Genomic DNA, 280,837 nt, shown 5'->3' on the forward strand with positions numbered 1-280,837 from the left:
ATTGTTTCCACTTTTCTCTAAACTGTCCTTTATGTATAGCCCACCAACTGGCAGACTGGACAATCAAAAAAGAGTGAAACCCTGTTTTTTGTGGTAATACAGATGGGACTGGAGGACATTATGTTAAGTGAAATAAGCCAGGCACAGAAAGACAAATACCACATGTTCTCACTTATATGTGGAAGTTTTTAAACAGTTGATCTCATAGAAGTAGATAATAGAATAGTGGTCACTAGAAGCCAGAAAGAATAAAGATAGGGAGGATAGAGAGGTTAAAAAATGAGTACCAAAATACAATTAGATAAGAGAAATCAATTCTGGTGTTTGATCATACAGCACAATGACTACAGTTTATGACAATTTATTATATATTTCAAATTGTCTAGAAGAGAGGAGCTCAAAGTTTCCCAACACGAATAAAGGCTAATTACCCCGATATAATCATTATACATTGTATATACTGCACCCCGTAAACATGTACAATTATCATTTGTCAGTTAAAACTTTTTGCAGTATTGGGGGTCAAACCCAGGGGTGTTCCACCACTTAGCTACATCCTCAGCCCTTTATTATTTATTTTGAGACAGGGTCTGCCTAAGTTACCAAGACTGACCTTGAATTTAGGATTCTCCTGCCTCAGATCCTCAAGTAGCTGGAATTACAGACTTAACATCACTGTGCCCAGCTAACTCAAACTTTTTTTAAAAGAAAAAGAAAGATTGACTATAGTTCTGAAATAGTTTAGGCCTGAAATATAATTCCAAAAGAGACTGAGGATGTGGGTCTGCTGCAGACTCAGCTGCTAAGCTTCTAATCAGCAATCCTGTGATCTTTTTTAGTAGTCTTGTAGCAGAGCTCTCGTTCTGTAGCGCAATGGAGGTTTTGGTGCACACATTTCTTGGAAGTGACATAAGAAAAGAGGCTGGGATTATTTTTTATAAGCACTGGCTCCAAAAATTAGAACAGATAATCCTCCCTGGTGCCACTGAACAACTCACTTAAAGGAGACACATTTATAGAGCAGAGAATCCTTTAGAAAAATTGGCCCCTTCTTCCAAATACATGGTGTGGGTTTAATTTCCAACAGCCAAAAGCCATAAACAGGAAGAGTTGGGTGGGGGTGCTGGAAGAGTTAGTTGAATTGAACTGAATTGCATCTGAAGATGTGTGTGGAAAGAATGAATAATATGTTGCAGAAAAAGTTCCCGTAGGACTTTAGTTGCTGCCAGACTCCAAGTCTCAAACAAGGAAGTCTCTTATTTGGGGAATTTTTACATTAAATTCATGCAGATTTCAGGCAGAGCTCTAGAGGGCAGCAAAGACATAATTTCTTTGATAAAATTCACGTTCGCAAACGCTAGGTACCAATATTATTTGCATTCCTCCACCTCTCTCTCTCTCTCTCTCTCTCCATATATATGTATACATATATAACATATGTATATATATATGTATTTTTTTTTTTACTGATGTTGGAATTATTATAGAAACAAAATTTGGGGGCTTAGAAGGCTTGGGGTGATGTCAATTTAGTTCACCCCTCTGCTTTTATATAAGAGGAAAAGGCCCCCAAAAGGTTAAATGATTTTCCTACAGCATCCGGTTAGCAACAGTGAGACCACCTCCACCTGGTCCACACACAGTTGTACATGGTCTTTCACACATTTATTGAAGGTTTTAGAAACAGCCAATGTTTTTTTCCACTCTGAAATCATTCAGTCATTATGGAGACTTGAGTTCAAACACATATTCATATCCTATGAAAAGGGACTGATTGGCACTGGTAAGCTTCAAGCTGGTGGTTATTACCTGCTGTAATTACCCTTGGACTGAGATTTCTCCAGAGCCAGATCAAATGGAATTTCCTCAGTTAATACTTCCAGAATTTGGACTCTAGGTGGCGATATAGGACTTGTTTTGCTCTCCAGGCAGGCGGATAGTCTGGACAAACCTTTCAGGAAGAAACCTGATTATTGTCGTACTTCTTGACCCTAGGTGGACTAATAGCATTTTCTCTTAGCTAAGCTAATGATCAGGGCCTGGGTGCTTACTGCTCAGATGCTATAATTATTTTCACTATAATCCTCTGACAATGACTGTTATTTAACAGGTCTTATTCTCTGTTATGTCATATGTTTGGCAGGGTCATGTCTAGAGAGAGAAGAGCATTTTCATTGATTTTTTTTTTTTTTTTTAACTTCACAGCAGTCATGCGAATGCTGTCCCTCCTCTTCCCTAGGCTGTATCTGCCTCTTCTCCATTGTCCCTAGCCCAGTCACACTGTGTGACTCTACCTCCCCTAAGCCCCTTACCCTGTGTATTAATCCAGGGGAATTGGCTTCAAATTGGCATGAAGGACACCCTGAGAGAAAACAGAATTCAGAGGGTGGTCTGGTAAGTTGGAAAGGAAGAGGGTGACACTTTACACAGCATGACTTCTCCAGAATTGATTTAAGCATGACATGGAATGCTTGTAAAAATGTGGAGTTCAGAATTCATGGGCATACTCCAGACCTCCTGGATCACAGCTCTGGGGGTGGGTGGGTCCTGGAATCCACCCTTCAACCTCTAAAACTGTTGCCGCTGTGAACCACGACTGCAAAGGAGTTGCAGATCTTTTAAGATCAGCTAATGGCACCAATTCCCTCCCCGCCTCTGATTTTACTGGTGCTTGATTTTCATTGCTGAACTTGGAGCTTTCTTGCTTATGAATAAAGACAACCACCCCACCTCCTGCGTCCTTGCTTTTCCTCTTCTTCCCTTCACCATAAACTGACCCTAAGGTACCATAGACATGTGACTGTAAAAGTGACATGAAATTCAAAGAACATTAACTTTGAAGTCATATATAGTAATTTTCTTCCTTTCCACTCTAAATTTTTTTAAAATATAATTTTAAAATTATATTTTAAACACTTTCCATCCAACATTCCTCCCAAATAGGATTGTGCTGTACTAGACATTGATGTGAAACATGCTTTCATGATACTATGTCAGGTTTCAGGAATTTTCTCATTTGAGTACATTTAGATTTAGATCATTGTTTGGTTTTTTTGTTTGTTTGTTTATTTTGGTGCTTGGAATTGAACCCAGGAGCATTTTACCACTGAGTTACATCCCCCTTTTTGTTGTTGTTGTTGTTGTTGTTGTTGTTGTCATTTTTATTTATTTTGTGACAGGTCCTCAAAAGTCACTGAGGTTGGCCTTTACCTTGGGATCCTCCTGCTTCAGCCTCCAGAGTTGCTGGGATTACAGGTATGTGCCACTGCATCCAGTTCTAGATCTAAGTCATTCTTTTGAACTGCTGCACAGCAGATTTTTTTCTTTAGGGCTACAGAGTCTCAAAAAAATTAGATATCCAATTTTGGACACTACATTTTTACATAGTATGCTGCAAATATTTTTCCATCTCATTATAATTCTTTAGGAAAATGAATTTTAATGATCGCATAGCATTCTAGCATATAATTATACTAAATTCAATTTTAATAATTGATTTAATAATTCAATTCTTGGTTGTTTAGATTGTTGCCAATTTTTTGATAATTATTCCTTTTAAACAATGAACCCAATGCCTCCTTACACTTTACCATTTTCATCATCCCTTTAGAGATAATAACCAAAATAGATCTTTTCGCTTGCTTTTCTCTCCTACACACTTGCTTACTTTCTCCTCCTCACTTTTCACACTCTTGTGCACACCCTTTCTCTTTCTCTTTCTTTTCCTCTCATTTTCTCTCTTACCCTGCGGGGAGACACTCTGTTTGCTTAATAAACTTCCTTATATGATTAAAAAAAAATAACCAAAATAATTTGAGGCTCCTGTGAAGTGGCTGATAGGGTCAAGGTCATTTTGTAGTTTCACACTCACCTCAGACACAAGTTGCACTATTTATGAGTGTAGAGGAGTGTTGTTTTAACTTCTTAAATTTTTGTTGAAAGTCTGTTCTCCTCAGTTGAATAACTGAAGCAAAACCAAGGTACCTTCCCAGAATGGTTCACGGTGAGCAGGTGAGCATTTCCACAATTAGAAGGGAAGTTTGCAATCAGTTTCTTTAATGGAAAAAGGTGCTCTCATAGAATTAATCCATGCATGGTTCAGGGGAAGTGAGACTCTCCACAACTGATTGGATTAACGGGGCTCCTTAAAATCAGAAATACTTGGGCACACATCCACTCTGCTGGGTGATTGACAAAGGTCTTCAAACTGTCATCCTTCATTGGAGGTACTTGGCACAGAATTGTTGAATTCCAGAATCTTCTGGATTAGAATCAGTTAAACCTATAAATATAAATGAGCTGACATTGCTTTCCCTAAAATGATATCCTAACACCTTCTGGCTCCTTTGTCATGCAGGAGTTTACAAACAGGCCTGCTGCAGGTGAAGGAACACAACTAGATGCAAATGCTAAGAGTATTAGTCATGGGAAGGATGCACAGGATCTTAAATGGAACATGAACTTGAGTCTTGTTTTTGCCCTTCTAAAAATACAAGAAGTTATAGCCTCTGCCCTTGACATTAATCAAATATCACTGGACTTCGAAAACATTTAAAACACTAAAGTAGAATAAAGTGCAATAGTGACTAATGATAGCTGCAGATTAAAATAACATTGAGAAGGAAATGAATAGCATGCAGATTTGCCACAGGAAAATGTAATGTAGTTATTCCAAGCATTCAATATTTCTCCTAGAAATTCAATGCTCTTTGACTCAGAAGCACTGAGGGAGTTTGGAGTTCAACTTAGGTTACAGGATTTTCACTTTTTAACGTTTGCCATTTCGGGGAGTATGGTTAGTGGGACTGTTACCTTCTCTAAGAGGAAACCCATCTCTCTGTTTCTTTATCTCTGTCTTCTTTCCTACCTCCCTACCACCCCCACCACTACTTCCAGATTTACCTAGACAAAGGAGGGAGAAAATAGAGGACTTTGGAACGTCTGAATTTACATATATACAGCACTATCACTCATGGAATCTGATTCTCCTAAGGCCCTCCATGATGTGGGGAACAAGACTTGTTCTCTCCATTTTACTGAGAGGAAAGTGAGGTTCAAAGGGTGAATGGCTTTGCTGGCCACCCAGCAAGACCACAGCAAAGACAGGATTAGGACACACAGCTTTTTGAATTCCACAGTACTTCTCTTTTCTCTTTACCCTTGGTTTTGGGCCAAAAGCTTGGGGTTTTTGTTTTTGTTTTTGGTTTTGTTTTTCTGGTTAAAGACATTTCTTTCACTTGTTTTGTAATCTACCCTTTGGCCATGTCCTGATTTGGAACTTTGTTTTCAGTCATTTGCTTCTGACTCCATAGGATAAGACACTGGGTCTCCAGGGAATTTGTGCTGGGAGCCTGAAGGTGAAAGGTCATCCGCTTCTCCAGCCCCTGTTCTTCCTTTGGTGAGTTGTCAGGCAGCCTCTCAACCATTGATCAATCAACCCCTGACCACCAACTGCCTACCATGTGCCTAGCTGATTCTGTCAAAACAGAAATCTTCCTCCTCAGCCCATCTGCCCTCTCCCAGCACCTCATGTCTTTCCCATCATTCTTTCTCTGTCATATGTGTTTCCTTTCTGTTCCCGGATACTCAACTTGCATTCATTCTAACCTCAGGAATTAGTCACTAACTTTTGCTGATATGGGAGTTTCCATGAATTCACACTCAGCACCTCATGCAGCAGAACTATTCATAAATGTGGATTTCAATGTATATGAGACAGTGGGTGAATCAATGAATTAAAAGCCCAGGAGGATACTTGGAGATCATCCAATTCAACTAATGCGTTTTTTTGTGTGGGAAAAAAAAAAAAAAAAAAAAAAACAGACAAAAAAAGATTAAATGACTCTCCTGGGCTGTAAAATTAACAGTATAGAGTTAGCCAGATTTTCGGCCATCTAATGTGCTTTTCTATCCCCACCCCACCATGAAGCTATCCAGCTTCAACTTGATATATTTTTAAAAAATTATATTTGTCTAATTCCATTAATTTTTAAATAATAGATGATGTACATTTTTGTTCATTAATAAATTACATATTATCTCAGCTTCACTATTTATACTGTTATATCTCATATAGTGTTTTTAAGTCTTCATTTTGTCCTAAGTAGTGTGTCCTTAATGCATAAAATTTGGGAAGTGAAGCAAACTATAAAAGAAAAAATAATAATTATCCAATTTCACCAGATATTATCACTGCTAACATTTTAGTTTATTTTTTTTTTACCAATTTTCATATACTTTTTACATTGTTGGAATGATATTCTTTATAGAATTTTATGTTCTAGAGTTTTATTTGACTTATTTTAAGCTTTTTCTGGTATAAATATCTACATGTACTCCATCATTTGATGGTAATACAATTATCTTAAGTATGCTCTAACCCTGGACATTTGGGTTGCTTTCATTCCCCACCCTGAGGGGAACTTAACCACTGAGCCACATCCTCAGGCCTTTTTAAAATTTTTTTTTTTCAGAGACAGGGCCTTGCTAAGTTGCTGAGGGTGGTTTTGAACTTGAAATCCTCCTGTTTCAGCCTCATGAGCTACTGGGGTTACAGCATGCATCATGGCTCCTGGCCCATTTTTCCATTCTTTTAAACAACATCGCGATGATATTCTCACACACACACACACACACACACACACACACACACACACAGAGAAAATGTTCTGATTTTTTCCTTGGGAAAAAAATCCTAGAAGCAAATTGTTCAAAAGTTGTTTGCATTTTAAAGACCCTTGATACATCTTGTCCAGTTGCCTCCCAGGGAGGTGATGCCAACCGGCACCTACCATCAGCCTCCAAAATATTGCTTATTTTCCCAACATCAGTACCCCATTTTTTCAATTCAGTCTTGGCTAGCCTATGATCTAAAATAGCTTGCTGCCAAACACCAGTTTGAAATTAAAATCACAACCCTGCCTCACAGCCCCCTATGCCTGTTTCTTTAGATCACTGGTGCTCCACATAGGTTAGACATCTTTACCATAGCAACACCAAGGTAAGTTGACAGCTTTATTTTGATTTTCTTTCTGACTATATACATTTTACTGTGTTGAGTGTATTTGAAAACCTAATAAGTGAGCCATATGCTAGAGACCAGAGATTAAAGAGGGCCTAGCCTCAAGTTGTTCTTAGCACAAAAGGAGAGAGCCAAGAGAGTCAATAGTGAGTCAGAGTGCCCAGTGCTGCCCGGATGGATACACAGGGTGCTGTGGTCGCCCAACCTGGCACACTGAGCTTGGTCTCTAGAGGCAGAAGCAGCTTTTAAGGAGACACAGAAATTTAAGCTGTGTCCTCAAAGGGGAAGAATATGCCAGACCTGAGGCAACAGTGATCTACACAGATTATCCTGGAGCCAACTGCACCCTCTACTGGGTAACTGAGGGGACACCTGGCCTTGGAAAAGCCTCTGAACCTGTTATCTTGGATTCCTATAAAATAATATTGATATGACCTACTTTATAGGGCTGTGAAGAATAAATGAATACTAAGAATTTAGGTATTATTAAAATTAAAAATGCTTAGAAAACTTCCAGGTACATTTTAGGGCTTGGAAGAGGTTAGATATCATCATCATCATCATTAAGCTGAAGCACTGAGTCCAAACAAGTAAATTGTAGGAGATTCATGATTGTCAGGTGCCTGTTAGTGCATGAAGACCCTCTGTAATATCCTTTATCCTGACATCTTTAAATCCCTTAGAAGTATATTTGGAGTTTTAGAGTTAACTGCCTAGAGGCAGGAGGACAAACTGATAATCTTTCTTCAAACTCCTTCCAGCTTTAAGACATGATCCCCACTTGGGAACAAACTCAGTCTCACTCTTGGGCACACAGACTTAAATAATACAACTTCCTTCATGTAGCTCCATGGTAGTTGCCAAAGAGAGATATATTTCCTACTCTCTGGAATTTTAATGGTCAATACTCACCCAGTGGGATTAATTCTCTTGATAATATTAAACTGTTTAGTTAAGGAATAAATGCCTTGTTGGGAAAGAATATAAAAGAAACCACCAGCCAAAGAATTAAATAAAATAAAAACCAATCTGAAAAAATCTTGGAAATTTTTTCCCACTGGGGAGTTTGGTTTTACCATAAGGGATTGTAAAATCAGATGGATTGATTTTGTCCAGAGAATAGAAATTCTGTTGATTTTCTCTCCTTTCTCTTAAAGCTTCTAATAAAGCAGGAGAGGGACAGCTGTGGACCAGCTGCTGGCATCCATGGGCAGCCCCAACATTCCCATTTAGGTTCATCTTTGTAACTGATTGGTACATAAATCACCCTAGACACTGTTTCCTGTCCCCTTTTCCTGTGTCTCTGCCTCAATCTGTGTTCCCTGCTCCATACTCTCTGCTATACCCAGCTCCTGTGCATAATCACAAGAGACCTATTTGTTTTCTCCTTGAACAGACAGGCTGAGCGATAAGAGAAAGTGGCAATGAGTGGATAGCCATCTATCTCAGTTTGCACCATTTGTCCTGGCATAATTATTATAGCACCTTCTTTCCCATTCAGAAGTGTCCTGTTCGGATAACAAATTATATACAAACCCTATGGCTGTATGCATATTAAACATTTAGCCCTACAAGACTGGAGACTGGGTCATTTTTTATTATTGAGACTCTACACAGTGCTACCAAAAGGCATCTGATAATCCACAGTCATTAGAATTTAACACTGAATGACAGTCCTACCCTTATAAAGGTTTTAGGATCTGAAAATATTGTGAAAATGTCATTTTCTAAAACTTAGCATAGCAATTGTCACATGCCAAGAATGCCAAAATGCTCGTTTATTAAATGAATAGATGGATAAACTAGTAACAATAAATTTGTAATGATCAATTCTCTAAAATTAGAATGCTACACTTAGCAACCAAAACTTTATCTATGGATGTGCTAACAAAATAAACCTATCCCTTGTGCTTATTATGAGGATTAGAAAAGAAACAAATAGTTGAAAAATATCAGGGCAGGTGTTAAATGACCCAAAGCACAGTTACAGGTGGCACAGGAAGCAGGTCCCCATAAGCCAGCCCTTTCTGTAATCCCAGGACTGACAGGTGACAATAAAGGAACAGGACCTGCTCTACCTGGTGTTCTGGTAGAGGTCATAACCTTTTGGAAGCTCTGAGCCAGGATGATCATTCAAGTTGGATATCTTGCTTATTTTACTTGAGACAGTTTAAGACCCAGGGAAGTTCATTGTTATGCCAGTGTGGAAATTCCTCTGCCTGGTGCACTTTTATGACCTAACTGATCCTGCATTAATAGGTGCCATAAAATGCTAATGTATCTTTTTTTTTTTTTTCTGTTTGAAAGAGGAAAATGCAATTAGAAAACAAAGCATTGAAGTAAGTTTGCTTTTAGAATATATGATTTTGGTATTACAGAAATCTGACTTCCACATAATATTTGATTTTAAATAACTAGAACTGGGGCAGGGTGGGGAGAGAGAGAGAGAAAGAGAGAGAGAGAGAGAGATCTGACATGAGGGGGCACGAATCTCAATAGAACTAAATACCATTCTGCACAGTTCTCCTAATATTGGAATTGGCCCTGAAAAAGTCATGTTGGCATTTTGTGACATCCAAATCTCACGAAATTATAAAGGCTACAGGATCCCTCACTGAGTGAAGAGTATATGAGAAAAGCTTATCGTTCGTTTCAGGAACAAAATTTTTGACTAGGAAAAATTAAAACTCACCTAATTTGTCAGTTTTTTTTTTTTTTTTTTTTTTCATTTCCCACTTATTTAGTAAGACATGGCCCTCCTAATGCCAAGGACTGGGATTGGATGACTCCTTAGATCTCCATGGGTTCTGTTGGTGATACAAATGAGTAGGAGAGGGAGAGCCTTAGACAGAGAGTGTCACATGGTAGAAATGACAACCATTCAACTGCCCTCAGAAAAGCAGAGAAGTGACATGGAAAAAGCAGAGTAGCAAAATCTTGCCAAAACAAGCTGAAGTGGATGTAATACTTTAGGGCCATGATGGTTGCACCTTTAGACATGAAATTTTCAGTACTTCTTTCCTACTTGGTCAATATCATCAGATACCTCCTGGTGCAGGACAGGTCCCTAACCTGCCACTTCATCTTAGTCTGATTACATCATTCACATTCCTGGTTTTGCTTACAGAAGTCTGTAATGAACTCCTGTTCCTGTACTCAGACTCTAGGTGTTGCTTTCTCTTTTCTGAGCCACTGTGATGCTCTGATTTTTTCTGATTTGCTTTTCTGTGGAGCCTGTCCACAAGGGTTTCTTAGAAATGGTTCATTCTGCCTGGTGCAATGGTGCATACCTGTAATCCCAGCAACTTTGGAGGCTGAGGCAGGAGGACCACAAGTTCAAGACCAGCTTCAGATATTTAACAAGACCCTATTTTAAAATTAAAAAAAAAAAAATAGTAAAGGGCTGGGGATATGGTTCTGTGGCAGAGCACCCCTGGTTTCTATTCCCAGTACAGTGGGAAAAAAAAGTTTGAGGTGTTCTGGTTAAATGGTTACAGGATATTCTTGTCACATCATTTCACATAATGGAAATAGAGTAAATATTTCTCAAGTGTATGATACAATAATATAATAAGTATCACATATGAATTCTCAATTTTTCAAATAATAATATCTCATCTATAATGTTAAAACCCAGCAATATGCAAATTACCCTTGGAGAAGGGTAATTCAGATAATATTTCAGGATCCTTTACTCAGCGACATTACTTTGCATATTAGCTCTCACTGGGTGTGGATGGAATTGTGTTTCCCCAAATACATTCAAATCCAAGCCTTAATACTTGTCAATGTGACCTCATTTGTAAATAGTTTGCTGTAATTTGGTCTGGAATGTTCCCCAAAATATTAGAAGGTGGTGGAACCTTCAGATTTAGTGGCAAGCCCTTGAAAGAGAAAGTAGGAGTCTCTTCTTTGCTCCCTCTTTGCTTCCCCGCCATGAGGTAAGCAGTTTTGCTCTAACACAAGCTTCTGCCATGATGTACTGCCTCACCACAGGTCCAAAAACAATGGAGTCAACTGATTGTGGGTGGTAACCTACAAAATGGTGAGCCAAAATAAAACTTTTCTTTTTATAAGTTGAGTGTCTCAGGTATCTTGTTATAGAAATCTAACCTAGGGTCTTTGCAGGTGTAATTCATTAAGATAAAGTCATGCAGGATTAGGGCAGACCCTAAATCCAATGATTAGTGTTGTTCTAAGAAGAGAAAACACAGCCACAGGCAGGAGGAGGCCATGTGACAATGGAGACAAAGATTGGAATCATGAAGCTACATGATAAGCTACATAAGGCACATCAAGGTGGCCAGCAACCACCATAACTAAGAAAAAGCAAGGAAAGATTCTTCTCTGGAACCTTTGGAGGATGCATGTTAATTTCAGATTTCCAACCTCCAGAACTGTAGAAGAATCAATGTCTGTTGTTATAAGTCACTAAATAGGTGATAATCTGTTATGGCAGTTCTAAGAAACTAATATATTGGGTAATACCTGAGCGGAGGTTTTGATGTTCACAATTTACTACTTGTTTTCATAAAAGCAGAATAGTTTAAGGAAAAAATGTTCCTTAGTACACTTGGTATGCTTAGTTACTAATCCTATACTTTAAAAAGAAATCATATATTATTGAAAAATTACAAGTATATCAAATTGTAGAAAACAAAATAATATGCTAATTACCCTGAAATAATTCACAGCAAATATTCACATTTAGTGAAAACAGTTGTAAGGCAATTCATCATCATTGTGTAGAATATTTCCAGGAATAAAGGTAGCAGAATAATATGACCTTTTTTATTACTTCACAGTCAGTCACCTTTACCTTAAAACTTTTGCTCTTTTCTTAAGTTAGTGATTATTTGGACCTGATAGAATTATCAAGAATAATGATTATTTTGAACAAAATGCTCTTTTTCCCATATAGCAGAAACTTAGCATAAAACTCTAAGCATAAGAAAGTTCGGGTTGTCATTTATTTACAGTCTTTATCAAGCAAATAATATTCATATTTTGAATTATGCAAATAAGCATTTACATGATAAATCGTAATTGCTCTCAGACAGCTGTTTATAATTGGGTAAATGAGACACACTTTTAAATTGTCTAAATACATACTTACCCATGTTTACATATTTATACACTAGACTGTAACTATTCTAAATCAGCTGTTATCATCCATTGTGTCTTATACAGACCAAGAGCAGGGAACTTTTGAGTACAAACAGCAAAACTTGAACTCCCATTGAACTTCCTCTGAGATCAGAAGGATTACCATTTCTTTCAAATGGAGAATAGCTCTCAATGTACCTTTTGCCTTTAGTATTCCACAATACCTCAAGCAGGATATGCTTTTATACCAATTCAGTTGAATGGGAAATTAATCCCACTCATATTCTTATCTGATTAGATGCATCATGGCAATTAAGAAACCATTTGTTTGTTGGTTTGTTGGTTGGTTGGTTGGTGATGGGGATTGAATCCAGGGGCACTTTACCACTGAGCTACATCCCAAGCCCCCCCCCCCCCCCCTTTTTTTTTTAAATTTTGAGACAGGGTGTCCCTAAGTTGCTGAGACTGGTCTTGAACTTGTGATTCTCCTGCTTCAGTTTCCTGAATCTCCAGGATCATAGGCCTGTGTGGCTGCACCCAATGAAAACCCATTTGTCTTACATTTAGCAATTTATTCCTGTGCAAAAAAAAAAAAAAAAAAAAAAGAATCAACAAGTATTTATAGAATACAGAAGAAATACAGAGCAGGATGTCTGTCCTATAGAGGCTTATGTTCTAATGAGGAAGATGGAATTTGCACGTTAGATATGTGCAAGGAGCAATTAAGAGAAAATGGTTTTAACTATAAACGCTGAAGGAGCTTAAAAGATAAAAGAAGAGTGGAGGTTGTGTGTCCTCAGTTTTGAGGACAGACTCTAGGAGTTGGCTCACTTCTTCCTGCAGACTGCGAACTCTCCTGCCCCCTGGAGGGCAGATACAGATGTAGGAACTTTTCCTCCATTACAGTCACACAGTCTTCTGGGGAAATCCAAGTGTCTGGTAAGAATGACACAGTCTTCCTGTGAAGTGCCATTTTCTCTTCTCAGTTCTTTGCAGTAGGCAAAGAATTCTACCACCATCACTCTTTTAAAAATCTTAATGCATTTCCCTTTGTTTTTCTGTTTCTGGTTCTGTCCAGGCAAATGCCTTTGTTACTAATTCATTTAATTCTGTTCTTATGTGGTGTTTCGTATGTGTTAGAGATGGGACTTTTTCTACAACATGTTCTGTTTGAATGGAGAGGATTTGAATGCTACTTCACAGCTTCACATGATAAAAAGAATGAACGCTGAAGCATAGAGGTGGTGGGAGGGGGTTGCTGAAGTGGCTACAGAGTCACCCAGAAATGAAAACACTAGGGCTCAGGATCACCCCACTCCATTAAGCACAAAGAGGGCTTGTGTATTGCCAATAGATTTGAGGAGCAAGTAGGCCTGAGGTAAAAAATCTGAAGTTGGAGGGTCTGGGTAATGCTGCAGAATTTAAGGAACTCTCTTCTGAAGGGAACCATTTCCCCTAACGTTAGGAGAAGAAATACTACTTCAAAATTCGTAACAGTGGGAGTGCTGAAGTAGAAAAAATCATAGATTAGGGATCCAAGATGAGCTCTGCAAAATGCTGGGTAAGTCACCCAGTTACTCTCTCTGCCTCATTCTTCTGGACAGGAAGGGTCGAACCATCTTCTCCTTAGCTCTGTGACCAATAATCCTAAACTAAATATAGGACAACTCCCAATTGATTATTATGGGGGAAAAACTCAACTTCTGCATACATATTCCACCTCCCCAAGATCCATTGGTATAATAGCAACAATTGTCACAATTTATTGAGCATCTACTAATTGTGGGCAAGCACTATGCCTGGAACTTTACACAAAATATCTTACAAACCCTCCCAACACCTGTATGAATTATTATTTCCATTTTATATGTGAGGAACTGTGGCTGAAAATTATGAAACTTGAGGCACTTCATTCAGGTGTTATTGAGAGAGCCAAACTTTAAACTCAGATCTGGGGATCATCTGTGTGATCCTCAAATGTAGTGTATATTGGAAAGGTAAATCAAGCTGCTTGTTCTAAACTATTCCTCATACTTGACCAGATGAGCTCAGTGCCTGATACTCATAAATTACCATATATTTTTGGAACTACTGTTTTCTCAAATTTGTGACTATGAGAAATCTGCATGCCACTAATAAAGCTATGTGGGTGGGCAGCCTGGTGGGGGATGGAGGAGGGTTGTATATTTGTGTAATTCAATTGACTCTAGTCTAGTTAGGGCTCAGTCACTCTCATTAACAGCCTTCAGGATCCACCAAGAATGTGACAGCTGGTCACAGCAGTCAGAGCACGTACCTATTGATATTTCGGTTGTACTTGGAAGAAAATTGGTTGTGCATACAACATAGCATGGAGCAGAAATAAGAAAATTCTTGGCTCCTTCCTGATCAGGACTCTGGGTGGCTGGCCTGGTCCTGGCTCCAGGTCTCTGTCCTCTCCAGAATTGATTTCAAATCACCTTGGGTGGTCCCTCCCAAGCCCATTGTGCACGTGTGGCTTTCTGCCTATTGACATTAGGGGATGTGCCCCCACCTTCCCTTTGTTTCATCCTCGTTTTAAGACACATTTGTTCTCACTGGCTTTTAACTGATTTTCAATCTATGTTCATTACTAGGAAGATTGAACTTTTTTAAAATTGCAAATTCTAAGGGGTTTCTGTGCCGCTCAATTAGCATTGTAAGAGACTAAGCTGTTTGGAAACAAATACAATTTAAACCACATGAAATCACACTCTGACGGTTACTGAGATGCTAAAAAAAAAAAAAAAAAAAAAAATCACAACGGAATTCCTAGATATCAGCCTTAGTTTTTCATGTGGACATTTAAAATGTGCAGACCTTCGGGTATTTTAATTGGTATCTGAGCAAAACCACCAAGCCCTGTTTCCTCTTTCCTTTTTTCCAGTGGGTGTGATACTCCAGCCACTAGCCTTCCCTTTATCACCTTCCAGCTGGTAAAGCCTGGGCTGGCTGGCTGCTATGGGTGAAGACAAACTGAGACAGTCACTCACTGTCTCTCCTTCTCCTCCCTCCCTCCCTCGCTTCCCTCAGTCACTTCCACCTCCAGTGCTACTGCCAACCACCTGAGATTCAGTTAGAGACACTGCAGGTCCTGCAGGCCCTTCCACTCCCACACCAAGCTACCCCTTAGGGATGTTCTTGTGATCAATCAGCTGATGGGCAAATCAGGATCTAGGCTTTGAAAAACAGAAAATCTCAATAAAACAAAAACAGAGTATGATTCATGAAAAGAAATTGTCATGTACTTTTAAATTTTTCTTCCCCAGTCATGGGGATCAATCCTAGGGCCATACATATGCTAGGCAAGTGCTCTACCACTAAGCCACCTCCCCAGCCCCTTTTTAATAGTGGTTCTATAAAACAAATGATCAAAATGATATTTCATGGAACCTGAGTGGTTTTCATTTTATTCTTATAGAAACCAGAAGACAATGCACCAGGGAAGATCGGCTCATGATATTGTATAACTCCTTGCATTCTGGTTCCTGAGGTCCCACAAAGTTCATCAATATAAAATCACTTTAATAATACATAAGAAATAGAATATAGATCTCTGGTTTTCTACATTTGTTTTACAGCTCAATTCTTTAACTTAAGGGAGGGGAAAGCCCCTCCCCAAGGGTATAAGGTGAATTTATTAAAAGAAAAAAAAATCTGATCTCAAGCAGTCACCCTCTATTCTACTATGTTCTAATGGTTAAGATAACCACAACAGCAACACAAAACAGAATTCCTAACATGTAGACATGTTTGCCATGCTTTCATATAACTCAAAAAAATCCCAGCTAAGAATATCCCAGATAAAGTTAGAATTGAAAAGGAAAAGTTTTTGAAGCATGGATTTTTATAAAAAATATTAATTACCAAGTGTACTGCCTGGTAATACTAAAGCAAAAATATCCTCTATTCTTGTCCTTTTGTTGTTTTAACTCTCTATAAATCGCATGAGCTCTCATGGGATCACCAACCCTGGAAATTAGAAAAGACTAAGATGGGAGATGATTATTCTTCAGCAGGAAAAAAGCTATTCTGGCTTAAACAAAAGATAATGGAATGATCCTCCAAAAATAGTGCATCTGTACTTTTCTCAAAAACATTGCATAGCTGAACATGTCTTTCAAGAGGATAGACAAGTAATGGTTTCATTTCTCTTCTATAAATAATCACACTGTTATTTAAGTTTTAAAAAGGGAAAGTTTTTATTTTATTTTATTTTTTAAGTATACCCAAATCCAAAGAAGCAACTATAATCTGATGTGTGACTATCGATTTATTTTTCACACTACAACCACCCAAACACATACTTCCAGTGACCAAGAAAACAACTTTGGTTATGTATTCAAAATGTGTGTATACTGATGTCATAGCCATTCAGAAATATGTCAGTCCAGTTTATTCAAACTGGATGTGAGGAGCTGGTAAGGAGAATGAGCAATGGAGACATATTGCTCACGGGCAGATGGTCAGTAGGGTTACTTTGTGTGGGTCATGGGCAGAGGAAAGCTGCAAACAGACTTGCTGGAAGCCCTTGGGGAGTAACCTGGGGTTGATTATAAATTAAATAAGTGTGACAAGCAGGTGAAATTTTAAAATCCAGTGAAAGTTTTCTAAAGTGCCCTCTTGTTTCCTAAGATCCACGTGTGTTAAGCCAAGGACAGTTTAAGATGTGGCTTGTTAATAGAAGAAATGTGTACAATAGAAGAAATTTATTTTTTTCCTCAATTAAAGGACATACCCAATTCAAAAGATACAAAGATTAACATCTTAAGATATTAAGATAAATTTCTTTTTTCTTATTTGAGGGACAATGAAGAAATAATTTTAACAGATCATCTCTAAAAACCAAATGTTTAACATGCATAAATTGTGTTATAATACATAGCACATATATTTTAGTATCAGAGAGAATACTAGATCAAGTCATTCCTCAGTTGTTTCCTAAATTGAATAAGTCCAATTTATGGGTTTTTAGATTCAAGGCAAGATAAATAAAACAATAAATTTCTCAAGAAGTTCTGAACACCCTTCTTCATACCCTGTCATTGAGATACAGCTGAACCTAAAACACCCAGTGTTGAGCTTTGTCATTTATATATTTGCCTGATGGCTCCAGAGGTAGTTTCCATGGTAAGCTCCCTTTGCACAAGAAGCAGGGTGAGTGGAATGTCTCCTTCCAATGAGGAACTTTTCACTGACAGTGATAAAGGCCAAGAACCTCCTTCTCACAAATGATTGAAAAACAGAACACGAAGGACATTTTTATTTTGTTTTGTTTCCTTTGTGTGGTATGCGACTTCAGTGCAAATACCCATTTAATCAAGAATACAAAGACAGCCACCTTTGCTGGGTAAGGGATTTCCAGAGGCTGCAGTAAACAGATACAGCTCTTTTACTTTTGTTGTAGGAAATTCCTGTAGGTTGTCATTTCGTGCTCCTGTTGTGCACTTTTGCCTCCTCTTGGTAGAGATGAAAGATTGTTTCTAGAGGAAAATTTCAGAGTAAAAACAAATAGTAAAGTTGTAGTACTTTAAAGTTAAAGTTTATTTACTGACACTGATTTTTATCTTTTTTAGAAATATAAAGACTTTAGAAAAAATGTGAAACCCACCACCAGCTGGAACGTTCTCATTTATGCCTTTCTCTGGATGGATAAGATGATTGAACTTGTAGCTCTAAACTGTTCCTACTGTCTTTCTCTTTCACTTTTAATCATTCTTTTCTAGTACCTTCTATTAAATTTCTCTCTCTTCTTTAGGTCCTCTTCATCCTCCAAACTAATTTCTTCAATTCTAGGGATATCACAGTCTATTTGTCTTCAAGGCTCCCCTTAAGCTTTGCTTCTTCTAGATAATCTATCCTGACTCAGGATGGGATGAGAAGTGCAAGTGTAAGTTGAAAACATTCTCAAAAGTACAAAACATAAAGTAATTTTTTAAAATTAGTGCTATTATTACCATCTCACAGCCCCTGACAATCATTGATAAAAAAAAAATTGAATATTTGACTTTTTTAGCCCTTGAGAGACTGTCTTCACCAAATATTAGCAAATACTTCTCCAGAATTATTGGTTTACTATTAAAGTGTCATCAAATAAGACAGAAATAATACCTCAATTCATCTGTAAGTAATCAATTTCTGAAGTTGGTTTCAAAACAAAGTTCATGTGTTTTTTTAAAGGTCCCATTATAATGCATATGTAATTTGAGAAAAAAATAGTAACTGGTTTGAACAGAAGTGTTGGGCATTGGTTATAAGCATGCACTAGAAGCAGGCCTGTGGGAGGTACTGGGCAGTATCATAAAATATGTTCCTGGGGTCACTTTGCCTTGCCAGTGACATTAAGTGCGATTAGGATCTGAATTTTATTACATAAACATCAATAAGGATTCTGCTTTAGAAACCATATCTACATCAGCAGTATAAATTGGTATCTCAAGAAATTAAACAAAAATAAGAATTTCAGTTCCAGAAAAATAAGATTTGTTTTGATTTCTCCTGAAAAACCATGCCAACACAACTACTATTATTATACCACCGGAAGGTATGGGAAAGATCAGAAGTAATAAACTAGCTAAGAATTTTTTAAAAAATAATTTGCTGGCTCTTTAGTAGACAGAGACAATGAATAGTTAATTAAATACATTTATTTTTTAATCCATGGAGCCATTTGTCCCTATACTTTTTCATGTACAATGTATAAACAACTAGATAAACATGAAGTGAGAAAAACTATCCCTTTAGAGATGGGAAACAACAGCAAAGTCAACGAAAAGTCAATATTTTAGAAAATGTCAGATGAAATGGTTCAAATCTGGTCATTTGGCATTAATAAAATATAAACCCACTTCAAAAATGGACTAAATTTCCATCCAGAAAATAACTGCTGTCCTGTCCTATGTATATATAACATCAATATGACTAAGAAAGAATTGCAGCCAGGCCCAGACCACTGCCAAGCAATTGATTATTCCCTATTAAAAGGGAAATGTTTACTTACTCATGGCAACTAGTTTTCAGAAGGAAAAGCAAAGAAGTTTGATTTTAAATGCTGTCTTTTCTTCCCATACTATGACCATTCGAGATCATCCACTTCTTTTTGGAAGTGTCAAAGGCCCATTTTTATTTTTCTTTAGCTCTTTTAACCAGAATACTGATAAAGAAGGGAGAGCAGTTGCTATGAGGCAAAGAAAAATGTCCTGGCAGTTGAGGGCCCTCCATCTATCAAGGGGAATTTGCAATGTTGCCTCTCTTCAATACTGTATAGATTTGCAGGATTTTGTGAAACACTTAACCAAAATGAAAGGATTTAAAAACAGAATGCAAGATATGGACACAATCTTTTTTTTTCAAAAATCAAGATACTTTAGTTTCATTTCAGAATTTTCTAATCTTAAATTCTTAAGTAGCCAGCAGTGATGGTCATCTCTGTATAAGACTTTTGAAAGAATGATTAGTGCGGACAGCTTAAACATATTCACTATATCACAGATCCCTAAAGATTAAAAACTCTTACTAGAATTAAGAGGTACTACACCTAATCACAGGGAAACAAATACTTATCTAATAATATTCATAAGCTATATTGAGTTGCAAAATAAGTACAAGTGTCTGGAACACCAAACAACATTTGAAAATTCGGAAAGAATTTTACTTTATTTGGAAAGATGCTTACTTGTGATTCTAAGAATCTCTCATGAGTGGGAGACAATTCATACATATAGTTCCACTATGCAAAAAAAATATGAATATCTCTACTTTTTCTAATAATGCGATAGCAAAAAAAAAAATTCTGCTCCCAAGTTTTGAGTTTGTCAGATGTAAAGAGGCAATGAAGAGATAACCTTTCTCTAATAATTCTGTCTCTCCACCTACCTTCCTCCATTTCTTTAGAAGGCATGTTTTATATGGAACAACCTCCTGGAGTCCCCAGACTCTCTTGGAGGTAATTTAGATAAAGCCCCAGAACAGAATTGAAAGAAAATGTGTACTATGTCAAAGGAGCTTAAGGAGGAGGAGGGATCCAAGATGAAGCAGGAAAGTTTCAGTGCTTTCTAGAACCAAGAAGTATTGGGCTTCTGTGGAATATCCAAAGTGCACACTGTGACCCAGGAACACTGTTCCCAGGCCAAGGAATGTGAAGTTAGAAATAATATTTGGAGTCTATCCCAGAGCTAAGTCTTCCCTAGAGCACAACCGCTAAATGGGGATATGTGTCTGTGCTTCGGGAGCCAAATGCTAAGAGTAAAAGCAAATATTTGATGCTGAAGAGCTCTTAAGAACTGAAGAGTGCCATTTACTTATTTCTACACGTCAGTGTGGTCTTAGGGTGTTAAATAGATTAAAAGGCTAAGAGAGGTCAGTCACTCCAGGGGAGATTCTTCTTTTACTTCCCTTAACTTGGTTTTCTTTCCAAAATTGTTATCCACCATACCCTGCTCCTGTGGAGGGCCCTTGGCAATCTCACAAGATAGAACATCCAGAAGAAGGTGGAGTCTGAGTCTGAGTTTGGATACCATAAATGAAGAAATGCCAGGAGGAGAAGTCCACAAGTCTGCTGATAAATGCCACAATGAAGATGGGTTTAGAAAACTTCCAGAGGAACGGGATCCTATATCTGATAAGATCCTTAGAAATTACCTAATATATTCCATTTGGTAATGAGGTGATTAGCGGTGGCTAGGGGCAGAACTAGAATGCAAACCCACTTCCAGACCATCTACCTGACTCAGCCTCAGAAGTTCAGGTCTGAATTTGAGAATCCTAAGACTTCCATAGGACCCCACTGGCCCCTGCCCACCTCTGGCTCTCTCCCTGGCCTTGTCTGCAGAGAGGACAGCCCAGTCGTTTCAATTTAATCTTATTTAAAAAGACATAACTAATAAATCTATTGCCGGAGCCGCTGAGAGACGGCCAGCAGAGTTGATCGTGTTCCCAATCCTATTGAACCCCATTGAAAACCATGACAACACCCGACAAGCTCCGATTTATCCCGGCAAGCTAAAGCGCATTGTGTGTAGGCGTCAATCAAGCATTATTCCGGACTGAACAAATGCAAAATCTTGACTGGAACAAATGCTTCCAACAGGTCCGGGGCGTCGAGCTCCATTTCTCCTTTGTCCGCGGCCTAGCAGTTGGCCTGTATTGGCGTTGCCTCCGCCCGACCACCCAGAGTGCAGCACAGCCCCGGGCACCTAGGGCACGCTTGGTAGCTAGGCTGCTGAGGACAGTGCGCGGGTTTGGGCGGGACTATGGCCACCACGTCCGAGTGGGGTTCGAATTCAGCCCCGGCAGAACTAGGATTTCGGGTGCGGTCACCCAAGCGCAGAGTCCATTCCTGAAATTTAGCAACCAAATACACAAACCTCTAGCTGCAGGAGAAGCCTCTGAGGTGGCATTCTCTAAACCCTAGACTAAAGCTTGCTTAGAGAGAGGCCATGTGCCAAACAAAATATGTCTACTCCAGCCGGTTCCTAGGTTCCTCGTGCTTCTCCTATTGATCATTTTCTCGGTGGGGTTGTGGAGACTAGAAGATCCCGGAGAAACCCTCGACCTGTAGTATTTTATGCTGGACAGACCCAGTGCTATTTCTACCGATCAATACATTCCTGTATCAGACCCGGCAGTTGCGCAGGGGTCTACACCATTCATTGCAAACAAGGAACTCAAACCACTGTCAGCCTCAGGTGGCGGTGGTCGCAGAGGTTACAGGGCTGAGTCGCACAGGGGGCGCCAGAGCATCTGGCTGCACCAAAGAAGCCTCAGAGCCCTGGTAGGCCGCCCGGTAGACTACTATCGGTGGATCCAGCTTTGAGGAGTTCGGCCACTGAATTCGGGCGCCAAGACTGGCAGCTGTCAGGTGGGGCTGGGGCACTTAAGAGCTAAGTAGCTTGGCCATATGTCGGCTCCGTTTTTCGGGCCTCGGGTGACTGGTGCGGAGACCATACGCTCCCCAGAGCTTTTCTAGCACCGCGGAGATTATGTATGCACGCGCATGTTGTGTGCGTGTGGGGTGGGAGGATGTTTGAGGACGTGGGGAAGTTCCCAGTAGCCTTCGAAACTCTCTGCCCAGATGCTGGTAAGGCCGGGCACTCTCTGCACCCTCCTGGAACTTCTCGCCCGGCATTCTTAGAGGAGCCCTACTAAAAGGAGAAAGGGAGTGCGACAGAGTTTAACGCGGCTTTGTAAACCACGTTCCAGATACTTAGGGCAAACTAACACTTCAACAAACTAACTCAAGGAATAAAGCAAACAGAATAAATTCCTTAGTGCTCATAAACCCACCCATGCTGACCCCACCTTTCCCGGTGCTCCTGCGGGGCCAGGTCCCATGTCAGCCCAGGAGGAATAGAAAGCTGGGGCTCGGTCGGGAGGGTAGTGGCCATTGCTTGCCACCCAAGATGTTATTCACTGGTAACAATCCCCATTATCTCTCCCCACTTTGGGCTAATCAGACAATCGCTAATGCCGAAGGCTGCTTCCTGCCGCCTCTGGGAGGTAACCGGGCGCCAAGGGGCGGGGGACGGGACGGGGCGGGGCGGGACGCGGGGCTGGGGGCGGAGGTGGCACCTTCCGGGCTCGGACGAGCTTTGGTCCAGCACTCATTCAGGTACTTAACACCCTGGAGACCCAGACCTCGGCTTTCAAAGCGGACCGGGTGGCAAGAGCTGTTTATATAAACAGGGATTCCACTGCAAATGCGCTAATATCCCCGCCGCCAGCTCCTGCCGAGCGCCTCCCACGTCCACTCCTAGGAGCGGCGTGCCCGGCCGCCCCTCAGTTCTCAGCCTGCTCTGCCCCCGCCTCCTTTCCCTTATCGACCATGGCCACCACTGGACGCCTCAGCTTCACCGTGCGCAGCCTCCTGAATTTACCCGAGCAGGACGCGCAGCACCGGCCAAGGCGGGAGCCAGAACCACGCATCCCCGGTGTGGACCACTGCACCGACTGGCTGGAGTCCGAGCGCACCCACTATCCCTGTGAGTGAGCGGAGGATTGCGGTGGGGGGTGGGGCAAGCGGCAGCGAAAGACTAGGAAACCGAAATCCAAACCCAGAGTATAGATTTCCTCAGTCTTGGAGTCAGAGGCCCAGTCTTGCCTTGCGTCGGGGTCCGCAGAGTAGATTCCTGCACTTGGCACTAGTGCTGGACTGGATTTCTGTGTCTGGGGATTCCTACGGGTCGGAATATTTAAATATTTAAAACTCCTCCCTTATATGCTTCCTGTCAAGACTTTGCAAATCTCGGCAAACTAGTGTAATCGACCAGGAGGTGGCCCATTTTTGATGAAGCGGCTTGTCTTCCAGCGCAGCTACCAGTGAGGTTATTTTGACAGGGCCCTGGGGTGGGTTTCTTTGAAGAACTATCTCACGCCTGGTGAGCTGTTACGCTATTAGTGAGGTCAGTGAATTCCAAGAGTGGGTACCCAGATGTGAACCCTGTGAAGGAAACGGCCTCGCTTTGACAGTCGCGTGCGAGTGGGGGTGTCCTCTGGCTAGCGGCTCGGTGCCCTCACAAAAGGGCTCCAGACGCTCGGAGGGACTGGCATCTCACCAGACCGTGTGTCCTTTGCCGTTCCTAGCCTCCGACGAGAGCAGCCTGGAGACAAGCCCGCCAGACTCGCAGCGTGCGTCGGCTCAGCGTGCGTCTCCGAGCTCCGACGCCGAGAAGAGGAAGAAGCGGAGGGTGCTGTTCTCTAAAGCACAGACTTTGGAGTTGGAGCGACGCTTCCGGCAGCAACGCTACCTGTCTGCACCCGAGCGTGAACAGCTGGCGCGCCTGCTCCGCCTCACGCCCACTCAAGTCAAGATCTGGTTCCAGAACCATCGCTACAAGCTGAAGCGGGCGCGCGCGCCGGGAACGGCGGAGTTGCCAGACTTGGCATCCTCTGCTGAGCTGCACCCTGCACCTGGCTTACTGCGCCGCGTGGTGGTTCCAGTGCTGGTGCACGATGGGCAGCCACGCAGCAGCAACGGTGAGGCCGGCACCGCGTCGGCCCAGGACAAATGCAGCGCTCCCCCATCCACGGCCTGCCCACTGCCGGGCTACACCCCCTTCGGTCCCGGCTCGGCGCTCGGTCTCTTCCCCGCCTACCAGCACTTAGCGCCCCCCGCCCTGGTCTCCTGGAATTGGTGAGGCCGCAAGGGGTACCTGGGGCTATCCCAGACTTTGAAGCGCGCTGTGTAGCCGCAGTAAGGGTACAGCCAAAGACCTGTAGCTCTCTGGGATCGCTGTTTGCAGGCCCGTTCCCTGCAGGCCCCACCTCGGGGTATACTGTCCAGCCCTCTCCAGCCGTCGCGGAAGCACATACAGGGAACTTTCGCTAAAATCTCCCCTTCCCTGGACTCAGAGCTAGATTTTGAGTCTTATTGTATATTTTAAATAGTCATTTGTATGGGAAGCGACTTATTTTAAAAGAAATAGAATATTTTTCCTTTTTGTGGTGCGAGAATTAAATGTGTAGGATTGGGTCTCCCCGCGCTTCTGCTGGGAACGAAGGTGGGAGCCTGTTCACCGCATTAGAGCTTATAGCGCCGGCTAGCTCCTTGAGCGGCTAATTTAGGGCTGAAGAGCGGGTTGCAGTTCCAGCATGGTTTTAGGAAGATGGGGAAGTGGAGGGGAGGAAGCTAGTAATACTGGGAACTCTGTCAACGGGTGGCAGCCTTGGTCCCAGAGTGTCCCTGAAGCTCCTCTGGGGCTCCAGAGCTGATGGCGTGAAACGCCAAAACTCAACCCTGTGGGCCATGAGGGGCAATGAGCGTCTCGGGAGACGTGCCAGCGAAGTCCGGTAAAGCACCGGGGAACTTGGAATCCGCAGTTGATTCCCTCACTTTGCTGTGACTTTCCACCTCTTCTTGACGCAGCACCTAGCCAGGGTGGGATTTGGTCGGGCTGCAGCGTGAAGAAATCAAAAGGTGTAGGCGCTGGATACTGCCTCAGAGCGGCTGCCTGCTGAGGGAAGATCGCCTGGGGAAACTTTGGTGGCCTGACTTCCTCTTTCATCTTCGCTTCCAGTGTACATTAGGCTCCTGGGTCTAGTGTTCCACCCTTTGGGTTTGCAACTGCTCCTCAGTATTTGGAAGGCCCTCTAGGCAAGTAACTCTGGAGAAGTGGTGCTCTCCTCCCCCTGCACCCATTTGCAAGAAGATGCGCCAGAGGAGAGCAGTTCCGGGAATCAGGTCTAGGGGAGGGGAATAGGAGCACCCATATAGTCTGTGAGTGGTAGGCATTGGGCCTGTTAGAGGCCCTAGCTTTCTTGTTCAAGGAGGAGGCAGGGAGGCAGTGTTATCACCTGGGATTTGAGGATGGGGGTGGAGAAGGACAGAGGGGGATGGGAGAGGGGTGTTTGGGTCTCAGCTGCCGGCCACCTTGCCTTCCATATGGATGCGGTTATCTTAGAAGAATCTCGTTCCTTAAACCTCCTTTTGTCTTGGGAACTGAAAAGAGCATTGTCGGGCCTGAAAAGGACCAAGACAAAATCCGCACTGTTTGGATTCAGGACTCTGTTTAATCAGTCCCTGGTGACAATGTAGTGGGTGTTAGGCAGGACAATAGTATCTTTTTAAACCTTGTGGCCTTCAGGAAGACAAAGGGCTTGAATTTTATGGGCTTACAACTTCAATTAGAACAGTGCCAGTGTGCATGGGAGATTATCAAATTTGTATCATAAAACCCCTTTCTATTAAATGATTGCTGGGGAGGGAGCCTGAACATTGTAAGACATATATTGGGACCTGCCAGAGGCTTCCCAGTTAACCCTGGCAGAGCAGATGGGGAAGGAAAAGCAGGAAAGAATTTCTGAAGAGTTGCAGCTATGGTCAGCTGACTGGGTGCTTGGCTCTTCCACACTCTTCCTTCAAGAATGAAGGTAAAGACTCGTAGTTTATTTAATGCCATTTGTTATGGCAAAGATCTCCTAAATATCCTTGAGGAGAAAATTAAAAAGAAAGCACTACCTGCTCCATTCCTCAACTTCTCTTTTCCTAGAGCTCCAGAGAAAGTAGATCTTGAAACGTGCAAAGTGTACAGGGCCTATTAAATATAAAGTTCATAGGACTAAGGGATTCCAACCATGGAGAGACTATCTTAACCAAGAAGTTTTTTGAAAGAGGGTATCCTCCATCAAATCCATTATGGTCCTAAATAGTGAGACAGAGCTCTAACCAATAAGACACAGTCAGCTGTTTCCAAGGAAGATGGTTAGAATCACAGCAACATGTCCAGGCAGCCAGCCAGCCACCCAGCTGTGTCCTAGACAAGAGGAGAACAGCAATTTCCAATGACAGTAGAACCAGGAAACATAATGCATGAGCAATTACTCACTTCTTTTCACTCTTTCCTTTAGGCTTGTAAGGTTCTTCCTTCAAAGAGGAAGACATAGGGGAAAGTGTAAACTGCATTCCCACCACGCATTTTAGAGGCCCAGGCTGTCATTTTTTTTTTTTTTTTCCCTGTTCACACCTGTGATAAGCTGGAACAGAGATATAAATGTCAATTTCTTTTGTGCCCTAAGAGATCAGTTCTTCCAGGTTCTGACAAAGCTGAACCAAGGCCCCTCCACAAGCAGCTGTGAAAACAGTTAAGAGCACTCTCCCCAGATGCAAGTATCTCAGACTTGTCAACCGTCACCAACATCACAAGGCAGGTTCACACTCAGAAAACTTTGATTGAAACTTATTGTATTCCAGGCATTTTTCTAGACATTTTCACAATCGAAATCACAGAAACTTTATGCTGTGCATGTTTGTGTCCTGTGTTGTAGGTAAGAAACTGAGACTCAATGGATGGGGGCAGGTGACATGCCCAAAGTAGTTATAAACGTCAAAGAAAGTTACCTTTGTAATCAGCTTAACTCACATGTAGCCACCTTACAAACTGTCCTCAAGAAGAACAATTGTCATCTTGATGTGCCAATAGAAATTCTATGAAACCATCAAAGAGTATCTTATGGATAGCCTGGAAGTATGTGAGAGCATACCAAAAGCACTCTGCAGCTCCCAGAGCCACTCCCAGAGGCTGATCACATAGCACAGTAGTTGCTAACACTTATTGATTCCTGCATGCCAGGAAATATTCTGAGTTTTTCCCCATACACTATCTCATTCAATTCTCACAAAACTCATTAGATAGTACTACTACCCCCACTTTACAGATGAGGAAACTGAAGGCCAAAGAAGTTATAAGTACCTAGTCCAGGGTTATACAACAATCAGTGTTAGAGAGATTCTGAACCCAAGCAATCTGGCTTCAGACATACACCTTTAACCACAGGTGGCAATGATTTTGCTTTCTTTATATTCTGTTGCTCTCATTGGACAGTCCTGGTTACCTCCCTGCTTCTTTAGAAATGTTCTGTAGCCTGTCCCTCCCTCCTGCCCCCTCCTCTACCTCCATCTACCAAATCTCTAACTTTTGGGCACAACCTCTGTGTTTCCACTAGATTGTTTGTGTGTGTTCTTGTCCAGCTGTCAGTGAAACACAGCTCTTGTCTACAGGTCACAATATTCTCCTGTGACTATCATTTTACCATTCTTCTTCCAGAAAAACATCTGCTGTTGATGACTGGACACAGATTGTCCACTCAGCATTCAGTAGAGTCCCTGCTGGCTCTGATAAGCTCCTCTAAGCTTTCCTCAACCCCCAGGCTCAGTCCCTGTGGAGCTTTATGACTTTGGCTTTCCTAGTCCTTCCCCCAGTCATCCTTTTCCTTCCTGGGTCTCTAGTTTTATCTTTATTAGTAAATATCATCCTCTTCACATTTTCTGTCTCTTCTTCCCTTGTAAACATTTTTATTTCATCTCACTTAAGTCTCTTGCAGGTGGAGATAGCAATTTTCACTTCAATTTTCTCTCCTCATTGTTCAGAGGATCTTACATCTTAGCACATCTCTTATCTGACCAATTTAGCACTTTAGAATCTTAGATAATGTGCTACTGATGGGTTAGAAGGAAGTTATTTGAGCCCAGGTTAACCTATACCTTCCTTTCTAACAATGGTGTTTAGATGCTTCTTATTCTCTTGCCTTGTTGACACCATTAATTTTTCTTCTCTTCTCCCTACCCACCCACCCTGACTTCACTACTTTTAAAACACTTTTGATTTGTGAATAAGATGTTCAGGTAGGATAGTTACAGGCTTGGTATGGCTGAATATTTGGTTAATTGTTTATCTGTTCTGGGAGTTTTGGTTAACCAGCCTGTGAGGTTATCTGTAAACATGAACAATAGACAGTCAAGGAACTTTTAGAATGCTGAGAAAGAACTTCCCTATCCCAGAGCATGACAATTTCTATGGATATGATTGTATACCTCCAGATCACTTACCATTTTTCTAAGCCATGCTATTGATGGGGCTTTAAGTAATCGATCCTTAATTATTTTCAAGAATTCCAATTCTATACCTGTTCACTCCTCTCTGACCTCCCAATCCACATGTATAATAATAACTAAAGTGGTCTAGCATCACCCTGTCTCTATTGTGCTCAGTGCTTGTATTACTTAGGCTATAAGTTCACCAAAGTATTGAACAACATCCCCTTCAATGCTGAGCCAGAGTGATGATATGACTTTAGAGCAAGATTAAGAATTGTTTAGGCCACTCAACAAGTAAGTTCTCCTTCTACTCCAATCCTTCCCTCAGCTACCCCGAAGTGTCCAGCACAGGGATTCTTATTTTTTCCAACCGTGTCCAGTAGAGAAGTTTTAATATTTATTCAGGAAAGTAACATCATCACAAGTTAGAGGTAGAAAATGATTTTCTCTTCGATAAACTGCCCTATGGACAAACAAAAATCTCTAGTTCTTCACTGAGGTCATGCACTTTCAAAAACTGCTATAGTTTCACATAACTTCTATGAGTAGGATGTGACGGAAGGAACATCAGAAGAGACTGGTCATGCTTAACTTCCTCCTGCATTCTGACTGGGTGGTCCTTTATGAGTCGACAGGTTTTCAAATGCTTTCCCAAAAGCTCTTGGACTCTTTTCTCTCTTCCTAATACCAATTGCACTCCCCCTGACCCCCACCCCCCTTCCTAGAGACTGGATAGGGTATTTGGCTGAGTTTACTAGGAAGGGAAATGGAGGCTGTTTGCAAATTAAACTGGAAACAAAGGTATCAAGAAAATCCATTAAAAGGGCCCTTGATTCTCTCACCTGAGATGTCTTCTTCCTATTATAACTTTCTCCTCCAGCTTTGCTTAAGGACAGTGTATTAAGCAGCAGTTCCTCCAGCTCTAAAGTTATCAGCTTAGGTTTAAATTCTCAACTAGAAATAACCCTAACTTCTCAGATTTGATATAGTCACATAAGCATCAGTGTAATGACAAAAGGCTAATTTTATGCAAACTGAAATGCAGAGTAAGAGGCATAAAACACCAAGAAAAGACAAAAGAAACCTGATGTGGTGAGTAAAAAACCAAATGCTTTTCTGGGGAACTGTTTTTATTGCTTAATCACACTGATGAATTCATTTATCTCTTTGACCAAGTATTCAACACGCTTCTTTTTCTCTATTGGGAACATTTCATATTTAACTCGAGTTAAAGCACAGAGATAAGACAGATTTTCTTGTTGCTCATGTATGTGGATTAAACATTATCTTAAATAAGGCTAATAATTTTATTAATGTGGGACAATGTGAGAGCAGGAGCACTAACAAAACAAAACAGAGCTCCCAGAATATTGTTGTCCAGGAAAAACTACAAGGATCCTCCCTCTCTTCACTGAACTTGTCAGTGATAAAGAGGAAATAGACCATATTCCTAAATTCTTCAGGTGTGCCTAATGATGGGACGACTTAAATTCATAACACATTTAATTATGTAAACAACACAAAATTGCTTATAATACACTTGTAAGTGGATGTGAAGATTTTAAAATGTTATATTTTCTTTTTCCTTTTTTAAAATTTATTTTTTATTAATTTTTTATTTTTCTAATTAATTGTACATGATAGTAGAATGCATTTATTAGATCATACATAAATGGACTGTAATTTCTGTTTTCTTAAAGAAAGAAAAACTATGATTCATAATCCCATTTATCATACCCATGGACAATTTGTTTTTCTCATTCTCAGAGGACATACATCACAGTATCCTAAATCTGGTTGGGCTTTTGTTTGTCTGTTTCTGTGGTGCTGGGGATTGAACCCAAGGTTCTGTGCATGCCAGCCAAGTGTTCTTGTTGTCACTGAGCCACATCCCCAATCTAGTCATTTTCATAATGACATTTGGTTTTTCATTAATAAAATACTGATGTAATAAATAGGGGACTCAGGGAGCTATTAAAGTGCCAGGAGGAAATTTCATCTGTACCATTGTAAACTAGAATCACAAAGAGAAATGACTGAGATCATATTGGCTTGGAAAGAATAATTCCCCTTTATTCTTTGGTTTCCTCTTCTCTGTAGCCTGGGACATTTCCTGTAGATCAAGAATCATGCATTGGGAACCACAACAATGGGTTCTGCCATTAACAAGGTAAAAACCAAACTAAGAAGAAGAAAAAAGGATTTGGAGAGAAGCAGCTGACTGTTTGTTCCCTACTTGGCAGGACATGAGTTTGAACAGGACTATAATATTTCCAGGGAAGCTCTACCTTACCAGCTGCTGGTAAATCATGCATGTTTGAAAACTCCACTGCCCAAAGCCCATGCCTGTGAAGACTTAGAACATAGACAAATGAGTAATTCACAACTGCTTCTAGAATGTTTGCTGTTGCCTTCAATACCTCTAAAAAAGACACCATTGTAGACTGTGTAGCATTGACTTTCTCCCATCGTTATCATCAAATGATGCCTCAGCCAGACAGCTTTTCAGGCTACCTAAGGAGGCTGAGGAACTTTGGCTTAGGAACCTAAGTTAGGGCAGGGAAAGTATCTGAGCTCCCAGGGAGGTGAGAACCCTATCCTCTTAGCAACTACCGATGCTGTGTGGGGCTACTGGGAGACAAATGACTTCTCTGATCCCACAGAGTGAAAGAAACTCATTCTGTTCCCAAACTACACACACACACACACACACACACACACACACATATGATACAGGGTTAATATCCTAAATATATAAGGAACTCACCTGTTTCAATACCCAAAGCAAATAAACAGAAACAAATAATTTGATTTAAAAACAGATTGACATTTCTTTAAAAAAATAGACATAGAGATGTTCAAAGACTATACAAAAATGTGCTCAACATTATCATCATGATCAGAGAAATGCAAATCAAAACTAAAATGAGATACCACCTCATGACTATTAGGGTGGCAATTATTAAAAAAAAAAAAAAAAAAAAAGAGACAAGCAATAAGTGTTGACCAGGGTGTGGAGAAAAGGGAACGCCATTGACCATTGATGGAATTGTAAATTAGTATACCCATTCTGTGTTTGAAGGTTCCTCAAAAATAGAATTAGTATATGATCTAGCAATCCTTTTTTTGGAAATATATATATATATATATATATTACACTTCTGACTCAAAAGGGCATGCATCATTTCTCACATGAAATTGGCTAAAGCATAATCACATGATAAGCTTGATGTCAACATGCAGAAAGAGGCAGTGGAGATTTTGAACAATAATACAGTATGATATATATATATCCTATATGTATATATATATATATATATATATATATATCCTACACTCACGCACCTCTGCATACACATATATGCACACAGAGGAATATTATTCAGCCATAAAAAAATACAGAAATCTTGCCATGTGAAACAATGTGGATGAATCTGTAGGACATTATGTGAAATAAGCCAGGTGGAGAAAGGAAAACACTATATGATCACACATGGAATCTAAGAGTTGAATTCATGGAAACAAAGCAGAATTGTGGTCACCAGGGACAAGAAGGTATGGGAAATAGTGAAATGTTGTTCAAACAGTATAAAGTTTCATGTATGAGATAAACAATTTCTGAGTGTCTAAGGTACTGCCTGGGTACTGATGTGCATGTTGATTTGATTATGGTAATCATTATGCAATGCACATATTTAACCATCATGTTGTACATCTTGATATATACAATCTATTTGTCAATTAAACATATTTTTTAAATAGCTCATCATTGTGTTTAAGGATGACAAAGGTCAAAACATCCAGCAAAACAAAATTAACTCACTTAATTTTTCAGGTGACCCTTAACTCTAGGAATCCTACCTACGGTTGCTTTGACAAGGCCATACTTTCCTATCACCTCATGGCTCTTGTTCAAAACTTTCCTTCAGGGACTGGGAACATAGCTCAGTAGTAGAGCATGCATGAGGCCCTGGGTTTAATTCCAGCATGGAAACCCAAAGTTTTCCTTCACCATGTGTTTTTAGGAGGTCTTCATCAAGGCTTCCTTGATTCCCACATTTCTTTACCTGCTGAAGCTTGAAACCTTCAGATCATCTCAAGGAAGCCTGCCCTACTCTCACCATCCAGCCAACACATTCTTGCCTTGGAACTTCCTGAGGTTGTCTGTTTTGCTAGGAAATGCCTTCTACAAGTCACCCAACTCTTTTACTTTCTTCAAGTGATTTCATTTTCAGAACTCCTACTCTGCTCACATGGTGTCCTGTAACTAATTGGAAGAGAAGTAAAGAATTCCCTTAGTTGCATGATGTCAAGCTACAACTAAGCTCATAACTCTTTCACTCATAAGACCATTGACAAAGCAATGGAAGCATGGACTTGGGGAATCAATCAGCCTTGATTTTGAATTGAATGTTGGCTATCACACTGATAGTCTCAGACTCTTCAGCCTTCATCCATAGATAATGTCATCTACTAAATATGGCTCATGTGAGTATTAAGAGCATGGATACTGTCCCTTTTCTATTTCTACAGAATGCACTTAAGTCTTTTACATATGTCCAGTATAAGGTTTACTTTATCAGAGCAGTCAGCCAGGACTAAATTTTGCAGAAACATACAACCCCAACACATCAGTGACTTAATTGAAATGTTTATTTCTTATTTGTAGTATAGATTCCTGAAGCTCTTCTTCATTTATTTTCATTCTGAGACTCAGGCAGAATGATCAATCCACTGTATAGGATAATGAGTTCCATGGCAGAGGGGAGAGGGAATACGGCAGAGCCATAAGGTAGCAGTTACACTTCTGACTCAGAAGGGCATGCATCATTTCTCACATGAAATTGGCTAAAGCATAATCACATGATAAGCTTGATGTCAACATGCAGAAAGAGGCAGTGGAGATTTTGAACAATAATACAATATGACATTTATGGTCTTTGATGTTGGATTTATAGTCAAATATTATGCATGTTTACAATACTAATTAGTCCTTTTAACTTCCAGAAGATGAAATATCACAATACAGTATATACTACATATATTCTTTAAACATATGATACATACATATGCAATAGATTTTGTTCTCCAGACTCTAGAATAATCAGGGGTTATCTTGTCTCATTACTGTACTCAGCAACTGTGCCACAGACTCGGGATGACATTTGGAAGAATGGTCAACTGAACACCTGTTCAGGATGGCACCAGGGCAAACCATAAGCAGTGATCATCAGGAATGAGACAGGGTACTAATGTGTTTACTGGCTTAATTTGAGGGCTGTTCCTGTGGAATCTATTCCTCCATGACTTATCTGCAGGATGATAAAAAGCACAGTAGAGACTCAACTACGTTCTTATTTGTTTTATTACTTTTTCTGAGAGTCCTCCAAATATATGGGTATCAGAAAATGCAAAGACAGACAATAGAAATACCAGCAAGTAAGTTTGTCAGTCTAGCTCCCATTTAAATCCACAGCATAGCCAGGTGCAGTGGTAAAGACCTGTAATTTCAGTGACTAGGGAGGCTGAGACAGGAGGATTGTGAGTTCAAAGCCAGCCTCAGCAAAAGCGAGGCACTAAGCAACTCAGTGAGATAGTGTCTCTAAGTAAAATACAAAATAGGGTTGGGGCTGTGGTTGAATGCCCCTGAATTCAATCCCTGCTACCCAAATAAATAAATAAATAAATAAATAAATAAATAAATAAATAAATCCACAGTATAGCTTCATCTGTTACCCAACAGATAACCCACAGCCACCAGTCTGTTTTTAATTTAAGACCATAATCTAACCAAGTCTTAACTAGTCACTATTTACATAACTGTATTATATAGTAATATTTTTACTGTTGTATAAAATACTGAACTGATATTCTTATAGCTATTCTACATATGATTCAATATTTCCTAAGGAAAAAATTATAAATATGGTTTGTTGACTGGAGTGCTATGTACATCTGTAAGGCTTTTGATTCCAATTCTTTGGTCCTACCTTTCAGAATTCTCAATCCTTTAACCCACTCACTTCCCTCCTCACCAGACTTAATTTCCACAACAAATCATGTACTAACTCCCTTGTACATACCCTCAGCTCCCTTATCACCCTCACTTCGTTTTACTGGCGGCAAAGTTATGATTCTTGTTAAGTTCAACCCTTCTAGCTGCTCTACACCAGCACCTGGGCAGCACAAGGCTGGAGAAAAACGCACAACCACATTAGTTGGTCTCACTTTAAATTTGTGACTGCCAACTTCAAATGAGTCCTTAATGTTGCCAGGACACTGTGCTAGATGTCTCTAGAGCATTCATTCTCTCACAAGCTTCCTCAATTCTTTCACACCATTTTATTTCTTCTCAACTGCCTCCTTTTCCACCCTTACTCACGGGTTTCTGGCTCACCGTAGAAATTGAACCATCCAGAGGCAGAGCATCCACAGACTGTACAACCACATTATGGTCTTAACAACAAGTGTTCTGTGATAACATCTTCCCAACTGTTAACACAGATGAGTAGTACCTGTTCCTGTATCCTTCAATGTTATCACTCAATGTGATTTTGGTTTCTCGTTTCTATGTTATTATTTTGGGTACTGCATCATTTTCATACAAACATGTTCCTTTTTTTCCACATATTAAAATATTTTATCTTAACTCTCTTTCTCTTGCCAACTATTGTCCCCTTTTAGCAAAACTCTATAAATACCTGCTAATATTCAATTTTCAATTTCTCTTCTTCTACCTCTCTTGTTATAATCATCATCAAGGAAAAGTTTGCATATAATAAGATTTAACAATTTGATGAGTTTTGCAAATTTAAACAGCATGTAACTATGACAATTAAGATATAGAACCTTTTCATTTGCACCCCCCAAATGTTCCCAAATGCCTGTTTACAATCAATTTTCTCTCTTCACCCCTAGCCTCTGGTGGGTGACTGCTGACCTTTGTAACTATAGGCTGTCTTTTCCCTAGTTTTATATAAATGGAATCACAAGATCCAAAGCCTTTTTGTTAAGACTTCTTCCAGTCAGTGTAATACTTTTTTACTTATGTAGTTGTTTGCTTTTTTCATTGATAAATTTTGTGTCACTATATCAATATAACACAATTTATCAGTTCACTCATTGGTAAGTATTTGAGTCATTATCAACTTCTAGCTATTATGAATAAAGCTGGTACAAACATGCATAAACAAATCTTTGTGTATACCTATGCCTCATTTCTCTTGGGTAAATACTTACAAATGCAATTGCTGGGTCATGTAATAAGTGTACATTTCACTGTAAAAGAAACCTCCAACTGTTTTCCAAGTTAGCTGTACTATTTTGTATTTTTCATACAAATGAAAACTAGAATGATAGGTTGATAGTTGCTCTACATCCTCAACAACACTGGGATTTCAGATTGTTAAAATTTTAGTCATTCTTATGAGTTGTAGAGGCATCTCGTAATGTTTTTAACTTGAATTCATCTAATGATTCATGACCTTGAGCCTCTTCTCATATACTTATTTGCCATCAGCTATCTTAAATTCTCTGCCCATTTAAAAATAAGCAAACAGGTCTGGTAGTGTAGCTCAGTGGTAGCATAATTGCTAGCATGTGCAAGGTGTCTTTGATCCTCATCAATGGAAAAAAAAATCCACAAAACAAAAACAGGATGTTTATTTTTCTGTTATTGAATGATTAGTACTTTATGTATTCTGGGAAGAAATCCCCTCTTCTATCAGATGTGAGTTTTGCAAATATTTTCTCTCAGTGACTTGCATTTTTATTTTCTCAGTGATGTCTTTGAGAGAACATACATTTTGTGAATTTTGATGAAGTTCAATTTATTGATAATATCTTTTTATATATTTTTAGTTGTAGATGGACACATTACCTTCATTTTATTTATTTATTTATTTATTTATTTGTGATGCTGAGGATCAAACCCAATGCCTCACACTTGCTAGGCGAGCACTCTACCACTCTACTACTCCAGCCCAGCTGATGATTTCTTTTTATTCAAGCTTATGCTCAAGAAATCTTTATGAACCCAAGGTCAGAAAGATTTTGTCTGGAAGTTTTATACTTTTAGTACATATTTTTAAGTCTATGATTTATTTAAAGTTAATTTTTGTTGGGAAATGTAATTGAGGATCATTTTTTCCATGTACGTATCCAGCTACCTCATCAGTATGTTTCCTTGTACTTTACATTTCCACCTGTTAAAATAGGTGAATAGCATGTTTTTACACACTGTCCCAGTGTCTTTGATAAATATGAATTGGTTATATATGTAGATCTATTGCTGGATTCTCTATTCATTTATACTTAAACAAACACTACACTTTTTTTGATTACTGTAGCCATATAGCAAGTTGCGAACTCAGGCAATGTAAATCCTAATCCTTTCTTTTATATTCTCAAAATTATTTTGGTTATTCTAGGTAGTTTGCATTATCAAATACATTTTAGAATAAGTTTGCCAATTTGGTTTTTTTAAAGCCTGTTAGGATTTTGATGGAGATTACTTTGAATTTACAAACCCACGTAGGAAGAATTAGTATCTAATACTGAGTTTTCCAATGTGGTTGGAAATAGTGCCATATCTTGACTGTTTTGAATAATGCTGCATGAAGGTACAGATTTTTCTTCAAGATACCAGTTTCATTTTCTTCAGATATATATCCTGAAGTGGAATTGCTGGATCACATAAGTAATTCTATTTTTAAGTTTTCCATACTGTTTTCCTTATTGGCTGTACCCATTTGTATTCCCACCAACATTGCACAAGAGTTCCCTTTTGTCCACATCCTCACCTACACTTGTTATCTCTTATCTTGTTTGGTAATAGCCATCCTATCATGTGTGAAGTGATGTTCCTTTGTAGTTTTGATTTGCTTTTCACTGATTATTTTATCTCCACCATTGATTTATTAGTTAACTTGTTTTGCTTTTCAAAAGTGATAGCTATTCTAGGGTTTATATACATCTTATCTCAGCCTACTTTCAAAAAATATTACACTTATTCATGCATAAGTTTCAGACCTTACAACAGAATCTCAATTCCCCTCCTTCCTGTATGCTATGGTTCTCAGACAGTTTCCTCTTTGTATGCTAACGACCATCTACTTCAATGTTGTTAGTTTAGATTTACATAATGGATTATCTTTTTAAATATCTAAATGAGAAAAAGCTTCACATCTATCCACATACTTACTATTTCTGGTACCTTCCATTTCTTTGTGTAGATCTGAGGAATCCTTCATTTGTTGTATAGGGCTACTGGTAATAACCTTTCTCAGCTTTTGTTGTTGTTTTTTAATTACTTAACATCTACTTTCTTATAAATTTTTAAGTGTATGATTCAGTTTTATTAACTACTGGCAAAATGCTGTACAACAGATCTCCAGAACCTAGTCATCTTGCACAACTGAATTTATGTACCTTTTGAATAGCAATTCCCATCCCTGCTTTTTGGTCTTTAAGTATTTTTATTTCACCTATATTTTCATGTGTATAGGATTCCGGATTTACTGGTTTTGTTTTGTTTTTCCTTTCAGTACTTTAAAGATGTTCAGTTATCTTCTGATCTGAGTGTTTTCTGATAGTCTGTTGTCATAATTTATCTCTCTTTATGCAGTATATATCTGTCTCCTGGGTAAGATTTTTTTCATTACCAATGGATTTCAACAGTTTGATTATGATGTACCTAAAGTAGATCATGTTTATTCTATTTGGGATTTTTGGATTTTAGGGATTTTATTTTCAACAAATTTGGATCATTCTTTTTTCAACTATATTTTATGTCTCCTTTCTCTTCTTTAAGTGTCCCCTCTCTCTGGAACTCCAGTAAATGAACTTAGACTCTTTGACAACTTGCTAAGGTTGTGTGTGTGTGTGTGTGTGTGTGTGCATTTTCTCTTTGTGCTTCATGTACACAGTTTCTATTGCACTACCTTCAACTTCAGTTACCTTTTCTCTTTGTTATGTCTTTCATTTCTCTCCTTATTGAGTTCGTTTCTCTTAGCACCCTCACACATACTTGTAAGATGCATAGTACTTGTTTTAAGGTCCTTGTCTATGAATTCCATGATCTCTGTTTATTATGGGTCTATTTCTGTTGATTGATTTTTATTCTGGTTATGAGTAATAGTTCTCTCCTTCTTTGAACACTTGGTGGGGTTTTTTTTTTATTAAATACAGAATTGTGACTTTTTCTTTCTTTGCTATGGGTTCTTATCATATTTCCTTAAAGATGCTCGTTCTTTACCTGACATCCAGTTGTGGTACTTGTGGATCATTCTGACCCTTTGAGATTGATTTTTAAGCTGTGTTAGGCTGGGTCCACACCAGTTTTCATTTGTGACTAATTTAGTTTCATCACTAAGTTATGAAGCTTATGAGGATTCTAGATAGCATAAATCAGTAGCATAAGACACTAGAGTCTTTCTAGTTTGGTGGTGAATTCCTTTGAGCATGTGTGACATCCAGAAATTATTCTGGCAACCCTTTCCCTATCTTTGGGAAACATTCTGTGAAAAAAGTTCAGATCAGCACTTAGCTAAACAGGAGAAGACCTCCCTTCAGAATCTTCAAAAAAGTCCTCTAGTCTTCTGTAAACTTAATCTAACCAGTATTCACTCCATCACTCCACAGAAACTCTGCATCAAAGCCATCCAGGATCTCCAAATTGTTAGTCTAACACTGCTTGTATTTCAGATTCACTGAAGACTGTTAACTCTTCTTCAGAACTCATAAGCTACTATTGAGGACACAAATAAGACAACATACAGAAGCAACTAAGTAAATTTGTCAAGCATTTTAGGTCTAAAGTATATTTGTCATGAATTCTCACACTTTCTTAGTGTGGGGCTTACCTAGGTGAATGCTGTATAGATTGAGGATTGGATATTTGAATATTTTCAGTGGGCTCTAGACTTTTGGGTCAGGCTCTTGCTGCCCAGTAGGAGGCCATAGGATGATTAGGTCAGAGGACCATTGCTTACTGGAGAGTAGAAATTGTAAAAGGAGGTGTTTGGGAGTGGGGCTCTATACTGATTAGTTTGCAATTAAGAGGAATGCTTGTCAGTATGTTGTTTGCTAACTTTAAGAATTGGCTAACTCTATGAAGGGCAGGTCTCAGAGCATCATAAAATACAGAATATAAAAAACATGATTAAAACAACTCCACAGTAGCCTCAAAAAGAAAAATAAAATACTTGGGAATCAGTCCAACAAAAGAGGTGAAAGACCTCTAAAATGAAAACTACAGAACACTGAAGAAAGAAAGTAAACAAAACCTTAGAAGATGGAAAGATCTCCTGTGTTCTTGGATAGATAGAACTAATATTTTCAAAATGGTCATACTTCCAAAGGCACTATACAGAGTTAACTCAATTCCAATTAAAATACCAATGGCATTCCTCATAGAAAAAGAGAAAGCAATCATGAAATTCATCTGGAAGAACAAAAGACCCAGAATATCCAAAGCAATCCTCGGCAGGAAGAGTGATGCAGGAGGTATCAAAATACCAGACCTTAAACTCTACTATAGAGCAATAGTAACAAAACTGGCATAGTATTGGCACCAAAATAGACAAGTAGACCAATGGTACAGAGTAGAAGACACAGAGACAAATCCACATAAATACAGTTATCTCATACTAGACAAAGGTGCCAAAAACATACAATGGAGAAAAGATGGCCTCCTCAACAAATGACGCTGGCAAAACTGGAAATCCATATGCTGCAAAATGAAATTTAAGCCCTATCTCTCACCCTGTACAAAATTCAAGTCAAAAATGGATCAATGATCTAGGAATTAGACCCAAGACCCTTCACCAAATAGAAGAAAAAGTAGGCCCAAATCTTCGTCATGTTGGTTTAGGACCAGACTTCCTTAACAAGACTCCCAGAGCACAAGAAATAAAAGCAAGAATCAATATATGGAATGGATTCAAACTAAAAAGCTTTTTCTCAGCAAAAGATACAATCAATGATGTGAAAAGAGAGCCTACAGAGTGGGAGAAAATCTTTTCCACACACACTTCACACAGAGCAATAATCTCCAAAATTTATAAAGACCTTTAAAAACTTTATACCAAAAATGGAAAGAACCCAATCAATAAATGAGCTAAGGAACTGGGCAGATACTTCACAGAAGAAGATATACAGGTGATCAACAAATACATGAAAAAGTACTCATCATCTCTAGTAATTAGAGAAATGCAAATTAAACCATCTCTAAGATTTCATCTAACTCCAATTAGAATAGCTATTATCAAGAACACAAGCAATAATATGTGTTGGTGTGTATGTGGGGGAAAAGGCACACTTATACATTGCTGGTGGAGTTGTGAATTGGTGCAGCCATTCTGGAAAGTGGTATGGAGATTCCTCAGAAAACTTGGAATGGACCCACCATTTGACCCATTATCCCACTCCTTGGTTTATACCCAAAGGACTTAAAATCAGCAACACTACAGTGATTTAGTCACATCAATGTTCATAGCTGCTCAATTCACAATAGCTAGATTGTAGAACCAAACTAGATGCCCTTCAATTGATGAATGGATAAAGAAACTAAGGTATATATGCACAATGAAATATTAGTCATAAAGAAGAATAAAATTATGACATTTTCTGGTAAATGGATGGAGTTAGAGAATATACTAAGTGAAATAAGGCAAGCCCAAAACATCAAAGACCAAATGTTTTCTCTAATAAGTGGGTGATGATACATAACAAGGCAGGGGTTGCAGTGGGGGGCAAGAAAGAAATGGAGGAACTTTGGATGGTGTAGAGGAAAATGGGGTGAGAGGGGCTGGAGGAAGGAAAGATAGTGGACTGAGACAGACATTACCCTATGTACATGTATGATTACATGAATGATGTGTCTACATTGTGTACAACCATAGAAATGAAAAGTTGTACCCCATTTGTGTACAATGAATCAAAATGTAGTCTGTAAAAATAAAAAAAGGAAAAAAATAAATAAATTTTTAAAAAACATGATTAATACACAGCTACAACAAACTGACCCACCTCATAGAGATTTATCTTTATCAGGTATAAGGCAGTGGTGGGTGTGGAGAGGTGATAATTCCTGGAGCATTTGGTCCAGTCGTGAGTCTGGTGACCAGGCACCAGGGCCACTGCTGTGAATGGACCACTGCCTTCTCTCAGCTGGGCTGCTGCGGTCTCCTCCTCGCTTCTAGTTTTACTTCCTTCAACATGGTGATGTTTACATGTTGTATGTCTAATCATGCTGCTCATCTGCTTAACACCCTACAGTGGCTACCCACTACCTGCAGAATCAAGTCCAAACTTTCTAACATGGGATAGAACTATTAATTGGTCCCATTCCTTGTCACAAGTCTCTCTCCCTCAAAGACCTACACTCACCAAATTTCTCCCATTACCACAAAATACAGTCTAATCAGCTATTCTGACAACTCTCCACCCTGGCCAGTTCTTTTAAAATATCAAGCTCTTCTTTCTAATTCTTTTTTTTTTTTTTTTTCAATACTGAGGGTTAAACACAAGGTCTCTCACATTCTACATGAGCGCTCTAACATTGAGCTACAACCCCAGTCTTCTAATTCTTCATGCTTGTTCTCTCTTGTTCTAACTTTAAAGAATTCTTCAGATCTTGACCCCAACACATCCTCCTTGGAGAGTTTTTTTCCACCTGTCTTCCAATCCACGCCAGCTTCAGAGGATCTACACGGTCCTGCTCAGTCACCACATACCTCTAATCGCACTTCTATAATTCTATTTCTCTTATTTACCATGAAGACAGAGACCATATAAATGTGTCCATGTCTGTATTACCAGCACCTGGTGTGGTGCTGGGTACACATCAGTCTTTCAGCTAAAATTCTTGAAAGTGAGTAAAGTAGTGATCTCTAGGACCAAGTCTTTCCAGAAAAGACCCAAACTCAGATATTGGTTTGAAAAGTGTTTCAGACTTCTTACACTTTTTCTGTTGGGAAGAGTAGGGTTGGGTCTGGGTTGGGGAGATAATAAATCATTCCTGACCTTGAATTAGAACCAAACTGATCTCCAGGAAAAGAGAGAAAAGAAAAGGTAGCATTTTCTTGGTAAATTTCTTCTAAGTTCACTCTGGGTCATTTAGTTCTTTATGTGCAAATGACAATATACCCCTAAGTATCAGTGAGTGCTCTGATCATCAATTGGTTTAAAATGAGGACAGGATGACAGCACTGTACACATGTCATAAGAAATCCAGTGTTTACAAAAGACAACAAAAATTCCAAAGTGCATTACAAAGAACACTTGATGTTCAGCATTAAAGGTGAGAGATGCTATATCTTCATTTTTCTGAACCTTTAACTTAAGTAATATTTTTCAGAGAAAGGGAACAAAATTTATAAAAGATTTGAGAAAGAAACCCTCAAAGGTTAAAGAAAACTCTCTATAGGAAAAGAAGTGCCTCAAACAGTTAAAGGAATAAGAGACAAGGAGGAGGATGTGAAGGTGCTGAATAACCTCCCTACATTTGATTGGGGTCTGGACTAGAGAAACGAGCCTGAAATTATAGCAGGAGGTACTAGGTTAAACAGCAGGGAAATGACCGTGGCAATTGAGAGACCCAGCATACATTCTCATCCATATTCCTCCTCACCTCCCCCCACCTCTGTCTCTCTCTTCCTCTCTTCCACTCCCACCAGATCAAGTTTCTTTTAAAAGCAGTTCTGATTTAAAAGAGTCAAGGGCATACCAGACCACCTTCCAAGGCTACTTTAATCCAAGTGGCAGACCTTTTCTTCCTCTAGCAATTTGTTTTGCAAAAGAAAGGGAAGATAGAGGATAGATAGATAGATAGATAGATAGATAGATAGATAGATAGATATGTTGGCCACCTCTTACTTAAGGCTTTCTCAGCACTCTTCCATGTCAAGGAGAAGTCAGAAATTGTGAAAATTGCTGGTAACAATTCTATCATCAGAAAAGCAATCATGCTGGGTATGAACATACTATGGACAATGCATTAGAAATACATGGGGGGCATCACCAAGAGTAGGGTGGGGGTAAGATTCTTCCTTGTTATTATGTATAATTAAACAAAATTTAAGAAACATACCTAACTAAATATTTGCTCTCAAATCCAACAGTACCAGCCAGAGTTAGGATTTCAAAATAAGAGCAAATTTAAGTGCATGTCATTTAAGCAAGGACTTGTCAAACATTAGAAGATTGCTAGGGAATCTCAGACAAAGATTTGTGCATTGTAGATAGTTGGATTAGAAAGTCAGTTGGTAGAGTCCTTTTTCTAAGATTCTGTGATGCTATTATTTATTCACATGAGTGTGCATGTGTGCGAGTGTCAGGCACAGAGTGTGTAGAAGTGCCAGCTGCAGCTATTACTTGAGAATGATTTCTCTGGACTGTGGCTTTCCACTTCACAAACACAGCATCTGTAGCAACAAGAAGGTTTTATAGCCCATTCTGTCCTTTTTGTTGTTGATGTTGTTTGTGTTACATGGGGGTGGGGATGCAGGGGAAAGGAAAGTGTCCCAGCTGGAAACGACCTCAGGGAGCACATGTTCTACCTAGAACAGTCCCTGACTCTTTGCTCTGTCTTGCTGTGGTGTATGAAGCACCCAGCTGCAGGAAGTTTTCATTTCACTGTGTACCTATGCCATTTTCCTTTGTCTACCATCTTTCCAGTTTTATTTTCTATTAGTATAAATTATACTGTTGTTGTTCTATTTCATTCCCAGTGTCTTTGGGACTTGGATTTCTCTTTAGCCATTGGGTCAATATCACACTTTTCACATTTGTTTTTCTCTCTTGGCGAAATTGAGATTTTAGGTTAATGTGTTGCCAAATGATAAAGCATATGGTTGTTATATTTTTATGTACCTATAAATCCTTCAATTTATTAAGAAAAAGAAATGAAGAGCCATGGTTATTGTACAAAATCAGGAGCACACACAGAAAAGAGTCAAATAACCAGTCATTAAAATAACTAAGTGATAGCCAGTCGTGTTTTTCTGGTGGCAAAATGAAAAGTGCACGGTTTCTGGAATAACCTGGGTTCGACTTCTGTAGTTTCCTGGCTTTATGATCTTTATCATCTCAGTAAAATTGAGAAAAGAGTTAAACATACCATGCACGTGGAGTAGCCTACCCCAGAGCACCTCAAGACACCCAATAAAGGTTAAGAGATTGCTGCTCTGAATAGCCAGGAGTTGAGGTATTCTTGTTTTTTAAATGCCTGTACATTTTTCCTCCATCCCCACCCTGCCTCGTGGCAGTTCTTAATTTGAGAAAAAAGAAAAGCAGTAAAGGGGGAAAAGAAAATATTGATCTGATATATCTTTAAGGCCTTCAGAATAGTTGATACTTTCTATGAACTACACTTTTATAGAGTTGAAATTCAATTGGATGAAAAGACCCAATCGTTTTTATGAAAAATCACACACGTCTAGGAAAGTACACCATTTCGCCCAACAAGGTCCTCACACCTCTGAAATCCTGCGCTACGCCGTTCGCTTCAGCCCCTAGAGGGCAGCATGCACCCAAAGAAACTCACCCAGGGTCCAATTAGAATTTATTTAAATAGTCACTTACTTTAGATCCAATTGTTTATCAACAACCTTAAAACAGACCCTCGAAAATCTCACAAGACACACTATCAAGAGTTTTAAAGAGTATTACCTGTAATTAATGGCTATCACAGTACTGTTTTATTGAGGTCGTCAAACGAATAATATTAAATATCCGGGCAATTAAGAAACCTGGTGAACGCGGCACATTTGCAGAAAGAACTCTGCTCAGGAAGAAGCACGAGATTTCTCAGATGGGAGTTCTCCAGCGGAAGTGATTTCCTCGCATACTTGTCCTGGGCAGGCTCTCTCCAAACCTCAGAGTGAGAAAGCCCATAGCTAGGGGTCTCTGATCTCTTTCCTCCCACCCAACTGCCTTCTTCACTTTCCCTTCATTCTTGGCCCACTAAGAATAGAGGCGCTCAGGGCTGGGGATGTAGCTTAGGGGTAGTGCATTTGCCTCACTGGGTTCCACCGTCCGTATGAGTCAGGAGGAGGGAGAGGTTCTTGGGTTCTTGACCAATGTTACTTTGTTCCTAGAGTTCACTTTCGCTTCGCCCACTAATACCGTCTTCAGTGCAAATACATGGAGAAAACACAGGCCTCGTCCACAGCCAGAGCACAAATTCCCCAATGATACAATAAAGCTCATTGCACGCACGCTTCTGAGACCCTCCATCACAGCTCCTCCAGCAGGCTCCTTGACCTCATAGTGTTGGTGTCTTACACCTGAATCTCCATTCTGCTTCTGTCTTTTTCCAGGAGACTTAGCTGCATTCTAGGTTCAACCTAATCAAAGCCTCATGGTCTAATATAAAAAATGAAAGTGGATGCCAAGAGCCTTCATCCATGTTCTAGAGAGGCAGATGGGAATTATAGGCTCTTTGATGCCAAAATCATGGAGGAAAAAGTACCACAATTTCTCCTATTCATAGAGACACATCATTGAGGATTCTATACTAATTCCTGTTGACTTTTGGATTTTGGGGGACTCCTTTTTCTTCAAAGATATCTGGCTTCAGAAGGATAAAACAGTTTTTATCAATGTATGGGATGTTGTCAAAACAGGACACTAGAAGATTTTTTTAAAATGAAAAATAACCCTTCTGATATTGAAAGGCAGTATCCATTAATTCAATCGAACATTATTTTCATAAGCAAATATGTTTGAAAAAATTAGCAAGTAAATGCATAAATAAATTACCTACATTGAAAGCTGTTACTGGCAGATATGATGACATGTTTCCTGTTAACTAGTTTACATTTCTTTTGAAGTGAATTTCTGGCTGACAGTGTTTATGTCACAGATGGTATCCTCACCTGCTTCATTAAGGCCTGTTTAGAATACAGTTCTAATGTACGTTTTATTTCATGTAAAGCCACCTAGAGATAATTTTAAATGATCATATCGACTAACAAACACGTAATCAAGAAGCTCTTAAAATTTTATTAAAATTCAGGTCTTTCACCATTAGCAAACCTGCTTCATTAACATATTAATAGATAATGTTCCTGCTCATAATTAGCGAGTATTTTCTTTCCATCATTGTAGTTGAAAGAATTCAGGTGGGGTTTGATAGAAAAGTTTTTTTTTTTTTTTTTCCTGCCAACAAAGCACCTGGGAGAACAACGAAGCTCCTGACCACCATTTCCATTTTAATCATCCCCTTCCTCCTCCCCACATTTTTTTTCTCCTTAAACTTCACTCTATGATTTATTTCCCCACATTCAGCCTATTGTGAATTACGACAAGTTAAGGAATGGACTGCCTGCAAATGGATGAGAATTTGGATTGGATGAGATTGAAGAATGACTGCTACCTGCAAGAGAAATGTCAGGTACACAAACATTCTCATTTGAAGTTTGAGAAAAACTGGAATATGAAAATGAAAATAAGATGACCTGTCTTTAATAATTTAAAATCTCCACTTGACCAAACCTGTAAACCCAGATATTTGGGAGGTTAAGGCAGGCGGATTACAAGTTCAAAGCCATCCTGGGCAACTTAGTGAGAATCTGTCTCAAAATAAAAACTAAAAGGGCTAGGACAGTAGCTCAATGGCAAAGCACTCCTGGGTTCCATCTCCAGTACTGCAACTACATGGTCAGTGAAACTCTACTTCATGTACAACCACAAGAATGGGATCCTAATTAGAATAAAGTTATACTCCATTTATGTATATGTCAACATACATGTTTATCTAAAAAGAACAAAAAATAGTTGTTCAAAATGTGAGTGAATAGAACAGAGAATATAATCTATGTCTGTTTCTATAAAAAATGATATCCAATTCAAGGAATGCTATCTTACAGAGAAGAACAGTACAAAGAAGTGATGGTTGTTGTTTTTCATTTTCAATGACCACAAAATTGGATTAAGTCTATAATTGAGGTCCGTGGAATAAAGTTCCAGTGTTATTTTGAAATATTCTCACTGAAGTGATATATTAGTTGTGATATATTAGCAATAAAGAATAGAATTAGCTTTATCTTAAGGCAATAATCAGATAAAATAGAAAATGATATTTATATTAAAAAATAGCAATTGTCTTCCATATGGTCTAAACAATTCACCAATTCTTTACCACTTTCTGAAGTCACACTATTCTGTGACCATAGAGTTCATCGTGACATGAAGTAGAAGCTGCAAGCATGTTGCAGAATCACACTATTGTGTGATTGGCATATTGCAGTCTCTTACATGAGTCAGAACTTAGTTTTACTTATTAGGAGTGCACACTATTGTCCTGCACTTTGGATTTGTGTTCTAATGTTTTAGGTCTTAGAAAATATGTGCCCCCCCCAACTCATTTATCCTGGAGCAAATGTAGACCCAGAGAAATTTAGCAACACTTTCAGCTTGTCAGGGGTTTAGTTGAGGGGAAACTTAAAACCTGGTTTCTTCTTTTTTTTTTTTTTTTTCCTTTTTTTTTTAAATGCCTCTTTCTTATAATCTGCCAGCTCTAATTTTCCCAATAACAGAAAAAAAATGACATATCTGACATATCTATGAATTACTAGAACAAGGTGATATATCTTGACTGAGGGGCAAGATTATGTTGAATATGACCACAAGGAATATTTTCATTGTCCATCTGGGATGCCACCTGGATAAAGAGAGGATTAAATACAATACTGGAAGGATGCTGCCTCTTTATCCTTCTAATAGTAGTTCTAACTATGAACTACTGTTTTTAAATTTTTGAATTAAATTCACAAGACTTAATCCAGCATGCCCGCTAGAACTTTCTGCAGTGATGGAAGTGTTAGATATCTGCATTACCCAATGTGGGAGCCACCAGTCATATGCATCTATGTATCGCTTAAAATATGGTTAGGAATTGAATTTTTAATTTTATTTAATTTTAATGAACAAATTTGGATAGCCATGTGTAGCTAGTGGTTACTTACAAAGTTAGCATATTCCTTGGAAGAGTTAGTCAGATAATGTCAGTGAGCTAGAGACCTCTGGTGGAGGGGATTGTTATCTGCAAGACACACAGCACAACTTTAAGATGGGTGTTTTTGTTTTGTTTTAAGATGCAAAAATTTCAGAATTTGGCACACGTTTTAATGCTAACACCACCACTGAATGTGACATGCAAATTCTCTAGGTAGTAAGGGATGAAATGATGAAGAATGCAGGGACTAATTATACTGGTTTTAGTTCACTGGGGTGATAAGTTTCTGTTATTGGGCTTATTAATAGGAGGTGGAAGGACAATTAAAACTAGTTAGAAATATTGTACGTTTGGGTTATCTGACTTGAATAATGGAACATCCTAGACTCCCAGGCAGACCAAGAAGCATTCTTCAGGATGAGAGATGGTCTCAGATTGTAGTCTATCAATTCAGAGATGATGTAGGTTGACTGAAGTCTGCACTAAATTCCAAACAGCTGTCTAGAAAACAAATGCAGATGCCCTTGCCAACTCCTGAACTGACTTACAAACACACATAGTCACTTCCATAAGGTTAAGGTAACCTGTTGTTCTTATATTAGGTTTAAAGGGAATGTTTGGACCTTTTACCTCTTCTTAATTTGTGCTCCCTAAAATGAAGTTTGCCAATATATGTTTCCTTCCTGACTCTATTGCCTTCCGTATTGTTTATTGTCTTCTTTAGCCATCTAAAGCCTAATTACTCAAACCACAGTCACTCTCCAGGCAATGTGAGGGCTCCTCTTCTCTTCTCTGGCCATTCTTACCTCTGCTTGAATCTCACGGTTGCTTGGTGTCAATCCTAATACTCTGCTTACATGGCTGAAAGTTCCCAAAGAACCTATGAGAGACTGTCAGCAGACTCTCAATAGATGTCAAGAGAATTAAAACCATTTTTTAGCTAGCATATCCTAAGCGTTTTCTAAATGGAAACTTCTTAAAATAATGCTCAGTGTGTGCTAGCTGTTATTATATTGGAATTTTAAAATCTTATGTCATCAAGACCATCCTTTATGGTTTCTGAGTTTCCAATTTATGTAAGATGTTCTCCCCTATCTTAAAGATATTACCAAATATCTTACTAAATATCTGTGGATGATTTGATTACATACCTAGAAAATCAGTGAAACTATTTAAAATGATTACAATTAATAAGTTATATTGAGAAAATATCTAAATTTTTAAAGAAAATAGTATTAACTAGTTAAAATGGAAATGAATTAACTTATTTAATTTTAATTAATTTAAATTTAAATAACCAACATTGTGGCTATTGGACAATACAGATTTAGTGCATTCCATAGAAGAGTTACAGTCAGATAACGTCAGTGCATAAGATAGTGAAATAAAATATACCCACACATAAATTGAACAAAAAGAACCTATGCACTTGTCTGGTATTCTTGAGGTCCTGGGTTTGACTCCCAGAACCCCCCTACTCCGCGTGCACGCGCACACACACACACACACACACGCACACACCAAACAAACAAACAAACAAACAAAAAACCCTACACATAAAAATCATAACATTTTCTAAAGGAGATAAGACATGAATGAATGTAAAGGCATACTATGGCTTGGATGGGAAGATGACATGACTAAAAGTGTCACATTTTTCCAAATAAAAATACATATCTAATCAATTCCACTCAAAAATCCAAAATGATTTTCCTGGAACTGAAACATATAAATAGAGAGAGAGAGATGGATAGGTAGAGATATATCAGAATTGCCAGAAAATATTTTTGGAAAGGTCAAAATCTACCCCAAATATAAAATCTACTATAAAGCTACTGTGATCACAAATATGATAAAGGCACACAGCTAAAATAAACAAAGAACTCATTAGAAAGTTCAACAATAGATCCAAGTTCATATGGTAAATATGCCATTTCAGTTCAGCGAGAAAAGAGTTGTTTAACAGTCTTGGCAAATAATGATTTACAAGACAATCAAGTTAGGTACCCCAAATTTCAATGTTTTGCTTCCACCACTGCCCACCTCCCCACACTAATGGCTGAGGTTTGAACTGAGGCCCTTAATGTATGCTCCACAAGCGTTCCATCCATGAGCTACATCCCCTGCCCAATGTTTCACTTTTTTATTGTGCCATTGTTTTAATTAAGAGAGGCCAGAACTGAGGAAAACCTCTGCATGTAAGATTATTAGTTGAAATCACTTCTGTCCCCACAAAATGTAGATACAAAATGGATACCGATAGTCTCATTTTGACATGAAATGCTAAATTTTCTTATTCTAGAAAACATGAATAATTTGACAAAAATGAAGTTAGAGACCTAGATTTTAGAAAATCAAAATGCAATATCACTTATGCAATACCTTATTATTTTAAATTTTCCTTTCACTGAAAGTCCTGCATGCTTCAAAAACTTTCTGGAGGGTGAGTCATTCTCCAAAAGATCTTATCTTTTATAATCTGAGATGAACTGTAACAGTAGTAGGGAAAAAGGGGGGGTGAAATCGTTAAGCCACAATTTCATTGGGGCTTCTGATGTGAAAAATCATTAGCAACTTGAGGATATTCCAGTAGTTTTAATTACAGGTAGCACTAGTGAAAATATTGAGTCTGAGTCCCTGTGGAGAAAAATCTAGTAAAATATATATGTAAAATTACTATCTTAACTGACAGGGATATGTATAATAAGTGGAGATAGAAGACAAATAAATGCTGATTATTTATAAATAACCAAACAGTGAATTTGTTCATTATTTTTCCTGTCTCTGTGCACTTTCACTGACAAATTGCTAGAAACTAGGTAACTAGATGAGTGACAGATCAATCTATACCAGAGTACAATAAAGTATGAAGTCCCAAACCCTTGCTTTACACTTTTAAAGAAATATAAAGAAAACACTGATTGACAACAAGGAGTTTTATTTCTAATTTGCCTCAACAGTTTAAGGTTGAAAATGACTTTTACCATGAGAAAACCTTTCAGTTTAAAAAGTGATATTAAGTTGAATCATCTTGTGCAATGTTTTACTCTTTCCACTTGTCTGGGAATAGAAGGATGAGATGAGTATACTTATTGCAATGGATGAATGACAACAGTAAGTGGACAAAACTGCTGTGTGTGGCTTATTTCACATTATTTTTCTTCTGAAACTGGACATATTTTGCCACTCCTTTTAAAGAGAGCAAGTAAAACAGCATACAGTCTATCAAGGTGGTGCACACCTGTAATCCCAGTAACCCTGGAGGCTGAGGCAGGAGGATCACAAGTTCAAAGCCAGCCTCAGCAACTTAGCAAGACCTTAAGCAACTTAGTGAGACCCTGTCTCTAAACTCTAAAGAAAATATTTTAAAAAACTGGGGATTGGCTCAGTAGTTAAGCATTCCTGGGTTCAATTCCCAGTACCAAAAAAAAAAAAAAAAAAAAAAAAAAAAAAGACATCATGCAGTAGATTATGAATAAAGCAAGGATTGACTTTTTTCTCCTTTAGGTTGTTTTGTTTTTGTGGTTCTGGGGATCAAACCCAGTACCTTGCACATGATAGACAAGTGCTTTACCACTGAGCTACATTGCTTGCAAATTTTTTGACTTTGCAAGACATATGGTCTTTACTATTCAACTCTATTCAACTCAGCTGTTGTAATGTAAAAGCAAACATGGATAACAAATAAATAAATGGATGTAACTGTATTCCAACAAAAGTTCTTCTATAAAAATGGACAGGGAATTTTGGCCTGTGGCCCATAGCTTAAGCCCTTCATTTAGAGACTTTAGTTACCCACTTGGACCTCAAAGAAAGTGAAAGTCACTACCCAAGGTTGTTGATTAAGAAATACATGGGGAGGGTTGAAAATCATAGTGATAGTTCCCTTTTACATCAAATACAGTCTTGAATATTTAGAAATACCAACATGTAGCAAGATAGGTGTACATTCCTCAATTATCCTAATTATGTTAATTAAGGTCATACATTTAATGACCTTAAATTAACATAATACATTCATGACATTTTAGATGACAAATAAAGAAGATGGGAGAAAGAGGAAAAATGCAAAATCTAACATAGGTCTTTTCACATTATTTATGCCATGGTAGAAGTAGAACTAAAGCTGGGCATGGTACATGCCTGCAATTCCAGCAACTCAGGAGTCGAGGCAAGAGGATTGCAAGTTCAAGGCCAGCCTCAGCAACTAAGTGAGACCCTGTCTTGAAATAAAAAAAAAAAAAAAAGGACTGGGGATGTAGTTCAGTGGTAGAGCACCCTTGGGGCTTAATATCAGTACCAAAAACAGATTTAGAACTAAAAAGTTCAACACAGAGTGAAGGATGATCTCTGTGACCAGGAAAATCAGGGATAGTATCTTCACCATGATGTTCTAAGTATAAATTCCTCTGTATTAGGAGAAGAATGCTTGGAGAAGCACCATGAACAACATTTAAAAAAATGTAGAGTTACAGGTGAATAATTCCATTTCTAACTTGCTAAGATGAATTGGAGTTCTGCCAGTCAAGTACCACGGAGGGAACAGGATGATTTGCTGGCACCCCAAATACTAAATATTAATATTGGAATGTCACATGTTGGACTTTAGTTGGATTTTTAAGACTTTATTCTGAATTAATATCTTTGAAAATAATTATGTTCAATGTTACTTAAATAATACATTGAATGTTATTAATAGACAAGTTATATACTGTATGGGGACTTCTCACTTTTGTAGTTTTTTGTGTATTAAGGATCATTCAAACTTGTACTTATGACTTGATTCTGTTAGTCAAACCACAAACAAGTAAGTTGCTCTCATCACCAAATAATGCCCAAAGTTCCCTTCCTGTGCTATTGTCCATGGTACTTGCTGACAAGGGAACAAAATATATTCAGGGAAGATCTAGATGGGGTTAGGAGAACATGTGCCCATTCTGGACCTTTCCTAAAACATTCCAAATAGGCTTTGTTATTTTTTTTCATATCTTTCAATAGCAAAAAGTGAATGAAATAAAGTGAACCCTCAAAGTAAAGGAAGGACCTTTCCTACCATAAGTCTGGCTTTCCCTACAAAATTTGCCATCCTATGTGTTCATATCCATACACTGACTTACCTGCTTTAAGCATCACCTTACACATCCATTATTTATGGCATCCATGATCTTTAAGCTTGCCCTTCATCTGGCTGTGTTGTCCCCTCCCAACCCAGTTATGGTTTCTAGCCACTAGTCTAGACCCTAGTCTGACAGAGCCTTCCAAAATGATACAAAATGAAAATGCCAGCTACTTTGTTAAAAAATCAGGAAGACTGTGCTAAATTATAAAAGATTTTTCTTCAATCTCTCACCAGTCATGTTTTTATTAGATGTTAATATCATATATCATTAGATATAATCTGGCATATCCAATTAGATATTAATATTAGAAATTTAACATCCTCTCTTAAGTCTTGGGAGACTCACTAGAGAAGCACAGAGCCTCATAGGTCCAGAGTCCAGGGTGGGGAATGCCTCGTGACTCGGTGACTCGGCGTTAGTTTGTTATCCATTAGCTGTCAGTCCCCGCTTTTGCCAGCTGTGTCAGTTCTGGTGGAGGCAGTAAAGTCAATCTCCCATCCTCCTGGCCCCCAACCCCAAACCAGGTAGATGGTTGATCCCTGAAAGATCACGACCTCCATGCCTGGATCATACTGGGTACTTGAATGGGGTATGTTTGGGACACTAACTTCACCAAACAAGCCATGGAGTTGCCAACTCCAACTGACAGTTGCCCTCATTCCTCACCCGAGACACAAAGAGGCCAGTGCCTGACCCTGGCCTATCCTTTGGGGAAAAACAACAGAATGTTGCCTTCTCTCCCCAGTTCCCACTGATATGACCAGGTCTAACTCTAACTCCATGTAATTTACACAGTTGTTAAACAGTGCTGTCATATAATTATTTAAATATTTTATAATTTTAAAGCTTTGGTTGATTAAGTCACAATTTGCCCCAGAAATAAGTAGGTTGCTTTGAGAACTAATTAATTTAGAAAGTGTAGTCTTTTCATGTTTTAGAATAAATATTTGGAAATTGTATTTAAAAAAAAACAATTGTTCTAGGAGCAGTGGCACATGCCTGCATTTGTGGCTACTTAGGACTTTGAAGCAAGAGGATCAGAAATTTGAGGCCAACTTGGGCAACTTAGTGAGATTCTGTCTCAAAATAAAAAGGGCTGAGTATGCAGCTCATTGATCAAGCACTTTCTTAGCATGTGGGAGACCCTGAGTTCAATCCCCAATAATGAAAAAAATTTTTTTGTATGCAAATAAAATGGATACAAGAAAAACCATTCCCCTGTACCAAATATTTCCCTTAACTTGTAGTTTATGATGCCTAAATACCCCACATTTACAATCATTTCTTAGAATTAAATATTGTCTTTCACAGGTATTAGAAAATATAAATATCAATGGATAGAGTGAAAAAATAGTCATTCAGTTAACATCTTGGTGAAGGTTGGCTAATCAGATCTATTTCACATAGGAAAGGACAGAAATGACCTAGAAAGGGCAAACTAAAGAAGGGCACAGCACTAGAGTGTGGAAAGGAAAAAATGGGAAATGGGGTCATCCCCCTAGCATTTCCATCCATCCTTCTTTTGGCAATTTGTGATGATATCTTTTATGAGTTATCAATTCATCACATTTCTTCCTAAGAATCTGGGGGAACTTTCAGAACTGGATCTCACATTCCAGGACCCTAAGCTGTATTGTAATTATCCAAGGAAAGCTCTTCTCTCCTCTACTATTTCCAATTCCTTTATCCAAGCTATTTTTCTCAATTACTATTAGTACCAAGCAACTCTGTTAGCCCTTTAAAGGTCAGTTCTACTGTCCATCTGACATTATTTCCTCTTTTTATTCAAGTTACTTAGGATTGACTGAACCACACTGGTGTACACAGATTTTATTATAAAGTACTTTATTTCATGTCTTAGTACTATATCTCAGGTTTCTCAGCAAAGACTTAAAATTAGACATCTCCACTGAAAATGAAAATAAAATTATAAAATTTTCCTTAAATAAAAAACAACAATGGGTGCTGGGGTGCGGCTCAGTGGTAGAGTGCATGCATAGCATGTGCAAGGCCCTGGGTTGGATCCCCAGCATCAAAATTAATCAACAAATAGAAAGAATGAAAAATGTTATGCTAATTAAAGGAAGCTAGACACAAAAGACTACTTATTGCATTATTCCATTTAAATAAAATATCTAGAATAGACATATATATAGAGAGAAAGCAGATTAATGATTGTTTAGGGTTAAGGGTGGGGATGGGGAGTGACTACTAATGGACATGAGGTTTCTTTTTAAACTGATGGAGATGTTCTAAGAATTTGATTGTTATGATGCCTGTATAACTCTGAAGATATACTAAAGCCACTGAATGGGGTGCTGTGGCACATGCCAGCAATCCCAGTGACTTAGAAGGCTGAGGCAGGAGGATTGCAAATTAAAACCCAGCTTTAGCAACTTAGTGAGACCCTAAGCAACTTAGCAAGACCCTGTCTCAAAATAAAAAATAAAAGGGGATAGGGATGTGACTCAATAGTTAAGCACCCTTGGGTTCAATTCGTGGTATCAATCAATCAATCAATCAATCAAGCCAGTGAATTATGTATTTACATTGTGAAAATTTTATGGTGTATAAACTGTATGTCAACAAAGCAGTTTAATAAATAAAATCAGGACTGAGGATATGGTTCAGTGGCAGAGCACTTGCTTACCATACTTGAGGCCTTGTGTTCAATATGCAGCACCACAAAAAACAATAATAACATCAATAAAAATAATCAGTAGGCACTAGTTTTTGTTGGACCTATCCATCCAATTCCAGCTTCTTTTCTTCTTCCCTCCTTTTCTCTCTTCTCACTGTTTGAATTCCTTTTACACCGAAATAGAGTAGAGTGGCATTTTAGAGCTCATCTTGTCACTTTAGAACCAAAAGAACCCCAAATTTTCTTTTAAAATGCATCAAGCATAGGAAAAAATATAAAACTAAGAAAGTATGATTTATGATTTATTTTATGAAATCTTCCTTTCTTTAAATTGGTTATTTTCTAATAACCTTCAAGTATCCCTATTTATATTAGAGATTTATTTAAGCTCTTATGAAACTATACTTGTTTATAAAAAACATTCAGTCAGGTTGTCTTAGTCCATTTTGTGCTATTATAAAAGAACTTCACTTAGACTGCATGGTTTCTAAAGAACAGAAATTTACTTTTTAGATTTGGGAGGTCCAAGATCAGGGAGCCCACTTCTGGCTAGGCCTTTGTGTCTCGTCATCCCATGGTGGCGGGCAGGAAGGCAAGAGAGAACACTTGAGAAAGAGAGTGGTGGGGAGGGAAGTGGACAGACTCATCCTTTTCTCAGGAACTCACTAACCAATGATAACCTACCTACCCCTGTGATAATGGCATTAATCCATTTATGAGGGCAGAGGCCTCTTGACCTGGTCACCTCCTAAAGGTCTCACCTCTGAACACCACTGCATCAAGGATTAAGTTTCCAGCATATGAACTTTGGGAGACACATTTAATCATAGAGGGATAGAGAAAGGAACTGGCCCAAAACAGGGCTGCTAGGGTCAGCAAAGTAAGAGTTCTCCAGGGTTCACAGCCACAGAAACCAAGTGCTGCCAACGTCAAAACATGTGACACATAGGCAACCCCTAGATATATATATATTTGTCTGGCTGCAGGAACTGAAGTGAAAAAAAGCAGTAAATGAAAACTTGATATAAATTTACAGTATCAACTGCCACCATTGGCCATGACTATACATCGGGCACCCTACTGAGTGCTATTACACATTTCTGGTTAATTCACACAATCCTAAGGCTGTTATCTCAAAATTATAGGCTTGTACATGCCTGTAATCCTAGCTACTTGGGAGGCTGCTGTAGGAGGATCACAAGTTTGAAGCCAGCCTCAGCAACTTAGCAAGACCCTGTCTCAAAATAATTTTTTAAAAAGGGCTAAGGATGTAGTTCAGTGTAGAGCACTTGCCTAGCATAGGCAAGACACTGGGTTCCATCTCCAGTAGTGTAAGACAAATAAAATAAATAAGTGAATTATAGATAAGGAAACTGAGACTCAGAGTAGTTAATTAACGTGCCCAAGACATCACTGCTAGTAAAAATGATCCCTGCATATGTACTATTGTAAGGTATTTATTTATTTAACATTATATAATGTTACATAATTATATGTATATGCAAATATATAATATTAAGAATAGATGAGACCTCTAATGTAGAAACTAGAGAGAAAAAAAGCAGGGGAAATCAGGGGATATAATGAAAATAGAAGGAAGACCAGTAGAATAGAGGAAGGGAAGTGAAGGGAAGAGAAGAGAGAAAGGGGAGGTTTTGGGGAATGAAATTGACCAAATTTTGTGGTGTGCATGTAGGAATATGTCACAAGTAATCCTACTATTATGTGTAATTATTATGCACCAATAAAAATTAATTTAAACACATTTTAAAGATACAAGACCTCTAATTCAAGGAAGAACTTCAAAAAAATCCCTTGTGTGGACTAAATCTCAGAAAATAGGTATGAACTGAAGCTTTATTTTGTAACCCTCTAGTTGCATAATATAGAATTAAGACTGATATTTTCAATAGTGGGATGGGATTGTTTTGTTTTGTTTTGTTTTTTACTTGCTGTTCTGTTCCAGAGAATTGAGTCTTTTCTTCCCCTAGACTATAAAAATGTACTTTAGAGCTTTAACTCATAACAAAAAGAAATATATCACATTACTACTTATTTTAAACCAATTCCTGGAATACTGTGATTTGTCCATCTTTGATCAAATGTTCTTCCTAAGCAGACTGATTTTATGAATTTTCTTGAACTGTGTTAAATGGCATCACATTAGCATCAACATGAATGAGAAGCAAGGGGTGGGCTTGGCACAAAAGCATGACCTCTTATTAGTTACTATTCTGATACTTTATTTGTCAGCACTGATTCAATGGCAGGGAGAGAAGGCTCATAGGAGATTATGTAGAAAGACTATGCTACACTTTGCATCCTTTCTCAAGCCATCAGGGTAAAGAATTGACTGCTATTTACATCCATAATGATATGTGGCATTTTGGATCTGTAATTAAATTGAAAATAAATCACATGCAGCAATTTGTTAAATTAAATACTGTTACAAAAAAATTTTAAAAGATCAGTGAATGAAATGAGCTTTTGAACTTAAGGATATGATTTGAAGAAAGATTGCCATTCACTCAGACTAGCAAAAGAAAACCTAGTAATACTTAACTCCACTGAATCTAGAATGTGATGAGGCCATTAGAATCTGCCACTGAACTGAATTATGCAGGAAATAACTGCAATAAATCCTCATGTATGGGAAATTTCAAAACTTTAAGTTTAAAATAACTCATGTTCATAGACTGGCTTCAGTATATTTTCCAAGTTATTCAAGTTTCCTTAAGAATTAGACTCAATATTTATTAAACACTAGCACAAATTTTCTCAGTCCTTCAGAAGTAGCTAAAGAACAAAGAAGAGGCTTATTCAAATTAGTGCCTAAACTAGGATAAATCAAAATAACTATGTATAACAACAAGGACATTTCAGATTTCCTAAACAGTTTTGTTTAAAAAGTATTATCATGTATATTAAATATTTAAGAGTATATTTAGAAAGTCCAGAAAAGAATTTCTGATTTGAGATCACTTTAAATGCTCACAGTTCTGTGGGGTCAACTGACCAGGTAGGACAAGTGAATGGGGTAACCAGGGCTGGACTTGCCCAACAGACTTGATGGACAGTGGGAGTTGATAAGTGATTTCCCCCAGTGTTATCACAGAAAGAAGACCAAGAACTATTATCCATGAATGATGTGCAGCATCATTGCTAAATGTGGAGGAGCACAGTGTGTGCTGGTTTGACTAGAGGTATAAAAGTCATCAGTTTCCAGGTGGCTGAAACATTTCTCTCTGGGCAGGCTAACAAGAGGAACTAGACATCTAGCGTGCCTCCTTGAGAAGTGAGGGAAGAAGTGGGAAGCTATACCTACATCTTTCTTACATGTCTGAACTTTCCCCTTATTGTTGACTGTTTCAGGACTGAATAAAAATAAACCAACTTTGAACTAAGTCTGAGTTACTGTTCCTGCTCATCTTTGAGCCTGAACCAAACTTTGGGGTCTGCTGAATACTGTGTAGGCAGGCTCCCAGCATTCCCCAAAATCTGAATTATGGGGTTGTCATTCATTCTGAATTTGTATTTAGAAAACAAGCAAATGTAATCCTCCTTGTCACAGGAACTTTTGCTAATGGTAGGCAGCCTCTGTGATCATATTTTTAAATTTTCATTTTTATCCAAGAAAACTTGGTGAATACTTACTTTATATTTTTTGTAATTAAAGAACTGATTCTGATTTTTCTGAAAGGAAAGAGCTCTGTTCAAAAGGTTGTTATCTGCCCTATGATATCTGCTATATTCTATTAGAAGCAAGTCAGTAAGCCTGGTCTACACTCACATGAAGGTAATTATAAAAGGGAATGAAATCAGAAGGCAGGGATCACTGAGAGCATCTTCTGGGCCTCCTACCATGGTATCCAACCTCACTAATAGTCAAAGAAGCACAAATTAAATAACAAAGTTCCAATAAATTTTATATTGAAATGATGATACCCAGCAATTGCCATGATATCATGAAACATGCTTTGTTAGGAGCAAATATAAATTGATACAGTGTTTCAGAAATCAATCTGTAAACGTACATTCAGATCTATAAAAATATTCACTCTTTTAACCCAGTAATCTTACTTCTAAGAAACTGTCCAAGGAAAATAACTATAAAACACAAAAACTATACAAAAAAAAAAACAACACTGTATGCATGGACATGACTATTACAGTATTATTTATAATAGAAAAAAAATGGAAGGGAAAGGTAAAATAATATTCATAAAAGCATCATTAAATAAGAGGTTCATCTACCTTATAAAATACTATATAATTATTATTCTTTATTAAAAATCATAAATTTACATAGGGCAATGTTGTTTGATTCATTCTGTTATTTTTTCCCTTCCCCCACCCCTCCCACCCCTCTTTTCCCTCTATACAGTCCTTCCTTCCTCCATTCTATTCTTACCACCCTCCTTATCCCTAACCCTAACCCTAACGCTAACCCCTCCTACCGCCCATTATATGTCCTCATCCGCTTATCAGTGAGATTATTCGTCCTTTAGTTTTTTGAGATTGGCTTATCTCACTTAGCATGATATTCTCCAATTTCATCCATTTGCCTGCAAATGCCATAATTTTATCATTCTTCATGGCGGAGTAGTATCCCATTGTACATATATGCCACAGTTTCTTTATCCATTCATCAACTGAAGGGCATCTAGGTTGGTTCCACAAACTGGCTATTGTGAATTGAGCAGCTATGAACATTGATGTGGCTGTATCTCTGTAGTATGCTGATTTTAAGTCCTTTAGGTATAGGCCAAGGAGTGGGATAGCTGAGTCAAATGGTGGTTCCATTCCAAGCTTTCTGAGGAATCTCCATACTGCTTTCCAGAGTGGCTGCACTAATTTGCAACCCCACCAGCAATGTATGAGTGTACCCTTTTCCCCACATCCTTGCCAACACCTATTGTTGCTTGTGTTCTTGATAATTGCCATTCTAATTGGGGTGAGATGAAATCTTAGGGTAGTTTTGATTTGCATTTCTCTTATTACTAGAGATGTTGAACATTTTTCCATATATCTGTTGATTGCTTGAACATCTTCTGTGAAGTGTCTGTTCATTTCCTTAGCCCATTTGTTGATTGGATTATTTGTATTCTTGGTGTAGAGTTTTTTGAGTTCTTTATAGATTCTGGAAATTAGCGTTCTATCTGAAGTATGAGTGGCAAAGATATTCTCCCACTCTGTAGGCTCTCTCTTCACATTACTGATAGTTTCCTTTGCTGAGAGAAAGCTTTTTAGTGTGAATCTATCCCAGTTGTTGATTCTTGCTTTTATTTCTTGTACTATGGGAGTCCTGTTAAGGAAGTCTGATCCTAAGCTGACATGTTGAAGGTTTGGACCTACTTTTTCTTCTATAAGATGCAGGGTCTCTGGTCTGATTCCAAGGTCCTTGATCCATTTTGAGTTGAGTTTTGTGCAGGGTGAGAGATAGGGGTTTAATTTCATTCTGTTGCATATGGTTTTCCAGTTTTCCCAGCACCATTTGTTGAAGAGGCTATCTTTTCTCCATTGTATATTTTTGGCACCTTTGTCTAGTATGAGAAAATTGTATTTATTTGGGTTTGTGTCCATGTCCTCTATTCTGTACCATTGATCTACCTGTCTATTTTGGTACCAATACCATGCCATTTTTGTTACTGTTGCTTTGTAGTAGATTTGAAGATCTGGTATTGTGATACCCCCTGCTTCGCTCTTTCTACTGAGGATTGCTTTAGCTATTCTGGATTTCTTATTCTTCTAGATGAATTTCATAATTGCTTGCTCTATTTCTGTAAGGTACATCATTGGAATTTTAATTGGAATTGCATTGAATCTGTATAGCACTTTTGGTAGTATGGCCATTTTGACAATATGAATTCTGCCTATCCAAGCACATGGGAGATCTTTCCATCTTCTAAGGTTTTCTTTAATTTCTTTCTTTAGTGTTCTGTAGTTCTCATTGTAGAGGTCTTTCACCTCTTTTGTGAGATTGATTCCCAAGTATTTTATCTTTTTTGATGCTATTGTGAATGGGGTAGTTTTCCTAATTTCTCTTTATGAAGATTCATCACTTATGTATAAAAATGCATTGGATTTATGAGCATTGATCTTGTAACCTGCTACTTTACTGAATTCACTTATGAGTCTAAGAGTTTTCTGGTGGAATTTCCAGGTTCCTCTAAATATATAATCATGTCATCAGCAAACAGGGATGGTTTGAGTACTTCTTTTCCAATTCGTATCCCTTTAATTTCTTTGGTTTGTCTAATTGCTCTGGCTAGAGTCTCAAGAACGATGTTGAATAGAAGTGGTGAAAGAGGGCATCCCTGTCTTCTTCCAGTTTTTAGGGGGAATGCTTTCAGTTTTTCACCATTTAGAATGATATTAGACATGGGCTTAGCATAGATGGCCTTTACAATGTTAAGGAATGTTCCCACTACCCCGATTTTTTCTAGTGTTTTGAGCATGAAGGGATGCTATATATAATTGTTATTCTTAAGCTCATAGAATAAAGTGAAATACTTTTGATTTAATATAAGATGAAAAAAGATATAAATCTATGTAAATTACAATTATTGTCAAGTAAAAAATACATAAAGCTATCAATAACTGAGTGAAATTATGGATGGTTTTTGTCTCCTGTTGACACCTTTAACTTCCTGGGGAATTATAATTTTTAAGATATGAAAAAATTCATTTTGTAGAAGTTGATTTATGAATATACATATATGTCTATGATTATAGGAAACTAAATCCCTCAGAAAAATTATTGCATTTTTTGGCTCAATTGTATTTTCTGTGAATTTAAAGTTTCCCGAATATGTTTTACCCAATTCCTTACACCAAACATCTACACGTTACTCAGTACTTCTACAGTTCTCAAAGCATCTTATAGTTACTCTTCAATTTTGCTGTCAATACATTATTTGTTCTCATTGCATAATTGGAAAATTTAGGCTTGAATAATTGCTGGCAAGGTCGAAGAACAAATGGCACTCTCATATGTTGCTAGTGGGAATGCAAGATGGTACCACACTTTGGAAAAAAACTTGTCAGTTTCTTACCAAGTTGAACATCAGTTTATCATCTGATCCAACATACAGTGCCTACCTAAGCATGCTTCTAGTAGCTTTATTCTTAAGCACACACATACACAAATACGCCATGAAATAATACGGATTGTTTTTCAGTTGGGGAATGCATTGTGGTATCTCCATAAAATAGAACAGTCATCAGAAGTAAAAGGAATGAACTATGAATACATGCAATGACACTGATAAATCTCAAATACATTATGCTAAGTAAACAGCCATGCTCAAAATGCTATATACTATATGAATATGAGGTGTTAATGCAAAAATATTCAGAGGTGAAACGGTTAGATCATGAGAGCTGAAATCTGATCAGTACATTCTAGTTTGAATGGATTAACTGGGTGGTGACTGTAGGCAGGTGGAGCGTGACTGGAGGAAGTCAGGTCATTTGAGCATCCTACCATTGGGGATTATGTCTTATCCCACTGGCTCCTCACTCCACTCTACCATGAGCAGAACAGCTTCCCTCTATTATGCCTTTACACCATGATGGTCCTCCTCACCTTTGGTCTAGAGTGCTGGAACCAGCCAGCCTCGGAATGAAACTTCTTATACTAAGAGCTCAAAATAAACTTTTCCTCTTCTAAGTTTTTCTTGTCAGGTATTTGGGCTGCAGCTACAAAAAATCTGAGGAACACACTGTATGATTTTGTTTATATGACCTTCTTGGGAAAGGCCAAACAATAGTGACAGAAAACAGATCTGTAGTTACCAGGGAGTAGGGAGGAGAAGGGTTAACTAAACATGAGGGAATGGGGGAATGATAAACCTGTACTGTCTTGATTCTGGTGGTGGTCACACAATTATACTTTGTGAGAACAAAACTGTGCACCACAAAGACTGTGCTTTACAATCTGTAAAAATGATTAAGTGAATTGCCTAGGGTCATTAGGTTAGTTTGACACCATTTCCAATATAGAGTATTTCTGGATCCATATCTTCTGTCTTCACTGCTGCTATTCATAAGACAGAAATGTCTCTTATTAAAGATATTTCAGGTACCAGAAAATAGGTTGAGAAAGTTTTGGTGAGTCATGATTCCTAAACTGATGACCCTGAAAAATAACCACTTCAGTAGGTTTATAGTGCCTCAAGGATTGAATTGGAAGTCATTTCAGGGGTGATTCCTTCCTTTTAAGGATCTCCTCTGCTCTGAGAGAGGATGGTCCCCAGTTACTACAGCTTTGGGTTGTTCCTCTGGGAAAAGAAAAGGAAAATATCTTTTTATTGAATTTCTACTCTAGTGCTGGAAGTAACTGAGAATAAGAAGTTTTACACATATTATTTCATTATAACCTTATAACAGTTTTCAAACAAAGATATTATGATTCCCATTTTATACATAAATAAACTGAGGATAATCATAATTAAATAACCTGTTGACATACTGATTAAAGCTACTGAAATTTGGGGATTGTGTATGATTAGCATATAACATAATCTGACTGATACAATTTGTTTTTGGTTTGGTATAATATTTGCTGGTTTTGATGCTTTGTCAGGGTAAGAATAGCAATTGATGGCCTATATTTCAGGTTAAACAAGGAATGTTCTCACTGAGTTATATGGTAATATGGTATAAAATTTCTCAAAACAAAAACATAGCATTATGTTTGAGATGGACTATAACTGTCCAGAATTACCTTAATAAGATTCTGTTAAAGTAGGAAGATACTTGAGTTCGTTGTTTATCTCAAAACCATTAGCTAATTAAAGTTTTATGTCTCTATTACAATGTTTATTTAAGATAAATGCAGTGAGTTGACAAACTCTTTACATCAATGGAAACAAGTTTTAAGCTTTGTTAATTTTCACAGTAATCACTATGCTATCACTATACCTTTCAACCAACCCACAAAATCATGAGAAACAACTAATTGTTGTTTTAATACACTACGTTTTGGACGTTTCATTACACAATTTCTCTAACTATTGCAAAATGGTGTAACTGCCTTATCTAATTGAAAGAGAAATTGGTACCTGGAAGCAGGGTACTATTTAAACAAAATCATGATATTTGGTAAAAAGTAAATGTCTATACATTTTCCTGGGGAGATCAATAAGTTTAATTAAATCCTTACAAGAATATAAGACCTACAAAAAGATTAAGACCCTCCAATCTTCATACATCCAAATTAAGAAATTGAGTATCAGGGAGTGGTAGGTTCAATATGGTCACACATCTGGGGTTTTTCTCTCTCTCTCTCTTATTCTAAATTTTTATTAGTACCCTGAAATGCATCCACAGAAAATCTCAAGAATCCCTAGTCCATTAAAAACAGCATACTGCAGTGATGCAGCCACATCCATGTTTATAGCAGCTCAACTCACAACAGCCAAGCTATGGAATCAACCTAGATAACCTTCAACAGATGATTTATACACTATGCAATATTACTCAGTCACAGAGAAGAATGAAATTATGGCATTTGCCCGTAAATGGATGGAACTGGAGAATATCATGCTAAGCCATAATAAGCCAGTCCCAAAAAACCAAAGGCAGAATGTCCTCTCTGATTTGGGAATGCTAACCCAAAAGAGGGGAGGTTGGGAGCGGAGTAACAGAAATAGACTGAACTAGACAAAGGGGAACAAAGGGAAGGGAGGGAGAGGGGAATAGGAATGACAGTAGAATTAATTGATCATAACTTTCCTAGACTTGTATTTGTATATATGACCAGGGTAACTTCCTATCATGTATGACCACAGAATGGGAACCTCACAGAATAAGTTATTCTTTATTTATGTATATTCTTCCAAACTACATTCTACTGTCATGTATAACTAAGAATTTTAAAAAGAAAAAAAAAGAATCCCAGGTCCAAGTATTGGTGTATTTTCCTTAATTTTCAGTTATCCCCTTACCTCTGCATACTCAATTCTTTATTTATTGTATTAATGTTATTTTTTATTATTATATCTTTGATTATTTCTTCTGTCTCCACAGCTCATGATTATAAGATCCAACCATCCATATATAGACTCTCTATGCTCTATTTCCCACTACCACTAGCTTCTGGCTTCTCGCTTTCATGTCTATATCCCTTTCCTTTGTAACTTCAGTAGATGTTTCAAGTACTTTTTCCATATTAGGAATTTGGTGTCTTTGGGTGTCAAGTTGAAACTGTTTTATAGACATACCACTTAAAGACAATATGTGGACCTGGTTTGGATCCTGATTAGACAAGTCAACTTTCTTAAACAATTGTTGAGACAACTGAGGAAATTTGAAAACAGTCTGGATTTTAGATGGTACTAAAGAAGTATTTTAGTCTTGCTAGACATGATAATGGAATCACGGTTATTTTAAAAATATTTTTAATAATCTAAATTGAGCAGTGAGCAATTATTATTTTAACCTCTTTACTTTTTTCTGGTACTGCGGATTGAACCCAGGGCTGTTCCACAACTCAGCTACGTCCCCAGCCCTTTTTAGTTTTTATTTTGAGACAGGGTCTCACTAAGTTGCCCAAGCTGGTCTTGAACTTGAGATGCTTCTGTCTCATCCTCCCAAGTAGCTGAGATTATAGGTGCACCACTATAGCTATCTCTTTACTTTTGTCTTTTACACATCCCACAGTATGAAGTATTAAAGTTATTTTTAAAAGTCTAAATTGTGCTTCTTTTAATATAAATTTAATATATTCATTAATTATATCTTTCCTTATGCCATCTCACTTCTTTTGTATTTCTACCTGCCTCAAGATAATCTCTTTTCAACTCAGTCTGTTGTTTTATCTCATCTTTTATGCCTTACTTCAGAAAATAAGTTGGAAGTTTTTTTGATAACACTAAACAGATAACCTGTTCTTCCAGAAAATCTTTTTCAAAAGCTTATTCTTGCCCATCCTGAAGTTATCTTCTTCGTTTTGCAGTTTTCAGAATCTTTTTCATACTCCCCATGTTAGTTCCCTTTCTTTCTATGTATTATTCTTGAAAGAGCAGGCCTGTTTCCCCCCATAAACAAGGTAGATGTATTCTACTTGGTTCCTTCATTATCCCTCACGTTGTTGTTACACTTTAATTTCAGTTGGAAGTCTAGTTGATATAAATTTCAGCAAGCTAGAATCCCAAGGCATGTGAGAGGGATATAGAAACATGAAAATTTAAGCAGAGGAATTCCATCTCTCTCCACTGTGATTAATGAAGCTGCTATATTGGATGCTAAACTTCTGCACCAGAAAGCTAATATTCTGTTTCTATTTGGCTAATTATTCATGTTGAATACAAGTATTTTGCAAAGTCTCCTTTATGCTGCTGCCAGCTTCATGGGTCTCAGGGCCCTGCCACTTGACCAGCTCTATTCTCAGAGGTTTCCCATGGTCACTCCTTTTAATAATTGCTGATTTGCACTGGAAAAATGGAACCCAAGTGGGTTCCATGGAAACAAGTGCTTCTGTGGTGACTTTGTAATATGTCAACTGGCTAGGCTGAACTCAATTCCCAGAATTCTCTTCCCTTATTTTTCCAGTTAGAGTGGGTGACAAGAGACATTGTTGTATCAGATTTAAAGGCGAAAATTAAGCAGAAGGCATTATTTAAGATGGTACACTTACATTGTCAGTGGCCTTCTGGTTCACCTGTAGGTTGCAGCAGCTCCATCTCCCCCTGGATCTTCCTTTAGCTTCTCCAACTCCTAGGCCAGATGTGTGTTTCACTCCACACCTAAGGGTACCAGTTTCTTCTGAAGGATACCATCGAAATTGAGTCAGTAAAAACTGACACAAGTGTCAGCTAAATTCTTGAAGGTTTCAGGCCATGCTTTATAGGTTCCAGCTTTTCCTACCTCTCCTGCACTTTGCATGTCTTCCTTTCCAAACTGCCTATATTGTGAAAGTCATAGCCATTATTTACAGACCTTTAGGCCAGTTCCAATAATTGAGGTCTAACCCCTGTAACAAAGTGCTGTGTGTGTGTGTGGTGCACGTGAAGCAGATAAATATATCTGGAATTATATATCTCAATAAATCTATCAATCATTTATCTATTTACCTACCTGTATTTCTAATGATCTTGCTCCTTTAACTGAATCTTTTTTAGGTGTTTTTATTATTGCATTATAGTCATAGATAGTAGTTGGGTTTATCTTGACAAATGCATACATGCATGGAATTCAATTTCAGTTAATATTCCTTCCCTTTTCCCTTCCCTTGCTCCCTATTCTCCTTCCTCTATTGATCTTCCTTTCACTCATCTATTTATTGTTTCTTTCTATTTAAACATACAGGCGAACTTCCCTGTGGTATATTTATACATGCACATAGCATGATTTAGAAAAAATTCATTCCTCATTTCTTCCCCTTTCCTCCTCTGTCCTTCTCAATTTTTCTTCTACTCTACTCGTCTTCCCTATATCTTTATGATATCTGATCCTCCCCTCCTTCTTTCCTTTATTTTGCTCTAGCTACCACATATGAGAGAGAGCATTTGACCCTTGATTTTCTGAGACTGATTTATTTCACTTAACATGATATTCTATTTCCATCTCTATATGCCATCCACAAAATGGCATAATTTCATTCTTTTTGATGGCTGAGTAAAACTCTATTGTGTATATATACCATGATTTCTTAATTAATTTATCTATTGATGGGCATCTGGGTTGATTCCATAATTTGACTGTTGTGAATTGTGTTGCTATAAAAATTGAGGCAGTTTTATTGCTATAGTATGCTAATTTTAGTACTTTTGGATAAATACTAAGGAGTGGGATAGCTGGGTCATATGATTGATGGTTTCATTCCTAGTTTTTTTGAGGAATTTCCATACTGCTTTCCAAAATGGTTGTAATAGTCTGCAGTCCTACTACCAACATATGAATATACCTTTTCCCCCACATCCTAACCAGCATTTATTACTGCTTGTGTTCTTGATCATAGCCATTCTAACTAGAGTGAAGCAAAATCTCACCATAGTTTAGAGTTGTGTTTCCCTCATCGCTAGAAATGTTGAACATTTTTTCATATGTTCATCGGCCTTTTTTGTCTAATTGAATCTTGACTGAAAAACTCCCCATATGATGCATGGTCCACTTAAACTTCCTGCTAGTTCATTTTGAAGTTTGAGAATATTGTTTTCTCACATAGTCTCCCCCATTTAATTCTTTGGTTATGTTGTTGTTTCTCAGAGTGGGATTTTACTTTAACTTTCAGTGACTTCTTTCAGTTAAATATGCAATTTATTTAGAAAAAAAAATGTCTTTACTGTTCTGAAACATTATCTTTGCCTAGTATTAGAGATAGTGATCAAGCCATAAAGATTTAGGTACTGGGGTTTATGTAACCATTTTCTTTAGTTGCTTGCTAGGAGGGTAAAGATTGTCAGTCAAAATTTAATTTTGTCTGTTCCATGCTTATACAAATGTGACTCCACTAACTCTAGCTGTTGACTGCTGGGATTAAAATTTTTTTTTTTCTTTTAGTCACTGGTTCCATTTTCAGCCATGATCAAGTAGTGTTGAACATCCCCTTCTAATTAAGCAAGTAGAAAACTAGACAAAACAGATCAAAACAACTTTTTAGACATTGGATTACAAATCGTTCAGAACTGTGATTCCCTGAAAAAAGCAAAACAATAACAAGGCTCTATGACCACCCACTTTCTGCCTATCAAGACAATCTGGACAGTGTCATAGGGATGATATCCAGGCAGCATGTGGAAGTTTTGCCAAGACAAGAAAACAGATCAAATTTTGAGAAGAATGAGATAACTGGAATGTGTGAGAGCGCTATGCCATGGAGAAAGGAATTATCCCAAAAAAGAACTTCAGAAATATGCATAATGTTCTCCTATGTCTTTGACTGAATATAAGCTGCACATAACTAGGATGAGATTCCAGAAGGCCATGAAAAAAACATAGCTGTAAATCAAGAGCCTACACTGGACTGGGCTGGGGAGTGTCTGAGTTCTAATAAGATGGAGTAAAGAGATCTGTTTGCACTCTTTACATTCAGTAGAGATTCCCAAAATGCTATATCTTAGTATTAGAACTAAATTAATCACAGAGTAAAACTATTATAGCTTTGTTCTAAGAACTTAAATGTAAGCTCTCAAAATAATCAAACTGATCAGCAAAAAACTTGTCTGACAAAATAAAATTCACACTCATTGCAGAAAGTAATAAATTGTAGATACTCAATATTGTAACCTAATTTAAAAATGACTAGGAGGCTGGAGATCTAGTTCAGTGGTACAGTGCATGCACAGCATGCATAAGGTCCTGGGTTCAGCATGAACACTCATGCACAAATAACTGGGCATGTAAAGAAGCAGAAAAACCCTAACCCTGAAACAGAAGAAAATCAGACAAGAGAAAGAAATCTAGAACTGATTGGAGTGATGGGTTAGTAGATAAAAATTTAGAACAGCTATTTTAAATATGTTCAAGGACTTAAAGGGAAACATAAATATAATAAGTAGAGAAATAGAAGACATGGAAACTGCCAACAAATGGAAATTCTGGATACAAAAATACAATACCTGAAATTATAAATTCATCTATGAGCTTTACAAAAGACTAGACAGTATAGGAGAAAATATCATTATATTCAAACTAGAATACAGAGGAGAAAACCGTACAAATACTAAAAGATATATAGAAGTGTTTAAAGCAGTCTAGTTTATAATTGGAGCCCCCAAAAAGGGAAGAGAAAAATTATTTGAATAAACAATGGCTCAAAACTTTCTTTTAAGAAAACTATAAGCCCACATATCCAATAAATTCAACAGACTTTAAGAATGATACATGGTAAAAGCAATGACAAAGAAAAAATATTAGGAACAGTTTAAAAGATAGGAATAATAGGGGAGATATCAAAAACAATACAATCAGAAGCAATGAAATAACATCTTTAAATAACATCTTTTGAAAGTGTCAACCTAGAATTCCATCTCCAATGAAAATATTTTTTTAAATGGAAGGAAACAAAAATATTTCCAGACTAATAAAAACTGATAGACTTAATTGCCAGCATACTTGAACAACAAAAAATGTTTAAAAAGTTCTTTATATTGTATCATTATTACAGACCTGTCAGCTCAACATTGCTGCTGTTTCAGAGTCCAGCTACAGGCCTCTTTCCCACAAACACATGTGATGATAACTGTCATACAGTCCAGTATAGTTTACTGTGCTTCTGGGATGTGGGCTTTATTTAACTCTTGCACACAAGCCCATTGCTGATGACAAGGGAAGGACATGTGAGCAGCTATAAAGTGCACGAGTAGTCTCTACTTTGCATGCATTCCGAAGGTTAGGTACTGAACCTAGCCTAATGCCTAGTTTAAATTCTGTTGGATAACTTCAGCTTCACACAATGAAAAGTGTTGACTTTGTAAAAAGACACCAAATCAATGAGTCTTTTCATAGATATTCCATTGGGTTCTATGACCAAGCATGGCAGACCCTGTAGCAGAAACCAAATTGTTTCTTGATACCTGAGAATCAAATATCATAGCAACCAGCTTGTCAGATATGATCACCTATGAAACAAAGTGCTTTTTTTAAAAATCAAATTCCTCTTGGAGTATCAACTAGCTAGAGTATGGACAAATCCTTGTGAAATTACTAATGGCTATATCTGCTGGACTAGGGGGAAAAAATCCTCAGCTGAACTTTCAAGTCAAAAAGTAGATCTAGACAAACTGATGAAAAAAAGCATGTTACAATTTCCAAAAATATGAGATTCAACTAAAAGAAGTCAAGAGACTTCCTTCAACAATATTCTCCCCACTCCCTCTGAGGGAAAAAAGAGACATACAACCTATTTAACAGAGGTTTTGATGAATTTTTGACTGAAGGAGACGTCAAGTCAAGCACTAATGAACTATGTTTGGTTAGTTAATAAGTAGGAGAAGAACTTCTGTTGAGATATATTATCCAGAAAGATGTTAAGTTTTGTTCTGAAAGCTTAATAAGAACAGTCATAAATGATCATATTGATGAAGTGTTTGCCATACCACTGGTGTAGTGGCTGGACCTCTTGCATATTATAACTAATCTAATGGTATGAAACACCTTTATTCATAGGTAAAAATCTGATGATTATGCCAACAACAATATTTTTCAATGAATGAAACAACTTAGAGATGGAAAATTCACCTCTCACATTCAATGATCTAATAAAGCATAAAAATGAATTTTTGCTTTATGTTTTTGATCATTTGTATTGTCCTATTTGTTATCTAGGCTGTTTTTTTTCTAATCTTTTTTTCATCCTACTTCTTAGATTGGATAATTTCTTTTTTTATTTTTATTTGTTCTTTATATACATGACAGCAGAATGTATTTTGACAAATTATATATACATGGAGTATAACTTCCCATTCTTGTGGTTGTACATGATATGGCATTACACTAGTCATGTATTCATATATGAACATAGGAAAGTTATGTCCCCCCTCCCTTCCTTTCTTCAACTTTGTCTAATCCAATGAATTTTTTTTCTCCCCAACCCTTATTTTGTGTTAGCATCCACATATCAGACAGAACATTGGGCCTGTGGGTTTTTGGGATTGGCTTATTTCACTTAGCATGATAGTCTCCAGTTCCATCCATTTACTGGCAAATGCCATACTTTCATTCTTCTTTATGGAAGACTAATACTCTATTGTGTATATATATATACCACATTTTCTTTATCTGATTGGATAAGTCCTATTGATCTCCTTTCAAGTATTCCTTTGCTTTTGCTGTCTTCAATCTTCTCTTCAACCCATCTAATGATTTTTCTTTTTCATTTCAGATATTACAGCCCTTTGGTTCTAGAATTTCCATTTAATTTTTAAAATATCTTCCATTTCCCTGATAATGCTCCCCCATTTTTTTCACTTATTCTTAAAATATTTTAATTTGTCTTTGGATATTTACACCTCTGTAATATACGTTTCTGCCAATTCCAAATCTTGGTCACCTAGAGCTCTGTTTCTGTTGACAGCATTCTCTTTTGATCTTGAGAATTATCTCATATGTCTTTAAATGCCTAGTAATTTTTTTCACGTCATTATAATCTGTTCATTATGAGGAATACGTTTTAGGGAGTCAGAGTGCCTCTATTCTGGGATTTTTCTACCTAACTCTTTCAGAGATTCTTTCTGCCCCTAATCTTATACCAAGTCAAAAACGCTGGACCTCTTTGCTTATTTTCTGCCTGCCCTGTGCTGTGTGGTGTGAATATCCTCAGTGGAAAAGCCTTATAGACTTAATTTTCACCCAGTGCATGGTTCCATTAAAGACTAGAACTCTCTTCAGTTTCTGCCTGCTTTTCACCACTTTCTGGTGCCTTCAAATGTGTGAGTGTGTGTGTGTGTGTGTGTGTGTGTGTGTGTGTGTGTCTAGGATTTGTCATTTTATCTGGAAAGGCATAGTCTGATATGATGCACCTTCTATTACTGTAATCAGAACTCCCATTCAAGAATATACACTTTAGAACAAGCTTTACAGGTCTTATGCACTCTAAAGTTTGAGAGTACTGCCTTCGATAAACTTCCGTGTTTAACTTTGTATTTTGAGAAGTCATCCTTACTGTGGAAAAGAATTTAGACTCTTCAGGTACATTAGATATACTCCTTTAAATCTGAAAGTAAACTTCTATAAACACTGTTATCCTACTTTTCCCCACAGTGTGCTCCTTATTGCTATGCTTTCCCAAAGTGACTAGAAACAATTTGTTGAAAATCAGAGAAACACTGTAATAGAGTGCAAATAATACAGGTGATCCCCATAGTACTTAAGTTTTAAATGTGATAATGCCTAAGGTAAATTTTCAATTATGTCAAAATTATCCTAGGAAATCCATAATATGGTGACAAAATTTGTGTATATAATTCGTGTAGTATATGTAGATATTAATCTTTCTATCTAAATAACTATAATATTCTAAAATGTGAAATGATGAATAGGATAGGTAGAAAATTCTTTCAAGTTCCTGTTACTTAGGCTTTGATTCTCTTGCATTTTATTACATGTTGGCAATCAAAAATGAGCCCACTACTTACTAGTTATATAATATCCAGCAATGTACTTATATTGTCTAAGCCTCAGTTTCTTCATCTATAAAAATTGGGGAAATATTCTCTCTCTTTTGTAATAGAATACCAAAATGCCTGAAGCAGTTCCTTGAACAGGTAAGAAGGAAGGGTTCAGAACTTTCCTTTGATCTAAGACTATTATTCAAACTTTGTTCCCAAAAGACCCAGGCAAATGCATTTATTGTGATTAATTTGAAATTCACTCTATGTTCTCCTAATAGTTTGTTAGTAAAGGGAGCAAGACTTTGGTGAACAACTTCAACTTAAAAACAAGGTAATCTTTTGAAAACTTCCACTGTAATTCCTTCCTCACCTTCCCAAGAGTGCATCTTGATAGACAGTTTATAAGAATGTTAGGTAAAAGAAGAAAAACCATGATAATGGTAATTATATCCTGAAAGGGGCATAAAATAGGGATTATGTAGAATGTCTACTTCTGAAATTCCCAACAGAAATACAGTGGTTGCTGTTCTGGAAACAATCAGTGAAAGTTCTATAATTTCCTTATACAGTCAGGATACAATGATGACAAGCAATCTTACATGCCTTTTGGGCATGTGGGAAGTAGGGTTATGAAACAGTACTTACACAAGCTAATAAAAATCAACTTTCCATATCAGATACTAGAGGAAGTTTGTGCAGACTTCTGGGGTAGAGGTGAAGTCCTTCCAATCCTCCTCACTTTTGTGCTGTCCCTGGAAACAGTATAGACCAGAACTCACTGGAACATTTTTAAAGTGTTGAAAAAAAAAAAAAAAAACAAAAAAACACGGCAGTCTACCTATAAAGCTATACCAAGTGAAAGTGTCTTTGGAAAAAGAAGTTGAAATCTAAAAAAAATTTTCATTTATGCAAAGGCTTAGAGACTCCATCACCACCCAACCAGTATAACAAAATAATGCTGAACAGAAATTCTTTGGGCAGAAAGAAAATAATACCAGATAGAAATATGGATCTACACAAAGGAATGAAAAGCATCAGAAACAGTAACTATGTGTGAAATATAAAAGATTTTTCTCTTTAAAAGATAACAGGGAGTGTAAAATAAAGGTGGTAAGCATTTATTGTTGAACTTATAATATAGTTAGAACTATAATGTATGAAAACAAGCACAGAAACCTGAAAGAAAAGAGATGGAAGTATGCAACTGGAGTTTCTTACACCCCATGAAGGTATGGCACCATTTGAAAGTAGACCATAAGTAAAATCTCAAAGCGATTACCAAAGTAAAACAATAAAAATCATAGCTAACGTTTGTTTAAGGAGATAAAATGGAATCATACAAAATATTCAATTCAAAGGAAGGCAAAAAGGAAAAAGAATATAAGAGAAATCTCAAATATGATACAAACAAGATGGCGGATCTAAACCCAACAAAATCAATCATCATAATCATAATTAAGTGAACTAGGTTAAATGTCCCAGTTACAGGCAAAGATGCCAAATTAAAAAACAAATAAAAGCAAGACCCCACTGCTTTGAAAAACCCACATTAACTATACAGACACAAATAGCCTAAAAGTAAAAGAAGGAAAATAGATAAACCATGCCAATAAAAGGAAAGCTGTATGATCATAAAAAGAAGACTTTTGAACATGGAATATTAGCAGGGATAAAACAGGATCATTTCATAATAACAAAGTGTTGAATTCAAGAGGACATAACAATTCTAAATGTTTATAAGCCTAATAATAAGGCTTTGAAGTTGATAAAGCAAAAGCTGATAGGATTATAAAGAGAACAGAGAAACCCACAATTATTGTTGAAGACTTCAACACTTGTTTTAGTCAGCTTTTCCCTGCTGTGACTTAAAGACCCAACCAGAACAATTATAGAGGAGGAAAAGTTTATTTAAAGACGTACAGTTTCAGAGGTCTCAATCCTAGACAGCAGGCTCTATTCTACACGACTCCAGGTGAGGCAGGACATCATGGTAGAAGAGTATGGCAGAGGGAACCCCCTCATATGATGATCAGGAAGCAGAGAAAGAGATTCCACTCTCTGGATACAAAATATATATACTCCATAGCCATGCCCCAGTGAACCACTTCCTCGAGCCATGCCCCACCTGCCTCCAGTTACCAGTTAATGCCATCAGGGATTAATTCACTGATTAGTAAGACCAAGTGATTAGTAGCCCAATCACTTCTCCTCCAAACCTTCTTGCACTGTCTCACACGTGAGTATTTTGGGGACACCTCACATCCAAACCATAACACCTCTCTTTGAATAATTGATACAACAAGTAGAAATAAGTTTAGTAAGTGCATGAAAGATTTGACAATATTATGAAGCAATTTGACATAAGTGACATTTGTAGAACACTCCACTTAACAATAGCAGAGTGAGCATTCTTTTTAAAAAGATAGAATGTATTCTGGATCATTAAACAAGTGTCAATAAGTTTGAAAGAATTCCATTGATAAGTAAGACTCTGATCATAATAGAATCAAATTACTAATCAATGACAGTAAGATCTCTGGAAAATACACAAACTTTTGGAAATTAACATTGTTATATAACCCAAGTCAAATGAAAGCTCGAAAGGGAAACTGGAAAATATTTTGACTGATATAAAAATGAAAACATAACCAATAAAAATTTTATGGGATGCAATTAAATCAGTGTTTAGAGGGAAATCTGTAGTTTTAAACACATATTTAGAAAAGAAGAAAGGTCTCTGTAGTGGGCCAACTTGTGACCTTTAAACAGTCATCAGAACCTGTGAATGTTACAGTATTTGGAAAAAGAATCTTCACAGATCTTGAGATGAGAAGATCATCCTGAATTATCCAAGTGGGCCTTAAATACCATCACATGCATCTTTATAAGACAGAGGCAAAAAGAGAAGAGGCCATGTGAAAATGGAGATAGAGGTTGAAGTAATGTAGTCACACCAAGGAATGTCAAAAGTCACCCAAAGCTGGAAGAGGCAGGAAACAGAATCACTCCAGAATCTCTGAAGAGAGTACAATCCTGCTGATACTTTTATTTCAGACTTCTGACCCCCAGAATTGTGAGAAAATAAATTTCTGCTCTTTTAAGACTTCGAGTTTTTGGTAATCTGTTATGGCAACCACAGGAAACCACCACAGTCTCAAATCAACAACCTCTACTTCCATGTCTCCATAAAACAGGAAAAGAAGAACAAATTAAACACACTGTTAGCAGAATAAAGGAAACGTAAAGATGGAGTAGAAATCATTGAAATGGAAGACAGAAAAACAGTGCAGAAAATCAGTGAAACACAAAGCAAATTGAGAAATGAGAGGTTCTAGCTAGATTTATCAAGAGAGAGGGAGAAACAAAGAAGACATGAGTTACCAATAGCAGCAATAATGTTATGATGACATAACTAAAGACTTTACATATATTAAAAGATAATAAGGAATTAGCTCATATGAATAATTTTGTGCCAATAATTTCAACACCTTTGACAAATTCCTTGAAAGATACAAACTACCAAAATTCACTCAGGAAGAAATATTTAACTTAAGTATATAATGTATATTATTATAAAATCTTATGTGTGTATATATATCATGTATTTCAAATATACATGACCTTTTATAAGATATAAAACATTTAAAACTTACAAATTCTATACTGTAAATACATGCAGTTTAATGCATATCAGTTATACTCCAGTAAAGCTGCAGAAATGGGGAAGAACATGACAAACTTACAGCAGGTGGAGAGTAACTGTGAAGGGCTAGACAGGGAGCCAAAGGGAAAGTAGTTTGGAAAGGGAGTTTGGACTGTCCTACAGATGGGACTGTGGATTAGACCAGAGAAAGCTGATAGTAGAAGCAAGAGATAAAAGATGTGACAGTGGATGATGGATGGCTGTGGTTAATGCAGAGAAAGAAGAGTGGTTATGAGGTAGTGGGGCTGGACTTAGGAGACATCTGAATTGAAATAACTTTATAATCAGTTAAGTGAAGGAGAAAGGCTTGGGAATGGCTATGGACCCAATTGTGTCCTTCCAAAATTCTAATATTAAATCCTTAACCCCAACATACCTCTATTTGAAGATAGACTCTTTGGAAGGTGTCTTAGTTCATTTGTGTTACTACAACAGAAAGTCTGAGACTGAGTAGTTTAAAAACAGATTTTTTTTCTCATCGTTCTAGGGGCTATGAATCTGAGACAAAAGCACCGGCATTTTCTGTGGGTCTTTTTGCTGTATCTTCCAGAAAGAAGAAATGCTGTGTCCTGACATGGTAGAAGAACATAAGGGAAAGCTAGCCAAATGCTGCATGGAGTCTATTTTATAAGAGTTTTAATCCCATTAACCAAGGAGAAGCCCCATGACCTTATAAGCTCTTAAAGATTCCACCTGTTAATGCTACCACACTGGCAATATCTAAATTTTGGAGGACACATGTGCTACCCTAGTCTGCCAGGCTCTGGCCTTATAAAAAAAAAAAATTCCCTCTCTCTTTCCTTTCTCCCCCTCCCTGTATGTGAAAACACATGGAGAAGGTAGCCATCTACAAACCAGGAAGAGTTCTCACCAGAAAATGAATCTTGTTGACCTGCAGACTTCCCAGCTTCCAGAACTGTGAAAAAAAAATGTCCATTGTGTAAACCAACCTGTCTATGGTATTTTGTTATGGCATTCTGAGCTGACTAATACAGGAGCTTATTGGGGGAGTTGGTGGTGGGAATGGTAATGGGTATGAATATGTCCATGCCAATCACTTACATCAAGAACACAAGATAAGGACTGGGGATATAGCTCAGTTGGTAGAGTGCTTGCCTTGCATGCATAAAACCCTGGGTTCAATCTCCAGCACCACATACGCACACACACAAAGAACAGAAGATAAGAAGCAAGCACTGGTGCAGCGTTCATAAGTTCAGATTGGGAAATATTAGTCAAAAGCTCTAAAGAAAGGTTGGTTAGAGATATTGTATTTTGGAGCCATCAGCAATAGGTGGCAGTCAAAGAATGGGTACACAGAATGGGAGTACAGCAATGGATTCTAAGAATAAATGTCAAGTGACAGAAGAAAACCATGACAGAGTAGTGACTCTAAAGTCAATGAGAGAATTTTGAGCATGGGGTGATTAATAACATCAAATGCTTCAGACCACTGGGTACATTTCTGGGAACATTGTCTAAGTGGTGACATAGCCCTTAAAATCAAAGAGCTTACAGACTACCAAAAAAGAACATAAATGCATATGATACAATTAGCAAATCATCCTATTAGAAAGAGCTGTCTTATTACTGTGACCAGAGATTCTTGCATTTATTCTGAAGACATATCTTGAGCTACTGTGTGTCAGACATTTAGTACTGGAAGAGAAATTTGGCTTTTTTTTTTTTTTTTTTTTTTTTTAAGAAAGGCATGACTTAGTTATGACAGTGGGAGGAATGACATTCTAGTTAGTTGGAAAAGAACAAAATCGGAGTAATTTAGGCTTATTGGGTGGGATGGGATGGGGAAGATGGAGAGGATTCTGTCTTGACAAGAGTTTAAAGAGTGGGGGAAGAATTGGATGGACAGACTACCTGGATGAATGGGTGCCAGGAATTGGAGACTGGAAACAACCATCTGACTGTATCTAGTCCCAGAGTTTCTAGGGGCTTTGATCCTACTGCTTCAATACAAGGCAAAACTTCCTTATGTTAGACTGCCAAGCAAGGAAGTCTACCACTTTCTCCAGGCTTTGGAAATGCAGAAAGTGCAAGCTACTCTCCACTGTCCACCAAATACAAGTCCAATTATCCTCAGAGAGTAAATTGTCATAAAAATTCCAAGACAAAGCATAATTAGATGAGAACTTTAGGTGTCACAACAGTTCCTATAACCCTGATCTACACAAAGGGAGGGTCTTTCAAACAGTAGGTGCAGAAGGCTAGGTGATCTCAAGTCAATCATAATCTATATTGCAATAATTTTGGGTGGCCCTTAGGGAAATTCTGACATGCAGTTGGGTGAGTAATATGGTGAATAATTAGAGTGGACGAGTGGTAGCTTAACCACTACCAGTCTTCCTAGTCCTGGACCTAGTAAAAAGATTCTCCTGTATGACTCTAACGTTGCAGATTCCATACAGCCAGTAGAGGGCGCTGCGGATTGCCTCGGTCCGCAACTGTCAAAGCTCAAGTCCTCCGCAAGGAAGCAATCTAGCCTAGGTCAAGTCACAGAAAAGCCCAAACCTCCCGGAGCCCCGGAGCGGGTCTGCAGTGTATACTGCCGCTACCGGAAACTTTTCCTGGCAAAAGCAGGAAGAGCAAAGGCGGGAGATCCAAGAGAAGGAATGAAGAGGATAAACAAACACCAGCGCTGGCTGCAACTCCGCGGGAAATGCACACTCAAGGCCGGTGAGGCGGCTCACTGTTGGCACCGCGGTTTGATGGTCGATGGAGGGCAGAAAAAACACTGCATATTTCGGCCATCTGAAACTGAATGAGGCTGTATAGGCCCGGGGAGGGGGTGGGGGAGAGAGCGGCGCCCTCACGAGGATTCTTCTAGAATCTGTCATTTATATCTCAGGAGCACCTGTAAAACTTTCCTTAGAGCTGCACATATTTAAAAGAGCCTCTGGGGATGTTCCTGCTCCTTAGGATGGGGGCTTCCCAGAGTATCACAGAATCGTCACCGTCCACTCTTTCGCCGGCTTAGAGGTTCTGAATTTAAACAGTAAAGAAGAATTGCATGGAAGAAGCCATTTCTCGGTATGCCTGTCTCCTTCTCTTCGGGGTCGCGCTGAATCCACAAGCGTCTTCAGACCCGCGTCCCCCAACCGGTGTCCCACAACCTTACGGATCTTGGTTTCTCCGCATTTCAGAGGGTGCGTGTGTCCAGTGCTGAGTTCCCACTTCTCTCTTGCTTCCCAACCTATTCCCCAAAGTCGTTCCTGCCCCCAGCCGCTTCCCACCAGGGGGCGTCCTGAAGTTGGTGGAGAGAGGAAAAATTGAATATAACCTGAGAGGAGTTGGATCTATGTTTGAACTATGTGGAATGCAAACAGGCCGTTTTAAAGACCAGGAGTGTCAACCTATTGGAGGGCTTGACCCTACAGAATAGTGGGTCCTTGCACCCCCAAAGACCCGAGGGCATTATTCTCTTCTTTCAAGGAGGTCTGGTCTTCTTTGGCAGCGCCCTAGTACCCCCATTTCCATCGTACGAAACTGCAGTGCAGGAGCGGGCTGTGCAGGAGCCGTCCTCAGATATCCCCGCCACCTCCCCGCACGCAGCACCCCATTGTATCCCCGGTCTTCCAAGAGGTCACGACTTTTGAAACCCGTGCCTAAAAGGAAGGCTCTCTCAAAGGTCCTAGATGGTCTGGACAAGGAGAGAGGGAGCAGTAAAGGAATCTCTTCTGTGGAAGCTGTCCTGCTGCACGCCGGGCCTTCAGTGCACCCTCCGGATGCTTCCAGTTCTGGTGCGTGAGTAGTCAGATGGAAGGACTCTTGTGAAACCTCTCAGGGAGCAGAAGTGAGGAAGATATCTTTCAAAGGCACTTCTTGGATCTTTAGGCTGGGAAGAACCCAGCTCCCGGTTTCATGGCTGCCTTGGACTCTGGGCTCCGTTGCCTCCATGGCATTCGGGAGCCCATCTCAGCCCAGAGTGGAGCCTACAGTTGAAGGAGACCTATGGGAGCATCACAGGGGAGCAAGTGCTTCTCATAGGGGGTCAGAGGCTTCTATTCATCGTTCCTTTAAACCCAAAATACAGAGTGAGAAGTAAGAACTTCTGTTTACTAACAACTTAAAAGATGTACAAACTCAGGCACATGATTTCTTCCTAAATTATCTGAGGCCCTAGCACAATAATCCAAGAAGGTACACAAGGCAGATTATGACCATTTTTGCAGCTAAGGAAACAGTTTTGTTTCCTTAACTCAACATTTCTTGAGGCACTGGGGGCTTTAGCATTTCTTGAGACAAGAGTCTCTCCTGGAAAGCAGGAGTCAGAAACAATTTAATGTGGTTGTGATGGGGTTGCTCCAAGCTGTGATGTAGTACTACAAGAGCAGTACTACACACCTGGAAATTAGTAAAGCCAGGACTCTAACTCCAATACTTCTAACTTTTATTCAAGGGTTCATTCCATGACCTGGAAGGGAGCACTAGAAGTTTGGGAAATAGTGCAAAAACCTACATACAAAATTTCATTACAAGCCTATCTGAATTGGATATCAGTAACATTTGTTACACAGTAACTACATGTTACTCGGAAAATTTATTGTTAATATGTAAATTCTGTATGGGGAGGAACTGAATCAAGATTGTTGAAGGCTGAATTTTCAAACCTAGCACAGTGCCTGATGAATATTTGTTGAACGAATTAGGAATTTTGATAAAACTTGGAGCAAAATAATACCAAGAGGAAACATACTTATTGTCCTAGGGATGACTAAAGGATCATAAAAGAGAAAAAACAAGTCAGGGAAGGATAGCAGGGAGGTGAGAATTGGTGTTTCTTCCTCAACATCCCACACGTCAAGTTACAGAACTAGCCTTCCGTATGATCTCTCTGTTCTTGTCTCTCAAAGTGACATTGGAAGGAAAAGGAATTTCCTTTAGGCTGCTCAGTGAGTAAAGGCTAATGGCCATTCCGCTCCTCTAGGACAGGGCCTGGACCTGTGCCTTAGCAGCTCCTGGCAGAGCGGCTACCTGGGAGGCAGTGTACTCAAGACCAGTGTCAACCTGTAGGGCTTGATCCTACAGAATAGCGAGTTCTTGCACCCGTAAGGCCTGAAGGTATTACTTTCTTCTTCCGAGGGAGTCTGGACTTCTTAGGCAGCGCCCTAGCCTCCCATTTTCACCCCAGAGGATTGCTGTGCAGGAGAGGGCGGTGCAGTCGCACAGTCGTTGGAGGACGCGCCTGAGAAAACTCCGGGAGAGGCCAGCGTTAGGCTCTGCTCTGATGGTTCCCCACCGCGTCCACTCCACCCGGGAGCAAGTTAATTGCGGGACAAAGGAAGACGCAAGGACCGACCGGGACCGGAAAAATTGGATTCTCTATATAACCGGCAGCCAGGGGGAAAACGCTGGATTAACCCTAATCTGCCCTATTCAGGATGAGTCAGGGAAGAAGTGGGAGGAAAAATGCTCTTTGGTCATAAAAAGGTGTTAGGGTTGGAGAAGGGACTCTCAGGGTCTTTGCTTGGACAAGCCCAGAGATACATATATCCGCCTTTTCCCCACAAGGCACGTGAGTCTTTGACTTATTGGCAGTTCAGCGAGCTGGGGAGAAGAATGCGGAGCAGTGGATTTGTATGAACCCACACACTTAGGAGAGAAGTGTGGGGCCCAGGATGCAGGGAGGAAGCAGCAAAGTCCCAGGTTAGGTCTAGACTAGAGCTAGCGCTGACTGTTCAGCGTGTGAGAAAAGCTCTCGGGTACCTAGAGGTAGAAGGATAGTCTTAATTTCAGAGAAAGAGTGAAGCCATTGTTCGATCCAGCCCCTGGAGCTATGACTCCTGCTCTGCGCCCCCCCAACCACCGCCTGCAGCTGGTTCCCAAGTCCGGGTGGTTCAGAGTAGGGTGTCTTCAAGAGCTGAGACCCTGGTTCTACCCGAAGCCAGCTGGGGAGCTGCCAGTCACGTGCGCCCAGGGCCTGCTGCGGGGATGGAAAACAGCCTAGGGACGAAGGATGAGGAGGCACAACCCAGGGGCTGTGGAAGAGTCATCAAACTCTTCACTCAGTTCCGGGATCCTATAGAGGGGAGGGTATATTCATAACAATAACTACAGAAATCTGGGGTTCTGGAAATAAGCTTAAAAAATGTCAAGGCTTTGAAAGCACTTTGATATGTTGGATCTTAGTTGAATCTCATAAAAAAACATTTCGAAGAATTATCTTCATTTCCAAATGGCATTGAGACTGAAAGAGGTGTACGACATTATACACTTGGTGTTTCTTAAATTTACCAAGTACGAAATAATGGAGAAGGAGAAAGAGATAGAAGATGAGTAACTGGGAAACCCACTCCACTTTCCGGATAAGACCACTTTCTGGACGTAGGACCCTCTGGGTTGCACCTCCAGACAAAATCCGCTTTCCGCTTTGCCGGGTCTTTTGCACTTGAACTCAGCAACGCCTCCCCTCCCTGCACCAACGTTGGTCAACACTACGTTGACCAAAACACAATTAATGCGGTCTGCGTTCTTGAGAGCGCCCCCCAGAGAAGCCCCTGGGAAAGACCAGTACAGAGCCTAGCTTCGCACCTGTCTTTAGTCACACATGTTGCAAGCGCATCCCTTCGCGAAAACGCAGGGTTGCCCGCCCCAAAGCCGCCGTGGGAGCCGCGTGAAAACGAGGGTCCAGGTGGGAGGACTGGAGGTGAGGTAGGGGTGAGGAGGGGGTGAGGAAAACGAATTTTGGTATAGAAGTTGGCTTTGTATTGAAGGAGTACAGAACACTTCAAGGAGAAGATTGAGATCTTAAAAAGCAAACAACTTTCACTAATATAATTGCTATTAATGAAAAAGGTGTTTAACCTGCTGAATTAAGTAGATCAAACCTGCTTGTTCATTATTGGGAGTTCCCTCACTACAAGGAGGAAAAGAAAATGTGAAAACAAAAACCAAATTCGAGGAGCCTCTTCGACTGACCTCCGAAGTGTCTTGGAGGCACCTGTGGGGCCAGGAAGCGCTCCGCCCTCTCAGTCCCGGGCGCGGTGAGAAAACTAAAACGACCAAAGAAAAAAGCAAAACAAAAACAAACAATGAAAACGTTTAAAATCCAAGAGGGAAAGTCTGAGTCGGTCTCAAGATCTGCGCCATGCAGTGTTCCACTGGGTAGTCAGGTGGGCTGCAGATCCCGGCCGGCCGGAGCATCGCGGCTGACGCCCCGGCCCAGCTGGAGAGCGTAGCCCACAGCTCCCCCTCGCCAGGCGCCCAAGGACCCTCAAGGCGCGGGGCTCACACTTGAAGCCTGGGAACGCGCAGACAGGAAACCCACTTCCTCCTAAGCAGTTTCTTGCTCGCCGGATGAGAGGTGCCCAATTGAAGCAGAATGATCCTCATCTACTAATATCCAGCGTGGCCACAAAGCGACTGGCCATTTACGCAGCCACTTTAAACAAAGATATTTGGTTATTCCCGGGGAACCAAGTGCACTTTTGCATGGCTGAGCTCCGTCGGAGGAGATCCTCAGCCCAGCCTCCCGCCCGCTAGACTGCCAGCGCCTGGGTATTCGCCCCCTCCCGGTCAGCGGGTCCCGCCAGTGTTAAGGCTCAGTTCCACCCGACCACAGACGGGAGGAGTCTCTTGCCGCTGGTTGCCGGCGACCTCCCGAAGCACGAGGGGAAAAGAGAGAGGCTCTCATCTCGGGTTCTGAGGCTACGATGTTCTCAGAAAACCAGTTCCAGCCCCAGAATCCTGAGTGTCCAGACAATGGGCAAAGGTCAGGGGCACCAGGTTTGTCAACCAGGGACAACTTCAGTGACGGACTCTCACGTTTGTGGTTCCCATTTTCCCAGCACAGGAGGCCACTGGTGTGCTAGCCTCAACCGGGGGTGGAGGTGGGGAGTCAGCACGGGGGTGTGGGGTGTGATGCGGGGCGGGGGGGGGGAGCTGGCCCGCTTAGAAGCCCTGAGCTATGGTGGGGGAGGCGCGGGGATCCGCGACAGCCTCCCGGCGGCAGTCGTTCCCTTACTCAGCTCCCCCTCCGCCCGCTAGGATTCTCTTCGGTAAGGGGAAAGGGGGCGGGGAGCAGAGGTGTCCCTCTGACGGCGGCAGAAGAGGCAGACAGACTGACAGACACGTAGACCAACAGTGCGGCCCCAGGGTTCGTCCCCAGACTTGCTCGCTCATTTGGTGGCAACTGGGGCTCTGCGCAGCGAAGACCGATGTGGTCCGGAGGCAGTGGGAAGGCGCGGGGCTGGGAGGCCGCGGCGGGAGGGAGGAGCAGCCCCAGCAGGCTCAGGTGAAACCCCCACCCTGTCCCTTGGCCCCCTCCTCCTAAAGACCTGTCCCTTCCTGGGGAACCCCGACCGAATTGGAAAGTGGTTCCACTTTGTAACTCCTCAAGTTGGTTGCAAAGCAGTATTCACCTTCCTTCCTCCCCATCCCTCCTCCTCGGCTACTTTCCACCCCACCTCCTGCCTTCCCGGCTCTCGGTCCCCTCCTCCTTCCCCTCCCCCGCCTCCTCCCCGCGCGCTGCCGGCACCCCACAAAAAATGGGGATGGGGGTGTCTACGGGAGAGGGAAAGAAATGCTTTGGGTCTCCTCTCTCTCTCTCTCTCTCTCTCTCTCTCTCTCTCTCTCTCTCTCTCTCTCTCTCTCTCTCTCTCTCTCTCTCTCTCCCCCTCCCTCCCTCCCTCCCTCTTTGAGACCTAAAAATCCTGACAAGTGAAACTTAAAGGTGTTTACCTTGTCATCAGCATGTAAGCTAATTATCTCGGGCAAGATGTAGGCTTCTATTGTCTTGTTGCTTTAGCGCTTATGCCCCGCCTCTGGTGGCTGCCTAAAACCTGGCGCCGGGCTAAAACAAACGCGAGGCAGCCCCCGAGCCTCCACTCAAGCCAATTAAGGCGGACTCGGTCCACTCCGTTACGTGTACATCCAACAAGATCGGCGTTAAGGTAACACCAGAATATTTGGCAAAGGGAGAAAAAAAAAAAAGTAGCGAAGCTTCGCCTTCCCCCTCTCCCTTTTTTTTCCTCCTCTTCCTTCCTCCTCCAGCCGCCGCCGAATCATGTCGATGAGTCCAAAGCACACGACTCCGTTCTCAGTGTCTGACATCTTGAGTCCCCTGGAGGAAAGCTACAAGAAAGTGGGCATGGAGGGCGGCGGCCTCGGGGCTCCGCTGGCGGCGTACAGGCAGGGCCAGGCGGCACCGCCGGCCGCGGCTATGCAGCAGCACGCCGTGGGGCACCACGGTGCCGTCACCGCCGCCTACCACATGACGGCGGCGGGGGTGCCCCAGCTCTCGCACTCCGCTGTGGGGGGCTACTGCAACGGCAACCTGGGCAACATGAGCGAGCTGCCGCCCTACCAGGACACCATGCGAAACAGCGCTTCCGGCCCCGGATGGTACGGCGCCAACCCAGACCCGCGCTTCCCCGCCAGTAAGTGAGGCCGCCCCACTGCGGGGCCGCGGGCTGAGCACCCTAGGCGCGGCGAGAGCCGCCCGGAAGGAGCGGAGCGGGCCGGCAGCGAGCTAGGCATCTGGGTGGGCATCCTGGCAGCGGCGCCAGGGAGATGGGTGCAGGAGTGGGGATTCTTTCCTCTGCTGGGTTAGGGGTCCAAGAAGAGGCACTTGGTAGCTCTGGTCCTGTGAACAGGTGCTTATACTAAGCATCTCCAGGCGCGGTCAACTGGCAGCTCTGCTGCGCGCCCAAGACCTCTGAGAGCCGATCAAAGCAACCCTCGAGTTCAGGGAGGAAGGGTGAGCAGAGCATGGAGAGGTGAGGCCTCGGCCAGGAGCTAGGCCGCCCTGCTGGGACGCATTTAGGCACTCGGCCTGGAGCGCTTTCTTCCAGATCTGGGCAGGGAGGAGGGCGCGCGGTTCTGGAGGGGGCTCTAAATGGGCCGAGCAGGTGCCTTCACTAGGATGGACCCACAGCAGAGGCCAGACGTCTGCGAGCTTGAGTTTTCTGAAGTGAACACTCATGCTCTCCTTACCTCCCAAAGTTGGGGTCTACTCTTAGACCCCAGCTCCGGGCCTGAGCTCAGTCCGCCGCCTGTGGCGGGCTAACACTGTGCCTTACATTGGGCTTGGGCATAAAAGGAACAGAAGCGATCTTTTCCCCACTGCGCTTTTTGGGTCAAAAAGAGTACTGAGGGAGGGTAGCCAGGGTGGAAGCCGCGAGCTCTCCAGTACGCTCTTCGACGGCGCGGCTAGACCTCTGGGGCCGAGCAGCGGGCCTGGGTGAGGAGGGCGCCGTCGGGGGCGGACCGGGTGGGCCAAGGGCGCTGAAGGTAGGGTTGGCTTGAACCCGCCCGGCCCCAGCCGACGCTGTGCGTTTGTCGCTTACAGTCTCTCGCTTCATGGGCCCTGCAAGCGGCATGAACATGAGCGGCATGGGCGGCCTGGGCTCGCTGGGGGACGTGAGCAAGAATATGGCCCCGCTGCCCAGCGCGCCGCGCCGGAAGCGCCGGGTGCTCTTCTCCCAGGCTCAGGTGTACGAGCTGGAGCGACGCTTCAAACAACAGAAATACCTGTCGGCGCCGGAGCGCGAGCACCTGGCCAGCATGATCCACCTGACACCCACGCAGGTTAAGATCTGGTTCCAGAATCACCGCTACAAAATGAAGCGCCAGGCCAAGGACAAAGCGGCACAGCAGCAATTGCAGCAGGACAGCGGCGGCGGCGGCGGGGGTGGCGGCGGGGGCGCCGGTTGCCCACAGCAGCAGCAGGCTCAGCAGCAGTCGCCGCGCCGTGTGGCAGTGCCAGTCCTGGTGAAAGACGGCAAACCCTGCCAGGCTGGCGCTCCGGCGCCGGGCGCCGCCAGCCTACAAGGCCATGCACAACAGCAGGCGCAGCAGCAGGCTCAGGCCGCCCAGGCGGCAGCAGCGGCTATCTCGGTCGGCAGCGGTGGCGCAGGCTTGGGCGCACACCCGGGCCACCAGCCCGGCAGCGCGGGCCAGTCTCCGGACCTGGCGCACCACGCAGCCAGTCCCGCAGCGCTGCAGGGCCAGGTCTCCAGCCTGTCCCACCTGAACTCCTCAGGCTCGGACTATGGCACCATGTCCTGCTCCACCTTGCTATATGGTCGGACCTGGTGAGAGGACGCTCGGCCCGTCGTAGTCCGGCGCGCTGCCTCACCGCTTCCCCTCTGCCCGCCACACAGACCACCATACACCCGCTGCTCCACACGCTTCTACTTTTCTTAAGAACCTGTCCGCGTTTAGACCAAGGAAAAATACACAAAGGCCAAACTGCTGGACGTCTTTTCCCCCCTCTTCCTTTCTTTCTAAAATTTGTGGATTTTTTTTTAAAAAAAGAAAAAGTAAATAAAAATCAGCCAAGCAAATTCAATTCTTCACGAAGTCTTTAAACATAGAAGGACATAGAAAGAACAGCTTTGGGGTGTCTTTTCGGTGATTCAAATTGATTTCCCACGCTGGGGCGGGGCACATTTTGGAGAGGGCTGTACACTGTTATGGCTCTGTACTATAAAGATAGCGAACTTCACTGTGGGTACACTCTGACAGCAAAGTGGGCTCTCTTGTAAATAGCAGATTTTTTTTTTTTTTTTTTTTTTTTTTAAAGAAGGGAGGACGGGTGCTGGGGAGAGGAAAGATTCTTGGACATAACCCACTTGTCACTGACACAAAGGGAGTGCCTCCTCCCAGGCGCCCTCTGGCCCTATAGGTTCAGCCCCAGACCGTCCCCTCTGGAAAATTGTTTTATGTTTGATGTGAACTTGTAGCTGTAAAACGCTGTCAAAAGTTGGACTAAATGCATAGTTTTTAGTAATCTGTACATTTTGTTGTAAAAAGAAACCCACTCCCCATCCCCAGCCCCTCATTTTTTTAAGGGCATTGACAAATCTGTGTATATTATTTGGCAGTTTGGTATTTGCAGCGTCAGTCTTTTTCTGTTGTAACTTATGTAGATATTTGGCTTAAATATAGTTCCTAAGAAGCTTCTAATAAATTATACAAATTAAAAAGATTCTTTTTCTGATTAAAAACCTTTCTTTTTGCTTGGTTTTGATTTGACTTTAAGTAGCTTTTTTTGGTGGTGGTAGCAGTGGGGGCTTATCTTTGGCCTGATGGGATCTGAATTGTTTGGGTTTGACCTCGAAAGATTCTGAACCAGATGGTGAGACCAGGCCCAGAGTTCCTGTCCCACAGGAAGAGGGAATTTTGTTCTACCTTGCAATTAAGTGGAACCAAATCTTGAGCAGTCCTGGGACCGGCAATACAGGACAGAAAACTAAACTACTTCTACCAGGAGGGAGAGGGAGAGAAGAAGAAAAAGAGACCACAGGACTTGTTTTCAAAGCAAGGCTTCTGTTTTTAGAAACCTCAAAACTGGGTACTGTGGTCTTATACAGTTGAGTCAATGTTTTAAAACAGTGGGACAGGACATCATTTGGAATAACCCTGAATGAGCTATCATTTTTAGTGAAGGAATTATTTCTGTAGATGTGAACATCAAACATATTATTTATAATCCTCAACCGAACTCCTCTACAGTTAGAATTTGGAGGGTAGCTGTTTTCGAAAGTGAAGTCGTTAAGGGTGTCATTTTGGCTTTGAAGCAGTGATCCCTGCTCAGGAATCAGCAACAGTCCCCACTCTAGCTCCCCACTTCCTCCTCTCCTGGTTGCTCTGGCCTTGGAGTGTGTCTTACTAGTTGGCTAGAATGAGGACACCTCTAGCAGGACTTTGAAAGCTGGGGTTTCATTCTTTATTCCAGAGTTTTCCATATCCGGTTTCTAAATCTTTGCAGTGATTCAGCTTTTTCCAGCCCCCACCTCAAAAAAAAAATAATAATTTTTTGCTCCTTTTTTTCAATCTCTGATTTCCTGATCCCAGCTTTCGGTTACACATGTTGGGGGACCTATTGAGGTTTCTGTGATGAGCCAAGGGTGGTGGTGGTGGTGGTGGTAGAAGAAGTGGTTGTGATCAGAGAGAAAAATTATAGTACCTCGGATGGGCTGCTACCCCTTTCTTGTCACCTCTGATGAAACTACAGAGGAAAGGCAGTCCAAAAGATTGTAGTCAGATGCCCCTCTCAGCACTTTCCTCTAGGTCTGGAAGTATTTGTTATGGAAGATTGATTCATAATTGGCCTGCACTCACTCCTTGCCTAGATTTTCAACTTTCTTTTTTCTGCTCTTGCGTCTCTCCATCCCTCTTTTCTTCCTTTCCTTTCCGTTTCATTCAGTCTCCAACTCTCTCTTCTCCTACCCACATCACATCTTGCAGCTTCATTCCCAGGACTCTGTAAATGAAGTAGAAAGCCAGGAGTGCCTGCCTGGCATCTAGCAGCCCTTTTCACTGTCTTCTAGGGTACACCTCTCCTGTGTGCCTTAGAACTGGGGGTTTTCTCCCTGGCTACTCAGGCCTGGCTACTGAGATAAGTTTCCCATATTCAGGCGGGACATGGAGATTCTGAAAGGATGGTTTTTGGTTGGTTGGAGTGTGCGGGTTCCGGGAAAATTTCACAGACATCACATTTGGGAAAACAATCAAAAAGTTTGAACATTTGCTTTGTAAGGGGCAGCTTTCCTTCTGTGACCAGGACCCAGTTCAGGGTGACTAGGCAAGGGAGGTGGGCACTGCAATTGCTCTTTGGCTCTAAGATCCAATTCTGGGTGGTGGGAGCTTAGTTCCACCAGCTCACTGCCCAGCACTAGTCTGGACTGAGGCATGGTGGAGCAGTGCCCCGCTGCAGCCACTGTGCTGTGCATGTATGCTACCCGGGAGTCGGTTCCTGGGAGTCACAGTTTTAGCGTGCTGTGATATTCTTGGCCTTATCACGCTTGCACAGGATGGAGTTTCTATCAAACACATTCTTCTCCCCGCCGGCTTAGTTTGAAGTCTGTTTACTTGTCCCGGGAAAAGGTGAATTCAGCCGGGTCTGCGGATGGGACCTAGACAAACAGGGTCTCCGTAGCTTCTTGCCATCAATCAACCCGGGTCCACCGGCTCTCGGTCCTAGCGGAGGGATTTGTCGCAGCTGCAGGAAGCAGCCCTGGAACGCAGTCTTTAACGTCTCTTTAGGGAAGGAGGTGGTGGTGGGTCTGGAGTCTCTTATTTTAGTTTTCCAGCAACACAGGTCCAGGTAGTTTCTGGCCGCCCTTAAAGAGAAATCTGTATTCTGGGAATGCCTCTGGCGTTGAGGTGCTGGAAGAGTTGAAAACTTCCCTCACGTGAAGGGGCAGAACAGTTCGTTCAGCTATATGTGAGAAACTTTGTCCCTTCCAAAGTACCCCACCCAAACCTAGGCCCCAAAGCCTCCAGGAATGGGGGAGATTTTGCAGACAGCGTCTCCCCCTTTCCTACTCTCCCCCACCCCACCCCCACGCGGCCATGTAAACAGGAGGACTATCTCGAGAGCCCTGGAGAGCCGCTCTAGTGGCTTCAGGGCCTGAAACCCCAGGCTTGGTTTGTTTGATGTTTAGCATCCCAAAGCGGCTACCCACCCCCGCCCCAGCCTGGGAACCCCGAGCTGTGGGCCTGTGGGCTGGAGAGGAAGGAAAGCAGCCTTCTCAGATGGCGGTCCGTGGACTGGACTGGGCTCTGGGAGGCGAGAAGAACCAAACAGAGATGCCCAGAGCAGGGGAGGAAGGGATCCTGTGTTGCTGCTTCCACAAGAGGGGCACAAGCTGCGGTCTTCAAGACTGGGAGGCGGGTGAGGGCATCGGGTGCTCCAGCAGAGCCGGCAGTGACTCGGGATAGGAGCTGGCGGGATGGGAAGTAGTTTGGAGCCCGCAAGCGAAATCCAAGCCAGGTCAGGGCCCACTGGGCGCGACTCGCTCTGGGCGCCTAGTCCTGGGGGCGGGGGAGGCCCCGAGCGCTCCAGTCGGAGGGCATAGCAGGAGGCAGTTCTACTTCCCACTGCTTAGGGCTTGGCCTTTCATAGGGAACGACTTGTTTTCCAAGGGATTTTTAAATCCGCCTGGGCTGTGCTAGGGAGCTCCAGCGACAATGCTTGGATCTGTCATCGTAGCCTTCGATTTTGAGACCCCAGGACGAATCCTCAGACTTTGGAGGCCGCAAACCCGTCGAGCGCGGGCGCTCCGCGGCGTCTGGGCGTCGGTGAGGGGCTTTCTCAAGGCGAAAGTGCACAAAAGGTAGCGCGAATCTCTTCTCAGGCGATCCGAGATAAGAGGAAATGAGAGCGAGGTTTTCTGACTTCCAACTCATTAGGGACCAGGTAAGGTCAATACTTTCTCTATTATGTCTTTATCTTAAAAGCGGGTCAATTTAAGATAAGGGAAAAAAAATCTAGAATCTGTGCGGACCGTGCCGATAAAGACTGACCCCTTTCCTGAACTAAAGCAAGCCAGGCAGACATTCATTTTCTATAAACAAGAGAGTTGAGAGAAGCTGCCTTGAATTCTGATCGGATGTCTCCGGTCTCTCTAGACATAGCTCCCCCCTCCAATCCACCTCCCCCCCATCATTAGAGTGAGGAAACAGTGAGCAGGCAATTTTATTTGCGGAGAAGTAGCAAGTCCATTGGGAAATGTGAATCTGAGAGGATATGATTCTTAGGCTGTTTGCTGGCTGGCTGTTTCAAAGATGTCTTTCTTTTAATATGGAAGGAAGTGACATGGATATTGGGAGGGATGAAGCTGAATGTTTTCCTTGCTTGGTCAGATCCTGGTTAGGAAAAGCTTCCTTTGGCCCTCCCTGTCTTCCTGACTGGTGTGTGCTTCCTTGTGCAGTTGTGTTCCTGAGGTTTCAGGTCACCCTTTGTGGGGCCCAGTTTGCAAGCCTGCCTTAACTTGGGGCACGGAAAGTTTTCTACCTCTTCAGTGAGTGGCTTCTGGAAAGAGTGACCTAGCTCTAGGCAAGCTGTCCACCCAAGGGACTGGAGGAATTGCCATGGATGGGAATAAGTATGTGTTTTATTGAAGGGGTAGCCCAAGGACTGCATGAACCCCCTCACAAATAGTTGTTTCTGAGCTTTCTTTTATGAGTCTTAAAGGAATGGAGGAAGAGCAGCCTCTGTAACTTGGCAGCATAGCTTTTGCCTCATCTGAAGCCATAGCTGAAGTGGCTGGCTACTTTTCTCTCTGATACTGACCTAATACCCAGTTTGGAGGGTACCTATGTATTCAGGGCTTCTGTCCCTCCCCACATTTGACAATGTTTTCCATTTCATTTCTGCTTCCTAAACATTTATGGCCTTTGTAATTATGAGTTGTAGCAAAGTTTTGGAAACGGTGAGATTTCAATACGTTTTCTTTTTAATTTATATTTGCAATTTACAGGACACTGCAATATAAATTGCCCAATGTAGTACTTTGCCTGAAAGATAAAACATATATGTAAACATTTCAGGCAGTAGAAAATTCCTTCCTCCAACATAATATTTACATCTGATTCTCTGCTTATTCTGTATATAGGGATAAGTGGTTGCTTACGACAGATATCTGTCAATGTAGGTATATGTAGAAGTATATACACACATGTACTGTCTTACACATGTGTCTATTTTTAAGATGTTCTAAAAGAGAATTTTAAATATAGAACTGGATTTTACAAATTCTGTTAGATGTAATAAAGTTAAGTACATTCATTACCTCAATTGAAATGTAGTTTTCCTTTAAAAATAAAAAAAGATCTTTAGTTTGTCCATTTTAAGTGAAATATTTATTGTCATGTGGAACTCTACAGGGCTAATTATGTTTGGGGAATTATTAAAATTTGTTCTTAAAGAAATGGAACTTGGTGCCTGAGACACAGCTGTCAGTGAGTTGTTGTTGTTGTTTTTTTTTGTTTGTTTGTTTGTTTTTTTTTTGGCAATCTGTATCACAAATTATTGTCTCTTGCCGAACTTACCACATCCACTAAAAGACATTGTTAATATGAATGCTGCTCTCCTTGGCTAATGAAACAAACAAACCAAGAACAAAAACAAGAGCAATGTTTCTGCTCCTCGTTTATAGCTAATGTTCTCTCTCTTTCCACTTTCACATTATAGTAGAAATACAAGGGCAGATCTGAATGTGTCCCACTAGAAAAAAGACAAACTTACTCAACCCCCATTTCCCACATTTTTGGAAATCCTGTCTGATTGCTAGATCGTGGTTGTTAGTAACTGTAGACTGTTGGAGAGTTAAACATTGCATTTCTAGGGTTTTGGTGATTGCTTATAATTTCATTTCTACAAAATCAGAGATGTCAAGCCATGAAAAGTGTCCTTGGGTACCTTTCTCCTGCAGCTGTGCTCTGGAGGAGTTCTGTGGACAATTGCCCTGAACTGGACGGCCTCCATCCACCTTGCCTCTCATTCCCTCCCAAATGATGGTGCTCGAAGGTGTCCACAGCTCTAGGAAAACAAGGATTCATTTGGCTTTCATGCTGCTGGTTTACCTGATCTCCCTAGCACACACAGGTTGACTGTGCATGTGCAAATGTAAACCTGGAATTACCATAATGACAGGAAGAGGACCGAGAGCTGGTTCCTCTGAGCTGGCTGTTTGCTCTGCCCTAATCCAGGAGACCTGGGCAATATTTAACTACCAAGTATATCTATGTATAGAATGAACTCTTTAGGAGCCCAAAGATACTTCCTGAGATCCCGAGAACGAGGTCTCTAAATAGACTTTCAGAGACAGGCTTTTTCATAGAAAACTCTGAAGCCACACAGGATTAAACCTTTTCCTGGCCACTTCAAGGTGCCTGGAGGCCTGCAGACCTGGGTAGGGACCAAGGGGAGGAGGAACTGGGCAGTGAGGGCTTCTTCTTTCCCTTCTGACTTAGTTTCAGAAAGAATTATAACCCCTACCTTTACAGAATTATAACCCCTAGGCACAAAGCATGTATCCCCACCTCTAGCCAGGGCAGTCAGGAGTTGTAACTAGCTCATTACTATTCACCAACCTTCAGTATTAACTGGAATGTATTAATGGATTTCTGCTCTTTGGTAGCACTGTTCCCTGACAAGACTGCTGAGGCTAAGCCTGAGTGCAGTAAACCTTGGAAGTGCTGCATCGTATCATACCTACATCCAGTACAACAGGTAAAGCTCGGATATCTCTCCACACATCCACATAGTTCACTGACTTCATACTGACATCATACAGGAGAACCTTTTGGAAATATTTAGCAACAAAACAACAAAAATTCAATCCACTTATAGTCTATAATCTAGTACTGAACAAGGGTAAAGAGAAAACCTTTGAGATCTATGGTAGCATAAAGTACCCGGCCATTAACCTTACTGTGTGAATCATTTTCTAACAATTACAATGCCACATAAACAGAAGAACAGTTGTTGAAAAATCTTGACATGGCTAAATACTTAGATTATGTTAGTTATGTCTCGGAAAGCTGGGAATTTTCAAGTATATGGTTCTGCTGGTTGGAAAGACAGAAGAGAGGGCAGGAAACTGAAAAGGAGGGAAGGGGAGAGGAAAGAAACTGTACCTGGTCAAAGTGTGTGGGGTTCTGTGGGTGGCTGTGACAGTTGAGAGGTGCTGGTTGTAGCTGGGTCAAAGTGTTGGAGTGGGGTGGATGTGTGTGTGGTGTGTGTACATGGTGTTGAAGGGGTGATGCCAGTGAAAAGGGCCTGGGAGGTGGTGTGTGTACCATGTGCGAGCTTTGGACCGGTAACACAATGGCAATGTAATTATCTGGCTGAAACATGCTCAAATAGCAAAAAGTTGCAAAATAGATCGACCTCCCAGAGAAGAGAGGGAGCTGGTTACAGAGGTCTGCAGCCATCATCCTTTTTTCAATACATTTTAAACAAGAGGATCTAGCGAGTGATTCTGATTCAATACACATAATCAGTTTGCAAGTCTTATTTCCATTTGAAAACAGGGCCATTTGCAATCATAAGAGCCGGACACGCTGAAAGATACGGAGCGCATTCCGAGCAGATGATGGGTGACAGAATCTGTAGGCAAGCACTAAATATTTTCTTCTAGCCTCAGACCTTGTGTGTCTTTAGTCCAAATGTATTTTAAATGAAATATTCCTGTTGAATATATAACTTAATTGCTTAGAAAATCGAGACTCCGTGGTGGGGGTTGGGGGAGAGCGGCAAAGAGGTCACCGAGAAACCATGTTGATAGTGCTTCTGCTTGGTGCTGCTAAACAGTCATGTAATGAAGAATACACTGGGGAAAAAAAATGATGAAAAACTCAAATTTGTTTTTTTTAAAGGACCGGCCACAAGAAAGTGTTGCCCAGGGCTGGGGCCATCCAGCCCTTACCTGGTGTGGGAGAACCGTAGGGAGCTGCAGAGCAAAGGTGCAGAACCTAGAAGAAAGCCCGGGGAACGATTCTGTGGCCTCCCAGCCACTCTGCCAAAGACCCGGGGGCCCTTCGTGACCTTGCGGTTCCCATTTGGTTATCAGGGGTCTCAAGGAGAAGTGTGGGCTCTTGAAATCTCCAGTTGTTTCGCGGTCTCTCGTCATGGAAACTTTTGGTTTCCAGGACGGAGAGAAGCTGCTTACTATGGGCCTCCCGCCTGCTGTCCACAGGCTCACCTTTGCTGCTGCCCCCACCGCCAACCCCTGGCCTCGGCGCAACCTCTGCCCAAGGGCTCACCAGGCCTATCGGCCGCCTCTCCTCTGACGCCTAGCCCATAACCTCACTCCCTCCACCCAGTCTCACGACGCCCCCAACCGTGCCCCATCCCAGTCAGTGACTCCATCCGGTTCCCGCGCCAGGAACAACCTCGGTGGCGCGCCGCCTGCTGACAGGACCACCAACCCCTCCTGGAAACCGCACAAACACGTCTGGAGTGCTGTAGAATAGATGGCTTCCGCTGAATTTACCCTCAGAACACAAAGATATTAGTTCACTGGGTTACAACAATGATGTAAACACTAACCTGAGGAAATATTTTTAAAAAGATCTTAAAGCACATCTTTGAATTGAAAAAAACAGCAAGATATTGCTGTTTCCCTTAGAAGTTTTCCTAAGGAAAAGAGAGGCTTGGTCTCTGCCCAGATACCAATGTTGAACTTTCTAGTAGGCTGAAACTCAGTCTAACAATAGTGTGCACTTCATGAGGATTCTATTTTGATTTCAAATAAGAATAATTCATTAACCTAAAGTTGGTTCGTCTTAGTTAAGGGTTGTGTTTCTAGACATTCTTGCAAAGCATTTCACCTCTGGAAAGATCTCAGGAAAACCAACATATGGAGTATGTCCATGTCTGGGGAGAGTGGGTGGAATTCTGAACAATTCCCAATCTTGCTTGTTCAATTTTCTGCAAAACTATCCTAAAAACCCCAGTGTCCTCTTTAACAGGCATCAAATGATAGGCACACAGAAATCCAAAGACATCCCTCCTCTCTGCCCTATCCCCATCAAACTGGCTTAAGTTCGTCTTTTCTTCCTAGAACCTATTCTGTAAACAAGTGTCCAGAGGCACTCTCTACCCTGAGAGGGGAACGGTGGTGGTGTAAGGCCTTCCATGGCAGGAAGACTCCAGGATCTCTATTTCAGCAAACTGGCAGGAAGTGAGGGTGACTCTAGGACCAGCAGGACACAATCTACTCAGGCACAAGACAGGGCCCTGACTGGGCTTGGCTGGGTAGACAGAGGGTGGTGCACAGGAATGTGGTACCCAGAGCAGCAGAGAACCACAACAGGCTTCCAGGGCAGGAAGTTTCAGTCACCCAATAGCTCCATAGAGATATGGTGACCACAGGACTATTTCTAGACTTAGTGGTTGATTTGCTTATCCCTCCACACACTTTTGGACCAAAGATACACACAGGTTTGGGATTGCTAGTCTAAGTCTTCCAGTGCAATTCCAGCCAGAGAGAAGAAACCTTAGCCCACCTTCCTCAGGGAGCCTCCTTCTCTGCATCCCAGTGCAGATATATCTCCCCATTTGGACCTAAAGATTGCCCACAGAAGCCTCTTAATTCTTGCTTTTGTAGCCTGATGTGATTTAATCTACTTATTGTTTTCTTGTTTTCCATTTTTTCATTTCAATGTCTATGTTTTACTGGATTTCTTGTCCAATTTCAACCTCATAGTTGGAGTCCTGCAAGTCTTACTCTGTAAGCAATTCAGTATCATTTTCCTAATGTTAGTACTAAAAGGAAAAGCAGATAAAGTGGATGAGCTAAACTGTAAAGAATGAAAGCCAGTAATGTCCATATGGGAGGCCAGTTGGGGAGTAAGAAAACCAGAGAATGGCCAAGGTCAGCCTATCAGAGGACTAGCGAGAAAAATGATAGAAGCAAAGAGAAACCTCAGTCTGGAGAAATTCAATTAACGTCAGTAGATGGGGAGGAAGGAGTACAGCCAAGACCTAAGGCACATGTCTGTGTTGGGCAGGCATAGAGTAGAATGAAGAGGAAGCAGATGTGTATATAGGAGTGTGTCTCTGAGCTGAAAGGCAAATCTAGAAAACCTGCCTTTTCTCTTGCCAGGCTTTAAGACTGGGGACTGTTTTGCCAGAGCAAATTAAACCGATATACAGCCAGTCTGGACAACTTTGGGCTCTACACCCTGGAAAGAAGCAAATTCAAGAAAATCTGGGGGGTGGGGCTTAGTCACTTCTGGAAACTTCTGTAGAAGTAGCCAAAACTCTTTTATTTTTTTCCCCTCGAAACACGTGCCCCATCCTTCTCCCTGCATTTGGGATAAGGGCCTTTGGAAAAGGGGGGAACCTTAGTTTTCCCTAACCTGGCCCTGGGACAGCGCCCTCTTTAGTCCTCGCGAGTGCAGTCTCTAAAGAGTCGTCATGTGGAGGGCGATCCAGCAGCCTGGGAGCATGGAGGGGAGATTCCGCTGTGATTCGCAGCGGATCCCAGCCCGGGGCCCTCATCTGGGTGGCTCCCCAGGATGGACAAGCCCGAGAAGGTGATCTCCCTTACTTGTGATCGGGTCAGGCTGCTTTTTTGACAGGCGCCCCCCACCCCCAACTCCTCACTAAAAAAAAAAAAAAAAAAAAAAAAACCCTCCGGTGCTGGCCGGGCTTGGCGAGGCGCAGGCAACCCAGAAGCCCCGGACTGTGGCGCGGGAGGAGGCCTGGACTCGCCAGATCGCGGGAGGCTCCGCACTATGAGCCGGTTCCGGGGTTTCTCTGAGAAGCCTGGGGCCACCGGGCCCTTCCTTTGTAAAGGGTCACACACGCTGTGATAAAGTTTAGCTGCATCACAACGCTTTTAATACCCCCAGCATGACACTGACTCCGTTAGTAAGGACCTCATTTGGTTGGTGACCGCCGAAGCGCACATTTGAGACGCTTCTGGGGCTGAGGCACAGGCTTCTGCACCGGCCCGGGAGAGGGCAGAAGCGCTGGCTGGTCTGGGCAGGAGGGTGGCAGCCCAGACTTCTTTAGGCAGTGTCCTTTGCTCAACCGCATTCTTGAGAAGCCACTCGCACCCGGAGTCGAATCCCTGCTTGTTCCTGGCTCTGCCGTCGGGGCTTTTCCCGGGAAGAACGAGGCGCGTAGCGCCAAGTCAGCCGGGACAGCTCCTGGCGCCCGGGTCCACCACCCACAGCCCCAGGCCGCACCCTCCTCCTTCCTCCGCGACCCGCACGCTCGCCTTCCTACCCCCATTCGTATTCTCCGATAATTTCGGAGACAAAGAGTTACATCTTTTGGGCGAATTTGTTTCATCTCTCCTAAATTCAGGAACGAAGCCATCAGAAGTCTTAATGTGTGTGTTTATTTTTTCCTAGCATTCAAATGAATGCGAAGCCACGGATCGAATCCCGTCACTCATCTGGGGTTAGCTTCTCCCGATATTTCACACGGAAAACAAAACTGGGTCCCTCTTATTTGTACTTGTCCTTAACCTTTGCAGCAACTGCTGTAGATGCGACTCTGTCCATTCTCTAATAGATTTTACCAGGGGCTGGTGACAGAGAACTGATTTCTTTTCTATTAGGGTTTAGCACATCTTTGTTGAAGGCCTGTAGAATGACCAGGGATTAGATTTGCATCTCTTAGACGCCCTGTGTGGTCTTTGTGCGAAGCTTGTAACTGTTAAAAATGACTTGTTAGGAAGCGTGTGGGCTCTCATCGCTCTCCTTTTGACAGAATGATTGTGAAATTCAGATTGGCCCTGTAGGATTTAGCCCGCAGATTCCACCTGAACCCTAAGCAATTAGACCCTAATCTCACTGCAATCATATTTGAGTTAGGATTTGTTGCACTTTGTTTACTTCAATTAAAAGCAGTGGAATAATTTTTCTCAGCTTTTTAAAATGAAATCTCCAGACATAAAACCTCAGGACTTCTTAGAAACGGTTTTGGTAGTGATGAGGATTTCTTTTCTTGTGTGGTTTCCTCCTAGTCCTCAAGCCTGTCCCCTCCCCCATTTAAATAACTCTCCTTTCTTCTCCTGTTGCTTGCTAATGCCCCAAGCATCTTCGCAAGGGTTGAATTCGGGTCGCCAGGGACTAACCGTGTCGAGATGACTCGCAGCTGCGAGGGTCGCCCACGCTCTGGGAGCGCCCCTGCAAGTTTCCAACTAGGCGCGGACGTCCGGCTCCCTAGCAGCGCTTTCCCACCCCGTCGCGCCCGCCGGCTCATCCCTGAGTAGGCTCCAGGCTGCGGACGCCGGTGGGGAGTCTGTCTTCCCGCGGCGGAGTAGGTGCTTCTAAGGCGCCTGGCGCCAGTCGGGTGGCACAGGGATTGCAGAGACTGCGTGGTCAGCCCGACCTCCACATGTGTCCCGGGAGGCTCCCGCCAAGATAGCGGAACTGCCCTCAGGGATCCACTGTGGTCTTGTCTTGGAATTAGTTTCCGTCCTGCAGCCCTGCTGCGCAGAGTCCACACCTAAAGATGGACGGACAGTGAGTCTCATCTCAGCCGGGTTTTTCTCTGGGTTGGTACCCGCCCGGCGGGCGTCCAGCCCCGGGTTTCCGGGGACCGGTGATCCTCCAGGCCCCGGCCAGTCTCTTACTTCTCCTCGCCAGGCTCCAGAAGCCAAAGCCCAAAGCCCAGGCCTCTCAGAGCTGTCTCCTGTCAGGCTGAGGAGGTCCAGTCGCCCAATTCTTCGGGGTCTCGGCCATTTAACCCCTACGCAGTTCTTAAGGGTCGCCTGCAGTTACAGTCAAGTCGGTCGCCTCAGTGGTATTTTTTATCTGTAGCGAGTTTATAGCCTTCATTTGTTTATCTGATGTGACTTTGTCACTTTTATTTACTCAGAACATCTCCTCATTTGGAAGACATGACAATGACTTTGAGTTATTGTTTCTTCTATTTTGATTCATAACCATTTATTTATTCCCAGTAAATTTGATTCAGTCCCCTAAATTACTACTTTACCTTTCTCAGTTAATACTAAAAAGCCAGTCAGTATAGAAAGTAAACAGGCAGATTTTTGTGACATGGAGGATTTCCATGTCATTTATTTTTTGAGGGGTAAAGGAAAACATAATTTTTAAACCACCCACCCAGTAAACTTTTAAATAGTACGCGTTCTCATGGTCACTTGTCTCAGAGAGGATATTTTACTTAAAATATCCTTGTATTTGATTCATCAGAATGAAGAGAGAAAGCCAGTCTGCAATCTAGGTCTGTCTGTGTTTGTAACTAAAAAAATTTAAGCAGGGAGAAAGTACTTTGCTGATACCAAGTACTATATGAAAGTAGAACAATACTAGCTAGTTTCAGCAAGTCATGCTCTCCTCCAATATTTCCTAAGGTGGAGTCTATTTAAAATAGGCCTGCCTCTTTGAACAATTCTTATTACTAGCTGTTATTAACTTTAGTAAGATTTTTTTTGAAGAATTCAAAGATTAAATGAGAATTTTGTTTTGAGCTTGGTTTGGGGGATGTGGAACACAGTTTTCGGGGGAGAGAGAGAAGGGAGCAAAACTGTGGTATAACCTCTTTGAGATCTACAGAGTCTTGATCAACTGATTTGAGGATCCCTGCTTTAAACCAATTCTGTGTGCAGTTTAGTGCAGTTTTTCATTTGTGAATAGAACTGTTTCAAAACCCTAGTGTGACCACAACAATTAAGTAATCACAAACAAGGCATCTTTGCTAATGGAAAGATTCTGTAAATATGTTTCTAGTGAATACGCAAATAACAGTCAGTGGAAGGGTCAGGTGCCACAAATCATAGATTACTCTGCCAAGGGGTGCCAGCCATCTGAGGCTTGGAAGGACATTAACTGCCTTTGCATTCTCAGAATACTCTCCACAGTTCGTGATTTCACTTACTTGACCCTACTTCTGTTATTAAAAAGCTGGCAGGCACAATCAAGGGCAAGCAGGTTGGCTACCTACCCTTCTGGCAGTTCTCCAATATTCCCATTTAGCTGCCAGGAGACATGGAGAGGAGTGAATAGCTCATGCAATCCTGTGGTAGCATCTAGAAGGTACCAGGAAAACTTTATTGGCAGAGGGCCGTTCCACCAGACATCTCTATTTATACATCTTTCAAGTCACATATGGAATAAATCACTGGGGAAATTCACTCCTGAGAAGGGCAGGGAGGGGAATGATCATGTGTGACTTAGGTACAGGAGATCTCCAGCAGTTTCCTTGGAAAGTGGGTTAGTACCAGTTTTGAAAACTACCATAAATAGAAATAGGATTCTTATTACTAATAGGGAGCAAAAATCAGAAAGTGTCTCATATCAAATCATGCTAGGGAAAAATAATCTGAAGGAGTATCACTTCTTGTCAGTAGGGCGAACTTCTGATTTTTAGTATTTGCTTTAATAGAGAAATTATTGTCAAATCCATAAGACTTAGACACTCACTTTTCACAGAAATGTGAAATTGAGATTATATCAAAATAATTTTTTTCTACCTCAAACTAAAACAAGCAGATATTTGCTATAAAGGTATTAAAAACCAAATACACCTCTCTTAAATATTATTGTTCTGTTTTAAGGCTGCAAAAATTAGAATCCTAAGAGTGAAACAAGACTTCCTTGGTCTCCCGTTTTTTTTTTTTTTTTTTTTTTTTTTTTTTTTTTTTGTCAGTACAGGCTCTTTTCTCACACTCTTATGTTGGAAGTGGTTTTGAAATTTAAAATAAGCTACCATCACTCAAGGCAAAGTCATAACTTTTACTAGTAGATACCATGAAAAGTACATGGACTTCAGTGAAGTTTTCTCTAGAAAGTTCACATATGTTAGAAGCCTGTAGCATTTTTTTGAATAGAAAAGAAAGGTACAATTCACATGGAGAGGAGAGTGTTTTTAGGAAGGCTAGCAAAAATGTATTTTTCAAAGAATATAATATTTTCTAATATTCCAATGGGTTTCTAGATGTGAGATATAAAAAACAATATAATTTTTCCCCTAAATTATATTATCACATCAACATATTCTTAAAGAATAAAGATAGACGTTAGTCATCTGTATTACCAAAGAGGAAAATATTATAAAACCAGATTTGTGCCTTGTAATTTAAATAATACTGAATGATGAATAATCTTCTAAGTTCATTTCAGTAGAAATGAGAATAGCTATAAGACAGAATAAAGAAGACTTTATTGTACAAATATGCTTAACTCCCCCATTTTATTACCTTATAATGCAAATCATTATTTGTCCTTGCTATTAAGAGTCATTTTAACATAAGGGATTCATTTCAGACCCTTAAGAAAACCCAAGTCCATGTCCTTTTATGTTTGTGAAGAACTTTCAAATGGCCTCACCCCAGTAGAAGACATAGATACATTTTTTCTTGCTTATTAAGTCATAAAGTTAAAATATATGCTGATGAGCATTGCTTATCTTGACTAATTCCCCACCAAGGAAGTTTTTCTTTCAAGAGAACAGAAAGCAAGTGGACAGAAGGAAATTCCGAGTCTCTGTGATTCCTAAGTGCTCATATTTCACATTCTTAGATTTAGAGCTGTAAACAACCATATTCCACTTTGTATAGTGCTTGGTACATATTTCCTCAACAAATATTTTTCTGATTCAATTTGTGAAACCTTTTTCTTATTTCCCTTGTAATCCTTTCTGATATGCAAAATGTGAAGATAAGGGATCATTATTGACACTTTTTTCTTCATTTTATGTCACCAAAAACCAAATGTTAAAATTCTAGGTGGGTTTGATTCAAAATGATAGAAAGGTTTCATCCTTTTCTAGTTAGCAAGAGAGGAGTCTCTTACATTCCCTTACCTGTTCAAATGAAAACTGGGGTGATGCTCTAATGTTTAAAACAAATGTAAAGTTGCAGGTGCAACCCAAAATGATTTCTAAGGATCAGTAACTTGGAAAAACCTTAGGTTTGATCTCTTGCTACGTTCCAGACTTAAACCTTCTGTAGTTTGCCCATTGTTCACATTGTTCAAGACCCTTACCATCCTAAATGGTAAAGGTCTTAAGGGGTAGAGATAGAAACTTACCAGTTCATCAACCAGTAAAGAATTTTAAAAGTAGTGTTAAATGTTAGTGAAAAGTTCATGAAGGACTACTCCATGGAAGGTGGTTTTAGAACCACAGCAAATATGTTACATAGGAGCAACGCTAACTCTTCTGTTCCCCTAACTTCTATCCCTCAGTGAGTATACCTCACATTTCAGGAGAGCATGTAACCTAGGGAACAAAGACCTAATGGAGTGGAGTCAGGGGGGAGTTGTGAGATTAGAAGTGGTTTCAGGCTTGGATACCTGTGCCTTCTTTAAGTCCATTAGAGAACATCCCTTCATTGGTTTGGGGCCTGGCCCAAGACTGTTTACATGTTAAGGGGAGAACATACTAGCAAATGTTTTGGAAAGCAAATTGGTTTATCAATGAATTCAAGGGTATCATTTCAAGGGGATAATGTGTGCTTTTAGGTACCAAAGTCATCCCTGGCTTCAGCTGAGCAGCCTTTTTTTAGAAGACATTTGCATCTGGGCAGTGTTTGCTCAGCAAGATGGAGAAGACTGGAAAAAGTCAAATGACAACAGAAACCCAAAGAAGTTAAATCTTAAATCTAAATTACATTTGTTTAAGACTGAAAATTCTTTAAAGCACTCACTTGGCATGAAGGTCTGATACCAACTCCAATGTATTCAAATAAACATTTACAGACTTCATGGATTGCAGGTAATTCAACTTGTATTTCTAATAAAAAATCAAGATATAAAGGGCATTGCTCTTTGCCAATGTCTGGAACCAACAGTGGCTCATTGTTTACCTAAGATTTCTTATCTTCATTCACATGAGATAGGAGTGGGTATTTTATCACCAACCTGGTATCAGAATCAAACACTCTCATGAGAGGGTGATTTAAAAATTGTGCTTAGAAAGAATGGTTGGTAGAAACCCAAAACAGGTTGGTTCTAATATTCGGTTGTCAATGTGCATCCTGTTTAGACATTCTACAGAAGAATGAGGGGATATCATTCCAAGATTTAAAGACTTTATGGTAAGAGAAAATATGGTGGCTTATTTATTAATTTATTCAGTTGGAAAACATTCATTGACTACTTGCCCCAGGTAAAGTACTCAGAATGGAGAGAAAGACAGGTTTCTCACTTCAAAGACTACGTGTGTGGGAAGATAGGCAGGTAGATAGACAATTATCATTCAAGGGAGCAAGTAGACTAATGTGAAGTGTGTGCAAGATGCACTGGGATTCCAGGGAAAGGAGTCTGTTTGTCAGGAGAAGAAAAGATGATGCTGGAGTTCACTTTAGGAGAAGGAAGGTTTTTTTTTTTTTTTTTTTTTTTTTTTTGGTTGTTGATGGACCTTTATTTTATTCGTTTATTTATATGTGTTTCTTGAAATTTGAACCCAGTGCCTCACACATGCAAGGAAAGTACTCTACCACTGAGCCACAACCTCAGCCCAGGAGGAAGGTTTTATCAGGCATTCCAGGCAGAGGAAACAGCACATCCAAAGGCCCAGAGGCATCAGGAATGATTATCACGTTCAAGAAATTGTACCTAGTTTGCATTACCAGAACATAAAGTGTGGTGAGTGTGTTAGAAGTAAAACTGAAGGGATAGTACAGGCTAAACATTTTGGAGGCCCTTGAGTGCCAGACTAAGAAGAACAGATTTTATCTTATTTAGCAAGTGGAAAGTCATCAAAAAAATTCAAACATAATCAGATGTGAATTTTACAAAGGCAATGCTGTCTGCAAAGTGGAGAATGGATTAGAAGTGGGGGCAAACTAGTGACAGTGAGACTACATGGTGGTTGTTTTCACCTGCCTGCTTGGTGTAAGAATGCTAAAGATAAATACTTTTTATTATATAGATAAAAATCCTCAAAACCTGGCAAGAAAAAAAGCATGAAAGTATTTTCCAGAGAAGTATCTTTTTAAAGAAAATAACCCTTCATACTGTATAAAGATGACTGATTAATTTGTATAATCTGCACATACCTTTTATATATATATAGGTTATTTTACTTAATTGTATGATTGACATGCACCTGAGTGAACCTTTCTGTTACAATATTGAAAGATTGTAGAGATAAAGAAAGTGTACTACCAGGAGCCAAGTGACTTGCCTGCAGTTTAGCTTTACATCTAAGTGTTTTAAAGATATTGGGAAAGTTACTTTATCTCTTTGGTCCTTACTTTCCTCTGTTGGAAAATGAGGGCACAATGTGAATTACAGTATCTGTAATTCACTTTATTTATATCATTCGTGATTTATAACTTTGCACTCATCAATTTGTCATAATGTTTATTTCTTACTTCGTCTTTTTCATAATCTTAAGAGGGACAGAAATATATGCAAGATAACCCTTCCACGTGTTATTTAGGGTAAAATTCTGGTTTGATTGCCCCATACTTAATACACTTAGCCTTTCTCCTGGCAAGGGTAAAGATGTTGATAGTCATTTTGAAACAGTGGCTTTCTGATCACATGAATCAAATTTTATCTTCATCTGAACAAAAATAGAACTATTTAGTCACATTCAAGGTCTACTAGGCTAAATAAATAATTAAACTGTAATTTTTAGGTTATGGATTTTCCTGTCTAAAATGGTTCTATTTCTCAGGCCAAATAAGTGCATGTTCTCAGAAAGCTAATATAAAACTGTGGCCCTTAAAATACAGAATGTGCTGCTTCTAAAATAGCCTCCTTATTTCAAATAGTGTATTTCTTTGGAAACTTTCTGTTATTTAAAACCTCCTACCCCCATTCCTACCTCAAAGGCCTGTTTACATTAGTGATATATCTTCTAGAGCTCTGGGAGTTCACAGGGTTTGTACCTACAAAACATCACAGCACTGTTACTGTGCTTCAGAGACATGCAGGGGTCCCAGGGCAAATCAAAATGTTTTTAAATGTATGACATGTGTGAAGTTGATGAAAATTCATGACTTCTGTCAGTGCTGCTTAAGCTTAAATCATCAGAGAAAGGTGAGTATGAAGAATTATTTTTTAAAATACTTTAAATTCTGGAAACCTTCCCATCCCTTGCTCATGGTCCATATTTTAGTTCTTTTCTATATACAAGTCTGATTGCAAAAATAAAAATTAGCAGTATTCTCTAAATTGCTTTTTAGAATTTCCTCTTAAATCATTGCTCAGATGTGTAACTTTAAAGGAGGAATTGATATGTGATTTGATAATGTAGTCACATACCATAGAACATGTAAAATACATGTGAAAGATCACATGAATAATGTTAATTTAACTGATTATACTTTACAATTTAGAAATATTTCCAAATTTATCTTTTAAAATTGAAAAGAAAATATCTCAGGAAAATTTTAGAAATTTTTTAAAGCCAAAATGCTGTGGATATTGACATCAGCTGTTTTTAAGTAAAAATCCATTCAAAGCAAAATAAAAGGCATTGTGTAGTGTATGCTGGCTAAAACTGAGAACACAAGAGCATTGCAGTTAATTAGAACCAATCAACAGGATGCTTTGCGACATTTCTCACATCAGTACAACATCTGATCTTCATAATACAAATTTCCCACAGTCTTGATGCAAAAAGAGAATGGAAATAAATATTTGACTCAGTTAAAAATATGGTTTATTTTAACTGCTCATTCTTCTAATTATTTTTAAAGTCACAGTTAAGCAAATAAGATCTTAAAAATCCCAAAATGTTGCCCTATTTGTGTTTTAGGACAATGTGAATTACATTTTTTGTTTTAATTTTAATTTTATATATATGTGAACTTGAGAAAAATAGTTTTTTAAGAATAAAATTTAGAGCATGAATTTGGTTTATTATACACTTTATGTATGACTATTGTACTTGTGAACAATAATGGGGTTTTTCCTTGGCTATTGAACGAGGAATATTATGAATGACTAATTAATACATTACAAATGATGAAATACTACATTATAGTCACTCTCATATTAAGAGAAAACTAAGTTAATGGCATTAACATTTATATCATACAGTCCTTAAAAGAATATGCAATATTTAACACTATTCTTTTTCTATAATTCTTTCAATACTTGGCTTAGTTTCACTTATAACATTCAGGAATTGCTCTACTAGTGAAAAATACTGTTTTTCTCATATTTTCATGAAGTGTGTAGTCTGTCATTGTAAATAATAGTTGTCTTCTTTCTTTCTCTTTCCCTGCATCCTACTTCTTCTTTTCTTTTTTCTTTTTTTAAAAATAAGCTCTTTGTTACCTTTCGCATTAAAGGTAGAGCTCCCTCTGGGCCATTGAGGTGTTCAAACATTTTTAACATTGTTAGTTAAAAAAATGTTTAACTTGAATCATAAATATATACATCTTGACTACAGTTTATTGTCAAGTTTTGCTCCCTCACAAAAGCTAACTTGTGAATGAATGGCTAGAAAGTACCCTTTTTGGAGGCAAAACTAGTTGTGAAACTGGTGTTATTAAGGAGAATTGCCTTCCAAACAAGTTGATAGTCCAGTCTCTAGTATTTATAAAGTACAACTCTCTAACAGGAGTGATTTACTCTTCAGACTCTACAGTCATCCTTTGGTGAAAAGAAATATTCTTGAGAAACAAAACAAAACAAATACAGTCTGGTTTTGACTGACTTTTTTTTTGTTGTTGTTTGTTTGTTTGTTTGTTTTGTTTTGGTTTGTATTTTTTTGTCCTCCCACAGCACACAAGATTTTTTTCTCTACCCCCACAAAAAACTTACTGCTAAATATTTTCTTTCTTGAACACTCATGTTTCTGTAGAAAGAAAAAAAATTAGTGTCAAGAAACTATATTCTCTTTAGCATTAAACTTTTTTGTCTTCTTTGCACAGATTTGATCTAATTCATTGTAGAGAGGTTATCTCTTAGCTAGATTCTCTTTAGAATATTTACTATTTTTATTGCTTTACAGAGACAAACAGCTTTTATGACAAATATTTTATGTAGAAAACTAATTTTACAAACACAAAATGACTATGTTAGCATGTAGATTTATTTTTTTCCTTATTAAGGATCCACCTGAAGACATAGTATATTTGTGTTTGTATTTTAAAAATTTGATGTATTCACCTGTCAGGACTGGAACATTAGCTCCAAATGCTAACTAGTCCCATGAAAAGCAGTTTCAATAAATAGCATTCTGAAATTAGCTGTGCTGCATACAGTTTAATTTATGGGAACTGGAATAGTAATAGCCTAAAATGCATGTTACAATAACTCTGTTTATCTCTAAAACCGTTATTTCTTAAAGCAAACAATTTAAGTAGAAAAGTCATTCGATAAAAATAATTGGTTCAGGCAAGATAGAACACACATTCTTCTGCCAGATAATGATTCAGTGGCTACTCTAACTTCAGTGGTACTTCATTAAACACAATTCTCATTCATCTTAAAGTCTTAAGAAAAAGCCATGTTCATTATTTTTTAAAAATTATTTTAAGAGAAATAAACAAATATGGGGAGAAATGGAAAAAAATTCTCTATCAGATCGACTTGCTGGTTTTCAATTCCTCAAAAATTTTCTTAGGGGACAGGAATGTCATATGTTTAGTTTCAGGACAAAGGTACCTTTTAAATTGAAGAGCTTAAGGAAAATCTGTAACGAAGTTTGCTTAACAGAAGGTAGGCTAACTAAATTCTTGGTTGTAAAGATTATCTAGATCACAGTATTAGGATAAAAACTAAAATTTCATGAACTTTAGAACTAATGTAAGACTTGTCTTTAATAAATAGCACCTTTAAAAATAATAAAAGTAACTTCTGGGATTCACTTTGGGTAATATTCAGGAGCACATTGTTTTACGGTTCTTTTTAACTTGTGAGTTTAGAAAAATTTATTATTATAAAATGTTTTCGGGCATTGGTCTTACGCAGGATGGCATATAGTTAAAACAAAAGCTTGCAGTCTAATAATACTGTCATTTAACCATTATATATTATTATTATTATTAATTATTTGGTTTGGTAAATGACCAAACTATACAGTTTGGTCATGAAAACAATTCAGATTCTTATCTATATCAGAAAATGTTCTTTTAATACTTTAGCAGTTAATTAAAAGCTCCTTGCATGTGATTAATTAATATTCAGTTTTTTATCTTAAGACCTTTATTCCTTTATATTTTACAGATCAGTGAATACTTTTAACTGCAAATTGTGTTAAAGTAAAAATAATCTATTCTAAGCTGGTTGAGTTCATTTAAGAGAGCTTTTGCATTATTGCACTTTTTAGTACAAAGTTTCTAAATTTAATACAAGGCTATTGTTGATTTGTTAAATTTACAAACATTTTGTTAAAACATTTTATTTGGTAAGGAAAATAACTTCATGGATAATAATAAATCTTTACTTTCTTGACTACTTTCTATCTTATATAATTTTTAATTTTTTTAAAAATACAACCATATGATTTACTTTTTGAGAGTAAGTAAATATACTTTGAATTCAAATTCATGTAATGAAAGAGTTTAAAAATTTCAACAGGATAATGAACTACTTGGCTTCAATTTATCTGCCTTGTACATAAAGTGATTTGACAGAACTAACTAGTGAAAACTAACCAAAACTAGAAATCAACACAGAGAATAGCCAAGAAGGAAAAAGGAAGACTTTCAGGAAATGATATTTTCCCATCAGTGGATAGGCATGCATACATTAAAGGCATAAAAGGCAGCAGGGGGAGAAACAAAAGCAGTAAGCTAAGGATCCTGCAAGTCTGAATTAACTAAATGGGAAAAAAATGAAATCATTCTGCTTAAACTTGTTCACTAATAAAAGGGGAATCGCTTTTGTTAAATATGCTTGGTGTGATTATCAAGCAAAATTTTTTCTCCCAGACATCTATGAATAAAACATGCATTTGAGCATTAGGTAAACAAACAATAAATGGATGAGTTCAGTTGCAACATAATAACATTTTATTTAGAAAACATATATAATCATATTTGTATTGGCAATCCAAATTTAATGACTTCTTTCAGTAAAATCAAAGTGCCACACAAATAACATCTAATGCATAAGGATTGCTTATTTGCCCATTTTTTTTTTTCTATTTTCTCAGACAGATTTTAAAGGTCTCTGTTGAGGCATACAGAAACTAGATGAAGTGTGTTTTTTTTTTTTTTTTTCTTTTTCAGAAAAATTTTTCTTTTAAATTGTCTTAATTTTATGTTACACATGCTTTAAAAATAAATTAAAAAACACATTTCTGAGACTGAGGGAGAAAACGTTTTCAGTCTACACAGCTTGTGCTGATTTGTGGCTGAACCAGTCTTTGGCTTATTAGCCATTTCATTAATGTGACGCCTTCTGTAAAATATGAATGAGAAGAAACCATTTACAATAAGGAAAGCAAACAACAGAATGAATTTCCTCTGTTGGTGTTTTATAAGACTGTTAAACAGAAAATGGAGGGAAGAACTCTCTTTAGACGATATCACTTAATTAAGTAAAGCATCCTAATCAGAGTCCCCTCCAATTGTAATGACTGTAGGGAGTCAAGTACATTTCTGTCTATATTAGAGTATCTAACTGCAATGATTTATTGATATTTATTTTAGAAGTACAACACAAAAGCAATAAAACAGTGGAAGCAGGGAGAGGGAACATGCCATTGCTTACTGCAGGTACAGCTAGAACACTTCAACAAAATTCCTAATTTTTTTTGGGGAGGTGTTGCTTTCTAAAATCAGAGCACACCTTTAGAGGAAAATGTTCCTTTCCTGCACTTGATTTTTCCAAATGTTCTCTGTGACGTTTCTTTGTCCATTGGGTGAATCATTGATTCACTTTCCTCACTGCAAGAATCACTGCAAATGAGTGGATGAGCACCTGCTGTTTTCTGCAGTGACATTACTGGATTGCATTCTACACTGATTTTAGTCTTAAAATACAGCTTCTCTGTATGGGAGAGAGATTTCAGGAAGGAGAGTAAATATACTGTATAGGCAGACAGACATTGGCTGCCCTCCAAGTTGCACACAGCATAAACCTGTTTATCTGCCACATTTCACGAATCTCAAAAACATGTGAATAATCAAGCAAGCAACTGGATAAGTGATTCACACTAGGGAACCTAACCAATATTCTGATGAGAGGATACTATGATGCTAAGACATTGGCACAAATAAGACTTGTATTGTAGAAACTGCACATAATAAAGTTGATTAGTGGTTCAAAGGAGAAAACAGTCTATGCTAAAATTAATTTGAAGAGATAGCTCAACCCTGTGGACTTTGGTTGGTATATTTAGGTGCAAGTTATCTGGAAAATTGAATATAAAAATGTCCTTTCCCCCATACCACTCCAATAATTGGGGCCACTGTGCATTTGGATTTCATGCTAGTTGTCAAGATAAATTTATTTCTAGGAACCAAAATATAAATTTGGGGGTGGGCAGTGTTTTAAATCCAAAAATTACACCAACACATATTTAAAGTTAAATTACCAAACATGCTTAGAACCTATTCATTTTGGAAAAGCAACTTTTCTTGGAAAGCTATATTCATTTTTGTAATTGTAGAAGATGAATTTTTTGGTAACAAATGAACTGGGCAAACAAGGCCCTTTATTACTACATCACAGCTTTCTTTATTCTTCTCTTAATTTCTGTTGTTTCTTCTTTATTTGTTGATCTTTTAATCCTCCTTTTCTTTATTCCAGTGATTATTGTGCATTAGCATTTAGCTGTAAATTGGAAGCTCTCAAAGGATGGAAGGCTAGCCTCAAAAGTATGCACTGGCTCTGAAGTTTTCTTAAGGTTATTTTTGAATTGCAGGCTTGGTTCACTTCCATAAATCAGACCTGTTATAATTATAGCAAGATGATTTATCTACTTGCTTATAATAAAGACCTGTCATTTTACTGTCAAAAATGCAAGTTTCTCCATGTTTCCAAACACAAAATACTATTTCAGAGAGAAGAGCAATAATATAACAAAATAATTAAATAAACATTGTCCACTCTCCAACCTCCTTCCTCCGCCTCTGCATTGCAAAAAGGCAAATTGCTAAAATATTTTGACCCTGGAAAATGTTGTCAAATTTGTAACCAAAGACATCATCTTTGCAACAGGAAGTCTTGAAAAAGGTAGGTGACTTGGAAATTGATGTTCCAAATAATATTCAGCTACATGTAAATTTCTTGATTAAAGCCTTGTCCCAAAAGAATTGGCTACTGCCAATTGTATTTGCCAAATGTTTTTTCTTGCCTTGACATTTTCTCATCTTCTTGCTTCTTGTCTCAGGTTCTCTTTCTTCAAGATCAGGCACAGAGACTGACTGAATGGCTCCAATTATGAGGATGTGAAAATCTAAATCAGAATCTACCACTTTGTGTAAGTCTGCCCTGAGGAGTCTCTTTAGTAACAGAACACTTGCATAATATGGGATCATCTTCTTCACTTCTCCCTGATCTTATAAAATATGATAAAATTTATTTTCATGATTTTAAAGTCAATTTCATGGGGGATCTTGCAGGAAACACAACATAAGAACTAAAAAGCATTCCTTAAAAGATGTGTCCAGGTAAGTGAAAAGTGGAAATTTGTGGGTACTCAAGAATGATACTCAAATCACTAACCATCTAGTCAACAATCTGAAGACTCAACACAGGAAATTTTACTAAGTTTTCTGCATGAGTTGGGTTTTGAGTATATAAAGCCGAGGTCCATTCTGTGAACATCAATTAAAGCCAACCTTAGCTGTTTACTCAGCCATAAAGAACCCCTTTTTAAGTTTTTTTCTTGTTTTTGTGGTGCTGGGGATCATGCATATGAGGCAAGTGCTCTATTACTGAGCTACAACCCCAGATTAAGGGTTTTTAAAGTGATGATTATTCTGAGTCAAGAGTGATCACCAAACTCTGTATAATCTATATACCGCAGAAACCAAGAAACATTGCAAGTGGACTTTATAATTATAAAAGCAATACAAAAAAACATATAAAGTAAAAAGAAAGTTATTTTTGTTCCTCTAGTTCCCTCAACCCCATTTCCCAAAGATGATTATTGGTAATAGTCTCATATATTTCTAACAGATATTTTTATTAATAAAAATTAGTTGTACAAACTAATGGGCTTCACCATGGCATTTCTATACATGCAGATATTGAGCCTTGATCATATCCTCCCTCCCTACTACCTCTTCTTACCCACTTCTCCCACCCCACTCCTCTCTGTCTCTTTTTTCCTTCCCTAGTTGCCCTTCTACTACTTTCAGGTCATTTTTTTTTTTAGTCTAGATTCCACAAAGGGGAAAAAGTATATGATGCTTCATTTTTTCCTTTTTGTCTAACAGACATTTTTATTCATATACAAATAATTCTTTTTTAATCACAAATAAAATCATACAATATATTTACAATTTTAAGCTTGCTTTGGTTCACTTAGTAACATATGTTGGCTATTGCTCCAGCTTTATACATGGGTTTACCTCATTCACTACAGCTGGAGGGATATTATGTAACATGGTATTATGGATAAAATCATTACCACATTGATGAATATTTAGCTTATTTTTATTTAATCTTTGCTTTACACAATAATGCTTCAGCAAACATATGCATACTCTTTGTGTATTTTGTAAATGTACTTGCAAAATTAATTCCTTGAAGTGGAACTGCTAGGTAAAAACACATTTTCAGTATTGAAATTATATTGCCACATTAGTGATATAATCAAAGAAGTTGTACCAATCAATTCACCTTTTCCTGACAGTTTTTGAGAGGCAGGGATTTTGACAAGGGCTATGATGAGTTCTGTGAGTGAAGTGTCTCTTTCATCTCTTCAAACATGGCTAAACACAGTCCAGTGGCAGCTGTGATGGTTAGCCATGACTGGCTGGGGAGAACATGCCTAGCATACCTGTTACGGTAGAGCAGTACTAGGGAGGGGTATGCCTGGGGAAGAAGGCTGCTATCAGTTTAGGAACAGGTCTGAGTTTTCCCCAAGGCCCTTTGTTACAGCTTTCCTGATAAGTATGGGAGCTGCAAGTGTACACACACACACACACACACACACACACACACACACCCTTCCATCTGCACATACTCCATTCTGAAGGTGCATTCACAGGTCTTCCTTACATTGGCCTGGCTTCTGAGGAAGGGCTCAGTCACCTGTGACTGATCTTCATCAGGCAGGAATTCTCTAGGTTTCTTCTCTGTTTTGCCACCCAGCCTCTCAGTGTGTGATTAACCCAGAAATTTACCTGACTTTGACCCAGTTCCTGGATTTGAAGAGATAGTTTCATACTGGAAACTTTCACTCATTCAATATTTTTATCTTTATGAGTCCCATTTTCATCTTGAAGTAGAAACTCGAATGTGAACGATCTATACCTAGATCTCAGTCCTTAAATTGAGGGGTTACTTTAATGTTCTCAAGCTTATTGTTACCAAGGAAGTTGGCTTTGAAGTAAAGATAAAGGAAACACAGTTGATGTCTTCCAGAAGCTCATAAAATAGTGAGGAATTAGACAGCACTAACCAAGTACAGGTCACACTTTGATAAGTGTTGTAACAGAGATATTTAATCTATGAAATTCCAGTTCTGGAACTATACCCTACAGCTATACCTGTACATGTGCAAAAAGACTTATAAGCAAGTTGTTCACTGCAAAGTTGTGTGTAATGGTAAGGTTTACAAATTCTGATTGTTGACAATGAAACTCCCTATCATGTAATAAATGTCCTCCCATACTAACATAGAGTGATCTCCATGATATATTTTACATGAAAATTACGAGCTATGAAACATGTTTAGTGTGTAAAAAATCTAGGAAATAAAAATATGTATTAATACTTATTTGTATATGCAGTCATGTGCCTAATAGTGATTTGATCAATGACAGACCACAAATACCATGGTGTTTCCATAAAGTGCAATGGAGTTGAAAAATTTCTATCACCTAGTGACATTATAGCTGTTGTGATGTTGTAGTACCATGTATTACTCACATGTTTATCGTGATGTTGGTGTAAACAACCATATAAAAGTCATATAAAAGTATGGCAAGTGCAATGATGAGTAGTATGTAATACTAGATAATGATGACAAATGACTTTTACTAGTGTATTTACTGTATCAAAATGTTACCATTATTTTAGAGTGTACTCTTACATACTTAAAAAAAAAAAAAAAAAAACCCTTTACTGTAAACAGTATGCCACATCACCCTGGCAGACTCATACGTCTTGTACTTCCCTCAACGTGATTGCATCAAGGAGCCACCTGGAGTCATTGGCCTATACTAAGTCTGCACAGGTACACTTCATATTGCTCGCACAATGATGAAATCATCTAATGATACATTTCTCAGAATTTCCCCATCATTAAGTGTTACATGACTGAACATACATTGAAAGTCACTTAAAAAAAGATTAGCAAAATTAGAAAAATAAAAATTAGAAAAATAGATTAGCTAATCTATAGGGAACATCAGGGATTGGAGAGATGGATGTGAAAAGGTGGTGAAATACAACTTTCCAATATATCCTTTTTTAAGTCATTAAAATTTTTGAACCATGTTAATATATTATCTATTTTAAAAACCATATTAAATAATTTTCAATTTTAAAATAAAATTCCTTCTTTCCAGACTTTGCATTTTCCAAGGTGTTTGGAAGTGCTTGGATACATTTACTTGAGATAAAGAATATTTCTCTGAACTGGAGAAAGAAGCCTTTTTTGGGGACCACTTGATATTTGTTATCACATCTGTAGACCCACTGTCTTATGGAAATGGGACAAAGTTCTACAAAGTTCTCAAAGATGAAATCTCATAAAAACGGGACACTCATAAGACCCGGGAACAATTTTAGGAGTAGATCACAACCTTCAAACTTCCTATTGGCAAGGCTATTCAGAGTGGCCATCTCAGGATTCCCATAATGTCTTGGTAGTAAAGACACGAGTTGTCCATACCTCAAGTTGGCCTGCTTACACCATGAAGGTGAGCAATACGAAGATTTTCTTTTCCATGTTTTAAATACAGGTCCTACGATGAGTTACAAATAAGAGAAATTATCTGTCTTGTCATAAAAATGCTGCTTTTCTTTAATGAGAATGTGCCCCATAAATCTCCCAGAACATTGCATTAAGGTAATTTGGAGAAAGGTATTGGGATAGAATTAGATCTTGAGAATTCTCTGGTGACTTCCACGAACTGAAATTTGGACATTTTGGAGGAAGGTAATAGAGAATAAAATAGCTTATGAGAAAAAAATGTTGATGATTTGTGATTATAAATGACAGTGTTAGAAGACTGTTGAAGAGCTATAGTCACACAAAGACATGAAAGGCCTCTGGTCAGTGAGGGGTACTTTACTTCCCTGTACATCTCTGCACAGAATCTCCTCACTGCTACTGATATTGCTCTGCCTCTTCAGCTTGTTTTACTCATTTTTATCCACAAGACTATGCCCAGGGGATAACCCCTACCTCGGAAGCTAAGGTCAAGTGGCTGGATGTATGGAGGTAGGTAAGCACAAGATGCAAGACTCCCCAGTTTCTTTCATCACTCCTTCCTCCTCTGCCCCCACCGCTTCCCACAAGTGCTATTTAGTCTCTCAGCTGGTCTCAAATCAGTCCTGAGGAAAGGGTCTGAAAATCCTGACTTAGGAATGAAACTTTCATATGTGACATATAACTCACATCTAATGTCAGTTTATTTTTTAAAGTACTAATGAGTCATTGTTTTATTTTTATGAGATTACCACACAGATGTGAACCTATTAAGTGAATTAGTGCTGGCAATCAAGATTGCTTGTTACATAACATCGGCAAGAGGGACTCAGGTAAGAAACCACTCTGATTATAGGTATTTAGTCCAAATGTATATAGTTGTAACTCCTTAAATGTATTTCTTTTAGCAGCTAATTGAAATACTTTATCAGTGAAAGTCTTGACACAACAGTTATACAAACATACATGTAAGAACATGGGAAATTAAATAAGACTTATAATATATACCTTAACAAAATGATGGCTTAATTTGTACTCCCTTTGTAATTTTAAGAAAATATTGTGGTGAGTAGTTCTTACTTTAAATCCTAAGTATATGGGCATTTATTACACACAATATGAAAATACTTCAGAAAGCTTGTGATTAACGCTGTGGTATTCAAGCACAGTTTACAGAGATTTTTCAATCAAAGACAAAAGGCCCAAGCAGATGATGAAACACATGAAAAAGATGTATGTATACAACTGAGGACTTAATTCAGACTTGCTCATATTAGCTTGGTTCTAGTTCTTGCTATCATGCATATTCTCAAACAAGCATCCCCTGAGCCTGGCTCAAGGCTTCCCTATAGATTAACCCCTAAGAGAGGGCGGCCAGATAAAATATAGAAGGCTCACTTAAATTTAATTTCAGATAAGTAATGAATTTTTTAGCATAAGTAGGTCCCAAATATTATTTGCTATGTACAGTACTAAAAATTATTTATTAAAATTAAAATGTCATTTGGTGTCTAGTATTTTTATTTTTTCTAAATCTGGCAATCCTACCCAAGAGCGTCTAAAGAACACCTGCCTACCACCTCACCTTGTCCTCTGTGACTGAACTGGAGTATGCAGACATTTGCCCTAGTGCATATGTGCTGTCTGAAACAAGATGCCTGACAGATTTGAAATTTCCAGTTCCAGAATTTTAATCTAGTTGTGTGTCTGAATCTCTTATTGATACTGTCTTCTATGGTTTGGTTGCAGTTTGTTCCCTGGAGAGTTCATGTGTTATGCTTCCCCTGCTCCTCAGCGTGGTGTAGAGGTGGTAGGAACTTTAAGAGGTGGGACCTTCTGGGAGGCCACTGAAGACACTTCTCTGAATGGGATTAAGATAGTTATCATGAACCCTGAGTTAGTCCTAGAGAGATCAAGTTGTTTAAAAGCGAGCTGAACCCTTGAGCCCCTAAATCACTCTCTAGACTTCTGTTTCAGGATATGATGTCATCTTCCTAGAAGTGCTCCCATTTTTGTAGAGCCATTCACACGGGGCCCCCATCAGAACTGAGCTGATGCCTGCGCCATGCTGCTATGGCTGAGACATGAGGTGGCCCCAGAAGCTCATGTGTGAGACAATGCAAAAACGTTCAGAAGTGAGATGGTTAGATAATGGTATGAATTAACTGGGTGGTAACTATAGGCAGGGAGGGTGTGGTTAGGGGAAGTAGGTCACTGGGGTGTATAGTTCGTCCCTGGTGAGTGGAGCTCTCTCTCTCTTTCTCTCTGCTTCCTGGTTGCCATGTTCTGGGCTGCTTCTCTTTGCCTTGCCCTTCTGCCATGATATTTCATCTTACCTCAGGCCCAAAGCTGTGGAATTGCCAACCATGGACTGAACCTCTGAAACCATGAACCAAAATACATCTTCTAAGTTGTTTTTGTTAGGTCTTTTGGTCACAGTGATGCAAACACTAACTAAAACACATGCCCTTGAACCTCCACAACAGTGAGCTAAATAAACCTCTTAATAAATTCACCCAGCCTTGTGTATTTCATTACAATAACAAAAAGTAGACTATTACATTGCCTTATTTCTAATTGCCTAGGCTTGTTTCCTTCTAATGGAACATTTTGTTCATATTTTCAAAGAATTTTTTAAACATAGGTGATCGAAGAGGGATATTAGCAGCCATGTCACTAATTATAATGCAGAGAAAATCTAAGGTCTACCTTCTTTTTGCCTCTGTCCTTGAACTTGAAGCCAATATTTACTTTTCAAATGCATGTTCTTAAAGTTTGGTGCCTTCTTTCTTCTTTTCTCCCTCTCTCTCTCTCTCTCTCTCTCTCTCTCTCTCTCTCTCTCTCTCTCTCTCCCTCCCTCCCTCCCTCCCTCTCTCCCTCCCTCCTTCTCTATCCCTCCCTCCTTTCCTTCCTTCCTTCCTTCCTTCCTTCCTTCCTTCCTTCCTTCCTTCCTTCCTTCCTTCCTTCCTTCCTTCCTTCCTTCCCTCCTTCAGTGCTGGGGATTGAACCCAAGACACTCTACCATAAGCTTCATCCCCAAGTCCTTTTTATTTTTTATTTTTGGGACAGGTCTTGCTAAAGTTGCCCAGGTAGGTCTCAAACTTGTGATCCTCCTACCTCATTCTCCTGAGTCATTGATTACAGGTGTGTACCACCATACCTGGCAAGTGCCTAGCTTTTAAAGGACATATGGATGTGAAATGAAATAGGAGGGTTCCTTTTGGGCTAAGTGTGTACCCCTGGATTAGTCTTTTAAAGTTTTGGTAAAGGTAGTTACTTTTATTTTAATTAATTAATTTATTTATTATGTTGGGGGTTGAACTCAGGGGTTCTATACCATTGAGCTACATCTCCAGTCCTTTTTATTTTTTTATTTTGAGACAGAGTCTTGCTAAGTTGTTTAGAACCTTGCTAAGTTGCTGAGCAGGCCTCAAACTTTTGATTCTCTTGCCTCAGCCTCCTAAACCGCTAGGATTACAGGCATATTATGCCACCATGCCTAGCTCAGTAACTACTTTTAAATGTTTAATTTTAAATTAAACCTTGATTTTCTAAATCAAGGTAAATGCCATCACTAAAAAAAAAAAATGGAACAGCAACGTGGTAGAGAATAAAATATACATAGTTGGAAAATTTGAGATCGAGTCCTGATTCTGTACCTGAACTGACTGTGAGATCCCAGGCAAATCATTTAGCCCTCATGATCCTCAATTCCCTTCCCAGTAAAATAGAAATAATAAGGCAGTATAATAAAAAGAGACAGTATATATAGAAATCATTTGTAAACTCCAATACCAATCCAGATGTTTGAGGTGGTGAGGATGATGATTAAGATCATGCTCAGGATATAAACATTCTAGCAAGTCAATTATTAAAGAGAAATTTTAATTTATACTTAAAATGTTTGTTACTTAGTTCACAAGAAATATATGTATATATTATATATGTATGATAATTATTATATGGGTTGAGAAAAGAAACAAAACAGACAATAAAAACAAGCACAATTCCATATATTTCAGAAAACAGCTTACTAAAAGATTTTGTCTAGAAATGAAATGTTTGAAATAGAATATTTTATTTATTGAGCATGACATTAAGAAATGGATAACATGGAGGAAAATTGAAAAACATTTCATTTAAAGCCTTTTAAAGCCAGATGCAGTGGCAAACACCTGTAATCCCAGAGACTTGGGAGGCTGAGGCAGAAGAAGTGCAAGTTCAAAGCCAGCCTGAGCAAAATTGAGGTGCTAAGCAACGCAGTGAGACCCTGTCTCTAAATAAAATACAAAACAGGGCTTGGGATGTGGCTCAGTGGTCCAGTGCCCCTGGTACTTCTCACACCAAAAAAAAAAAAAAAAAAAAAAAAAAGCCTTTTACTTCTATTTTTGAGCAAATAATTATTCAACCTCCAAACTGTTTATTTTGTAAAAACATTAGCAAAGTCTTCTTAACCCACTTCTTATTGTTTTTATTAACATAACAGCTTGACATTTTTTAAAAAAAATGTTCTAATTAGTTATATATGACAGTAGAATGCATTTTGACACATCAAACATAAATGGAGTATAACTTCTCTTTCTTCTGGTTGTACATGATATAGAATAACACCTGTGGTACAATCATATATGTCCTTAGGGTAATAATCTAGAATTCATTCTACTATCCTTCCTACCCCCATTCCCTCTCTCTTCCTTTCATTCCCCTCTGCCTAATGCAAAGTATCTCTATTTTTCCCTAGCCCCCATCCCTTTATTCTGAATTAGCATCTGTATATCAGAGAAAACACTTGGCCCTTTTTGGGGGGATTGGCTTATTTTGATTAGCATGATATTCTCTAGCTCCATCCATTTACCAGCAAATGCCATAATTTCATTCTTTTTTAGGGTTGAGTAATATTTCACTGTGTATATATACCACATTTTCTTTATGCATTCATCTGTTGAAGGGAACCTAGATTGGTTCCATAGTTTGGCTATTGTGAATTGAGCTGCTATAAACATTGATGGATTGCATCACTGTAGTATGTTCACCTTAAGTCCTTTGGGTGTAACTGAGGAGTGCGATAGCTAGGTCAAGTAGTGGCAGCTTGGAATGTTTACTGCATGGAAAAGTCTTTGGTAAAATCTTTTTTAACCAAAAAAGTGTGGCGGCACATGCCTATAATCCCAGGCTCAAGAGGCTGAGGCAGGAGGATCACAAGTTCAAAGCCAGCCTCAGCAACTTAAGCAACTTAGCAAGACCTTGTCTCAAAGCAAAAAACTAAAAAGGGCTGGGGATATGGGTCAGTGGTCAATCCTGTTACCAAAAAAAAAAAAAAAAAAAAAAAAAAAAAAAAATCCTAAATGTATTATTTGCTCAGTAATAAAACAGAAGGAGAACAAGAGAAGAATTTGGGCTTGATGTCTCCTGGTTCCTTTTAGCACCTTTGTCTTGGGCTAAAAAAGAACACATAGGGAACTCAAACCAGCTCCTGTGAAGGCTGCAGGAGAGCTGAGACATCCTGCTCTGGGAGCCAACTCTGATCAAAGAGTATTCTTGTTTGATTTTACTTCACTTTTACTACATAACTAAAGTGTATGTGTCATAGAAAACTAGAAGAGATGGTAAAATTGAAAAAGAGAGCTTAAAGAAGATCCTTAACTCCACCTCTAAAGATTTGGAATGCTGAAGAGATGCTGGTTTGTGTCCTCACATGTGCGCTGTGCTCTGTTAGGGTGCAGGGTTCACCTCACTCTTTCAAACTCTCCCAAGGGGGATGCAGTGGTCTATACGGAGGCATTGCACATAAAGTGCATTTTTTTGCGGGGGGGGGGGCGGGACTGGGGATTGAACCAAAGGGTGCTTAACCACTAAGCCACTTCCCCAGTCCAAAAAGTGCATCTTAACCACGGCCCTGAAGTGGTATAGTTAATAAAATTCCACTAAAATAATTCCTGCAATAACAAGACAAACATGGAAAATTAAACCTCCACATTTTAGAATCACATGTATTACACCTACTTTATTTCCATTCACCTAACTACTCCCCCAAGTTCTGAACAAACCACAAAACTTTTCCAGAGAAACTCAGAAAATAACTTAGTGATAAAGTCTTTGTCACCAAACGCTAAGCTCCATCCTTTATAGGAACTCAAATTGCTTTTCTTTGACTTCCACTTCACACCCATGGGCTTGAAAGTAAGTTAGGTGGGGTTCCAGCTCTAGACTAAAAGTGTCCATCTCTAAAACTTGGCATCATCTGTCCCAGGAGGGAGTGAGGGGAGGGGAATTAAGTAGGGTAAGCCTGGTTCAATTATCAAACTTCACTTGTTGCAGCAGAGTAGTAATTCAAAGTACCTCAGGGTTGGTTGCATTTGCCCCGGGTCCAGATTTCTATGGGCTCAGTTCTGAGTCCTGGGTGAGAGTAGATGGTGCATAAACACCAGGAGACCAATGCTTTTTAAAAAATAAATTTTATTTTTATATTTGTTCTATTAGTTATACATGACAGCAGAATGTATTATGACATATTATACATACTTGGAGTATAACTTCCCATTCTTGTGGTTGTGCACGATGTGGTGTTACACTGTTCATGTATTCATATATGAACACAAGCCTCTTAAGACTTTGAAGAGCTAGCCATTATTGGTTTGCCAATATCTAATGCAGAGTATAAGTGCAAAGAAGCATTCTCCTGCACTGTGTCACAAACCACTGAGCAGTGTTGATCTGTCTGTGTTCCAGGATTTCAGTGGCAGTGCCCAACAGAGGGGCAGATGTCCTGGTGTTTGTGCCAGAGGCAGTAGCTCCCAGAGAGGCATAGGCTGGGGTATTATGAGTGTGGTGGGATCTAGAAGTATTCCAGTTTTCAGCAGATACAGTTGTACTTGCAGGACACAATGGTGTTCAACAGAGCAAAGAAGCATAGAAATGACATCTCTCACAATTATAACCAAGTATTTTGAGACCCATCCTAAGACGGGTGTGTGTGTGTGTGTGTGTGTGTGTGTGTGTGTGTGTGTGTGTGCACATGCACACCTGTATGCATACCTGTATGGAGAGGGCTCCATTTCAGACATCTTGTTTCACTTCCTCTTTCCAAAAACCAGTTCTAGTGATAAAATGATGGTCTTTATATCATTTGAATAAATGACTCATGGACTCAAAACCTTCCTCTGGTTTCCTCTAAAACTTTAATTGGATTTAGGCATCTCTGACTCTAACTACAGAGTTTTTTTTTGACTAATCATAATACTTATCATGCAGGGTTAGATTAAACAACATAATATGTGTTAAGAACTTTGAACTGTGCCAAGCACACAGTAAGCCCTCTTCAGTATTAACTCTATGAGAGTTAGGATGACTGCCTAAATTCACCTTCCAGACAGACCTCGTTTACTGCCTCACATGCTGTGAGAGAGATTTACGCTTAAATTGTGATTCATCATTTATCAGCTATATGTTCCTGGATAAATTATTTTTAATTAATCCTGCAAATATGGCACTACCAGGCATTGTGTCAGGTGCTAAAGATCCAGAGGGACAGTTCAAGCAGCCCCTGCTTACAAAGCACCCCAAATGTGGGAGGTTGGGTACAGCTAATAAGCAACTATAGTTCAGAGCTGTACAGACATAAAATGCTCATTTATCTGACTCGAGTTGGACCAATAGTTAGTAGATTAATCAAAAGAATCAATTAGTGGAGAGTCATAAAAATATCTACATGTCTTAAATGTTCTATTTCAACTTAAGGCAGATTAGGAGTTGCCAGGAGATAGGGGAAGGGAGAGTACAAGGTATTCTTCTGGGGTTATGAAAAAAACTTGAAATGAGAGAGTGGCAATTGTACAATATTATAAGCACACTAAATACCATTGAATTTTATACTTTTAAAAAATTATGATTTTATAAGTGCATTATACTTTTACATAATTGTGGAGTTTAGTAAATGTCTAATTTTATATTTTATGAATATTACCTCAATAAGAAAACACAAATGTGCATTATTATGACTTTAAGTTCAGGTTCAGTAATTGAAGGCATCTTTCCAGTATAAATCATACCCATAATATAGATTTTTGATTTCCAGTTTTGACTTCCTCAAATTGGAGGAGAAATGTATAACCACATCTCTCTATATAAGATGACAACTTTTTTTTTTAGAAGTTCACATTTGTGTCTTTGGACATTACTGAAATAGAGAATGTGGAACAAGTGCCAGTAGATTTGAGGGGAAATGAATTCAGCTTGGAATACATTGAATTTGAAGTTTAGAGCTGTTGTGGAACAGTTGGGCAGGGTGACACAAGTCTATAATCCCAGCTACTCAAGAGGTTGGGGTACAAGGATTGCAAGTTTAAGGTCAGCCTGTACAAGTTAGTGAGACCCTGTCTCAAAATAAAATAAAAAGGACTGGGATTGCAGGTCAAAGGTAGAGCATGCACAAGGCCTTGGGTTCAGACCCCAGTACTACCAAAAAAAAAAAAGCGAAGAAGAAATAAAAGAAGCAGCAGCATCTAGGGGATGGGAGATATCCATTAAATAACTAGACAAATAAATCTAAAACTGAATTTCAGAGGTTAAAGTGACCAAAAATTCATGTAAGTTAAAAAATGGAAAACATGCAATCAATTTTACCCATGAGGAGGTCCCTGGTGACATTAGTGAGAGCAATTTTAGAAAGAAGGTGACAGGAGACAGATGGTAGGAGTTGAGGAGTATATGGGCATGAAATAACCATTTGTGGGTAATCAGAGAATTAGGACTTTGAAGATGAAAGAGTCAGGAGTGCAGCAGTTGGAAGGGGAGTAAGGGATGAAGAAGAACATGTAAATGCTTCAGAGGTGCATTAGTACAAAGGCAAAAGTTGCAAATGCAAGGCAGGAGAAAGAATAAGATGGGGATTAGATGGAGAAGTCCACACTTATTAGGAACCAATGTTGTAAGGGGATAAATGAGTGAGACCACATAAAACACCAAATACATGGCATGCATGTGCCTTGTTAGTTCCTTCCCTTATCTATCCACCACCTTTCCCTGCTTATGTCTTATTTGGTTCTTATCTACAACCTGTTATGAGTGCATTGACCTGGGCCTTCCTGACTGCATACCTGTAGTTTTAGAAGTGACCCATGTAATTTCAGAGGGACATCTAAGACTGTCTTAGAAACTAAGACTGAACTAATGTCTTACCTGTCCCCTCTTACCACACATGTCCACAATGCCTACAGTGAGTTCCATTTCACAACTTCTTACTTGCATCCTGAGTCATATTCAGCTGCTTGGCAGAGGCAATGGGCTCCTCATTACACCTGAGTTGTCTCATGTGCTCACTCAGATTTTACTTGGAATTTCTTAGCTCTCAGTTTCCTTCACTAAGCCAACATGGCAGGTTCTTGTTCATTGTAGAAATAGGCTCTCTTCTTCCCAGGGTCTTGTTCCAATAAACATCTTTAATTAGTAAAAACAGTTATTAATTGCATTGGATACTCTTCAGGATTTGCACACAACATTCAAAAACTGATCAAGTTTCCCTTTATTTAGCTCCATTTGACACATCTTGTTTCCTCATTGCTCACCTGTAAGTCATTTCTGCCATAATTTAGAACTCCCCTTACCATTTTTGGGTGGCCATAGTTGTTATTTTTAGTATTTTGGTGTATTTCTTTCCAGTGCTTTAGAAAAACATAGTTGAAAATATACTGTATGTTCTTTTTTCACTTGCTCTTTTAATGTAAGCATTTTCCTGTTAAAGTTATTAACTGTGATTTTTGATAACTGCCAGATATTCCTTTTTCCTGCAGGTGTTCCAAGTTGCACTTGGACATCTTCCTGTAAATGTTTCTTTGCTTTGCTGATTATTCCCTTACACTAGGCTTCTGGAAGAGGGATTGTGATGGTAAACATTTTATGAAGCATAAGAAAACTAGTTTCACATTAAGAATTGGAAGTGATACTGTTTTCTTACCAACAGAGTTACTAACTTTTCAGGTTCAATTGAATTTTGACAAAAAAGGATGGCTAGGGTTGAGGATGCAGTTCAGTGGTATAGCCTTTGCCTAGCAAGTCCTTGAGTTCAATCCCTAGTATTGTATATATATATATCTGTATATAGATTTGTGAAGCCATTCTCTCTCTCTCTCTCTCTCTCTCTCTCTCTGTATATATATATATATATATATATATATATATATATGCTTCACAAATCTAATTTTTTACATTTTGTAAGTAGTATTATCTTCTTCATCTTAAAAATACTAATCCTGTATTGTTTATAGTGTTACATACTGTTCAGAGAGGACTACATAGATCTGATTACTGCATAGAAGTCTAAGGAAGATGTGCTGATGTTGCAGGCATGCATATTGAAGGTTCACCAAGTGCTAACAAGGGTTATTAAAACTAACCCAAGGATGGACCTCCGAAGAGTCTAGGGTAATCATATTTAGAGGATCCGCCTGAGGAGGGGAAGACCAGAAGGGACCAGATGGGACATCCAACCTTCACCTGGGCCAAATGTAAAGAACGAATGTGTCGTGTGCTCATTCCCTCTGAAGGTCTCTGTTATAATCTATTTTCTCCTCTCTTCCAGAGCATAACAAGTGATGAGTCTCACAAAGGTACTGTAACTACCACGTGCTGGGCTCTCTAACTTTCTTCCCCATTTTCCTCGACTCACCTTTTCCATATCTATTTTTTGTCCCCCAGTCCTTCATCAGGCCCCAGACTAATCCTGCCCCAAATCAGTGAGTGGTGGCTGGCACAGGTTTGAAGAGCTTACAGGATTTCTTGTGGCTAGTCAGCTTGGAATTGTGTTTGGAAACTACAGGCCCTAACCACAGCTGTCAGACTTCAGATACCATCTGCTACCCATTTGCCACCAGCATCACCAGGTACTGTGCTTCTCTGGCTGTCTCCTCCTCTCATTCTGTGCTGCAGCTGTCTCTTAAGGCCCTGCCCTCCCTGACATCACTAAGGAGCCCATCTAGATTCCAGGGACAAACCCATCTTTGTCTGCCTCATTCCCATCGAAGATAAAAATGACATTAATAACAAACAAATATTTAATTTACTATTATTCATTTCACTGTTGGACTTTACAATCTTGGATATGATACAAGACACACTATAACTTACTCCTTAAAGAGATCTGATGATAAAGGTAGAAAAACATATTGGGCATATTATCACTGGCATAAAAACTGATATCCAGTCTACCCAGTACAAGCTTAGGGAAAAGGGAAAAGCAGAACACTTGTGCCAAGTCCAGGAAGAGTGCTACTGCCTCTGACAACGCAGTTGTAAGGAAGGAGGTTGGCAGAAACCAAGGTGTCCTAAGACTGTTTATTAAAATAGAGGCCCTGACTTCATTCCTGTGGAGAATCCAGCCTATCTGCATATTTTTCTTGTTCTTTTGGAGTCTGATCTGTATCTGTTTTGTTCTCTAGCCACCAGAGGATTAAAGTAAATTTGAGAGAATTCTAAATAGTTTTCCTCCACCACCAGATTAACTTCATGTTAATGTGAACCCATGATGTTGAAAAGAACTTTTTTTTGGGGGGGGGGATTATCTGGGGACTGGGACTGCAGTCATCTCTTACCACTGAGTACCTGAGAATTAATTATCATCACATATCCACCTGCCCAGGGTGAGTTACAAATTATCCTAGGTATTTGGTGAATAATATACATGTAATTTCTTTCCCTGTTTGATCTCTCATCTTACGATAATCAGCTAGTGAAATAAAAATTATGGTTTGGTGCTTAAATTTTTTGTTGTTTGTTTGTAAGTTCTCTTTTCTATCTATATTAGATTTAAACTGCTTTTTAAATTTATTTTGCCATTCATATTTCCTCTGATGGCATCATATAATCATATTCTCTGCCCATTTATCCACTGGGGATATTGGTTTATCTGTACATTTGAATACATTTCATATGCTTGGAGATAACTATTTTCTGTTTGTGGTGATTTTTTTTGTTTTTATCATTACTTTTTCATTGTTTAGAACTTCAAAGTTTATGCAACTTTATTTGATCATTTAGTTTTATTTCTGATTATCCTTTTGTTCTAATTGTAAAAAATTATCACTTTAAAGTGTGACTAAGTCATATTCTTCCTTTAGGGTTCCATTCCCCACCATTCCTGGGAACTTATTCTGACATTCTCTGGACCCCAAAGCTCAGGCCTCATCATTCTTCCCTATCATTCTTCCATAATAGAAGGTTGAATACTTCTTATGACTTCAGTTGGGAAGTTTATTGTTCACCTGTTTATCCTGTCTTTAGAACAATTTTCTATGTTTTCTGTTGTTCAAGGGGTGTATGACTTAACATCATTCACACCCAGTTTCACTCACTCTTTTATTAATTTACTCACAAATTCACACATGTATTCATTTACTGTATAGGCGGTCACAGACTATGGTGACCCTCAATGATCCCTGCTTTCTGATGTTTGCACTTTGTGGACAGGTCGAGTGACTTGCTTTTAACCAATAGAATATGGAAAAAATGATGGGATGTACTTCTTGTGATTGTATTACATAATGTAAGGCTCTGTCTTGTTAGCAGACACATTCTATACTTCTGGCTGGACTGATGAAGTAAGCAGTCATGTTAGAAAAGCCTACATGATGAAGAAACTTGGGCAGAAGCTTCGATGCTTGGTCTTAGAACCAAAAGAAATGACTTCTGTCAAGAACATGAGTGGACTTGGAAGGGGTACCTTCCTCAGTCAAGCCTCTGAATGAGAACACAAGCCAGGAGATCCCTTGACTGTAACCTGAGTGGAGGACCTGTCTAATTCATTCCCTGACCCACAGAAACTATGAAATAAAAGATGGTTGTTGTTTTAAGCCAGTAAGGAAGTGGTAATTTGTTATGCAGAAACAGGAAACAAATATACTGTGCTATACTAAATACTATATGTGCATAGTCTCAGTGCTTAAATAATCCCCTGAATCTGATACTTACAAATATTCCCATTGTAGGTACATATGAAGAAACCTGAACTCTAGAACATTCTGTTTTTGTTTTTTTTTTTTTTACCTCTGTACTATCATGGCATGTTTTATTTTAATGTGTTTTATTATTTCATCATTTCAGATTTATCAAGGTTTAAAATATATCTTCTGAAACACAACAAATACATTTAGGAAAAATCCAACCTGGCACACCTTGCACACAAGGTAGATGCTTTTATAAATTCAATATTGTAAGAAATTTTTCTATAACTGTTTTTTTACTAATCTTTTTACTATATAACTCCTAGAAATATTAGATACATGAAGAGTTTCTTTTTTGTATTAAAATTGATAAACACGAACTGTTTAGACAGAAGGATTATGGCAGGTATGGGCCCCACATGCTTGGGAATTTATCTGGAATTAGAACCTTCAGGTAAACATTAGAATGTGCAAGAACTTGGATTCTGTCTTTATCTTTTCTATAAGACTAAAACATTTCATCTATGTTCTAACTTTCCATTTCCAATTAGGTGTAGGGAAAAATTAGGAAGTGGAAAGAAACACTTTTTCTTTTTTTACAACTAAAATCCTATTTGGTTTAGTGTTCTGAGGAATGAAGGTGGGACTGTGACCTCAGTATCATGTTTTCTAAGAGAGTCCTTTCTATTCTGCATTTATCAGATGTTAATTATTCATACTACATGATTGAAGATTTTGGAATCAGAGATTCACCTGCAATATTTGGAATACCAGTGGAGGTCTACATCAACACAGAATTTATACAGCAGCTGGTGCTAGTCAAAGCTAATGATGGAATTTCAGTTTAATAAAAAGACCCCCAACTGAGCACACCATCTTGAAAAAAGTATACTTATCAAACAGCTTTCAATCAGTTCAAGAGAGACACCTTAATTGGGAAGAGGAAGAATTGCAGAGCAGTTTGTCATCGTGCCAATTCCGGATCAATAACTGCAAGTCTGTTCTTTGATAGACATAGCTTTTGCTTCATATTAGTAACCACATCTACATCCTCTTCATCTGGATAAGGAGACCTTTGTATCATTTGACAATGTGTAATGACATCCTCTTTTAATTCACCTCTGTCGCTCCACAATAAGCACGAACAAAATTTAAGCATGCAATTATTAAGGTCAATTTTATTATTTGTCATTCTTTAAATTTTCTGTTTCTTGTAATTGGAAAGCATTGCTTATAAAATTTATAGATTTTAAAAAACCTGTTGAAATAAAACTATGAAAAAATTAAATTATGATGATTTCACTCTAACAAAAAACAATGATAATCTGATCTGCATAAGATTCTTTTGAGAAAGACTGCAGAATAATCTACTAACAGGAAACAAAGTATAAAGGTTTATTTTTGGCAAGAAGAATCTGGAATTCTAAAGGAGAATATGAGGCAGTTATCAAGTCTTCGTTTCCTTATTTTTCAGATGATAGTCCTTCAACCTACTTATGGACTGTCGATCTCAGTGATGCATTAGGAGGCACTATGGTCAGGTTGGACAGGTGAAAGGAGCAGCTGGGGCAGCAAGAATAGTAAAGCAGGAGCCCATTATGGATATTAGGACCAAAGCCTGAGAGGGAAGCTGCTATAGTTCTTTTACTCATTTCCATTGAGGAATATGTTCCCCCTGCCTGCCTCCCTTCCTCCCTCTGTCCTTCCCTTTTGTTCTTCCTTTCTTCCTTCCCTCCCTCCCTGTTATCTATTTAGATAGATATAAACATAAAAATAGAACTATTTAGATTCTATGTAAGATTTCTTTTTGGAAAAACAGGATTCTAATGATAAAATATAGTTTGAAAATCACTGGACTAGATAGTTCTAAGCTCTTTTCCTTCCATGTTTTGTTTTGCAAGATCCAGGTAAATATAGAAAGGGAGATTGAAGTCTTTTGAAACATACAGCAAATATTTATCTTGCATGAATTGTAATTCTGCTAAGAGGCAAAGCTATGGGTAAAATGGTATCTCACATTCCCTTTCAGATATATGGGATGATGACTGATAGGGGTGTGTGTGTGTGTGTGTGTGTGTGTGTGTGTGTGTGTGTGTGTGTGTTTCAGAGTAACTGTGTAGAACAGTCACCCTTACTTAGGCATTTAATCTACTAGATGGCAAGTGGACAGAATTATGGCCTGATTTCAAAAATCAAAACTCCTGCATTTACAAAATCATATATAGTTAGAGCTGGTGATACACTTGAGTTTGTTTCTCTCATTTTATATATTTACCCATTCATTAAATCAATAAATTCATATCAAATTTGAGTTTGCACCAGTCACCATGCTAGGTTTTAGGTCTATAGTATATTGTTCCTATCCATATGGAGATTATGCTTTACTGGGAGAGATAAGCAGTCAGACAAATAATCATACACATACAATTACATTTTTTTGTAAGTGCTGTTAAGCAAAATAATAGGGGTTTCTGAGATCATATGTTAGAAATTATGAGAACACAGACTGTAGAGAGCAAAGTGACTTGCCTCAAGTTATTGAATGTGCACTGTAGGGCTGGTACTAGACAAGTATTCTTGCTGTCTCAACAGTGAGCTGTGGAAGTTTAGGTCATTAGTAAAGAACTAAGTCATGGGAATCTGAAATCTGAGTTCCTGTTCTTGCTTACAATGTGGTAGTCTAGAAGCTGAAAATTGTTTGCAGGGGTAATAAATTCCATGATTAAAGAAAAGCAATCCCTCAACAGCTACAGGAAAACTGCTAATTGTTAAAAACTTCCAGACTGCAATCAAGTTCAATAGCTTCCTCAATTTCACTTTGCTGTAAAACAAGCATTTTTGTTTCTATAGAAGGTCCAGCCCCAAATGTGCATTAATTTTCATTACAAACATTTTCCCAGATAGTTTTTCCAGACTTACCAATTAGAAGAAAATCAAAGTTCAACTGTCCTTATTAAAATTATTAGATAACAGCAACCATAATGAAGCCATCTCCTTTCAGTGTATGTGGATAACAAGGAGTTTGAGTTTATTTTCTCTGACAAGACTGAAGAGTAGGGATAGAGTGGGTCTGGCTGACACAGATCCATATAGTTGGGAGATTCAACAACACACAACCATACTGATATCCTTTCACAAAAGGGAAGCTTCACCTGCATGGATGCCATCCTCTGGGAAGCACCCGCCATCCAGTAGTAAAGTTTGTCTCCCCTAATATGTGATTTCATAAGTGATGGGTGGGCCTCTCTCAATCTGGCCTAAATTATAGTCAAGTGACACTAGTTTGGAACGTTTCCTTTGTTCCTATACACACAGTTTGCATTTTTATCATATTTAGAAGTTATACATATACACTATATATAAATCTTTGCATTAATGAATAAATGGGATTATAGCATACATTGTGGGATTCTTTTCTTTTGAATTATTTATTTTTGAAACTTTCCACTTAGTATTTTTGGACTACAGTTGAAAGTAAGTAGATGAAATATGGTTTTAACATCCCTCTTACAGTTCTGCCATGAGAACAGCATGTTCCAGAAAGGGGTTCTTCTCTAGCCCAGACCCCAGAACTAAGGAGATTCATGGGCAGGCTGTGCCCATTACCACAGGAAGAAAATAAAAAGGAGGAAAATCAATGTTGTGGCTACACATCAAAGATGAAAGAGTTCAATAACAGCTGCACAGATACTGCCACGTCTTCAACCTATCAAGTTTGGCCTGATGACATTCCCAGGGCTCGTGCCATGGCTAAGGAATCAGGAAGAATGGGACTCACTGGAACTCATGTCCCTGATGCTTCCTTATCTCATCTCTCTTTCACATGTACACTTGTCAAAGATGGAAAGACTGACTGGCGGGAGAAGAAACACTGCAAATTTGCCACACTTAAAATCAGCCAAGACTGAGAAAATACTGTGTCTAGCACAAAATTTATACTCAGGAAATATTGTTTTGTGTTTTGAATTGAATTTTGAATTGCATTTTTTATTCAGTGTAATATTGAGGCCAGTTAAATGATGCTAGATTGAACAAATGACAATTGAAATATTACATTATCTATTAACTATTATTTTTTTAGAACAGTAAAGAAAGAAATTGAAAGCCTTAGAAGATGGAAATTATCTCCCATGTTCTTAGATAGGCAGAATTAATATTGTCAAAATGGCCATACTAGCAAAAGCATTATACAGATTTAATGCAATTCCTATTAAAATCCCAATATCATTCTTCATAGAAATAGAAAAAGCAATCATGAAATTCATTTGTAAAAATAAGAGATCCAGAACAGTCAAAGCAATCCTTAGCAAGAAGAATGAAACAGGAGGCATCACAATACCAGGTCTTAAACTATACTACAGAGCTATAGTAACATGTTGGGTTTTTTGTATGGACTATTTTTTTCTCTCTCCTTTTGGTAAGCCCACTCCTTTTTCATCTCCTTCCTTGCTCCCTCCACCCCCATCATAACCCATGCTATCAAACTAGCATGTATTTTTGCATATTTTATCCATGTACATATATTAGTAAATAAGGATATATATATATGCATAAACCAATATCTATATATACATTCCTATTCATAGGGTTTTGGGATATTTTTTGGAAAAACAGGATCATATCATATACCCTTTTATACGTTTTTCATTTTCAATAGAAAATGTCTCAGAAGAATCCCCTCAAGTTAATAGTATAGTTCTACTTCATTTTATACCTACTTCTATGACGTGTTATGTTCTGAGATTCACTTTGTTTTCAGTTTTCTGATATACTGAACAATACCAGGATTAACCTTGGCTATGTGTCCCTGTGTTCTGGGGCTTTTATTTTTATAAGTAGATTTCCAAAAGTATGAATTTTAAGTCAAAGGGATATGAACATTTAATTTTAATAAATGTTGCCAAATTGTTTTCCAAAAATGATTATAACAATTCCCATTCCTAGTGAGAATACCATTTCACCCCTACAGTCATAATGGATATTATTACTCTTTTATTTTTGCCAGACTGAGGATCTTAATCCTCATTGTTACTGTATTACCCATTTCCCTAACTACTATTGAATTAAAATGTCTTTTTGTAAATTTGTAGCCCATCTGGTTGTACTCCTGTGTGAATTGTATGTCCTTTTTTGCTTTGGGCTGTATGTTGGAAGAACTCATATATTAATCTTGTTTTTTTCATCTGTGTTAAAATAGTTTTTTGTATTTCACATCTCTTTTTTGCTATTATTTGAAATAGAGTATCTTAAGATAGCTAAATATACATATATTTTCTTTTTTACTTTCTAGGCTCATTGTCTTCATTATTGGAGAGTCCCCCATACATGTACATTCTTGAATAATGTCTATTCTTTTTTCCTTTTTGATGCTAGGGAGTGAACTCAGGGCCTTGCATGTGCTAAGTATGTGCTCTACTACTAAGCTACTCTCGGTCCACTTTTTTATTCTGTAAGTTTTTAATACTCTTGGAATTATTTTTACATATGAATTCAACTTGATTTTTCTAGACCATTTAAAAACTTTTCACCTTTCCCTGCTGATTTGGATTATCCTCTTTATCATTGGGATTCATTTCTGGGTTCTATGTCCTGTTCTATTGATTTGCTTGTTTATTCCTCTACAAACACCTGATTTGTTTTAGATTCTTTACTGTATCTTCTGATGGGCACACAGAATAAGTAAAATATAAATTTGGGTTGTGTTAAGTCACAGAGATTTTGAGGATATTGTTACAGCAGTATCACCTAGCTCATACACCTAAGATTGTTGTGAGGTTTAAGTCAGAAAAAACACATAAAAACATGTATCCAAAGTCAGGAACCAAATATAGATCAATAAATATTAGCCAAAATCAGAGAGCGTGTCCCTCCCAACTCTTCTTTTTTTCCTTCTCCTAAAATTTATATTTTCAGACATTTCTTTAAGTAAATTTTAAGGTAAATGAGCAAAAACAGAAGTTGTACTTCTCCTGGATAGAAGCTTTAGGAACTGTATGTGCTCTGCTGAGTCTTCTTTTCCTACTTTAGTGATGGCAGAAGTATTTGGCGAGATGAAACTTTCTTTGACTTAAATTTGTGAGTGAAAATGATAAACAGAGTCATCCTCATGGCCATGTTGGACATATAGAATGAGTGAGAAATACATGTGTGTTGTGTTAAGTCACAGAGATTATGAGGATAAAACTATTGGCAAATCACAATACTAGTGAAGCTACTCTCATGCCTTGAGACAGCAGTACCTTCTGTATATGGTTTCATTTCGTGTGGTTAAGATACATATGCTAGAAGAAATTGTGCCTTGCTTGATCACCATCACCCATACTGTAGTTAAAAATTAGTGTTAATGCCTGTAAAAATGTGAATAATTTTACCTTGATAAGATGATAGTACATGAATACAAGGAAAGAAAAGTCATCAGAAAATGATGATTTTTTTCTATCAGGGATTATAAATAGGTAGCCCATGGGTCAAACTTGGGCCATAGCTGTATTTCCATCATACTGTTTTAAAAATTAGAGAAATGTGTTGGGCGTGGTGGCTCACACCTATAATCCTAGTGGCTCAGAAGGCTGAGACAGGAAGGTTGCTATTCCAAAGCCAGCCTCAGCAAAAGCGAGATGCTAAGCAACTCAGTGAGACCCAGTCTCTAAATAAAATACAAAATAGGGCTGGGGATGTGGCTCTGTGATCAAGTGCCCCTGAGTTCAATCCCTAGTAGCCATCCCCTGGAAAAAAATCAGGGAAACTCCCTTTCTCCTCTCTCTCTCTCTATCTCTCATTACCGCCCCCCACACAGTTACTTCTGGCCTCTCTTGAAAAAACTAGAAGATCTTTCAACTCTAAAATCATATTTCTGCATGATCAAAATCTCTGGAGCTACATGGAGTAACTATGTGGACTAGTTCACCAGACCCCTTTATCTCTTGTTTACCCCCAGTCTCCTCACCTATTTGCTTTTTCTACATGTCCAAGTATGCATAGGAATTTACGACTACTGAGCACTTATAGTGAATGAAAATTTAACTATTTCTTCAGCAGTAGGATGTAGTGAGCTCTAGATACACAAAGGATAAAACATCAATGGAGAGAAAAGTGGAGTGCTGCTATCTAAGCCATGTGTTATCTTTCTGATAGAACCAGTTAGTGGAAGAAGAGACCTTTTTCTTCCTACCTAAAAGAATAAACAGATCTTTGATATCTCAGAAACAATTTCCTTCATCAAATCAGTTCTAAACCACACAGGCTAATTAATTCTCTCAGGCCCATCATTGGGTGAGAATTCTAGAAGTACAATTAGTCAGGAAATGAACTTAGGAAAACATTTACAAAATCTCTGTTCACCTGGGAAAAATCTTTAAAAAATAAGCTACTGAATTGTCATTCAAAACTGCAAGCAGAACCTCCCCCATCTCATTCATTTAGGAAGAGGGATCTTAACAGAAAGAGAAGTGAACCAAAAGGTCTAGAATCTAGATTGTTCAGTGTATAATTCCTATGCAATTGCTTGAGCATTATCTAAAACCCTTCACATTCATATCCCTTGAAATCCCACTCATGTTAATCACATTCATCATTTTGGCTCCATTTTCATTAAAAGAGAAAACATCTTCATGCCACTACCACCTTAGGGTCTGCTAGCTGACCCAGTTTTCAAAGGCAAAATCTCTCAACACAAAAATGGCTCTCATTACATATTCAACCAATGAAACAACAACAACAACAAAAACAAAAAAACCTTTACAATATTTTGTAAACTTACCGCAGATTTCCAGGATACCTTATCACAATTTTATTTAAGTCCTAATTTAATTCAAGGCTTGGGAACCAAAGGAGAGTAATAGATACTGCTCCACAATAGCAATGGTGTCTTCAGAATTACCTGGAACTGATGATGGGTTTGGGTCTGGAGCATCCTAGGATCTCTAGTGAGATACCTCTTTCTATTTGCTGAAGTTTTAAAGGTCATGAAGAATTGGTGAAAGGTAGACATTCTCAAGTTAAAAAGAGGATTTCCTACCTACATTCTTCAAACACAGACTTCTTTAAAAATCTCCTTGGGAAACTGCATTATCACTGATAAATTATTAAAACAACTTTTTCTTCTCCAAATATAATAAAGGGCATTTTTCATAGATCTGTAGTATAACATCAAGTGGAATAAACACAAGAGATAAATGAGCTTCTTTCTATTTTTATTCTTGTTATAGTGAAGGCATTATTTTGTTTTTATTTTGGGTTCATTTCCTTTTAAAAAGTACACTGGAAACCCTCTATAAATGAAAAGGAATGTGTATAGTATGCAAATTCAAAGTGTGCTGTCCTCATTTACCCAGTGGAATTCAAAATAAGCCCCAACTTGTGAACATATTAAAGCAGATTGAAATGGATATTAGCAGGATTTGTAAGGAGAAGCACTCCAGTCAGTCAAACATGCTATGCACAAGAACTTTGATAATGTTGTTTTACTGATAATTACCTGCCTGCTGTCACCTCAAAGTGGGATTTCATGCAGGTTCCAGTATTTAAATATTATGTTCAGAGCCAAGCCTGCAGACACTTATACCAATCTGGCCATGTCCATTTTATTTCACAATTATCTGTGTCTTTCTTCCTGAGAAGCAATGCTGTTAACTCCCTTTTAATTGTGTTTGAACTGTGTGGGCAAGAGAACATCAATACCATGCTCCAACTTCCCTGGTCTGGAGCAGGTTCTGCCCCCTCTCTCCCAGACTCCAGCATTACTGGAAAGCAACACTTCCTGACTAGCATGAATATTCATCCGACCTCAGAAACAAGTCACTGGGCAAAGCAAATAACCCACATTTCCATTACCTAAAGGTAGTTTCGGCAAGGACCAACTTATGCGTCCCCACCCCCTGGGCTGCTAGTGCTTGCTGGTCTTACAGCACTACAGAGAACTTCCTTTTTTCTGTCACCGCCCCCCACTCACCCACTTTTTTTTCTCATACTGAACTCCTAATTAAATTTAACAGTTTCAAGAGTTTAAACTGTATACCTTTTTAATTGTGTCCTACTTTGTATTGGCTGATGCACAAGTCTGAAAATGGATATTACAGCTTTTTATGATATAATATCACCCTAATTGGTGCTTCATAGGCCGTGGCTGAATTCTTTTCAATTAAGCTCTAACATACAGTAACTGTTTCTCTCTGCAAATGCTGGAAAGCCATTCACAAGAGAGGACTGGTACTGCACAATTCCGAAGTACCTTAATGTGTCAAAAATGTTTTGTGAAGAAAGCTACACTGTAAATGCAATCACCTACATTGGTGTTCCCATTGTTAACTGGGAGTGAAAGTATTGCTAATTGTCCTGCGTTTTAGCTGGGTTTTTAAAGCATTATGTAGTAAGTACACCGGAGGGTCAATTTGTGAAGTGAAATACTTAGCATGCAAAGCGTAATACAAGATGCTGTGTAATACTTGACCTCTCAGCATAATAAATGTAGCAGTGAAACGCTGTGCATTCAGTTTTCACTGAATAGAGCCTTCGCAGTGGAACAAAACCAGAAAATGTTCTCTTCATTCCTTTTTTTTTTTCACTAAGCGAAAATTATTCTTTATAATGGCCATTGCAGCAATTAGCTGGCATTTGGTAGAATAAATGTGCAGAAATAGCAATTTCTTATTTTAAATGAGATTTTGTATGGAGCCTGCAAATTACTTGAGGTATATGAATAATTGTGCCTTAGCTTTATGCTACAGAATAGGGTGTGGGTGGGTATAAAGATTTCCTATTTGCAGTTAAATGTTTAGACATTTTATTATTTTAATTTCACTCACAGTCTGCCTGGATTGACCCTGCTTTCCCATTGATCATTTCATGTGCGCCTGGAAGCAAGTGTGCAGATGGCGGGAGACTCCCAATTAGTGCACCATGTTTTTCATGAATGTGACATGTAAGTGCAATCAGGTCTCCTTGGAGGCAACAGCAGTGTTTCAGTTTTGGGATCCTAAATCAATACAATTTAATAATCTGCGTGGAGTGAATGCTTATCGATATTCTCTATGGTCAAATGCAATCGGAAACTTCATTAAATTTTTATCCAAAGTTTTCCACCTTATTGAAATGCATTCTTCCAGGCATCCATGATTCATCTAATTAGCCTTAAGTAGGGTATTTTTTCTCTCTCTCTCAAAGTGATTCAGTTAATTATGTCCATATATTCATAATTATAAGGTGGATGAGTTGGGTAAAGCTGAAATCATGAAATCTGCAGAGAGATTCTGTGAAGTTTAAAATGTGAAATATAAAAAAAGAGTGAGATGAGTAAAATGTCAGGCAAAGAAATAATTCGTTTTAATCTCCTCAGCCTACCTCACCCCAACTGCTTTCTCACAGGGTTTTATACATTTATTTATTCACTTTTATAATTTGATTCCTTCCAAAACTTGATTTGAGGCAAGCTTGATAATCTATAAAGTAAACACTACAAATACTAAAAACATTTGACTAATGATTTAAAACATTATTTTTTTGATTTAAAAGAACTTCAAGATAATATATGGTCCTTTAAAGATTAACCATTCAAACAGTTAAAAAGAAAGTTTCTTTCACCTATAGACCAATTGTACAAAGTTGTCCTATCAGATATAAAAATTTTAGCCAGCTTCTTGTGTGTTCTATTTCCATGTTTTTAAGTGTTTTCCTATTATTCTAGTTCTTCACACATCCTACTTTCATATTCTGGTTATTCTCATATTCTCATATTTTATATAACATATTGTTTCAAGAATTCAAAACAAAAATTCCCTAGTTTTTTTTGTCTTTCAACTTATGTTTTTTGTATTCTTTTTTTTTCACAATGAACAAGCAGTTCACTTTAATTTTTATTTTACCTAAGACCTAAGCACATACTTTTTATTCAAATTTTTACTCTTCCATTGAGCGATGCCAAAATTTCCTTTGCCAAATGCCATAATGATGGCCCCCATTATCAAATGATGTGGTTCATCTGTTAATCTAACCTGTGTTACTATAAAATTGGAAATATCCCCAATTAGTCATTGTTAATCTAATCTGAGTAAAGTGACGTTCTCACTCAGCAAGCAAATGCCAGTCCTTCATGGCTCCACATACAAGCTTGTTAGCTATATTCCTTCATAACAAGCTACAGGGTGGGTGCTTCGCAATTACATTACTGTCTTTGCCTGATGGTCCTGGTCAAGATCTTTAGTAAATTGCATAACTACTGGCCAGAAGGAACTGTACATGATTCCTGACCCATTTTAATTCCTCATTATTTTTCCCCCAGTGGGGCAAAAACGAGGCACTAAGCAACTCAGCGAAACCCTATCTCTAAATAAAATACAAAATAGGGTTGGGGATGTGGCTCAGTGGTCGAGTATCCCTGAGTTCAATTCTCATTATCCAAACAAAACATTATGTATGTGCACTGGGGTTGTAGCTCAGGGGTAGAGTTACTTGCCTAGCACATGTGAGGTACTGGGTTTGATCCGCAGCACCCCATAAAAACAAATAAAGGTTAAATTATTTTTAAAATTATATATGAATTGAAAGAATGTCAGTTATAACATTTTTTCTAATTACTCCTTTCTGAAATGTTCCTCTTGAAAATTTGCAAAGGAGAAGAATGTGGTGAACTAAGGGTAGTTTTATCCACATCTTTGTAGGGCACACACTGATATCATAAAAATAACTGTATGATCAAAGATACTGGTATGTTAAAAACAGAGAGAAATGTCCACTGTGCTTTCCTATTGCTGTTACCAATGCCCCAGTCATGGGTATCTCTTGGATAGTTCTTTCTATAAGGCATTTCAGGTCATTGTGATTGTTTAACAAATTTTCACCACATCCTAGAGTAGGTGGCTTTAAGGACAGTTTATCTAAAAAGGCGATGACAAATAGTGAAAAATATGTTGTATGTAGAGCTATCATTCTTAATATCATTGGAAGTTTGATATCATTGTCATAAGATCTGATGACAATATTTTCATCTGGAGTTTTTAACAGGGTATAACCTTTCTCTTTCAAAAACTGCATAGGAAATCTATGTGAGGGATAGTTACTGTTTTGTGTGTGTATTTCTTTTCGTGTCCCAAGGGAACTCTAGGTGAGGGCTTCATTGTACTTCACTCTATGTGGATGCCTTCCCATTTTCCCTCTCTGTCCTCCTCTCTTCCACCTCCCCTGCACATGGGATGGGGATCCTCTCTGGGAGCCTTCTCACTCCGTATCAGCCTGTCTAATTACTTCTCTTTTTCAATACTGAAGTCAGATGCCCTCTCCTCCATTGAACTTTCCCTCTATCCTCATTGGAAGAAATCCTTCCCTCTTCTAAAGCAGAGGTGCAATTTGCCTTCCTATCTCTTGTATTTATGCATATTTTACTACCCCTGCTTGACTGTGGGATTCCTGGGAGTAGATTTAGTTGGAACAAATCCCAGTGCTTTGCACATTGTGATCATACAATAAGAATTTCTTGAATGAATACATCTTATTAATTTATTTACTCAAAAAATAGGTTAAATTAATTTACCCAAAACCCTTTTTCCCAGAAAAAATTGTACCAAATTTTGTGCTGGTCAATAATCTATTACTGTATATGATGAAGCATTTCAAACAGCTAAGGAAACATAAACATTCCAGGGATGACTTTATCTACTTTCTATAACACATCGTCAAGCTTTTCAAATATTCTCCTACATTTCCACATAGCAGGCAGTTTCTGGCGCTTTTTTATCTGGATCAAAAACAAACCAGTTGAAAATTCAGCTGGGATCTTTTGTTACAACCAGGGCTACTGTGAAAAGCAATTCAAAATGTAAATCAGTAACTTTTCAACCATCCCTCAATCATACACATGATATGGATGGACATTTGTGACCTTGAACAGCTGTGTAAACTTGCTAAGCCTTGCTTTCCCCATCCATAAGTTGGGGACAACAATGCTATTTTAAGGATTAAATGAGGTAAAATTCCTAACTGGATAGAAAAATGGTACCATTGTGGCAGAGCTGTCAAGGGCCAGTATGCCCTTATGTTTATTAGAAAAGGAATCCCCATTTGCATCTGTAAGGAAAGAGAAAGGTGCCCACTTGGGATGTTGTACCCTTTTGCTCTCCACAACTGTGCATGATGGCCCAGCATCTTGATAATAATTACAATGATGATGCAGGATCCTTATCTTTAGCTGTCTCAGAATGTTCTGGCACTATTCCTGTAACTTAGGTTCTGAGGAATCGGCCGACTTTTGTTAACACATATTTCATTGGATTCTAATAATCTGAAAATACTTGTGCCTCCATGACTAATCTTTGTATAACTTGAAGGCAGTTATTCTATACAGTAGAATCTTGAAGACCAAGATTCTATTTCTCAGTATCTGCAGTGCTTATCCAGGGTATGGCATGTAGTACGTGCTCAGTAGAGTCTGCCTAAATAAATGATAAATTGAGTATGTGTCTCCACTACACTTTAGCAACTTATTTCTTCTTGACACACCCATTAGTTGAGATGTAGTATCAGAAGAAAACAATCACACCCACACGTGTGAACCAAAGTGAGAGCTCATTCACATTCAATCAGGAAATACAACTTATTGACTTAATTTTGAATTATTAAGAGATGGAACTCAATATACTTTTGAATAAGGTTGGCATTAGTGTTATTAAAACATTTTAAAAAATTATTTATCAAGCAACCAAAAGTTACTACTAAGGGCTGTGAATCTCAGATACAAAAAGAAATTCTGCATAGTATCCTGAATGGTTGGGGCTTTTTACCTCCTTATCCTAAGAGGACAATGATAATTCTCTTACATTTGGCTTTCTGACCACTTTCCTGAGGTGGTGGGATTCCTAGAAAGATATCGGAACAGGTCTTTGGTACATATTTAAGAGTGAAGGTTGTGGATGTGTGCAGAGAAGATTTATTAAATGGTGTCCCCATTTGGACCAGTGTTCTAAGCTTTTATACTTGACTTTTCCTTCCCTTAGTATTTTAAACATTAAAAATCCTTTATATCGAATACTCATAAGAGAAATTTGATAGATTCATTCCTGATGCTTATGCTGTCTTGAGCCCGATTTCTCATGTTAGAGTCTGAAAGCTTCAAGGTGCACGTAAAGTCCCTGGTGCTTCTGCTGTGCCTCTTACCTTGAGGAATCACCAGGTTCTAATAGTTCCCTTCCTCCTATGGCAAAAAATTTGGTGTCCAAGAAGGAGTGACATCATGTGGTTTCTCACTGGTCCTCATGTCTTGTTGGAGGTACATAAACCCTAAAAAACCCTACCTACCTTCTTTTATGGAAGTTTATTTGCCATTCAGGTCATCTAGCAGAAAAAGTCAGTTTCTTTAAAAAAAAAAAAGTAGTAAAGGTTAACTAACATTTTTTTGAGGATTTTGTGTAAGGAGCTGCACAATGGACTTGACAGATAATGTCTCCTTGGATCCTCACAACAATCCCACTAAAGGAGAGAGAATTATTGCTGCATGTAACTGGTGAGGAATCTGAGATCAACGTTGGATGGCTTCCCCAAGTTACATTATGATTCTGGGAGGAAACAGAATCAGGACCTAGGTCTGTTTAAAACCAGAATCGGAATTCTAAATCCTTACACACCCTTCTCTCCAGCTTCACAGTTTTCCTTTGACGTTTTCCCCCTTTCCACAGTGAACTTTCTATAGAATAATCTAACTGAGGTGGTGTTTGCACACCTGTATGGGAAATATTTATGGACAGAAAGGAAACTCCAGGGGCTATGGGAGCAAATCCCACCATTTTCAATCAAAATTAATTGCCAGAAAATCTCATTTCTACCTAATTCTGTGTAGTGTGTGCTGTACGGGAGGAGCTGTTAGAGAACAAAAGGAAGCTGGGAGAGGGAAGAGGATGGTTCAATATTCCACAAGGAATGAAGGCATAGACTCTCTTCTGGTCTGAGGGAGGGCATACACACATTTATCAGGAAATGGGCTTACATCTGGGAGGTGGGCCCAGGTATGAAAGAGGGAACCCCCTACCCCACCTAAGAGCTATTACTCGACCTGATACCCACAGAACCCAAATCCCTGGCATATGCAAAATGAATCCTTGACGACCCATAGAGCCCAGAACTTGTTTCTTGGAACGGGCTTCTGTTTGACAGTTTAAGGAGATAAAAGGAAGAACACCTTCCTAAGAGGAAGGGAAAGAACACCAAGATTCTTGGCCTTGACAAAAAATTGTCAAATAAGGAAGGGAGTAAAAGACAAGCAATTCACTCAAAGAAACAGGTCAAATTCCAGATGGTAAACCCTGCCACAGTATTCCCTTCAAGTTTTATTTATTTAGAATTTATGCTGACAATTCTTAAAATTTGGGGTGCAAAATAATCTGGGGAGGTTATTAAATTTATGTACTATCCCCTACAATTATGATTTGTGTGTTTGGGATGGGTTTCTGGAAGCTGTATTTTAAATGACACTCCAAAACATTCCCATATTCCTCGATGGAGAAGTAAATTCTTTTTTTTTTTTTTAATTTCACACTTTTTTAAATGATGCATTATAGTTTCACATAATGATGGGATTTGTTGTTACATATTTGAACATGTACACACTATAACAGTATAATTTGGCCAATATCACTCCCCTCCCTCTCTGCCTCCTATCCTTTATTCCTTGTCCTCTGCTGATCTCCCTTTGATTTTCAGAGATCATCCCTTCCACCCAAGAGAAGCAAATTCTAAGGAAATAATCCTAAAGTTAGGCAAATGCTTAGAGAACTGACATTCTGTGGGCTTATATTTAGGGTGATACCTATTAATAAAATTGCTCATTTTTGGAGAGCTGGCAATATTTGACAATGTCTGGTTACTACCAGAAGATTTCCTGCACTCCATCAACACCTACTTCTAGGAAAACTTGGAGGCAGGACTGCAGGTGGGTGAGGTGGCATTCAATTGTGCTCCTGCTGGTCTTAGCTGGGTAGGTCTTCTTGTACAGGTACAAAGTACCCCTTAGCTTCCAGTGGGGGCTGCGTTGTAAAGGAGTGCTCAGAGGATCTCCAGTCTCTAACAACAGATCATTCATTTGTTCTACAATTGTAGAGGACTTCTTATATATGCATTATATTTTAGGCCTGAGCTTTGTTCATGCTTTTCTCTTTTCTTAGAAGACTCCTATTCCCCAGCCTTGCCTAGTTAACTGTACTCTTCCAGACCTGGCCTCACTAATGAGACCAGTTCTCTCAGGCTATCTGCTCCCAGAACCATGAAACTGTCAAAAGTGGTTCCTGGATTAATGCCTGTCTTCCCCACTTACATCCCTCATCAGGGTAGAGACTATGTGGTGTTGGTGGGGTTTTTTGTTTTGTTTGAGCTGTAAGTTTTACTTAAAAACAATTTTCTGAAATCCAGTTTCTAAAGGGTACTTTGCCATATTTAGCAAGGTACCAATTTATCAGAGTAGCTTATTTTTCTCTTTACATTTATACAACAAATTTTATTGGATAAAATATTTTAACAGGTTTTGGTGATTTCCAAAAAGTTTAGTTGATTGGTTTATAATTTTTATCTTCATAATGGCATTTTAAGGATGGTCAGTTTTTAACAGTCCTATGACCCTTTTACAGTATATATTTAATATTCAGGAAAGGTTATTTTAAAATCATCAAAGTTTTACTTATGTCAGAATCCCAATTCTGACATTCATTTCTTAAGTATGAAATTGCTAAAGAAGGATTCAGAGCAACTAAATCAACATGAGATGCGGAGATTTTGGATACTAATTACCAGTCATATGAAACGAAGGTTGATATGCCATTTGAGGTATTGGTGAAATGTAAAAATGCTTAAAGATGAGAGAAATTCTAAATGACATTTGAAAAGATGAGGAAAAACTCCAAGTCAATTGGAACAATCTCCTCTCATGTGAAATGCTGAAATTTAAAATTTTAATGACTAGAGACAAAAAATTAAGTCCCCCATGCCATCAAGCAATTATATAAAGAATATTAATCATGGGTCATAATTTGAAAAAGTTAGAAAATGACAAAAATTAGAAGTAGCCAAAGATAAAATGTTCATTTTTATTTTCCAACAAGGAGAAATTGAGGTAGTTTTCCCTGGTTGTTGTGAACCAAAATATTTGACATGAAAGGGCAAACCTGTTCAAAGATGCATAAAAGAAGTGAGGAGGCTCAGAGGGATTGGAATAATGAAATGAATAATAAAACTTCAAATATGATTTATATATTACTATAATTCTAACTTGAAAAAGAATTTAAAAGATTGATTAAAAATCCTAAAATTGCTAAAAGTCAGGCACAATAAAAATCACCTAGGAAATAGTGGAGGCCAATAGTCATCATAGAAATAAAATAAAAAATTTAGATTTTAAGTAAAATTGGCAAAAACAATCCTATAAGTGCTAAGTAGTTGACAAAACTGTAAATGACTGAAAAAATGTGGGTAATGCTGAATATTTCTAAGAGAAATAACTAAAATTTTGTAAAAAGATGAAATATTTTATAAATGTAAAATTGATGTAAATCATAGAAGCAGAAATAGAATAGTGGTTACCAAGGCAGTGGGAGAAATGGGAAAAGAGTTGGTGTTGATAAGGGTATGAAGTTTCAGCTAGACTGGAGAAATAGAAATGATGTTTTGCACAGTGTAGTAACTACAATAATAATAATAATGCATTGTATATTTCAAAGTTACTTAAAGATTAGAGTTTAAATGTTCCTACCACAAAAGTTATAAATATGTGGGATGATGGAAATATGAATCATTCTAGAATGTATATCATTTTGCATGTCATATATGCAATTATTATAAATCAAAAATTTTAAAAATTGTTTATTTGAAGAGTAAACCATCCTTAGCCTTCAGTAATTAACTTTTCCTCAAAATGTTGCTATAAAGAGCAAATGAGGGGCATGATAGAGTGCTTGACATGCATGCATGATGTCCTGTGTTCAATTCCCAGCAACACACACACACACACACACACACAGAAAGTGAAAACCAGTCAACTAAAAAATACCACAGAAATTGTTACAAGTTTTATAGTTAAAAGAAGCCAATTTTTGTAAGTCATTACATTTGATAAATTTGACAAATTAGTGATTCAGTATATTGATCGTTTGATGAATCGATTTTGTGGGGTTGATATTTGGCCAACTGGGCAATTTCTTTTATTTGGAAAGTGATTAAATTGAACATTGTATATTCGAAGTCCGCCATAGCCTGGTGCAGTAAGGAATCAGTAAATAGCTGGCAAATGACTGAATGAATTGTTCTGGGTGAGGAACTACAAAAGCAAACAAGACCACCAGAGCCCTGGCTTAATGGAGTTTGCATTTTAGTGTAGAGTGAGTTATAGTCCAACTATTTTATGTTACTAGTTGTATGACTATAATGCAATTTCTACATGTTGTACTTATTCTTAGACTTGGGAACAGGTTAACTTAACTATTATACCATATTTGATGATCATTTAAATGGAAATATAACTTTATGCTATAGAGAGATAAAACAATTTTTCAAAGGGTTCAGAGTCAGGCAATATTACCCAGGGTTGTTTGACAGTCAAATTTCTAATGAAACATTTAAAACTCTAAAGATAAGTTCTTGCATATGTGACATTCCCATCACACTCCATTCTGAAGTGATTGTCAAACAGACTCGAGTGAGAGTTGCAAGCAGAGAGGAAGGAAGAGCTGTGCGGCCCACTCCACCCCGTGAATCACGAAGGAAGTGCTCCAATAAATATCATCCCAGGAAGTCACAGCATGCTGAAGCCTTTTTAAAAATTTTTATTTTCCTTCTACCCCTTCAGTTCACCTCCTTGTTCATGATCAGAAATGAAAAGAAGTGAAGGTGAGTCCATCTCTCGCCAGAATGGACAGAAGACTGGTGGGCACCTGGGGCACGACCCATGTTGTCATGAGCTGGTGTGGACCAGTACAGTCAGAGCAAGAAGCCTTTTTCTGTGCAGTGAGTTGGAATTAAACATGCTAATTTGAGGTCTCTTTCAAGTATTTTGTTTAACTCCATTGGCCTTTAATTCCTTTATATTGCATCGTTTAATGTAATGTTATTTATATATGAAGCATGTTATGCTTATTAACCAATGTGCAAAAATCTAAAGTACAGATTTTCTGTAATGGGCTAATTACAGGACTTTAAAGCCACCTACTGAGTTTTGCTGAGCTTCACAACAGGTTCACTGAACTGGATAAATTTATTCAAACGTGTGGAAATGAACCCCATTCTATGTGCAATGGTACTGGGAAAACACACAAATTATACCTCAATACCAGTTTAATGGGTCAAACAGTGAACCTGAATACTGAACTTATCCACATCTTAAAATCGTAGGGAAGCCTGTGGTAAGCAGGGGAAATGCCCTTTCAAGGGAGTTTCTCCCGTTTATAAACAGGGACAATAAAACAATAAACCTGGCAATTAAGGGCAAGTTTTCTGTGCTCAGAAAACAGAGGTGGTTGCCTTTCAATGACCTTTGAAAATACACAACTTTCATAACTGAACCCAAGAGTGGAAGGGAGGGACCAGGGCTCAGCAAACACGTCTCAAGCGCAGCCTTTCATCTCTCCCCTTAAGAACAAGAGGCCAGTTTTCTTGTGTCACGGTTTAGGAGGAATTCAGGACAGAGTGTTCAGTTAGAAATACAAACAAGGTATAAATATGGGTGGAATTATAAACTCTTCAAACCATTTTTTTCCCTGAACTTGATCAAAACAATGGGGATCTATAGATCTATATAGTTCATATTAATATTCTTTCTCTATTAATCCATTCTCATTTTTCTTTCATTTGGGAGCTCCAGAGACTTAAGTTTCATAGCACCATTTTTAGAACTATTATTCCATTATTAAAATACAAATGGCGCAGGAAGAGAAAATGAAAACCAAAGGAGGTGTGAGAACTTGGTCAGGGACAGAGTTGGAAAAACAAACAAACAAACAAACAAACAAAGACTCTATTTTCTATGTTGCACCATTACCAATGAAACTACTGTTTTCTGGTTACATAAATTACCCACCCCAGTGTCTCTCTCTCTCTCTCTCTCTCTCTCTCTCTCTCTCTCTCTCTCTCTCTCTCTCTCTCTCTCTCTCTCCTTCTCTCCCTCTGTCTCTCTCTCATACACACACACACACACACACACACACACACACACACACGATCATTTTATGCTTGAGATGAAGATAGACATTGCTTTTATTCTTTGATGGGTTCCTGTAGCAGCAATCTGTTAATTTCATCTTGAAAGGAAAAAGTATATTATATTCAAGCCTGCAAGAGTTCCAGTCTTGTCCTCAGGGCACCTTATTTACAATGTACAATGCACACCCGTGGCTGACAGTTGGGTGTTGATAACCTAATTTGTGCCTTTTCTCTTTAGGGAGACACTAGCATGACCAGCTCTGGAAGCCACCAAAGCTGGATTTTTGAAGCATTCTCTGAAAGTGCCATGTATACCAATAAAAAGAGAGTTCTTCAGGAAATGAGCTGTGATGCAGGCCAACTTCACCAAGATTCTCGGACCAAGAAATAAGAATTTAAATATGAAATACTAAAATTTAACACATGACTGAAACAAAATAAATGGTGTACCATTGAAAGCATTTGAGGTAATTAATCAATGCTGTGTTTGTACATATCATTAAATATATTATACTCAGTTTAGATTTGATTTCTATGCTCCTTTTATAAAGAGTTAAAAGAAAATACATTTGAATTCATGCTGATACCGAAAACATGCTCCTAGCTTCTAGTTTTTTGGATTTCAAATCATTTCCATTAACAAACAGCTATTTGCCCTCTAATAAAATATGTCATTATGCTTTATTCACATCGCACAAAAGAATCACTGAAAAATCGCCCCAATGATGGCCAATAATTACACATTTTGCTCCTGTGCTAGCGATGAAGAAATCTGTTCATTGGAGAAAGCAGGTGCTGGGGCATCAAGCTAATAGTCAATGTGTGCCGTGGTAATTAGCCGCTGCGATTGCTAAAATTAACAATTAGCTAACATGCAATTCTCTTTTTTGCAGGCTGCAGTTTACTTTGTATAATCCTTGCATGTTCTTAGTAATTACTCTGACAGCTTATTATTTTTATTTTTTCTGGTTTGAACACAGCTTTAACATTTGCATTGGGCGACCCAAATGTTCAACAGGCAGAAGAGTGAAACAACTGCTTGACTAGGCATTTTTCTGAGGCACACATTTGGTTGTTTTCTGAACTTTTCATTGTTGGGAAGGGGAGTGGTCTGGAGAGATCTATGATTCTTTTATAGCTATTGTCTTTGCCCCAGGGCCTTCCTCCCAGGGTAGCACACTCAGGCATCCTGAGGCTTTTTGAAGGAACACTGCCCAGTCAGTGGCAATTTAGACTCTAGGGAACGACTCCAGGGATGAAGTGCTGCAGTCAAGCTGGTCAAAACATCTTCTTTTCATTCATCTTCTCTGGGGTGTGTCTTTGGTTAATGCATTCACTACCCCAGCACAAGACTCCTCTACCCCATTCACTGAGGGAGAAAACGTAGCATCTTGTGTAGATTGTTCTTCTTAGGAGCCATATGTTGAAATAATATTGCTGGAGCTTTTTAGTGAATAGAATAAGGCCTCAGCCTACACATGGAAAAAAAGAAGAAGAAATTAAAAGGCAAGGCAGTGATTTGTTTCCAGAAAACCCACAGGAGAAAGAAATGTAATGAAAGCTTTCAAAGCATTCAAGTAAGATAAATCATGGCAACAAATTTAGTCAACTGCTATTCCAAATTATATTAGTTTTCTATGGTAGTCAACCAATGACTACAGATTTAGTGGAGTAAACAATACAAATTTATTATTTTACAGTTCTGGAGATCAGAAGTCCACAATGGGTGTCTCCGGGCTAAAAGAAGTGTTGCCAGGGCTGCATTCCTTTCTGGAGACTGTAGGGAGTATCTGATCTTTTGCCTCTTCCAGCCTCTGGAGGCCGCCCACACTCCTTGACTCATAGCCCCTTCAAAGCCAGCAACATTTTACCTCTCAGAGCTCTTCCGTAATCATATTTCTCTCTGACCACAGTTGGGAAAGATTCTTCAATTTTAATGACTTATGTGATTACACTGGGCCCCCTGGATGATCCAGGCTCACCTCCCCTTCTCCAACTCTTTAACTGAATCATATCTCCAGTGTCTCCTTGGCCTTGTGAGATAACAGATTCATGGAAGGATTAAGAGGTGGACATTTTGGGAGGGCTGTTATCCTGTCTGTTAGAACACAGCTTTACCATTTTAATCCAGTGACCCAAATATTCAAGAGGCAGAAGTGAAAAAACTGCTTTTTTTTTTTTTTTTTTTTTTTTTCTGAGGCACACATTTGGTTGTTTTCTGAACTTTTCATTGTTGGGCAGGGAGTGTCGGGGCGGGGGGGTGAACCAAAGAAAAATATACGTATGATAAGTGTGTGCTTCTCTACAGTCGTGAGTCATTGCACGTTTGATGTTAGAGAATTGGATTATTTAGGAGTGGTGGGGCAGTGAATTTCCATGTTTCCATAGACAATAACTCTTATGGCCCTCCTGTGCCAGGTGCCTTCACTGGTGCTTGGAGCCAATGCAAGCCATGCTTTGTCATGTGGTTCCCAGATTCCTGACAGCATGGTCTTTTAGAGTAAAGAATTGACCCAGCTAAGAGCTACCATCATTTTAACTGTACTTAAAAAAAATCTCCAGCAAGTTGCTTAAAATTTTAAATTAGTGCATTATAGTTATACCCAACAGTGGAGTTCCTTTTGACATATTCATAAATGTGTATAACAGCTTGTTTCATTTCAATCCATAATGCTTCCTCTTTACCACCTCTCTTCCCTTCTCCATGATCTCCTTCCTTTACTGTCTTGGCACTCCTCCTGTTTATTTATTTATCTGTTTGTAACTGTTACATTATAGTTACTTATAAAATTGGAATGCATTGTGATATATTCATACATGCACATAGCATAATTGGGTCAACTTCATTCCCCAGTGTGTGAACTATACATTAACAGTGAGCTGAAGCACACCTGCCTACCTTGCATATGAATCACATGAACTACTCTCCACAGAAACTCTGAATGACATGGAAAACAGCCCATTGCAGTTCTGCCTTCTAAAATGCAGTGACAGACAAGGTGCTGGACTCCTGAGGAGTGCTATGATCTTGCGCATGTAGCAGTGTGTGTTGACCAGCAGCAAGGTGGAGGCAGGTATTAGGATGAGCCCAGAGAACCTGAGCCTTAGGATCTGCTGTAGGCTGCTGAGGCTGAGGAGGGCCTGGCTTAGCAGAAGAGGTCAGGGAAATGAGCTGTAATAGAGGTTGGACTGGGCTCGTAGAGGTAAAAACATAGTAATAGGTTCTGTTTGCTCAGGCGGGAGGAAACTGGAATAAGCAGAGGCTTCCCAGAAGAGTCAAGCCAGCAGGACTCAAACATCCTGAGATGAAGTAAGGTGAGATCACATGCTCTCAGATGTTCCTTGCCAAATGGTAAGAGATGAGGGGGTATTGAGGTGTGCCAGGTTTTAAGAAATTTCACTCTTTGAAATAGAAATGTGTTGGATTCTTGCTTTATAAAATAAGCAATCAAAATCAGGTTTGATGATGCATGCTTGTGATCCCAGCTCCTTGGGAGGTTTTGGCAAGAGGATTGCAAGTTCCAGGCTAGCCTGGGCAACTGAATGAGATGTTGTCTGAAAATTAAATTTTAAAAAAGATGGGGATGAAGGTAAAGTGGTAGAGCACTTGTCTAGCTTGTGCGAGATCCTGGATTCAATCCCTGGAAACACACAAAGACACACAGCTCTCAAAAAATTGTTGATATAGTGAGCTCCTCTGGTATATTTTAAATGATGTATTTTAAATTTTAGAATTCTGTCCACCAAAAATGTATTGTCAACTCTCAACAACGTATCTTATATGGATAAGCAAAGTTTCTTGAAAAATGATGGTCCAAGAAAACTTTCAGAAAGGAAAGTACAAAAGCTTAAAAATACTTTGCTAAAATTTCAAGGTGTGCGCTTCAACCCAAGAGGCTGGCCAAGGTGTGAGCACCAAAGCTGAGCAACATGTCAAAAGAAAAAGATATTTTCTTATATGAAAATATCTTGCCAGGGGATTCTTCTGACTATTTCACATAAGGAAAACCATCGCTCACAAAGAGGAACTACATTGGCTTAGAACATGTGTGCAGTCTTTTTTATTCTCCAAGACCCAGCAGTATTTCTTCACTAGTGAAATCTCACTAGAATTCCAGGTTGTTATTTATTTATTTATTTTAATTTACAGATGGAGAGACCTAGGCTCAGTATGTTAGAAATTAGTTTAGGTTCCCAGAAGCAGGCTCAGTTGAGTTGGAAATAGAACCTAAAAATTCTAAATTGTACTCTGCAATTGGTCTCTGTGCTACATGTTCACAGAATGGGGGTACTGGAAGCAAGGAAGTTGCCAGAGGCATGTGATGGAAGGTAAGGAAGAGAGAGCCTGACACTTTTAGAAAGCAGTGAACAATATGAGTTATATTTAGTGAGGCAAAGGGACAGACAATTCCAGGTCTTGGGCATCATAGAAGATTTTCAAAGATAGATGTCAATTGTGAAGCCCTCTTTAACCATTCATGAAATGCCACCTTGTGGTCAGGGTTGGTTGAGGAGAGGCAAATTGTCAAAAGTCACTATAAAGTTGTATACCATAAATATAAATGATTTTTTTTATTTATTAATTAAAAAATGTAAAAATGATCCATTCAGAAGGGGAGAATCACTATGAAGGAAATGGAAGGACAAGGGGATAAGTAGTCAGGGAAGAGAACACTCTCCTTATTGTGGATTTTTTTTTTTAGAAAAATCAAATTTATTCATGATCAAATTATTCAACTTGGCCACCTGTCAAGGGCAGCACAAGATGGAGACATAATTCCTAAAGAAACTTTGTACCTGGCCAAGTATAGATTGCTGGGGAATATATGCCTCACATGTATGTCCCCACTCCTGCCTTTGCCCCTGTTTCCAAGTTGCTCTGCCATTATCCTTCAGCCTCATTATCCCCTACTGCATGACAGAGAGTTCACTAGTAGAACACACAGAATGGTATTAAGTAGGTCACTTGAGGGAAAGAGGGTAGTGAATGCATTATGGATCCCTTTCAGATCAATGGTATTCAGTTCAGGGTAAGATATTAAATTGAAAGAGTATGGAGGGTGTGTGTGTGTGTGTGTGTGAGAGAGAGAGAGAGAGAGAGAGAGAGAGAGAGAGAGAGAGAGAGAGAGAGAGATCCTCAAAAATGCTTGATTCTTGTTTGGTATAAATCTCAGTTTTATGGAAGCTTTACTTCTCCTATTTCCAGTTGGAACATTGATAAGATTGAATTTGTTCCTTGGTTTAAGCCAAAATGACAGAGTTTTTCTATGTGTTCCACTTTCCAAGGCACAATATCACTTTCTCCTTCACTCTCAATTCCTACTGTCAGAGCAAGATATGTGGCACTGTGCCATATCCTTAGAAAGGTCCTTGTCATATTTTTTCCAGTAACAAATATTTTTAATATTCTTCTTAGACAAACATTTACTTCCAATAAATGGAAGCAGGTAAACACAGGATAATGGTGTGTTTGAAAATGAGAGAATGTAAAGGCACAGATCCCAATGCTGGATCCTGAGCAGCCACTGTAAGGCTAACACAAGCAGCTAACTTCCCTCTTCACCTTCAGCATTTCCTTTTGGACAGTCCATAACTAAAATAAGTTTGAGAGACAAAGCACAATAATTAAATTAATATCTGATTTAAAATATTTGAGTATACCAGAATATCATTGCTCCAAGAAAGAGTACATAAAAACAACCCCCAGTTTAAAAAATCTGGAGTATTTCTATTCTAATATTGATCACACTATTTTTTGCACTGTGAGGTGACCTAGGTGCAAATCGGGGTCAGTGAGGTTGTTGGTTCCTACCTAACCCAAGGTTTTTCATTCTCTGATTAATGGACTTCTTCTAGTACAGAGACTCCCTGGTAATGGGTTCCAATGAGGACATGTTCACTTCACAATAAGGCCATGTTAGAAGGGACACAACTGAGAAATCTGGTCACTGTGGAAACAGAAAACTATCACATTAGTTCAGGAAAAGAAGATATTGGCATTAAAATTTAATCTTGGATGTACTACCTCTATACCTTCTCCTTCAAGTATTGTACATGTCCCACTGATCATCGGTTATTTAGTTTGATTTTTGTCATAGCTCAGAGCCCTGTCATACAACAAAATCCTACTGATTTTACGTCTCCCCTTTAAAACTTTAGGCAGTCAGGGTATTTTATTGAGCCTTCTAAACATAGAACTCTAATTTTAACTCTTACCATTAAATGTCTCCATACTAGTGTTTTAGATGATTTAATGAGTGGCACTATTTATAGGACACGAGGTTATACTCTGAATTTATGAACTATAAAGAAAGTACCAGTATGCTGACTAACTAATGAGCTTTTTAATGATGAGAAATAGATAAAGCTTTAAAATGCAGAATGCTTATCAAGGACCTCAGACAATAGCAAAGTGGAGCAATTTAGAAGTACTTACCAGTGCTACTGCTGTGACAGCAAGAAGTGAACTATTTTCTTTCATTTTAAAGCACTGTTTTTCATACTTGGGAGTAATTTCTATATTTTCTTAACTAAATTTAAATGCCCTGGTATAATCCTCTTTTCCATAGAGTTCAAAATATAAATAACCTATTGATACCACTTGTGATAAAGCAAGAGAAATTGCCTCTACAAAGGGGGGAAATATCTGAATGTCAACATGGGATGATGGGACCCAGGGTTTAGATGGAGTCTGATGCTTGGAGCTTGGAACAGCTTTAAAAACACAGGTGTGCTACCTCAAGGAGGGCAGCAGGGCTCTGACTGGGAGGAGACAGCCTCTCCATCTCAGGTGTTTCACAGGCAATCTGGACTTTATAAGCAAGCGTCTGAAGTTTGCTGTGGTCGCCTTTGCCCCTGTGATCTGGGGCATAAACAGCAGTAGTAACATTACGCTGTTACTTGTTCTAAAGGGTTGTCATCTTAGGGCCTTTAGATCTTGGTGGTCCAGACATCCCAGGGAGGTGGCATTGGCATGAAGGAGGTGAGCTGTTTCAGAGCACATAGCTCTACAACCACTACTGGGATGCAAACTTAAGTCTAAATTCACATGACTTAGGGGTAAATGAAAGGCTGAGATATGTTGCCATGATGTGGTCTTGCTTTCTTGTCACTGCTTTGTTGTCATTGCTAATAAGGAGCTAGAATGAGCTTGTCTTTTCCTTCCCAGGAAGTGAACTTTCCAGGTAATCAATTTTAATTGCTCTCTTTTGGACAATGGAAAGGTCCCTGAGAGTGAGGAATTCACAGTTTTTAAACACACAGTGCAGACCTACCAGTCCTTACAGCTGCAATCATCTACAGTAAACAGGACAGGCAGCAACCAAAGGAGTAAGGATTATAAATTCTGGGGCATTAATTACTACAGAGGCAGTGAGGTATGATGCCAAGCATGTCAACTCTGGATTGGAATCCCAGCTCTGCCACGTCCAGGCTGGGTAACTTCAGGCAAATTGTTTAATCTCAATGAGCCTTGGTTCCTTTAGTTCTTGTGACAATTAAGCAGACACCCAAGCAACATTGACTTCATCCATCCCCAAAGAGGGCAGAGTGGTGGTGGAGAGTCTGTAAGGTCCTGCCTGAGGCTGACTTGCCCTGTGTTCTGTCAGGACTTTCCTGAGCTTCTTTTCAGCTCTCCTCTCTCATTTCTTCCCTCATCTCTTAAGCCCCTTTCATCTCTTTAATTCCTTCCAATTCTCAAAATCATCTTTACTTTGGAAAAAAATCAACTTTATTTTTACTCACTACCTTTGAGTTTATTCAGATTATTTGACCAGTAAAACAAAACTTTTCTCATGTCACTAAATGATAATCTATGCTTGGATTTACTTGCTTTTTTCATGTTAATTTAGACTTTCTAGACAAAATACAGAACAATAAGTTAAATCTGGATTTCAGAGAAACAAGATATCTTTTATTTATTTACTTATTTATTTATTTAGATACTAAGCATTGAACTCGGGGGCACTCAACCACTAAGCCACACCACAGTCCTATTTTATATTTTTTATTTAGAGACAGGGTCTCACTGAATTGCTTAAAGCCTCACTTTTACTGAGGCTGTCTTTGAACTCATGATCTTCCTGTCTCAGCCTCCTGAGCCACTGAAGATATAACTTTTAGCATAAGAATGTTCCATGTAATATCTGTATTTCATTTGCTAAATCTGGCAATTCTGGTCAACTAAACGTGAACTAAGTCCTCCTTGATAACATCTTTACTTGGTCATTTTCATATTTTACCAGTCTCCAGAAAGCTTTTATTTATTAAATTGTATGTCTTGTAAATTTGTAAAAGTATTGTAATCAGACTCTTACAATGCAAAGAAGCACAAGTAATTGTTCTATTTTGCTTTTGCCAAGCTCCCTTCCCTCCCTGTGTCATGGTAGATGGGGAACACAAGGAGAAGCAAAATCTTGAGAAGGTTTGAAGACATCTATGCTCCATGAACTCCAGGTCTACCAGGATGCCTATGCTGTGTGATGAGGTCAGGTTCAGGGAACCACCAGGGCTCATTTCTCCTCTTTTTTTCCTTCCCTTGTGCTATTACAAGCTGTTGGTCAACTGACAGAGCATTGGAAGAGCTGAAGATCTATTGCTGCAGAAGACAGGAATCTGCGAGTTTGTGGATAGAACTTAGGGGTCCCCTAAAGTTGGATGGGAAAAAACTATATCTTTATTGTCATACACATTTTAAATTATGGATATAGGCAACAAAAGCAACCACTATCAGTATTTGTGCTTGTGTCACCCAAAGAAAGCATAGATTTTAAAAATAGCACATTCAAGTTATTATAGATATCAAAAATTTAATTACTGATTCATTACTATTTCAAAATTACAGAAATTGTCATACCCATCCATAGATCTTGTCATTTAAATCAGTAAACTCATTAATAACAAATAATAAAAATTGCTAAATAAATTTGCTTTTTAATATTTTGATTTTATTCCAGTATTATTGGGTTTCTTTATATTCCTGGATATTTTATTTTATGCAATTAATAATATGATTCTGAGGGCTGAGAGCACAGATCAGTGATGAGAACATATGTTTAGCATGCACAAGGCCCCTAGGATCAATCCCTAGCTTACACACACAAAAAAAACTTTATTCTGAGAAGAGGTCTACAGGCATTACCAGATTTGATGGCACACATACACAAACTTAAGAACTTCACCAAAGAAGCCCTGAGCTCATCTATATATAATTTCCTTTCCCAAACCAATTATTTTTTTTTTAAAAATGGACATAAACTACCTTCTTTTTCTCTTCTAAATGCATACTTAAAATTGCAGTTGCCCTGTTATGACTTCTAAGTTGTCCTTAATATTATTCACTTGTTTAGATTTTTTTTTTTTTATGAGGGGGAGTGAATTTCTAGAGAAGTACAAAGGCTTTGGGAAGATCCATGGGAATAAAAATGACAAAAGAAAAATAATTAAAATAAGAACTTGGCTCTATTTTCAAACCTTCGGCTATCAGCATCACTTTAAAATCCTACAGCACAAAAGTTATATTTTAAAAAGATTAAATAAGCAAATACATTGCATAGTATAGCAAAATTGTGTTTATTTGATTCAATCCCAGGGCATATGCAATTTAGCGGGAAAGAGTCCCCCTTGCAATCTTATCGGTAAGGTTGGGAGCTCAGGAAAGGACGGCTCAGCTTAGGAAGGAGGTGACTGATGCTGAGAAAGGGAATCCTTTTACTGCCCACATCCTTTTGTTATTTGTGAGCTTCCAAGGACTCTGGGAAGATCGTGGGGAGGCAAGGGGCCTAGAGATGGGGGATTGCATGCTGGAAAATGGGTCGCTTGCTGGGTGGGAAGTGGGGGTGCCTGATTCTGGCTTGGGAGGGTTGCTGGGAGGGGGACTTGAATGAATGCCTGGGGGTTGGACCGGGAGAATAAAGCCACGAAGGACTGGTCTCATTAAAGAATCCATTTCCCATTTTCAGCAGTTTGCTACATTAACAAGCTGAGCCGTGAAAGGATTAGATCCGCTAAGTGAGTGCCTGTTCTGCACACCATTGCAAAACACATTTCAGAAAGCAGTGGATTCGCCTTAAATGAGTATCCGCTGGAGGAGCAAAGCCCTAGGAAAACAAAGGGGCACGCCAGGGTAAGCTAATAATTCCTGCTGTGCTTTGAGGGCAATGAAATGACTGCAGCCCTGAGAACTTTTTCTCCCTCCCCTGCAGTTGGTATAAACATAAGAGCCATTTTGATGATCATATCGACACCTCAGCAACAAGTGCTTCCCAGGTGCCAACAAAATGTCACTTTTTGCAAAGGGTTAAATGAACCAAAAGACCTCCACCTCAAATATTCTTTTTCTGCACACATTTAGTATGCATACCCATTAAACAAAACAATGGGCATGGATTCATATTCTGTCTACAAATAATCGAATGATACAAGAACAAATCTACCACCAGCTGCTACGTCCCAGGCTCTGCTTTGACTGGGAGGGGAAAGCCAAGTTTCGAGCTAGGTCTAGCCTGACTCAGGCCTTAACTTGCGAGTCCTGCTATTCTAACCCTTTCTCTTGATCTGCTTTTCAGCCTATCTCAGAGCCCACAGCTCAGAGCAGCAGGGAAGTTGCTTAGCAAAGGGCCACCCACTTGCCTATTATTCCTCCTTAGACTGTGACATGACACAAGAACAAAGTAGACATTAACCGCTACATTAAACTCAGAAAGAAAGTAATCAGTAACCTGTTATTCCCTTAATAAAGGGAAACACATGCAGTGTGAAATCCAGAAGACTAATCAATAGCCGCAGACAATGCAATGTGCCAAACAAATTGCAAATCAATTAGAATCCTTGTTTTCTTTGAAATGGTTCACTATATCTAAAGCAATTACTCCTTCATTAGACCTAATTTAACAGCATGACTGCCCTGGCTACAACTGGCAGCGTCTGGCTATCAAATGGAAGAATGGCAGCTTATTTCTGTCTGTCTGTGAGTCTAGCACCAATCCAAAAAAAAAAAAAAAAAAAAAAAAAAAAAAAAAATTCCTTTATAAAAGAGAAACTTTTAATGAATGGGTGGATATTTGTTTTAATCAAAATATCTATACCAAAATAAGAGTTCCTTGCTTCCTCCCCAGGAAATTAAAAAAAAAAAAAAAATGGAAAAAAGAACTAAAGAATTATTGAATAAAAATCAGTAATCAAAAATGTACTTGTTCTTCTTTTTATGCTTCAAATAGATAAAAATGGCATTTACATATGTAAAGTCCTTTCAACTATTCAAATGTAACATACCACTTGGTATTAGTTTTAGGATTTATGAAAAGAGAATCTTCCTGTTTTTTATAGAATTTGGAATATTCTTACAAATGATCAGCAAAAAAGAAGTACAGTTCACTATTATTAAAGCAATTTAAATATTGTTTTATTGAGATATGATTTATGTAGAGTGAAATGCACCCATTTTAAGCATACATTTGGCGAATTTTGGCAACTGTGGGGTCATGGAACAGCATAGAATAGTCCTCTCACCCCAGTAAGTCCCCTCCCTGTCCCTGGTTCAGGAAGCCAGGGATTTGCTTCTGTCTGTCCACTTTACTTTTGAGAACACTTTCCCATCCTGTGGAGGTATGGGTATAAAAAGTAATTGAAATAAGGTTTTTCTACCAGATTGGAGAAAATGATTTTATGCTTGTTTGAAGGAACAAACAAAAACCTGAAGGAGAAGATTACTAACTTTTTTGAAAGTAGATATGCTTCCAGAGATGAAACCATTTTCGAGAGCTGAAGTAAGTATTCCTAAATGAACTGAAAAAAAAAAAAAAAAAAAATAGCCACAACTTGTTTGTTATCACTAAATCTCAGTTTGATACTCCAAGGATCATCACAATTCCAAGAATGTCTTTCAATTTAATTTTTTGAAATTTTTTCTGACTGTAAAAGCAATACATTTTGATTATATGAAATGCCAACACAACTGAATTGAAAAAAAAAAAAAAAAAAAAAAAAGTAGTAAGAAAGTTGCTTATATTTCTATTTGACCCAGTAATTTTCAAAAGCACTCAGAGCTATTATGTCAAGGATATTCTTTATGGCATTGTGATAGTAGTAAAAATTTGTAATCACCAGGAGTTTAAGTCTTAAATTAAGTCACACATGGTCCTGATTCCCTTCTTCCTTCCTTTGCTTTCCTCCTAGCAGCTTTTTCTCTCCCTCCCCTCCCCCTAATCCTCCCTCTTCACCTCACATCAAATGGCTTTTTATTCTCTGTATCCTTTGCCTTTCTTCTTTTTTTCTTTAGAGCTCAGTGAAGAAAAATTCTTGCACTGAGGTTACCCATATCCTTTGCTGGCCAATCAACCCATTTCCTATATCCTACTCGTCAAAAGAAAATATTCTCCCAAAGTTCTCACATTCTTCATGTACATTTGTGCTACCCCAAACCGTACCCCATCCTGCCCTCTTTAACCTTTCACTATTAACACTGTCACTCAGTCAAATTATTTTTTGTTTCTATTGGTTCAGCTAACACTCATGATTTACCCCAGTCAATCAATTAATCAATGAGCATTCATTGAAGGCCTGCTTCCCCCTGATTGGCTGGTTTAGGGAGTTGATTTGTAACTCCAATGAAAAGCATTCATGATGATGGGAGAGGGTGGGAAGTTAGGAAGTTTAATCGTTTTAAAAGGTGATTTATTTTTCGGCTTAGGTTAAGCAAATCTTAAAAGGAGAAGGTAAGGGAGCAAGTGAATCCCTCTCCACTCTTTTTGCTGAGAATAGAAAACAGCTTTGTTACAGAGGAGATTACAGTTGCTCCAATCCCAGGAAGTGGCCAAAAAATGGAGAGGCCTTGGGAAGATTCTGTAACTACCCAAAGAACTGTTTTATTTTGTTTTTAAGATAAAAATCTTTCTTAATCTATTGCACGTTGCACTTTTCCTGTGCGTATAGAATGCTTGTGTAAAAGCACTATAGTCTTAACCATTCACCGGCACCTCCTTCCAGTTCTCTGCTACTTAACTGGTAGGTGAATACTTGGGCCAGGCTGGAAAAATTCACCACATGATCATTAAGAAGAGATAAAGGTTGGTCTCCCACCGACAATATGGTGACCATCACATGATTAAATAATACATTAATGTGAGTTCTTCTAGGGAGAAGAATGGCAAATTCTATACTTTGTGAGGCAAGGAGACAGGAATGTTTTGGTTTTCAGGCAGTTTCCTAAGAAAGATAAATAAATTGGATTTTAAAACTTTTCACTGGAGAATCTTGGCAGAAAAATCTTCACTCATAATTATATATCCTGCTCTATTCACTAATTAAGTCACTGCTGGCAAATTTTGAATTGTAAGCAGTCATTTAAATGCTTTTTGCAAAGCCTTGTCCTACCAAAATTAACTATCTGATGGTTCTGGCTCATAAACTTCTCAGCATTACTGCACATGGTGTGGGGATCCTGATTCTTGCTAATGCAGAGATAAAAGCCATAACAGAATGGTGACAGAACAAATGAAGCCTGTTCTTCAAAGTAAGCACTGCCCTTTTGTTTGTTCTACTATAGAAAAAGTGAATAGACGGGTCTTTTGCAAACTTTCAGGGTACCAACTTTTTATCCCCTACCCCCACTACTGGGAATAATCATTTTGATTGTTGGATTTTTCCTCCCGTTCATCTCTTATTTACTATTAATATGAGCATTTTATCCACCACGGATGAATACTTAACTAATACAGTTCTTCATACAAATGCAAACTTCCTATTTACCAGCCTCTGGTGACTCTGCGTCTTGCACCAGAGTGGTATCATTCAGCTTCAGTTGCTATAGCATTTTCAAGAACCTCTCTGTTCTTGTCATAAATTATCTTTAAGTGAAAAAAGCTCAAAGGAGGTCTGCGGCAAACTGTATCAAATAATGAATTTGTAAGCGGTGGAAGAAAACACTTATCTTACTTATGCTCTTCTCTCATCGATTGTTCCGTGACCCTTCTTTGGGATACAGATGAGCATAACCCTGAAAAATGTTTGTGTTGTCTTTCTTTAACTGGCAGCCTGTGGGCTGCATGATCTAATAAATATTGGCAGGGCCAAATGAAATAATATAGAAGAGCTTCTCTTCTTTAAAGTCCACAGACCAAGAGACTCTTGTCACTTGTTAATATCTCCATCAAACACTGAAGTGTTAACATATGTGATACGACCACGCAATCAAGTAAGGACCGATTTGTTGACTAATTAAACCAACACAACAAGCTCTTTAGCACCTACAAGTGACAAGTTTAGAGCAGGCAAGTGGAAACTCTCAATTGAGCCCCCTTTTATGAGACTATCATGCCAAATTCAATTCTGACTGAGTAGTATTTGAATGTACTTGACTTCCACCATGTGCTGACATGCTTACAATAATTCATCATGGGTGACAATAGCCCAATATTAGAGATTTATGATATATACAAAACAGTTACAAATGAAATGTAGTCCTTACATGGGTCTGCTTTCCTTACCCACTGCCTATTGATATTATAATTAATGGTCAATTACTTGGGGAAAAGAAAATAGAAAATAGTCATTACTGGTTTGAGTCATCATTGGATTTTTTTTTTCCTTTCTTTCTTTCTCTTCCTTTTCTTTTTTTCTTTTCAGCAAATTCTGAGGGTAAATGAAATAATTTCCACAATGTTTGGCAATGGTTTCCGCAAAATAATAAACAGATGTAGAAGCCTCGTGTTCATGACTCATTTTAGAAGTGAGAATAAGTTAACAATGTTTTAAAGGGAACTGAGTGTAAATTAAGTTGCCTGATTAAGAGGGAAATCATTCCAAGGTGCACCTTTGGGTGAGTAGATGACACATACATGTCATGTCCTTGTGTATGTAGGTACCTTCTCCCACAGACCACACAGATGCTTTATATTTAGTTTCCTTGTTTATAAAAAGAAGTTCCAATAGTTTATTTCTGTCAGTCTCCCAATACCCAAACTTTGATAGTCTCTGATTTGACCTGTTCATATGTGGGTGAGTGGAAAGGGAAGTAAGACTCTTTCTATTGTTTTTGGTGTGCAGTTAATCCTCCTTCTTCCTCTGCTCACTTTTTTATCTTTTACATGCACATATTCAAAGTTTTTTGTATCCAGCCCTACACTCTTCTGACTGACCTTATCCTTGCCAACTGGACAATCTTACTTGTGGATGTCCAGTAGTTATGGTATGTGAGTCATGTTTTCCCATTCCTTTATACCTAGCAACAAGTAAGGCACATTAGCAGTAATAGATTCTCCAGGGACTGTTGAATTAGCAGGGGAAGTTACACATTTGGGTCATTTAATCTGGAACTGGCCTGTGCTCTGGGCCCAAATGTAGAAGCTCTTCTACATTCCCAGTTCTGTGTATCCACAAGCCAGTAGTTTACAACCTAGAGGCAAAATACTTTCTGTGCCCCCCTAGTGAAGAAGTAGCTCTGGACCCAAATACCTGGTTGGGACAAGGGTCAGACTTGGTGAGATACCAAATAGGTATTTTAGCAAATCATGAGGTTGACCCACAGACCCTAAAAAGCCACATTCTGCCCATCAAAGGACTCTCAGATCCTCTACCATGTGATGAACATGTTGAACTCTGTGCTACCTTCAAGTTCTCTGCCTCCCGACCCCAGCCTTGATTTCTGAGAGAAGTGCACATGATCATCTACCTCAAAGAGATGATTTTCTTATTTTCCTCCTAATCTTTGGCAGAATTTTATTTATTTTGAGTAGACAATATAGTCCTATAGTTTCAAAATCAAAATGATATAAAGTGTCTCAAGAAAACTTGAGAAGACTTGCTTGTAGCTCATAACTTCGTCTCTGTCCTCTCCATTTCCTGTCTCCCATTTTGATAATTGTTTAACTACTTGCTTCTATATTTTTCCAAAGTTTCTTTGGGGAAATGCAAACATATGCATGTACACATGTGTGTGCGTGCACACACACACACACACACACACACACACACCACATCGTATAATTTTTGTTTTTTCCTCCGTTAATCAAAATTAACATACTATATGTTGTTCTGAACCTTGCTTTTCTTCCTTAAAAGGTACACTAGAGCCATTTTCAAATCAGTGTGGAAAAATCTTCATCAAAGATAAAAATTTTGTTTCTGAACAGGGCTTCTGCCAGGAACCCTAGCTTGTTTTCTTTCTCAGTTAAGGGGAACTTTTGCAGCCTCCTCAAGGGAAACTAGAGTCACTTCCTTAAGGCCAAAGCAAGCTCTTTAGAAGTCGTCTGCCGCTTCTGGATTTCTGACTCTCTAGACTCTCCTTACTGTGCAAGATGACTTTCTTTAAGAGAACCCAGGCCTTCTGAGAAGTCACTGAGGAGAGGATAGTTTGGTGAAGATGCTGCAGAGGGCATGAGGTGAGCTGAAATGAAAGCCCAGGTCCTTAAAGTAGTCTGACATTCTAAATAATTCTTCTAGGAATTTGAATTTGTCCTTCTAAAGATCTTTGTTTCCCTTGATAAATTTTTCTAAGTTCAATGGCAGAGATCACTCAGTTCTAAGTGTTCTCCATCTGGTTCCTGCAATCTGAACTACTTTTGAGACTTTCATCTCTCCACAGCTATCCCCACTCTAAGATTTTTTGTTTTGTTTTGTTTGTTTTGTTTTAAATAATACTTGCTGCTTGTTTAGTTTTTTTCTCCCGGTTTTAAAGTTACTAAGTTTGCTTCTTGGAAGGTTGGAGAACATATCTAAAGAATATTAGTATCTGTCACATCCATAGCTTAGTTGTGCCAGGGCAGTGGGGTGGGTTGCTGAGAGGTCAAGGAAAGTGCCTGGAGATGGTGTGCAGAACATGATTCACTGGAGAAAACTTAACAAGAGATTCGCAACTGCTCTAAGAAGAGTTCGGTAGTGATAAGCTGACCAGATAGCACCTCAATTTTCACTGTGCTTTGCCAAGTAGCATCTCCTCTCCCTGGTGGCATTTTGTCTCGTGGCAGCAGGCAGAATGAGTGACACATATCCTTTCCACAATGCCCTCAGTTCTACACCAGCTGCCACTGAGGGAGGGGTTTTATTTTAGTTTTAATATCTTTATTTTATTTATTTATTTTTATGTGGTGCTGAGAATCAAATCTAGTGCCTCACATGTGCTAGGCAAGTGCTCTGCCACTGAACCACAACCCCAGCCTGAGGGCAGGGTTTTATAGGTTAGGCCGCAGAAGAAGTGACACCATCAGCATTAGCTTGTATGACCAGCCTCCCAAAGAGCAACTGTCCTGGTAGTGTACATGCCAGAAAGTAGGTTTTTTACATATAACCGTAACTTGCCCCAGTTTCCAGTGTGAATAAGAGAAAGTCAGTGTTCTTTGAGATAATATGTACCTGGACTTTCTGGCCCAGGCTTGCTCTCACTATTCCCTTAATTAGGCTAGGTTTTAGGGAACAGAAAGAGGGAATTCAGGGACATGGTTCTTTACTGTCCCTTTTTTTAAAGGACAATACACTCATAATACTAGAAGAAAAGCTACTATTAATATTTTGGTGCATAGTCTTTTGGTTTTATAGCATTATTTTTAGTTTACATAGTTTTTTAAAAAATTAAAGAAACTATTATTTAGAGCAGCTTTAGGTTACTGAAAAATAAGTAGAAAATACAGAGTTCCTATTTCTTCTGTGACCTTTATTTTTTACTTACTATGTCATGAATATTTTTACAAGTCCTGTGACTTGATTCTTAAAATAGTTATAATATTCTATCCCATGTAAGCACAACCCTTTAAACAATCTTCTATGGTTCAGATTGATTATGTTCACATTTCTTATGTTCATTATTATGAACAATACTGCAATTGACATCCTTGTAAATTAATATTTTCCCAGAGCTTTGATTATTTTCTAAAATAGAGTTTTAGAAGTGGAATTATTAGGTTAAAAGACATGTGCATGTTTTATAGATTTGAATACATATCATGCAACTGTACAATACAATGTGCACTTACAGCAAAAAATGAGGTATGCAAAAGATAGGTTTGGGAAATGTTGCTCTACATAATATATATACATACCTAAAATGTACAAAAGATTTTCAAGTTAAATTGCTTTAAAACTTTTAGAAACGGTAACTAATTTTAAAAACTATGATAAACTTTTTTATAACTTGATCTGCACATTATAAACATGAAAGTCACATTATAATTGTTTTAAGTATGTACTTCTTTTCTTAAAAATTAAAAAAAATGCAGTTCTGAGAACTTTTGGTTTATGGGCTGGTGAATTACTTCAAAGATAATTTTAGTGTATTTGGAAATATGGTAATTCTCTTTATAAATAGAGAAATCAAAAAGTTTAGCACAAGACAGGAGTGAAGTATTAGGGTTTTTATATGTACAGACACGCACATTTTCACTTTTGTTTTTAGATGCAAATTACTGGAGGGAGGGATCTCTTCATACTTGAAAAACTAAAAGCTTTTTTTTTTTTTTTCAAAAAATTCATTAATTTTAGTTTTTTTCAAGGTCCACAGGATTTTTTAGACTGCTGTTGAGATCGGATGGTCTCTAAAGAAATCAATCCAATTTCAATAGAAGAGCTATGCTGTGTTGGGATTTTTCATATAATCCAGTTGCTAAATTATACCAGGGCTACTTTGATTTAAAAAAAGAAACACAGACATCATTGTTCTCAAACCTCTCCATTCTCACTAGATCAGCTGATCAAAAATCTTTCCCTAAAGAAAAAGAATGCATTTTCCATCACCAAGGAAAATCAACATTAATAAAATAATATCTGTATCGACATAGAATGCTATTTACTTGATGATATCAAACATTGTCCTAATTCACTAAGTAAAAGCCATGGGAGAAAGGATGAAGCATATGAAACCCATTTCTGAGTTGTTCCTGAAATGTCACTCAACTACTGAGAACTACAGGTGCTTCTTTCACCTCTTGGCTCAGAGGAATCCACTACATTCTCTAGATTTGGCAGAGAGCAAGAGAATAAGGTCATGAATAAAGAGAACCATTATTAAATCTAAATCTGAAAATGTGTTTCTATTGCAAAGGGAGAGGGAAGTCAATTCTTATCATTTACAAACCCTCCTAGTTAAAAATTTTTAATAGTTTGATCTAGCAGAAGCAATGAAACCTCTTTTATTGTCATATTGTTGCACTGGTTTAAAAGATACAAGAACAAAAGAGAAAAGGTATTCTATTTTCCCAGGCTGTTCAGTTATGATTTCCATTAACAATTCTTTGCTTCCTTACCTCTGTCAGACCTTCCCTTCTCACTACAATGTACTTACTCAGTCTTGTAATAAGGTTTTCTGGAAGACTCTTGGTGACTGTTATTTGTAATTTTGAAAAATGTCTATGTCATGCTTAAAAAATTGGATTCCTTGATGATGCTTGTTTTATTCAGTTTTTGTGTTCTGTCACCAAAATACTCAACAAGAACAACTTAGAGGAGGAAGAGTTTATCTAGGGCTCATGGTTTCAGGAGTCTTATCCATAGGTGGCCAACTCCATTGCTCTGGGCTTAAGTGAGGCAGTACATCATGGGAGAAGAGTCCAGTGGAGGAAAGTTGCTCAGCTCATGTCAGGATCAGGAAGCAGAGAGAGAGAAAAAGAGAGCGGAAGGGGCTTGGGCTGTGGAGCAGATGCAACCTTCCAAGGCACACCCCTAGTAACCTACCTCCTCCAGCCATGCCCCACCTGCCTACAGTTGCCACCCAGTCAGTCTTTTCAAACTAGGATGGACTAATAAGAATACGGTTCTAATAATGCAATAATTTTGCCTCTGAACATTCTTGCACAGGAGCTTTTGAGAGACACCTCATATCTAAACCATAATAACGTTAATACATATTCCCTGAAAAAGGGTTTACTGTGACACCCAAATAACCAAAACCCCTCAGACTCCTATCAGACACAGTAGTTGAAGAAACCACTTGGGAGGGTCGAAGGCTGTCTTTTGCTAAAATCCCTGTTGCCTGATGAGTCAAAGTTAGGATGAATGGTGTAAAAAGTACTTTACTATGTTTTCTTCAACTTATGCCATGCAGTAAACATTATACAAATAACAAATTCTTGTTACACAAGTAGTATAAAATAGACGTATATATAGAATAAAGTCCCTATATTTCATCACCTAGAAATAACTGCTGTTAAATTTTTTGTCTATGTTCTTCCAGTTTTTCTCTGAGCACATATGTGCATATTGCATATACTTTTAAAAATGTAATCATAGACAGTCATGGGGGCACTCACCTATAATTCCAGTGGCTCTGGAGACTGAGGCAGGAGGATCAGAATTTCAAGGCCAGGTCTGTGGCTGTGGTTCAGTGGTAGAGTACTTGCCTAGCATGTGTGAGGTGCTGGGTTCAATCCTCAGCACCACATAAAAATAAATAAATTAAATAAAAGTATTGTGTAATCTAAACTAAAAATATTTTTTTTTAAATGAAGAATTTCAAGGCTAGCCTCAGCAACTTATTGAGGCCCTATGTAACTTAGCAAGACTCTGTCTCAAAATAAGAAAGCAAAAGGGTGGGGGATGTGACTCGGTGGTTAAGTGCCCCGAGATTCAATCCCTCAAGCCACAAAAAAAAAAAAAAAAAAAAAAAAAAAAATTGATCATATTACGTCTGTGGTTTTGCAGTTTTAAATTGTTCACTTAATAAACATTTTACATTTTACAGTATTAATTTTAATGGCTATATAGTATTCTAATTATATATGTTTCATAGGTAACAGTCACTTAGTGTTGTGTATTTATGACCTTTGAAAGTTTCAGTTGCTTGAAAAGTAATTCCATCAAGTAAATGACCCTAAGACATAGTACATAGAAAAGTTCAAAATTGAAAGGACATTCATTTTCTCCTCTAAGACACCAAAACAATATCACAAAGAATATATTAAACATTGTTGTGATATATATAAAAATATATCACAAAGATATATTAAACATTGTTGTTTATAACTTATTCCCCTTCTAGATCCAGAAAGAATTATAGTAAAAGATTTATATCTCCCATTGTTACTTTTACGTTAAAAGAAAACAATTTAAGTTTAATGGTTTCTCCATGAGGGTATGTACTAGTGTTACCTAATCCTTTTTCCTCTAAGGATCTCTTTAACCCACTTCCCTCAATGACACACATGCCTGTGGACACCATGTTTTGAAAGCTCCCATGACCAAACAAACAGCATTTAGTAAATGCTGGCACAAATTTAATTTCATTATTGAGTCCAGCTTTCATCAATAACTAATGGTTATCAAAGCTGCACAATGATATCATAAAACTATTAATCTATATTATGAAAAAGCTATGAAGTTAACACTTGTGAAATGACCTGCAGAGACGGCCCTGCAGGTGTCAATTCCATCCCAGAAATACCTATGATGCCAACAACAGTCAAGCCATGCTTTTTATCAACATGATTTCAAGTTTCCCTAATACAAAGATGAAACTTCATTCTAACCAAAAGCAAAACTCCTTCAAGTTTTAAACTTTCTGAAATAGTGAATATAGCTGACAGACTGAAACTAGTCCCCACTTCCTGTCTTTCCTTACTTTCTTTGTGAATGACAAAGAAATACTGGGTCCCAGGAACCTATTAAGTATGCCAAACAACTTCTTGGCATCTTAGATCTTCTACAAAAGGGCTCCAAACTATTGTTTGAGCTCATTTATCACTCTTTCCCTTCAACCCACTTCCTGAGCCAGCTAAATCAGACTGCTCAGAAGTTCCTGTATATGTGCCTGTCCAAAGCCACTGGTAAGTATTTCTACCTTCATGTTTCTATTTGTAGGCCCCATTTATCCAGAATGCCTTTTACACTTGCATCTGCCTCCTGCATCTGTAGCCTAAATCTACCAGTTTTTAAAAATCTACTTTAGTTCCATAAGTTTGAGGTAAATAATCATTGTATGTAGATATTATAAGAGTTGTATACTTGGATGTACAAATATTAGCACTTAGGACCAATCATTATGTGTTTCATAAGTGTTCTGCATAAAATAATTAGCATTAGGTGCTAATTCCTGGCATTAGGCACTTCATAAGTATTTTTGGATAAAAATAATTTATTTTTCTTCTATGTGATGTAACACCATAGCACCTTTACTGTAGTTCTCACATAATAATTTATCTGAATTTCTTATCTTCCCTAATATATTGTGAACTCTGGTGAGTCGGATCTGTCTCCAATTCATCTTAGGGTCATCAGAGAAACTTCGTATTTTTAGAGACTGAATAAGTATTTGATGAATCAATACATTATTAGTTATTCTGCCTTAGCTCTGAAAAACCTTCAAGGTTCCACATGTACTTAGGTAATGTCATAATAATGACGGGAATCAAGAAGGCCTGAGTGGGTAACCGTGGGCAAATCTGTTCACCCTTTTAGGCATTAAATGGAGGATTGTTGTACAGATTAAATGAAGCTAATACATGGTTGTCCCAGTTTACCTATCTCTACCTGAGATTATTACCTTTTTCCCTGAATGAATTTGTCCTTCCTTCGAATTCTCTGTATTAGTCAGTGGTACCAATGTCCATTAAAACTCTCTCCTCAGCCCCTCTCTACTCAATTGTCATTTGGGCCAATTGATTTTGCATCATAAATCTTTCTTGGATCTTTCCTACTTCTTTCCTACTCCCTCTATCGACACTCCCATCCTCTCTCCACAGGATCACTACAAGGCCCATGTACTTTCTTATTTCACACCTACACCCCCACCCCAATCTAACCACCACAATGATCTTTCTCAAAGACAAATCTTGCTATAATTGCTTTATTTTCAACCATCTGTATCTCTTCATAACATCTAGGATGAAAGCCAAGGTCTTCCTGAGGAACAGAGGATATTCCATAATGAGCTTTCTGCTTACTGCCCAATTTTCTCATCTTGCTATCTCAAACTTTAAAGTTAAACCTCAATGAATGTATCAGGTTGTTTCTTGCCATTGGGTATTTGATTGAGCTGTCCTCTCTGCCTGGAATGCCCCCTTTCCTTGACCAATTTCCATTCATTCTTCTTCAGTTCAGACATTGTACTTTTTAGAAAACTCTCTTGACTAGGCCCCTCCACAGGCTTGGCAAGCTGTCCCATTCCTGTGCTCCCCAAATATGTTTCTATCAAAGCTGCAATAATTTCATGTGGCATCGTCATCTATAGTCCTCTGTCTTTCCCACTAACTATGAACTCTTCAGATGAGGCACTGTTTTATTGATTTCCCCTCCCCAGTGCGCATCAAGATTCTGGCACAGAATAAGTACTCAAAAATTATAATCCACATCACCAAATCCCTACTGCAGTGTTTGTCCTCTGTAATACAATACTTTGCTAGTTCTTCCTTTCTCAAATAAGGCTAGATCTAAAATAGATGGACAACAAGAATTTTAAATAGAAAAAAGCCCCCCAATATGTTAAACATGTAAATGAATGATAAGTGTAGATTTGGAAAAGGCCTTACACATCTGCCAGGATAGCTCTTTATTCCTTTGAGATAAAATAACTGATACCTATTGAAATTGAGTACCAATGTCAGAACTGGAAAATAGGTCTTCTTGCTCCTAGAACAAAAAAGTTCAGATCCACGTATATACAATTTTTGTATATTGAGGTCCTTTGGATGTGAAATCAAACTTTTAATATTTCAAGTGAGAGAAAATCAGCTCAAATTAAAAAGAAAAAAAAAAAAAAAAAAGAGGGGATAGAATTTGTGAACTCACAAAACTGGCAAATCCAGAAGTGTACCTAATTTCAGATATGGCTGGATCCAGGGGCAAAATGACAGAATTGAAACTCTGTCACTCTTCTTGGCAGACTCCATTCATTACAAGACTAATAACTCAAGATAACAGAGCTGGTCTTTCCTGACAACAATTCCAGACAATACCTGGTTCCTGAACTCTTCACTATGGCAGGGACATGGCTGCTCTCTTATTGAACAGGCTTGGATTATGGGCCTAATCCTTTGGATGGAGTTGGGGAGCAGGGTCAACTCTATATTCTTGATATAGAATGTGTTTCTTTGGGAAAGGAGGGTTCAGTTACAAGGAGATGAAGGTAAGATGTTCCAGATACACTAAAACTACATTGTTAGTAGCACTACACAACCAACTGTAGATAATCCCTTCCAAGAACAGAAAAAACATAGATATCATTGACTTTTCCTTATGAAAAAGGACCAGGAACAAAGCAGGAGACATTTCACATTGGAAAACCAGGCAGAAATGGTTTGGGGTCACTTGCCAGGTTCCAACCAATATTCTATATGGCAGATCTGAAATTTAAAGACAGGGTGGGGAGGAGTTCTCAGTGTTGGGAATCCATGTCAAATAAGTATCCCCAGTAACATCCATACCTGGAATAAAAGTTGAAGTGTTTCAGAGAAGCCTACCTTGGAAAGACAGATGGACGTGACGTGGAGAGGAAAGTACTACATTTTATCAGAAAAAATCACCATGTTTAACAAAGAATTTTGAGAATAAGCTAAAATGAGAATCTACATTGTCCATTATAGGGCAGTACTGAAATGAGAGAAGGGAATCAATATTCCTCGGCAACACTTAAGAGATGTTTTTCATCTGGAAAATGATCTTAGGGCCACTTTTGCTATTTTAAAATCCTGCCCAAGCACTTGTGAGAGGATGACCTTTTATATATTGCATTTTGCAGAGAACTATATATAGTTGGATATGACATCTTGACCTAAAGGGAAAAAATGAAATAGAAAGAAAAATGGGTTTCCCAGTTTTCAACCCAAAAGCAGTACATGGCAGAAGAGAAGGAGTGGAGGCTGAAAACTTGGCCCAATGGAGCATGCTGGCTGAAATGTCATTATCTGAAGGATTCTAGACATCTGCATTATTTTGCATGAGCCACCATCAGCAAGTGACTTAGGGCAGGGTATGGAAACATTGTTTTTTGCATTTCTTAAAGCCATCTTGTTCTGATTCTTGGCTTCACATGCTTTGGAGGAGGAGGGGGTTCTGAGGAGAAAGGTTACTGATTTCTGAAAGGTTAGAGGTTCTTTTATTTCCTTTAAAGAATAACATTTCAGCTTGATATTATTTTAGTATTTACCACTCTGTATTGTCTTAGACCTCATCTTGGCAAAGGGCTCCTAAACAACTGCCACTTTTAGCATTGCTGCCAAAAGGCGCCCTTTCACAATAAAGCATGCTGTGCTTTGGCAGGAAATCAATAAAGTGAAAATCTGTTCTCATCATCCATACATTTACCATCACAATCAACAATCAAAGGCAAGACCTGGGTTCTTTATCCACAGGCTCCAGCCTCCCAATTTTCTGCTATGAAAGGCAGCATAAATTAGAACCCTTGGTTCCTGTTAGCTGGGCTTAATGGGTATGATTTATGAACCATTAAATGAGGTTATGTAAATTGATCCTTAGCAGAATGCTAGCGCCCAGGTGACAGGTGCAGTGTGCTCGTCCACAAGGGTTCTGCACAAATCAGATTTCAGTGACATTCAGTTTGAGGAAAGAGAAATATGTTGTCAACAAGGAAGTGATTTAAATAGTGCCCTGGGTTTGTCAGCAATTATGGCTTTCTTCTTAATTGCTGCAAACTATATAAATTCTAATAGGAAATAAATTAGTAATTTACCAGTTAATGACAAGGGGTATAAAGAAGAAGGGCTTAAATATTTTAAAAACCATATTACCAGTGAGGCCATAACTTGGGTGATTTCACTGATGCTGTTAAAGTTGAAGAGATGCTTTAAAGCAGGAGTATAAACTTTGACACACCACAACTAAAATGACACACAGTGGAAAACTGGATCACATAGCAACTACCCTTGAAGAATTGCTGTGTGTGTTCCACAAAAATGGAAACATCACTGGGATTCCTATTTTTCATTAATTAACATTCTAAGCTTAAAGCAATTGGTCTTTTTAGCCCAGGAACAAACAAGTTGTTTTATGTGTAAACACTTTTTGTAAACCTGCCTCTCACAAATCAAGTAAAAATTATGCAGTCATAACTGTTTTATGAGGGTGAAGGTGGGCGATGTGCCTGACATTGCAGAGTTTTGATTGTGCCTTCCTTGCTTAGGCAATAGATGACAATAACACACTTCCTGCTCTACTCTTGGTTGTGAAAGGAACAGGATTTGTGCACATGATGAACTCATTTTGAATGTCCAAACTAAAGGCTCAGTTAAAAAAAAAAAGAAGAAGAAGAAGAACCCTTAGGGAGCATATACAAATTAATTTCATCGGCTTTGAAAAATCTCAAATCCATTCTCTCCTTGGGCTCGCTGCCCCTAATCAAGAATGTGGGGGCCTTCTGAGAAAGGTTTCTCCTGGGAGAGTTAGTTCAATATCATCCCCAGCTTTTGTCTGAAGCTATTATTGGGCCTGTTTCCATGAGGCTGACCCCAGTAAGAGGACATATATGGATGTGATAGTAATGTTCCCTAGTGCCGGGAAGAGCCTATCAGAGCTCCCTGCAGTGGGTCTTGACCACTCTTTTTAATAGTAATTTCTACTTCACAAATGCAGTTGTTTATGGACAGGGGAGATGATTTGACCCACTGGGTTGCTCTATAAGATAGGGCAAAAGTCAGATATTTAGAGATTTTAACTGTGGTTCTCTTGGAGAGGATTTCACTGGCAAAAGAAAATACTAAGGTATCATTTGTGAGATTAGAGAAAGGACCTGAGAGACCACAAGTGAAAAATTATACAACCTTTGACATCTCTTGATGATTTTAGTGCTAGTGGGTAAAAATAATTTGGAGGTAAAGAAGTGTTAGTTTATAACTAGAATAGGAAAAAAATACTTGGGAATCTCCATGATAGTAAGGGCTCTCCAGCTGTTTCAGATGCTTCCACTATTTACTAGGTGTGTGTCTGTGGACAAGTTAAAATCTAAGGTTCTGGATAACAGCCCTATCTCATAGGATTCTCCTGTGCAGACTTAAAAAGTAATGCATAAAGGTACTGACACACAGTAAATGCTCAGTATATGATAGTCCCTTTACTCAAGATGAATAAATTCTAGAGATCTGCTGTACAACATAGTACCTATAATAAACAATATGGTTTTGTACAACTTAAAATATGGTCAAAGGATACATCTTGTGTTAAGTATTAAAAACTGGAACAAGGCAGGGATGCCCTCTTTCACCACTTCTATTCAACATCGTCCTTGAAACTCTAGCCAAAGCAATTAGACAAACCAAAGAAATTAAAGGGATACGAATTGGAAAAGAAGAACTCAAACTATCCCTGTTTGCTGATGACATGATTATATATTTAGAGGACCCTGGAAATTCCACCAGAAAACTTTTAGAACTCATAAGTGAATTCAGTAAAGTAGCAGGTTACAAGATCAATGCTCATAAATCTAATGCATTTTTATACATAAGTGATGAATCTTCAGAAAGAGAAATTAGGAAAACTACTCCATTCACAATAGCCTCGAAAAAAATAAAATACTTGGGAATCAATCTCTCAAAAGAGGTGAAAGACCTCTACAATGAGAACTCCAGAACACTAAAGAAAGAAATTAAAGAAAACCTTAGAAGATGGAAAGATCTCCCATGTTCTTGGATAGGCAGAGTTCATATTGTCAAAATGGCCATACTATCAAAAGTGCTATACAGATTCAATGCAATTCCAATTAAAATCCCAATGATGTACCTTACAGAAATAGAGCAAGCAATTATGAAATTCATCTGGAAGAACAAGAAACCCAGAATAGCTAAAGCAATCCTCAGTAGAAAGAGCGAATCGGGGGTTTTGCAATACCAGATCTTCAAATCTACTACAAAGCAATAGTAACAAAAACGGCATGGTATTGGTACCAAAATAGACAGGTAGATCAATGGTACAGAATAGAGGACATGGACACAAACCCAAATAAATACAATTTTCTCATACTAGACAAAGGGGACAAAAATATGCAATGGAGAAAGAGCCTCTTCAACAAATGGTGCTGGGAAAACTGGAAAACCATATGCAACAGAATGAAATTAAACCCCTATCTCTCACCCTGCACAAAACTCAACTCAAAATGGATCAAGGACCTCGGAATCAGACCAGAGACCCTACATCTTATAGAAGAAAAAGTAGGACCAAATCTTCCTACTTGTCGGCTTAGGATCAGACTTCCTTAGCAGGACTCCCATAGCACAAGAAATAAAAGCAAGAATCAACAACTGGGATAGATTCACACTAAAAAGCTTTCTCTCAGCAAAGGAAACTATCAGTAATGTGAAGAGAGAGCCTACAGAGTGGGAGAATATCTTTGCCACTCATACTTCAGATAGAGCGCTAATTTCCAGAATCTATAAAGAACTCAAAAAACTCTACACCAAGAATACAAATAATCCAATCAACAAATGGGCTAAGGAAATGAGCAGACACTTCACAGAAGAAGATGTACAAGCAATCAACAGATATACGAAAAAATGTTCAACATCTCTAGTAATAAGAGAAATGCAAATCAAAACTACCCTAAGATTCCATCTCACCCCAATTAGAATGGCGATTATCAAGAACACAAGCAACAATAGGTGTTGGCGAGGATGTGGGGAAAAAGGTACACTCATACATTGCTGGTGGGGTTGCAAATTAGTGCAGTCACTCTGGAAAGCAGTATGGAGATTCCTCAGAAAGCTTGGAATGGAACCACCATTTGACCCAGCTACCCCACTCCTTGGCCTATACCCAAAGGACTTAAAATCAGCATACTACAGAGATACAGCCACATCAATGTTCATAGCTGCTCAATTCACCATAGCCAGATTGTGGAACCAACCTAGATGTCCTTCAACTGATGAATGGATAAAGAAACTGTGGCATATATATACAATGGAATATTACTCCGCCATGAAGAATGATAAAATTATGGCATTTGCAGGCAAATGGATGAAATTGGAGAATATCATGCTAAGTGAGATAAGCCAATCTCAAAAAGCTAAAGGACGAATGATCTCCCTGATAAGCGGATGAGGACATATAATGGGGGGTAGGAGGGGTTAGTGTTAGGGTTAGGGTTAGGTTTAGGGTTAGGGATAAGGAGGGTGGCAAGAATGGAGGAAGGAAGGACTGTATAGAGGGAAAAGAGGGGTGGTAGGGGGAAGGGAAAATATAACAGAATGAATCAAACAACATTTCCCTATGTAAATTTATGATTACACAAATGGTATGCCTTGACTCCATGTACAAATAGAGAAACAACATGTATCCCATTTGTTTACAATAAAAAAAAAAGTATTCTTAACAAACAAATCATACCCACATAAAACGCACACACACATAAACACTAGAAAAGTTTCAGAGGTGATGGATATTGGTTATGGTGACAGGATTCTGGGTATATGCAAAACTCATGGAAATATACATGTTTAATGTGTACAATATTTTGTGTATCAATTACACCTTGACAAAACTTTAAAAAAGAAAAAAATTACTATGAAATAAAAATGAATATATCAATAACTTGTCCAAGAATACTGGGCAAATAAGTGCAGAGACAGCAGCATTCAGACCCAGGTTTAACTGATCCCTAAACACCATGCTGCCTCACAAGTCTGGGCTAAAACTTTCACAAGCATTGGAGGAAGGAACTGGATGGAGTCCCTCTACTAGGACCACCTTCATATGGTGGAATGAAAACGTGGCTCAACTCCCACACTCCTTTTATTTTGGTTTCTTCACCTATAAAAATAGATACTGGACTGGAGGCTTTCAACCCATGCTTTCCCAAGCCCTTGAGTTTCTTCAAGATTGTTCAGGAGCCCCTGAGGAGGGAAGAACCTTCAGGCAGAATCCAGACCCTCTGAATTGAATAAGCACTGGGACTCTGGAGATATTTGGCAATAACAAGATCATTTTCAGTTCCAATATTCTGAGTATCCTTTTTCAAATTATAGAGTGAGGATATAACCCCAATAGTTGCTAAAATAATTTTCAATTCAACAAATATTCCTGGAGTTCTATTACATGCAAGACACTAAGTTGAATGATGAATAAACTGCCTCACCTTCCCCCTAAACACTTATAAGAACTCCCTGCTCTTTGAGTGTACTCTTCAGATGCATTTCTTTCAGGAATTGTGGCTTTTTTTCAATTTGCTTAAAAGCCAGAATGTAAAATGTTCCCCCAAAGCTCTTAACCTTTGTACTGCAGACCCCCATCTCCCTGAAAAAATATTTTTATCCCCACCCTATCTTCATGTCTTATCTGTGCACTTTATCTTGTGAACACAGCTCTGTGTCCTAGAGAGCCTAATGCAGTGGAAAATTTTCAATACATAATACTAAAGTGAACAGTCACTGCCCTCTGGGAGGCAGACTCCAAGCATTTCCAATATTTTGTTTGCATTGTGGACACCAGTCTCGGGTGGGGTTTCCCCTTACCCCACACCTATCCCAAAAAGTTTATTCTAAGTTAATTCACTTGCTAATTGAATTAACCTTCCTAATTGTGCTTTGATTCAATGGAGATTACTCTGTGACTTCGTTCCTTCTAGCACTAGAAACTGTTCTCCTTCCCACTTCTCATTTCTTGGAAGTGGGATTAACAAAGAATGTGGATTCCAGAGAGTACTACTAAGTAAGGGCTGGGTTGTGGCTCTGTGGTCGAGTGCTTACCTAGCACATGTGAGGCACTGGGTTTGATCCTCAGCACCACATAAATAAATAAATAAAATAAAGGTATTGTGTCCATCTACAACTAAACAGAATTTTAAAACAAAAATACCACTGGCCAAATGAAGGATTGTCTTTAACATGAGGAGAACAAGAAAAAGAGTTTTCAGTTATTCCATGGGACTAGGAAGGAGGATTCATCTATGTTTAGGAAAACTGCTTTTTAAAATGTCATGATATTTAGGACAGGTACTATGTTGCAAATAGTACTCAGGTTTAAGAAAACTCTGGAGACTAATCTTATTATGGGTTAAAGATTTTAGAGATTCTGAGGGCCTGTTGCTCCCAGAATATCTGTGAACACATATTTGTAGGGGAAAAAAATGAATAAGCTTGACTGGCTATCCCAGAAATTTGTGGGTGCATTATTTCATTTTTGTGTGAGACCATCTCAGCTTCACAATCTTAGCCACGGGCTCACAACTCAAGAGTCATCTGGGGTCCTAAAAAGATGATATAAATGTAGATGAATGTAGTCTCCATATTTTGAGATTCAGATTTTAGCAAGGGCCCTACATTACCTATCTTTGAAAAGCTCCCCAGGAGATTAGGATACCCAACTAATTCTGCAAGTCACTCATCTAATTAAGAACAGGTACCAAAGCCCTCAGCATGACATCATTGGCTCCACTTGTGGTTCTGTGGCCTGCTGAGTGTCAGTCAGCTGCATGCCACACACAGTGTAGGACAAGATGACAGGTTGACTGCACATATAGAATGTAGTCCTCACTGTCTTGGACCTGTAAATTTGTTGCTTGGAACTTATTTCTAAAATAATGCTACTTTTGGCCAAAATACAACTAACTCCAGAAAAAGTAGATATCCGTCTTAATACAATTGACCCTATGTGAAGTCATTTTATCTCCTCCAGATAAATGTCCTGCTTTAGCAGAGTTTCAGAGTAATAGCTGTCGTTTTAGCAAACCTCAGGCCCTGTAAAAACTTTTTGAAATAATAGATGACACTGAACAATTTCAGTGTCAGTTTTCTCTTTTGTTTTTTTATCATGAACAACTTCTTATTTCAAGAGATCAGTAGAGTTGTTTTAATCTGCATTTCTTGAATTACTGGAGATGTTAAACATTTTTGCTTATATTTATCAATTGCCTATATATCTTCTTCTGTAAAGTGTCTGTCCAGTTCCTTGGCCCATTTATTGATTGGGTTCTTTGTATTTTTGGTGTAAGTTCTTTATAAATTGTGGAGATAAGTGCTCTATCTGAAGTGCATGTGGAAAAGATTTTCTCTCACTCTGTAGGCTCTCTTTTCACATGATTGATTGTATCCTTTGCTGAGAAAAAGCATTTTAGTTTGAGTCCATCCCATTTATTAATTTTTACTTTGATTTCTTGTGCTTTGGGAGTCTTGTTAAGGAAATCTTATCCTAAGCCAACATGATGAAGATTTGGGCCTACTTTGTCTTCTATTTGGTGCCAAGTCTCTGGTCTAATTCCTAAGTCCTTGATCCATTTTGAGTTGAGTTTTATGCAGGGTGAGAGATAGGGGTTTAATTTCATTTTACTGCATATGGGTTTCCAGTTTTTCCAGCACCATTTGTTGAACAGGCTATCTTTTCTCCATCATATGTTTTTGGCTTCTTTGTCAGTATGAGGTAACTATATTTATGTGGGTTTATCTCTGTGTCTTCTACTCTGTACCATTGGTCTGCCTGTCTCTTTTGGTGTCAACACCATGCAATTTTTGTTACTATTGTTCTGTAGTATAGCTTAAGGTCGGTATTGTGATACCTCCTGCTTCACTTTTCCTGCTCAGGATTGTTTTGGCTATATGAGATCTCTTACTCTTACATACACTTTACAGAAGAAGACATACAGGTGATTAATAAATATATGAAAAAGTGTTCAACATCTGTAGTAGTTAGAGAAATGCAAATTAAAACAACTCTAAGATTTCATCTTACTCCAATTAGAATGGCTATTATCAAGAACACAAACAATAATAGATATTGGCGTGGATGTGGGGAAAAAGGCACACTTCTACATTGCTGGTGAAGTTGCAAACTGGTGCTGTCACTCTGGAAAGCAGTGTGGAGAATCCTCAGAAAGCTTGGAATGAACCCACCTTTTGACCCAGTTATCCCACTCCTTGGTTTTTACCCAAAGGGCTTAAAATTAGCATACTGCAGTAACGCAGCCACATCAATGTTTATAGCAGCTCATTTCACAATAGCCAGATTGTGGAACCAACCTAGATGCACTTCAACAGATGAATGGATAAAGAAACTGTGGTATATATACACAATGGAATATTATTCAGTCATAAAGAAGAAGAATATTATGGCATTTGCAGATAAATGAATGGAATTGGAGAATATCATGCTAAATGAAATATGCCAATCCCAAAATCTAAAGGCTAAATGTTTTCCCTGATAAGTATGATGATATGTAATGGGGGAAAGGGGATGGAGTGAGAAGAATGGAGGAACTTTAGATTAGGTAGAGAGAAATGAGAGGGAGGTGGGTATGAAAAATGGTGGAATGAGATGGACATCATTACCCTATGTACATGTATGACTCTACATTGTGTACAACCATAGAAACAAAACGAAGTACCCATTTGTGTAAAATGAATTAAAATGCAGTCTGTAAAAAATAAAAAACAAATAAATAAATAAAATCATTTTTATCTTAAAAAAACGAGATCAATAGACTACAGCAATTTTTTTTTTAACTTGAAAAGTTGATGCCTACTATAATAGAGTAGGAAACTTAATCCTGTAGGTTAGTTCCCAAATCACCAAACTCTTGCTTTAAGGTCAGGCAGAAAGGCAATAGTGATCCTGGGCCAAAGAGATACTTTCTGAACTGGCACCCTCCCTACCACCATGTACGTAGTCTCTCTCCTCTTTGACCCATTAGACATGCCTATTAGAATAACTTTCAACTTCTTTGAGTAATGTCACTTCTTCAAGAACTTCCAGGAGCTTCCTAGTGTCAATCATTTCAAGTCAAATCCAGCCAGGTCAGCCTTCTAACCCCAAGTGATTGCTATTTTTATTGTTCTTCAGTGTAAACTTTCCCCTCACCCAACCAGACCAGTAATATTCATGGTGTATACTGCACCATATCTTTCCCACTTCTGCTTTAAACTTGGGTGACTGTGGCCAGTATAGCTGGATCTGTATTTTCAGAGACCATCCTAGAATCAGTTGCTCTGTGCCATAGGAGGATGAACCTCCATCCTAGCCTTCCTTCTGTTTGACCTTGGTAATGTATATTTTGGCTCCAGAAAATCAATCCCTAACTCCTGTCTGACCTCCTCCAAAGTATGATCAAAATTCCTTCCTCTGAGGAAACACTTCTATGATTAGCTTCATTGCACATTGACATTTTGAACTAACCTGACTGCGCTGCTTCATTGACGACATGACCCTCAATTGTTATCTGTGCCAGATTCCACATCTCTAGCTGGATCATAGCTTCTACAGGGCATGCATGTTGTATATGTTACTTCTGTATGCCTCTAAATTTCGGTAAAAATAAACCAAAACAGCTGATGCTCTTGTGAGGGAAGTGGCCTGCAACCCTGACTGGGATGAGGCCCAGTCAACTTTTGGATGCCCTTGGCCATCAGAATGTAGATGCATGGTACCCCACTCTGAGGTGAAGCAGAGAGTTAGGGCACACCAGTCAGGCAGAGGTGGTAACTGGAAAGCCTTCAGGAGCACAGCTCTAGCTACTCACTTCCATGGGCCTCACTTTGGAGGTTTGTATTCCCTTACCCCCTCCCCTTTTCCCTTGTAGCCTCCTCCTGTTACTTAGCCAAATTTGCTTCCTGTTCTTGGAGGAAGAAAGAAAAGGGGATTGTATTTTTCTTAGCCATAGAGGCATACAGTAAAGGGGGCCTCAGACCTGTGTCCAAACTCATTTGACTTACCTCACTTCTGAATTTGAAGTGAAATGATTCAGATTTCTCTGATCAGTGAGGGTCTGGCAACAGCTTTTTGCACTATCAGACTTCATGGTAAGCACCACCACAAAACCTCTCTGAGTTGGTTTGGATACTCTGTTCACATCAGTCAAGTTTTAATCCTCAGCCATTCAGATCAAATTAATCATATAAATTGGGAGGCTATGGATTTTTAAGGAAAACGTCAACAGTTTTCAACAGGTTGAAAAAAAATCTTTGATCAAAACATCTAATCTTGGTTTCCTTCCTCCACTAATTTTCCACTAATTTCACCTTCTCATCCCCTTTGTAAATGTATAGACCGACCGCTATTAATGTAAAATGTAAGGGGTTGGGGAGCACTGACCTTGTCCACAGACGTGGAGAATGAGCTGGCTACAAGGGTCTTCTCTTAGATTTACAAAGATGCTTTTTTTTCCCCCTGGGCCTTTTGTATCTGCCTGGAGTGCTCTTTCTCCTTTCATGACTGGCACATTCATTCTTATCCCTGCAGTCTCAGTTTGAAAATCACATCTTCATCTTCATAATTAAAACATGCTTCCCCATATCCTCTATTCCAGATCTTTGTTTATTTCCCATATAGCACTCATCACCATTTGCAAACTTGGGTTTTCCTAAGGACCTTTTAAAAACTACTGATATAAAAAAGCCCTATGGCAGTGGAAGTCCATACAATGCTTATGTTACTCACTGATGTATACACAGCACTTCCATGAGAGACTGAGTATAGGGAGACACTGGGGACACTGAAAGCATTTGCATGAGAGATGCTGGTGGCTGGGGCTAGGGTAACACCAGTGGACTATTCTACCGATATTTATAAGATAGACAAGGTAGTTCTTTTTTAAATTTTATTTGTTTTAATTGCACATGACAGTAGAATGAATTTATACATTTTGATAGATCATACATAAATGGAGTATAATCCCTCATTTTTCTGATTATACATATTGCAGGATCCCATCAGTCATGCAGTCATACATGTACATGAGGTAATAATGTCTGTTTCACTCTACTATCATTCCTTCCCCCATACCCCTTCCCCTCCCTTCACTCCCTCTTACTAATATAAAGTAACTCTATTCTTCCCTATCCCCACCTTAGACAATATAGTTCTGATTGGATGGTAGGAAAGGTGAAGTCCAGGTTTTAGAGTCTCAAAGTTCTAGATGTCCAAGAGGATTTGAAAAAATATTAATAGTTACTAATGTAAATCAAATAATAAAGTCTCAGAAAAAAATTGTTCTACAGCTATATAAGAGTTTTAAAACTATACTAATGGTTAAACTGAAACAGTGGGTAATAAGCAGAAAAAGAATACTGATTTATAGCCCACAGAAGGATTTCAAAGTGTTGCCATAAGAAGCAAGTGATAAATGATTTTTATAAATATAGCAATTCTATATTTGATTAAGATTGCTTGACTTAAATAATTCTTCAGTTTCAAAATTGTGTATAAGTAGTTTTAAGGTACAATACCAAATCAGAAAGATTGTATAATAATGTTAAATAGCATAAAATATGCTATATCTATATGTATAACCATCCATACCAATAAAATATCTTCCATGATCCTTACAATGCTTACAAAAAGAAATTAACAATAATAACCTCGGGCTGGAGATATAGCTCAGTTGGTAGAGTGCTTGCCTCACATGCACAAGGCCCTGGGTTCAATCTCTAGCACCACACACAAAAATAATAATAATAATAATAACCTCATAGGCATATACAGCAATGATCAGTTAACAAAGCATTTTCTGCATACATTATCTACTTTGATTTTTGTGTCCTCTTTGTGAAATGGAGTTTTTTTTTTTTTTAATTTTTAAATTGTGAAAACTGGTCTCAGAAAGGTCAAGTGACTTACCAATGTCATACAACTTAATTGAGCAGAACCTCAAGCAGGAAAGATACTGTAGTTTGGATTGGGAATATCCCCCAGAAGCACATGTGTTAAAGGCTCGATTCTCAGTTTGCTGTAACTGGGAGGTAGTGGAACCTTTACGAGCTGGGGCCTAATGGGAGGTCTTTAGTCATTGGGGTTGTTCCCTTGAAGGAGATAGTAGGACCCAGTCCCCTTCATTTCCCTCTCTTTCACATTCTGGCCACAAGATGAACAGTTTTGCTCTGCCATGTGCTCCCTATTGTAATGTGCTACCTCATCTCTGGCACAAAGACCTCAGGGCAGTCAATTATGGACTGGAATCACCAAAACTCTGAGCAAAAATAAACCTTTTCTCCTTATAAGTTGATTATCTCATGTATTTGTTACAGTAACAGAAAGCTGACTAACACACACCTCCATTTCACAGATAAGAAAAAAAAAAAATGCTCCAAAAACATTTGCCTGAGACTACAGGGACTGTCATTAGTGGAGGTAAAAGTAAGGAATAGCTTTCTACTTCAGCCTGTTTTTCCCTCTATGGGTCAGTACAGTTCCAAAAAGGAAGACCTGTGTACTTGGGGTTTGGAGGCTCTTTGGAGGCAGATCACAGACAAGCATTGCCTTTGCCCATGGAGGGGTCTCTGCTGCTTAATTGTCCTGGTGCTCTGCTTTCTCTCTGTGCCTCCCCTGTGTCCTGGTGCTCCCCTTTCTCTCTGTGGCCCTCCAGCACCACTACCAGTGTTGTCAAGGACTCGGGGGACAATGGTAGAGAGGAATCCTGACCATGTGCTACCTGTGTGACTGCTGATCATTTTTTTGCTTTCATGGCCCACATAGACTCTAAGTCAGGACCTTTTCATTCACCCTTACACCCTTCAACAATAGCAACTCCTAACAAATAGCTCATTCTGTTTGTGTTCCTTATTGAGAGAGAGAGAGAGAGAGAGAGAGAGAGAGGGAATGAGAATGAATTTGCTGGGCCCAATTTATCTTTTTAAGATAAGACACATCATAGATCACTGACCTATGGTTGGGTCATCCTTGGTTCAGGTGCCACTCAATCTGTAAGTTATAAGGTGATCTCAGGATCTTAAAGTATCCTTTTTGTTTTCTAGTCGTCATAGTGAATGGAGAATATTATTGACAGTTAGTGGGTGGGACTAGAAATAAGGACAGTCCTACACAGAAAAGAATTCTGCCTCAATTGCCCATAAGGCCTTCATGGGAAACATTGTGATAGACTGTGAAGGTCCCTCAATGTTGTCCCAAAGAATTTAGATTTTAATCCCAAGAAAGGTTGGTAGTGAGAATGAAGAGTCTAGATGGCTTCCCGATTTTGGCTTGGGCAGTTGGTTGGGAGGTAGATCCAGTTATTGAAGTTGGGATCATGGGGAAAGGGAACAGAGGTGTAAAATGGCTGGAAAGATAACAAATTCACACTGTACATGTCAATTTACAGGTGAAAGTACTGGAGCATTCACAACTCTGAAGAGGAACTGGAGAAGAGATGTTATTTGGACATCAGAGCATCAGGAACAGGTGAAATAATGGCTATTCATGAGACCACCCAGAGTGAGTGTGAAATTTGGATTATCCAAGGTCAATTTTTAATCTCAGGCAGGTTTTCCTGTTTCCTACTCAGTGTGTTCACAGGAAATACCAATTAAAATTAATTTCAACATAAGTAAAACATAATTAGCAAGATAAATTTGCTGCCAAAAATATAATGAACTCCAGAATGAGATGTAAAATGTTTTTAGATCAGTTATCTGATATTTTTATGATGCTTTATCTTTGTTGATTCTACAAGGTCTAGCAAGTAAGAGCAGAAAATATTTTAGAAGCGTCAAGAAGATTAGTAGCAAAAAGAAATAAAAGTTAGGCCTTCTTCATTTTTCTAAAGGGATCTCTCTCATTTCTCCCCACCCCCCATAGATGATTTAGACTGTTTACATGTTTGGTCCCTCATTTAGCTGATGACTGTGGCATGCTACAAGAGGAAAAGTCCTGAACTGGTTAGAAATAAGGAATATGCCAGGACACAAACTTAATTTCTCCTTCCCTTTGTCATGGAAATTATATTTTCCTACTCTTGTTAATTTGAAGCATGCCTATCCAGATATAAAGGTCAATTCATGACACAATTTTTTATTATCTAGTGATTTAAATCTTAAGTCTTAGTAGAGAAAAATAAGCAGCCAAAACCAGTGACATGTTAACCTACTGGAGAGTAGTCAGTAGTTAAAATAATCAATAGATGTTACTTTTAATAACAATAACAATTGTTTCTGACTACTTCTAGAGGGACCAGTATGCATTATTTTAACCCATTTTGTGTTGCTATAACAGAATGCTTGACATTCTGGATAATAAAGAAAAGATGTTTATTCAGTTCATGATCCTGGAGGTCCAAGGGCATGGTGCCAGTATCTGGTGAGGGCCTCCTGATTGATAGACCCACGTAGCAAGAGTTCACATAAAGCTGCAAGAGAGGAAGATACTGGGGTTGGGCCAAGTGTACTCTTTTAACAAACCACTCTTCTGGGAACTAACTCAGTTCCATGAGACTTGACCCACTCCTGAAAGACAGTATTAATCCATTCATGAGGATGGAGGCCTCATGACCTAATTATCTTCCACCAGGCCCCATCTCTTAAAGGATCTACCAACTCAACACCACCACACTGGGACCAAGCTTCCCGCACATGAAACCTTGGGGGACAAAAAACATTCATACAATTCCCTGAAATGTAAACAGGTGTTATAAGATAAATGGATAAAATTATTTTGGAAAACTCTACAGTAGGCAGAATTTCTGTCCTGAAGGACTTAGAGCTTTTAGTGGGTGTTAATGTACATGTAAATAGCTGAAGCAGAAGGTTCTGAGTATGCAGGAGCTCTTGAATACACTTGACCACAGAACTCTGTTTTTGATCATATTACAAGGGATATTCATGTGCCTCAGAACACAACTTGTTCTAGATACTCTAAATTTTATCCTTGGAATAAGACAGGGATTTCAGAATTCTCAGGACTTAATTATATTACTCTGATCTCCTTGTCATAGAATTACTTTAGATATGTAGTATGTGATTAGCCTATTAAAGGACATTGTCAAAAATGCCCCATAACATTCATTATTATATCTAGTTGTAGAAACATCTTGGTAGACATTGTCTATGGGTCAGTCAATAACTCTCTGTGAGGATCCATGGAAACATTTCTATTAGGTCAATATACAGTGATAGTTATGCTTCATCTAAGGAACTATTCTTTTTATAGCCTAAGACACTATCAGTTTTATCAACACTTTTGTTTTCTTTGCTTTGATCTGTAGAAAGTTCAGAGAGAAATTTGCAACCCACCTGTAATAATGCTGCATGATGGTGTGCCATGTACTTTGCACAATTTTTATTTTGGTTTACATATGACTTCTTTCCTGTAATTTCCATTTATTTGATTTCCAAATTCTAAAATCCTGCTCATTCACTCTTTTAATAATTATTTATTTAATGCCTTCTATGGCAAGTGATTTAGGTGTTGGAAATACAATGGTGAAAAAGATATACGTGGTCTTTTCTCTCCAAATCTTACAGTCTAGAGGTAGATGTAGATTAAAAAATATATATAACAATAAATATATAATACACTGAATCCAGCATAATAAAGAATTCAGTGGAGAAGTACAAGAGGTATATCTAACCCCTGTGCAGAAATTGGGGAACACCTTTAAAGAAACTATGTACAACGATCAGAAATAAGTTTGTTCAAGCACACCAGCCTAATGACTGTTTTAGACTCCTCCTCTAGCTGACTGTCAAACACCTTGGTGCCAATCGCCTATGCTCAATTGCATCCAGTACAGTGTTCCAGTGCTGCATTGCTATGTTGGTTTCTCCTACTTTGAAGTTTGGGCTAATGCCTGCTTTCATTTCTGATAGGAGATCTGCAGATTTTCATGGCTGAATATATCTGGCCTTGGATATTCCTCCAGCATCCTGTCTAGAGGCCCTTCCCTATCCATTAAACTGGCATAGCAAAGGAGAGGGGACAAGGAGGTAAAAGAAGAGCATATTTAGACATACCTGCATTTAGGGGAAAAAAGGACAGTCAAAGAAGATTCAGAAGAGGAACTGTCAGACATACAGGAAGTTCTTAGTGGCTCAGGGCTATTGAAACCTTAGGAGAAAAGGATTTTTAAAAAAGGCATTAAATTCTAAAGAGAAGCAGGAAGATTGAAGATTCTTATTTACCCATTGGATTTTATGATGCAGCAGGTAATGACAACCTTCAAAGGGCAATTTTAGCTGGGTGACGAAGATGCAGCGTGTTAAGGGTTATATAATCTAATGTGATTGTGGGTAGTGAGGCAGTGAAAACAGCAAGTCAGGACTAGCCTCTTGATAATTTGGGGAGTAAAGAGAAAGTACAAGTTAGGGTGGTACCTTAAGGGAATGGCAGGGTCAGGAGAAGGTTGGTGATTTTTTGAATGACAAAATGCCTTTATTCACATGCATCTCTCCTCACAAAAGACTGATTAAATGTAGCTATGCCATGGTTGCTGGGCACTGGGATAATGCATACAGTCAACATTCTGAAATGCTTCTTAAAAGAGCACTTGAATCATAACCTAAATTTTTAGGAGGGGCAGTGATTTCTTATCCACCATATCTTGATCAAACTTCAGATAGCCCTAACCTAATATTTGAAAAGTGAATAGTTTAAACTCATTTGTTGAGTTGTTCCTTTGCAATGTGGTAATAACCAAACAGTGACAACCAAACAGAGGATTTTGCAAGCAGAATTCCTCTGCTGGCAGCAGGACCCCTGGATGAAAGTCATGGGCTTGACTCTGAGAAAGTGGGGGGAAACTTCAAAGGGTAAGGACAGTCCCCAAAGTTTTCAACTGTCAGTAGAAAATATAGGACAGTACTTTAGATAATAGGGAAATAGGACAAAGAACTTCCTGGTGACTTCTGAACACGCACACATAGACGCACACTACTAGTTCTACTTCCATGTGTACCTGCTGAGACTCAAGCTTAACCACACATTGAGGTCATTCTGTTTCTAGTGAGGAAGCCAATAAGAAGTCTTGGGTGGTTTCCACAAATTCTTTGTTTAGTCACGTCTGGGAGGCTGCTGCCCACATGGTTTCTGACCCCTGCTGTCCTGCCATCTAATTCTTCATTGCTGAGTCCAGGCTTCCTCTTCTCCCCACTGTAGGTACTTGTCCTACAGGGGCTTCTTTCATTGTTTATCCTTGTGGCTCTTGCTCCACTCTGTTACCTCCCCTGTCACTTTACCCTGCCTGTCTTTCCAAGAACCAGTGCTAACACACGGGGTCAGGGTAAAACTAGTACTACTACCATCTAACCCTCATGAGTTACTTACTATGTGCCAGGAACTATTCTGCTTTACTTGGATTATTTCATTTTATTCTTTTAATTCTTTTTTTATTAATTGTTTATTTGTTCTAATTAGTTGTATGACAGTAGAATGTACTTATACATTTTGATAAATCATACATAAATGGAATGAGATTTCTCATTTTTCTGATTGAGGTAATGAGTTTATGGATAAGAAAACAGAACAAACAGCTGAAGTAGTTTGTCTAAGGTCATATATGTAGAAGTTTCAGAACTGAGAGTCTGGCTACAGAACCCGTGTTCTTAGTCCTGTGTTATGCTGCCTCATGTACAAATTCAAATGAAAAAGACTAGGAACACAGACAGTTCATCTATATCACTCTAAGTCAGATGCTAGGAATTAGAAGAATCAGAACTCAGGTTTAGAATCTGGGCAACAGACCCAAGGCCTCAGTAGATAGAAGGAAGCTCCTCTCTACCCTAAGCCAACAGAGGGCTTTCTTTGGACGATCTCATCCATGGGATGACTGGACAGGGTTAGAGATTGAGGAAACATCTGGTAAGGTGTGACATGGGGGAGATTAACGCTATGCCTGTGCAATTCAATGACTTCTTATTCTCCTTGCATCTACTTTAGAAGCATTATTATGAGCTGAATTATGTCCTTTCAAAAAGATGCTAGTCCTAGCCCCCAGTACCTGTGACCTTACCAAAAACAGGGTCTTTGAACAAGTGCAAAGAAGTAATTAATTAATATGGGCATACACAATATGACTATGTTGTTATGAAAAGGGGGGAAAGGGGAATTTGGGGACACACACACACACACACACACACACACACACACAGATAACATCATATAAAGATGAAGGCAGAGACTGGGATGATGCATCTAAAGACCAAGAACAAAGATTGACAGCAAACTACCAGAAGCTAGGAGAGAAGCAAAAAACAGTTTCTCCCTCACAGTTTTCAAAAGGAGCTAACCCTGCTTATATTTTGATTTTGAAGCTTTCAAATTTCTAGCCCCCAGAGCTGTGAAGCAAAACATTTCTGTTTTTTAAGCCAACCCATTAGTGGTCCTTTGTTACAGATACCCTAGGAAACTATTTCAAATCCTAATACCAAGATTCTAACTCCACACCAAGTCAAGATGAAAGGTTCCTGGCTATAGTTCATATTCACAAGTAATAAGGTTCTCTCAGGGACCCCTCTTGCCTATGATAGAAACCCTAGAACAGACAAGTGGAACCCAGGCTGTCAGAAGATAGATGACCATTAGCCAATATTTGTGCATTTAACATGAATTCCATTGGTATTGGTCATCAGTTGGTAGATCTTAAATAAAATCTATCCCTAGAAACACGAATCCACAACACCCTCATTTAAAGACATATACACATTACTTACAAATCAGCACATATCAGCATCCTGCACTGCAAGCAGATGGACTAGTTGGATGGGCTGCATGTCATTCCAGGGCACATAACTGCTCCTCATGCCCTCCTCCACCCCACAAACTGGGCCTTTCAAGACAAGTGGAGAACTGGAAACTTGTAGTTGTGTTAAAATCCTGTAAAATAAAAGTGAGAAATGTGCTCTTAAGGTTGGTGCTTTGTTCTGAAGATCTCTATAGCACTTGCAAGGCTACATTTTAAAGATAGGAGCTGGCTCATGCCTTAGCCTCCCTCTCATCAGGAGGCTGAGGTATAAAGATCACTTGAGCCTAGGAGTTTAAATTCAGCCTGAGAAACATAGCAAGACCTCATCTTCCAAAAGTAAATAAATAAATAAATAAATAAATAAATAAAATTTAAAAAGATGAGAGCTTTTTCATACAAGGGATTTGCATTCTAACCTTTCTAGGTGTCTTTTACACTATTCTCAGATACAGGAATAGGTAGTCAGAGCTATTGGATTAAGTAAATAGACTAATGATAAAGGCATGATAGTTTCTTGGTAGAAGAATCTATCAATTTGTGAATACTTGTCATTATTTGGGAATCTGGACAAAATGAATCACTAGAATCTACAAATATGCTGACATCTATTTGGAGTTTTAGGAGTCTCATTAGGTGCTACTGTTGTAACCAGTCTCTAAGGCCTGCAAGAATTCTGAGCACAAACTGGGCATGGTGTCACATACCTATAATCCCAGTAGCTTGGGAGGCCGAGGCAGGAGGATTGCAAGTTCAAAGCTGGCCTCAGCAATTTAGTGAGGTCCTAAGTAACTAAGTGAGATCCTGTCTCAAAATAAAAAATAAAAAGGAGGCTGGGGATGTGTCTCAGTGGTTAAGCATCCCTGGATTTAATACCTGGTATAATAGATAAATAAATAAGTAAAAATATTAATAATTCCGAGCACAGGATTATGAAAGCCAAAGATGTTGAAACTCCCAGTCTGTATGATCACATGTGGACAAAGCTTCCTTAAAGCCAAGGTTAAGCTGCTAACTGTGCCTGAGGCTCAAATCAAGTTGGGGTTCCCATTATCTCAAATCTAGTTTTTTCTGAAACATAAGAAACAATTCCAAACCTGGTCTAGTCAAAAGATATGTAAGTCTTCCTTTCTTTTATTCAATAAAAATTTGCAGTAATGTACATACAATATTAGTGAACAGAGCACATGTTTTTCCTAGTAGAAAGGAACCAAGAAACAAGGAAGCCTAGATCATTGCCCTAAATGCAGGAACTTGGTCAATTTGTCCTCTCTTTCCTCACTTGTAAAAGAAGGACTTGTACCCAATAACCTCAAAAGTAACATCTGACTCTAAAATTTTACAATTTTGTCTTTAATTTATACAATTGAACAAATAATGTGATTATTCATCATGTTATCAAGCAATCATTTTAAAAATCAGAAAGAACAGGTATTGCTGTCACAGTGGAAACTTGCTTTTTCCTATAATCACGTTGTGACCAAATTTAAGATCTTATTATGAATTAATTACTAATTCTATTATTAATATTAAATAAATATTCTAACAACAGTAATGCATAATAATTTAACATTGTTCAATATCCTTGATTAATTACATAAATATCAGTTGGGTAGTTACCATGAATGTAAATTGGGAATGGGCATAATTACCCAGGTTGGGACCAGTTCTTTGTTTTGATTGTTCTTGTAGCTTGAGTAGAGTTTTCATAACATTCTTACCCAGAACTTTTGTGTCATTTTCAGTGGTCAAAATGGCTGCCTTGCTCCATTCCCAAAGAGAAAATCTTCATTTTATCTACAAAATCTATGGCAACATCTTCTTTATTGTTATTATTTTTGTTGAGAACCCCAGGTGCAATATTAAATATTTTCAGTGGTGGAAGCTGTAGAATCTTTGCATTTTTACAAAAGGGGCACATAATATGGCTCTGATAACCTACCAATTACATGGGACAGTCAAGGCTTTCAGTGAATGGATTTTGTGCTGATAAGCTCTTAAAAGGTTGTATGCTTGGTCCTTAGCCCTTGAACATGGCAAACGTTTGCCATGGATAGCAGCCTTGAAAATCCTATGGCCCATAACAAAAGAAGACTTTCCCCTTTTACAGGGTCAAACATATGCTGCATACTTCCCCATCAGCCCTGACCACAGACAAGCTCCTTTCATAGTGCAGCATACATAAAGCCTGTAATTATCAGTCACAGGTAGTGGCCACCTGCTCATGGAATACACAGAAATGGGGGGAAAAAAATGGAGAAAAATATGTAGCAAGAATGCTCCTTTTGAATTGGCCCTGAGAGCCCCTGCCTCTGAGGGTTTTAGAATAGATAGGACTTTTAATCAGCCTCCTTTTTGCTTACTAAACTAGCAATTTCAAAGTCAGAAGGTAATTACACACAGACAATTATGGTTTCAAAAACTTTTCAAACATTTATCCAGGCCATGGCTCTATCAAATTTCATACTACCACGTTCTCAGGGCTAACTGCATGCTGCTTTCAGAACTGGGATTTGTTTGTTTGGTATTCATTTTGGTATTTATGTAGTAGATGCCATTGTGCACTGCCTGAAGCTCCTTTGAGAACCAAGGCACTTATTCTCCCTGCTCCCAGGAATGTTGCCAGCTGAAGATCATAACCTAGTTCCTCTTCCAGAATTTCCTTCATCCTAAAGGAGCTGCTTTTCACAAGCTTATATCCCCTTCCTATGGTAGCCCATATTCAGCAATTAGTCTATTCAGGGGAATAAGGCTTACCTCCTTATCTTAATTATGGAAAGCTCTGAAGGGTCCTCCCAGGTTCAGAGCTCCTCAGGGATCAGATGAAGTCCCTGCTGTGACTGAATATTCAGTTTTTCTTTTTGCCTCCTTCACTCCCTGTTGTCATTGATGGCATTCACCAAATAAACAATCTGCATGCAACCTAATATACATTTAGGAAAATTACTTTTTAAAGTCTTATTTTAAAAAATTAAAATTCAGACTGATGATCAGACATTGCAATGACTATTTCAGATTTAGGCTCCTAGAATGAAGAATCCAGCCCTCCATTGCCAGCTTCCCATGTGATCTAGTCTAGAATGATGCGAGACTCGATGAATCCATTAGACTTTGTCCACAACTTTTCCGATTAGGGCAAGTTGAAAGTCACCTTTCTACTCACATTGCTTACATTGTTCTTAGTCACTTCCATATTCCTAAAATAAGGTTTAAAATACTCTCTGATCAACATCTCCCTTTGATCTTGATCAAAGAATATAAAATTTCAGTTAAATTGAAAGTATAAGTGTAAGAGATGTGGTGTACAATATAGTGACTATAGTTAATAACAATGTATTATACTCTTGAAAATTGCTAGGAGAGTAGATTTTAAGTGTTCTCACCACAAAACCAAACCAAACCAAACCAAACTAAACAACCAAAAAGAAGATGGTGAGGCAAAGCATACATGAATTTATGAACTTAGTCATTCCACAATACATATATATTTCAAAATGACATATTTTACATGATAACTATATGTGACTTTTATCTGTCAATTAAAATAAAAATTTAAAGAGAATAAGTTGAGGTTTTCCTGTTTCCCTGTGTTTTTCCAGTTTTATGTAAATCATACTTATGATGTATAAACAAGAGAGGTAGGGATCCTTCCCTTTATCCTAAGCTTAGAAAAAAAAAATATTACCTAGATGAAATCCCTCCTGCTATAAGAGTTCAGAAACAGGCTGCCATCTCTTACTCCCAGGATGCCAAGGAGATGGATCTAAATGTAGAGAAGGCCTGAAGTCATGTCCAATCCATTTCAATCTCAGGGTGGGGTTCAACCCTTGGTCATTTCCAAGACATAGAAAACTGAGAAGGCCAGTCACTTTTGGGTGTGGGTTTTGGGAATTTATTCTATATGTGGATATAGTCAAGAGTATTTGAACATAATAAATCAAAACCAAAGCAAGCATAGTTCTTAGGTTTCCTAAGAATTGTTTCAAGCTTCTTAAAGTCACTTGTATTGACCTCTGTGTGGGATTTAGCCAGAGTATGGTTATCCCTTTTCTCCACAACTAGGGTTAGGAATGAATGAGGTCACAGTTGCTTACTTGACTGCCCTCTATTTTATACTATTAAGTAGAGATGGAGACTATGTCAACTCAATTGTGCCCCAAAATGCTCTGTTGAGTTTTTTTTATAGGACTCAACAAATCACAGTGAAATGGCTTCTTGCTCCTCTTAGTGTTGAAGAGATTCTGTGTGGCAATCTTTTCTTATTACTACTAAACATTTATTGAGTCCTAGCTGTATGAAAGAGAAAGCCCCTGACCCTTAGGCATGTTAAGTGCAAAAAGTAGGACACTTATAGCTGTATCAGTACTTTCTGATACTTTCTGTTTTCATTTAGACCAATGCCCAAATTGCCTATAATCCTGGGTATTTTATATTACCAGATTTATGGGAAATGTTCACTGACCTGAACATTCTGGAACAAGTTCCTTATCTTTGTGCTCCTTCTCGATGCTATTTATTGTTTTTATTATTGTTTACATACTATTTGTAGCAAAATACCCTCTTCTCCCCAGCAGGAAAGCTACTCGTGTTTCTTTAGGGAAAAAAATCTCTCATCTATTTTTAAAATAATAATATATTCATAAAGGTGAAGCATAAAAAATTATGAAAAACATAAAGTGAAATCCTATGCCCATTTTCCTCTTCCATCGAGTAAAAAAACATTTCATCTCCAAATTATCAAAAACAGGTCAGGTAATTTTTCTACCCTTTTCATATAGTTGGTGGTATATCACAGATGTTTATCTGCATTTTGCTTCTTTTACTTAATAATATGAGTTAGAGATCTTTTCTTAGTTTCTTAAGTTTCAATAAAAAGCATTCTTCTTCAAGAATCATAACAATTAGGACTGGGGGACTTTTAAGAACTACCAAGAACTTCCCAAGATGGTGTAATGAGGGCAAATTGGAAAGTTTCTTGCAGCTAGACTGGATTGGATGGAGCTAGGAATATTTCCTTGTGGGGATTCAGTAACTGGTAGAAATACTGAAGAGAGGAAAAAGAGATGATGATAGCAAATCAGCCAAGGCCATAGTATTAAAAAAATAAAAAAAGGAAAAGAAGATTCATAGCTGGCAGTGGCTAGGGTGGAATTCATACCCTGCAGTTGAGATAAAAGCCTGAGTTAAGAGCAAGATAGTAGTTGGCCAGGGCATAGATGGCCTTTTGGGCAAGACAAGATTATGGCCTCTGGGTAGCCTTAGGTCAATAAAAGATAGAAAGGTGGAAGGGACTGTTCAGATTGTACCAGTAGAAAGGATGCAATTCTGGGCCTGCATTCAGGGAGAGATGGATCAAACACAGTCTTAGGAGCCAGAGATGTCTTAAAACACCATGTGAATTAAGTACCTTTAGATAAATTATTTAATTTCCTTTACCTAATTAAAAAAAATTCATGAAATCCTTACTAAGCCATCAACAAGACTGTTCTGAAGATTAAATGAGATAACAAGTTAAAAAGTACTCAGCGCAGTGCCTGGCACATAGCAGTAGATCAATAATTTTGTAGTTGCATTATAATTATTAAGTTAACAAGAAAAAAGATTTCCTCTAAGCCAAAGAGAGGGAGAAGCCAGCTCTAAGGTGAGAAAAATTTCTACCATAGCTGGAATAGTGACCTTAAGGCCTTGGGTGAGGAGGTTAGCTTCCCCATTTAAAGGAACTATGAAGCACCAAGAGGGAATGGAGGTAAGTACAACCTGAGGACCTAGCAGGAAGGACTTTGCTTGACCCATGAGATGGAAGTCATTGGCAAGAAATGATTGGTTATTTCTTGGAATGGAGAAGTAGAGAGTGACTTTTAAAATGTCATAACTGGAAGAGGCATAGTTTCTCTTACATTAGATTGCTTAAAGTTTTTGGAAAATCTACTATAAATACTAATAACGTCAGAGACTGATGTAACAAGGAAAATACTATTTAATACATCCACCTGCTGCTTCTAAAGGCATGTGTATAGTGAGGGTCTGATCAATGTAAGCATACAAGTTTGGAGAAAGAGACTGGGAAAAGGCTAAATTGTCATGTCTAATAGAGGCAGGATGTGAAAGCAAATGAAAGAAAATAGAAAAGGGGGGAAAAAGGGGGGGGGCAGACCTCAACAGATTGCAATGCTTTATTAAGCAGCAGAGATGCACATTTTCAAGAGGGAAAATGGTGACTGGCTACAGCAACGATCTGAGTTTTATGGGGTTTAGCAGGACCAGGTCATGGGAGGAGTTGGTCCCTTACTTTTGGCAGCCTACTTTCAGTGGGCAGGGGGATTTTGGCAGTAAAGGAGATTGTGGACAAGTCAGATTCCTGAGCTCCCCTTTTCCCTGAGGGTTTTGTAAGTCTCCATTTCCTTTAGGAAGCATACGAGTTTGAAACACAAAGACCTTAGGGAACAAATGTCTGCCAGATTTTTAAAGTAGTTCACCTTCCCCTAACATCCCTACAAAATCTTCAGTGAAATCAAAGTTGCTTACAAATGTGGGGCGGGGGTATGAAAGATGGTGGAATGAGACAGACAGCATTACCCTACATACATGTATGATTACATGAATGGTATGAATCTACATTTTGCACAACCATAAAAACGAAAAGTTGTACCCCATTTGTGTACAATGAATCAAAATGCAGTCTGTAAAAATAAAAATAAATAAATAAATAAAACAAATGACTGTGGTGTGAATGAATCCTTTCTGGAGGAATATAAAAAATGTTGAGCTCTGTGTTAATGTTGGTAAAACATGAGGCTGCCTCTGGGGACTGCTGCCATCAAATTTCCTGACATTTTTCATGTTATGACATTTTCATATGTTAAGTCAGGGGAGTTTGCTTTTGTAAGTGAAGATGCATTGGGTAGGAAGTTAAGAGGCTGGAGGCTATCTGTCCAAGCAAGAAATGAAATGAGTACCTATCATGTGCTGGATGCTGTGCTATGAACCAAGAACACAATAATAACAGAGACATGGTCTACGCTATCCTGAAACTCTCAGTCTAATGAGGAAGAAGGATGAGACACATGTGGTAAGTGATGTGATAAAGAGATGCATAGGGTGTTATGAGAGCACATAAGAAGGTGCCAGGAAAGGCTCTAAAACAAAGGAAAACCTTCTAAAATAGGAATAATAATGTCAACATTTTCTGAATTTCTAGAAGTAACGAGAGAATGCAAGTTGCTAGCACTATGATAACTATATACTAGTCAAACATTTCATTTGAAAATTATAGTGCTGCTTTATGAGTTGGCAATCTAAGATGAAACAACTATAGAAGTATTTGAACATCATTCTTTAGACCTCCTAGTTCCTCCATTCCCCACACATGTTTAAAAACCATCTCATCTCATGGTATCTATACAGGTATTTTGTTCCCAGAGGAGCCTGCCTTCAGAGAAAAACCATGAAAAATACTGTAGAGGCAGTGGCTTTTGAAAAGAAAATTGAAAGGAGAGAGGTGATTAATAAATGATGATTTAGTTCTATCCAGGTATAATGAAGCAGGTAGACAAATTTACACTATAATAAGCTTGCTTTTTTAAAATAATGCATTTTAACAGAATTTGTATAAACCCAGAGATTAATTTCAGAATAAAGAAATAAATGTATTTGGATGCCCTGTTTTTATACACAGCATTATTTCTAAGCATATACTAATTATGAAAAAGGGGATGAGATGACTAAATTAATCAGACATTTATGAGACAAAATTAATGAGACAAAATTTATATATTTCAAATAGTTTTTGATATATGTTTAAGACTACACATATTTACTTCAGTATTTCTGAAATTCATCAAAATATTTTGAGTTTAGCCTGTGTTTCAATGTCTTCATCTCTAAAATTGGAATAATGTGAAACATTTCAGAACTTCTAGAACTAATGAGATAAGGCAACATTTTAGCATTGTGATAGGCACATAGTAGGTGCTCAATAGGCACAGAGTAGGTGCTCAATAACTCTTCCCACTTCTCATTTTATTTTCACCAAAAATACTTTCAAACTACTTGTTATTTTTGTGTTAAAGCTTTGACTCATTGAATCTGTTAGCAATTCAACTTCTAGAAACTTATTTTCTAGAAATTCTCAGACGAATGTACAAATGAATATGTATAAAGGTATTAATCATAGCATCTATATACTGAGTGGCCATTCTGTCATTTAAGAGGATTCTATATACTCACCAATATGGAAAGATATCTGAAGGAGCTATTCCTCAAGAAATTTGACGATATAATAAGATCCTACTCCTGTCTATAGAAGAAAAATGTAAACACATATATTTTTTAAAATCTTATAAGGATATATCTCAAACTGCTAACGAGTTTTAGAGGTGGGAGGGATGACTGTAATATTTTTTGAATTGTGTATTTATATAATAATGAATTGCTTACAATATATACATATACTATTATTGTAATTAGAAAACAAGCATCAAAAGGGAAGGAAAAGACCACCTCCAGGCTCTTAAAAAACTCCAACAAAAGGGAATGAAAAATTTTTTTAAGCAATGGCTACATTCAGGGTAGTTGTTCTACATTGGAGTCTAATTCTTATTGGAGAACATATGGATCATATGATTGGAAAAAATCAGATCTGTTAGATTAATACCTAAAATTATGACCACCATGCATAATCTTATCTCATACTAAAAAACTCTATAAGAAACTCACACATCTTGCACAAATATCATACTTACACCTTCCCATAAGACACTGTGTTGTGTGATTTAAAACTCCCCAGGTAGGTCTCCCTGACTGTAGCCCTCTTACTGGCTTATTAATATACCAGAAATTCTATCAGTAAAGAGTTTAACTTCTTCAGATTAAGGGATTATTCAATATTTAAATGCTATATCAAAGGTCCCTCTTATGTGAACCTGCAGCGTGCTGGATTTCTCTGTCATAGGGTTCATACAAATTTTCAATTTTCCTCAATTTTCCCCACAGAACTCAGCTCCTCCCCAAAGGACCGTATCTTGATGGCTCTCTTCCCAGTGCATTCCTCAAGGCCAGGCACATGCAAGGGTCTAAGTACAAGTGTGTCAATTGAATGAGCACTTCTAGGGAAACAAAATCACAAGAAGACTGCTCCTTTGCTTCTACTCCAACTACTGAGAAGTTAAATTGAGGAAATGTATGTGAAGGCATTTTATAAACTATAAACCACTACAAATGCATGTTATCATCATTGGAATGCAAATTATTTACTCAGATGGTAGGTTTTGATGGGTGGATATGTGCTATCCTGAATCTTCTCTCCCTGATAATGCCAAAAAAAATCTCTCACCCATCCTCTAGCTGCCTGTGTTCTAAAGACACCAACTTCTGCTATGAAACAAAATTAACGAGGAAATGTTTCACTTCTGAAAAAATGAAGCAGGAGCAAATGGGTAAGGATGATATTAGAGCAAGGTACAGAAAACTACATAAAGCATGTCTGAAAGCCTCAAATAGTACTTTTCATCTGTTCCAGGTCTTTGGTCACTGACACTTCTTTATACAAGTTGGAGTTCTTTGGCACAGGGCTTGTGTCCTTGTGAAAGGCAGGGCTTCACTCTCTAGGTTGCAAAGAAAGTGTTTTAAACTGGAATTTTTGTCATTAGTTTCCCAGGAAACCATTTTGGTTCTAATGCTAATTTGTGTACCTGACTTGTTTTCATTGAAAATGAGGTCTGTTGTTCTAGAGGAAGGGAAGCAGGACAGACTGCTTTGGGCCACTGCCCACCAAGAGGGTGCCAAACTGGGAGTGCCAAGTTTTGGTTCCACCCTATGCTCGGTGCCAGTTGGCACCAGGTTTCTCAGTTGAGGGCACCATAGTATAGAGCTGGGAGATGGAGAATCATTTTCCCTTTTCAGTCTGACCCCAATAAGAGGAGGAGAAGTTGGTCCCAGCAAACACTCACTGCAGTCTGAGTTAGATGGCACCAGCAGACAGGTCTGAGCAAGACAAACAGCTCAAGTCTTGGAATGGTTCTAAGTTTCCTGCTTAAGAAATTTCTTTTTATCTCCTCCCTCAGATGGAATGATGTCCCTAGAGGGTGTGGATACCTGGAACTCACCTCTACCAAGGCATTTACATGTGAAGTGTATTTACATTTCTGTGGCTTTTTCTTTTGGTGAGTAGAACCTCAGCAATGATGGCATTGGAAGGTGTGGCTTTGCATGGCAAAGAACGTAGCCTTCTTACTTATGCCTTTAATGTTCTCTAGAGATGTAGCTTATTTGGGCATTTTGGCTCCAAAGGCCCAGTTGAGAAGCTGGTTTATTCACTGATGAAAGTCCTGCTGCTTTGTATTGGCTGTTCACAGCTCACACCTGATTTTTATTGACTGTCACAGCTAGACCTGCTCTCACATCTCTGAACAATACACAAAGGAGACCAAGATTTTCACAGTCTTGGTAAAAACCATGGAAGTGGCATGTAACCAGCAAGTACGAGCCCTGGACTAGTGCACTGCTTTCTTTTTAGGCAAAGGTTGTCATATAAGCCTCATAGTCCTCTCTCTAGTCTAGAACACAGTGCCCAATATGGTACTATGGTGCACTGGACATGTGGCTACTCTGGTTTGAGTTGTGCCGCTCAGTATAAAATACACAGTGGGATTCTGAAGACTTCCTATGAAAAAATAAAGGGAGGTTTATCAATGCTCGTATGGGTTACATGTGGAAACAATAGTATTTTTGGCTGGATTGGGTTAAAGACATATAATTGAAATTAATTTAATTTGATCCTTTTTTCTCTTTTTAATGAGGCTATAGAAAATAAATATGTAAAATAGCTCACATTATATTTTGATTTCATAGCTTAGAACAAGTATCATTCATTCCCTCAGCCAATGTTTACTGAGTGACTAATGAGATGGAAAAAATCCCACCCAGGTTGTGTTCTCAGAGAGCTCCTAGTTTAGGGGAGAAGTAGCCATTTCCAAAGCAATAGCCTAAGGTGAGTGCTGGCAGAGAATAACTCAGGGAATAACAGGGTGAGTGCTTTGGGAGTCATAGGGAAAGAAAGACACTGGTACAGTGTATGAACAAGAGAGTCTGCAAGGAGGAGGTGAGTTTTAGGATACACAGGGATGTTAGCAGTCATAGTGATAAAGGACACACATGTGGGGACATGCCTGGCATGTTTCAACAGAACACAAGTAGTTCAGCTTGGTACGCTTATCATACAAATGGAAGAGTGAGTGGTGGAGGCAAAGCTGGGAAGATAGACCCAGGCTCCAGGATCTGAAGGGATTCTCATGGCATAAGAAAAAGTTTGCATTTAGACTATGGATCAGAAGTTGTCTAACTGCAATGTGCAGACAAATCTGCTGGGGAATTTTTTAAATGTCAGACACCAGAGACTTTGATCCTGATGAGTTAGGCCTCAAAATCAGCATTTTTGATCAGCATCCCTCACTGAACAGTAGTCCTTTATTCAGAAAACAATGCTACTGATAAGGAATATTTAATGAAGCAGAGACATAATCATGCTCACATTTAAGGGAGATACTTTGAGAGTGCAAGAAAGATGGGTGGAGAGTGGTGTCCTAAGGCTGCAGAGAGCATCAACTGTTTCAATCATCAGGGTGAAAACTGATGAAGGACAGTCTGTCTTAGTTTGTCTTAGTCCCTACCAAAGACTGGGTGGCTTAAACAACAGAAATTCATTCTTCACCATTCTGGAGGCTAAGAAATCCAAGATCAAGGTACCATCTAATTTGATTCCTCATGAGGACCCTCTTCCTGATTTGCAGGGCACTTTCTTTCTGAGGTGTAGGTAGGGAGAGAATATGAGTCTGTATCATGTCTTTACTTATAAGGGCATTAAACCCATTCTTGAGGGCTTCACTCTCATGACCTAAGTACCTCCCCCAAAGACCCCAGCTTCAAATACCATGACATTGGGGGTTAGAACTTCAACATATGAATTTAAGGAAGGGAGAAGGACACAATATTGAGTCAAAGGCAAAGTTTGAAGTAAGATGATGAAATTTTAAATGGAAAGGAGAGATGACTGCCAAACATATTTAGGCAAAATTGTCTGGCCGGTTGACTAACTTGGTCCTTGCTCCCAAACCCTTTCTTCTTGTCCCAGTATCATATCTAGGTAATGGTTTTGTTATTTATCTTTCCCCCAAACACTTTAGAACACAAAAGTCTTAGAATTTCCAAAGTAAAGTTGACAGAGGGTTCAACTCCAGAGAGAATCCTTCCTATTATGAAGGCATTTTTAGGGGATCTGAAGTAAAATTTGCCCTGGTACCTTCTCTAAATTCCCTCTTGTACTTCTGATCACAACTGCAAAAAAACCAGACAGAAACAAAGTGGAGGTGTCCTCACCTTTGTAGAACTTAGTGTCTGACTTGACTCCTCACTGTGAAGACACTATTTCGTGGCAGCTCACAGATGACATGACATTTTATAAGAACAAATGTGAGATCACACACCTTAGGTCTCACAGTCAAGCTAAAACCATTTGAAACTGACTTCCTGTTTAATTTGGCACAGTCTTATTAGTTTAGAATTTCTTTCAGATCAATGCTCTCTTTTCTCTCCAATAAAATTCAGTAAGAGGAACAAATACAAGATAAAAACAAAAAATAATTATGGTTTCAGAGGTCTTAGTCTGTAGCCTGCTGACTCCATTCCTTGGGACCTGAGGGGAGGCAGAACATCATGACTGGCAGAGGAAAGTGACTTTAGACATGGCCACCACAAAACAGAGAGAGAGACTCCACTCACCAGATAAAAAAATATATACCTCAAAGGCACACCCCCAATGACCTACCTCCTCCAGTCACACCCTACCTGCCTTCAGCTACCACTCAGTTAATCCCTATCAGGGGATTAATTCACTGATTAGGTTTAGACTCTCATAACCTAATAATTTTACCTCTAAATCTTCTTCCATTGTCTCACACATGAGTTTTGGGGACAACTACTATCAAAACCATAACAGATGGGGTTTTGCTATGTTACCCAACCTGCTCTTGAACTCCTAGGTTCAAAGGATCTTTCTGGGGGACTACCATGCCCAGCCTGATTTAAGTTTTGTCTGGAAAAACAAATCGATGGTAATAGTAGAGAGATCCTGAGGAAGAACAATACTTACATTGGAAAAGAAAAATAACTTCATAATTTCAAAGTAGCAGGTATTAATACCAAAACAGACGCATGATCCTTCAGAGCTGAATGAGAAGTTAAAAAATAGACTTATGTGTATATTGGAAGTTAGAGTCTCTTAAGAAAGACATTTCAAATTAGCAAGGAAATGATGGCCAATTTAATTAAAAATATCAGACAATTGTCAGCATTTTTAAAAAATGAAATTAAGAGTAATACCTTAACTCACATCATACCCAACCTGAATTCCAAATGGATTAAAGGTTTAAGTATTAAAGTATAAAGCTGCACGTCTTTGAACTAGATATTTTTCTTTTCTCTCCTTCTCCCTCTGAAAACAGGTAGTGGATGCTGTTGTATACTACCCGGATTCCTCCTTCAGGGCCTAGGCATCGTCCCCCCAGCTTCCTGAGGTGTTAACTGCTAATGAATCACAGCTGCATTCTTTTTTGTGACATGCCTTCATCTCTGTTGGCTCTCAGCTGGGGACAATTATGTCCCCAGGAGACATTTGGCAATATCTAGAGACACTTTGATTGTCACAGGGAGGGGAATACTATTGGAATTTCATAGTAGTACTGCAAAAAATATCCTCGAATAGGTTAAATATCCTAAATTTCCTTAAACATCCTAGAATACACAGAATGGCTCCCCTCTCCCATGGAGGTATTATGAAGTTGAAATGTCAACAGTACTTTTATGGAGAAACCTGGGCTTATCAAAGGAAGCTGCCTTGCCCAGTGTTGTACCCTCTCCCCAGGTCAGTCCACATCTAGTACAGTGATACAAAAACCTGATCCCCTTGTCTCAACTTAGAAGGGCCATCCCCACAAGCACTTCTTAAGGGATTTACTGAGGTCTCTTGCAACCACTTTGCAATTCAACTTCTCCTGCACAATTCTGCTGCCTTCACTTTCTCACAGGTGTTGTTTCAATAAATTATTGAATAAACATCCTGTAGGCAAACATTCAACTTCATGGGAATCTGACCTAAGAGAGTCGTCACCACGAGTGGACCTAGGAACCTGCTTACAAGATTTTGAGGTTGGTTTTCCACTGTTCAACTGGCAATCAGGACCCCATAACTGATGCAAAGTAAGATACTGATAGACCCTGGTATCATTGCAATTCATTGTTAGAACTTTTACAGGGAGTGAATTGGATGAGATACCAGTAGAAAGGAGTGTATTTATTGAGTGGTATGAAATCTCAGATGTGAACTATGGAATTGTTTGATGGTTGCTTGGGGTTTTTTTTTTTTTTTTTTTTTTTTTTTTTTTTTTTTTTTTGGTTGTTGTTGTTCCAGAGATTGAAATCAGGGGCACTCAACCACTGAGCCACATCCCCAGGTCTATTCTGTATTTTATTTAGAGACAGGGTCTCTCACTGAGTTGCTTAGCAAGCCTTGCTTTTCCTGAGGCTGCTTTGAACTCCTGATCCTCCTGTCTCAGCCTCCCAAGTCCCAAGTCCCAAGATTACAGATGTGAGCCACTTTGTCTGGCTGTTGCTTGGTACTCTTAAAATACTTGAAAAAGACCATGAAAGGCCAGAGGAATTATCAGTTGTCATCACAAGGCAAAGTGTGAAAGTCAGAGTCTTCTTGGCCATATAAATTTTCTCATTTCCTACAGCTAGAGGGCAGAAAATGCTGAGGATCAGCACCAGGATTCAGTTTTAAGGATGAAAGAGTCCTAAAGAAGGCTAATGAGTCAACCTCAACAAGTCTCCTAAATTAAGATCAGGGCCTTGAAGGAGTGGGATCCTGGGACATGAAATGGAGACAACTGAGTCATTGTATGGCAGAAGGGACCCACTTCTCCCTCTTCTGACCATTAAGGCCTCTTACCCCTCATCAAAAATGATGTAGAAGCCTCTACTAGCTAGTTCACATAAGCCCTGCCATGGATTTGTCCCATCTTCCCTCTAGGCCACCAGACCAATAACTGGGATCAAGTTACAACATAACACAACCAAGGAAGTGCTGGATCTGTAAGACAGAAAAGTGAGTAAATGCCAAGAATCTTTGGAAACTAGCCAAGATGTATTGACCGAAGCCAGGACAGTCTTATGGGAATGGATCTTGACGAGTGGATAAAGGGGGATGGAATGTAAAACTGGGTAAAGGAGAGTTTATCAGTATGGGACCACTTGCCTGGGTCACAGTATTTAATTCCTGGCAAAGACTGAGCAGACAGTGCTAACATGCCATAGGAAGCCTGGAAAAAACAATAACCTACCTTAAATGAGAAGTCCATGACAGATGGTGGAGGACAGATTTAACAAGCACGTGGAAATAAGCATGGCGCCGAGGATGCACTACCAAGACTGAAATATGCACTGATAGCCAGTGTGTTACAGGAGGACCTGCAGGGCGTGCTGTTTACATGATAAGGAATGCGCTGGTGAGGAGGCTACCAGCATTGCTGAGAAACTCAGCAGTGGCTGTCTTCTGTAGGCCATGGCTCAGGTAGGAAATTTATTACAAAACTGGTAATCATAGAACGAGGCGGATAATACCTGAAAATATGGAAGCTAGGTTGTAGCATCTAACTGTCAAAAGCAAGGTTAACCCAGTTCTTGAAATGAGTAATCTCGTTGGAATAGGAGCCAGGACAGACTGACATTCAGAGAGCTATGGAGACAGTTAATAAAGCATAGTATTCTCAGGAATAGGATATGGACAGCTAACAAAGGTACTGTTTAATTTTATACTCAGAACAAATAAAGGAATGATCAAGAAGCTGAGGGTAGGCATCCCAATAAAAAAACATGGTCCCCTGCCTAGTTGCTGGACCTGAACCAGTTCTCTGATTCTGAATCCATCTGTTAAATGAAAGGCTTTGACCCAGCAACAACATGACTGGAATGTAATGATTCCTCTAGTTCTTCCTCAAACAGCCCTCTGACCATATATTAAAGTAATTGTAGATGGAAAATGATGACCACCCAGAGATATTTTTTCAAATGTATATTTTTCAGTTGCGGGTGGACACAATACATTTATTTTATTTTTATGTCATGCCAAGGATCAAAACCAGGGCCTCAGGCATGCCAAGTGAGCACTCTACCACTGAACCACAACCCCAGGCCCTATCCAGAGATTTTGAAGGGAGTTAGACACAGGGTTTGAGTTAACACAGATAGCTGGAGGCTTGCTGTGTTTGGAGAGCCCTCTTGTTAATAGGGAATGTATCAGGAATGTGTTGAGCCCTGAGCCAGGTGTAATGATGCAAACCTGTAATCCCAATCACTCCAGAGGCTAGAGGATTGCAAGTTCCAAGCCAGCCCAGGCAAATAAGCAAGACCATGTCTCAAAATTAAAAATGAATAAATAAATAGAGTTGGGGATGTAGTTCAGAGACAAGCCCCTTGGTTAAATCCCCAGATCTCAAATCAAGAAAAAGAAAAAGGAGTTTACTCTGATACTGAGACCCAATGGTTATTTTGCCAGTCTTTGAATGTTTATTTGTAGTAAACATATTTGGTTGTTGGAAGAACTCTCACTGTGGTGCTTTCTTCTGTGAAGTAAAAGCTGTCATAGTTGGGGACGCCAAGTAGAAGCCTCTGAAGCTGTTTCCCACCTGCCAAGTTGTTAATTGATAATAACTTAAGGAGAGTGACAAGATACCCTTAAAAACATAAGGGATGCAGAGGCAATGGTGTATTTTTGTTTTCCCCTGCCCAATTTTGACAGCAGTAGAAAATGTACCGCTGCGATGGTGTGAGAGGTGCCTGGTGACCAGGGACTCATATCCCTCAGGGTTGAGAGTATAGATTATCAAGCGGCTAAGCTACCTAGACCAGCAGAGGTGCTAGCCAAGGGTGAAAGCAATCTAGAATGGATAATAGAGGAGGAGGAGGAGAATGAATACCAAATGTGGCTCTTGAGACCAGCTGCAGCAGCAAGAGTTGTCTTTCCCCCCACCCCCAACTCAACTTCCTTTTGTAAGTGTAGCCTAGAAGCAACATCAACCAGAATCCTGGAGAACATGTTTGCACATGGAATGAATTTACTGTAAGAAGCAAGTAGATCCAAGAAGTTCACAGGTTGGGCTATGGTGTTGCTGTAGTGCACCACCCAGACCTCTTTCCTTGAGGACTAAGGCACTCGTTCCCCAGCTCCTGGGAGTGATGCCTACTGACACCTCAAGGCAGGCTCCCTCTCTAGAAATTTCCAAAGACAAAAGGGAACTCTCATATAATTTTATGCCCCCTCCACAGGGCAGCCTACATCCACATGACCATTCAAGGCACAGATACAAAAGCCAGGCCCACAGCCTCACTTTGAGACAAAAGCCCTCTTAGCTCCAGAGCTCCCCAGCAGATCAGCTGAGACCACCACTGCAACTGCATCACAGTTCAACTTACCCTGCTGAGTCTTGCTGCTCTCACTTCTTTATACCCCCCAATAAACCTCCTGCAGGCAATCTCCAATCCAGAGTCTGCTTTCAGAGAAACTGACTTTAGACAGTGTGCAATTCACTTATATGTAAAATAATAGGAAGTGCTTTCTAATAGAATTAGACCTGCTGAACTGCACGCTCCAGGAAGACACTAATTTTCTATTTATTTATGCCTCATATCACCTACCTTATACTGCACTCATTAGGCACTGCATAGAATAATTCACAATGAACTAGCCAACTCTTGGTTCTTAGTGGGATCTATGCATTGTCCCTGCTATTTATTGAAATCTCTATTTTCCTCAAATAACTACAAATTCCGGCTTTATAGAAGACTTAAAAATTAAACATAAAGCACTGAGCATACTCCTTTTCTTCTCTTCTACCAGGTTAATCACTTAGAAGAAAACTTTAAACAGGAAGTGAGTCTCATAACTGAGAAGACACTCTGGAATGGAAGAGTAAGCATATCTGTTATCTTGGACAGAAATAGAGGGACAGAGAGACCGAGACATTTTATGCCCCTTATAATCTTTTCTTGCAACACTCAATAAATCATGGAAATTATTGAGATTCCCTCATATTTAACAGACATTTCCCTCCAAAATTTATTTTGAATCATAATGAAGACTGATTAGTTTCCTCATGGACTGCAATTGTGCTGAGAACTTTATTGAACAAGTTAAGCAAGTGTGACTATAGCTATAATGAGAACCCAATGGTAACTGCAGTCAATAAAAATAGCCTCTCTTTCCTATTTGCTCACACTAGACCTACCTCCAGGTTCATGTCTAGACTAGCATCGCATATTAGCCCCCTGTCAAACATCAGCAGCTGGCCTCACTGCCACCCTCACCAAGTATACAAATAAGTGACAGGTGATCTCCACAGGCTTTTAACAGGCTATCAGGTCACACACAGTACTTTGCTCAGAAAAACTCACTTACGTATCTCATCACTGATCAAATTCAAGTACTTCATATTTACAGTTTAAAAGCCCAAAATGGGTTAGTTTATCATAGCCCAGCTTCATGACACTGATGCATGTGCTTATACCGAGTGGCTATGAGCTTGGTGCTCTTTGATTTAAGTGCAGGAAGCTTTTATTTTTGAATTTCTACCTACTCATGGCAATACATCAAACAATCAGTTTTAATATCTTTAGGGTTAAGTGCACTCATGTAATTTAGAATTAAATGATTTTTATTAAGCACTTTTACAGACTATCTACATGCTATACAACTCCACTGATTAAGGATCATGGTGACTGGTAAAACAGCAGCCCCCATGAATTAGAGAAACATTAGTGAAATGCATTTTCTGAATATATCACAGAATGCATTCAGTACTAAGTAACTCAAATGTCACAAGAGTTCAAATGAAAATTTCTGCCCCCAACCCTGCAAAGCAAAAACACTGACGAACCCTGCAAGCTACATTGTGATTCTAATAGTGATAGATCCCTGGTTTGTGGTCTTCCTCTTCTTCTGGCCTACATTCTCCCCAACTTCACTTTCACTTAAACCCCATCTAAAACTCAACTTCTAAGTCTATCTGGCTACTAGGATTTTAGGGATGGGAATGTGGGAAGTAGTCAATCTCTCCAGGCCCAATCCCCTTGTAAAAAATTTACAGTACAGCTTCTTACCAGCAGAGGGCAGCATAAATCTGTTGCCTTGCACATGCTCAGAGAGGCTTTGAGCTTCTTTGAAGGCAGACTGGAAAGTAGGGGCCTATCTGGCAGGTGCCACCCAGAAGCCATGTGATTGTGCTTGGGGTTGAACCAGCTCATATTTCCAGCTCATTGCTACTTGGTCAAAACTGATGAAAGCTTCTCTTGTTTCTTGTTTCAGCTAGGCATGTTGCAGAGATCATGGGAAAACATATTCCAGGATTCTTTGGAGAATCACAGAGGTTCAGTTTTAGCTTAGAGGATTTATTTATTTATTTATTTATTTAGGGGGGGTTATTTATGTTTTGTTCTGTTTTTGTTTGTTTGTTTGTTTTTGACTTTTCTGCCCAATTCCATTCTCCCCAAAGGGAGAACCAAACCTAAATAAACTTGAAAGAAATTACTAAATTTGTGGTTGCATGAGTGGGCAAACCTTTCTCTTCACTTCCATCAGAAAGATATCTACAGTCTGCAGGGTTCACTGGCACACACCTACAATCCCAGTAGCTTGGGAGGCTGAGGCAGGAGGATCACAAATGAAAAGCCAGCCTCAGTAACTTAGCAAGGCCCTAACTAAGCAACTTAGTGAGACCCTGTCTCAAAATAAAAAATAAAAAGGGTTGGGAATGTGGCTTATTGGTAAGCCTTCTTGGGTTCAGTCCTCAGTATGCTCCCACAAAAGTCAAAAGGATCTTATTGGAGCTATCCCAGGTGAACAAGCACCCTTCTTCAAATAGCTCAAGTGGTTGCTTTTGTAGAGCTGTCAGCTCTCAATTTTAAGAGAAAAACCTTCCTCGGCATAATGATGGCAGGGTTTGATTGTAGTTGTGGTCCCTAAAGATCAAGACCCAAACCAGGCTAATAGACATGTTCTTTCCTTTATGAAGAATTAGTCTACAAAGAGGAACGATGGTTATTACAAGTTATACTCTTTTTTTTTTTTTTTTCTGGTGACACATCTATCACCAGTGAGAAGACTATACTGCCATTAAATATTTATTCAGAAAATGAAAATAGTCCTCTGAATGCTACAGAACAAGTGGAGAACATCAACTCACATTTGGGTCACATCTGAAACACTGCTTGTTTGCAAGGGAAGAAAAGGAGCCAGAAAAGAACCTTCCTCCTAAGGAGTGAGGTAGGCTTGCTCCCCAAAAGAACAATAAGGAGGCTGAGAGAAAGAGCTGAGATGGGGCCTTAGGGTGGGAAGACCAGAGGAAAGAGAGAACTCAAATGAGAAGGCATCTCTGGCAGAAAACTAGAGGGCCATAGAGACATATAGACCCTTAGACTCCTAATTCTGGAAGGCCCTGTCCCTTGGTACAAAGGAATATTTAATTTCAACTTTTATTTCTCCCTTTCACACTCGAGATCTGTCTTCAGTAAAGAACTTTATTTTCCTGTGATATCGTCTGAAGGGCTTAGTTTCACAGAGGCTGATAGGCTTGGAGCCCAGGAGCACTACTTCCTTAAGAACTTTGGAAGCAAAGGGCAGGTGGAGATTGGCTCTTTTCTGTGGATTTCCTTAGACTACCAGAAACACAGAAACCAATGACCCAAAATGGTCATCGGCAGGAAAAGTGCCAAGACAAATCTTGTGATATTCTCTGCTACTCCTTGTTTGCAATTTCTTTGGGGTCACTCAACTTTCTGAAGAAAAAAATTCTGATTATTTTTTCTGACTTAGCTACAAATGCAACTATTTCTCCCCTGAGGGTTTGCCTGGTTTGGGTTAGGTGCCTAATCTACCTTACTTATACCCTGTGCTCATACCTGTCAGAGCATTTATCAGCAGTATTGAAATTTCTTTATTCTAGACTATGAGCTTCATGAAGGCAGAAATATAGTGAACTCTTCTGTGGTTCTAGCCTTATTGAAGTGCCTGTACAAAATAAGTGATCAAGAAATGTATTGGATTAATGTGTGAGTAGATTTACTTGCCTTATTACATTTAATCCTTCAATTTCTTCTGTTACCTCCTATTTAACAGATGAGAAAAACTGAAACTTATGCAATTATTTAAGCTTTTCAAAGGCTACAGAACTAATATATAATTAAAGAGGAATTGGCATTTGAATTGAGCCTTGAAGGACAAGTACAATGTTAAAAATTAAAGATGCCAAGGAGAACTTTCAAGTGGAAGCAAGCACCAGAATACAAACATGGAACTAGCAAAGCTTACATCATGTATGGAAACTGGTTAGTAGTTCCCTTTAGTGGATGTAAAAGGGGGTGTGCAATGGTGAAGTGGGAGATAAAGCCTGAACTAGAGGTTTGATAATGATATAACAATAAGAGTAGGTAATATTTATTGAGCATTTAATACATGCCAACAATATTCTAAACACTTACATGTAAAAATGCATTTATAAATGGCTAATACATGCTCATGGTAAAAACAATTAAAGGAACAGAAGCATTTACAGTGAAAAGTAAGACCCCCCTCCCATTTCATTTCTGCCTTCCTGGGGCAACAACAGCTGTATATCCTTCTAGAGATACATACTCTGTACCTATGACAGCATGTGTGGATATATTTTTGACACAAATGGCTGTGTACTAACGTACTGTTATACTTGTTGTCTTTTTCATTTTCAGTGTATTAGAAATTAGCTCATATTGGTATTGTTTTCATTGCTTCTTAGTATTCCATCATACAGATGTGCCATAACCTATTTAACCAGCTCCTTCCTAATAGGCATTTAGGACATTATAAATCTTTGCTATTACAATCAACTATATTGAATATCCTTATATGCTTTACTTAGGACTCACGTGTGCGTATGTGAAGGTTAATTCCTACAAGTAGAATTAATGAGTTAAAAGGAATGTGCTTTTTGACTTTTTTTCCCCCGTGTACTGGGGAATCAAACTCAGGCCTTATGCATGGGTGGCAAGCCCTGTTTTTCTACTTTTTACAGTTACTGTAAAATTGTTCCCCAAAGAGTTTATTCTGCCTTTTACTTTTACCCACAAAGTATTATCAAACTTTCTGTTCTTTGCCAATTTGATCAGTCAAAAATGAACATTCACTATTGTTTTAATTAGCAGTTCTCCTGTTATGAATAAAATGAGAATTACTTTATGTATTTTAAAAACAAAAAAATTTTAGTTCATAAAATATAATACAAATTCATATTAAGTATATTTGTTCAAATTAATTAAAATTTAACTTAAATTTCAGTATAATTTAAAATAAATATTATATAATTTTTATAAAAATAAGTATTATTTGATATAGTTTTGTTTGCTGAAGTTGTTTATTTTCTATTTTATAAATGTTCCTTTGTTGATCCTTTTCTTATTGATTTATATGAGAAATATAAGGGTAATTAGCTTCTTAAGTGTTCATAACTTACAAAATTTTTAAAATTTATTATTCTAATATTCTCTGACATTTTAATTTTTTAAATTTTTTATTTCAGAAAATTTCAAACATACACAAAAGTAGAAAGAATATCTCAATAAATTCTATGATCTAAATTACCTAGCATTAGCAATATATACACAATTCATTTATTACTACCCTTCCCTGCACTGCTTTTCTCCCTCTGACTTTTGGATTATTTTAAAGTAAGTGTGATCACAATAGTCTTACAGTAATTTTAATTTTTGTGTAGTCAAATTGTCTTTCATTTTATGGTTGTTGATATTTAGATCAGCCTGGGAATACATAGAGTTACAATGAACATGAGTTGAGTAAAATCTTAAAGATGAGGCAAATCGAGCCACGGAGAAGTTAGGGTACCTTGCCTAAAGTGGCAGAACTTATTAAGAGTAGGAGTAGGACCAAACTCTGGCAACCTAATGCGGGACTCCCACTCCTGATTATCACACCTGGCCTCCCCTCCACCCAGTCAAGGCTTCAACAGCTGAGCTGAGCAAACCTGAGATGTCACACTGGCACTCATGTTCATTCATGGCTGCTGAGCAGTGAAATCATGCATAAACACTGTTTCTCAGTGACTGCTTTTACAAGCCTTTAAAGCAGTGCACTTTGGAGGAAGAGAAGCGGGGGTCTGTTATAGATCTCCTTGAGAATCTCATGAAAGCTCCAGGACTTTGCTCATAGGAAGAATGCATATTTACACACACACACACACACACACACACACACACACACACACACGCAATCACACATCAGCTGTAAGGATAACCTCCAGGGACTTGTTTATCTTCATTCTGTCATTTCTGCATTAGGCCGGTGAACACACTTTCAGTTCTCATGAACCTTGCATACTTACCAGTTTTTTTTTTTTGTTTTTTTTTTAATGTTGTTTTTTTGCCATTCAGTTCCCTAGAGAACAGTGCAGTTTGATTATATTTGTATTTGTAGGCAGGTGAGATTGACCTATTTAATCAATGCATCTAAAGGCTAAGAGGTAAGCTATATTACTCAGGTTCTATAACAAAGATTATGCTAATTTAACCTGACATGTACCATGTTAGGTTAATATGATTTGGATTACATGTATCATTTTTAGAAATTGATGTTTTTGTTGCTGGTTTCTCCTGACATTTCTGAACTATAATATGGAATGTAATACTTCTCCAACAAAGAAGGTAATTCTCACTAGTGAGGGTAATTAATGGTTATTTGATCATATTACAGCATAGAAATGATGTTTTAGCCACACAATAGGTTTCCTAATTGGTGATCCAAGGATGACCATGTTCATTTTCTGCCCATAGAGATTTCCTACTGTGCATGGTATTATCTCTTAATACTGTGATAGCAGCAAATGATGGCCATTGCCAGTATGAAAATTAATTTACAGTGCTTCAACAATCATTATAAAAGACCTAATAATGCTAATTTAGGTGTAGGATGAGTCATCTAATTAGTTAATTAAATAGGACTTTGCTGCCAGTTTCCTACAATGAAGGACACTGTTTTGTAGGTATTTTGTAGAAATGAACAATGCTAAGGGAAGGTAAATGAACACACATTGACCCTCACAAATGCATGTGATGTTTATAGTTATGAAAGCATCAACAGCAGCAATTGCTTCACCCAGAATCAGAACAAAACAGCCAAATTTAAAATAATAGTTCTTTCATTCCTACTTTATGAAGAGAAGTTTTTCTGGGTCTATTTGCTAGCTTTACCACTTCTGAAAATGTCTTTAAACTTTGATTTCTGAAGTTCAAATGCTTTCACAAATTTATTACCCTTTGGTTTTTCTTAAAGTAATAAAATTAGTATTCTCTTATTGAAATTATCAATATTTCCATCAATTAAACTTCTTAGTTGCAATACTTACATCTAATTTATAAAACTTGTGTGTACATATAGGTCATAAACAAGAACAGGGGTTGCTCATCTTAATTAGCTTGTCTAACTGGTGGTCCTACATAACTGGGGATTCAGAGGTTCCTAGTTATTCCTCCCCTTTCAGCTTTTGTTATTTCACACTAATAGGTTTTTGTATTTTTAGTCTGTCTTCATGTGAGAAGTACCCTGTCCCTTCAGTGACTTTAACTGTTTTTCCCCAGTCTTGCCAGATGTCCTGATTCTTTTTCGGAGGGTAAATGGAGTGGGAGGGAAACACAGGAACAACCCAAATATCACATATTTCTTATTTGAATGTAGCATAATTATTTAGAAAGAACATCTATCTTTACCAATAGTATGAAGTATTTCTCTTCTAACTGACAGCTTGGAATAACTAATTTAAAATGTTTTGTGTTATAAGGTAGGAAGTGATTTCTTAAAATAAGGTATTGAACATGATTACAATAAAATCTAACTAATGATTGAATGGGAATTCAACATTTTCTTACAGAGTTTACAAAATCACAATAGATTTTCTTTCTGTCAATTCAGATATTCATAGGTCATCCAGTCTGGCCTTCTGCCACAGTGTACCTATAATTCCTTATTTTAAAATATTAATTAACTTTTAAACACAAGTCCTTTAGCTCTGGATACAGTACTGCCTATATGAAGGAAATAACATGACTGAGATGAAGAATGGTGTTTCTTGGAATAGGTATTGTTTGCCACGCTGTATCCAAGAGCCCTACAGAAAGTAGAAAAAGACATTATAGAAGAGTGAGCAGACATTTTTACAAGGTCACTCCATTCAGACTGGAAAGTGGCCAGCACAATGTCATTATTTACAACAGGATCTGGGAACACTTGAGGAAATTACAGACCATTTAGTTTTGATTCCATTGTGGGGGGCAAAGTCTTAGGAAGTATTTTAGGAGATTAAATGGGAAACACTGAGAAAAGCACAGCTTGATTAAGGATAGCCAATGCAGTCTCTGGAATGAAAAAGTCATGCTTCGATAATTTTTTGACTTCTTTAAGGAAGTAAATGCCAAGAAAAGCAAATGAATGCCTCAAAATTCTCTATTCTAAATATCCAGGAGATGCTTACTAAAGTTTTGCTTTGATAAATTAGCACACACAAAAAAGTATTTCTTAAGATTGGAGAAATGTAGAAGACAAAGATTAATTGTTCATTAAGTGCTTTTTAGAATGGGAAGGAATCAGGGAAAGATATCTTAGGACCAAAAGAATTTTACTGAGACAAAACAGTATAATAACATTTACTACCAGCATTGACACTATATTTTTGTACATTAATTATGTAGCTGGACAGGCAATGGAAAAAAATGGAAATACCTAATTTTCAAGAATATATAGTATAATAAAAAACACTGATTCTGATACATTTAAATAAAGAAATAGGCAAATATAACAAAAACTTAATAAAGCTGACTGAGACTGTTAGTACTGAGGAAAATGTATCTTTAAAACATGGGACCAGCAATTCTCTTTGGGACAAGAATTTCTCCTAAGGCATAATATCTTTAGTGAAGGGGCAAACCCTGTAACTATTAAAGGAATATCAGATCAGAGCATTTACTAAATCTGGTGAGACCTGCCTGGGAGGTCATCCAGGTTCCCAGTCCAGGCGGAAAGTAGCAGGGAGATGAACCTTGAAGCGCAGGTAATCTGTAACTACACATGAATACAGAGTTAACTGAAAATGAATAGGAAATGGACCCCAAACGAGGAAATGACATTACAGTACTGGATTATAACACCCCTAAGTCCTTTCCAATTCTAAAATACTATGATCTCCTAGGGAATCCTCAGATAATCTTTTCTAATTAGACAGGAAATATTTCCTGGATAAAGTGTGCTAGGGATGCAGAATATCCTCTAGAAGGCAAGATTGCTGATACGATAATAGGGAAGAAGAATTCACTGTAAACGGACATTTGTTGAGTATTTGCTATGTTCTGGGGACTATGCTAAATATTTAACATACATGATCATTTACTTTAATACTCTCTAAAATCCTAATAATAGGGAATTGCTATAATTATAACTATTTTGCAGTTGAGGAAGTAGAATTAGAGAGGGGATGAAACTTGCTTAAGGGCTGGGGCTGTAGTCCCCTGGGGCAGAGTGCTTGCCTAGCATGTGTGAGGCACTGGGTTTGAACCTTAGCACCACATAAAAATAAACAAATAAAGTAAAGACATTCTGTCCATTTACAACTATAAAAAAAACTTTAAAAAAAAAGAAATTTGCTTAAGTTTCACTTAGTTACTAAATGAAAGTTAGTGGACCTCATAATTTTAAGCCACTATATCAGATGTCTCAATTCACCTGACCATGAATTATCTGACATGTTTAGTAAAAAAACAGATATTCTGTTCCTTCCCCTGCAACTTCTAGAAAGTAAATTATAGGGTGGGGCCTGAGAAAAAGATATTTACAAGTACTCAAAATAAGTATCATAATCTACTCTGTATGAGAAACAGTGCCCTAATACCAAGATGCCTCCCAAGTAATTGGGTCTGCATATACCAAAGCTTAGAAAATGCTGGCAGTTAGAAGGCTGTGTGATGGCAAGCATGGAGTATACCCCTTCTTCTTGGGTTTGTTTTTGTATTTGTTTTGGTCCCAGGGATTGAACCCAGAGGCACTTAACCACTGAACCACATTCCTAGCCCTTTTAAATATTTTATTTGAGACAGGGTCTCACTGAGTTGCTTAGGGTCTCACTAAACTGCTGAGCCTGGCTTTGAATTCACCATCCTCCTGCCTCAGCCTCCTGATCTACTGGGATTACAGAATGCACCACCAGGCTGGGCTGGTGTATCCCACTTCTAAGAGAATTGTGAGTCCAGACTCCCTCAACAGCATCCCTGCATGAGGTTGCAGGTATCCATTGCCTACAAGGCACACTCAACTCTCCTGACACAACCCCATGTAAGGAAACTCCCTGCAGCTTCAAGCAGGTCCTTTTTTTTTTTTTTTTTTTTTTTTTTATTGTAAACAAATGGGATACATGTTGTTTCTCTGTTTGTACATGTCGTAAAGGCATACCATTTGTGTAATCATAAATTTACATAGAGTAATGTTGTTTGATTCATTCTGTTATTTTTTCCCTTCCCCCCACCCCTCCCACCCCTCTTTACCCTCTATACAGTCCTTCCTTCCTCCATACTTGCCCCCCTCCCTGACCCTAACTCTAACCCTAACACTAACCCTTCCCTCCCCCCCATTATGTGTCATCCTCCACTTATTAGCGATATCATTCGTCCCTTGGCTTTTTGAGATTGGCTTATCTCACTTAGCATGATATTCTCCAATTTCATCCATTTGCCTGCAAATGCCATAATTTTATCATTCTTTATGGCTGAGTAATATTCCATTGTATATATATACCACAGTTTCTTTATCCACTCATCAATTGAAGGGCATCTAGGTTGGTTCCACAGTCTGGCTATTGTGAATTGAGCAGCTATGAACATTGATGTGGCTGTATCTCTGTAGTATGCTGATTTTAAGTCCTTTGGGTATAGGCCAAGGAGTGGGATAGCTGGGTCAAATGGAGGGTCCATTCCGAGTTTTCTAAGGAATCTCCACACTGCTTTCCAGAGTGGCTGCACTAATTTGCAGCCCCACCAGCAATGTAAGAGTGTACCTTTCTCCCCACATCCTCGCCAACACCTGTTGTTGCTTGTATTCTTGATAATCGCCATTCTAATTGGGGTGAGATGGAATCTTAGGGTAGTTTTGATTTGCATTTCTCTTATTACTAGAGATGTTGAACATTTTTCCATATGTTTGTTGATTGCCTGTAGATCTTCTTCTGTGAAGTGTCTATTCATTTCCTTAGCCCATTTGTTGATTGGGTTATTTGTATTCTTCGTGTAGAGTTTTTTGAGTTCTTTATAGATTCTGGAGATTAGCGCTCTATCTGAAGTATGATTGGCAAAGATATTCTCCCACTCTGTAGGCTCTTTCTTCGCATTGCTGATAGTTTCCTTTGCTGAGAGAAAGCTTTTTAGTTTGAATCTATCCCAGTGGTTGATTCTAGCTTTTATTTCTTGTGCTATGGGAGTCCTGTTAAGGAAGTCTGATCCTAGACCAACAAGGTGAAGATTTGGACCTACTTTTTCTTCTATAAGATGCAGGGTCTCTGGTCTGATTCCGAGGTCCTTAATCCATTTTGAGTTTAGTTTCGTGCATGGTGAGAGATATGGGTTTAGTTTCATTCTGTTGCATATGGATTTCCAATTCTCCCAGCACCATTTGTTGAAGAGGCTATCTTTTCTCCATTGCATATTTTTGGCACCATTGTCTAGTATGAGAAAATTGTATTTATTTGGGTTTGTGTCCGTGTCCTCTATTCTGTACCATTGATCTACCTTTCTATTTTGGTACCAATACCATGCCGTTTTTGTTACTATTGCTTTGTAGTAGAGTTGAAGATCTGGTATTGCAATACCCCCTGTTTCACTCTTCCTGCTAAGGATTGCTTTAGCTATTCTGGGTTTCTTATTCTTCCAGATGAATTTCATGATTGCTTGCTCTATTTCTGTAAGGTACGTCATTGGGATTTTAATTGGAATTGCATTGAATTTGTATAGCACTTTAGGTAGTATGGCCATTTTGACAATATTAATTCTTCCTATCCAAGAACATGGAAGATCTTTCCATCTTCTAAGGTGTTCTTTAATTTCTTTCTTTAGTGTTGTATAGTTCTCATTGTAGAGGTCTTTCACCTCTTTTGTGAGATTGATTCCCAAGTATTTTATTTTTTTCGAGGCTATAGTGAATGGGGTAGTTTTCCTAATTTCTCTTTCCGAAGATTCATCACTTATGTATAAAAATGCGTTGGATTTATGGGCATTGATCTTGTAACCTGCTTCTTTACTGAATTCACTTATGAGTTCTAAGAGTTTTCTGGGGAATTTCCAGGTTCCTCTAAATATATAATCATGTCATCAGCAAACAGGGATAGTTTGAGTTCTTCTTTTCCAATTCGTATCCCTTTAATTTCTTTGGTTTGTCTAATTGCTCTGGCCAGAGTCTCAAGAACGATGTTGAATAGAAGTGGTGAAAGAGGGCATCCCTGCCTTGTTCCAGTTTTTAGGGGGAATGCTTTCAGTTTTTCACCATTTAGAATGATATTAGCCATGGGCTTAGCATAAATGGCCTTTACAATGTTAAGGAATGTTCCCACTATCCCTATTTTTTCTAGTGTTTTGAGCATGAAGGGGTGCTGTATTTTATCAAATGCTTTTTCTGCATCTATTGAAATAATCATGTGATTCTTGACTTTAAGTCTATTAATATGGTGAATTACGTTTATTGATTTCCTGATGTTGAACCAACCTTGCATACCTGGGATGAAGCCCACTTGATCATGGTGCACTATCTTTTTAATATGTTTTTGTATGCGATTTGCTAAAATTTTGTTGAGAATTTTTGCGTCGATGTTCATTAAGGATATTGGTCTGAAATTTTCTTTCCTTGATGAGTCTCTGTCTGGTTTAGGTATCAGTGTGATATTGGCTTCATAGAATGAGTTTGGGAGGGTTCCCTCCTCTTCTATTTTATGGAATACTTTGAGAAGTATTGGAATGAGCTCTTCTTTAAAGGTTTTGTAGAACTCGGCTGAGAACCCATCTGGTCCCGGACTTTTCTTTGTTGGAAGGCTTTTGATGACTTCTTCTATTTCAGTACTTGAAATTGGTCTATTTAAATTGTTTATGTCCTCTTCGTTCAGTTTAGGCAATTCATATGTCTCTAGAAACCTGTTGATGTCTTCGAAATTTTCTATTTTGTTGGAGTATAGATTTTCAAAATAGCTTCTAATTATGTTTTGTATTTCAATCCTGTCTGTTGTGATATTTCCTTGTTCATTCCGAATTTTAGTGATTTGGGTTTTCTCTCGTCTTCTCTTTGTTAGTGTGGCTAAAGGTTTATCAATTTTGTTTATTTTTTCGAAGAACCAACTATTTATTTTGTCAATTTTTTGTATTGTTTCTTTTGTTTCAATTTCATTGATTTTGGCTCTGAGTTTAACTATTTCCTGTCTTCTACTACTTTTGGTGTTGGTCTGTTCTTCTTTTTCTAGGGCTTTGAGCTGTAGCGTTAGGTCGTTTATTTGTTGAGTTTTACTTCTTTTATTAAATGCGCTCCAGGAAATAAATTTCCCTCTAAGTACTGCTTTCATAGTGTCCCACAGATTTTGATATGATGTTTCTTTGTTCTCATTTACCTCTAAGAATTTTTTAATTTCCTTCCTAATATCTTCTGTTATCCATTCATCATATAATAGCATATTGTTTAATCTCCAGATGTTGGAATAGTTTCTGTGTTTTACTCTTTCATTTATTTCTAACTTCAATCCATTATGATCTGATAGAATACATGCTAGTGTCTCTATCTTCTTGTATTTGCTAACATTAGCTTTGTGGCATAATATATGGTCTATTTTAGAGAAGGATCCATGTGCTGCTGAGCAGAAAGTGTATTCGCTCTTGGTTGGATGGTATATTCTATAAATGTCCGTTAAGTCTAAATTATTGATTGTGTTATTGAGATCTATGGTTTCTTTGTTCAATTTTTGTCTGGAAGATCTGTCCAGTGGTGAGAGAGGCGTGTTAAAATCACCTAGTATTATTGTGTTATGGTCTATTTGGTTTCTGAAATTGAGAAGGATTTGTTTGACATACATGGATGAGCCACTGTTTGGGGCATAGATGTTTATGATTGTTATATCTTGCTGATTTATGCTTCCCTTAAGCAGTATGAAATGACCTTCTTTATCCCTTCTGACTAACTTTGGCTTGAAGTCCACACTATCGGAAATGAGGATGGATACTCCAGCTTTTTTGCTGAGTCCATGCGCATGGTATGTTTTTCCCCATCCTTTCACCTTTAGTCTATGGGTATCTTTTTCTATGAGGTGAGTCTCTTGCAGGCAACATATTGTTGGATCTTTCTTTTTAATCCAGTCTGCCAGTCTATGTCTTTTGATTGATGAATTCAGGCCATTAACATTCAGGGTTATTATAGAGATATGATTTGGTTTCCCGGTCATTTGGTTCATTTTTTAAATTCTATTTATTTATTTCTTTGACACAACTTGTTTCCTCCTTTATTTGACAATTCCTTTAGGATAATTCCTCCCTTTGCTGATTTGCTGCTTTGTTTTTCATCTCTTCCTCATGGAATATTTTGCTGAGAATGTTTTGTAATGCTGGCTTTCTTTTTGTAAATTCTTTTAGCTTTTGTTTATCATGGAAGGATTTTATTTCATCGTCAAATTTGAAGGTAAGTTTTGCTGGGTATAAGATTCTTGGTTGGCATCCATTTTCTTTCAGGGCTTGAAAAATGTTGTTCCAGGCCCTTCTAGCTTTTAGGGTCTGGATTGAAAAGTCTGCTGATATCCGTATTGGTTTCCCCCTGAATGTAATTTGGTTCTTTTCTCTCACAGCTTTTAAAATTCTGTCTTTATTTTGTATGTTAGGTATTTTCATTATAATGTGCCTTGGTGTGGGTCTGTTGTAATTTTGTGTATTTGGAGTCCTATAAGCCTCTTGAACTTGATTTTCCATTTCATTCTTCAGATTTGGGAAATTTTCTGATATTATTTCATTGAATAAATTGTTCATTCCTTTGGTTTGTTTCTCTAGGCCTTCCTCAATCCCAATAATTCTTAAATTTGGCCTTTTCATGATATCCCATAGTTCTTGTAGATTCTGTTCATGATTTCTTACCATCTTCTCTGTTTGTTCAACTTTGTTTTCAAGGTTAAATATTTTGTCTTCAATGTCTGAGGTTCTGTCTTCCAGGTGTTCTATCCTATTGGATATGCTTTCTATGGAGTTCTTAATTTGGTTTATTGTTTCCTTCATGTCAAGGATTTCTGTTTGGTTTTTTTTCAATATCTCTAACTCTTTATTGAAATGATCTTTTGTTTCCTGTATTTGCTCTTTTAACTGTCGATTGGTGCGATCATTCAATGCTTGCATTTGCTCTTTCATCTCATCGTTTGCTTCTCTGATCATTTTAATTATGTACATTCTGAACTCCTTTTCTGTCATTTCTTCTGCCATGCTGTCATTGGGTTTTATTGATGTAACATCTAGGTTTGTTTGCAGCATTTTCTTTCCTTGTTTTCTCATATTGTTCAGGTATCAGTTGACCGCTGAGATATTGCAGATTTCCTCTATTGACTTACAATGTCCCTGAAGATTTCTATATATATCCCCCCTTAGCCTTCAGTAGGCTGAAGTCTTGGAGGAAGTTGATAATGCAGAGCTCCACAAGGAAGCTGCCTCTCTAGGAGTGGTGGCCTTCAGGAGGGGTATAATCCCTGCTAGTGGGCAGAGGTGCCTCCACTTGTTGACCAATGGTCATCCAAAGGGGACCTAGGCTGCGGGCTGAGGCAAGGCCTGTTTGGGCCTGAGTCTCTGGTTTTACCGTCCTTGTGGGGAAACCTCACCCGGCAGGGAAGACTCACCCGGTGGGGAGGTCTCGCTGGTCAGTACCCTCCTAGAGGTTCCCCTCAATTACAGCTACCGCCTGGGCTGGGCTGCCTTCCTCTGCAAAGTTCTCAGGGGCCCGGCCCTACCTCCTGGGCCTGGGAGCCTCACCCTTCGCAGATGAATCTCCTTAGGCTGCCCCTCCTCAGAGAATATGCCCTCAGGCCTGGAACCTTTGCTCCGCCCTAAGCCTGTCTCTGTGCGGCTCTTCCACCCAGAAGCCTCCTAGATCCTGTGACCCTGCTCTGCCCCTAATTGCCTGGCTATGCGGTCCCTCCTCTGAGCAGCCACCTGGGGCCCCGTACAATCTCTCTGAGTCCCAGAGACCCGCCACACGCCTCTTCCTCCAGACAGCTGCCCAGTATTCCGGTGCGGTCACTAGGAGTCCAAGAAACTCACTGCGTGCCTCCACCTCCCACCAACCACCCGTAGCCCTGGGCAATCAATCACTCCGAGTCGAAGTGACCCTCCCCGTTCCTCCTCCTCCTCCAGATAACCCCCCGAGTGTTCAGGAGTGGTCACTCTGGGTGGCTCTGAATCCACGTGACCCGCTGCACGGGTCCTATGGGCAACCGTCCGGAGCTCTTGGTGCGGCCACTCAAGACCAAGCGACCCACCACGCTTCCTCTCCAGGCAGCCCCCCTGTGTTCAGGCGCTGTCCCTTTAAGTCCAAACAACTCACCACTCGCCTTCTCCTCTGAGCAGCCGCCTGGAGCGCTAATGCAGTCACTGCGAGTCCAAAGGACCCGCCGCGCTTCTCCTCCTCCTCCGAGCAGGCCCCGGGGTTCAGAAGTGGTCTGAGTCCAAACAGCTCGTCACGCAGCCTCTCCTCTGGCAACCGCCTGAAGCTCTGGTGTAGTCACCCCGAATCCAAGCGGCCGCGTTCCTCTTCCTCCTCCTCGTCCTCAGGGCAGGCCCCGGGGTTCAGAAGCGTCGTTCTGAGTCCAAACAGCTCGCCGCGGAGTTTCTCTTCTGGCAACCCCCTGTAGCTCTGGTGCAGTCACTCCGAATCCAAGTGGCCACGCTCCTCCTCCTCCTCCTCAGGGCAGGCCCCGGTGTCCTGAGTCCACACAGCTCTCCTCGCCACTCCTCCCCTGGGCAGCCGCCGGATCCCCAGTGGTTGCTCCGAGTCCCAGCGCTGTGCCGAGCAGCCTCCTTTTCGGCGCTCCTAGTTGTCCGAGTTCACTGCTCCAGCGGGGGGAGGGGCGTCTCACTGGCAGCTCTACTTCACAAAGTTTCCTGCGTTCCGGGACCACTGTCCCATCCGGGACGCCTCCCCAATGGGAGAGACTCACCCGGCTGCTTTGAGTTGGTCCCAAGTGTCTCGATATCTCCTCTTTTGAATCCTGAGTCCTGGAGCAACATGAAATGCAGCCACCCTCTAGGCCGCCATCTTGAAACCCCTCAAGCAGGTCCTTTTGATAAACGACCAGAGAATCAGACTCCAGCATTATCTTTTTTTTAAATTTTAATTTATTTTTATTGTAAACAAATGGGATACATGTTGTTTCTGTTTGTACATGGAGTAACAGAATACCATTTGCGTAATCATACATTTACATAGGGTTATGATGTTTGATTCATTCTGTTATTTTTTTCCTTCCCCCCACCCCTCTCACCCCTCTTTTCAGCATTATCTTTAAAATTCTTCCACCCAATAAAAGCAGTAAGAAAAAACAGAACCCTGTGGAATTATCTAGGAAGGAATCCCTTCTGACCAAAAGGAAATAAATAAATAAATAAAAGAATATGAAATAGAGCAGTGATTTTAAAATATCTAATTTTAGGATGACTAGAATTGGTAACACTTTAAGTCACTATTATTTTTCATCTTTAGTGTCTTTATTAACTGTATACTTAACTGGATGCATAGGTTTTATTTTTTTGAATGAACAATGAATACTTCATAAACATGCAATCTACCTTTTGGTACAAGAACTCTAAAAAGGTGACACATTTAATTAAATACACAAGAACTTCAAAGAGCTGCTAAGGTATCAACACACTCTTCAAGGGATCCAGGGGAAACTACCAATTACACATTCAAGTAAACATACCCATAGCAGACTAGAGCTTATTAGTGTAATACTTTAATCAATTTAACAAACATTTTTGACCCCCCTGCTGTATGTCAGGCAGTAGGACTATGTTCAATGGGGAATACAGAGATTGATAAAATAACCTCTGTCTTAAGGGAATTTGTCATCTAATAAATAAGATAAAACATGTACACAAATAACTCTAATACAAGCTCTAAATATCATGAAAGTGTATAACCATGTATTCAGAGAGTTCAGATTACTTCTAGACCCTGACAGATCCTCAGGGAGAAGATGACATTTGAGATAAGACTGAAAAGATGGGCAGGATTTGGCCAAGAAAGCTTACAAAAATCTTATTTTGGTCCTATTTATATATTTGCTATTGGTGATTGTAATAAGGAATGCTCTTCTACAGAGCCATGCTCCCCTCCCTCCACCTATTTTTATTTTTAGGCAGGAACTGGCTAAATTGCCTCAGGTGGCCTCAAACTGCAATCCTCCTACCTTAGCCTCCTAAGGCTAAGGAATTACAGTGTGCGCCATGGCGCCAGCTTGACCCTTTATGTTCTTAACTGTAAAATAAAGATAATAATAGTTTGCACTGTTTACTCTGTAGTAATGTTTACAGGATCAGTTTAACTTTGATAGTTCAATGCAGTAATAGTTACTGCTCAAAAGATACTTGACAGTACCTATTATTAACACATTTTTAAAATTTTCAATGTCAACTTTCAAATGACATCAAAGTGATAAAGGAAAAGCCTTATATGGAACCCCACAAAAGTATATCATAAGAATGAAGGAACTGTGCGCCTGTGTATAAATCTCTGATTATTTGCATACTGATTGCTCTGTGTTGAGGTGAACATAGGAATGTTTTTCAAAAACAATTTATTTTTTTATTTTTTAGTCACCCATAATAGTGGGATTTGTTGTTACATATTTGCATGGGCCACCTCTTTTGTATGAGAATCAATAAAGAACATACCATATTGATTTGTTCAATAAGAGACCTCTTATCTGTCTTGATGTTTTCTGCCCTTGTTTGATTGGGGCTGCATCATTTCACCTTTGGAGTATGGCACATTTCTCCTAACTGTTCTCTCAATGTTTAAGCCTCTCCATGGTTCTTTTTACACAAACCATCATCAGACTAATTTTCTGAAAGCAGTACTCTGTTCATGTTACCTTCCTCAAAAGTTCTTCAATGACTCTCTTCTGCTCTCCGGAGAGAATCTAGTCCCCAGAGGCTGCCATTCTAGACTCTTCACAAACTAAACCCAACTCACTTGTCTAGTTTTAAAACCCATGACACTCACGTGTTGGTGACTTCACTCTTGCACTTCTGGATGAATGAAACACTTGGTCTTCATCTTTGCATACCAAAAGGCACAGTAACCATCCCTCAGTGCCTGCCAGCTCAACTCCAACCCTTTATCAACTTTCTATATATACTGCTTGGTACTATTCATAGTTGAGTCATGGCTGAATTCCCCAGGATAAAAAACATTAGCTGCTTACAGTAGAGCACATTAATAAATACTTCTCCCTGCACAGCCCTTTGCTTATTTTAGGCAATAACTTGTTTAATTATATATAAAATTTAATAATAATACTTAACACTTATTAACCACTGTTTCAAGTGCTATTTAAAATTTTTACATGCATTACCTCATTTTATCTTCTTGAGATCCCTCTGTTGTTATTATTTTACTGAAGTATAAAAAGTAACTTGACCAAACTTACACAACTAGTACGTTGGACTCAAGTAGGTTTTACTCCTACTAGTATATTAGTATATCTGCTAAGAGCACCAATGTTTCTAAGGCTTTTTACAAACTATAAAACCCTTTCACTTACATGATTTTCATTTTATCTTCACAAAATATTAATGATGCTGACATCATTATCCTTCCTAGAAGTGGAAACTGAGGATTGGTGACAGGCCTAAATTTGACAGTGAGCCTTAGAGTAACGGATTTGAGCACTAAAGGTCATTCCCCCTGACTGAAGTAAAGAGTCAGCAATATGTCCCTACAATAAAAATAAGGGTAAGTAGATGCCAAAAGCTGGGAATGTGGCCTGGATGCTTTTCAAGAAGTGTGTGGCACTGGTGCATTCCTGATGCCAACTGGCCATCTGGCAACATGGCACAAGCAACAAAGCCAAGGAGTTGCACTGATTGAGCTCTAATGTTACCTTTCTAATCTCCCTAACATGTTCAAATTCAAATTGGTTTGGGAGAGGAGTGTTTGCTCCTCAGTGTCTAGGAAATGTCTCTATTTTAGTTTGGGTCCCCCCAAAAAGAATGTGGGTGCATATGCTCTTAGGAGGCAGGAGTATAGGAGTGGTGGGACAGGGTTGGAAATGAAGGAGATGTCAATGAATGTCATCAAGGTGATGGACAAAAGGGACTCTATTATACCTGGAGCTTTGAGAGATATACAGAATGTTTTTTCAGATTTGCCCACCCCAAAGGCAGAAGACTAGAGCATTTTTCTACTGCCCTCATCTCTCATAGCTGAGAGTGCCATAGAGACATTAATACCCTCACTTCCAGGTTGCCCTTACCAATGTTTTCAGTAAGCTCCTGTATCTTTGGAGAAAGCAAAACAAACAAACAACAACAAAAACAACCAAAAGAAAAAAACCTTTCTTGCTTGAAATGGGACTCTGCTAGTCTAAACTTGCATCAACCATCCACCGCAGTCATGGCTGTAACCAGAAGTAGGCTGAGAGGACACAACACAGGCACCTGAAGAATTTTTAAATCCCTATGGACTACCGGGAAATTTAATTCTTTGGATTGCAACTCTTTGGCAATATCCTAATAATTATCTTAAAGAATTAATACTGACTTTTTTCCCCATTTAAAAAGTGTGACAAACAGTCTATACTAAGATAGCTCAATCCTAAAGCTAACAGTTTGGATATGTCAAATTTGTTAGATTCTATGAGAATGCCTGAGGACACTATTAAAAGATGATGGTTAAAAATACTTATAAATGTGAAGAGTCAGAAGCAAAAATAAGCTAATCAAAGCACTTTGAAAAGATTTCAATTAACACTAGTTATTTCCCCTGTGATTATAATGTGAATTGAGTCAAGTTGTGAGCGTGTAGTAAGTAATACAAAGGATAAATTTTAGAGTCAGACAGACCCATTAACTGAGAATATGATATGAGGCACTATATCAATCAGCTATTGATGCAATAATATTGTGTAACAAATAACCCCAAGATTTCAATGACTTATGACAATAAGCATATATTTCTCATTCACCAAGTCTTTGGGTAGACTGTGATAAGGCTCTGCTAGCATTGGATTGACTTGATTCCAGGCTTTGAATTAGGTTCAAATCTACTCCATGTTTTTCTTTATTCTCCTCAGAATAGTACTTACACCAGTAGTTTCTTTAAATGAAAAATGTAGAAACATATGAAAGAAATTAACTCACACAAGTACATTTAATCCTTGGTTCACATCACTTTCACCCAAATACCCTTGGCCAAAGAAAGTTGCAGTTGCATGACCAATCTCAACATCAATGGAACAAAGAAACACACTGTTTCCTCTTGCAGGAAGTACTAAAAAGTCACCTGACAGAGAAAGACATTAAAGAAATTTGAATGATCATACAATATAAGTGGAGAGAGTAATATTTACTTCAGTATTGTGTTCTGAAGTGGATGTAACAATTGTGGGCCATAGTAATTGATCTCCATATTGTAAGTCCTTCTATCTTATCCGTTTCTCAGACCATGAAGAGAAAGATAGAAGGAAGCAATGCTTAGTTAGCTGCAGCTATATGACACCGAAATATTTTCTTAATTAATGATTGATTAATTAGAAAAATGGCAAATCATAAGGCAAAGTGAAGGAAAAAAGCCAACACTTTAACTAATATGTTTTTTTCATTCTTGAATACCTCAGCTTTTACTTCCTACTGTATTTACCCCTATGTAACTAAAAACAATCATCAGAATCAAGAAAATAACCTTAATATACTGCTGTCATCTAATTATCAGACCCCACTCAATTTTTTCCAGTTGTTTCAAGAAGGAAGTTCAGAATCATATAATGCACTTAGTTGTCATATTACAGTTTATCAGTCTCATTGACTTTCATAACTATATTAGTTTTCCACATTAACAAATTGCCACAAACTTAGCCACTTAAAACAATACACATTTATTACTCAATGTTTGTGTGAGTCAGGAGTATAGCTTAAATAAGCTTTATGTTTCAGAGTCTCACCAGGCTAACATCCATATGTCACCCAGAGCTGTGGTCTCTTCAGAGGCTTGACTGGGGAAAGACCCACTGCCAAATTCTTTTAGGCTGCTGGCAGACTTCATTTCCATGCTGCTTCAAGACTAGGGATTAGTTTCTTTTGAAAGCCACTGTCAGCTCCTAGAACTTGTCCATAGTTCCTTGTCATGGAGGTTTCTCCAACAAGGCCACTTACTTCATAGCAGCTTACTTCTTCAAGAATAGTAAGGAGTCATCTCTCTAGCACCTCTGATAATAAAAGAAAGTCCTATATACATCATAATATAATTATGTGTGACGTGTCATCACCTTTGCCATATCCTACTGGAAAAGGCAAGTCATAGGTCCTGCTCAAATGTAAGGGTAGGAGAATTATACAAAGGCATGAATGTCAAAAGGCAGGTCATCTTAGGTTTTGTGATTACAGCGACTTTGCACTTCAAGAAATTACTTTTGTCAAGGATAAAAATTTCAACAATAAGATAGCCAGGCTTGTGTACTTTGTTACAATTTAGTTTAAAGATCTTAATTGCCTTTATTTTCAATTCTAGCAATGAACATTTCATTTCATAAAGTAGAATAAGTGTTCTCATGGGCTGAGCAGAAGTTGTTTTGAAGACAGAAGAGGCTGACAAAAGCAGACACAGAACAAAAATCAGGTTGGTCATTGCAAATTTATTTTCCTTAAAAGTCAGGGACAGAACAATTTAAAAACAAAACAAAACAAAACAAACAACCCTGACTGATTAACATCAGGTTACCTTCCCCCCCGCCCCCCGCCCCATCCCACAGTGCTAGGGATTTGAACCCTGTCCCTTGAGAATGCTAGGCAAGCACCCTACAAGATGGACTATATATATATCGTCAGCACCAGGTTACCTTTTTTATGCAAGGATTAACACAGAGGGAACTTCATTATCATGCCTAGTGAAACTAGCCATTTGGGAAATATGGCTCTTTCTTCCAATTTCTTACTAAGGTCAAATAACAACTTTAATATGGGTGACTGCATTTTGATTTTTAGCATGATCTGTTGGGACCTAATGCAGAAACTTAGTCCAAAACAATGACCTTCTATAACTTTTAACTTTATAGAATCTTTCTTTGAGTTTTTGTAAAATGTTCCATAATTCAGATTTGCCCGATGTTTCCTCATGATTCCTCATGACCAGGTAAAAAAATCTTTTTTGAGAATACCACAAAAAGATGTTGAATTCTTCACTGGGTATGATAGCTCCTGATTTCAATTTTGCCCCATTATTAATGATCACATTTGATTATTTGAATTAAGTGATGTGTTAGGCCTTCTCTACTGAAAGGTTACTAGTAAATGTTTTGTAGAGAGATGCTTTAAAACTATGTCAACATCCTATTCCCTACAATGCTTTCATTTAATCCATCAATTTATTTAATCAATCTGCACTCATGGTACTATTTAAATCAACAGTTTATAGTCAATTACAATAATTATTTTGGTGTTCAAATTGTCCTGGATTTGTCCAGTTGAAGTCCCTTCACTTTGGCTTTTGTGTTCTTTAGCATATCTCCATTATTATCTGAGCATTTCCTTATTTTTTTGGCACAATAAGATAGCTAGGCTCATGTACTTTGTTACCCTCCCTAATCTCGTACTGATACAGCTGAATTTCTATCCTGACTTAGTCTTGTTTATCTTTGAGGACAGGATGTCTGTAGACCAGAAGTTCCTCGTTAGGTGGGCTGGCCAAAACCACTTGGATCTAAAATAGTTGTCAGAATGATATCAGAATTCTGATATCATTAATAATCACATGAGCATGCTAAATGACACACCCCCTGGTGCTATGACATTTGACAGTTGCCATGACAATAACCAGAAAGAACAATAAAGAGGTGGAACCTAAATTCCTAGAAAATCTCCATCCATTTCCAGAAAAGATACGAATATTTCTCCTCTTTATTAGACTATCCCTCCTCATTTCTTTTACACTATATTTATAATCTCCCAACTTCCAAGGGTTGAGAATTGATGTGTGAGTCTATCTTCCAATTCCCCTATTTTTGGCCAAGAATAAAAGTCTCTGACACTGCTCAGTCAGCACTCAGTCTCACTATTGGTTCCACAAATCTGAGAGGGAAAACAGACCCGTTGGAGGTCAAATGATAAGTAATTGTGTCCAAATGCTGAAACCAATCCTTACTCCAAGGAGCCCTTTACTGCTGCTCTTTATATAGGTTTAAATTACTATTACTGTTTGGGTTCACTCGCTCTCAGTCTGAAGAATTTCCTTCCATATTTCTTATAAAGTGGGTCTACTAGCAACAAATTCAATTTTTGTTTATTTTACAAAATCTATTTTGCAATGGGGATCAAACACAAGGCTTCATGCATGCCACACAAGCACACTGCCACTAAGTTACCTCCCTAGTCTACCCTGATTTTTAAAAACAGTTTTGCTAGATGCAGGATTCTTGGTTGATAGCTTGCTTTATTTTTCCTCTCTGAGCAATTTGCATGATATATCACTGCCTTTTGACTTCCATTGTTTCACAGAGTTTCCCTTGCAACTGACTCCTTGCTTTTATCTTGCTGCATTCAAGATTTCCTCTTGCATTTGACTTATAGCATTTTTACTGTAATGGGTCTGTTCATAGATCTCTTTACATTCATCCTGTTTGGAGTTTGTTGAGCTCCCTGTTCGTGTAAGTTATTATTTTTCAATAAATTGGGGGAATCAACAGCCATTATTCCTTAGAATATTTTTTTCTTCTCTTCCTTCTTTTACTGATACTCCCATTATTTGTATGTTGGTGCACCTAAGGTTTTCCACATTTCTTCAGAGGTCTGTTCATTTTTCTTGTTTTCCTCTCTATTCTTTACACCATCATACCATAAGTTGATCTCATTAACTAAACTTTTAACTTCTTAACCTGCTGCATTTTTTTCTGAGTAGGCATAGCCCTTATGTATTTCAGACATTCTAAAAAATCTGCACTGCACTTTTCCTAAGGTCTTTCACTGTTCTACATAGAATTCCCTTTACCAATGTATTTATGTGGATCACTCCCTCTCCTCCTTCACATGATTATTCAAGAATCATCTTTTTTAGCAAGACTTTCCCTCACCACCCTATCTAACAATGAACTCTCCCCTTCCAGACTGGGAACCCTTATCCTAGTTTTGCTTTATTATTTCCCCCTCCATAACATTCATCACCATCTATACTATATATCTATTCATTTAATTGTTGGTCAGGGACTTTTAAAAGAATCTTTTGTTCATTACTGAATCCTTAATATCTTGAAGTGTCAGGCACTTAAAAAAAATCATGATTCTTGGCCTCTTACATGTATTTGTAACAGCAGTCCACTTTATGCTTTGAATATAACCCTCTGTCATTGCAACTCATTTTTTAAATGGACATGTTTCTTTCTCTTTCTCTCTCCCTGCTCCTCCCTAATATCTCCCTCTCCCTAATCTCAGGAAAAGTAGGATTACCTTTTTTCCCCATCCTAGAAAGAGTTATCTGTCCCTGAGAATCTACCCACCATGGGAAGGAAGTAATCCAGACTTTGGGGATGTTATCAGAAGATCTCAGAAATGACTATCTCCCAAATTAACAAGCAAATTACAGCTCCAGACAAAGAACACATGGAATGTAGCCTTTGAGCCCCCTGTTCCTGATGATGAGCAATCACAGCCTTTGGGACAGGAGTCCCCTGTTTCTCCTTTGCTAGCAAAGCAATAAACCTTCTTTTTCCTTTTTCTCAAAACCATGCCTTATTATTGGATTGGCATCAAGGGCAAGGACTGAGCTTTTGGCAACAAATTTGGTGACCCAGATGGGACCCGAGAGTAGCCCCAGCCTCCAGTTTTCTTGGGCAGGACTGGCTCTTCAAGAAACCCTACTTCCATGCTAAAGATTCAAGGTTCTAGAGAACTTGAGAGCCAACTGCAGGAGATTAGGAGATGGGTGAGTTTGCCGTAGTTTGAACCAGAGGACCTGTTCCTGTGAGTAAAGGGAGGGATGGAGGAACCATCCCAGCAGCTGCCAAAGTTCCTTTTGCTCCCAGGAACTCTTGTCTTTTCTCCCTGAACAGTAGAGGATACTCCATCATGGTCCACTTTGAGAAAAAGGAAACTGAACTCAGGAAAGTCGTGACAACATTGGCCATTTGTTAAGTTCCCTGGCATGCACACCAAGACCCTTGATTCACACACCTGGTTCCTCTTTGTGGGAACATCTTGTCCCTCTTTCTGGGGATATCTGTGCCACCACTGGTGTAGGAGTCATGGTTGAGCAGGACTTGAGAACCTAGGGATATGTTCTCCCTTCTGAACTGTTCTATGTTCTCATCTGTTTGTTGGCCTTGGGCTTGGGAAAGCCCTCTGATTGTCTATTTTGTTTGTATCTGTTACTGCCCCTTTTAAGACATGGCCAGTACTGCATTAATCCTATAGATAGTCTCTTGCAAAAGATCTTTACTGGTCAATTTAAAGGTTCCTGTCTGTTGGCCATAGTTTTGGGGCTAATCTCTGGTTGTCTCTCTGTGTTTCTTTTTGCACAATCTTGCAATTGGAGTTGGTCTATCAGAGGTAAAGTGAGTTGAAGAGCCACCTATAGGTACGAGCCTGTCTAAAATAATGTTTTACTGTAACAATCTGACTTCTCAATAGCTTTCTGGATTATTATACAATCTTGAGTTGGAGTTGGTCTTTGAAAGGTAAAGTAAGTGGAAGAAATGTGTATGTGCAGGTCTGGTTGTTTAACAGTTTCCCATCTATCTGCCTGGTTTCAGGGATCCTCTCTCTCTCTCTCTCTCTCTCTCTCTCTCTCTCTCTCGTGTGAGTGTGTGTGTGTGTGTGTGTGTGTGTGTGTGTGTGTGTGTGTCTGTGTGTGTCTTAAGCTGTTACTGGTCCTTTAAGACATGGGTCATACTGCATTGATCTTACCAGTAGTCTCATGAGCAGAGAGATCTTGGCTGAATGGACCACCTATAGGTATAAGCCTATCTAAGAGAAAGGTGGCTTATTGTAATACAATCTGGTCTTGGAATGATTTTTCTGGATTATTATATAATCTTGACATTGAAGTTGGTCTGTCAGAGGTAAAGCATATGATAGAGATTCTGTATGTACAGGCATTTATGCAGTTGCATGATAATGGGTCTGAACTGTCAGAAACTAAGTTGAAGGTACCAAAAGGCACTGCCTCTGATGTTCAAGGATAGCAGGACACCAGAAAAAAAAGGGTTAACAATATTTCAATCTTTTAAACCCAGCGCTGTCACTCCCAGCACTGTTTCTCAGCCTGGCCCCAGGCAACTGCAGATCATCTTGCTGTGGATCAAGGACACCAGCTCTTAACTGGAAAAAAAATATATACCAGAAATGTTGCTTCGGCTGTAGAAAAATTGTTGAAGAGAACCTGGCCTCTGCCCTTGCCTTCCAGCCCCATTCGCCCCTGGTGGGTAGAGTCTGCTGGCCACACAGGATGTGGCAATAGGTTCTAGCATTCTCAGTTTATGACCTGGGGACAGGAATAGTCTCCCCTTTTATCCCCATTTGGCCAGGGGATATTCATTATGGGGGCAAAGCAAGTCTTGTTATATTAGTATTCCATCAAACTAAATGTCTGGGGAGATTTGCATAATAAATAACTGCACCTAGTAAAGAAAAAGACAGAAGCTAAGTTCAGCCTGTGTTTTGTAGGCAGTCTCTGCAAAGGGATCTTCAAGGAAAGCCTAAAGGATGGAAAGGGCCTCTTCCATTGCATATCAACATGCCTAGTACAAGGAAAAGGCCCCAAAGGAGACACTGATATGATTGAGAGTAGAGAACTCACTTAAAGTTGATGCATTGTGATAATGGTATCAGAGATGGGACAGGCTTAAAAATGTCCTGTGCTCCAAAACCTTGAATGTAACCTGGGAGAAAAAAGATTAAGGCACACTTTTTTTTTTTTTTTTTTGTATATGCTGGATTGTCCAAGCCTTTCCTGGGATAAAATATATTGTGTAAATTAAATGCACAGAAAACATTCATTAGGTCTATTTCAGAATATAAATTTAAGAAAGGGTCCAAAACTAGAAAAGATAAAATGAAGTTATAGGTATGGAAATATTTTAGTTTGGAAAATTAGAAGGTAAAAGAAATGTTTTTGGATGAGAAAGTATTTTGTCTGGCAAAGTCATATGCTTGGGCTAAAGTCCAAGATGAAAGAGGACAAAACTTAGGATGCAAAGTTGTGAATGTCTAAGTAAGTCACAGAAGGTTTGTGGAAGGTAAATCTCAAAAAGTTTGTGTTTGTAAATTGGCTATAATTAGCAGTCAGTTAAGGTTATTTGAACTTTAATGTAATGATATGAAGTAAATCTGAAACATTGATCTGTTCTTAACTATTGAGATAATTTTCTTGTATTTGTTAGGTTTTATTTCTTGGGAAAACTAAGTCTTAAAGGAATTAGGGTTTGTACCTGTTTTAAAGCCTTAAATGATTACTTTGTAACTGGTTAAAAAAAACAACTGTTATTTATGTTATAAGGCATAGTTGACACCCTAAATATATGCAACGAAGTATATGTATGCATATGAGAGTTCTGTCTAAAGCCTTGTCTAAGTGTTATGTAAAAATTTACAAAATGAAAAGTTTATGTAAGTTTACCGGCAAGATAACCAATAAGTGCTCTTTTTTATATATTGTATCTGACAGAGAAGGGCCACACTGTCATTTGAAGATGTGTCTTAATCTGATTGCTTTGACTAAGTAAATTTCTGATAATCAACACTGTTTCCTAAATGTAAAAGAGATTTAAGGCTATTCTTTGATTTTTGTTAACCCATGCAGATCTGTGATTATTGTTACCATATCTTCTGGATTCTAAATTGTACTTTAAAAAGTTACACTTAGTTAAATGTAAATCTTAGCAGAGCACTTTGCCAAGTTGGTGTTCTCCAAACTAAAATTATCTTTAGCAAAAGTCTCAGATTTGTATAGAAATAAAAAATTTGGTTGGTATTTATTCATGTCATTTGATGTTTTATAGCTGGATAAAGTAACCTGTTGTCAATAAATTATATATACAATTTTGTGTTAGTCTTCACACTGGAATTGGAATTTAAATGCATTTTTGGAAGATAATAAGGAGATCCTGATCTGTTTAAAGGTGACACTGTAAAACATGAAAGAATTATGCCACTTTTTCCACAAAGAGAAAGTTAAAAGCTCTCTTAGCCTTTCTTTGATTCATGTTTCAGATGTAATATCGTATTGTTATTTGTGAAAAGTCCCACCTTACCTGAAATAAGGTTCTGCCTTCCACCTTACTCCATGTTAAAATGGCTCCAAAACAGGCTAGACTTCAGTTCATTTTAAGTTATGTTCAAAAGATTGATTTTTATATAATGATTACTGTCATCTCAAATAGGGAATATAATATATAATGAAGTAAAGGTTCAAGATCATAAAAATTATTTTTCTTGATTCATAGCTATTACACAAACTGAATGTTTTTACTCTGTAGTTTCATTTTGTATTTTCCTTGTAAACTTTGTAACTATTGCCTGTTAGTGTTTTGCAGCAGTACTGCTTTAAAAAAACAAAAGCAAAGAAACCCCAACCTGGGTTAATTTGAGATAATAAGCCATTACCTACAGGACAGATAGTGTCTAGTGCTGACTTCCAGTACTAGTACCAACCCCAATTAAATGAAAGTAGTATATGTAAAATTATAGATATTGAAGTTATAACCTGTTACTCCCTCTTTAAGACTGGTAAAACTGGCTTGCTGGGTGTTTAAAACCAAAAACTTGGAGAGCAAGGTCAAGGAAGTAAAAGGGTCAAGGAAAAAGCAGCCAACATTTTGGTCCTCTAAGGTCAGCCAGGGCTCAGAGAACAGCAGGACCCCTCTCTGGACCCTAGAACTCTGGTGAATCACCTGATCTGCTGATCAGGGAGATGGAGAGGAAGTTAACCAGTGCACATTATGAAAGAAAAGGATCCCTGGAGACAGATATGTCCCTGATGCTTCCAGGAGAAGCCATGTATGTCAGCCAGACCCCAACCCATCCTGGCAAGTAGCATCACTGGTAGAGGAAAGCTAAAGGAGTCAGGAGGCTTTGCACATGTCCCCAAGAGTGACCTCTGAGGAATCTCAGCTGACTCTTAAGAATAAATAGGAACAATGTCAGTTTTGACCAACTTGGTTTTAAACACCTGGCAGGAGAATATAGCCTTGAAAGCCCAGTCCTTCATGGGCATTTAAAAGGAAAAACAATTTTTTTTAATGTAACTTCAGATATACACTTGTGTCAGCCTACCAAAAGTAAATAAAGCTGGAGGCTATAAAGGAAGGTTTCTTGTGTGAGAGTGCCTAATGATAATGACCACAAGAGTTGCCCATTTGTCCTAAGTTAAATTGAGTTTGATTTCACAGACTTACAAATCTTCCTAACTTCCTACATTGATGAACTTGATCTGTTTTGCACTAAGATTGAGTTACTGTCCTCATGGTTTTCAGAGACTGGTTGAAATACTAATTGTTTTTGTGCTAATAATTTACAAAAAAGTAATGCTTTCCTATCTTTATTGTTGTCTTAGCATGATCCCCGCCCTATGTATCACTTGTCCAGTCACTTTCCATCTGCCACTGTGGACCTCTGGACTGCTCCGATGCTGAATGCCCTTGACTGTCCACACCCCACCTGATAAAGAACAAGGACTTCGGATTACTTACCCCAATTTTGTTCCCTTTCAGCAGGAAGCAGTTTGGAGATGTTGTCACCCATTTTTCCATAGAGATGGAATATAGAAATTGGGAGGGGAGGTGCTTGGGTTGTGGCTCAGTGGTAGAGTATTTGCCTAGTATGCATGAGGCACTGGGTTCTATCCCCAGCACCACATTAAAAAAAGAAAACTAAATAAACAAAATAAAGGTACTGTGTCCATCTACAACTAAAAAAAAGAAGAGAGAGAGAGAAATTTACAGTGGGGAAATGTAACAGTGGTTCACTTTATGCTTTGAATATAACTTTTGCTGCCCTACCATTGCAACTTATCATTTAAATGGACATGTTTCTTTCTCTTCCTCTCTCCCTACTCCTTCCTAATCTCTTCCCCTCTCTAATCTCAGGAAAAACAAGATTACTTTTCTTCTCCATCTTAGAATTATCTGTCCCTGAGTACACACCCACCATAGGAAGGAAGTAATCCAAACTTTGAAGATAGTACCAGAAGATCTCAGAAATGACTATCTCCCAAATTAACAAGGGAAGTACAACTCCAGATAGAGAACGCATGGAATATAGCCTTTGAGTCACCTTTTTAATAGTTCCCTCTCCCTGCTGATGAACAGAATCACAGCCTTTGGAACAGGAGTCCTCTGTGTTTCTCCTTTGCTAGCAAAGCAATAAACCTTCTTTTTCCTTTTTCTCAAAACCCTGATCTCATCATTGGATTGGCATCAGGCATAAGGACCAAGCTTTTGGCAACAAAATCTTAAAAATCAAGTGCCTTCAAATATCAGTGAGTTTTTTAAAAATAATATCTCATATAGGTGAGTTCTTTTTTGAGGAAAAGGAATTTGGTTGGTGCTTCTCAAATGAGCAGTGGCCTATTTGTCCTACATATGGGTATCCAGGAATATATGCTGAATTAAGTGAGATATTATAGTTGTGAAGTGTACAATTAGTGCACACTCTTAATTTCTAGGAATTATGCTAATGTAGCTGAATGTTGCAGCAACCAATCTCAATACAAGCTATCAATATTATACTGAAACTCAATAATATACTGAAAAGCATACCTTTAAAATTAAATCAGAATAGAAATTTTATAACATGTTAAAATCGACATTCTCATATTTGGGGTGAAATAGAGAAATAGGACTTGCTGGTATTACTATTCTACCTAACGTGAATAAAAAAATAAGACTGTGCCAAGAACTAAGGATTAAATATTATCAATGGATATATTTGCATGGTAAAATTATGAATAAATTACATTTTCTCTCTATATTTAAAATAAATGTATCCTTTTGTGAATCAGAAAATAAAAGTGGTTAAGGAATAGGAAACACTAAGGAAATACATTTATGAAGAAAAGTTTTAATTGCTATACATATAAGTAAATCTATCTCCATATTATGAATATTCCTACATAGATAAATAATTCAATAACTTGTAGTTTCATTTTATACAGGTACAATTAAGGAAATCTGGTACTTCTGAAACTTTCTATGAAAAGAATTTAGTATGAATGATGATTATACTTTCTTATATAAAGACTCCTTGCTATAAAGTTTGAGACTTTTACTAGAAGAGGCAGCAGAGCAGTGGACTCTGTATCCACACCACTCAGGTTCTAAACCCCAGCTCCTTCCCTGGCCAGAAGTGAGATAGTGGACAAGCTCACAGTCTCTGTGATAGGGTGTCCTCGTCCATAAAATGGAGGCAAGAATAATTCCTATTTCATAGATTCATAGTAAGGATTGAAGATATTAATGCATTAAGCACCTGGAACAATGCTCTGATATGGAAGTATTTACTATCATGATGATCTCCCAATTGTAAACCTCTTGAAGTTAAAGGGGGTTATTCCATTTAATGTTTTTTAGTACTTATGACGGTCCCTTGTACATAGGAAAACATCAATTAAAGATTGTAGGATGGATAATGGGATCAATCAATCTGAGAACTAAGATTAAAATGAAAATTACATAGTCAATAAAGCAAAAATTTGAATGTTCCATGGACTGTCATATGTGAATTCTGTGAGTATTTCTTTTCAGTTCCTAAGAACTCTAGAAAGAGGAACCCATTACTAGTTTTTCACTGTTAGTTCTAGCTAGTTGTAAACACCAGACAAAAACTTTAGAATGAGATTCATACCATCTATGAAAAAGTGTCAGAACCTTTATTCTAATTGATTTATGTAAAAGGAAACAAAGTATTTGAGATAGCTTATGTAGCCATAATACAAGAAAATGACCTTTGGAATAACTAGTATCAGGCGGGTCTGTCTGTCCGTCCAGCTCTTTCTTGCCACACGTGCTCTGTCTTGGTTACTCTCCTCATTCTGCCTTGTGTTCTATTTCTCTCTTGCATGTTGCCTTTGTTCTTTCCCACTGCAAGCAGATTCTGTGAAGTGTATGTGGGGCAGGTGGACAGGGACATATGACTACTAATAGCCCTACGTTCATGTTATGGATTAGATTAAGTGTCCCCTAAAAGCTCATGTGTGCTCATGTGCAAGCAAGTTTGGAGGTGAAATGATTGGGTTGTGAGAGTTTTAAGCTAATTAGTCCATTAATTCCTTAGTAGGGCTTAACTGGGTGGTAACAGCAAGCAGGTAGGGTGTGGCTGGAGGAGGTGGGTCATTAGGGTGGCATGCCTTCGGAGTATATATTTGACTTTGGTGAACAGAGTTCTCTTTTATCCTGGTTCCATGACCTGAACTGTATTCCTCTGCCACATCTATCTGCCATGATGTTCTACCTCATCTAGGGCTCAGAGCAATGGAGCAGCTCTCTATAGACCCATAACTTTGAAATCATGAGCACTAAATAAACTTTTCTTTCTCTAAAATTGTTCTTGTCAGGTCTTTTGGTCACAGCAGCAAAAAAAAAGCTGACTAAAACAGTTCATATTCTCAGATCTTCTCAAAAAGAGTAGAGGGCAATCTTATCCAACATATTACATCATCAAACATACCAGGATGTTCTTCTTGGTCCCTGCTTAGGTATTTTTCCCATCCTTAAATCAACACTTATGAATAGAGAGAAGGATTACCTAAATTATGTGCTGGTTTCCTCACTCTGGGGCTTGCTATTATTTTTTGCTTGTTTATTTGAACTGGCTAAATTATTTTAGTGAATTCCATCCCATTTCCTCCCCAATCAATGGATGTTGCTCCTTAGGAAGCATATCTTAAGGCACGCGCATAGTCACTCTTACCATGACCACACTTAACTGTTAAACTCCACTAATGTCTGGAGGTGGGGGAGAAGTGGTTTCCCCAAAACACAGGTAGGCAGTTAGCCCAGACAGGCTACAGTAGAAATGCCAAATGTCAGGCAACAACCATCTCAATTTGTGTCTACTACATGAAAAAACTTAAGAGATTTAGGGGAAGAGACTATGTTAAAATGTGGAATACATAACTAGGGTAGGACATAGATACTTAAAATATTCCAATGTAGGAATGTCTCAGATCTCTGTGAGGGTTAGATGCCAGATTAATTTGATCAGCCAACCTCTTTCACTTCAAGTTTAATGATTATGATTATAGTACTTGGAAAGGAGTAAAAGTCCAACAATATCTCCAATATCACTTACTAGCCCTAATTTTCTGTTAAAACAAAACAAAAATATTTTAAAAATATAAAAAACATAGAAATTAATGTCTTTTGTTCCTCTCTGATTCTTAGGTGTCTTCTTGTACTAGTTTAGGGAAGAATGAAGAGGTTTGGATTAATTATTATGTGAAGTATGATTAAGAATTGATGAATTGATGTGCTGAAGGATTTCTAAGTTTCAGTGAAAGTCAATTGAAATTGGATGGCTTAAATTGGAAACAGTCCAAGATTAATGGCTTTTTTACTCTTTAAATAAATTCACCACATTAAAGGCATAGTTGTTAAAAATATGTACATAATACTTAAATGTACATTGGAACTCTTTAAATATATAATATTTAAATGATATCAAAACTTTTTCCACATAAGGGTCTAAAAAGGGCCCCAGTTCCTTGAATATTCATACTGTGTTACTAGGTACTGCATATTTAGAATTTGGTGTATAGAAGGTATTTATACTGAAAATTTCATGTTTATGAAAGCCACCTGTTTACTAAACAATTAAAAACTGATCAATTTCCTAGACTGAAAAATTTTGTTTATTCACAATTTAATATTTTAAACTAAACTTTTGACTTTTACTTAAGTCCATCAAAAATCAAAATTGACATCTGAATAAAAAGAATAATTACAAACCAAAGGTATTTTCTTTATTTACTGAGTGTCTTAAAAATCTGTGGCTTTAATAAACTTACATATTTCCTTTGACCTAGCAGTTTCATTACTAGGAATAAGCAAATGAACTTAGAAAAACATCTATTACATGTGTGTTCATTACTAAAAGGAAAATACCTTTGGTATGAATTTCTTTATTCTTTCTATTTAAATGTGAGATTTTGATTGTTGGTGGACTGAAAGTCTAGAGTTTAGTTTAAAATACTGAATTATAAATAAGCAAGATCTTTTAATCTAAATTGAAGATAAGCTAAATGTGCAATAAAAGGAAATTATAAAATGGGAAATAAATAAAATATGGCATTTTAATACACTAGGATATTACATAATCATTGAAAATGATATTGAGGAAGAATTTTTTTAAAAAACTATTTTAAATACATTGTAAAGTTTTCTTCAAATTATAATTACAAAATAATACATTATTTAAGTACACATAACTTTCATATGTACTAATGGAAAAAGAATAAATATGATGTACACCAAAATATTAATAATGTTATCTGAGCCAAGGTAGTAAAAATGCTGATTATTTTCTTTTTGTGTATTTTACATGTTTCCTAAATTATTTTCTAAAAAACAAATATTACACTTATGTACAAAGAAAGAAAAAAATAAAAATTATTCACAATTTAGAATTTAGGTATTTAAAACACTTGAACATCACTAAGAGAGGTACTATAAGGAACCAATTGCCATTTGCAGATTACCTGTGCTCCTTTGTTATGATTTTTCTGTGACTTTTTATAATATTTCATAATTTTGTCCTGGGTTTTATCAAAATCTATAGACATTTCTGACCTAAACAAAAATTAACAGAAATCTTCAAAAAAGATACCTAGGGACATTACTTTTATGAAGAGATAGTCAGCATTCTGGGGACAGGCACTGTTTCCTCTTTCTCATCTGAGATTTCACTACTGGACTTAATGTTTTATGCCTACCAGTGCTCAGACATTAAGTCAATGTTGAATGCATATTAAACTCCTCCATGTTGGAGCTAATTGGCAGCTCCCTAGGGGTCTGCTATGAGATGTACATAAATTGCATTCTGCCAAAATGAAAATCCAAAGCTGTTTCTGGGGATCAAAAAAAGGATAAACTGCCTTTGCTTTGCTAACTGGGAATTAAATTTAAAAAGAAAAGAAAAGAAAAGGAAGGAAGGAAGAAGGGAGAGAGGGAGGGAGGGAGGGAGGAGTTAATCCCAAAGTGGAATGTTTACAAAGTTCCTTTGCCATATATTAGTTGGTAGTTTGTAGTACAATTTCTAATAGGTCCTCCATTTTTATGTAGTCTGCGGTGATCCAAAGTGACTACAATAAATTGGATAAACTGTCACTGTCCTAGAAGAATGCAGCAATTCAGGACAATCACCATGATTTTAAAACTATATTCTTTTTGCCTAGCCCATTGTCCAGTTGTATTTCAACTGCAGACACACTAAGCTAAATTTATTTTTAATAAGATAAGAGGTCCTAATCTTCAGGCATGCATTTGCACTCATTATCATTTCAGTAATTTGAATCACCCACACAAGTTCAAGGAAAGAACTGTGAATATAACAAGTCCTTATCCCTGTCCAGTGTATTTTGTTCACCTAGTTTACTGCTTTACCATCTGCCCTTCACTTCTGGAGGACTTTCAATAAAGCAGGAGCCAAAGTAAATGCAGATACCCCACTGCTATCTATTTAACTTTCATTAAGTGAGTTGGTGCAGTGCTCAGGCGCCTTCTCAAAACCAGCCCATCATCTAAGAGTATTTACATAAGACTCTTTGCATTATATTCCAACCTCTGCAACACTAGTATTAACTACTGACATCTGCCAAGTCTGACTGGTAAGTGCTTTACAGTATCAATTCATCCCAAGCAAAAAGCATTTCTGAGTGCTGCAGTGCTCTTGTTAATGCCAATAAGAAGTATCAAGGCTCATATGACACCTAGCAGAAATTAGTACCCACATTCAAAGAAAAGTCTTTGTTATTTCCCAGAGTATTATGTGGACTTTATTGAGATGACTGCATCTGACACCTGCTGTAATATAAAATGCAGCTATAATTAGCCAACTGATGCTCACTGCAGTTTAGGTCGAATCCCTTCTGTGGGAATTATGCTTTAAAATATTCAGAACTCCAAGTGGCTCTCATTACATTTAATTTTAACTTAGAATTAGGTGGTCTAGAAAAAAAAATTTAGGATTGTAATAGCCCCCTGCTGAATGCCACACAGCAACGTGAAAACCCATAGGGTTTTTTTTCCCCCTCTAAAAAAAAAAAAAAAAAAAAAAAAAAAATGAGAACAGCAGACTACACTACAGCCTTCAATTGAAGTCTGGCTTTGCTTAATTGTACTTTTTGCACTCATCAGTCTCTCCTCTTCAGAGCAAGCTACAAAAATTGCCTGAATAGCCAAAGAAAAGTTTCCCACAGTCACTGGCCACAGAAAAACACTATTGTCCTTCCTCACAGTTTGATGGACAACATTTCTGTAAATGGGTAGCCAGGCTGTCAATGGTACCCTTGCTGAAAAGGCAAAAGAAGAGAACAGATTCTGCCAATATCTGACAAAGCATGTTAACACATAATCAGGCATTCACTACTCAGGCAGCTGCCCCTGGGACCTTCATCACACAGGTGCCTTTAAGCCATTTCCTATTCACAGATAAAGGAAACAAGCAGGAGATACCTGGGAAAGGAGCAGTTCATTATGACTTGCCAAATGTCCATTTTCTGGGCTGTGTGTTTAAAAGTAGAAAGAGGAAAAAGAAACTAGTATCAACTAAGAAATTATAAAATAGCAAAACACAAAACCTATAAATTAAGCTGAGGGTCTTTCCCTCTTTCCTTTTCTCTTTATTTATTTATTTATTTTTTTCATGAGTGCATTTGTTGTTTGGCATAGCTGCTGTCCTGCCTAATAACAATGCATTTGCTCAAAGGCCCCTTCATACACTAAGGCTGAAATGAACACTTACCTCGTCCAACTGAAACACGAAGAGTTTATTTGACCACCTTAAGTCACTTTTCCTACATGAGCACATTCATGCACACAACCATCCGTGTGCACATGCTTGCGCACAGTTCTTCTTTTCAAGATCTATGATCAGTAATGCCAAAGTGGTGGATGAACCTCCAGTAAAGCAGAAACGACCATCTCTTGAGGAGCCACCAAAATAAATATTTATGGAGGACAATTATTACTTTTTATTTCTTCATTAATGCTCAGACTTTTTTTTCGTCTGTGGACACCTAATTAGTGAAGATCAGACCTCAGTACTCCATTAAGCTAATGGCCCCATTACCATAAAGATCAATACTGTATATACATACATATATATGACATTAACATATGTGTCCTGGTTTATATCTGTTCTTAGGACATTTCAAATTAAAATTTAATGATTATTACTTTAATATTGTTAAATATAAATTTCTAATTTGCTTCTTCATTTTCACTTTACTTATTACCATACTATCAGATTCAAGGCGTGGAGCAGATACGAAGAAAAAACCAGGAATGCAATTTTGGGAAGTGATTAAAAACCTCACTTAGATTTTAAAATATGATCCTTGGAATACAATTCAAAGATCAACACACTCAAAATCATAACTTTTAATCTAAAAGGCAGGCTACTATAAATCTACTGGGAAACAAAGTCAACTTAGTAATTTAAAGTAGTGCCATGAGTTAAAATACTGCATTTCAACTAACTTTGTAAATAAACAGTACTGATATTGTAGAACGTCCTTGTCTGTAAAATAGGAATGCAATGCCTAACACAAAAACACCAAGCTTTGGGGAGTAGTCCCTGTTGAAAATTTCTGCCCTTAGAGTAGGAAGAGAGACCATCTGCTAAGCGGAACAAAATCAATAAAGGATCATGAACACTTTAGAAATAAAATACTAAATTCTCTGACTTAAATTTTCTTCTTCATTTCTCCTTTTTTCTTTAATAAAAATAATAAGGTTGACTTAATCAGTAAGTAATAAACTAGGGTTTATTAATTTTATAATTTTTATAAATATAAAGACAGTAAGAATGTTTTTAAAATTCAATTCAATAAAATTTAGTAATTGTCTATAAATAATCATTACTTCTAGTGTACCTAATATGCACTAGATACTTTTCATATGTTTATCATTTAATCCTCCTAACAGTGCTTACTCTGAGACAGATAAAATTATTTATTCCCATTGTAAAAGGTACAAAGCTGAGATTCTGGAATATAGAATGATTTAACCTTCTCTTCTAAGTTGCTGAGCTTACATTTAAACCTAGCTCAAGCTACTTCTAAAGACAATATTTGTCTTATAAAAACAATATTTGTCTTATATTTTATAAATAGTACAAAATATATTTTTACTTATATCCATGTTTTGAAAATGCAATATGCTTTTATTATAACATATTCATATTTTATTTTTATATAGCCACGTTTTTTAATCATTACAACATAAGTTAAATCAACCTCTTATCGCCAAATAGAATGACCAAAACTTTTTTGTGTACTCAAACTGAGGTTTTATTTTCTTAAGTATTTCAAGGGAATTTCCATCAGTGAACAAATTTATATTTGAAAAAATATAAATTCAGTTGAAAAATAAAAATTTTCTAAATAAACAGATTTATATTTGAAAAATTTCAAAGACTATACTCAAAAGATGTAGTCTATCTCCCCAACCAGATTGAAATTCATTAAGTCTAAAAAGAACCCTGTCTTCAGCTTTCTTAGGGTGTGGGTGTGGGTGTGTGGGGATGTATGAGGGGGTGTGTGTATGTGTAAACATAACCTCTTAGGAATTTCTTCTTTAGGTTATTCTATAAAACTCATACAACTTAAAACGTTCTTTTATTCTGGATTTGGTTGAATACAGAGTTTTTCACTGTTTTCCACCAAATCTAATCTTTTCAAACAATGTAAACATTCTAGTTTCATGTTCAAGTTCATAGAAAGTTGATCTGATGTGCCACTTCAATTCTAATCTCACCCTTTGCTCCAACTGTGCAAATCTCTGCTTCTTTCTTGATTATTCCTATTTTCACGTTCTTGGAGAGAGTTATCACCCATTGATAGTCTAGTTCCACAATTAGACAAGGAAGAAATCTCCACTAAATCTAGCATGAACACAGAATGAGTTATAAGAGTGGCTGATGGAATTTCTTCTAGGTGGCTGTGGAAATCATTAGTGCAGTAAGTAGTTTCTGGCTTTTCTCCTTCTAGGCACATGAGATTACTCTTCTTGACATCCTCTAAAATTTGCATGTACACCTGATTTTCATAAGTCAATAAGTTTGATCAGAAGTGACAGGTATCATTTCCAGAGAGAAGCTGTAATAGTCTGGGTGTTACCTGCCATTTTACCTTTTCCTTGCTGCAATGATACAAGAATGAAGGTGGAATCCTCTCCTCAGTCAGTGTCCTTACAGGAGGATAATGTAGAAGAGTCCCCAGCCAACTCATGATGGACATGTTATAGGAGGAAGAAATAAACTCGTCTTGTTTTGAGCCATTAAGGTTAATTTACTGTAGCACAGCCAAGCCTATCCTGCCTGATAGTATAACTTGTTAATGTCAAGATGTGATTCAATATGCCAAGATGTGAGGTGAAGACTGAACAGAATGAATGGTTAAACCAAAACATCTTCAGACATGAACTGTAAGTATATTAGATCAGATGTTTTGTTTCTTAGGCTGGTGGGTAAAGAATCAAGCTTGAAAAATCCGTCAAATATCTTGCTGAATTGATTGATTTTTTTCTTTTCTTTCTCCCTTGGTATCTCTTATTAAAACTTTATGCATTATTTTCAAATTTTGAAATTTCATACTGATCACAGACTCCACTAAAATCTTAATCACCAAAAAGCTTAAGGATGGATTCCTATAACTCTCTATATAAGGTTCCAGATTGAATATTAAAAAGTCATTTATGTCCTCTTATATGCATATTGAGGCTTATATTGCTCTTGGTATGTCCAGGGAGTCATGATCAGAAATCATAAATCTGGCTTTGTTTTAGTCCGCTTCTTAGCTGCTGTAACTAAAAGACCTGACCAGAACATCTGTAGATGAGGAAAAGTTGATTTGAGGGCTCATGGTTTCAGAGGTCTTAATCCACAGAAATCCAGCACTATTCCTTAGAGCTTCAGGTGAGGTTGAACATCACAATGAAAGAATGTGGTGGAGGGAAGTGAATCTCTCCAGATACAAAATATACCCCAAAGCAATGCCCCCAATGCCCACCTCCAGCCACACCATACCAGCCTTCAGTTATACTCAATTAATCCCTATCAGGGGATTAATTCACTAATTGGGTGAAGACATCACAGCCCAATCATTTCTCCTCTGAACTTTCTTGCATTGTCTCACATGTGGGCTTTTGGCGGACATCTCTCATCCAAATCATAAAATTCTGCCTCTGGCCCCCAAAAGCTCCCAACCATCTCACAAGGCAAAATGCATTTTGTTCAAGAGTCTCCATAGTCTCAACAGTTCCAAGACTGCCCAAAAATTCAAGTTCAAAGTCTCCTCTCAGACTTGGGGAAACTCGCCTTGTGAGCTCCTAAAAAAAAATCAAAAACAATTTACAAGTATCCAATACATAAAGATACAGAAAAAACATTTTCATTCACAAAAATAGGGCCATAGAAAAAAGTGATAGAACCAAAGCATGGCCAAAATTCAACTGGGCAAACAAGTCCAACATCAGGAGTACATGGAATCATGATGTTCTCTTCAAAGGGCCTGTGTGGCTCTGCCCCTATGGCCTTGTTTATTTCAGCCCAAGTGGCCTTTCTGTTGGCTTGTCTCTGTTTGATTCCTGTAGCTTTTCTAGGATGATGTCCCACGTAACCAGCATTTCTTAACCTCAGGGGTCTCTACTGCAGCTTTGGCCTCCTCCTCACATCTCCACACCTTGACTTTTCAGGGGATGCCTACAGGGACTCCAACCCTGCTACACCTTACCTGGCCTCCCAGGACTTCCTCTGAAATCTTGGTGGAATCCTCCATGACCCCCTAACTCCAACATCCTGCCCTTCTGCAGAACCAGCACCACGTGATTGATACCAAGGTCTGCCTCCATCTTGAGCAGTAGCCAAGTCAGAGATCCTGACTGCAGCAGCTTCTGAGTGCCTGGGTAGTTGAACATGTTGAAAAAAACTTCCTAGGCCCCCTTGTACAAGAAGGGTGCCCCACTGGTCTGTCTCAATAGAATTTTTACTTTTACTTCCTTGAGCCTGAGGTGGGTGTGGTCTTGCCAGCTTCTGAGATACCCTCAAGCCATCTTTCTTGTTGTCTCTGGGCAAAGTCTTCAGGATTTCTTTAGTGGCAATAATTTCTCTAACAACTGCAATTTCCTTAGCCCCAGTTTTACTCCTGCCTTTCAAGTCCAACTTTTCAAATCTTTCTGCTCTACTTTCTGCTCCTGAGTATTACCATACACTTAGCTAAAAGCTGCCAGCAATACCCATGCCAGCCACTTCCTGAATGCTATGCTCCCTAGACATTTCTTCTGCCAGATTAAGAAGCCCATCACTCTTAAAATCAACCTTGCAGAAAGTCTCAGAACAATGGCATAATGCAGACAACTTCTCAGCCAGAACATAACAGGAATGGCCTCTACTCCAAGTTCCAAGAGAGTTCTCTGAACCCTCTTGGGTTCCTTTCTTCAGTGTCCATGGTCCTATTGGCATTCTGGTCTTCTGAGCTCCCACCAGAATTGACCATTAAGCTCCACTTACAAGAATTTAAAACATCTCCAGCTAGTACTGTGAATCATCTCAAAATTACTTCCACCAAATCCAAAAAACTCAAAAAGTTTCTGAACCACATGGTCAGGTTAGTCACAGCAACAACCCCACTTCTCAGTACCAATTTCTGTTTTAGTCAGCTTTTTCACTGCTGTGACTAAAAGACCTAACCAGAAAAACTGTAGAGGAGGAAAAGTTTATTTAAGGGCTCATGATTTCAAAGGTCTCAGTCCATATATAGCCAGCTCCATTACCCAGGGGCTCCAGGTGAAATTTAACATCATGGCAGAAGAGTGGCAAAAGGAATGGCTCATCCAATGATCAGGAAGAAAGCAAGAGAGAGACGCCACTTGCCAGATACAAATACATACCCCAAGGCCATGCCCCTAATGCCCCACTTTCTCCAGCTACACCCTACCTGCCTTCAATTACCATTCAATCCCATCAGATGATTAATTCACTGATTAGGTTAAGACTCTCACAACCCAGTCATTACCCCTCTGAACCCTCGTGCATTGTCTCACATGAGTTTTTGGAAGACAACTCACATTCAAATCATAACAAGCTTTACTAATCCATTTAAGAGTAGCTTTTACCTAGCTATGATATATATTTTTTTATGTTTGTCTAAAAAAACATATATCTAAAGTTTCAAATATGAAACATAAGAGCCTACTGAGTATGCATACTTTGTTTTTATCTTTATTCTTTATATGTACCAATGTGCTGACAGATACATTTCCCCCATGACTACATTCTTCACCACATACAAGTACTATATAGTTATGAATAATGAACTGATTAAAAAGCATAATGAAAGAATGGTACAACTGGTTTTTTTTTATTTCTTATTCTTGAGAACTCATTGCCATGTTTCCTGCTCCATATTAAGCTTGAGAGCTTCTAAGAAGTATTCTTAGAATTCCAATCTTTTGGAAAGAATAATGATTCAATTAGAGTTTTTAAAATCATGATGATTACTTTATGATAATGATCTTACATGGCTAAGATGTTGTACTTATATTACACTTAGATGCAGCATTTCATTTTAGCAAATTCCAAGAACCATCCATGACTTTATTATTGTACCTGATTTTTACAAGTTCATTATGAAAGAACCTCTTCATTCTTAGTTGAAATGAGGAAGCTGTTTGAGAGAGTACAGTGATGCTAGTACCAGCTGAAAAACATGACAAAATAAGAAATATCAGAATAATTTGAAAGCAAACCAGAAATCTTCATTTGTAGTATTAAATAATACTGTTTTGGAATTGGTTAAAAAATAAATCTTCCCTTGAAGTTTCACTGGAGAAATTCCTACATAAGATATTAAAGTATTGATTTACTTCCACAACAGGGAGTATCAGATGTGATGTTCCCATCACCATTTCCAATAATGTCTTGCAAGCTAAAGATGAAAATAACAAAATTTCTGATAATTTCATTCACATATGTGATGATAAGATGAATAGGAATGGCATTTAAAATTGTTTTTAATAAGTCTAATGTTATTATAGAAAATGTTATAAAAATAACTTTGATCATTTTTTGCTATTTCTACTTAAGGTATTCAGTTTATCACTGTCCATTCAATAGGTATTTATTTATTTATTTGTTTGGTACCAGGGATTGAACCTTACGGGCATTTAACCACTAGACCTCATCCCCAGCCCTGTTTTGTATTTTATTTAGAGACAGGGTCTCACTGAGTTACTTAGCACCTAGCTAAATTGCTGAGGCTGGCTTTGAATTCACCATCCTTCTGCCTCAGTCTCCCGAGCTGCTGGGATTACAGGTGTGTGCCACTGCACTCAACTTCAACCGGTATTTACTGAACCCTGACCACGTTGGGAAAATGAAACTCCTAGCATTGAGTAGAAGGCAGTTGGGAATGCCTGTCATAGGAGTAGCACAGATGATGCTAGCTGCCTCAAGGAAGCTTCCAGTTATGGAGATAAGAGAAAGTTTAGTGGGGAAAGATGAGTCTCACACTGAGCCTTAAAAAATAGGTACAATGTTAGTTATGTAAATGATAGGAATAAAAAAAAATTCAGGGACAATATGGGTAGCAAGGAAATTAACATACTGTAGCAACTGCAGACCACTTATGCAAAACTGAAGTACAGAAATAGGATGTTTATAGTCAGTAGGGCCTGGGGGAGTTTTAATTGTTGAGGTACTGATGGGTTGTGTGTATGTGTGTATTTAGGAATAATGAAGAACTGAGTCAAGTTCACAGAGGAAGTGAAAGAAATGGTATGAGGAGTTACACTGTGGAAATTAAAAAAAAAAAACTTTAGGATAGAAACTATCATACTTTAATAAGAAAGAACATCTGAGGAGTCACAGTACTTACTGTGTATTTCTTTACTTTCCCTTCCCTCCATCTAATACATCTCAGCCTCTAGACCTATATTTTCATTAATAATTACATTCATTTCTTAGCCTATGTTGGGAACTCAAGGACTTGCACATACTAAGCACTATACGTTCATTTTACAATTATTGGGCACTCACTGTGTGCTAGGCATTATGTCAGGTATGATGGGTACAAAGATCAATCAACTAAATCCCTTTTGGCATACTGTTGCCCTAGCACAGTGCTAGGCACATGGTTAATACTCAATAAAAGCTGGCAGCTTTGTGGTAGAGAATAGAAAAAAATGAAAAAGCACAAACTAATTATCTGTGAATTTCTCAGTAAAGTAAGATGGTTATTATCTGGTGAGAATGGAAAGGGTAAGTAGTGAATTAGATGTGTGAACAGAGAGACTTGAAGCATCTGCTAAGGGAAGTGTGGTATGGAATAAATGGGAGATCAATACCGACTGTCAAATAGCAATGAGAATCCAGTTACAGTAGGGTAGATTGATTTTGTAGTAGGCCAGTGGTACACATGTTGGTATGAATTTCTCCTGGAATACTATTTTAACAAAATTCACTATAGCACAGGAGAAGGATCAGGGAAAACACACAGGGGCAAGGTGGAGACTGAAGGTGAGAATTGGCTTGGAGGAAAGAGGGTTTTAATAAACATAAAGTGGAGTTTCACTTTAACTTTTAACTTTTAACTTTTTAACTTTTAACTTTTAAACTTTTAAAACTTTTAAAACTTTTTAAGTTTTAACTTTTTAACTTCTAACTTTGCTAAAGGCAAGTTATTTCTCCCCCAGATAACTTGGTGTTACATATTTACCTCATATTCTTAATACGTGAAAATGAATTATTATATTCTAATAATAACTCTAGTGTGTTTTAAAATCACATTGTCATGACTTCAGAAATAGTTGTATCATTAGTAAACCTGTTTTTGAACTCTTTTTTTGTATCATAATATCCACAGAGATATCTTTTTGTGATAAATTCTTATACTAAATTTTCATAAAAATTTATACAAAGATTAAGTGCAGATATTATAAAATTAATAATAAAGTAATAAAAAATTTACATTCTTATTCTGAGATTTTTGGAAACTTCATGTAAAAAACCCTATGAATTTTTTAAAAATAAACAAGATGGACAGAGTACATTAAATCTATACAAATCAACAGGATCTACTAATTTTAGCTATCATTTTCATTTATGCTATTGTGATCGAGTCATAATTTACATAGTCCATATATCTACACATTTGAAATAAAGATAAGAAAATATGGCCAGATGGCATTATCTTATTAAAAAATGATATGACTGATTATATCACAATTCTAAAACTCTTTATGGAAGAATTTATATCTTTTATTTTAAATTTTTTGACACCTGGATTTTCCTCAGTTTCAATGGGTCCTAGTTTTAGATGGACAGTAGCTGAATGACTCTGGAAGTTCTCAGTTACTCTCTTAGGAAGCCAGGTAGATGGGCAAAATATGGCAGTATGTAGTTGTCAAGAAAATACCATTCAGGAGGATAAAACTCAAAAGTACTCCAACCTATTAACTATCTTTTCCTTTGGGAACCACTATCGGTTTAGGTATGGTATGAGTGTCCCTAAGGGTCTATTGTTATTAAAGGCTTAGTCCCCAGGATGGTACTAGTAGGAAGTGGTAGAACCTTTATGAGTTGAGGCTTAGTGGAAGGTCCTTAAGTCATGGGGGATGCTTCCTTTGGAAAGACTGTGGTCCCCAGTGTCTCTTTTTGACTTCTTGCTTGGTCATATAATCTCTTACACACACATTTCTGCCATAATAAGACAGCCATGAATGAGGGTTCTAACCAGAATTGAGGTAATGTCAGTACTGTGCCCTTGAACCTCCAGAACTGTGAGCCAAATAAACTTCTTCCTCTTCTTATGTAGACCATCAGGGATTTTGTTATGATGATGAACAGTTGACTAAGACAGGAACCCTACAATCCCCAGAATATCATGGACTCATCACAGACACTCAGATACTTGTGTGTATAATCCACAGGTAGATCTATACCTGACTTATTTATAGCTGAATATTCATAGCCTTGGAAGGCCAAGATAGTTAATTTTCCATTTTAAATAACAACATTCTCCTAGGTCATACATTGAAAGGGTCAGGCACTGAACAAAACATCTGCAATTTAGCAACTGTCTTAATAATAGCACATGTTATTAAATACCAAAGAACTTTAGGAATTACATTAAAAAATTTAGAAAATTATATTCAAATTATAGATAATTTACATATGAAATCACCTGTAAGTTAGTGTGTTGCTTAATAGGCATATATTTGTTCATGTGAACTTTGGTATTTTCTTTGTCCATGATTTAACAAACTCACCTATTAGAGAAAGTTGCTAATAAAACTGTACTTTAAAATTTAAATTTTCTTTTTTTTTCCCCTTTGTTTTCTTTTATTCCCTGAAGATACTAGGCATAAGTATAGGAAGTAAAATCAGCCTAAAAGGTTTTGTTTATTATCATCATGCAAGAGTTCAAAACAATAAAATATAGTTTATTAGAAAATAATATAATTTATTACTTCATGAAGATTTCTCAAGTGTTTTGGAAACCCATTTGTATTGACAAAAATAACTCTCCATGTGAGAGTTTAAAAGATGAATTATGTGATCCTTTAGCTATTGATAATAACAATAATTTGCCCTATATTTCAGTTTATAATTTACAAAATGCTTTCATATATTCTATTTATATTGATTACTATAGCTTGTAAGTTGTTTTGCAAGTAAAACTAGGTAATTGATTTTTTTCTATTTCCTTCATTATTGAAGTCATTATTCATAGTCATTGTAGAAAATTAAAATACAGGGAATATACAGGAAAAGAATTTTAAATCAATATTTTGGTGAATTTCCTTTTAGTCTTTTTTTCCATGCACATTCCTATATTTGAGTTATCAGTTTATGTACAGTTGATTAATCACCTTTTCCTTTTGACATTCTCCTTTGCTTAAATCTTTAAATAAAATGAAATAGAAATTTCTAGTTTTAAAACATGTACAAGTAGAAAGATATTTTGTATCACTATTATTCTCAAAAATTTCCCCTTCCTTCCTTTCCTTCTTCCTTCCTCCTTCCCTCCCCATGACTCCCAATTCCTTCTTTCTTTCTTTCATTCTGGGAATCCAACTCAGGACTTCCAGCATGTTAGGCAAGCACTTGACCATTCAGCTACATTTCCAGCCCTCAAAACTTTGTGTGTGTGTTTCTGAATACTTTCTTAGGACAAACGACATTATCAAATACTATAATTAATCATGGGATCAGAAGGGATTTGACTTTATTCAGTCAATTTTATTATCTTTGGGAATGATCTTATTTTCACCTCCTTTGAAAGTCTAGAAAAATTCCCTTCCATCTCTCTTAAATGTTAAAGCTGAAGTCCTCACATCAAATATTTCAAAGATGACAGTCCACAGTCATCTTCTCATTATGCACTCTAATAAAGGAAGTATATGTCTACTTTGCTATCTCTGTATAAAGAGATATTTAAAGAATATGAGTAATTTTTATTATTATTCTCTTCAAAATGATGTTCCTTTCTTAAATCTTTCACCACAGTTTTCCATTACTTTATGGCTTTCATTTACACTCTTTTACATAATTTATGACATATTAAAAACAATACTCAAACCATGATTAAGTACTATGATTTTATATTTTTAAATATAAATTTCAAACAATAAATTCCAACCTTGAAGGATTTTAAAAAATGGTAAGAGTTGAACATTAGAACTATGGCAGCAACAAATAGCAGCCAGCTTACTGAAAATTAATTATATGCCTGGCAAAGTATACTATAATTTTACAAGCACTAACTCAATAAAGATAATGGCATGTTTAAGAAAAGGGATGAAGACCAATCACCTCAACAACTAGGAGTGGTTGGTGAACTTAACACAGGACATAGGTTTATCTTCCTAAATTTGGAATATCAAGAAAAACATCTGTTAACCACAAGATATACCAAGAGACACTGATCTTGAGGGGGCATTACAGAATTTGTACTTAAAAATCATTAAAGATGGGAAAGTTAAACAATTGATAGAAGGAATAAGAACATCAACTTTTCCTAGCTTTATTTTTAAAGTAATGACTGAAAATAGAAGAGGTGAATATTGGAATATGAATAGGGATCAAAGAGAGGAAAATAGTCAAATAACCCAAGAATACTGACTCCCAAAGTAGACTTATTATATGTGCTAATTTCATATTCACAACAACCCTAGGAAGTAGGTAAAATGTTCCCCACAATCCTGAGGAGAAAATGACCAGCAGATGCATCATGGGATATAGAAGTCTAGATTGAGAAGAGGAAAAAGATTGCTAGGTAAAAGGATGATGAATAGATATATAACATTTGGGTTTAGAAAAACAACAAAAACACAATTGGGAACTGGGTGAGGTGGCATCTGCTTGTAATCCTAGCTACTTAGGAGGCTGAGGCAGAAGGGTTATAAGCTCGAAGTCACCCAAGACAACAGTGAGACCTGTTTCAAAATAAAATAAAAATGGTTGGGGATGTAGCTTAGAGATAGAGTGCCTCAGGGTCAATCCCCAGTATAGAAAGAATAACAACAAAGGAAGATAGGAGAGCACACATACACACACACACACACACACACACACACACACCCAAAAAAAAAGAAAGAAAAAAGAAAAAAAGAAAAAAGAAAGAAAAAGATAAACTAAACAATCAGAAATAACTATCTTTCTTTAAAAATTGAACAAAATATATAAAGTTATTAAGATTGTTTGGCTCTTATCCAATATCTATTTATTAAACGACTATTTTTTAAAAAATCAAAAATTTGGCTAGTTATCATGGGCAGGGGTAGGGGAGATGACCCTTCATTGTAAACCTACAATCTTTTAGAGAAATAATAATAGCCTGTCATTGTGCTGAGCACTACACATGCATCTTTGCTGAATCCTTAAAACATTCCTAAGAGGCAAATCTTATTGCTCCAACCCAACTAGCACAACACAGTAATTTAAATAGGCTAGGTAAACTTTCCAAAGTCACATGGGAAGTTAATGCAAAATACAGAATTCTCGTTCTATTTAAAAAACATGAACTGGCTATTCAAAGACTTTCAAACATGAAATACATAGAAATTAAGCAAATCAAACACAAAATAGAACAATAAATGCATTACATTTATTTGTACCCTGCTTGCTTGTTCATCATGCAATCCTGTGACATGACAAACAAGATAAATAATAATGTACTTGGTACATTGGGAAGAACTATAAGAATGATTTTTTGTGAAGACCCTTAAAAGGACTGCATGGTTGGTCTTCAATGGCTGGAGAAAGTAGAATAACATTTGAGACTTTAGGCACAACAAGAAATAAAGTACCAAATACAGAAAGCAACAATTAAAGGAACCAAAAGAAGTTCAGTCAAGCTAGACTTGCAAACATGTTTTGAGATAAGGTATGAACAAGAGGGTGCTTGAAGACGAAGATGGAATGGTAATTTTAAGACATTAAAAATACCAGAAACTACACTGGTCTAGGTAAGCTGAAAAACCAAATCTCATAATGTCTGTTATAACATCTGCTAATGGCATTACCAGTCTATAGAAGCTGATGTATTTCACTCACAAAACACGGTTTAAGACCAAGAAAATCATAGAATGGTTTAGCCAGTGTTCTTGAAATATTTTTTAATTGTCATTTCATCATATGATGTTTTCAAATTCCTCTTTTAAAACTTACATTTATTTTCATGCCACAAAAAGGATGTGCATTAAAATGTGATGATTAAAATGTACATATTTAAATAATCTGCAGATTCACATATACAATGTAAATCAAAGATCACCTACACTTTTAGAGAAGAATCAACCTACACTCTCTTAATTGAATTGCTAGTTAGATCCTCAGTGTCAGTTCTCTTCCCTAACTGATGTGCCCCATTAGGAGCTGCTGGAATGAGGGAAACAAGCAGGGATCCAGTGGGTGAAAGATAAAATATGCTGAGTTTCTAAACTACATTTAAGAAGGACATGAAAATATAACCAAAAGGAGTAAAGTTACCCCGCTATGCACTATATTGTGTTATAGTAAGATGTGTGGCAAATAGGTACCATCTTAAGGTAATATTTGCCTATGCCAAATAAATAAATAAATAAATAAATAAATAAATAAATAAATAAGCTGGCTAGCCATCTGAGGAAAAATCAACAGGAAGAGACGCATCAGACCTGAAATTAAGCTGGTCTCTTGAATGCAGACAAAGGGGTTATTTCTGTGCACGCACATCTGAACACAGGCAATGTATGTTGGCTTTGTAGAATTCTCACATAAACCTATTCATATCATTCAAATACCTCCTGTGTATTCTGTTTGATGGCTAAGGACTAGCCATTGACTTCAGAAGAGGGAACAACAGGGAAGAGAGAATATCATTTTTGCTAATGACAGCAAGACTTGTCCTTCATATGGTTATTTATATGTGTTAAAAGAAATAATGCATAGTTAGGGTTTAATAGATGATATAGTTTGGATCTTAAATGTCCCCAAAAGGTTTGTTCTTCGGAGTGGTGCTATTGGGAACTAGTGGAACCTATAAGAGATGGGTCCCAGTTGGAAGTCTAAAGGTCATTTGGGGACTTGATGTTGAAGGGCATAATAGGACCCAGCCCCTTCCCCTTCCTCTCTTTTGTGTCCTGGCTGTGAGGTGAGCAATTTCGCTCTGCATGTGCTTTTGACATGATGTGCAGCTTCACTACAGACCCAAAACAATAGGGTCAATTGATCATGGACTAGAAGTTCTACAACTTTTTGTAAGTTGATTATCTCAGGTATTTGTTAGTAGCGAAATGTTGATTAACAGTAGACTAAGCACATGGCTAGTGTTCAATAAATGTAATTTTGCTGTTGCTTGTCGCTGGCTCTTTGCGGTTCCAAAATCCGTGGATATTTGTCACCGCCTGCAGCAACAACTTGCACGGGTCTTATGGGTGGTGGAGTGGAAACTGAGGCACTTCTATCTTTCTCTTTAGTGCACTGCTTTCTTGCTTGTTCACAGAGGATAGAGGAAATGAGGTTTACTTGCTTTGAGAGGAGAGACAGACTTTGTTTCTTACTTGTTCATTTATAGAGGATAGAGGAAATGAGGTTTACTTGCTTTGAGAGAGAGACCCCGCTTATCAGAGAGAAAGAAACTTTGCTTAAGAGAGAAACTTTGAAAGAAAGGCAGGCTTTTCTTAGAGCTTAGAAGGAGAGAGGCCTGCCACGCCTTAAAGTCCTGCATCCTGTGAACTAAGGGTGTGTCTACCTAAGGTCCCCTAGTGATGCGTCTCAGTTCTCCGTTCCGCAATCTGCCTTCCGCAGCTGCCCCTACTCGCTGCTGTGTTTTTCCCTCTGGCTGCTTCTAATGGCTGCTGTGGCGTGTCTTCTTCTCTGGCTACTGCTGCGCCGCGTGCCTTTCCCTCTGGTTGCTTCTAATGGCTGCTATCTCTCTGTCTCGCTCCGCCTACGCTTATATCACCTCCAGGACGTGGAGAGCAGGGCCACGCCTCTTACGCAAAGATTAGGCGAGACCCTCAGAGCAGGCAATTAGTGCTCAGAGAACACATATGCATACATCGTGTGGGTGGAGGAGAAAATCACCTGAGTGTGCTTATGTCAATTAACCTCCTCGCTGCCGATGTGATCAGGCGCCATCCTGGGCCGCCAACATGGCACAGCCCCCAACAGTTGCTGTTCCTTAGGATTTAGCATAGTGATTTGAAAGGAAACAAAGGACCTATCAGGTGACTTTACTACTAGGATTAGCATGCCCACAGAAACAATCTGTGATTGCTGAGATTCAGAAAAGTGATTTTGCTCTCAGTTCTTTTGCTGGCAGCGAGTCAACCCTAGTTTTATAACTATTACACTAATCACATCCCATAAGGAGCATACTCTCTTTTCATATATTCTACCATCCTTAATAGTTGGGCATGTTTTCCCTGGGATGACCACTGCCTTGAAGGTTGAACATCACTCAACACATTCTGTGATTAACAAGTCGTCTAACAGTTTCTTCTGTTTTGCCTGGTACCAGATAACTTTGCTCTAGAAATATATATTCAGTGCTTAACTGATGTAGAAAGATTGCTAATCCCATAAAAAACTTCATCAGATATTACTTTAAAGTAATACTTATTGCTACATGAATTTGTGATTATTAATCTAGTGATATTTGTTATATTAATCTGTTAACATAGTTTACTCTTCGAACCAAAAATTCTTTAATTCCAACCTTAATTATGATTGATTACAAATACCTTAAAGTTCTCCAACATAGAAAAGAAGTCATTGCTTTTATGGCTATTTTTTATACAGGATGTTTAAACATTATGTGCTGAAAGACACAGTTTTTAAAATAATAATAATAAACATTATTGAGAGCTTACTATATGTCATGATCATCTTTAAGCACTTTACAAGTATTAAAGCATCTACTTCTCACAACAACTATATAAGATAGGACTATTATTATTCCCATTATTTATAAAGAAACAGGTACAGAAAGGTTAAGAAACTTAAGATCAGACTGCTAGTAAGTGTTATAACACGTGTAAGAGGAGAAAGGAAAAACCAGTTAGAACAGAATAGAAATACCAAAGGTATACACAGTATCCACAAGGGACCTCCCTCTGATATCAAAACTTGGTAATGCTCAAGTTCCTTATATAAAATGGCATAGTAACTTGCATACATCCTCTTGTATACTTTAAATTATCTCTAGATTACTCAGAATACCTGATACAATGTAAATGATATGTAAATATTGGCATATAGTATTGTTTAGGGAATAATAGCAATGAAAAATAATTCTGCACATGTTCAATGTAGAAATGTAACTTTTTTCTGAGTATTTTTACATCTATGGTTGGTTGAATCAAGGGATGCGGAACCCACAGATATGGAGGGTCCACTGTATACATATATAGAAGAATGATGCTAAGACACTAGGTTTTAAATATGGTTATTATAGTAAGTTTCCTAGGTCTGTTGTAACAAATTACCATAGACTGGTGGCTTAAAACAAGACAACTTTATTCTCTTATAGTTCTAAATTCTAAATTTTAGATAAAGGTTGGTAGAAATAAATACATGATTTTATTGTTGTTCCATATTCAGGTTTATGGACTCCTTGATTTCTATCCATAAATTCCTTTGGGGGTTCTATGGATCCCAGAATAGGAACTGCTAATCTGATGACTCTGGCATTGCTTATGCCTCAAAGTCCTACCCTGCATCTTGTCAACAGACAGGGGAGAGAGAACACAGAGGACCATCACAAAGTTTTAGGGGCTAACCTGGAAACGATGCATATTGCTTCTGTCTACACTCTTTTGGTCCAAACTCAGTAATATACCCCCACCTAACTGTAAATAAGGTTGTTGAAACCAAATCACTATTACTGCCAAAAATAACATGTCCAAGATCTGGAAAAAATGCCAGCAGCTTATCACCATGGAAGATGCAACACCTGTGAGTTCCCACAATTCTTTTGACGGATAAAACTTAAAGAATTTATCTTCATAAAATCAGAGATGATTTCACAATCAAAAAAGAAGTAGACCTGTAACAAAATACAAATACATTTAGTTAGTAGAAAAATTTATGCCAAGCTAAATGAAAAATAATAGAGTAGGACTTGTTTGTAAAAACTAGTCCAGGACTTTAAGTATGGTAGGCAAGTGCTTTAACACTAAGCTACATGTTATTTTGAGACAGGGTCTCACTAAGTTGCCTGGCTTGGCCTCGAACTTTAGGTCCCCCTGCTGCAATCTCCTGAGATTAAAGGCATACCACCAAGTCCTGCCACAAATAGGTTATTTAAATAAATGCTTGAATATTTTCAAACAGATAGAGAAGGAAATGAACAAGTAAGCAAAAACAGAAGGTGATAAAACAGGAAAGTAAAAAATAACCAGACATTCTAGAAATAACTAGTTTTGAGGGACTGGGGTTGTGGCTCAATGGTAGAGAAATTGCCTAGCATGTGTGAGGCACTGGGTTTGATCTTCAGCACCACATAAAATTAAATAAACAAAGGTATTGTGTCCATCTACAACTAAAAATAAAAAAAAAAAAAAAACCTAGATTTGGAATAACTAAATATAGATAAAAAGCAAATTAATGAGCTGGAAGATGGAACTGAAGAAACTCCCAGCACCAAAATGTAAAAGATACAAAATATAAAAGAAATGTTAAGAGACATCTTTTCGGGAGAAAAGAGAATGATGATTGGGCATATTTTGAGAATAATGAACAATTTCCCAGAAAGAAGACCCATATCCTAATATTTTAAAAGTTTATCAAATGCTGAGCAAAATTAATTTAAAAAGCTCCATATAGAAGAAGAGAACAATGGACTGGAAGAGCACAGAGGATATTTAGGGTAGTGAAGATACTCTGTAGGGTACTGTAATGGTGAACAATGTCATACAGTTATCCAAACTCATAGAATGTACAAGGCCAAGACTGAATCCTAATGTTAAATATGGACTTTGGGTGATCATGATGTTAATGTAGGTAGATCAATTCTAACTATGTATCACTCTCATGAGGGATGTTGGTAATGGGAAAGGCTATATATGTGTGGAAGTAGGGGCTATATGGGAAATCTCTGTACTTTCTTATTCATTTTGCTGTGAACCTAAAAGTGCTCTAACAAAACAAAATCTTTAATAAAAATAAAAACTCTTGACTCCAAAGTCTAGGAAATAGAATATAATTTGGAGGACACACATTGCTTCCCAATAATAGGCAACTAGACTTAGGAAACTGTTAATACAGAAAAAACAAAAACCAAAAAACCAAACCAAACCAAACCAAACAAACACTCCACCAAAATGCCATACTTAAACCCATGATACAATTTGTAAAAACTAAAGCAAGTCATAAAAATCTCCACAGGGAAAAACACAGAATAAAAAATGAGAAAATATTGCTATCTGATTTCTTATCAGTAACACTGAGTTCTAGAAAACAGAAAAATACCTTCAAAGTACTGAATTAAAAAAAAAAAAACCACTTTGAATCCAGAAGTCTTTGCTAAATCAATCTATCACTTGAGAGTGATGATGAAATACCATTTTCAGACACATAAGAATATAGGAAGTTTAAAACTCACAGATCTTTAAGATATTTGGAGAGGTGGACTTGCAATTATATTCTGGAAGCAAACTGGGAATTAGAACCACCACCTTGAGTGTTATTAAATCAGATTCAGGTGCAAACTATTCAGAACAGTAGAAAACTGGAGGTAGAGAAATTTTCAGGGACTTCTTGGAACTGTTATTTGCCCAATACCTTCTCCTCTAAAGTTCATGAAAATGTGGCATTATGGGTCCTAGCTTGACTAAAATTTGGCTTTCCTAACTCTGGAAGGATAGTAACTGTGAATCTGTTGCAACCATTTCACCTTAAAGTAATAAGAGGGCTAACAAAAGTAGTGATAGACCTTCCTTCACTTCCAGCCAAAATGGGGTAATAGGGTCTAGATTTATTCTCCCAATAAAACAATAAGAAAAAAAAAAAAAGAAGCAGTTACTATTTTCAGACATTGGATCAAAATGTCTTATTCCATTTTCTACTGCTATAAAAAGCAACTAAAGCTAGATACTGTATAAAGAAAAGTTTATTTTGCTCACAGTTCTATAGGTTCAAGAGCGTGGCGCAGGAACCTATCTGTTCAGTTCTAGTGAGGGCCTCAAGGCTGATTACATTACAATGGTGGGAGTGTCTGTGAGTGGCAACACCCAAAGTAGAAGAGGTCAAATGGTAAGACAGGAAGTAGAGGGACCAGGCTCAATCATTTTGTAACAATCTGCTCTCATGGGGAACTGATCTACTTTTGTAGATCTGACCCCTCCCAAGTATTACTCCATTCATGACTGTGGGGTCCCTGTAACCTAATTACCTTCCGATAGGCCCCACTTATTAAGGTCTCCACCAACTCACCACTACCACTCTGGGAACCAAGTTTCTAACACACAAGTCTTTGGGAAAGACCATATCCAAATTATAACAAACAGGAAGCACAGGACTGTAATCCCTAAGAGAAAGGAAACAACATGATTCCTATAATTTCATGAATTTACAGCCTACAGGCAGTTTCCAGTCTTAAGATCATGGAAATGAAAGGTAAATAAAATCTGGGTTGAAGAGACAGTGATCAAAGTTTGGGGAAGTAAAGAAGCTAGAATTTGTGGGGCCAAGTGTCAGAGAAAAGGGAGCTCTGCAGAGAAAAAGAGCCCTGGACATCATCCTCTTGAGTCTTTGGCTGAACATTAACCACACACATGTGAAAAGAAACTACCTAAGGCTGGAAAGGAGCAGGCAGAACAATTCCCAGAACTAATACAGGTATGGGATTAGTTTGTGTTCTCACTAGCAAGAGTAGAAAGACCTCATTATACGTGGGACACTGATTAGAACACACAGATGGATATTACCTTAGCTGTGGCACTAAGATAACCTTGTGTTAAAGGCATGCCATAATAAAGCTTAGAAGAAATCTCAAAAGCACCCAACTGATTATATCAGAACCAACTCCTATTTAAAGAAATACATCAAAACACAGAAACCAACAATGTAAACTTTATAATTTCTGGCAATCAAAAAATCAGGAAAATACAATAGATAACCATAAAAATCATTTAATAGAAACAAAGCCACAAATAAGAGATCATATTCAAGTATCATCTACTTAAGTATCTGAAATAAGTATGCTCTATATGTTCAAGAAAACATGGAGAAGAATGAACATAATAAGGAGAGAAATGAAAGATATATCAAGGAGTCAAAAAATTTCTAGAAAAGTATAATGTTAGAAATGAAAAGTACACTGAAAGAGATTTAAAATAGATTAAATACTTCAGAAGATAGTATTAGTGAACTTGAAGATAAAGCAATAGAAACTATGCAAAATGAAGAACCAATTACAAAAAAAGATAATATCAAGTGATAAAAGTGGCAGTTGGCGTTCAAAAAGAAAAGAAAGGAGGGGATGAAAAAATACTTGAAAAAAAAATTTTAAGGGCCTGGGGATATAGCTCAGTTGGTAGAGCACTTCCCTTGCAAGCACAGGCCCTGGGTTCAATCCCCAGCACTGAAAAAAAAGAAAGAAAAGAAAAACAATTTAAAATTTTGAAAATGTGTGAAAATTACAAACCAGGAAGGTCAGTGAACCCAAAGCAGAATAAAAAAAAAAAAAGAAAATCATGTACTGTATGCTTGTGTTCTATTTTGTGGTACTATAACGGAATACCTGAGACTGGTCAAATTATCAAATATAGAGATTTATTTCCTACAGTTTTGAAGGTTAGGAAGTCCAATGTAGAGGACTCTGGCAAGGGCCTTCTTTCTTTTTCATCCCATGATGGAAGCTGAAAGGAAACAGCAGGGAGGAGGGAAGGGAACACAACTCATCCTTCTATCAGGAATTCACTCTCAAGATAATTAACCCACTCCTTCAATAATAAATTGCATTAATCCATTCATGAGGCCATTCATTAATCAAGAAGTACTTAGGACATCTCTTAAAGGTCCCATTTTTCACCATTGTTGTATTGGGGATTAAGTTTCTTACACATGAACGTTGGGGGCATTATGGTTTGGATGTGAGGTGTCCCCCCAAAAGCTCATTGTGTGAAACAATGCAAGACCATTCAGAGGTAAAATGAATGGGTTTTGAGAGCCTTAACACAATCAGTGAATTAATCCCCTGATAGGGATTAACTAAGTGGTAACTGAAGGTGGTAGGTAGGGTAAGGCTGGAAAAGGTGGATCATTGAGGGTGTGCCTTTGGAGTATATATTTGGTGAGCTGAGCTTAGTCTCTCTCTGCTTTCTGATCATCATGTGAGCCACTTCCCTCCACCACCACACTCTTCCACCATGATATTTAGCTCACCTCTGGCCCCCAGGAATGGAGTCAACCGTCTATGAACTGGGACCTCTGAAACCATGAGCCCTCAAATAAACATTCCCCCTCTACAAGTGTTCTGGTCCAGTCTTTTAGTCACAACAATGAAAAAGCTGACTAAAACAAGGTGACACATTCAAACGATGGCACATGTCAAGGCACAGCATAATAAAATGGAGGAAAACCAGCAAGCAAGAAAAAAATGTTAAAATCAAACTGGGGGGTGGAAATGACATATATCTACAAATGAACATAGGAATTACGGCAGACTTCTCCAATAAATATGCAACCCAAAAAGACAAGGGAGACACATCGTTGACGCATTGAAAGAAAAAAAGACTCTGCAAAGATTTCTTTGCCCAATAAGTATATAAAAAATTAAAGGCAATATAACTTTTCAAAACAGCAACATCTAAAGGAAGTCAGCAGATCAGCACTGCAAGAAAAGTTAAAGGAAGCTGTTCTAGCAAATGCAAAATGATATCAGATGGAAAATGGGATCTACACAAAGGAACAAAGAGCACCAGAAAAAAAATGAATATGTTGAGAATATAATTTTTTTTCTTGGTTTCTTTAAAATATAATTGACTATGTAAGGCTAAAATAAGAATTTTTATATTATTCCTTGTTTTTCATGACTTTTCCACATTAACTTTATCTCCAGAAAAAATTTGTTGATAGTTTCATTGGAATTGCATTAATATATACATTAATACAGGGAAAACTGTCATACTTATGACAAGAATGTGAGTGATCATTCAATTTGTTTGTTTCTCAAAAGTGTTTATAGGTTTCTTCAGATAAGATTTTGCACATTTCTTGAGAAGTTTAAATCTTAAATATTAGGAACTTCTGACTTGTGAAAATGAATTAGAAATGAAAATATCTTGCTTCTGAAATTAAAACATGAGTCAAATGAGAAAAGGGGGATTGAATTAGTAAAGCGTGATTCACATGATATATATATATATATATATATATATATATATATATATATATGGTAAGTAGTCATAAAATAAAAGAAGTAAACAACTATAATAAAATGAAATTCTTAAAGCAGTTCTTTCCTTTGAATTTGAGTTATTTTAGTTGGCCTACCTTCTATTAAACTTAACAGTTCACATACTGTTCTCCTACATTTGCTACCAATTACTGACTGAGATGGGGTGTTGAGGTTTCCAAATGAATTGTAAACTTGCATGTTTTTCCCTTCAGTTCTACCAGTTTTTGTTTTAAGTGTTTTGAAGATTTGTAGTCAATGCAAATACATTTAGTATTGTTAAGTCTTCTTGGTGAATTGAACCTTTAACATTACATAATGTTCTTTTGACATCTATATTGTCTAATATTAAAAGTCATTCCAAATTTTTATTTTATTGGTGTATCATATTATGTCTTCCTTCATCTTTTTAATTTTAACCTATCTCTCTCCCTCTATGTGTTTGTATATACACAAACATACACAAACATGCAATGCACATACACACACAACACATACACGAATACACAATGCATTGTGTGTATGTGCTGGGGATTGAACCCCAGTCCTCATATATGCTAAGCATATACTCTACTACTAAGCTATACCCCAAGGTCTCCATATTTATATTTAAAGTGGGTTTCCTTTAGTCAGCTTATAATTAGATCTTAATCTTTAAAAAATTTTAATGTGTATTAATTATGTATACTAGCGGAGTTCAGTATGATATTTCAACACATGTATTAATCAATCTTTTTATCCACCCTTCCTGTGACCGGTTGACAGATTTGGCTCTGTGGAAATGTTATGGGCAAGGCTATGTGGGCAATGACTAAATAGACTCCGTTTTGCTCTGAGATTCCATGTTACAGAAGAAATGCTTCTCCCATGGGAACAACCCACCTCTGTACCCATCATCAGTTACGTAGCATGACATGGTTGGCAATACAAAATGACAAAATGGCAATTCTTGTATAATGAAAAAATTGTTCTGTTTTTTATTCCTATTTTCCTAAACAATGTACCATGTCAACAGTGATTCAACAGTGATTGTCTAAATGTTAGTAATCATCCTTTAATTTGTACATAAGTAAGGTCATTTTGACCCACTTCCACCTTCTGCTAATAATTTCAGATCTCATGATGTTAGTTTGTAATTTTAAATCATAGCAACAGATACTTATGATTAATGTACTGATTTATGATATAAAAACCCCTGCAACCCTATGGTTGGGGCTGTTCTCCCAATAGACATTTTTGGGGCATTGTGTGAGACAGTCAGTTGGCAGGTTAATAAAGACTCAAATGTGGATTTCTCAGTGGTGATGAGTCTGTTCTTAAGTTGGGCCCCACAACACTTCCTACCTTTCCGGAACTCCAGTAATCACTATCTAAATTCGGCTTTTTTGTTTGTTGTTGTTCCTCCTGTTCCTCCTGTTCCTCCTCCTCCCCCTCCCCCTCCCCCTCCTCCTCCTCCAAGATTCCCACATGTAAGAGAGAACAGAATTTGTCTTCTGTGTCTAGTTTATTTCACTTAATAAAATGTCCTCCAGTTCCATACAGTTTGCTGCAAATGACAAGATTTCATTCTTAATGAATGAATAATACTCTCATTGTGTGTGCATGTGTGTTTCTTTATACATTCATCCATTGCTAGGTGCCACAATAAATATGAATGTGCAAGTGTCTCTTCAGTATGCTGGTTTCATTTCTTTTAGATATATAGCTAGAAGTGGGATAGTTGGGTCATATGTATGATGACCTATTTTCAGTTTTATGTGGAACTTCCATACTATTCTCCTTAATGGCTTTTACTAATTTACATTTCTACTATCCATGTATGATTTCCTTTCTCTCTGAAACTTAATCATCCTTTTTTAGCTTTTAGTGTTTTTTTGTTTTATAATAACCATTCTACTGGAGTGAGATGTCATTGTAGTTTTAATTTACATTTTCTTGATGGCTAATGAAGTTGAGCATTTTTCATATATTTGTTGACCATTTATTTCCCTTGAGGGTTGTTTAGTCAGATCATTTGCCCATATTTTAATTGGATTACTTGTTTTTTTGTTAAATTTTTTTACTTCCTTGTTTATTCTGGATATTAATCCTTTGTCAGATAAATACTGGCAAATATTTTCTACCTTTCTGTGTTGTGTCTTCACTTTGTTGATTTTTTTTTTCGTTGTTGTACAGAAGTTTTTTTAATCCTATTTGTCTATTTCAAATTATGTTTCTTGTGCTTTGGGGATCATATAAAAATTCATTTTTTATACCAAAATCTTAAAGTGTTTCCAGGTATTCTTTGAGTAGCTTTATAGTTGCAGGTATTACATTTAGGTCCTTGATCCATTTTGAGTTAGCTTTTATACAAGGTGTGAGATAGGAGTCAAGTTTCTATTTTCTGCATATGCATATCCATCTTTCCCAGTGCCTTTATTGAAGAGATTGTTCTTTCTCTGATATATATTTTGGCATATTTGTAAAGAATCAGTTTCTTGTGGATGCTATTTCTGGAATCTCTAGTTTTTGGTTACTGTGGCTCCATAGTAATGTCTTGAAATCAGATATTGTGATATCTACAGTTTTGTTTGTTGTTGTTTGAGATTTCTTTGTTTTTTGTGTTTCTAAATGAACTTTATGTCTTTGGTATTTTGATGAAGATTGCATTAAATCTATAAAGTCACGTTGGGTAGTATATCCATTTTAACATACTCTTTTCATTTCTGGGAGATATTCCCATATTTATGTATATCTTCTTCAGTTTATCAGTGTTACATAATTTTTGTTATAGTGAATCTTCACTTCCTTGGATAAATTAATTTCCAGATAGTTTATTTTTTTGTGTAGGTATTTTGAATGGAATTGCTTTCCTTTCTTTCTCAGCATATACAGTATTGGTGTATACAAATGCTACCAATTTTTGTATCCAGAAACTTTACTGAATTCATTTATCAGTTTTTTGGTGAAGTCTTTAGGTTTTTCTATAAAGAGAATCATGTCAGCTCTGAACAGGGATATTTTTACTTCCTTCCTGCCTTTGGGTATGCCTTTTCTTTCCCTTGCCTAATTGTTCTAAAACTTCCATTATTATATTGAATAAGGGTCGTAAGAGCAGACACATTGGTTTTGTTCCTTATCTTAGAGGAAACATTTTCAGCCTTTCCCCACTCAGTATATTGGCTGTATATTTGTCATCTATAGCCTTTTTTCTAATGTTGAGGTACAATCCTTCCATACCTAACTTGTTCAATGTTTTTATTACGAGAGGATGCTGAATTTTATCAAATGCTTCTTCTGCATCTATTGAGATTATTAATGATTTTTACCTTTCCTCTGTTGATATGATGTATTACTTTTATTGATTTTGCATATATGTGTAATAAATTAAGTCAGTTTTGTTTTATTTAAAAAATCTTTATTTCTCCTTCATTACTGAAAAGAAGACATGGAACCTAGTTTCCTTTTCCTTAAGTGTCATACATGGTAACTTGCTTCTAACAAATATGGTTAGATGAAAGCAAAAATAGTGACTTGAAAGACTGGCTCCTAAAAGGTACTGTATCTTATGTATTTCTGGGTTTCTCCAGAGTAGGTGATAAGATAACCAAGAAAAGCCACTCTTGAATTTCTGACACATAGAAACTGAGATAAGAAATGTTTTTTGTTTTAAGCCACAAAATTTCAATAGCAATACATAACTAATATAGAGGTTCTCCAACCTTCTTGGATCTGTGGTTTGATATCCTTCATTGATTTTGGAAATTCCCGATCTTCTCCCGAAATAATTCCTTACCCCATTCCCTCTCTATTCTCCTTTTACGATTCAATTCCAAGTACAGTCATCTTTCCCTTATGACAGAGATATGTTCTGAGAAATATGTTGTTAGGTGATTCTGTCACTGTGTAAACACAACAGAGAATATTTATATAAATAGGTAGAAGAGCCTTCAACACAACTATGCTATATGGTATAGCCTATTGCTCTTAGGCTACAAACTTATGAAGCATATTACTGAATATGTAAGTATAACAACAAAAAAAGTATCTCCATATTGTGTCAGCTTCCCATCATTCTAATGAAATACTTGAGGAAAAAGTTTATTTTGGCTCACAGTTTTGGGGGTTCCAATCCATGATCGACTGGCCCTATAACTTTTGGGCCTGTGAGGAGTCAGCACGTCAATTTTATGGTATTGGGGATTAAATCCAAGGGCGCTCTATGACTTAGTTACATCCCCAACTTAGTCAACCATGAAAATTTGTTTAAAGGAGCATCTTATAAGAGGACTAGTACTAAGCAGAACAAACTTCAAGAAATGTTAGCTTAGCCATTCTTCTCTACCCAATGCATCCTACCTAAATGCATCAAGAATGTTAAAGCTACTATTTGTATTTACTCTAAATTGATAATTTCATTTACCATTTGAAGTTTAATTTATATTACTTTAAGAGTTTATAACTTTTGCTGACACTGAACCCAAACTCCTCCCCAAAGGAACTAATGGTTTTTTTACTTCATACATCATGGGCACATTATATGAATAGCTGTTTTTTTATGTATCTGCCTAGTTCCACTAGAAATGGAGCTTCTTTGGGTGAGTGCCCTTGTCTGATTCATCTTTATACCTCTAATATCAATCAGAGAACTTGACTTATACAAGATACAATTGATTTTTATGGGTATCTTTCTGGAAAATGGTAATGTAGGCTAGTTGTATTTATTCACTTCAGTAAAATTTGAGCACTTTGAATTTGTTGTCCCCAAAGAGAATAAATAGACATTTTCCATTATTTGAAAGGAATTGTTTACAGCAATTGTACTACATGTTACAATTTTTCCCCAGGAAGAGTGGCTTGTTTCCTTTTTTTGTTTGTTTTATTTTTTATTTTACAGATCTGTTCACTTTACACAAATAAATTAAGCTCAATAAGCATATACAGTAGTTCTCCTTTGTCCATGGTTTGTCTGTCTGCAGTTTCAGTTGCCTATAGTTAACCACAGGCCTGAAATATGAATGGAAAATTACAGAAACAAGCACTTCATAAATTTTAAATTAAACACAGTTCTGAATAGTCTCATGAATCTTGCACCACACTGCTTCTTCCTGTCTGGGAAGGTGAAGCATCCCTTTGTCCATAGTACCCACAATATATATCCACCCTGCCTGTTAGTCACTTATTATCTGTCTCAGTTATCAGAATTGTCATAGTACCATAGTGTTCATGTAGTGTTCATATGAAAATAACCTTTATTCTATTTACCAATGGTCCTCAAAGGGCAAGAGTAGTGATACTGGCAATTTGAATATGCCAAAGAAAAACTATAAAACGCTTCCTTTAAATGAAAAGGTGAAAGTTCTCAACTTAATCAGGAAAGAAAAAAAATTATATGCTGAATTTGCTAACTTCTATACAAAGAGTGAGACACAGTATAAGCAGGGTTTGGTTATTATTCACATTTCCAAGCATCCACTGGGGGTCTTGGAAGATACCTTCCCTAAGGAAGGTGGGACTACTCTACTGAGCAATTATTCTGTACCAGGAACTATGTTAAGCCTTCAGGACACCAGTATGATACAAATAATATAAATACTCATAGTTCAGTAGGGAAACACAAAACATTCAAATAAATTTTGAGGAGTACAATATTGGAAGAATATACAAGTATAAGAGTGGTTTAGCAGCATAGAAAATGAGATCTTTATGAGAAGAGGTGTGATGAGTTTTCAGAGGTGATTTCCCAACTGGAGTTTGAAGATGGAAAAGGAGTTTCTCAAGTAGGAACTTGGACTTATCCAGGAGGTTAATAGGGAGCTAGAGATAACAAAAGATTTGTTTTCTCTTATGAAATTTGTATTATCATATATTAAACAAACATCAGTTGGGCACATAGACTATCTCAGGCATTTTGCTGGGCACTATATTATTTAATAGAGCTATGCCTTTAAAGCTCATCATAGAGGACATTTTTGTTGATAAGGTAGAAAGCCTAGATTTCATTTATGGTTTCTATCATCCCAATTGATTCTTGGCATAAACTTATAGGACAGTATTTCTAACTTTGTTGCTAGTGCCAACATCAACATTTTGAATCAAAACACTTGGAATCAAAATCTGCCAGGCAGCAGATTTTTTAGCAACCCACTTCATAAACTGTAATTAGTTTTCTATAAAGGGCAAATTATTTCCTTTCCAAATTTCAGTCTTTATTATATTTTTTGTTATGCATTAATATCTACAAATTTCTATTTGGAGTTAGCCCAAAGGAATCCACATCTTTTCAGCCTATCAACTCTTCTATTTAAAACAGAATTTTCTATTATAAAAAAAGAAAGTAAGAAAAAAATTCCAAAGAAATTTAATAAGCCCATCAGGAAAGAGTAAAAAAGATCATTAAAAGAAATAATACATGAAAGAGTTAAATTCTCAGTATTACCTAAACAAAACTAAAATATAAGTGCTTGTCTTCATATTCAATCATAGAGAACTGATACATAAGTTTCAAATGACTATTTGTTAATTCTATATTAGGGATTCAAGGGATCAAGCAAAACTTGAAATTTCAAAATCAATGGTGGCAAAGAAAGGAATGAGCAGCACCTTATTTACTACATTTATTGATACTAAAGATTATATATATTTATATATTTTATTTATGTATTATAATTACACATAATCATGGGATTCATTGTTATATTCATACATGCACATAATTGGTTAAATCTCCTTCCCCAGTAACTTCCCTTTCCCTTCCTTTCTTCTTCCCCCTGATTTACTTGCTCTACTCACTGATCTCCCCTCTATTGTTATTATTTTAATTAATGCAATATATATGTAAGTGGGATTCATCGTGGTACATTTGTACATGGACAGAGCATAATTTGGTAGGCTTTATTCTTCTGTACTTGCCTATGCCTTTCCCTCCTCCTCTATTCTATAAGTCTTCTTTTTATTTTCATAAGATCCCTGCCTGTCTTTTAAGTGTTTCTCTCTTTAGCTTTCACATAGAGGAGAAAACATTCAATCTTTGACTTTTACAGTCTGGCTTATTTCACTTAGCATGATGTTCTTCATTTGTATCTATTTATCGGCAAATGACACAATTTTATTCTTTATGGCTCAGTTAAACTGTATTGTGGGTATATACCACATTTTCTTTATTCATTAATTTGTTGACAGGCACCCAGCCAGATTCCATAACTTGGCTATTGTGAATTTTGCTGCTGTAAACTCTGGTATACATCTATCACTAGAGAATACAGACACTACTCTAATATCACTATAGTAGTTCTTTTGTGAGATAGTTGGGTCATATGGTGGTTCCATTCCTAGTCTTTTTGAGAAATCTCCATACTGCTTCCCAAAGTGGTTGTACTAATTTTCAGTCCCACCAAAAATGTTTAAGTATACCCCCCACTCACATCCTCACTAGCATTATTTGTATTCTTTATGATTGCCATTCTAACTGAAATGAGAAGAAATCTCAGAGTAGTTTTGATTTGCATTTCCCTGATTGCTAAGGATGTTGCAAACTTTTTTCTCATATATTACATGTACTTTTAATGTACACAAAGAATATACCCAATGTGTTGCTAGAGTTCCCCATACTTGAAAACAATCCTGAAAACCTTGATGAAAACAAATAATCTGAAGCTAATTACTAATTTGGTATAGAGCAAAAACTTCTGGTTACCACATTACAATTATTCTCCATTAACAAGAGAACCATAGGCAAAGAAAAAATGCTAACATTGCAAAGAATTGTGAATTTACAATAGTTATGAGGATGAGTGGCTTGAATGAGAGGGTTACTCAACTTGGGATTGGATATTGCAGAATTTTTTCTACCTCTAGGCCTAGGCTGGACTATCAGTTATGTATCTTGCAGCTAACAAGGGAACAGACAAGATTTCTCAAGATCCTGTCAAGCCTGGTAATAATCCCACATGTCTATGGAAATGAAAAGCTAATTAAGAGGCCCCCTAGGGACAGGTCAAAAGAGTTCTTTTGTCCTTACTGCCCTTATCCCAGTTCCTTGATGCCTTACTCCTCCCCTTTCATTCAGACTACTCTAAAACCAAACAATACACATTGTGAAAGTTTCCACCCTTGCTTCCTTTACTGTAAATGCATTGGACTATTAGAATGAAGAATTTTAAGTCCCTTGTCCTTCATCTCTAAACTTGTTTATTTTAAAAATATTTTTGAATAGAGCTCTCAGACACTAAAAAATCTTTCTAAAACTATTTTAAGTTGGATAACTCTATTATGTATTTATTTATTTTGGTACTGAGGATTGAAACTAGGGGCGCTTAACCACTGAGCCACATCCCCCAGTTTTTTGTTTTTTGTTTTTGTTTTGTTTTGTTTTGTTTTTAATTTTGAGACAGGGTGTCGCTAAATTGCTTAGGACCTTCCTCAATTGTTGAGGCTGGCTTGGAATTTGCCATCCTCCTGCCTCAGCCTCCAAAGAGCGGCTGGATCACAGGCGTGCACCACCAACGCCCAGTGGTTAATTTTTTTAAATGTTAGAGTGTGATTAAAAGTTTACCAAGTCCTTTAAACAACTTTATACTAAAGCTATCTGATAAATAATACTTTGTCAAACATCAGTTCGGCATTTTCTTCTCCTAATTTCAAAGTTTGTGGTTGCATGAAATTACTTGGTTAAATTCTTGTTGGATTGTATTGACAGTGTTTCACCTCTTTAAAACAATTTTAGGGCTGAGCCTCTACAGTTATCACCCTGAGAATATAAACTAATGCACCTTCTAAAACTTGAGATAAACTATTTTGCAAATTTAAAGTCATTTAATGTTATTCCCTTGATAGTAAAATAAGGCATAATAGAGCACTTTTATTTTTCT

The 280,837-nt window shown here is 38.2% G+C and overlaps 2 protein-coding genes and 2 long non-coding RNA genes across 40 annotated transcripts; 3 read left to right on the forward strand and 1 right to left on the reverse strand.

Annotated features, from left to right (window-relative positions):
• Nucleotides 1-1,529: 1,529 nt before the first annotated feature.
• LOC306649579 lies at nt 1,530-86,706 on the reverse strand. Its single transcript, XR_013760661.1, has 5 exons — nt 86,629-86,706; nt 17,487-17,628; nt 16,013-16,117; nt 3,872-4,282; nt 1,530-1,951 (listed from the first exon to the last, which is right to left on the reverse strand). It is a non-coding gene; the product is annotated as an uncharacterized lncRNA (long non-coding RNA).
• NKX2-8 (NK2 homeobox 8) lies at nt 22,506-26,699 on the forward strand. Of its 3 annotated transcripts, none has more exons than XM_079120450.1 (4): nt 22,506-22,558; nt 22,867-23,124; nt 23,726-25,358; nt 26,657-26,699. In XM_079120450.1, exons 1-3 carry the CDS (start codon nt 22,546-22,548, stop codon nt 24,277-24,279), a joined length of 825 nt encoding a protein of 274 aa, XP_078976576.1. In that variant the 5' UTR covers nt 22,506-22,545; the 3' UTR covers nt 24,280-25,358; nt 26,657-26,699. The 3 variants fall into 3 exon arrangements, with proteins under 3 accessions (XP_078976576.1, XP_078976578.1, XP_078976577.1); XM_079120452.1 differs by lacking the exon at nt 22,506-22,558 and adding an exon at nt 22,564-22,642; XM_079120451.1 differs by lacking the exon at nt 22,506-22,558 and having other exon boundaries at nt 22,717-23,124.
• Nucleotides 85,268-132,219, forward strand: NKX2-1 (NK2 homeobox 1). 35 transcript variants are annotated; one of them, XM_079119815.1, is made up of 10 exons: nt 86,696-86,840; nt 86,941-87,326; nt 88,238-93,094; nt 114,416-114,505; nt 117,768-120,286; nt 127,921-128,551; nt 128,709-128,736; nt 128,825-129,765; nt 131,225-131,307; nt 131,767-132,219. In XM_079119815.1, exons 1-3 carry the CDS (start codon nt 86,701-86,703, stop codon nt 88,984-88,986), a joined length of 1,275 nt encoding a protein of 424 aa, XP_078975941.1. In that variant the 5' UTR covers nt 86,696-86,700; the 3' UTR covers nt 88,987-93,094; nt 114,416-114,505; nt 117,768-120,286; nt 127,921-128,551; nt 128,709-128,736; nt 128,825-129,765; nt 131,225-131,307; nt 131,767-132,219. The 35 variants fall into 35 exon arrangements, with proteins under 35 accessions (XP_078975965.1, XP_078975963.1, XP_078975964.1 ...); XM_079119818.1 differs by having other exon boundaries at nt 127,921-128,015; XM_079119837.1 differs by adding an exon at nt 85,953-86,182 and having other exon boundaries at nt 127,921-129,765.
• A 72,064-nt stretch (nt 132,220-204,283) lies between these two features.
• LOC306653013 lies at nt 204,284-209,746 on the forward strand. Its single transcript, XR_013761612.1, has 4 exons — nt 204,284-204,488; nt 204,571-204,669; nt 208,006-208,708; nt 209,592-209,746. It is a non-coding gene; the product is annotated as an uncharacterized lncRNA (long non-coding RNA).
• Nucleotides 209,747-280,837: the final 71,091 nt, after the last annotated feature.

Source organism: Sciurus vulgaris (genome assembly GCF_902686455.1).
Source record: "Sciurus vulgaris genome assembly, chromosome: 2".
Lineage (NCBI taxonomy): Eukaryota > Metazoa > Chordata > Mammalia > Rodentia > Sciuridae > Sciurus > Sciurus vulgaris.

Coding starts and splice junctions, on each gene's coding strand:
- NKX2-1 (XM_079119837.1), top strand. CDS start 86,701: ATGCCCCGCCTCTGGTGGCTGCCTAAAACCTGGCGCCGGGCTAAAACA. Junction 86,841..86,940: donor CCAACAAGATCGGCGTTAAG/GTAACACCAGAA, acceptor TTCCTCCTCCAG/CCGCCGCCGAATCATGTCGA. Junction 87,327..88,237: donor AGACCCGCGCTTCCCCGCCA/GTAAGTGAGGCC, acceptor TGTCGCTTACAG/TCTCTCGCTTCATGGGCCCT.
- NKX2-8 (XM_079120450.1), top strand. Junction 23,125..23,725: donor CGAGCGCACCCACTATCCCT/GTGAGTGAGCGG, acceptor TGCCGTTCCTAG/CCTCCGACGAGAGCAGCCTG.